Source organism: Aptenodytes patagonicus, chromosome 3 (assembly GCF_965638725.1).
Source record: "Aptenodytes patagonicus chromosome 3, bAptPat1.pri.cur, whole genome shotgun sequence".
Taxonomy (NCBI): Eukaryota; Metazoa; Chordata; class Aves; order Sphenisciformes; family Spheniscidae; genus Aptenodytes; species Aptenodytes patagonicus.
Genome location: NC_134951.1, coordinates 46,084,420 through 46,372,777, shown reverse-complemented (window position 1 = coordinate 46,372,777; position 288,358 = coordinate 46,084,420). Strand labels below are relative to the sequence as shown.

The window sequence follows — 288,358 nt, the reverse complement described above, 5'->3', positions numbered from 1 at the left end:
TCTGTTCTGCCGTGGTGCAATTGATTCAGATAGCTCGCGATCTATACCTGATACCTCATACAGTTTATTCACATAGTTCAGGATCTAAGGATCTTGCATTCCTTCCCTGTGTTCATTTCTTGCTCTCTTGGAGAGCCTCTGGAGCAAAGATTTACCTAATCCTTACTCAGCTACCACGATGATACTGAAAGAAAAAAAAAAAAAAAATCACACCAGAATCTTAACCTTTTGTTGTGCAGGTGTCATAGAGCTGGAAATTCCTTTCAGGGACAAAGATTCTCTTTTTATAAATTAATATTTCTGTGATTTAATTTCCCTTAAAATGTCTCAGTCTAATCTAGATGTTTTCATCCTGCCATCTTACCAGAACTAAATTTTCCACTACTGTGGGTTGTTGTGGCTTGTCTGAAAACCTGCCACACTCTGCAGCAACAGCACTGTCTCAAGACAGAGCAGTTGTAATTTGAGGATACTAACATTAAGAGAATTAATCTGCCAGCCCCATGGACTGATTCCTCACCTGCTCAGGCTTAAGCTGTCATCTGTCGGGCCAGGTTTGACCAACATCACCACATTAGTCAGTCAGTCCTCTTTTAATGGCCATCAGCAAGGGGAAAAATGACAGACAAAAGGCAATTACAGTAAGAATAGTGTTGTTTGAAAAATGACCTTTCTACCCTATACTTCTGTGAATGTGAAAAGTACAGTCTGTAGTCTGTCAGGTTTAAGAATGGCCAGAAGTGGAAAGATGCTCTCTCAAAGTCAGCACAAACTTAATAGGAGACAGAAGTAAATATTCAGTGTTTTCTGTAAGAGACAAGAAATAAGGGGGACAGAGGAAAAAGGGTTAAGCAAAATTAGGTATAGTCACAGGTGATTAAAAGATATCTACCTGAAGTATTTTTCTAGTCCTACCATGTGTCAGTCACTAATGATAAAAGTAAGGCATATGCTTATGAATAGCAGGGACTGGAGAGGGATGACTGTGGTATGTGACACCACATGATAAAACAACACACCAGACAGTTTCTCCATCGGCAGGGCTGTAACTCTTCAGTAGCTTGAACTAATGAAGGAAACTTCAAAATTCCTGCAAAACCAAGGAGAGAGGCTTTGCTGGTGGCACTGTGGCAGGAAGAGGCCTTACTTTCTCCCAGTGATTGATTTTGAGTAGTGTTCTACCACATGTGTACTTACCTCAGCCCGTATCACAGCAGGGAGACCACTGTTTACTTGTGATAGAACACCTACGGGGGAGGGCTACTGGCTTGTAAATCTGGGAGTTTACCTGCAAGGCTCTTTCATCCCTGAATGATATCAACAGAACTGACTGCAGCACCACTCACTTAAGAAGAGTGATAAACCCTCTGCCAGACCCTTATCACTAAAAGCATGGTTTGCAGGAAGCAAGGGAACTCAGAAGAAGAACAGGGAATAAGAAACTGAGAATGACTTAAAAATGTCCTGTCCAACAAAAGGGTTATTTGTGTCAGATATCCTATTTCTGTTAGGCAGGTTTGGCTGTGTTTGCAAGTCTCTTGCAGGCATCAGAGTACTCTGAATATAGTAGCAGAGCTAAACCTTGTCACCTTTGAATGACATAGTTCAGTCGAATGCTTGTAAGGTGAACAGTTCACTGCAGCTCTAATACAACGTTCTGATGCTTTTGCGGCAAAGATCAATAATTAATGTTCCACTAGAGACCTTAATGGCATAGTTACCATCACACATTGTTCTGTTTTATAACGGCATCTCTCATAACACTAATAACTTATAAAAGCATAATAGTGGTAATGCTTGAAGAAAGAAAGTTAACAACAAAAAAGCTCAGTCTCCTCCCTCCCATCCGCTGTTCTCTCCCCCTCCCCAACAGTGGATGCTTATATCTGTGATGGGGATCCTAAGGCAAAATAAGCATTACAAGGTTGTTCTATAAAAACAGTAGGTAAAAGAGTCTACGGAGAAAGAAAAAAACAGGTGTACATCATGCCAAGAAAAGACAGTGTATTCTCACATAAAGAACATGCACACTATGTTTTTATACTGTCAATTTTGTTTGCATCATGAAGACCTAACAGACTTAGGTGGATATGTCCTCAAAGAATAGGCAGGATCTCAAGAGCTTAGGCATTGAACATGCAGAAAGTAATAAACCAGCAAACTCGTTTCTGGCACTCTTTATTCTTTTTAGAAAGCATTTAATCGTTGTTGTTTCCCCGCCCCCCCGCCAAACTTGATTCCTTGACAACGAATTTACATTGTATCAAGTGTAGCACAGTACGGACCATTCATCATTAAAATTTTACCTTTACACTGAAACTCGGGTCAAATATCAGTAAGAGAATGATAGGGCTTGGTATTCACAAATGTTCACTTCAGCCTGGGGAATCAAGTACCTTTAGGCTTCCTCCGTAGTTGGTGATGAGAGAGACCCCGCTGCAGGAAGTAGTTTTGAGTACCCAGATACAGGCTACTGCTCTGAATCATTTCAAAACAGGTCCTCTAGCAGGTGATTCAGAGCAGGAATCTTTTTCATCCATCCAGCACTAGAGCTTATTTTTTTCCCTAGGTATGCAAAACAAATTGTTTAAACCTCATCCTACCACCATGTTCTGAGGAGAAACAGTTTCACCGGAATTTTGCACCATCCCTCAACATTCAGTAGGAATGTCTGAACTGGATGATCAGAGAGCAATTTCCAGCTCTCAGGTCTTGATATGCTCCGTCCTTCCCTATGAACTCTGTTTCTTCTGAAAGGAAATATGTGTGTGTATACAGGAGTGGATCTGCAGTGCAGCCTGCAAGAGATTCTGCCTGGCATGCAGGGGGTAAAAACTATGAAACATGAACATACCTATTTCTTAGTTTGGACACAGCCAATACATCAAACTAAGGTTCCCAGACAGGCTTCCCATGTCCTCTGCTCCCCCCTTTCTCTCTTGTGGATCCAGCCACCAATAGGAATGATTTTGCCTTTGGTGAAAAATGAAAAACATGTTTCTTATGCCAATGTACTTCTGCAAGGAATGATTTCACTTGTGTACAATTAAACCAAAGTAACTAATGAAACTATTCTTCATTGGCTAATCCTGTCAGACTTAATATATTATATAAAGCACTTCTTATGATGGGTTAACACATCATTTCATCAAGCAATAAATGCTCTAGTGGAAAACATCCCAAATTAGTTACACTCACTGTCTTTCTCAAAAGAGGAAAATGAATAAGGTAAATTTTAATTCAGCTATTAATTACATAACACATGAAAGGGGTCACCCTGGTTAATATTGCACTCCACAAATCAAAGGAAATACATGGATAATAACTTTTAATGCATGTTACTCTCATTCTTCTTCACAAGTTTGTTTCATTTTAAGAAATGCTATTTTTAATTCTTTTTGTATAAGTATGGAGTTTAAAATCCCATCAAAATAATTTCAAGCCCTATGAGCCTTGATTCTCACAGTTCTGCAATGTTTGGATGATGAAACAAGAAATTACCAGGGCATTCAGCACTCAGATTTAAGTTGTGTTTCTTATAGCTTATTGACTATGGACCAAAGTGCAATCATTACAATGCTGAGATTTTGTGTGCTAAGAATAAAATCATATTGCTGCAGAATAATCTAGTCAGCGTACTTTATGTTACAGCAGGTGTGTTGGCCCAAAGATAGGAAGAAGATCTGTATTTTAGTTCTATCTTTACACAGCTGCATAGTAGTATAAAAAATGCAAGTTTTTGCCCGAGACATTCAGTGTACAGCTATTATTGAATGTGCTTTCTCTGGAACTTTATATTTTATTTAGTGTCAGGGTTTGTAGGTTGTGTTCACTCACTTTTTTAATACATATGTCAATATAAATTCAAAGAATTGTATTTTAATGAAGGATTTAAATGATGTGGTGGGCTCAACGGTAAAGGAGTGGCAGGCTATGTTGGTTGTGACAGCTACATACTGGTACTGCACATGGGACGTACACATTTAAAATAGCAACCAATGGCTAACTACCTCCAAAAGCTGGTATGTTAGTAACTACAATGATTAGTAGGGATTAAAGTGACAGATACATTCAGGATTATTTTGGAACAAGAACTAGGGATGCCAATAATAAACAATATCCCCGTGCCAATGGGGAATCCATATAATACATATAATATATGGTAGCCTTGTTCCACAGTTTGTAAAGTTATTTCTGAAGGAAAAAAACACAGGGGAAGATATTTATATTTGTGTGCTAAAATACAGGAGAATATTTTGGAATATTCTTGTTACACAGATGTGTTAACAAACAAAAAGGAATGTTTATATAAGTATACCTGTTGATTCACACTGTAATTATGTCAATCATAGGTTGCACCACTGACACCTGCTTGGGACATTCTTGTCCAAGATAGACAGTTCATTTTCCAGTACTTTAGTTGTACTAATGCAACTCATTATGGGACCATGCTGATATGATCCAGGTTAACAATAAAAAAAGACTACCAAAGTCAATTTGTTTTATAACTTAAGCTTTACCATGTAATAAATTTTTCCTTGAAAGCAATTCATCATGTCTAAAATATTATTTGCGTTTACCCCCTTCTTTTAGCTGTGAAGCTGTATGAAGTTCTTCCTTTGAAAATCAGCTGGGAGCAATTGTCATCTTCATTAATATCTTCTTTATGTGGTAGTTTCCTCATATAAAGCCCCATAGTTTAGCACTGGTCGGTACTTTCCTGTACTGCTGCTTTGGGAAAGAACTCTAGCCTAAATTCCAGCAAATAGCTGAAGTGTGGTACAAAAAGCAGGGGACCTGACAAGTTAGGTGTAACATTGCTTTGGTACCTCCCTTCTGACTGCAGTCGTGGATTATGCCTTTGCCAGGGTACACCCATCAAAGAACTTTATTTGTTCTGATAATATTGGGAGTTATTCTGATCTTCTGATAAGATGGGAGTTACAGAGCAGAAAGGACAATCACATCTGCTCAGTGCTATCTCTGCATGTTCTTACAGCAGAAAGAGTCCTCTTTCATCTCCCTCCTACACTCCAGTCCAGGAGGAATACAGTTTTCCAGCCTCAGTACTTTCCAGCCTCAGACTCTTCTGAGTCCCTCATCTACCTCAGTGCCAGCTCAGTAGCCAGACCTTGGTTAAAGGTTTGTCTGAGAATGTGCTTTAGGTATCTTCTGTGTTTAGTAACTAAGAGAGGACTTATCAGTTATTGGTACATCTATGCTATTATGATAGAAGGAGTGGACAGAGGAGGTCAGAGGACATCTGCTATCTAATTTGTGGTCTTTTCCTGTCAGAGGCTCTACAGGAGGAAAGAACTCAGGAATGTTGGATGAGTAAATTGAAGAAGCAACTGTTTTCCAGTGTAATCAAAAGATCAGGAGCAGGTTTCCCTCTCTGCTACATTTTGATTTTCTCTAAGAAAAAAACTGGCCCAGGACTAAGTCTAAGTAAGCCAGGACCCCTAAAATAGGTGCGTGAGTTTTCTATGTAGCCAGATCAGATTTCAAAGGCCAGCAAAGTCCATCCAGATAACTGGATGGAAGGTACTTATATAGGGAACAAAGATAACTTAGGAGGGCTTTTTTCAGCTGGCATCTGAAATATAAAAGCTGTTAAAGGATGTAAGACTAGATTTTTATTGGACACTAACAGTAATGACAATGTGAAAAAAACCCCCAAACAAACCAGCCCGATTTCCCCTAGATTTCTGTGTTTACCTGGGGGCTTATCATTCGTTGTTTAATCCTATGCCTTTCACCTTAAGAAAGCAGTGATCAACTAAATAAGATAAAATATAAATATGACTGTATATCAAAGTGTTGAAATGAAATAAAGAATGGTCAATTCAGAAAAGAAACATAGCAAGTGCTGAATCATCTTTCCTTGTATTATTCAGTTTTCTCTTTCATTTTCTACAACAGAAACTGAAATATGACTTCCTTTAATATTAGTAGTTCTGAGGCATCTCAGGAATGACATCTTAAGTCCTGTGCCATAGTCTGGGAAACAGGTTGTTCTATTGCTCCACTTGGTTTGATTTTTCTAATGGCTTCATTATTGACAGTGACAACATACTTTAATTCCTCTATTTACAGCCTTTTTGTACAAATTGAAATATGACATGGTTAAGAGCAGATATTTTCATATATGCTAGATTCCTTAATTGGAAAAGCGTTTGATATAAGTCCAGACAATATCAATATTCTTCATGTCACCACAAAGTGGTGGATGTTTTTCAAAAGATTGTGCAGAAGATTGATGACATTTGTCCCAAGTTTTCGATACTAATAGACAATAAGAAAATAGTAAGATTGTAATGGAACTACAAAATAGTACGTGTTATCTTGCCAGACAAGGACTTGTGCTACAATTGCATTCAGCTGAGCAAACAAAAAAAAAAATGTTCTTAAATGAAGAAATTAAATGCCACTTCTTTCAACTGCTTTTGTTGAATTGCAGTCCTGATTTGTGATGCAAAGTTATTGATAAAGAGGTTTAATTTCCTGGAGGCCAGCTTGTGTTCTGTTTGGGAAATATCTTGAAATTAGAACTGAAATTGGTGATGAGACATGCTCAAATAGAAATACTAACTTTTTTTGGGGCCATAGGGTCCAGTCTGTTCAAAATTTCATCAGAATTAAATAATTCAGTAAAAAAAAGGAAGTTATGTTTTGGGCTTGATTCAGTGGGCTAAATATAGGCAATTTGTACCATCTGAGATGAATTAGGATATCTGAGTCAGCTATAGGACTGGCATATAATAGAAGATGTATGAAAGACCAGAGTTGTTCTGGACTATCAGCAAAGGACAAGTAGTATACCAGGATGCATTAGTAGAAGGAAAACAGTGCTACAGACACATTTGCTAGGCAAATGAATGAAAAGCCTTATTTTTGGTGCAAATAATTTAGAAAAATGAAAATGTAGAGACTGTCAAGACACCTGAGCTTCTGAAGAGGAAAAAAGTTTCAAAGAAAATGCAAATAGTGACAGGTACTCAGTGACCCAAATTCAGAAAAAGAGTAACAAAGACACCTACTTTATGTAGACGTTTTATAGTCTGTGGTATTCAATATCTGAATAACATCAAGAATCTTGAATCTTTTTGGAGTCTCTAGTGATTGAATCAGATTAAAGTCTTTTGTTGACGGCTCAGTTATATCCTTCATTTGATAGAAAAGCTGTTGAGGTATATAAAGAAATACCTCAGTGATTTAGGCAAACAATGTCATCTTTCTTACAAAGGTGCTAAAAATTATTTGGGAAAGTTCTTAAACTACACACCAAATGTTGGAAATATAATTTCAGTATTTTATTTCTGCAGGGCATGGATCTGAGTTACTGATGAATGATTTAGATTTTTTTCAGTAATCAATTTATGTACAGTATTGACCCCTGGGGTACACCACTAGTTACTGGCCTCCAACTAGACTTTGTTTCACTGACCACAACCCTCTGGGCCTGGCCATTTAGCCAGTTTTCAGTCCACCTCACTGTCTCCTTATCCTGCTTATACTTCAACAGCTTGTCTATGAGGATCTTATGGGAGACAGTGTCAAAGGCCTTACTGAAGTCCAGGTAGACAAATCCACTGCTCACCCCTCATCTACCAGGCCAGTTGTTTCATCGTAGAAGTTTATCATGTTGATCAAGCATGACTTCTTGTTGATGAGGCTATGCTGACTACTCTTGATGCCTGTCTTGTCTTTCACATGCCTGGAAATTGTTTCCAGGATTAGCTGCTCCATCACCTTCCCAGGGATCAAGGTGAGGCTGACTGGCCTGTAGTTCCCTGCATCCTCCTTCTTGAAGATAAGAGTGACTTTTGTTTTCCTCCAATCTTCAGGTACTTCTCCCAGTTGCCATGATTGATCAAAGATTATCAAGAGTGGCCTTGCAGTGGCATCTGCCAGCTGCCTCAGCACTCACGGGTGCATCCCATCATGGTCCATGGATTTGTGTGTGTCCAGTTTGCTTAAATATTCCCTGACCTGATCCTCTTCCACCAAGGGTACATCCTCCTTAGTCCAGATTTTTTCCCTGGTGAAAAAACCACAAACAAACAAACAAAAAACCCACCCAAACCAGCTGCAGTCTACAAGTTAGTTATCTACATACAAAATAAATTTAGAGTACTTGCAAAATTTAACATTTTTATGCTTGTTGCAGTCTTAATAATTAAGTCAAATAGTTTATGAATAATTAAAATAAGATTAAATTCAAAAGCATTCTTTCACTTATTTGTATAGCCTACTGTAGCAGGCAGCTAAGTATCATAATATTCCATACTGCTGTAGAGTTTTGCCATAAAATTGAAAAATCCCTTAATGTGCATCATTACAGTATTGGAATACAATCAAGGTGAAATGCATCATGCATAGAAGATGAGCTCAGGTGTTTGTCCTCCGTGTGCTCCACTTCCATTAGCACTGTCCGAGAAGCGCTGAAACCAGAACGTCACTTTCCCACACCGCACTTCAGTCATTACTGTTGAGATAACACTTTCATGGTAGAAAGTGTCTTGCTCAACCTGCACAGGGTGTTCAAATAACACAGAGAAAGTATTGCTGGAGCCATTGGAGGTAAACTTTGTCAGATTTTGAGCGTGGACAGCCCCTAAGTGCTTCAGTTCAATTTTGATGCTGTATTCAGCTTTGCCACAGCTTGACCCATACATTACCGGTCCTGCTATTAAATGACCACTTGTCTACAGCAAAATGAGAACTGTCATACAGCCCTCTGTACCTGCACTGATTACTGTCATATGCAGATGACTGAAATCGATGGCATCGCTGAGGTACAAGTCCTTTTCTTTTTGTGAGTGGAAACTCTAGTTTAAGTTTATTTGCAGCCGTGTACCACAGGACTATGTTGTGAGTTTCCTTAAGGGTAAGGCTACCTAGGTAATTTTGGCCTTGCAAGACTCCACGCCCTGAAATGTCCCCAGTACTGCCCTTTAGTTACCTGTGAAATTCCATCCCACCCCCCACCTTAACCATCTGTGTGATTTGATTCCTCATGGCTCTATCTGCAACTTTTGCCAACTTCTCACTTTGTTATTTGTTATATTCAGCAATTACTGATGTCATGTCCAGTGGTTTCTCCTGATCTGTTCAGATAACTTAACCTTAGGCCAGGGTCCTTTGTCTGTGCCCCTTAACGGAGGGATTAATGGGAAAGGACTCTGAGAAGAGCTGTATCAGAATATATCTTGTGTATGAATCCTGCATTGGCCACCGGTGGCTTAGATCAGTGACGGACAAATTTTTTCCTCTGTGGACCTTTAACGTCCAAGAAAACATTTCATAGATTACTAAACACTGTTCTCATGACTTAATGGAAAACACTGGGGAAACAAACAAACAAACAAAAAAACCCTCTAGAAATTGAATGGACTACTTACAAGATCTTCTTGTTAGCATTTGCAGATAGAGATGAAATCACCATAAAATATACGATTGAAAAAGCCTGCTCTATATAGTTATAGGTGATTGCACAGGATATATCAGGTAGGTCCATGTTGTGGATTTCATTCTGGCCAATATTTTTATTTACAGCTATAAAAGATGCAGCATACATTCCCGTACACTTATAAAATCTGTGGATGTTAGGAAGCTGGGAGAACCTAAATGTCGAAGAATAAGATAACAACTCTGAGTGACTTAGGTTATTTGGAAAATATAACAGTGAAGATGAATTCAGAGTTCCAGGTAAGAAATTAGAAGTGACACCGTGAGTGAGTATCTGAGTAGGTGAACACACTGCAGAGAGAAATATTGAAATATAAGCTAAGTGTAGGTTGCCAATGTACTGCTGTTGCAAAAGGTGAGTCAGAACATGTTAATAATGGAAACAAATGCAAAGATATGGGAGATAATTCCTGTTTTTTCAGCTTTCCTCAGCATTGATGTGACTGGATCAAAGTACTCCATAAAGTTTTGCTACCACATTTAAAGAAAGTTCTAGATAAAGTAGAAATTTCTGAAGGAAGCAACAAGAACATGTCTGTCCATTCTCTACTAGGTCTAGATATTTCTGCTTCTCCTCAGACCTGGTAAAGAAATATAGTGTCCCAAAGTTTATTTTTTTCCAGCTGTATCAGTCTAAAAAGAGATTACCTCACCATACAAACTTTACCTCTCTTATCTCTTGACCATCTTAATGAAAAGAGGATTATAATGAGGACATTGACAACGCTTCCATTCTTCTTATAGAAAACAAAGGGTACTTGACTTAATCTGCAGAATGAAGTTAGGTTACATATTAGGATTAACCTTCTAACTGTGAGGGTAGAGAAGACTACTCAGGTGATGTCCTGGTGAAACATCTTCATACTCATATCAGCACACGTCAGAGTGTATGTCAGTATCTAAACTGCTCTTAAAAATCTCTCTCTTTGTGTATAGGAAATATAGGTAAGATTGTATTTTACTGAAAGGAAATGCATAAAATATCCCTAAAAGTTCTTTTCAACCATATATTTATATGATCGGATTTTCTGGTTTTTGCAAGGACTGTCCTTAGAGAATCTGTCCCATTCTAATTTAATTTTTCAATAAAGACATTTTAAAGTAACACTTTAGGTCAGTATCTGTAAGGTAATAAATGTTTAATTTAATTCTTTGGACAGTCAAGTGGATTTTCTATGCCCTGTTTAACTCTATCTTGTTTACTTTTGACCCAATTTAATTAACAAAACATTTCTTTCAAATCTAGCATATAGAATAAGCTTTCTTTTACCTATTAAAAATAATGTCACTATGCACTGCTGTCAGATTTATGGTCCAGTGCCACCCTAGCTGACATAGAATAATTTAGTACGCAGAAGAATCTGAATAGGAAACCAAAGGAATTCATATAAATTATAATTAACATAATGGTTGGAATGTAATTATACTGCCATACAATAATTTATTTTGTGTTTATGTACCGTGTCCAATTTGCTAGTGTTAACCCCTAACCTGCACATTATGACTTGGTATTATGCATTTGTAATAACAGCTGTTCATTTTATTTTTGTAATTACCTGAATATGAGATTTGGGGTAATTATTTGTGCAACCATATTAATAACATACGGTTTCAAAACATTGCTAAAGAAAAAAAAATATTAATTTACAAACATTTCCTATACTAAATGTATCTGTTTTCAGATTTATTTTAATTAACTGTAACCTGCTGTTTGAAAAAACAGTGGAAACAAACTCAAATTAGAAGTAAACAGGAATTCCAGCAGAGCTATTTCATGCAAAGAATACCAGAAATATGGAATAAATTGCCAAGAGCACTGATGTGATCGGTATAAATGGATTGATGGAGGAGAAGGGAGAAATTAAAGCTGCAGTGACAATACAGAAGGGTGAGAAAGAAATAAATTTAGAAAGCTTGCATGCTTGGGTCAAGCAACCTGATTTACTTAAGTAATTCCTTATTAATGTGTTTCCCTCACCAGTCCTATCTGTCGATCCACAGTTTTACCATCAAAATCATTTGTTAACATAACAAAAGCTCAGACAGGGTCAAATTCAAGGTCCAAAAGTTCAAGCTAGGGAAGAGATCTTTCATTCTGGAGGCAGAGGATACAGTAGCTGTTGGGTGATTGGTGATTTGTTTACTATATATGCTGACCTAGCATTCTCAGTGGCACGCTTGGAGCTTTAGAAAAGGAAATAATTCAGTTGCACAGTACAACAAAGCTGCTACAGGTCATGGCCATTAGTTTCCTACTAAGTCTTTTATTTGACACACCCTCACAGAGGAAAATCTTTTTGCTGACGGTGGCAAAAAATAACATTTCATCCACCACATTTCTTTAATTTAGAGACCTGCTTTTCAGAGGGGGTGGGCTAATAATTAAGAAAAAAAAAAAAGTTACCTAGGTAATTTTAAAAATATTTGAGACTTGGCTGGGATCTCATGATATCATTTAAATATCTGCAGTAATTAAATATTGCTCTTAGAGGATGGTTCATACACTAATTGGCAAATGCATCAACTGAGTAGCACTGGAATGGATTATAGCATCTCCTTCATTTCTTCTATATAGAAGAGAAAAAGACTGTGTGTTGGAGAAGGGATAGAAAAAGCTGCAAGACTGACTGTTTTCAGTCCATCTTGTGATGGGATGCTGAAGGACTGAAAGGTTATCAGAAGGTTGAAAAAGTTGTGCGAAGATATATATTTTGAAAGGTTATTTGCATTTTAATGGATGCACATGAGAGATCAATTCAAGTAACTGCTTTCCCTGATATATTCAGTTTTTACAATGAAACACAACTCAAAAGATGTGTGTGTGTGTATATATATATAATCATAGCTGGTTTTTGAAGACTACAGGAGCTGGACTGATTTGAAACACTTCTTTAACCAAAAAAATCCTCATTGGCCAAATGGGAAATCATTTTGTTCTATGTTTTTTATTCACAGAAACCAATTTGGATAACCTTTCTTTTTTTTTGTTTGCAGCTAAGAAAATTTTATAAAAGCAGCTTTCTAAACTTTTAATGAAAAGTAACCTACTAGCATTTTTCTGAGTTCCGACTACAGACCAGAGTGAGCCACATCTCTGTTCTTTTGACGTTTGGCTAAAAGAATAAGCATTTTTTTCATGTGAGAAAGAGAAACCAACAGTAGAACCTTACAGGAAAAAGTCCTATTTTATCACCTTTATGTAAAACATCTGCAGGGGTTTTGGAATCCTAAGGTCCGCTTAAGCCGATGAAAGTTAGTTATGTGTTAGCATCTGGTTTAACATTGCCTGTGTGAGGAAGGTGCTTACTGATTAGCTGTAACTCTCCTTAAATATAAAAAAATATTTTAAAATAAATAAATATATATATACACACTAAGTTGTGGGGTTTGTGTTTTTTTGTTTGTTTGTTTTTTTAAAAGTAATTTTAAAGATACAGGTCAAAGTTATGGTACAGGCAAAATTTTGGATGCAGAATTTCTTGGTTTACAAACCTGGGCTCACTCCTCCAGGCTACACACTAACTCTTACCATGACTTAATGAGTCATTCTTGCATGAAGTTGATAGTTTAGTCAAAATAGATTAGGCCGTTACTTTATTAGATGTTTTGTCTCACAGGAAAATTTCATTGCTTTATAACTCACAGTAGATGATTGTAATACAAGTTGAGTGACATATATGCCTGTGTGACTTTTAAATTGCTTGAAAAGATGAGATATTGATAGATAGCTATTAAAAGTCACTGTAAACAGCTTAGATTGTCAAACTAGGGAACTGTTTATTGAAAAGAGTAGAGCAAAAATTCCCTAATGATTGTACTACATCAAGAAAAATTATTTGGAACCAGTATGAGACTGCAGCAATGCTTTCCATCTTGGGATTTCATTGCAAGGCTCACTTTTTTCAGCGCATTGTCACAAACCCTTAACTCCTGGAATCAAAAGCTTGTATGAGAACCTACCTGTCATATTGGCAGAATAATGCTAGGAAGTGCAAATTAAATGTGCTATTAAAACTGAAGAACTAGAAGACAAGGGAAAAACATGTAAAATTTTCTGTAAATGTCATGATTGTTAAACCAGTCTATGAGTTTTTAAAGCATGAATCATACTTTTTTGAATGCCAGTGGCTGCCAATATACAGAATTATGTCTCAGTCCACACTTTCATATTCCAGGTTTGCCAGTGAAACCAAAATATAATCTGTGTTTCTGACAAAAGGCTTCCCATTACCCATTACTTATTTTCTCAGTTTGGTTTTAATTAAGAGGATCTTCCATACAGCCAGAATTTTAGATTTTTCCATGACACAGCGCTGACTGTCAGTTTGCTTCCTCTTCTTCCATGATTAGTCAAATCTAAATTTGAATAAATGCACAAGCAGAAAAATAGTGTTGAAGAAATAGTGTTAAGTTTGCTAACTTGACCACTCAGTAGTTAGGAAATTCTGAAATATTTGTGCTTCTGCATTTCTAATTTCTCTCTTGTCTATAATGCAGTCTTCAATTATGTGATTGTACTGCGGGTTTTTTTTTCCATTAATATTTGCTTCATCCATCACACTAGAGGGACCTCCTCAGACTGAGGCTTTATAGTTAAGGAAGCTATTGAGGTTTAGAAACATGAAGTGGATGTACCATAGGAGCTCAGAAAAGAAAGACAAAAGAAAAAGAATGCAATTTTTTCAATGAAGCCTGTGATTCTAAAGTTCATCTCATGAAAAGTGTTGTAGATATGTGTTGTAAAACTAATGAGCAGAGTTGGGAGGTAGAATTTCACAGCAAAAACTATTATAATTATTTAAAAATTATTCAATAAATCATCGCGAATTCTTTCAATCGGGAAAAAATAGCCACAGCCAGAACTAGAGTTTCCAAATTTTCAAAAGAACATTTCTTTGCAGATAGTAGGAGATTTAAGCCACTTTTTTAATCTTCCACTGTCCAAATTATGTGACAAGAGGGTCTTCTGATAGGTAATCCCGCTGACATTGTTTTCTTCTGAAAATAAAACTCAAAACTTAATTGATCAGGAATGTGATACCAGATGCGAAGACTAGGGTCAAAACCGTTTGGAGGAAGATCCTGGTCTGTGAGCTTCTGCTTATATTGTTTATATGAAGTAGAACACAGTTTACAGGAGGGATTTCAAATGCCTTTCACACCATCTGCTCCTAAATAATCCATGGTCTTTTAAGGATTTTGTAAATTTGTTTTTAGCTTTGACAAATTACCCATATTACAAAAAAACCCACATCTTTCTCCCAATTTGTGGGTGACTTGCTTCCAGGATAACAGAAGGCTCATCCACACCCATTCATCTCTCCTCAAGTTTGTAACTGCAAATTGTCTGCAACTCCAGATTTGCTCTGAAGTGTAAGATCTACAGCATTTCAAAGTACAGACATGTTTATTTGTAAGGGATACTATGATTTTTTTCCTATTCTCTATCAGCATGCCCATGACTGATATAAGTAAATACTGGCCCAAGACAGTAAAAAAGAACTTTGAGTTCCATGTTTCATATCAAATGTCAAGTGTGCTTTGAGACAGAAACAACATCAAACCGGTGGCAGAAAAGGGAGAATCTAAATGTGTGTTCAGATCACAAGGGATGTGGTATATTTTCCATCTAATCTATTTAGTTTCGCATATATCCCCCAATGCCAGGGTATCTAAGCACAGCATGATCCATAGGTTTGCACATTGCTCAAGATGTATGATCAGATCTCAGAAAACAGCAAATGCTATCAATAAAACATGAAGCAAAGTTAATTACAGGCTTCCGTTCAGAGTCACCCTGCCGCTCACGGCCCATTATAATGAATCATTCGTAACATGTAGGAGAGATTGACAGAGATTTTATAAACTTTCCATTCTACAAGTTTTCCCTGTGTAATAAGTGCCTGCTGTACACTAGGAAAGTGATTAAGTATCAATTTCATGTAGAATAAGGAATAAATGCTTAAAAGACTAATGAGACACTATTTTTACTGCTTAGAGTACTGTGACTAACCAATGAGTCAGATGAATGCCTCTGTCATTTTAATTAGTCATTGGATGAGACTCTTTTTTTTCCTTAAACTCTAATATTTTTTTAAGTAACTTCAAACTTTTCAGGAATGCACTTTTTGAGAGCTGAGACCAACAGTTTCTTTTTCAAAGGTCCTGTTGGAATAAACTTGTATTGCGTGTTTGTCTGAACTTGTGGGAGTCTGAAAGTGAAGACATCTTACCTTGCTAATTCCTTTTAGGTTTGTGTTTATATGTCACTGTCACATCTAGGATGCACATGTTTGCAAGCCTGTTATCTATTTCTGCTATTTAGTGTCTTACAGACCTAAATATATGAAAACTTTTTCCTCTACCGCAGTCTTTGTTTGGTCAAGCGTAGTGGAAAACATCTGCTTTTGCTAGTTATCTTTCTTTCTATTTCCATAACCCAATGGTTCAATTAGAAAGAATGTTAACTCATTTTTTAGCACACATTCTTGCATATTCTCTTAATCTGGCACGTTAGATGCGTGAGTGTATGTGCATCTTCTGATGGGTCTGATAACCTCACTTAATGAGTTTTCTAACAATTCACTGCTATATTGAGACCAGGATGGCGAATGTCTGTTCAAACTGTTACTGTTTGCACAAGGTTCTATAGGTAGGCCAGTGCCTTCGGAAAATTATCGCTTGTTTCTTTGCTTTCTTTTGTTCCTATTATCATTTTGGTTTCACTTCACCAAAATGCTTTAGCACTTTCTGAAACTAATGAAAAGTGTGTTGTTTTGCCTGTGTTAAACTATGTTAGTGAAATCAACTGTTATAATTTCAAGCACTTGAACAATTGTGTCAAGTGGTATTGGCTTATTGTCCATACTACTAGTGCTCATACATATTTTATTTAATATGCCTCAGTGAATTTAACATCTTCTTGCATCTTTACCATTTGTATTTCTCAAATGCACTTTTTTTTTAAATAAAAAGGATAAATTTCAGAAATGTTGTTGATATAGTATGGGTAACACCGCCAGTCAAATTTACTGTGAACCTAGCCAGTGCTGCAGCTTTGGCTTTTTCTGGACTGAAGTGGTGAGTGTGGACTTAGAAGTGTAATTCAGCATCCTCCTGATGTAGGTATACACAGCGAGAAATGAGAGGTCTTCTCCCCACTGCCAGTCCTCCGTTACCCACTGGCTACCTAATCCGTGTTGCTAAACAAGGGGAAGTAGGCCACTGCCTGTAAAATCATATAACTCAGTAGTCAGTAAGGTTTTTATGTTCCTTTTTGTGTTTTATTGACATACATAGGAGTCTGTTGCAGCTGCTAGCTCAAAACCTGTTATTCTAGCTAAAATGGTACCTTTGGTTTTGGTATCTCTGAGTCAATCTTCATTTAAAAAGGCTATCGATCATTAAAATGGCAGGTAAGTTCCCCCTACATGCTGTGGTGCTCTTGGAGATTTCATCTCTCCATATGACTTTGCATTGTCCATTGCTTTGAGTTATAACTCAGTGGCATAAGTTCTTTCCGCTAAGTTAAGAGCAGAAGTGAAGATTTGGGAATAACATAATGACACAACTGAGATTTCTCTCAGAAGCGCCTCTACCCCAGTAACTGACATAAACCAATATAGACTTCTAGAATAATTTAGAGAAATACATCTAATCAAATGACTGTCTTCAACTTCTGATGTGACATTAACACAATTTGGTTTCTCTGAAGAGAAAATAAAGAGTCATGTTCTCTTCTGGTGTAAGTCCACATGTATGTGTATTTGTATCCACATGGATTTCAAGCCACCATATCGCAGACCCAATGTATATAATACCTATCTTGAAGAAGCCCAGCCTCTATATAAAAGTTTGCCTAAATAAATGCTTTCATTAACTTTAATGTCACATTTCTTAAGAGATAACAAGAGAAAAATTGACATTTATAGTTTGTAAGTAGAAAGACAATTGATATGTGTGGTGTTTGACAAACTTAAGATTAATAGAAATGCTTATTTCATAGCCATGTTAAAAAAGATGATTCTGTGTTTTTCTTTGCTGCATTGCATTTCAGAAGTCAGTTTGATTTAGAAGGTTAGTTTTCTGCTGCCTTTAGAAATAGCTGTTAGGTAGCAAAATAAGGTACATTTGACAGTATAAATTAGATTTGTTTTAGAAGACTAGAAACTAGTTAGACCTCAAATAGTGTTGCTTGTCACAAATTCTAGGAGGTTATATGTGAGACAATGTGGTATGCTTAAAGAAGTTAATACTTACTGGCCTGGAGACCTTTATTTTTTATATCCAAGGAGTGCAAATAAACCTGCTTGTTAGGGCAGAAATTTAAAGGTCAGTCCTCAGATGTCATAAATCATAGATCAAGGAAGAAATAGATTAAGGAAGCCCAAAATACTGGGTCAGCATCAGCAACACAGCAGTGTTGCTTTAATTCTGTAACAAAGAACTGATTCCAGTTATTACTCTGTTCCTCAGGGAGTAATTTAATTCTGGTTCAGCTCTTAAGAAAAACATGATATAAGTTATAGTTCTAGAATTTTATTCAGTTTTCATTCTTATTCTTATGGATCCATATTAATTTTAGTCCTTCCTCTGGTTAAACAGTGTGTTTCATTTCATTTTTGTCAAGAGATAAGCTGATGTTTCTTAATTTATTTTTAAATCAGTACAGATTAACCTTATTTAAATGCATGTATAATTAATAAGTGCCTGTTTATGCAATTTTAATATGGGCTCATAGGATTGCATGAATTTTGAGAAGTCATTTAGCCTATGATCAACAGGGATCCATATTTATGTCATTCCTAATATATATTTTGTTATGTTTCCAGTTTTGGAGATTGATGCTTTCCAGAGCAATCTAATTCAGTGCTCCGCTACCTTTGCAAAAGATACATTTTTTTCTGATATCTAATCTGAATCTTCTTCGCTGCAATGCAAAAGTGTTATCCATAGTTCTGTCTGCCGTGGGCATGAAGAACAACTCTCTTTAGGAAAAAAAAAAAAAAAGGATTTATGCATTGTGTATATCATGAATATAATCTTGCAGTTGTCTCTTTTGCCTGTAGTCTTTTCCACTTCAGGCAAAGTAACCTAGGTCATTCGGTTGCTCCTGAGAGGGCTTACTAATAGACCTCTCATCGTTCTTCTTTTCCTCTTGCTTTGTTGCAACTGATAGGGACTTTCTTGAAGTACGGTGCCTAGAATTAGAGACAAGGCTGCAACTGTGGCCTTACAAGGGCTAGATAAAGCAGAATTTGTTTTATAGACTGTAAAGAAGACTAGTTATGCTGAGCTCTGTTCTTGGCCCGATTCCTTTTATCAGTGTTGTTCTATTCTCGTTCTCTACAAAGGTTACCTTTTTCATTCCAATTCTGTTTAAGAAATGTACTTTGTATCTCCTTGTTCCCACTGAGAAAATTCCTACTTGTAATTCTCATTGATAGACTCTTCCCAGTGGTGTCTAGTCACATAACAACATGTAAAGTGCACAAATTGAAACACAGGAAGTTCTGTCTGAATATGAATTCCTTTTACTTTTTTTTTTCCTGTGAGGATGCTTGAATGCTGGAACAGGTTTCCCAGAGAGGCTGTGGAGTCTCCATCCTTGGAGACAGTTAAAACCCAACAGGACACAGCCCCCAAGCAACCGGCTCTAGCTGACCCTGCTTTGAGCAGGGGAGTTGGACTAGACAATATCCAGAGGTCCCTCGCAAATATTCTGTGATTCTGTGAAAATAGTACCAAAGTACAGGTTATGCATACAGGACTGTACTTCTTAGCAGAATTAGAAGAAACAAAATTCACTGTCACTGAAATCTCTGAGACTTTTCAGTCATGGATAAAATATGTTGTTTTCCTTTTCTAAATCTAAGGTTTACACATGTCTGAGTATAAAGGTTAAAGTAAATCCTTATGAAATATTTATTGTGTTAACTAGTGTACAAAAATGATTAGCAAGCTCAAATATGTTTAATTAAATGGTATGTATTTTTTATGTGAAGAAGGAAAGTTAAGTTTGAATTTGGAAACATGCAATCTTATCAGTTATGCTGCTGAATGAGGAAAAAAGCCATGTACGTTCTCAGTACTTTATCAGTAGACAGTTGTTCACCTTGCCAAGCATAAACCTTTTACTCACTTTTAAATAGGCACTCAGAACATGTTTTTGTCTTTTGCTGTATGACCCATATCTATTGTCCATCATATTAAATGACATAAAATGCTCATTTCTAAAGAAAAAGTAATCACTGACACACTAACTGCTCCCTTGAATGTGATTCTTCACATGAAATTATGCTTACTCCCATTTCATGAAATATCATTATATACTTATTACAATACCCAGATAATGTGCTCTGTTCAGAACAAAGCCATGATTATAGTTGTATGTGTGGTCATGTGTGACCGTGACTTGTTAGAGAGAAGCTTAGAGAAAGACAAGCAAGATTTTTTTTTCCTGATGTAGATAGACCATTAAGATTTCCAGTCCTCCAAACTGGGAACTAATCACTGCACTTCTGTCACTACTTTGATCATTTTGGATTTGCTATGTTTTAGTTTCAAAAGTAGTTACCTTATTTGGGTTGAAAACCAAATAAAACAGAATGAGATTTTCCACTGACCTTGAAAGATGTGGTTGTTGGACTGATTTCTAAAGTAGGATCTTATTTTTCAATGATGACATATTAGAGATACGGTATGACTTGCATCTGATCACAGAAGAGAGTTTGGGAAAGCTCAGCCTAGGAATAGCAGTACTGCAACTGTAAGTACATAGGCTATTTACAATAGTTTTACAATCACATAGCTGGGAATATCTAGAATTATTCAAATATAAAAAATAGCTAAAAAATATTTTCTGATTTTTTCCCCACTAATATTTAGAATATGAGGTTATTTTAGCTTTTTTCTTTTCTTTGTTTTCCTCCTTGAACATATTTACTTAGTCACACTCAAATATTTTCAGAAGATCTCTTCTGTTGCCACTGTTGGAGGCAAATTGCAGTGTTGGATTGACCATAGGTCCGACCCGGCATTTCTTATGTTCCAGCTCCGTATTACCCCCTTGGTCAATCATTCTGTACATTCAGATCATCTCTTGTGTCCTCTTGCTTTTGTCAGTTTTGATGCCTGTAAATTTGATGCCTGCTCTCACTTCTGTTCCAGTTTATTTTTCCTAATAAGGAATGATTTTTTCCAAACCTATTGACAGGTTTATCGTTTTCTCGTCATCTATATCTTCCACAAAAAGGATGCCTACAGAGACATATAGCAAGATCTACCTGCGTAGAAAGAAACTATATTGCATTACCCATGCTGTATTATAGAATAGAAAGATCTGTCAAGGTGTATGGCTTGTCTCATAACCTGTAAGATCTTGTGATCCATTTTTTATGTGCTGGAGGACTACACATTTGTTTACTGCCATTAATAATGGTTTTATTAAAGCTAACAATGGAGTAATTTGGGATTTTGTAGTTACCTGTGGGTGTTACTGTTACATTTTTATTTCACAGATTTACAGTTACATCTATACTTGATTTGAGTGACTAAATTACAAATGTACCTTTTTGCAAAATGTGAAACTATGTTACAGTTTGATTTCTATATGTTTCAGTCAGTATCCCATCCTGTCTTCTAAGGCACTTCGTTTGCTGATGGAAAGTTGATATGTATTTTCACTTACCAGAGGTATTTCAAGAACTGCAAATCCTGATTTTTCTGAAACAGATGTTTCAAAATATGATTGAATTTCTCATCAAGATAATCCAGATCAAATTCTAAGAAGGAGAAAGCTCAGTTAAAGTAGCTTTTCTGCTGGTTGCATGAAAGTTATATGATGAAAAGAATTATTTTTTAAAATGTTACATTTATATTTTATATCTTTCTGCCTTCGGCATTGGTTGCAGTATAACCTAAGGTAATAGAGTGTTTTTGTCTTCTTTTAGATGAATGCATACTTTATGCCATAGAATATTAAACTGGATTACATTTTCTTTTGCAGAACTATGCACAATGGCAACAAATGAAAATGCAATGATAGAAATGGGAAACTTCCCTCTTTTAGGGATAACTTTTTAGAAAGAATAACTTTTGAGCAACTTAATTTCCTGTTGATGAGCTGCTACTGAGATGCTTGAAAATCAAATTCCTTAATTTTATCTTTAGAGGGCACACCAAATCCAAGACTTATGCTGAGTTATGGTATTAAACACATCAATGAACTGGAATTGTACTGCTGTGGACTCTGAATCCAAAACTTAATATATGATGCTCAGCTAAATTAATAATCAGGAACAAATTAACTATATCTAGCTGTTTGTTTAGCTTCCTATGTATCTTAACTGCAAGTGGTTTTGGTTTTGTTTTCAAGAGCAACAGAGCATGGATAAATTACTCTTAGATTAAACAATCTCTCTTTTAAATCAGCTTTTGAATTGGTGGCTGAAACCATTTTTTCTTCTTGCAGCTCAACTTGTTTTTACAGTATTTGCAGGTTTTTGGGATTGCCGGCAGAGACACCTCTTCCAATAAAGGTGGGATTGGTAAATCAATGTGTACTAACACTAGCCAAAGTTGGCAGTGGATATGATGACCGTCTATGACATCAGTCTTTATTTCATCGACATACATTTGCACAGGGTTTCCAGAGCCCATTTATGACATCATGGTTTTTCTCCAGTCCAGTTCTTGTTTCATGGAAAGCTGGAACTCAGTTTGTAACCTCTGGATGATTTCCTCATAACTGATTTCTATCTTTCCCCATTGCTCCAAGGCAGAAAGTGCCTCTAGTGCCTCTTTTGGCTGGGCGCATGGTAGATTTTGGCAAAAAAAGGGCTCTCTCCTTTCTTCCATTCATAGGAAATCACTCTTGCTTCTTTCAGCCCTTTGCTCATCACTGTTTTCAGTCATCATCAAACCTTCTTTTCATTTCTTTTCATTTCGAGGGATGTCAAAACAATAATCAGTTAGATATTCTGATTATTTTTTTTTCATCTTGCTGTGTATTATACACAAAATTCCAATATACACACATTTTTTTCCATATTACTAAGTTCCCTGTTGATTAATTAATTTCCTTTCTTCCTCCTATTTTATCCTGTTTTACTAAAATAAAATTGTTTTAAATAATCAGATAGCTGCAGTACTTCACAGTTATTTATGCTTGACTCTGCAGTTTTCTTCCACATGTGTACATTTTCTTTTACTCTGTTTGGAGAAGTCTGTTTTTCATAACACTGATGTTTTTCAGGCTAAACAAATAATTGATGGTGTCTTCTTATTGGCTGGCACAATTAATTTTGGTGAACTCCCCACAAATAAATATACCCCTCTTTTGTATGGCAAATATGCAGGTTGTTCTTCTCTGGCTATTGGTATTCTCCTGCTCTCAGGGGTTTCAGTGCTCAGTATTTTCAAACCATTTGCCAATAATAAAGACAAAGAAGTACAGTACATTGCAGCACTTCAGCTGGTGTAGGAACATACCCAGACATATATGAAATGTAATAAGGAAAAACATGGAAGAGTGTGATTCACTTTTACCCTGTCCCACAGTACTAACTCAAGAGATTTTATTTATCTATTTTAATGCTAAATGGAGCCATGTAGTAAAATAGCTGAGGTAAGCTGAAACCGTATACTCTGGGGTTTATCTACATTAAATATGTGAAATTATCAACTTTAATTTATCACAACACAACTGGGTTTTCTCTAGCACAAGCCAGGTAATTTCATTCCTTCACTGAGCTCATTGAGAAAGTCTTATTAAAAATATTTTTTTTTCCTTAAAACATAAAAGAAACAATGTAGATGAAGAATTTTTTTAGACCAAAGAAAATAGTGAGACACTAATAGCCATGGAAAATGAAGTGCTGTATATGTAAAGAAGCAAATAATTGTATTTGATTCCATACCCCAGACAGTGAAGCGCTTATTCTTGGTATGAGGGAATTAGTTTCAAATCACTCCAGGACTCTAAGCTCTGCTAAAAGGTACCCTGGAGTGGACTTCTGTTAAGTTTACTTTGTGGATTATTGAAATCTTTATTCATGGAGTGCCATAGGAGAGATTCTTCAAGATCACGAATAGGCCACTCTTCCAGACTTGGGAGATTGTTGCCATCAGACACTTCACAAGGGCCTGTGGGAAACCAAATGCTCCCTTGAGCATCTTTATGTATGATCACAGAGAACACATTATAAAAATGTTTGTGTGTGTGTGTGTGTGTTTGTGTAATACATATTAAAGAGAGCAAAACTAGAAGATATCATATGTACGGAGTTGCAGGCTCGTAAGAAAGAAAAAAAGAATCTGCAACGTTGTGAAATCTCATAATATGCAAATTCTTTAACCTCCCACCTCTAAAAAACTGATCAAAGCCTTGCACTTCTAAAGAAGAGAAGAGGGGATAGTAACATTAACCACCTCCCTTCAGATCTTCTGCCAGAAACCCTTGTATTTATTATCTTACTGAACCCAGTTACTTTTCCAAGTAGTCTTCTAATTATTATACTTCCTCACCATGAGCCACTATGCTTCATGCCATACGTTATAAACCAAGACCTACAAAACTAGCTGAAATTCACTATCTACTTATTTAATCTAGATTTCTTTATTGTAGTAGTTCTCATCAGTCTCTGTATAACTTTGCTGCTTTGATGATTCACTTTTTTGCAGCTGCAGCTGCAGTAATCAAAAACTGAAGAAGGGTACTAGGTTTTTTGTTGTTTCCAGTTTATGAAAATTGCAGCTGACACTGTAATTTTGTCAACTGAGAGAATTAGACATCTGAAATATTTCTAGAAGGATCGATACTCAAACAGGTACAGCTTGTGAAGTTACTGAACTGAAGTAATTTTTGGAAATTACATTTTAGTAGCTGTAAAAAGTGGAAGATAAAATAAAAATGTATCATTTCCAGGTGTTAGGTTGGTTATTGTTATTAGAGCACTAGAACACCATACAACTCTCTTTAGAAATGTGTAGCCTATAAATGGATCATATTCTGCTAATTTTGAAAAAAGTTTTCATGTAAAAATAATTTTAATCAGATACAAGATTTCTTTATACTTGCTTTTCAGTCTTGCAAAATCTTTCAAAGAAGTAGCTGAAAAAGCATATGCCTTTAAAAGTCCCTTTCGATGTAGAGAAAATAGTTTTTAACAAACTGTCCTTTCTGACATTATTTTTCACAGTACATTAGATACCATCTCTTTCCTGTTAAAATATGTCTTTATAACCAGCCTATACAATAGATGAAATTTGTTGCAGTGGGATGCTTTTCATTTCTTTGCTGCCAGACTTCATGTGACTATTCTTTGTCTACTTCCTCTAGTGAATTTGACTACAGAAGAGATAAAACACTGGGGCAAAGATGAAAAAAACCCCAAAACAACCCAAAAACTATAAGGAACTCAGAATGCAAATAGACCATTTTTAGTGTATAGCTAGTTTATTTATAAATACAGACTTTTCTGTGATGCTGGATAATATACTGTCAAGTAGCACAGACTGCTTTTTTCTTCTCAGCCTCTGAAGGACTGACTTCATTACATTCACTTTGCACAAACTTTACGGAAGAGGCGTTAAGATGAAGAAGATTTGTGGTTGGCCCAAGGTTATACTGCAAATCTAACCATCTGAATCATGATCACTATGCCAAACTAAAGATCATTTTGCATTTTAAACAGTTAAAAAAAAATAAAAAGAAAGGACAATAATGTGAAAATGCAAATGTCTGAGTTATTATCATGGAAAATTTTGGCTTTGAAACAAGGTTTTGTGATCTGCGTGCTTTTCCATCATTCAGAAATACTGTGTGTTTCTATATAGGCCATAACTTAGGAGGTTCTGTGGAGCGAATGTTAAATGGCTTAATTTTTGAGAGAAGAAAAATTGATGTTGTGATTGTCCAGTCCATGACACCAACATCTGAAGAACTAAAACTTTCTATACAGCAGTTCTTCAGTTTTTGCTTAGAAAGAGGAGTGTACTTGAAATGGTCATTGTATTTGTTCAATGTGTGACTTCAGAAAAATACAGTCCATTAGGGAAGAACACAACACTGAAAAACAGCACAGCAAGCCCATGTGAGTGACACGAGCTGAAGCTATACAGAAATCAACATTACAGAGGTTGATGGAGATTTACAATGATGAAGAATTTATATTGGAAGGGAAAATAGTCAGGATCTCTTTCCCATCCTCTCACTTCTTTTAGTGCTACCTAGTATTGTGCAGCATGGGGTATGGTTGTGGTACCTATTGGAGTAATCATGCTCAGACTAGTCCAATGATGACACAGGAAAAAATATTTTTATAGTAATTCATATAGGCAAATCTATCAGTAGAAAATACTAACGCAAACACATCTAAATGTCCTTGAGTCAGACAGTGGCCTCTGCGTCAGTCATACTCAACACAAGAAGACCTCCATGGAGGCCAACGGTAAAGGAAAGGCCATTGCATTGTGTTTGTAGCAATCTCCACCACATTACAGGGGTCACAGATGCCCTGAAGTTGGCTAATTCTGGCAACTTGGATAACACCATGCTGAATTTTTTAAGTTGCTCCAAAGGCAGTATGGGAACCTGAAGTGTGAAAAAACTGAACCTGAAACTTGAGCCTGTTCATCTCCTAGATTTGGCAATACCCTTCTCCTATTCTCATTTGGTGGGGTGACTCTCATGATTGGAGTGCTGCAATGGATGGCTGTAGACTCTTCAGAAGGGACAGGCGAGGAAGGAGAGGCGGTGGGGTGGCCCTGTATGTTAGGGAGTGTTTTGATTGTATAGAGCTCAACGATTGTGATGATGGTAAGATTGAGTGTCTATGGGTAAGGATGAGGGGGAAGGCCAACGAGGCAGATATCCTGCTGGGAGTCTGTTATAGACCACCCAACCAGGATGAAGGGGCGGATGAAGCGTTCTATAAGCGGCTGGCAGAAGTCTCTCAATCGCTAGCCCTTGTTCTCGTGGGGGACTTCAACTTCCCGGACGTCTGCTGGAAATACAACACGGCAGAGAGGAAGCAGTCTAGGAGGTTCCTGGAGTGTGTGGAAGACAACTTCCTGGCACAGCTGGTAAGTGAGCCTACCAGGGGAGGTGCCTCGCTCGACCTGCTGTTGACAAACAGAGAAGGACTGGTGGGAGATGTGGTGGTCGGAGGCCGTCTTGGGCTTAGCGACCATGAAATGATAGAATTCTCCATTCTTGGTGAAGTAAGGAGGGGGGGCAGCAAAACCGCAACCATGGACTTCCGGAGGGCGGACTTTGGCCTGTTCAGGACGCTGGTTGAGAGAGTCCCTTGGGAGACGGTCCTGAAGGGCAAAGGGGTCCAGGAAGGCTGGACGATCTTCAAGAAGGAAGTCTTAAAGGCACAGGAGCAGGCTGTCCCTGTACGCCGTAAAAAGAACGGGCGGGGAAGACGACCGGCCTGGCTGAACGGGGAGCTCTTGCTGGGACTCAGGAAAAAAAGGAGAGTTTACCGCTTGTGGAAGAAGGGGCAGGCGACTCAAGAAGAGTACAGGGATCTCGTTAGGTCGTGCAGAGAAGAAATGAGAAAGGCAAAAGCCTAGCTAGAACGCAATCTGGCCGCTGTCGTTAAAGACAACAAAAAAAGTTTTTACAAATATATTAATGATAAGAAGAGAGCCAAGGAGAATCTCCATCCTTTATTGGATGCGGGGGGGGAACATTGTCACCGAGGATGAGGAAAAGGCTGAGGTACTTAATGCCTTCTTTGCCTCAGTCTTTAACAGGCAGACCAGTTATCCTCAGGGTACTCGGCCCCCCGAGCTGGAAGACAGGGACGGCGAGCAGGACAAACCCTCCATAATCCAAGAGGAAGCAGTCAACGACCTGCGACGCCACCTGGATGCTCACAAGTCTATGGGGCTGGATGGGATCCACCCGAGAGTGCTGAGGGAGCTGGCAGAGGAGCTTGCCAAGCCACTCTCCATCATTTATCAGCGGTTGTGGTTAATGGGGGAGGTCCTGGACGACTGGAGGCTTGCCAATGTGACGCCCATCTACAAGAAGGGCCGGAAGGAGGATCCGGGAAACTACAGGCCTGTCAGTCTGACCTCGGTGATGGGGAAGATTATGGAGTGGTCCATCTTGAGGGCGCTCACAAGGCATGAGCGGGACAACCAGGGGATCAGGCCCAGCCAGCACGGGTTCATGAGAGGCAGGTCCTGCTTGACCAACCTGATCTCCTTCTATAACCAGGTGACCCGCCTAGCGGAGGAGGGAAAGGCTGTGGATGTGGTCTACCTGGACTTCAGCAAGGCCTTTGACACCGTCTCCCACAGCATTCTCCTAGAGAAGCTGGCGGCTCATGGCTTAGACAGGTGTACTCTGCGCTGGGTCAAAAACTGGCTGGACGGCCGGGCCCAGAGAGTTGTGGTGAATGGAGTTCAATCCAGTTGGTGGCTGGTCACGAGCGGTGTTCCCCAGGGCTCAGTTTTGGGGCCGGTCTTGTTCAATATCTTTATCAATGATCTGGATGAGGGGATCGAGTGCACCCTCAGTAAGTTTGCAGACGACACCAAGCTGGGCGGGAGTGTTGATCTGCTCGAGGGTAGGAAGGCTCTGCAGAGGGGACCTGGACAGGCTGGATCAATGGGCCCAGACCAACTGTATGAGGTTCAACAAGGCCAAGTGCCGGGTCCTGCACTTGGGCCACAACAACCCCATGCAGCGCTACAGGCTTGGGGAAGAGTGGCTGGAAAGCTGCCTGGCGGAAAAGGACCTGGGGGTTCTGGTTGACAGCCGGCTGAACATGAGCCAGCAGTGTGCCCAGGCGGCCAAGAAGGCCAATGGCATCCTGGCCTGTATCAGCAATAGTGTGGCCAGCAGGAGTAAGGATGTGATTGTGCCCCTGTACTCGGCACTGGTGAGGCCGCACCTCGAATACTGTGTTCCGTTTTGGGCCCCTCACTACAAGAAGGACGTCGAGGTGCTGGAGCGTGTCCAGAGAAGGGCAACGAGGCTGGTGAGGGGTCTGGAGAACAAGTCTTCTGAGGAGGAGCTGAGGGAACTGGGGTTGTTTAGCCTGCAGAAAAGGAGGCTGAGGGGAGACCTTATGGCTCCCTACAACTACCTGAAAGGAGGTTGTAGCGAGGTGGGTGTCGGTCTCTTCTCCCAAGTAACAAGCGATAGGACGAGAGGAAATGGCCTCAAGTTGCACCAGGGGAGGCTTAGATTGGACATGAGGAAAAATTTCTTCACTGAAAGAGTTGTCAATCATTGGAAGAGGCTGCCCAGGGAAGTGGTTGAGTCCCCATCCTTGGAGGCATTTAAAAGACGAGTAGATGCGGCGCTTAGGGACATGGTTTAGTGGGCATGGTGGTGTTGGGTCGATGGTTGGACTCGATGATCTTAGAGGTCTTTTCCAACCTAAATGATTCTATGATTCTATTATTTCCTGTTAATGGAGTAAAACCTAAGTATCTTTGACTAGTAGAAAATTAGATACTCATTGTATCATGTGATTCTTTGATTGATTCATGTAATGGATTTTAGGAAAAAAGGTTTGCCTAGGAAATTGACAATATTAGTTACAGCACTTTGAATGTGCCTATGATAACAACCACAGTATGATTAAACTATGATTTTTAATCTGATTTGGACAGGGTTTGTCTAGAGTGCATTTGCTAACAGAGTAGCAGCAGAAGAGTGCCAGCCTGTCTTGTTTCCACCCTGGCTCTCCACTGATCTTTCCTGTTTATTCAGCAACTAGTTCAAGAGATGAAAAGCAGAAATTATTTTAGTTTTGGTTTACGTGAAATTTTGATCTAGGATGTTCCCTAGTTGCACTAATTTAAGCTTTCGCTCTTAAAAGTTATTCTTAGCCCAGTTTGAATTTAAGCACGCTATTAATAGAAATATTTTGGCATGGTTGGTGTGGTATTTGTTTTCAACACAGATTTCTTGCCGTAGTCATCTGTGGCAGTCATGTTCAGATACTTTTCATGATTTTGGAAGAAGAGTTCTTTAAAGCCATTTAGGTGTTACCCTATCAGATGTGAACCTCGAAATGACTTCTAGCATATAATTGGTAAAAGTACTAGATAAAGCAGACACTAACAAAATGCTTGCCAGCATGCCAGTGTCCTGGAATGTCGGAGTGCTGGTTTTGTGTTTTGTAACTCACACGGCTTTAAAATTGCTGTAACAACATAGGTAGGAAAATATATTGATGTCTTCTTCAGAAGGCACTATTGGCCTCTAAAGAGTCAAGAACTCCAGTTCTGTTCTTTATTTGAAATCTACTCTCAGATACGGTACTATGGGCCTAATACTCATCATGAGCCATGCTTCCATCTGGTGGGATAGATACTGTAGCCTGTGTCTCCTTTGGTGAATTACTGCTATTTCATCACTCGAACATCGAGCAATTTTTCACTGTCTGCTGCATGCCTGTCTTCCTTCAGTTATTCCTCCAGAAAACCACTGTCTTCCAGTCTTTTTCAGGATCTCCAGGATTTTCAGGATCTTTAGAAACTTTTTCTACAGCTCTTATTGGTACTTCCCTACCCAAATTGAGACTACCAAGAGTATAAGGTCTTCCAGCCCAAAGCTATACTGCAACTAGCTAAAGGCAAACTGAGACTGTTACAGAAAGTTTATTAACCAATATACAACTTGTTTTTCTCTAGCTTTACTAATAAAGTCTTTAAAATGATTGCACAGGGGCTGAAAACATATATTGTGTCTAGATGAAGAATGTATAGAGGGCCTGCAATTAAGGAAGCAGTTCAGAAACAGCGACTTTTTGTGGTGGAGCCGGAAAGCAATCCAAAGAGTAGTGGAGAAGAAGCAATCTCAGAAGGGATGTGTCATCCTATACCTATGAGTATGTTAAAATTCACCAGAAAGTTCAGTCCATCCTATGTACCTAGCATGTATCATAGCAACAGGTTGGACCCTGTGGGCTGGAACATTTACATATTATTTAAATAAATATTATTATTAATAATAATAATTATTATTTTAAAAAGCTTATCCTCTTTAGATAAAGGGATTATTTATCCTGAGTCTGTGCAGAGAAGCTTACCAGCATCCTCATGAAAAGTATTCATTAAAGAATTAGGTAAAATTTAAAATACTCTGGGCTTGATTCAAACAGTCATAGCTCCTAAACTCAGCTCCTTAGATTCTCATTTGGTGTAAGTTCTGTAGCCGCACTGTGTTAATTTACTGCAGCTGACGATCTGGCCTATGGTGCTCTACTTTGGATGAAAACCATAACGATTCTGGCACCATCTAGAATTCTTTATTCCATTTACGTAAGTTGCTTTCAATTAACTAGAGCAACTCGTCTTGGGGCAACAGAAGTGAACCTTAGGCTCAGGGAAAACGTGTGATTTGCTCCCCAGTTCCCCTTCCTGGGATGGCACTGTGGTCTGTAGGCTGTGTTGCCATGGCATGCCTGTCTCTTGCTGTCTGTCTTTATTATGGTCACAGCAGCATGCACTGTTCATAGCTGCACACTCGATTACTTGTACAGACAAAACTAAGTAACCAAAAGGCCTGCTGCCACAGTGTAATTAATCCTCTGGAGCCCCATAGGCAACAAGCAACTGCACAAACAGCTGACTAATGTGCCAAAGTACGCAGAAATCTCGATTTGCAACATGATCAGTTGTCTGCTGGTGTTTATATACTTAACCGTTAATTGTCCTTTGTCATATAGCAGAAGTGAACTCTTCTTAGCTCGGAATAACTTGGAAGCCACTGTTCATTGCCTGCATATTTTTACAGTGGATTGTCTATTCCTAGCCTCTTGACATTCCTCCTCTTCCCTTTAAACATTGCAGGGCAATACCCTCACCTCATATGAACGTGAAGAGAGTAACTTTTTATCAATTACCCTCTTGAGTTTGATTTTGATTATCCTTTGTATATTACCTTCAGCAAACTTTTAAAAAGTATATTCTCTACCATGAATAATTAAATTGCAAAAGTCCACATTGAACACTTTGGACTGAAGCAAGTCAAGTACCAAAAAATACGATGAAAAGAAAATAAACTTTCCATTTTCTTGATACAGATCTGGCCTTTGGTGTATAATAACCACATACTGTGACAGATGACCTAAGCTGTAAACTTCTACATGTAATAATGATAGATTTGTTTAGATTTTTTCTGACATTAGGCAAACTATGTAATGATAAACATGTTAATACAGAGGGCACATTTTTACATTTTCTTGAGAAAACATGATTTTTTTTCTCCTTTCATTTAGCACTAACAAAAATAAATGGACGTTTTGTGCCTATAGTCATGATTCATAAATGGGTAGTACTCTTATTCAAAATAGACTACTATTTTTCTCAATTAAAATGCAATGATGTTTGCTGAATTTGGTAGAACATTCTGTGAAAAGAAACAGATATACTTCAGGTCATAGGAGACCTCTTTCTTCAGAAAAATATAAGATCACAGAAATGCTTTATTCTTAATTGGTATAACAATATTGTAAGAATTTCAATTACAATAGGACTCCTGAGTCCACTGAAGTCAGCCAACCAATGATATATATTTAAGGAGGAAAAAATAGAAAGATCTTTGGAATATAACTTTGGAATATGTCTTTGGAAAGACCAAATCAGTAATAACCTGTCTTGGGAGCAGAAAGAAAGGGGATAAAAGGAGAATTGCTGAACTCTAAACTGAATTGCATTTTCTTAGCGGTATGAAAATCAACAGCACAAAAGAAAAGGAAAATAAAAACATAATTAGAGTCCTGATGGTAAAGGTAGGAAGAGATGTATTGATTATCAATGTTAGATTGTCATGTCAAACTAACCCATAGATAACTTGATAAAACTGATTATCTATTCAGATAACTAATAGAACTAGGAGTGTTGAACTAGTCTTTCTGGGATCAGTAAAGCTTTGATACATAGGACAGCTGGAGGTAGTTCCAAGGAGAGTGCCTTTCAGCTCTTTCATATTGAATATTTGCTTTTGAGACACAATGTTGTGCTGATGAAATACTGACACAAAAATTGGAAGCTATTATCGAAGCAGAGGATTGTAGACTTCATAAAGTTAAGAAAAAAGCCTAACCAAACCAAACAAAAAATCAAATTACTTTAAAAACTGAAGTAATAAAAGGATTGAACTTAAAAAGCACAAAATGCCAGGTCAGGCCCTTGATGATCCATAGTAGGAAGTTTTGTCTGAAGCTCAGTGACCATCACCTGCATATGGCAAATGGGCCATATTAAAGGTGTTCTATGTCGTCCACAGGTTGAGTTAGAGCTGCCAAGGGGATTCAGTTCTAAAAATGCAAAATTTAATTGTCGGGTTGCCCTGACCCAGGTACAAGGCCAAGTGCAAGGTCCTGCACCTGGGTTGGGGTAACTTCCGGTATCAATACAGGCTGGGGGATGAAGGGGTTGAGAGCCGCCCTGCTGAGAAGGACTTGGGGGTCCTGGTGGATGAAAAGCTGGACATGAGCCAGCAATGTGCGCTCGCAGACCAGAAGACCAACCGTATCCTGGGCTGCATCCAAAGAAGCGTGGCCAGCAGGTCGAGGGAGGGGATTCTGCCCCTTGACTCTGCTCTGGTGAGACCCCACCTGCAGTACTGTGTCCAGCTCTGGAGCCCTCAGCATAAGAAAGACAGAGACCTGTTGGAGTGGGTCCAGAGGAAGGTCACAAAAATGATCAGAGGGATGGAACACCTCTCCTCTGAAGAAAGGCTGAGAGAGTTGGGGTTGTTCAGCCTTGAGAAGAGAAGGCTTTGGGGACACCTTCTTGCAGCCTTTCAGTACTTAAAGGGGGCTTATAAAAAAGATGGCGGCAAACTTTTTGGCAGCGCCTGTTGCGACAGGACAAGGGGGAATGGCTTTAAACTAAAGGGGGGTAGATACAAACTAGATCTAAGGAAGAAATTTTTTATGCTGAGGGTGGTGAAACACTGGCACAGGTTGCCCAGAGAGGTGGTGGATGCCCCATCCTGGGAAACCTTCAAGGTCAGGTTGGAGAGGGCTCTGAGCAACATGATCTAGTTGAAGGTGTCCCTGCCCATGGCATGGGGGTTGAACTACGTGACCTTTAGAGGTCCCTTCCAACCCAAACTATTCTACGATTCTATGAATTCTGAATTGAATCAAAAGAGCTGGCAAAAATGGGAAGTGGTAGTGCTGCTGTGTAAGACCCAGGGAAGACCTCCTGTGCAAAATTCTGATCAGACACATTCCAGAAAGATAAACTGAGACTGGAACTGGCCAGGAGAAGGGCTACTAAGGTGGTTAAGAGAATGGAGAGCCTGCCTTTTAATAGAAGAGCTTAGCTTTATTAGCCAAGCAAAGGAAAGTTGAGGAGGGGTATAAATTTGTTTACATATACTCAGAGAAAGGAGAAATGCTGTTTGAACTAAAGAATCATTTTGGCACAAGAACAGATTGGTATAAACTAGCTATGAATAAATCCAGGCTGAAAATTAGATTAATGTTGCTGACCAACGGAGCACTCAGATTTTGGATCTGTTCTCCGTGACTCCTAAGATGAAACAATTTAGCTATTTTTAAACTGGAGATAATAAAATGTGGTATCCGTGATAGCAGGTCTTGATGCCTGCTATCAATGAAAGCTTTTCCAGTTCTCTTTTTCTCAGTTCTTAGGAATTTAATTCATACATCTTCTATGCAACACACAAAGAATTACCAGCAATTTTAAGCAGAGCACATTTTCCTTCTGGACCCCATTTTTTAGTTTTGTTGTTACTAATTATACTTCGTTTTAGAATGTCAGTAGTCATTAAGGTTCAGATCTGCAAAGACACTTAGGTATAGCAAAGGATAATTTTAAAGTATCCTGCTCTGGTTTGTGGCTTACAAACCTCATATAGGTAACTAACTGATTATACTTAAATACTGAGTCATCTCCTACACTGCAGTGCTTAAAGCACTACAGTTGGACTCGATGACCTTAGAGGTCTTTTCCAACCTTAATGATTCTATGATTCTATGATTCTTCATAGTTCCACTGAAGAGACAACTGTGATGGATTCCCGGGTGCACCTTTTAGGGTGTTATCAGTTGACTTGCCTGTTCCTTTTAAAACCAGACACTAGAAATTGTGGTCATGAAAGAAGGATGCCTTCAGTTTTCTTTTTAATTTACACACATAAAGTTTTTTTTCTCTTCTCAATGTGGTTGGAAGTCATCTCTTCCAGCACCCCATTCAAATCAAGGTCAGCTTCGAGGTTGCAGCATGGCCTTGGTCTTGGCTCAGAGCTTTGTCCATTTGCGCTCTGGGACATCTCTGAAGAGATGGAAATTCAACAGCCTCTTTGGTGATTCTGTATAACAGGGAACCTGCCATGATGTTTAACCCCCTTCTTGAAGAAGAATTTTTTCTTGTATCTAGTTGTCAGGGTGCCTCATGGGCCAGAAGGTCCCTGGGCCAGGGTGCCAGGGGCTCCCTGGGATCCATCAGGGCAGGGTCTGGCAGCCAGGGCCTGTCCCACCACCCCAGCCAGGAAGAGGACAGCCATGGGGCACCAGGGGAGCCCCAGCCCCGGGGCATCAGGCACCTCCCTGGGGACGGGGACAGGTGGAGGCCAGGCTGGGCCATCAGCCAATGGCTGGGGGTCAGGATCAAGTCTGGTGAGGGGACCCAGGGTCAGACACAGCCCCAGGATGGCCAGGCAGGGCTGTGGGGATGGGCTGAGGCCAGGCTACGGGGTCAGCCTACAGGTAAGGGTCACAGTCTGGACCAAGAGTGTACCTGGTGGAACACAGCACAAGTGCAGCTGCAAAACAGCTGCAAAGCAGCTGAGGTGAAAGCTGAATAACAAGAGTCTCCTCTAAAAACAGCTCCCAAGCTCTTGCTGAGGCTTTTTAGCAGACCTGTTTTTCAGGACCCTGCACTTGGACTTGCTCTAGCTTTCTTCACAACAGCTCTTATCAGTGAGCTGGCTTTGAACAACCCTAAACTTCTCCATTCTGAAATACAAACCCATGCCTTCAAAACTTCTCCACTCTACACTAGAGTTACAAACCCCTCTGTATTGAGTTAAAAACCCCTCTGTATTGAGTTAAAAACAAATGAGCAAACTTGGAGACGAGTAACACTGAGAGCTTGCATAATCTACTTACCATGAAGGTTTGTAAGGTTCTTAATTTTTATTAAACTAGATACATCTGTGGGTTTTTTTTTTAATTCAAAAGGCATAATTACACTTCCCTCAATGAAAGTGAAAAATCAATACTTGCTTAACTTAACATGACCAGTAATATTTGTCCAAGCAAATATATTGATTTCATAGAGAGCTTTGGACTTCGTGCATGCTATTTAAAAAAAAATAAGGGGACACTTTTTTAGGGAAATTTCATTCAATTCATTAAAGCAAAATAGAATTTTAATTTGAGACTCTGAATTTTGATAGCTGACTTCATTGGGTGGTATCCAGTGGAAAAGAAAAAACAGATCACAATTATTGGGATATAAGGTGTTACTGTGATAAAAAGACTGGTAAATTTAAGAGGGTATGAGACCCGTAAGTACAACTCAAGAGAATGGTGATAGACATTTGTTTAGAAATTTGTTTAGAAATGTTTCTCAGTTCATTAATTCCTGTATATCTTTTGACTTCTTTTTTCTCTGTCATTGAGCTTTTTTGGTTGGTTATGTTCTGTCAACCTGCCATTTTGTAGTTTGTCATTTGTTTGTATGTCACTTAAAACGTTGCCTTAGTGGTTAAACAATATTTTTCTGGTGTATACTTACCTTGTTTTCACTTCCACACTTCAGTATGTGGACCATCAACAACAGTTTGTGCCACCACTAAACCAAGTCACTTGTGTTGTTATTTATGTTTGTTATAAACTGTTATTTACACAGCAAGCTATAACCGTGATTTACAGTGATCACGTTAATTGACTACATTTCACTGTGCACCTCAGCTGCCAGTAATTTGGCCATAAATTTTACAGAATTTATTCTTGTTTTACAATGTGGGAAGCCTGTTGGCCTTTTGTGAAACTACATGATCAATGGTGTTCCACTAATTGGCTGGCAGCAATGCTAAAATGGTATAGCCATTGCTCTCTACTGTACGGATAAAGAATGTGATTCCATCAATGTGCAAACTTTATGTCAGGCATAGAAACCAAAGTTTCCTCTGGTGAAGCTGTGACCCATATATCCTTCAAGGAAGCATATGAGGCTGCAGCCTTCTGCACCACCAGTCTCTGGTAAATACATTAAATAAAGTAAAGATTCAACACACAAGCATTAAGTAAGTCCACTGAGTTGTGCATTATTCCGAAAGTTGCTGAACAGCAGAAGGTAAAGTAATCACTCAGTAGAGTCAAGATGAATAAAATAAAAGGCTATCTCATGTTACAATTGATTTCAATCTGCTGAAATATGCACTGCGCATTTTGATTAGCTGGGTAACGCAGTGTATGCTTCAGCTAGGAAGGAGAAACCCAACACTTTATTGTACTTCTTTTGGCTGCTTATCCATTCATCAAAGCTTTCCTAATTTACATTCTATTTCCTTTGATGCAATCAATGTGAACAATAGAGGGTGTTACCTTGCATTTCTATACTTTGATCTGATTTGGCGTTTGTGATCAACATAGTCTAGCAACGTTGCAGGTTAGGAAACATTTTGCTACTGCCATCAATTACATTGTTCAGTGACCTTCCCTCTCCCTGCTGTACTTTGAAAATACACATATATATTTCAAGATGTCTTTTTTGCCTACACTATTTGTTTTACAGAGCAACACTGTGTTAAAATGAGATGGTAAACAACATCCTTAATGCTTAAGATGAAGAAGCCGATGGCTACTTATCCACCATTATATTGATGTACAGTTACTATTACAGTGAATATAAATAATAATACCATTAATCCTTCATGACGTAGAGAACTACATACATAGCCTGCAGCACTGTGGTATGCATTACCAGTTCCTGGACTTCAGCTTTTTACTCCCCCAGAAAGATGTGGTTTGTTGATGTGATCTCAGTTCTTGAAAATATAGACAAAGTGTAATAAACCTGATAGTGCATTATGAAATAACAATAGTGCTTTTTTTTTTTTTTTTTTTTTTAGTTCTAGCAGGTGACAATAAGGAATTAATAGACCTGTATTAATATTTTTATAATTATACCTAAACACATTTATGTATCAATGTGTTATTCTTCTACTGCATATCTTTGGATGCATCACTTCCATGCTGTATACCTGAGTTCTTTCACTGGTAGAATGGGATAATAAAAATTAATTTTTCACTACTTTAAGCTTTCCCACTATAAAAGAAGTGTTGTGTGTATTATGTTAGCTCATAGGGCAAAACAAGTACAGAAGATAATTAAAGTCATTGGTGACTTCTGCTCCATAACGAAGTGAGAGGGAAAAAAAGTTCAATTAAGTCTCTATTCTCTCTACAGCCATTAGAACAATCTAAATCTAAATATGGTACTTCTGTCTTTATCACTAAACGGCTCAAAATACCTTTTACAAATCCAAAGTAAGAGTGATGCTCCAGGCTTCCCAGTCAAATTCCATCTGTAAGGCATTTCATCTTTCAAATTGTGAGTTTGCGTGTGTACTCTTGCCTGCTGACATAAAACAGCTCTATGATACTGTTCTCACTACCTTCATATTCCTATATGATTTTCTATCCAAGAAACACCTACCTCTGAGGAGCTGGGAAGATCAACCAGTCCTGGAAAAACAGCTTCTAAGCCTGGAACATCTGTTAATCCTGTTTCAGGTTGCCTACACAAAGAACCAAGGAGTGGATAGCTGTCAGAGAGGTCTTGTTCAAATGAAGGGTATCAAGCAGAGCAGAAGGAAATGCAGGACTAGGAAAGAAGAATAAATAATAATTAAAACAAAAGAACTGTTAGAAATGCTTATGGAGACTGGGAGTATCATGCCTGGAAGACGTTGTAATACATTTTTCTATATAGTTTACACATTAGTTATCCGGAGAACACCCCCTAGAGATGCATTCGTCTTATTTGTAAGGAATACCTAGGTGGTTCATGAGCACAGGGGCATACTAACATGAATGATACTAGCAAAGTACATTTACTTTTATCTTTAAAGGGGAATAAACAGGTGAAATTTAATAAAGTGTCTGTTTTTATGTGTAGGCTAAAAAGACTTGAAAATCTGAAGGGAACAGCTATCAACTGTGATGGAGAGCAGCAGGGAAAACATACATTTCTGTAATGGTGGTTATTCATTCTACTTATTATAAAAAGCACTTGCTCATAGCTGCTCTGTTTAAGAATGCAAACCAATTTTCTTTGCCACCTCCTGCTTTCTCTAACGCTCATATCTGGGGATGAAGTTTTCCATGTTCTTCTCCTAAAGGAGGTGGATGTATCATTCTCCTTCCTTTACTGATTATCATTTTGGTTCAAATCCTGTCTACTCATTCACAAGCTCTCCATTAAATTATCTTTCTTCTTTTTACTTTTTTTTTCTTTTCTTTTCTTTTCTTTTCTTTTCTTTTCTTTTCTTTTCTTTTCTTTTCTTTTCTTTTCTTTTCTTTTCTTTTCTTTTCTTTTCTTTTCTTTTCTTTTCTTTTCTTTTCTTTTCTTTTCTTTTCTTTTCTTTTCTTTTCTTTTCTTTTCTTTTCTTTTCTTTTCTTTTCTTTTCTTTTCTTTTCTTTTCTTTTCTTTTTTCTTTTCTTTTCTCCCTTGCACTCTTTCTTTGATTCCTGTTCCTGCTTCCAGTCTGTGTTTAATCTTCTGATTAAAATCTACCAAAAAAAAAAAAGAAAAAAAAGTCTAGACATTAATATTTCACTCATTGCCATTATGCTGTTCGTACTTTTAGCCTGCCTCTGGTTCTTCATGTATTGGGTGTCTGTGCCCAGGTACTGGCAGCAGGGGGCTGTGAGGTGGCCCCTGTGAGCAGAAGCTGGGGCTGCCCTGTGCCAGACACACCCAGTTCCAGCAGATCCAGCGGATCCACTGCAGGACATGGCTGAGCCCAGCAGCCAAGATGGTGGCGCCTCTGGGAAAGCATATTTAAGAAAAGGACAGGCAATGAGGAATGAGGGGAAAAAAATGTGACAAATGACCCTGTGAGCACCAAGGTCAGAGAAGGAGGATGGGAGAAGGTGCTCCAGGAGCCAGAGCAGAGATTCCATGCCAGCCCATGGAGGACCCCATGCCGAGCAGGTGGATATGTGCTGAAGGAACTGCAGCCCGTGGAGAGGACCCATGCAGGATCAGGGGGAAAGTGTGAGGAGGAAGCAACAGCAGAGAGGATCTGTATGGACTGACCACAACCCCTTTTCCACATCCCTGGGGGTAGAGGGAGGTAGAAGAGTCAGGAATGAAGGGCTGAAGTTGAACCTGGGAAAAAAAGGGGTTGGGTGATGGGTGGAAGGCATTGTTTTAATTTTTGTCTTTGTTTCTCACGGTCCAAATCTATTTCACTTGGCAATAAATTAAAACACTTTTCCCCCAGTCAGGTATGTTTTGCCCATGATGGTAACTGGTAAGTGATCTCCCTGTCTTCATCTCGACCCATGAGCAATTATTTTCTCCTCCTGTCCTGTTGAGGAGGGGGAGTGAGAGAGTGGCTGGGTGGGTGTCTGACAGCCCTCCAAGGTTCAACCCACCACACTTAGCTTGACTCTTAACTCTTTTAGCCTAACTTACGTGTAGATTGCAGCTAACTGAGGTGGAAATCATTGGCTACTTTGTGTTTGTACCACAATTTCCATAATGGGCCTGGTTTTGGGGTGATAGTTGACATGCATGTGATATTTTGTGGGGTTAAGGGACAGTATGGAATCACAGTACTTATACAGAAATAAGGAGAAATAAATACTATTAAAAACATAGCGAAGTCAAATAAATACTATTATAGAATCATAGAATCATAGAATAGTTTGGGTTGGAAGTGACCTCTAAAGGTCGTCTAGTCCAACCCCCCTGCCGTGGGCAGGGACATCTTCAACTAGATCAGGTTGCTCAGAGCCCTCTCCAACCTGACCTTGAAGGTTTCCCAGGATGGGGCATCCACCACCTCTCTGGGCAACTTGTGCCAGTGTTTCACCACCCTCAGTGTAAAAAATTTCTTCCTTAGATCTAGTTTGTATCTACCCCCCTTTAGTTTAAAGCCATTCCCCTTGTCCTGTTGTAACAGGCCCTGCTAAAAAGTTTGCCGCCATCTTTTTTGTAAGCCCCCTTTAAGTACTGAAAGGCTGCAAGAAGGTGTCCCCAAAGCCTTCTCTTCTCCAGGCTGAACAACCCCAACTCTCTCAGCCTTTCTTCAGAGGAGAGGTGTTCCATCCCTCTGATCATTTTCGTGACCTTCCTCTGGACCCACTCCAACAGGTCTCTGTCTTTCTTATGCTGAGGGCTCCAGAGCTGGACACAGTACTGCAGGTGGGGTCTCACCAGAGCAGGGTCGAGGGGCAGAATCACCTCCCTCGACCTGCTGGCCACGCTTCTTTGGATGCAGCCCAGGATACGATTGGCCTTCTGGGCTGCGAGCGCACATTGCTGGCTCATGTCCAGCTTTTCATCCACCAGGACCCCCAAGTCCTTCTCAGCAGGGCGGCTCTCAACCCTTTCATCCCCCAGCCTGTATTGATACCAGGGGTTGCCCCGACCCAGGTGCAGGCCCTTGCACTTGGCCTTGTTAAACCTCATGAGGTTCACATGGGGCCCACTTCTCAAGCTTGTCCAGGTCCCTCTGGATGGCATCCCATCCCTCTGGCGTGTCGACCGCACCACTCAGCTTGGTGTCATCTGCAAACTTGCTGAGGGTGCACTCGATCCCACTGGCTATGTCATTGATGAAGAAATTAAACAGTACTGGTCCCAATACGAAACCCTACGGGATGCCACTCGTCACCAATCTCCATCTGGACATTGAGTCATTGACCACTACCCTCTGGATGCGACCATCTAACCAATTCCTCACCCACCGGACAGTCCACCCATCAAATCCATACCTCTCCAGTTTAGAGAGAAGGATGTTGTGGGGGACCGTGTCAAAGGCCTTACAGAGGCCCAGATAGATGACATCTGTAGCCCTTCCCGTGTCCGCTAATGTAGTCACTCCATCATAGAAGGCCACTAGGTTAGTCAGGCAGGACTTGCCCTTGGTGAAGCCATGCTGGCTGTCTCAAATCACCTCCCTGTCCTCCATGTGCCTTAGCATAGCTTCCAGAAGGATCTGTTCCATGATCTTCCCAGGCACAGAGGTGAGACTGACTGGCCTGTAGTTCTCCGGGTCTTCCTTTTTTCCCTTTTTAAAAATGGGGGTTATGTTTCCCCTTTTCCAGTCAGTGGGAACTTCACCAGACTGTCACGACTTCTCATATATGATGTATAGTAGCTTAGCAACTTCATCCACCAGTTCCTTCAGGACCCGCGGATGGATCTCATCGGGTCCCATGGACTTGTACACCTTCAGGTGCCTTAGATGGTCTCGAACCTGATGCCTTCCCACAGTGGGTGGATCTTCATTCTCCCAGTTGCTGCCCTTGCCTTCTGTGGCTTGGGTGGTGAGGCTTGAGCACTTGCCAGTAAAGACTGAGGCAAAAAAGTCATTGAGTACCTCCGCCTTCTCTGTATCCCAGGCAACCAGGTCTCCTGTTTCTTTCCAGAGAGGGCTCACATTTTCCCTCGTCTTCCATGTATCCCCGACATCTTTTCTTGTTGCCCTTGATGTCCCTGGCCAGACTGAATTCTATCAGGGCTTTAGCTTTCCTAACCTGATCCCTGGCTGCTCAGACAGTTTCTCTGTACTCCTCCCAGGCTATCTGTCCTTGCTTCCACCCTCTGTAGGCTTCCTTTTTGTGTTTGAGTTTGTCCAGGAGCTCCTTGTTCATCCATGCAGGCCTCCTGGCATTTTTGCCTGACTTCCTCTTTGTTGGGATGCATCGCTCCTGAGCTTGAAGGAGGTGATCCTTGAATATTAACCAGCTTTCCTGGGCCCCTTTTCCCTCCAGGGCTTTGTCCCATGGCACTCTACCAAGCAGATCCCTGAAGAGGCCAAAGTCTGCTCTCCTGAAGTCCAGGGGAGTGAGCTTGCTGTGCGCCCTCCTCGGTGCCCTAAGGATCTTGAACCCCACCATTTCATGGTCACTGCAGCCAGGGCTGCCCTTGAGCTTCACATTCCCCACCAGCCCCTCCTTGTTGGTGAGAACAAGGTCCAGCATAGCACCGCTCCTCGTTGGCTCCTCTACCACTTGGAGAAAGAAGTGACCACTGACGCATTCCAGGAACCTCTCAGATGATTGCTTATGCCCTGCTGTGTTGTCCCTCCAACAGATGTTGGGGTGGTTGAAGTCCCCCATGAGGACCAGGACTTGTGAGCGTGAGGCTGCTCCTATCTGTCTGTAGAGGGCCTCATCCGCTTGGTCTTCCTGGTCAGGTGGCCTGTAGCAGACCCCCACCATAGTGTCACCTGTCCCTGCCTTCCCTTTAGTCCTGACCCATAAGCTCTTGGTCAGCTCCTCATCCATCCCCAGGCAGAGCTCCATGCACTCCAGCTGGTCATTGACATAGAGGGCGACACCCCCTCCTCGTCTCCCCTGCCTGTCCTTCCTAAAGAGCCTGTATCCCTCCATCCCAACACTCCAATCATAGGAGCCATCCCACCATGTTTCCGTGATGCCAATAAGGTCGCAGCCCTGCAGGCATGCGCACGTCTCCAACTCCTCTTGTTTATTCCCCATGTTACGTGCGTTTGCATAGAGACATTTAAGTTGGGCCCCTGATGAAGCTGTCTTACTGGCTGGAGTTCCTTATTATTAAAACCATAGTGAAGTTAGATGAAAAATATGGCTTTCTGGATAATTCAGTCCCTTCATATATGAAAGAATTAATCTGAATCGAAATATTCTATACAAAAGATAAACTTGAAAAGGACTAATAGTAAGAGAGACCTTGCGGAGATTGTGGACAGTAAATTGTAGATTAACTCATTCAGTGCATCTCAGAGGAGAATGGCAAGTGGGATTTTTTGCCTGCTTTCAGTAAAGCATGAAGTCATTCAGAAATGAAGTGCTAATCTCTACATAGCTCTTATGAGGTCATGTCAGTAATTCTGTGCTCAATTCCAGGCATCTCAACACTTGAAATATATGGACAGCTCTGAGAGGTTTTCTAGGTAGATAGTTCAGAGAGAGAAGTACTAAAATAATTGCAAACCAGGTGGGATTGATTTCTGAGAAGAAAAGAAAAAGCAATACAAAAGCTAAATAAACTGCATACATAAAGCAGCCACAATAGGTGTGACTTGATATGATATTTAAAGGCTGTAAATTCCATGGAAGAAAAAAAAATAATTGTCAAGGAAATTAAAAAAGGACATAATTCCAAATATTTAGATGACAATGATGCTAAAGATCCAGGAACAGAGAGGCAAATACTGAGGCAGATACCTGAAGTAAACAGCATGCTGGCAGTAGTGTATAAATGAGGTTATACATTTGCAAGTGTGAAAATCGAGCAGCAGTTATATTGTGAAGAGGTATCTGAAACCTTGACACATATACTCTAAATCAGTCAGGAGCAAATTTGTTACTACTGGGATGCAGCTTCATCACTTTTAGGGGTCACATTCCATGTTCATTGTCTTGTTTTGCTTGTAAACAGTAAAGTTTGATTTACCTTGAGTTATTCATTTTGCTTTTACTTAAGCAAAGTATGATATATCTATCTGTGATATAAAAGAGAGAAAAGCTAAACTTACTGTCAGGACAAATGCTGGGCAGTGACTTGACTTTTGGAATAGCTCCAAATACAGCGGTGTACGTTATATCTTGGAATTTGCACTGTAAAAAGTATTGCTAATCTCTGGATGAGGGCAGAATCCCTGCGGTCAGTGGAGACTTTCCACCAATATGCGAGTGCTCCTTGTAACTTTTCCTCATCTACCTCATGTGCATAAAATCAGAGAACCAGGTGGCAGAAATTAATGTCTCAGAAAGAAGACCTGTATCCTTAATGAACAAGGCTAAAAGGGGAAATGCATAGAAAACCTTTCCAATAGAAATACTAACACTGTTTCATCTCTGCATCGGTTTACAGCTTAAAGGAAAATTCTTTTGTGGTTTAATATTCATACTATAGACCTCACTCAAAATAAGTAACAGAGAACTTGAGTCCAAGAGCAGTACCAACTATCAATCCAGGAGAAAAAGATGAGCTTCACTGAGAAGATGGAATAATAGCTCCTTGATTCCTCATGTAAGCATGTCCCTACTGTAATTTTTCTGTAGGAGTTCAAAAAGACGTCTTTCATGAAGTAGCATTGCAAAAGTTGAACTACAGGCATCTATGGTTTCATTACACTGAAAGTAGGCCACCTTCAGTATATTCATCAGTGTGCATGCTATTCCTCTCGATGGCAGGTGAAACAATAATAAATAATGCACAAAGGAAGTTAATCTGTTTCCAGAGTGTTTTAATAAATAAAATGTGCAAAGCCATTCAGGTCTCGGGCTTCTTGCCAGAGCCTGATGTGAGAGAAGTACCAAAAGCACACAAAACACCTCTGAAAGCTGTTAAGCTGTTTGTTCCAATTTCAAATTTGTATTTATTTTTTCCTCTCACACACTGTGATTGGATTTCATACAGTAATCACAATAATAATATAATAACTTTATAAGAAGTGAGGAAGAGGAACATCTCTACCAAGGACAAGTATTGTTGCTGCAATTTCTAATTATTTCTCCTATATTCTTGTTCTTTTATGCATCTGGTACTGTAGAGAAAAACAGAAAAGCAGCTATCACTTGTGTCAGGTGCTTGTGTTGGAATGAACCACACATGGAGAGGAAACTGAAGCCACACGCATTAATAGCTGTAAAGCCATGTTCTGCTGGCCAAGGAGGAGGTACTGGGAGGGGATGCAGAATGTTTCCTTTCACTTCCATGAAGCTCCTTTGGGCCACTGCTTTCACCAGGCCTGTGTATTTTCTAGTCAATCGGTCTCTTATGTCACTATGGGCGTCTGGAGCCACCATTATTCCCTTTACTCATTTAGTATTACCAGGGAAGGACAGATGCTTGTGCAAGGACTATATGAAATACATTTCTTTCATCTTCCCTGCTCTAGTGAAGATTCATGCTCTCAACCTCAGTAGAAGAGGTAGAATATTCCACCACCTGCAGCTGAGATAGATACTCTTTGTATATTTACACATGAATAAGAGCATATGTTGCATTGTTCAGGGGCTGATTAATTAAAAAAAACCAACCAAACAAAACCAGTGTATTTTTCTGCTCTTAATAAAATGCATTTCATAGAATCAAAACAAATGGTCTCTTAGTCTGTAGACTAGTAATCAGTGCAAGCAAATAGTAAACACAAGTTGACTTGAAACTATTTTTAAACACCACAACACAATATTGTATAGCAACATTGGTTCAGCCTCAGAACATTCTTATTCCATTTTCCATTTCCAACACATAATTTATCCATTCAAGTGATTTTTTTTAAAAAAAGGACTGGATAAATTGATATGTCTGTCACAATTTTAGTGTTTCAGTTCAGGCTATTAGAAACATAGTGGTTACATTTATTTAAATTTAGTGGTTTACTAGCCCCAAATCATCTTGGTTAGCTCATGAAGACTATTAAGATAGAGAAATATTTATGAATAATTGGGAAAATGCAATCATAAAAGCTAATTCCAGTGATTAAAAAAAAAAATAAATCTTAAAAGTATGCCAGTAGTTGGAAAAAAAAACCCAAAAAACTATATCATGGAATGTTCTAGAAATATTTCCCCAAGAATATAAAGTGGTAATGCTTAATTGTAGTCTCAGAATCATGATTAAATACTAATGATGCTGTAAACATCATTATGGGTACATATGCTTTTGCGTACATGGAAGAAGTTATTATTAAGAATTCTGAAAAAATACACAGCAAAGGGATTTAACATATCCCCCGTACCTTGTATTTATAACTGAAAGAGGCAGGGTGGGGCTTTTTATGAAGCTGAGAGATCTGCTGCTGCTGAATATGAATTGTAGAAATATCATGATATGTTTAAATCGAAATGTGGTTAAATGTGTCCAACAGCATTGTGTTCTTTACTTTATAAAAATGTTATGAAATGGGCATAGTCAATTACTGTTCAGTATCTTTACCAGGTGCTCCTGGGGCTGCATTTACATATGCATACTTTATATAATTTTTTGTCCCACATGCTAGGGATTTCAAGAAACAGAAAAACATTGTTATTACCAAGTTGTAGGGGAAAAAAAAGAAAAAAGAAAGAAAGAGTAGATGAAAATATTATGAAAAAGCGTGATAGGAAAAACATATTGCCATCGTGACAGCAACTGTCTGCCTTGTTAATAGCAACCTTCTCGTATTTCTAAAGGAAATAAATAAATTTCTCATCTACCCATTAACTCTCTTAAACATTGTTCAACAGCTATTGGATCCACTGCGTGAAAAGTCCTGGAATCAGGAACATAACCCTCTTCTCATAGAAGAATGTATTAGCTCCCTGGCTTTTTCATACAAAAAGGGAGAGAAAAAACAGTGTGGCAGGGTTTTGTTTCTTTTTTTGGTTAGTCATTGTCACTATATTTGGCAAATGTTTTTCTCCTATTGGCACGTTTTAGGATTGCTCTGACAACAGCTATGGATTCTGTAGATATTGAAGAGAGTTACGTATTGTTTTGCGATAGCACTTCAATTTCCATGGGAAACAGAAGTGGAGCAGCTCACAAAAAGTGGTTCTACATGAGAGAGCTCATGACTGGGTCCTGAGGCCAAGCAGTGACGGGCAGCATGAATTCAAGCACTTCCACAGTTAGGCAACAGCTGCCTCAAAGCCAGCTTAAGCCTTCTTAAAATGTTTGCAAGTTTAAAAAAAAGAAAAAAAAAAAAAAGTCTGTCCCAAAATGATAAAATCATGTGAAATATATAAACAGAAAGTTGCTAGTGAAAAATACAGAAAACATCAGGAAAGGCCTATGTGACTGTAGTTCCAATGAACATTGGAAATATCTGAAATAATTCTCTGGTTTGGATAATGCCACAACTGTTGTTCTTGTGATTTTTTAATAAAAAATGTTAATTTTATATATCTTCTTCTTTTCTTCTCCAGTCACCTCTCTCACTGTGTTTAGCCTCCTTCTTTGCTTTAATCTTTCTTTTCATGTTGTCTACTGCTTTCCCAATAATCTCTTAAACTGAATGACTTACAAATGATGCCAAGTTCTCCAGCAGTCTTCTGTGTTCAGTTGAACTGATTGCATATATCCCACATCAGTTTTCTTTTAATTTCTGCAAGCCAGGAAATCAAAATAATTTTTTTTCCCCCTGGTAAATTGTACAGGTCCCTAACTCGGCAATATTCCTACTCAATTGGTTCTGACCACTCCTTGCCTTCTGGAAAAGGGGATAGCACTTGCAGTTACGCTGATATCATGATTCCAGCTGCTTTGCCCTTCCTTCAAGTTCAAACTTACATATTCTACAGGTTCCCATGAAAAGGACCCTTCAGAAAATCCTGTACCTAAGAGTTTGTCCAGGAACATTTATAGGCATCAGATTAACTACATTGTGATGCATGTACGGAGATTTTAAAATGTTAATATTACCAACAGTTGAGGTCAGACCTGCATTCTTTTCTGAGAGTTAGAAATGATTAAATTTTTGTTTCAGTAGTTCAGTCAGCTCTAATGGCAGTCAAATCTTGCCCTTGGAGCTTGGAAGATGAGTGACATGGGAAAAATCAGTATTTAGAAATAGAAAAGTCAAAATTGGTAGTGAGGGAAAATTTGGCTCCTGCCTTCTGCAGGGTGTTGTAAGCAATGGAGAGGAAACAAAACAAGACATGACACAGTATTTGACTACAATTTTAATGTCTTCCACTTCTGTAAAGGATTTTTTGGTTTGTTTGACTAATGCAATACTTCAAAAAGTGTATCTAATTGAAGGGCAGTTTTCCAACCATCCTTGTCTTAGCAACCATGACACACTAGTGATGAGTGAGGAAATAGTTCTCTCTCTAACAAGTACTTTGAAAGATTAGTTGCAAACATTTCTCATTACAAATATCATTTTTTTTATAAAGTATGGTAAACAAAGAGATCATAATTTACTTCTAATATATTAATACATTTTCACTATATAATTTGGACAACTAATTTTTCAGCTGTGGACTACATAAAAATTTGGTTTTCTTAGTCAGTGGTGGACGGCTAGTTACCTACATCATATCGTATTATCTCTGCTTTCAATGAGAAACATTTAAAGTGCAGCAGAACAAGTATCAGCTAATGAATATAGTTGATGAATAATTTATACAGACCTTTTTGGAAGCATTTTCACCAACATCTATCACTGTTTAGATAACAAAACTGAGTAGTATGATCCTGTGAATAATGCAAATTGAACCTAACCTTTTCTTTCACAAACAACACAATTCAAGGGCCTTCAGTAATGAAAAGAAACATACTTTAGTTCAAATACTCATCCAACTCCCTGTAATAATATTCTTCTAAAAATAGATGTGTCTTGAACCAATGTTTCAGGATTAATGTTCTATTTTGACATTTCTAATACAAAAACATTTACTTTTTTGTGAACAGATATGTTGCTATGCATGTGTATATATTGTATGGCCACTAAGATATTGAATATCTGTAGCATTATTTCAGGATACAAGGTGGTGCTGTTTCTTTTTAAAACTGAAAATAGTGTCTTGATATGATCCTGCAGAAAGCAGTAGTAGGGACGCAATATCTCATCGAGTGTAGTGCTTCTAAGAAGCCAACTTCTCTACCTCCAATTCTATTTAATTGCTATGCAGTTAAATAAGATGTGCATACATATGTACGTCCATATGCGCACATATATATACATTCCAATAAAGAGTTTTTAAAGCAGTAACAGACTTCAGCCTTGTATATAATGCCGAATTTGAGTATTTGCATGCAGGGTCAGTCTCTTACATTAAAATAGGAAATAAATTAACCTGTATTTTATTGTAAGGTACTGGCAACTTCGTGAAGAGTGATTCTTTTCTCTGTACAGTACATGAATGAAGGATATTGGAGCATTTGAAACTCTTGTAGTTTTACATAGATATTAAATTTCTGTGACCTATTTACTTATGCTTTTGGCCTTTATGTCAGTTAGGTCACTGTAAAATAATGTCAGAGCTTTTATTTTTCATTAAAAATTAGAAATGTGACACATCAAAAAGAAAACAAGCAAACTGCCAAGATTAATAATTATGTGATTTGCACCCTTGCAGCACTATGCTCTTCCCAAATCCTTCCCTTCTCCCCAGTACCCACTGTTACCAACATAAATGTTATACCATGGATTGCAAGACACATTTGCTCAGCTTTCTGCTGACTGACATTGTCTTCTTTTAGATCTTTTTTTGCGAGGTTCACCATGCAGCCAGGTGCTGACAGTCTTTCTGGGTAGCAGAAGACATTTGGTACCTTGCAGGGTCAGGCCCTTGCACGAGGTACATGAAATGACCATGGCCCTTCTGAAAGCTCACATTTTGTGAAAGAATTCAAGGAACCTTAGGCTGTGGATTAAAGAAATATCAGGCTAAACAAACAACAAGAAACTATTAAAATATACTAATGTCATAATATTGCTTCTGTTAGCATAGATTTTTCAAAATACCTGTTGTGTTAAGATTCATGATCCTGAGAAGATCTTACATTATTGTCAAACCGTGTATATGTACAGTTCCACTGAAATTGATGGGATTACTTACATAAGAGACATTCACGGCTAAGTCTTTGGTGAACTGCAGACCTTAATTTCTATAGATAATGCCAAAATAGATTGCTCATCTTGCCAACAGATTCTTCTTATATAATCAGGCAGAAAATAAGTCTTTTCAAACACCTCCACAACATGCCCAATTTATTACATCCTGAGTATCCTAGACAGTATCTTCTGGGACTAAAATGCTTTGTAGTGAGCAGGCTGTTAAAATATACTACTAAGACCAATAGATTTTTTTGCATTTGTGTTTTCTGTTGAAATGTAGCCCAGGTAAATGTTTTATTGGTCTGTCTCTACAGTCACATAAAATTATTTTGTACATAGTTGTACATAGCTACAGAGTCATGATATTTGATTGCAGTCTACCTCTTTTGCTTTGTATAGTTTGATCCTTAGCACCTACCTCCAGTACCTACTTTATATATACATATATATGTACACAAAAGTTTTATTTTTAATCTTTTTACAAAATAGCCTTAGTGATACATAGTTTATCTACGTAGGTTACTAAATCACTTCCACAGTTATCAGTAAACACAAATACATACATATATTTAAAGATCAGTAGCTACTATCATAAGCTGTTTAATGGATGACTATTTAAATCATTAATCCTCATAAAAACTGTGGTTTTATATCTAAATACAAGGCAAACGATTCCCATCTTACAGGATAATAATGAGGGAAACAGATCTTTAAGACACTCTCGGAATATATTCTAATAAAATCTTGCAGTGTGATATACATCCTTCTCCCTTCTGACAGAATGACTGATACTTCCCAATATTTATTATTGATAACATAATCATTGGCCTTGTTGAGCAGTTTTGAACATTGAGGTCATTCAGAATTAAAAAATAAAAAAAAAAAAAATGGAATAGCAGCATACCTAGGTAATTCTCTGTAAAGGTCTTCACTACACAGACCTAGAATCTGTCTGAAACTATAAATAGACAGCCTCTAAGATAGGAATAGCTCCTTCTGGGTTTTAATCTTACCCATTGTACATTAGTCTCTCAGTTTGGCTACAAATTAGCAAACAGTGGACTTTTGTAACCAAGTACAAGTTTGAGAACGTTAATGCAAACATGATAGAGTTTGCCTTTTGTGACATACCTCTTTTCTAATCCTCTCTTGTAGACTGACTTTTTCATTCCTTTTTATGCAGGTTATCTAAATGGAATACCTATTTAAAGAGTAGTACAGAATGTCCAAAATTATGATAAAAGGTATAATTATCTAGCAAATAAAGGTTGATAAACCTAAGTCATAAAGCTAGATGACTAACTAGATGACTAAAGTCAGGTTAATTTAACAGGGACTAGTAAATCTCTACTCAATGAAAGGTGTAGATATCAAAGGGAAAAAAGAAATAATGATCAAATGAGAAATGCATACTACTATATTATCATATCTTACATAAAAATGTAGCAGTAGGGGTAACACTGGTTACAGGAAAAATTACCTTACTGGCATGGATAGGATAAAGTTGTCTCTAGATGATGATGAAATCTAGACAAAAACATGAATCTGAGAGCTTCTGAGTCCTAAGGGAAGAGTTTGAGGTAATGGAAAAGGTTTTGTCTTTATCAGGACAGAAGCACAATTGAAATCTCCACTGAGTATTGTATACATTTAGAGTGAAGAGGGGAAATAATAGATTTACAAATTCCAGAAGTCATTATTTGGAGCATGGGTATATGTTTTAAGATAAGATTTAGAGATTTTAAGTACATATGGAAACACATACTAACACATTAACCATGAAACATTGCTCCTTTCCCCATATGAACTAATGACTGATGGACAAAGGGGAAATTTGAGCTTTTGGACTACACACTAGAATGCATAATGCATTACATTTTCCAATTATGCTTATCACCTAGTGGAAGGTCACCAGCAAGCATATCATTGAAACAATCTGATTGAGCATGCTGTTCAGGATTTCCCATTTGTGGGGTTTTTTTTTGCTACCTGCATTTTCACATTATGCATGGTAGCTTTCACCCTGTATTCATGAGATGCAGCTTTATTTTTGTTCTCTTACTGATTATTTGTGATTATTCCTCATATCAGGAGGTCTGATCCAAATATCAATGAAGACAATGAAACTCATTCAGGGATTTCAATAGGCTTTGAATTAGATCTAAGTTTGCAGTTTTGTTCAATTTTATGATGACTACAGTAATCATTAGAACATCTTAGGCATTAAAAGTAACTTTCATTCAAATACGAGAGTGAAGCTAGGTATTGTTATGTTTTTTGACAGTTAGGAAAGGGTTAAAGAATTCTATTTTACTTTATGGCAATCTCCTTAATAAATTAATTTAAAAAACTGTTAGCAGTTCAATCATTACGAATTAACTTGAAGTCATTTGATTTATGCTGGCTACCCAGGGGAAAATTAATTGCATGATGTCAATAGATTTGGGGATCTTCAAGTGTGTGCAAAACAGGCATTCAATAGCGACATAAATGACCACATGAAATAAGATTCTTTACCTAGAAATTCCTCCTTGGTTCCCCTGAGTCAGCCAAAAATATTAGTACAGACAGATGTCAGTTGTTGTTTTCTGTTGAAGGTCACCAATATCATGGAAGGGACAGTGGCCATTGTTAGTGTAATATGCAAGTAAAATACGCCTGGGAATAGGGAGGCTTGAATTCAAGTTTACCACTAACAGCAGAGAGTCCAAGTCTCCAGCTTTCATTCTCCAGGCAAATGCCTTAAACAATATTGCAGCCGTCTGGCCCTGAAGTTCCAGGCAGGCTCCTGGGCCATGAAGAATGATCCTTAACACCAGAGAGGAAAGGGAAGAAAATGCAAATAAGCGCTGCTCTGTACTGCACTGGCTACTGAATGTTTTTTGTTTTGTTTTTAAAACAGAAATATAACTCTGCTACATATATAAGCAGCCTTGGCTGATAGAAATTAATTTTACCGACTTTCTGAAACAAAGAGGATTATTCTTGTGGCTGTGAGCTTATTTGTCTTCTTTGTTGAGTCTTATGGTTCAACCATAAATAAGTACTGAGCCATGTAAGTACTGCCTCCACCTGCTGATCAGCTCAAACTGCCTTTCTTCATTCAATGGATTGTGAGGGGCACCATGTGATTTTTTTTTTTTTTTTTGGTAAAAGATAAAGTATTGTGGCAAGTAGAACTATTTACAAGGTCAGTTTGAGTTCTGCAAATAATTGGCCTTCTTTTCAACTCCTGCTCTCTTAAATTATTATTTTGAGCGTTCAAATAATCAAAATGGTGTGTTTTTCAATGTTCAAAACTGTTTCCACTTTTCATTATTAGATATTTTGTTTAAAAGTTTAGTTGCTTTAATTTTAAAATAAGATAAAAAATTTCATTCTAATGACAAAAAAATGTTTCATTTTGGGTTGAACAAAATGTTTATCTTCAGGTCATACAAAATCTTTCATTTTTGTTTACTTTGATGAGAAAAAAAGTGAAGCTCTTCCATGTTTAATATAATAAATTTTTTCTCATCACATCTTCCACCAATCTGAGTCTAAACTCACTTACCTGTGTAATCCAAGATATAAATATAGCATAAATTTCAATTCAGGGTAAAGGAAAACAAGGGTTTTTTAGAGAATAAAGAAGGTTATAGAGAAGATCCTCATGCTGTAGCGTGTGAACATCATGCAGTCATTTAATAGATATAAATATTTAATGTGAGTATTAGATCAAGTGAAAGACTCTGGTGTCTGAACACTGGGTCTTTGAATACTGGAATCCAAAATCTTGCCTTAAGTGTCTCAGAAAAGTGATCTAAAAACGTATGTTCTGAATAATCATAATCTGAAATGTTTCTACTTTAGAATGCTACGATTCCTGGATTAGGGTTACCTAATGCACCCAAAGTCTCAGTTAAAACATAAATTCCAAAATCTTTTATTTAATGTGTCATCTTAAAAAGCCATGCTTCTTTTAAAAAGTAAAAAGTTAACTAATCAATAAAAGGAAGAACTTATGCCTTGGGAATTGGAAAAGCCAGATCCAGTATTCTCCTCAACCTGAGGAGATTCAAATGCACATCTCCCAGAAGTGTACCCAGTAGAAGATAATCTGGGAAAATTAATCCTATACATTTGTTGTGCTGTTATTGCACAACTACGCAGGAGCATGATTTGGTGATAAATTCAAATAGAATGGAAGTGGGACCTCACTTGAGTTCTCATACCTCCACTTCTACCCTTTTTCTTTCTCCTGACTTGCTCAGTTACATTTTCTGAAAAGTCTGGCCATTCTTAAGGGAGTTAGCACTGCTCTGACGATGCTGACCAGGTCACTGGGTTTACATATTGGTCTGCTTATTTTCTTAGTGTCAGTGGAGTTTGCATGGGACTTGAACACACGTTAAAATGTTTCCAGGTATATGCACAGTGAAGAACTACAGATGTTTCAGGGACTGTTGGATGTTGTTCACTAGGTTATGCAATTAGATTTGTGGTGGTGCTAGCCTGAGGTATTCTGGACCACAGAAGGTTCTTTGTTACTTAGTCTGAACAATCTTGTTTTGGGAGCTAAGATCCTTGTTTCGGCTTAGTCTCTAAATTACTTGTAGCAGCTCACCTTTTAAGTCTGTCACAAAACCAGGAATTTAACAAAAGTACCAGAAGTCTTTTGCTAATACTGTAACCTTTCTTGCCTCCTACAGAAGCTTGTGCAGATTCTTACAGGTAGCACTTTGCACATTGCAGTCATATCCATGAACATTTAAATATGGCGCAATTAGCAGGAGATTACATATAGCCTGAGGTAGAATCCAGCCTGAAGTTTCTTCTTTATTGAAAGGAGGCACTTCCCCTCCTTATTAAAAGGAAACACTTTGTTGTCGCCATAAAACTGACTATTATAAAATATTATTCTAGGTAGTAGATAAAATTTAACTGAATCTTGAGATGCCCACAGTATGGAAGCAGCAATATAATCATTTGATGTTGAGAAGATGTTTCAAGAAACTAAACATTGAACTAATGGCTTTTATTTGTAAACAGGTGACATAACATTGTTATGCTTAATTATCTCTGGCCTCTGTATTACTCAATTACGCAGGCACTCATTTACCCAAGTAAATACTCATTAAAACAAATATCTATGCTACAAATAGGAATTTACCTTACTCTTGCTATTACAAAAAACACTGGAAAAATCTCAAGGAAAAGCTACATCAAGAGCCATCTTGTAGCTTAAGCACAATTTGAGAAAACAAATATATGTTGCAATGAGATGGTGAGAATATTTGTATGCAAATGTGTAAAAACTCTCAGGGCTTATAGGTGAAGGACCGTGGGCTTTGCAAAGGGAAAGGAGTGATTTTAGTCCAGCTAAAATAGAATCAGTCAAAGGTGAAAGGAACCGACTATCAGTTGAATAAGTAATAATAAGTAGCAAATATGTCCTCTGTGTTGCCTAAATCTAGAGCAAGTACAAGGGTTCATGAATCTAATTCAGGACTTCAAAGCCATCATCAGCTTTTTATGCTTAAACTAACAAGGCTTGCAAGAAAGCAGGCCAGGTTTCCTCTAAAATTTCAAATTCAAAGAATACACTTCGAAATTTAATAGACTACTATTTGCTAAAGTAAACATTTTGGTCTCAGTGGTGACACATGTGCCCATACAATCGTGGTTTTTTTTAGAGTGTCCCAGCACTCTCAGAGGCTAGCTACTATAACATATCATGCCAGAATAACCACTTAAAAGACACGTATTTCAACAGTAAATTAGATATACATTTTTATGTATACACAAAGTTCTTCAAATAAGACATCTATCTTAGGTATGTCATTACCTTCTATATGATGTTGAAGCTTGTACACTTTTCTTTCACTGAAAAGGGAACTGGAAGAAGTTACTACTTCTTTCCTAGGGCTTGATGTCATGAAGACTCAAAACCTTTACATTCATCCAGCAAAGCACTTAAACACATATCTCAGTTTAAACAGTAATTCACATCCAGCTGGGAGTAAGAACATACTTAGAATCACACAGGTACATCTCTGGACATTTGGTACTTTGCAGCACCCAACCCTTATGTTCTACAAGTCACAGACATGAATGCATTGTTTAGCCTTTATGTAGGGAAGAAAAAAGATGCACGGGCCTGTTAGTGACTTTCAACGTATATTGTAAATATCTGCAGCTGCACTATTTTTAAAGCTTGGTTTATTTTTGCATCTGAGTGAAAGGTACTGCTTGGTTTACAATGCATAGTAAATCCAATTAAGGGAAAGGAGCTGCAGAAATTCTTTTCACATTGAGATCAAACCCAGCTTTGCTAAACCATGTAATTTTTTCCAGTAAGCATAGAACAGAGACACTTATATGCATTAAAAGGAGTTTCTCCATGCAATAAATGTTACACATTAGCCAGTATCTTCTTTTTGTAATACATCTGTCATTGAAGGAAACATAACATTGGAATTATGAATAACATCTTGTTTATTTAATGTCGCTGTACACAGCTTTTGTATTGTCTATGAATGTGTCTATAAACGTTTCAATTTATCCATACAGAAATGACCTGGACTGTGATCACTGTAATGGCAACAGTTTCAATTAGTTTCTTTCACAGTGAATTTGGTACTGATATTTCCTCTCTCTTCAGTGGAAGGAAAAAAGAAAAATGTGAGGTGTACCTTAGTGCATGGAAAAGAAAGCATAGCAAATGGGACATGTTTCTTGTATGCCTGAGGATTTCGGCTTGGCATTTGGATCAGGCGACATGGAACGGTAGGCAGAATGAGAGATAACATATCTAAACCTGCTTGCACAATGTGAAATCCCCCCTTCGTTCCAACTGTCTCCAAGCAACAACAGCAAAATCTCTTGAGTTAATGTACCAAGTAATAAACCAAAGCAGAACTTTTCATTTTTTTTTTTTTTAAAATAACCTTTACAAGAGAAATGCAGAAGGCGAGGAGGGAAAGATAAAGAGATCTCCTTCTGTTAGTTTAATACATTTGTGATTCTCTTAGATATCACAGGGACAATCTTGATTTAGAAGTGTAGATGATAAGGAGCAGATGCTAAACAAGGTATGCTTTCCTCAGATGAACCAAGGTGAATTTCTGTTATGAAATCCAGCATAAATGAAAGATATTAGATTAAAAATAACTCATGCTCTGCACTCCAGGAACTCTTGGGAGAGTTAGCAAGTGTGCCAGTAGGGGCAAGGAGCTATTGGCATCATGTTTCCTTGGGAATATTGCTGCTAGCAAAGAGGAAAAGGAGACTGATGTGTGTTTTTAATGATCTTCAGGTTATTTCTGAAACTTCTGAAAACTCTTTAAAGTGGAATGGAGATTAGGAAAGTGAAAATAGTTTTGAAATGTCTATTTAATTCTATCACTTTTTCCCTAAGTCTTATCTCCAAACCAAAAACAAATCCATTTTATTGTATGGAAACGCAGCATCTGTTAGGTCCATACATACTGCTGTATTTATGGGTTAAGCCATTTGCTTAGATGAAAATCTATCAGAGTAGTTTAGGAAAAGATTAATATTGTTACTTTTCATAAAAGCAGAGAGGACTACACTAAAAAATATTCACAAATACTTCCTTCTCTAGTAGTTGTATTCTCATCCCTACATAATTTCAAGTCAATGAATAACTTAATATCATGTAGTACTTGTTAAGTGATAAAAAGCTCATCTGCACACACAAAGACAGAACAGAGAAACAATGGCAGGAGGAGTAACTCAATAACCTGCCCCAGCTGCTCCCAGGCCACTGGCAACAAGAGTCACCACCTTGACAAAACCAGAGGAACACAGGGACAAAATGACAGGCAGGAACCCAAATCAAGGGCTCTGGAAGAATGTCCACCTTGCCCAGGCCCCTCCTGGGGCTGTCCCTACAGAACCATCAGCTCTGTTGTCCAGGCATGAGACCTGTCACAATGTCCCATTCAGAGCAGTTCTCTGGATCACCTTTCAGACTAAGGGGGGTCATTACCTAGGGGTGTGGGATACATTATGTGGTGCAGGGAAAGAGTTATTTTAGGATTGCACAGCGCTTATTATAGGATGTTTAGGGGAGGAACCAGAGGCAGAAAAAGGGAGGGATTTACTTGATGTGGGTAGGAAAAAGTGTGGGAAATAGAGGGATAAGGAAAAAAATGGGTCCATTGTCATATAAATAGTTTGTTGGTCAATATCCTTGTCTGTCCACACCCTGTGCCTGATCACCTCAGTTTGTCCTATCTCCTTATTAAACTCCACCTTCAACTATTTTCTGATAAGGGGGTCTTTAGTCTGTGTGTATATGGGGGTGAGTGCAGATGTGCAAGTGAGTGTGTGATCACTAGCAAAGATCAAGCTGGACTAGCCAAGGAGTAGGTGAAGTGGCCTGAGAGCCAGGAGGCGAGTGGGCCTCTAAGGGCCACTTCTGGGTGTGAAAGTACCTCTGTGTCTCTAAGGCCAAGAGCACAGGCAGGCTGGCTGTGAGACCATGTGTGTGTGTATGTGTGTGTGTGAGGGGGTCTGAACCAGCCACTGGAGTGGGGATGAGACCTTGGGGTCTCGTATGTCCAGATTCCAGCAACTGGGGAGACTGGGATCAAGGGGCAGCTACCTGGCAGACTGAGTGTCTGAGCCCAGCTGCTGGATGGACCCACCTTGTACATATGCATATACATATTTTCACACCATCGGAACTCCATCCTGCTCAGTCAGAGAGGGGAGGAGGATGAGACCATTGGTGCTGTTGGTGTTCGTGTGAGTGCTCTGTGTGTCTGCCTGTGATCTGTGGCCAGACCTGTATATATGTGTGTGTATATATATATATATATATTGTAGATAGCGTAAACTACTTAGGTATACACACTCGGCCTCACTACTGGAGAGACTGGGTGACTGAGTCATACTAGAAGGAAACCAGGCCCTGGACACAGCTGCAGGAGGTCCAGGTAATGCAGAAGGAGGGATCCTCTACATTTCCAAGCTCATCTGATTGTGTAATCTCAACATCACTCAAGATAGAACACCACCTGCAATTCAGAAAATTGCATTTAATATTTTTTATTTTCTGATTTTCTGTTACCCGGGACACTTTTATTCATTTTAGCATGATTTGCAAAGTCAAATGTCAAATTGGTTTGTCTTTTTATAAATGCTTAAAGGTATCCAGAAATCATTCTAAGTTTCCAAAGCTTAATAGAAATAAAATTCTTTTTATCTGGCTGAAAATGTTATGATTTTTATTTGTTTGTAATTTTTCACAAAAACAGGCAAAACCAATAATGATGAAAAAGAAGCAGAAATATAGAATTTCTTGCTGTTTTTGGCAGTCTTTCTACTTTAGGGGTTTGTTTAAGGTATGTCTTAAAATCAAATCCTTTTGTCATGCTACTTTGTTGAAATAAGGCCATTATGCCCAACACAAATGCCCAAGAAATAAGAAAATATAATCACCTGCATTTTACAAACAGGGTAAAGTAAACAAGGGAGTTCCAAAGCCTGAAATGAGGCTTTCTGCTTCACAAAGAAGTCTGGTTTACTTTTAATGGTTTATGACCTTTGCAGTGGGATATTATGTGCTTCTTGCAAACACGCATACACCTCAGTATTTGCAACTTCATGCCAGGCAGCACTAAGGTTAAGCATAAAGAAGGCAGCATGTCTGTATCAGCTTCCAAATCCTTCTATCATACCTTTGAGGTTGCTGTATCTGTCTTTTTCTAGAGAGATGTTCAAAACTGAACCTGCCATACGCACCAAAGAACATGAAGGCTTGTACTGTGTGAACAGCAGACACCTCGGCAGGCGTTGGCAAGGGAGTTATCATAGGAAAATTGAATTGAATGGTGCTAAATTTAATCTTGTCTAGCTCCTCACTCAGAGCAGTATCAACTGTACCTATTCTATTCCTGACAGACCTTTACCTTCTCTGTAAAGCCCTCCGATGGCAGTGATGGCCCTGCCTGCTCTGCCTTTCTTTCCTGGTGCCCGTGGCTCTGACTTTCTATTCCAAAGCACTGGTGCTTTTTCCCAAGACTTTCCCTGAATCTTTCTTGCTGCAGTTTTCTCCTTCTCATATCCACCATGGAAAATGGGAAAAGACAGTTTCTTCATCTGTAACAGCTTCTTTTGTGTGTGAACAGTATTACCCTTCCTCCCTTTTCTTAGGCTAAACAACATTACATCTTTTGTACAAATTGCATATAATGGTTTCCTCCCTCCTGTATTAGTGCATCCTGCCTGTGGGGGATCTTAACTTGTTCCAGAACTTTTTTCCCTAGCTTGCTTACAATACTGTCATATTAATCAGTGTCAAAGGCCATCCCAAAGTCAAGATGCATATCCATACCACTTCTTTCCTACACACAAGATCTATTAGTCAGTTGTAGAAGGAAATGTACTTTGCTTAACATGATTTGGCCTGACAAATATACATCAGCTGCTTGTTATCTTCCCCATATTTACAAATTGGCTATTTAATTATTTGTTTTGGAGTTCTTTTGAAGGTAGAATCTATAATCCTTGAGGTATTCTCCTGTTGTTTGCTGAAGTTCAGTGCTGCATTTTCCCTTTCTCTGGTCTTTCGATCCATCTGCCATCCTCTGCAAATTCTCAAGAATAACTGCTGTCATTTAAGAGATTACTTCAGCTATCTTTTCATTACCCTATCATGAAATTCATCAGACCCAGTGTCGTGGTTTAACCTCAGTCAGCAACTGAGCACCACGCAGCCGCTCGCTCACTCCCCCCACCCCCGGTGGGATGGGGGAGAGAATTGGAAGAGCACAAGTGAGAAAAACTTGTGGGTTGAGAAAAAAACAGTTTAATAATTGAAATAATAATGATAATAATAATATGATAATAATAATAATAATAATACACAAAACAAGTGATGCACAGTACAATTGCTCACCACCCACTGACCGATGCCCAGCCAGTCCCCGAGCAGCGGCCCCCCCGGCCAGCTTTCCCCAGTTTATGTACTGAGCATGACGTCACATGGTATGGAATGTCCCTTTGGCCAGTTTGGCTGTGCCCCCTCCCAGCTTCTTGTGCACCTCCAGCCTTCTCAGTCGGTAGAGCATGGGAAACTAAAAAGTCCTTGACTAGTGTAAGCACTGCTTAGCAACAACTAAAACATCGGTGTGTTATCAACTTTATTCTCCTCCTAAATCCAAAACACAGCACTGTACCAGCTACTACGAAGGAAATTAACTCTATCCCTGCCAAAACCAGGACACCCAGCCAATCTGAAAAAACTAAATATGCTCTTAGCTGTCATTTTCATCTTCTGTCCAAAGATCTCGGCATTTGTTGTTTGTATTAATTAAAGTTGTTCTTTTCAATTGGACAAAGGCATCCTAAATTATGCTTAGGTCACCTACTTGTTATCAACTGTTCCTTCTTATTGAGCGGTGACCAATTATTGCCTTGTTTTTATTTTTATTGCTATTACTGTGGAGTTAATTCTTGATATTTTGGATGTCTCTTCCTGTTTGGATCTCATTTCATGTCTGTCAAATCAACTTCCAGTTGGTTCCAAGGAGCTTGGCTGGTTTGGTTTTCCATTCACTCTTTGCATGCGTTCCCCTTGCTTTTGAATCAATGAAGAGCACCAGATTTATCCAAGTAGGTCACTTGCTACCTCTTTTAGCTGTCATAGTTTACATGAGTGCTCTAAATTTAATTTCTTTGAGAAAATGTCAGTTCCTCATGACACTTTTTCTCCCTTTGACTTTCTTCACATGCAGTGTCTCTTACGAAGCGGATGAATTTATTGAGAATAATTTTATTGAAATTTTCTTCAAGAATCATAACAGATTTTGAAGATCACTCCCAAATTGTCTTTTAGCTCTTCAAACAACCTTTCCCTACTGACTGGGAGTAAATCTACAGAAAAATTCCCCCTATTTGTTCTATTTCTTTCTTCATTTTCTCTGTCAGTTTCTGTAGTATTGGACACTAGCCTTAATTGACCTAGAGCATATATTTGGATTCTAAATCTACATCTGTTAAATTAAACAGTACCTTGAAATGTTCGATTGCACTGCAATGTGATTGTTGATATTAATAAGCTGTTAGAATGGATCCTCTTAAATTTCTTCTAAAATGTTCCTTGAAAATCAGGGCATTCCAGGAACCACTTCCATTAAGCAATTTTCATGCAGTCACCCCGTTCTGGAGAAAAAGAGTTACTCACAGAGATACTGGCAGTTTTGAGCCAGCTGGTCTTAGTAAATGAAATCATTACTGAGTCACCATGCTGAATGATAGCTACCTTTGGAACTGTTCTTGATTAATTCTCAGAAGTTGCTTACTTGGACATTCTTGCCACCCCTTTCATGAAAATGGAAATTCCTTCCTTTCATAAAGTAGAAATATGAGATGTCCCAGTGTCCAGGAATGGATTAGACTGCAGCATGTGGCAAAACAACTCTGGTCCCATTGTTTAATAGTGCTTTGTTCTGTAATGCAGTATTCGCACAGAAGCTTACAGAGATTCATGCCTTCTGCTCTAGATAAACTAGTCATTTGCCCCCCAAAATTTGATCTCTTCTATAAACACAATATGGTGAAAAAGGTCACAATAAACTTCATATTACAGATTTTCTGTTGCTTTTACTGCTTTATTGCTAAATTTTTGACATATTACTGTTCTCCAGCTAACAACCTTGTCTCTTTACCTTTGTATATAATTAACTGAACATCAGAAAACATCATCAATCAGAAATTCCTCCTCACTTCTAGTAAGGAAATAAAATAGCAAAACAATTTTATGGCCATAAAAATTGATCTGCCTCAGGGTTCTGAGTGCTGCTTTCTTTATAGACTCTATTTGCTGAGAGAAAAAAGTAAAACTTTGGAGTAAGTTTGTAATACATACTGTATAATATTTCCACAGTATTAAACATGTTTTGGTGTTTGTTCAAGCCACTTGTGCTGACTGGAGAATTCCAGTACTGATTATTTTTTGTGTAGTACACCAGAAGAATAAAAAATATCCTAATAGACCTGCTGAGCCAACAGGCCTGATTCAGCAGAGTATGTAAGTCAAGAATAGTAACTGGGATAGTATGATTAAGGAATGCTACGTTCTCTGGACAATGTGTGGAATAAAATGAGATAATTAATAATGTATCTAGTAGTTTTGACTCTCCAGACGAAATGGCTGAAACATTTATAGCTGTTTTAACTGGGGGCAGCTCTCAGCATGGTTCCAGAGGGAAACCGTCCTGATTTCGGCTGGGATAGAGTTAATTTTCTTCCTAGTAGCTGGTATAGTGCTGTGTTTTGGATTTAGTATGAGAATAATATGATAACACATTGATGTTTTAGTTTTTGCTAAGCAGTGGTTATACTAAATCAAGGACTTTTCAGCTTCCCATACTCTGACAGCGAGGAGGTGCACAAGAAGCTGGGAGGCGGCACAGCCAGGACAGCTGACCCCAACTGGCCAAAGGGACATTCCATACCATGTGATGTCATGTTCAGTATATAAGCTGGGGTGAGTTGGTTGGGGGACAGCAATCGCTGAGCTATCGCTGCTCAGGGATTGACTGGGCATTGGTCAGCCGGCAGTGAGCAGTTGCATCACCTCTTGTTTCCGCCCCCCCCCTCCAGGTTTTGTTCTTCTCTCTTTCTTTTTGTTTTACTTTCCATTACAATTATTATTATTGTTGTTGTTGTTGTTGTTGTTGTTATTATTATTATTTCAAGTATTAAACTATTCTTATCTCAACCCATGAGTTTTCTTACTTCTGATTCTCTCCCCCATGCCACCGGGGAGGGAGAGTGAGTGAGTGGCTGTGTGGTGCTTAGTTGCTGACTGGGGTTAAACCATGACAGAAACTCAGACTCAAATCTTTGGAAATATAGTGAGATACCATAGTCCTTCCAGTATTATACCGTTCTTAGAGAAGCCCTTGATAACTACATTCATATTTATATTAAGCATATTTTTAAATACCTTGGTGATAAAGGGCCCAAGTAGTTACAAATTACAATTATCAACAGCCCTGTTCCTCTCAGACTGTAAATTAGTCAAATGTGATTGAGAGGATAAACTAGGGAAATTACTTCAACTACATATGGCACTTGCGACGAGTTACACTCACAGTAGTGGAGCTGTACTGAATATTAGGGTTGGATTTCAAACGTGAGAGTTGTTTTAGGTTTCTGAAAAATGTTATTGACTTTTTATTATGAAGCAATTATGTTTCTTAAAAAAAAGCAAAAAATGTTGACTCTTAGGACTTTTTAAAAATTCTGATATGACTTAGATAAAGAGTGCTGAGGCCTAAAAACCTCCTCAACACCATGCATTTGTTAAACTCAGTGAATATCTGAATCTCGATCTTTGAACAATGTTATTAGATGACCTTGACAGAAGGAGTTGTAATGAGCTAGTGAAATCTGGTGCTGATATAAAGGCATTTCAACACAGGGGATGATCAAAATGTTATACAGGAAAAGTCAACTACTTTCAAACTTTACAAAACAGAAATTGGACGCAATATAATAATAAAACAAAGTTCAAGGTCACTTGCTCAGGAGTTAATAGGAAAATCCACAGTAAACTTGGGAAGAAAAAGATCTGTCCATTGTGATTAGTCAAAGGACATCCCTGAGCTTCAGTATGATGAAAACTGAAGTTTAATAATTATGCAAGTAGTATGGCCATAGAGAAGGTAATGGTTATCCCTGACTATAACATATCAAGTGTTTCTAAAAGATTAGAGAAAAACAAAATGTGTATGCTGGCCATGAGCAAATTTAGGTTGGAAGTTAGAAGTTACATTTTCCATTATTCCACCCAAAATATCTTGGCAAGACTGTTAGATACAGCAGTTAAGCAAATAGCTACACTTTATGTCCCTGCAGTCCTTTATAAAGAAAAATCTGTCTTTTCATCAGTTGTGAACCTATTCTAGTATGAATCCACTATTTTTAGAGTAACCAATAGGTGGCTGGTAGGCTGATGGCAATGATGTTACCAGATGTCTTCTACACCTGATTACAATGTCCTCCTTGCCACTTTGGAAATCCTGCTAGCCTATATTCACTGTCATTTTTGTAGGTTATCCAATTATATTTCTGGTGGATGTCAAAGCTGGCTGGATACCTCCATGCAGTGAAGTCATGTCTGACATATTTAACTTGGATTCAATGACATTGTTTCTAACATTTTTAACTTGGATTCACTCTTTGCCTGAGCTGCTAAGTTTGAATGGTAAATCATTGTGCTGTGTGAAATTATTGGCCTGGATATGCTTTAAGATTATTCTACGGTGTTTTATTTGCAGACGCCTCTCAATATACTGTTTTCCAAGAATACTTTCCTTCTGTCACAGGCTATCAAAATAAATTAAAAGTTTCTTTAAGAAACTAGGTTATCTGCATTTGGAAATGCTTATGAGGACCCAGGCTATTTCTGAGTTGAAAGAAATGTTAAACTATTAGCACTGAAACTGGGAAACTGGGAGATGGGAAATGATGATAAAGCTGAATTAGTGATGTTTGGAAGCCAGCTGCAAGATGGCAGAAAAAAAGCTGGATTGGCAGGAGGGAATAAAAGAAGGCATAGTAAAAACACCAAAAGGGTTTTCCTTCTGCCTGGTGCTTTAATTTGAAGTGTTTTGGAATGGGAAATTCTAGCCTGCCTCTGAAAGGGAAACGGGATAAAAGAAAGCAATTGTTTTGTTTTTATTTCTCCAACAGTCATCATTATTTTGTAACAAAATAATTATTTCTAGTCTAGACCAGTGTTCCACCTTTTCATTTAAAAATATCATGAATCTATAAAGACTACTTTGAGGCCTGAAATAAAGTTTTTGTTTTGTTTTATAAAAGTTCCACTCATTTTGAAATTTGAATGAATAAGGTAGGTCGTCTCGGCATATCCCAGAGAATGTGAAAATACAAAGTGAAAGAGCAGAGGGGAAAGAAGGGGTCAAGGACGTTTTCAAATTTTCATGAATCTAAGGACTATTCCTGTTTATATAAATGTTGAGTTTCAGCAGAGTAATTTATGTATACCCTCATTTGGCTGTCAGAGCAATGATTGCTGTGAATGCGTATTTAATCCTAAAGAACGGCTGTTTCTGATCTTGCATGCAAAAATTCATAAATGATGACTGATTGTAATAATTTATTTTTGAATATTAACATTTACAATTCCATGCGCTTGCTGATTTTTAAAGCTTATTTTCAATACACAGAATGTTCAGTATATTTGTATGTTCCATGACCTTGTTTCCTGATGATTTGAGGAATGTAATTGCCTTTCTTACCATGCATCTAAGTCCTAAAGAAACATCTTTGGCTATTTAAAACGTGAGTAAATAGTAATAAAAGTGATACAAAGGAAATGTCCTTGCTATGGGACAGTGGGGGAGAGAGTGAGAAAGGTAATCAGTCCTAAACAAAAATATTTACAGACTTGTGAATACCCACAGATTAAACTTACATTTTCAAGATTTAAAGTAATTACTAATTGAAGAAACATTAAATGCAGCTCATGAGACTAAAATCTATACTTTTACTTTCCCTACAAAACACTAAATTCTTTTTTCTAACAGTATAAAATCCTTTTAATGTCAGTGATTCTTATTTGGTAGCTAAGACTACCCATTTCCTTTGAAATTTCTTGCCATTACAAGACAATCCACACAAACAAATTGTTAAACATATGCAGGGACCTGCAAACTGCAAACTGCCCAGGATTCTTTTAGGTTCTGGTAACAGATCTCCCAACTTTTCATCTTTTACTTCCTTTCTTGAATGCCTACACCTTCACTATGTCATTACATTTACTCTAGAAATAAGAATGAAACAGCTATCCAGCATGGATGAAAGTGCTATGTCTATATACTATAAGACTTGGAAACGCTTTGATGATTTTGAGGAAACACACCATATAATAACGATGTTTTTATATCTTTTATAGCTAAAATGAGAGTCTAGATAGTTTGCAGGAGAGCATTTTTTTAGACGTGAGGCGAGTCAGGTGGTAGAAAGAGGCCACTCTCATTTTCTTGGGTATGGATCCCCAACTAGCAGTCAGTCAGTACCTGGTAGTACCAGCGTGCATTTCTGCTTCTCCTCATTGGGAATTTTAGGGATATTCTTTCACATTTCAAGAGAGGCCAGACTACAGCCTGTCCCTCAAAGTTGCATTTGGTGTAGGCGTCAAGGATTTGGTAGCAGGGGGGCTGTAGGGGTGGCCCCTGTGAGGAGAGGCCAGGGCTGCCCTGTGCTGAACGCAGGGCTCCAGCCGGTTCCAGTGGATCCACCGCAGGGCACAGCTGAGCCCGGCAGCAAAGACGGGGGTGCCTCTGGGAAAGCGTATTTAAGGAAGGGCAGTAAATGTCAGGCAAACAGAGGAGGAGGGGAAAAAAGTGAGAAACAGAAGTATGAACACCAAAGTGAGAGAAGTAGGGGAGGAGGTTCTCCAGGCACTGGAGCAGAGATTCCACAGCAGCCCACGGGGAAGAACACAGTGAAGCAGATAACCACATTGCAGCCCGGGAAGGACCACACTGGAGTAGGTGGAGCATTCCCTGAAGGAAGTATGGCCCACAGAGAGTACACGTGGGAGCAGGGGAAAAGTGTAAGGGGGAAGGAGTGGCAGAGAGGAGCTGCTATGGACTGACTGACCGCCATACCCTCTGTGGGTATGTATTATAGCAACTAATATTTCTATATCTCGATATGCACTGGCTATTTTACAGTTGCAGACTGTCTTCTAGGATGTTTTGTTTTGTTCCCAGATTAACACAAAAGCAAGAATGCCCATTTTAGATCATCACAAATAGTATTATTTAAGCAGTCTTAGCAGAGAAACCAAGGATTGCAAAAGATCTTAGAGAAAATAACTCCTGTATTTCTGTCTGTGGTCATTTGGCAGCTGGATTGAAGCCAAAAGTGGCCATTCATCACTTGTATCAAATTGTACATTCCAGTATACAGACTTCTAATAAGGACTAAAATGTTTTGGGACACTCCCTTCCCCCCAAAAACCCCCAAACCAAAACCCAAAACAAACAAAAAAAACCATCCCACCCCTGAACTTTTAACCTATTAGTATTAGGCTGTTGTGTTCACTATTGGCTCATAGTTTTTTCTTTCAATAGTTGTTCATACATTATAGAAAGAATTTTGTCCTTTACTAAAAAAGAAAATCAGGCAATAAAACCATATTGAAAAGTTTTCTAGTTTCATGGGAGGTAGTAGTGATGGTATCAGGGTAAAGAATGGTGCAAACACATTACTGGATTTCCCTGATGCAGCTACTACTTTTGCACCTGTTGTTATGTGCATATGGAAAGCTTTCTCTGAAAACCTACCTCTGCCTGTTCAAAATAAATTGTTTATACAATCCTGACAGTGCTCTGCTGTTTGATGGTCCATCAGTACATCATTTAAGTATGTGTTTAAAAAACAGAAATAAATGGTGATTTTTCAAAGTGCTTAGCTGAACTGGAACATGGTATTGTAGTAACATATAATACATTACCAAAAAACCAAATCCTAAAATCTTTATTAATTTTTTTTTTCATTTTTTGTTCCTGTCAAATCACCACTAAATTCAATAGAAGCTGCAGTTCTTTGTTCACTCCAGTATTTATTCCAAAATGAATTGAAGCAATGCTCTGAATATACACAGTTACACAGGCTACTGCAATGGATTTCAGTGTGACATTTCAACACTGTATTTGTTATACACAGTCTAATTTTTATAGGTCTCTCTTAACTCAATTTTATGACCATGAAAATTGCTACCTACATAACATTAAATTTGAAAAATAACTTCCGTGAAATACGATCCTTATGCATGGTACTTACCATAGTAAATATAACCTCTCTGTTACAGGCTGCTTGTCACAGTGAAATGGAACCGGGAAGTTTATAGGTAAGGATGGTACAAATATTCAGCACAAACTGTTCTTACATTCTTTTTATTTATTACAAAAAGCAAAATTGAGTCAACATAATTTCTTTTTTAGTGTGAATATTTCTTACACAATACCATGTATTTTCTTTGCTCATATATGTTTTGCTAGTTAAGAGGAGTTTTTTTCACATAGGTAGTCTTCAAAAAGAAATTGGTATATATTTTCAGACTGTTGTGGTTTAACCCGGCAGGCAGCTAAACACCACACAGACATTCGCCCACTCCCCACCCCCCCCCGCAGCAGGATGGGGGAGAGAATCGGGGAAAAAAAGAAAAAAATCATGGCTTGAGATAAAGACAGTTTAATAGGGCAGAAAAGGAAGGAATAATAATAATAATAATAATAATGATGATGATGATGATGATGATGATGATGATGATAAAAGAATATACAGAACAAGTGATGCACAATGCAATTGCTCACCACCTGTTAACTGATGCCCAGCCAGTTCCCAAGCAGCGGTTGCTGCCTCCCAACTAACTCCCCCCAGTTTATATACTGAGCATGACGTCATATGGTATGGAATATCCCTTTGGCCAGTTTGGGTCAGCTGTCCTGGCTGTGCCCCCTCCCAGCTTCTCGCTTGGCAGGGCATGAGAAGCTGAAAAGTCCTTGACTAATGTAAGCACTGCTTAGCAACAACTGAACCATCAGTGTGTTATCAACATTATTCTCATCCTAAATCCAAAGCACAGCACTGTACCAGCTAGTAGGAAGAAAATGAACTCTATCCCAGCTGAAACCAGGACACAGACCTGAGGGCCATGTGATCCCATACCTGACTTACACAATTACCAGTACCAGAGCCTTCAGAAAAAGTGCAAGTTCTTCAGCATAAGCAGAATTGTGTAAAGTCTTTAAATGTTAAAGGTTTCTAAACCTGGCGGGCTTCTGGACCTGCAGGTTCCTGCTGTCCCAGTCTGATAGAAGTGGCTGCTGCTGCTCACATTTGCAGGTCTGACCAGTAACAAGGAGCTCCAAACACGCAGATGCACACACAGCAACATAACCACCACACAGCTCAACACAGCCACAAGAGCAGTGCCTTATTGGCATCCACACAAACACCAACAGCTCTTACATAAACATGGATAACATAGACCCCAGCTCTGCAGATCAGGATGGGGCTTTGCTAATGTCTCTCCCACACACACATACTCAGAGATTCGCCCAGTAGTTGGCCCTGGTCATTTTGTTCATCCAAGGCTGGCCCCCAGATCCCAGTCACTACAGTTGTCGGTCCCGCAACGAACAGGCCCCTGTGACCCATAGCCTCTTCTCCAGTTGTTGCCACCCAGGGGTCTTGTCCTACTTGCCACCTGGTCTGGCTTGAAGTTTGCTGGTGACTGCATGCGTACACCGCACAGAAACACACTGGAAAGAACACTCACACAGCAAACAGTGAGGAATAAAGCTCACTGAGGAGATCGGACAGCAGTCAGGTGCAGGCTTAGCCATACAAGAACAGTGACAGTTTGTTTACATTTGGGCAGCACTTTTATCCTGGTTTCTCTCCATTTTCCCACACTTGTTCTTCTCCAAATCACTTGGCTCCCTTCCTTTTTATGCCTTTCATTCTTCTTTTAAATGTCCCATAATAAGTTTTATACAATCCCATATGACACCTCAACTGTCCCACAATAAATTTGCTTTTTCCCATGAGGCTAAGGATAATCTTGTTTCCCCCCTCTTACCAGTTCAGAAGTTCAGTCTGAACTTCCTCAAGGCTTTGGGTGATTCTTTCAATGGCCCATCAATCAGGAACCTAAGAGTCCTGATCTATGATATTGACTCTGTTATCTCCTGTACCTTAGAGGTTATACACCTGGGTGTTTAATTTTTTTCCTCTCCTGTGTCTCATACTACACTCTTATGCTGAATATACAGTAACCAGATACCCCCACAAATTGCATAAATTTCCACTAAAGTGATCTCTCATAGTAAGTGTCCAGCTTATGTCTTGAGGCAGAAGGCTTAGCAGTCTTTCTCAGTTTTCTCATCAGTATTCTTAAGCTGTTGGAAATTAGTCCCACAGTTTAATTACACATAATGTGAAGAAGTATTTTCTCCTACTGTTTTTTTTTTTTTTTTTTTAAATCCCTGATTCTTTTATTATCATTGTGCTGTCTTTCTAATTGTGGTATAAGACCAGAAGAACAGACATTTGTCTTCTGTCGGCCATTCATTATTTGATATGCATTCATCATAGCTCTTCGCTATGAATGTTCTTTGTAAAAAAGTCTCAGTCTTTTCAAAGTCTTTTCAAATGAGTGTCTTCCTTGATCTTGGTCATTCTTTCCAGGCTTCTCTTCTCCATGTAGGTTTTTTTGAGGTAAATAAGCAATAAAAAACATGGGCCTTCTCAGAACAGGAAAGAGGAGATTTAGGTAGCATTCACCTTCATCCTCAGTTGTCTTATTTTGATGTTGGCAACCCATTCCCTTCAGCTGTGCACAGGTTCCTTCTTGATCTTGCAAAGCCTGGTAGAAGCTGGAATAATACATAAAGGCTGGGATCTTGTGCATAATCTATCTCCCAGCACCATGCCGTAGTGCATACAATGTTCCAGAGGATGCCAAAGTATTGATTTATACAAAAAAACTTTGAAACTCTGTGCTATTCATCATCTTACTTCTTATGCAGTCTAATGTTTTGTTTGCCTACTGACTGCAGTCGTAAATTAAGCAAATATCTCTCAATTACTGCAATGACTAATGGTTCCTTTCTTGAGACAGAGGTAAGCAAGCAGCTTAAGATTTTCTTCATGTATAAATTGCTTTGCACTTATTTATTCTGATTATCATTTCCCCCTTCACTTCGTTTGTTTAGTTCTTTCTAACATTTTCCTTAATCCTCTGGTTTGGATTGACTCAAATAATTTTGTAAACTTCAGATTTTGCTGTTACCTTGCTTGTCACTTATTAAATGTAATAAGCACTGTGGGATTTAAAATGAAAATGAATGACTTGATAGCAGCCAACACATTAATACTCTGTTTAGCTGTGCATATCAGATTTTAGGGAACAAGTTTGCCTAATAGTATAAATTTCTAACTGCATGAAATATGTGTAAAAAAATTGCAAAGCCTAATTATCATTATTGTAATGTCATTCAAATTCCTGAGTTGTCCAGTGTAGAAAGTACACAGTTTTTCAGGGTTTAGTTACTAAACAAAGTTATTAAATTTTGATGAACTGGTTTGGCCAAGTGCTTTGCAATTTTGCAGACATCACTCGATTTTGTTTAAAAGAAATCTGGATTTGTAGAGTGGTTTATGATATAATGTATATTTCCAAATGTCATGACATGTCAGCCAACTGTAAATTAATAATCCCTGATCTAGCATAGGTCATCTGTCCTCATTCTCCTAACTATCTTTCTATCTTTTTCCTGTACTAAAATCTTCCATGGTTATGGAACTGACTTTGGTAAAATAACTTTGGAAGCTGCTCCTGATATGAGAAGTCCTGACACTGAACTTCTAGAGAATTACAATCAGCAGTCAAAGATATATAAATCAAATCCATACTTTCAGTTGACCTCATTAGGGACAAGACTTGGCTTCTCTTGTTGGAAATAACCAATGCTATCTAATATCCTTCTACAATCAAATTCCATCCTACAATAGATATTTAATACAGGTGCCTGACACGTATTAGGAATGCATTTGTTCTTCTCCTTTAACCAAAGAGAAAGAGAGAGAGAGTGTGCCTCTTGCTTGGACTAACTTTGACTGACAGTGGATGAGATGAATCCTACTTTTTATCACCCATACATATACAGGAGGAAGCCATAATTAGCTAACAGTTAAATATGGTATTAAAATGTCTGATTTTAATTTAGAAAACAGTTCACAATATTTTTGCAGCAAAACACAGACAAACATGTTTGTGAAAAAAGTATGAACATTATTGAAATTAAAAGCAGCTTAGCAATAAGTGACTAACTGCATTTTTCTGTTTATACTAAAGAGCAGTGACAGATGCTCTGCCGTATATTCAATCTGTTTCAGTAAACTCTATCACAGGAAACAGATGAGATTTTTTTTTTTTTTCAAATTAAAAAAAAGAAAGAAAAATCCCTTTTTCTCAGACCTTCAAATCCTTCAAGCCACATTTTCATTTAAGAACTTATTTTCTCTTCTAATGCCTTGTTTTAATGCTTAACTGTTCTATCATAGTGAGCCTGCTAGAGCAGAGGGTATCCATCTGCTTAAATTTTCAAAAGCAGCATCTTTTAACCAATACAAAAGGAAAGAACTCTAATACTGTTTCTTGAGAAACAGCTTTTAAACAATGTGTAAAATAGATAGATTTTTGCTTCCATGTCCTCTACTGGCACAGATAATAATCAAGTCTCCCAAAGAAAATTCAAGGACACAGTCCTTCGCAGGGGACTAACATTCAGAGACTACATAGCAGAGCTGTCTGGTAAAATACAAGCAGGGTAATGCACAGCTGTTCCTAAACCTGCCATTACTTCCTTTCTTTTGTTATAATGACAACAGTTGATAAATTTTGACAGCAAATCTTTCCAACCAAGGATCTGAGAGCAAAGAGTCTTGAAAATCTCTTTAGTTCAGTTTGGTATGTGCAAAGTTAATATTTAAAAAAAAAAAAATGTTGATGGTATTTTCTTCTTCTAAAATACTTTCTCGAATTTCAGAGGGCAGTACGCTACGCAGAGAGAAGGATAATGGCAGAGTACTCTCAGGCTGTGGAAAGACATAGTTCTGTTGTGGGACGGCTCTCTTGTTCTTTTCCTGCTCGGTAACATAAGGAACAGGGGGCTGAGTGTCCTCTCCTATTTTGCTCATCCTGCAGATCTGTCTGTTTAGCCTGGCTGTTGGGTTTTATGTTTGGACTCTGGAGCAGATCTGCCCTTCTCTGAAGCACTAATCATTTGACACATCCGGAGAGTGGATTTGATGCATTACTTAATGTGATATTCTAAAGTTTATAAGCTTGAATTGCATACAATTTTACAACAGGATAGCGCTGCACATTTTATTGGGTCTACCTCTGATATACACAGGTGTAAATGAGTTTCAAAATCATAATTGGCCGTATTGATTGGAGTGTATATAGGGAAATCATGAACAGTTCTTTTTTAAGGAAAAGATACTTCTAAATTTGAGAGTATCATCAGTTCAGTGTGAGAGAGATACTTTGTACATTTGGCTAACACATATGGGAATGTAAAAATATTCCTTTTACTGTCATAAAATTCCCTAAATTTGTTGGAGTTTTACAGAAAAGAAGTTTAGTGAAGACAGTGAAAATACAACTAAATATTAAATATAAGACTATGTTGTCCAGGGAAAAAACAAGCAAACAATCAAACAAAGAGTATCTGAATGCATTTAGTTGAACAAATAAAATGATTGTTATGGAATGAATGCTATATAAACACACATGCTTAGATATGCTTATCAAATGGTATATAATGTACCCAGAATAAGATTTCAGTGTTTTTCTCTGTTAGGGCAATAATGCAGATTTCAAATTAAGTTAAATTCTGTAACAAGAATAATAAAACAATAATGCTCTTTCCTAAGTTGCCTTCAGCTCACTAGTGTGATTCAATTTGCCATAGAATTACATGGTCTAAAGTGAATATAATGAACATGTTTAGAGAATGAAGAGTTTCAAAATTATTCTTTCATATAGATGTACTTAGTGAGATGCTCATTAGCCAGTTTATTGCCTTGCTCTGTTTAGATACATATCTTCTTTTAAGCATTTTATGTTCTACATTTCTACTAAGGTAAACCAAGGGAAAGAAACCAGAAGGAAGAAATCAAAGCAAACAACCATAAAAAACCAAAACCTCATCTCTGCAGAAGCTAATAACTTCAGATTTCTCTGCAGTCAGCACTTAATACGATTTCTAATATTTTGATGAGGTGCGTTCCTTAGAAAAAGAGCATATGATTCTTTTGTATCTATTGTTTCTTTTGTAGTTCATGCATATAGAAAAAATAAAAATAAAAAATCAGCACCAGCACACTTTTCCTTGCTGACACTGTGTTTGTTTAGAGAAGCAGTGGCAAAAGAGCAGAGGGATTTCATATTTTACTGACTGAGCAAAGCTGTGTGGCTTATTAGACAAATTAGGAACACGTGGGCACTGGCGACATCACAAAAAAATGGGTCAGATTCCAACTGATATAAGTCGATATAGGTTTGTTGAAGAAAAGAACGTAGATCAGTCCACCTTAGCTGAATATCTGGTCTACACCTTTACAAGAAACTAGATCATTAGTCAGTTACTATATGTCACAGATTGAGCCTAACTGTGAAAAGACACTATTGTATTATTGTCCTTTTCACTGCTGGCAGTAGATTTCATAGACGAGCCTATTTGATCCTTAATTAGGACATTGCATTTTTTGACAAGCTTACTAAAGAGTTGCTGAATTTTGCTGGCTTGTCTGTTGACCTGTTATCATACACTTGAGAAGCAGAAAAAAAATCGACACTGTTTTCAGTGGGATTTTAATTTGAGTAAACAGTGCATGATTTGGCCTCAGAGTATAATAAAGATGAGTAAGCTCTGGTTCCATTTAGCTACATGCAGCATATCAAGAGATAGGTCCTCAGTACTGCAAAAGAGAAATTTTATGGGGGAAATGGAGGAGTAGATGCTGTTAATTATTTGTATTTGAAAATAAAACTACTTTTAACACAGTCTCTGGCTGTTGGACTGCACCTTCTTTAGCAGTGCCTTCAAACAGCCGTGTTTACGAAAGAAGGAAGACTAAGTAATCTTTCAGGTTATACTTCTGGCTCCTTGTAAAGAGGTTTACATCATGAAACATTTTTCTACTTCTCTGCCTCTGAGATGTGAGGTGGATAACACTGCCACACGCAAAAGCACCTAGGCATTTGCATGACCTCCAGCACTACGTAAATGAAAGGTGCATACCTGTGTTAATGCCACACTACACATAACTAAGGTGATATAGTTCACAACAGGCCATTCTGATGTGGTATTGTTGTTACATGAGCTTAACAAGAGCTTAGACATTTGCCAGAAATCCTATTAATACAGGAATATGAATTACTGCATGATGGGAAATAGTCCTCAAAATCTCTCTTAGGGAGAAATGCCCTTCCTGCACAGGGCAAAGGTAATTTCAGGCCTGGGCTGAATGGCACAGACTGGACAGGGACTAACTGCACCTTGCAGGAACTCCTGTGTTTTGTATTACCTGAATAAAAAAGAATTATACTTTCAAAATATTACTTTCATGCAAAAAAACCCAGAAGATACAAGAAAGTTGTGTCATCCTTTTAATAAACATATTAGGTCTGAATGTTTTTTCCTGCTATGGATTTTACAAACCTTGAACAACAAGCACAAATCTGTGATTTGGATTTGTACAAAAGAGTGAGACTGTTTCCTGGAAACATTTGCACTTTCCTCTCACTAAAGTGGTTATGCTGGATAGTATAAATACAGCCTTTCCCTCACTTTCTATTGTTCAGCAGTAATGGGATAAGAAGTTTCAATAGCCAGCCTTTCTGACCATCGTTATTTGTTGGTTACATACTATTGTCTTTATTGCAATGTCTATTTATAAAAATATTCCTCCACATTTTTTCTGAGGGGCAAGATTTTTAACTGTTTTGGCAAATATTCTCCTTTCAGTTTCATTGTGGAATTCATTTAAAGTTTTGGTGTGGATTCACAGTATTTGTTTTACTAGAAGTGTCTCAGATACTAAATCTGCTGAACGCTATTTTGTGCACAAATTAAGACTAAATATTTGGAAAAAACAAGTATTCCTTGCACACAAGTTTTTTGACTTTGTTTGGGATAAACTGACATTAAAATTAGCTATTTAAAAGGCAGAAGTGTAGTTACACAGGGCTGTCCAGGCTGCCTCCATATGCAGTTGGAAAGAAAGATAAACTTCATCTGGGTAATTCACCCCAGTATAATAATACAGGGTGATCAGACCTCTGAGTAGCCCACCTTTTCAGTGAGCAGTAGCAGGAGCCCTGATAATTAGCTTAGTAGAGCAGCCTAGATTTTAGATGACTAAATTAACTGAGATTAATCCCACCATTAGGATGTCACATTCTCATTCTGTCTTTTGATCTCCTGCTTTTTAAGGCCTGGGATTTGCATAGTCCCGGTGACCTATTATTCTTTACAGAGAGACAGTTTTTCATTCTCTCCTTCTCCTGCTGCTTCCTATATTAATCAGTGATTTGAAAATCTCCATCATCTTCCAGACTCCTGTATTAATTTCTAGTTTGTGATTTTAATTATAGTTCAAATCACTCCCTAGATATAAGACTATGTGTTTTGCCTACATCCTCATTTTCCCCTGTAACTCAATTTCTGCTGATGTTTTAGTTAACATAGTACATGTCATTGTTCTAATTCTGTTTATGCTAATAGACGAATTCTACTCTCTTAACCTGCTGTTTAGAACAGAATACAGTAGAGTTAATTATATTCTGTGTGTAATGTAATTCTGAACTCCATGGGATAGAAACAGCATTTGAATTTTCTATAATATCATCTTTGCTATCTTATCATTTCTGAGGTTTAAACAGATTTAGTTCAGGTACCCTAAGGTTCAGAGATTTTATAAGTGAACTGTAGACATCATCTTCATATGGGCTTAGTTATGACTTAGTTTTTAGTCACAAAATGGCAATGAGATCTTATGTCACTGGAGGTGTAAAAAAAATAAAATTGTAATCCCTCCAAAAATCCACAAATGTCTGAGACCCAGTTTGTTACCACTACAGTCATATAGTAGCTTTAAATTTGCTTTTGCTTTCTTCATTTACTTTTTTTTTTTTTTACATGATCAAGCAAATGTGTTGTCAGCTCTGAGGGAACGTATGGACTCGGTGCTACTTTTTTATTGCTGCTGGTTTTGATATGTTGTATTTTAGGAAGCTAATGACAGAAAACCCCATAATTTTCAATGATAGATTCTACTGCATTACTCTGGGTAGTGTCTTATGGCCCAGGCAACATTATTCAAGGTCAAGTTTTTAGATGCTGCTGCAACATTTTTGAAGAAAATTTTCAAACTACATTTTTGCCACTTTTGCCACCTTTTAAAATATGATTGGGACTATATAAACTGTTGGAAGACAGACTCTTCCATTGGACCTGTAATTCTTTTTAGATGTTATAGCAAATTTGTTCTAAAATCAGAGGCCACAATTTGGCCATAGGCTTTTAAGAAAAGTGTTTAATCTTTTCTCAGAGACAAGCATTCTTTTGTTTTTATTGTGTTCTAGGCCTATAGGCTATGTAGTCTTCTGCAGGGTAGCTGTGCAATAAAAATGTTGGATCACACTATCCTGGTTACAATTTTTAAATGCTTATGAAAACAATATTAAACTGTTTGGAAGAAGAAAGAATAAAAGAACAGGGATTCCACTGTGATAACAACAATAACAACGACAAAACAGCATTTTTGTCCCCCTAGTATGGGACGGGATAGGTAGGGATGAGTGAGATGGAATTCTTAGATTGAAATATATATGCTTCCTCATACTCACCTGATGAACTATTAAATAAACCTTACTTCGGGTTATTGGAAATGTGATTTTCCTTATTGTCATGTGCTGCGTCTTTTCTTGCAATAAAATAAGAACTTTGATAGATCATATTGTTTTCTTTAAGAAATGCAGTATGTTATTGTATCTCTGGCTGTCCCACAGAGCTGTAAATTGCTTCCATTAGTTTCCCTGCTTTTTACTTTTGTTGTCTTGGCAACAAAACATTATTTGTTCTTACATGTGTATTATAGTCAAACTCTATAAGTTAAGGTTGCAAAATTTCTTTCAGTAATAAACTCCTATTTCCTCCTGGACATAACTTCCTGCAGAAGTCTGACTTTAAACTAAAACTTTCTTGGCTGAAGTTTATGAGAAATGGACTTTATCTTTAAAAGTTAATAGAAAATAATTTGCTTCATTTGAATGATGCACAATGGCAAAAAATATTTCCCAAGGGAAAAGATTAATAAAGATGGGATTCTTCTCCCCTAATTTAGGCATTTAAAAGTTAGCCATATAGGTCTAATAACTTACGGGTCCCTCTCAGTGGAGAGAAACAGACACCTCCAGACATCTATTAATTTCATTCCAAAACAGGATTTTAGAATAAGGGAAAATGGGAAGCTGAATTGCCCTCTGGAGATGCCTATCTCTCCACTTTAATTATAAGGAAAACCTTGTGAGATTACCTGAAATTCAGCTGGCTAAGTTTTAAATGCCTAAACTGGGGCAGATGAATCCCATTCAAGAATTCTGTTCTTAGTAAGGGTAACTCAAAAGCATGTGATCTTAAAAACTTTCTCTTTTGCATATGGTTAGTCCTAAACAAGGCTTTTTTTTTCTCCATGGACTTGATTTCAAACAGTTAAAAAACTGTTCATTAATGGACAGATTCTTTGAAACAAAAGGAGTCGCACGTCCCTGGCTATACACATTATAGGGCTTCATACAAGTGTTTTGCTCACAGAAGATTGAATGTCAACCATTCCATGTCAGCCCTGCTACCAAAATCAACTAATGATTTTATAGTGCTTGCTGGATACTTTTCACATTTGATTGTGACAAATATAGAAAATGATCCAGGAAATGGAAAATGCTCAGTTGAATTCCAGGCTGCAGAGTAGTCAGTGATCTTTGAGCAGTCATTGAGTCTATCTTTCTCTGTCAAATGGATCATAATACTGAAGACATCGTACTGATTACTTTTCAAACTGTTTGCTTTTTCTTCTTCTAATTAATATCCCTTTAGGATATAAATTGTCTCCTGTCTGTTTCTGTACATCACTCTGAATATTCTAGTCTTCTCCAAAACGTTTAATAAGAATTTCAACTTTTTATTACTAATTTAGAGACATTATCTTCCTAAATTTCTACTCTTTGCACATTAACAACAGTGTATGAATTGGATTGTAGACTAATAATGCATAAACTCTAGTGACAGACATCCTACATCTTACTCAGGGAAAGTTATATATTTCCTGGCTAGACATGTGAGAAATTTTTTATTCTTAGCTTTGGCCAAATGCCAGCCCTGGTCCTGGAGAAAAAACTTCTGTTTGATTACTTGGTTTTGTCTCTTTCTTTGTAGAAAAATCTGAGATCATGAGCCTGTAAAGGCAGCTTTGTGTCCTTTGTATATTTTTTAATAAAAAGATACATTTGCTTTTATATACAATACTCTTTGGACAGTCAGAAATGAAACCTATCCTTCTCTTGATGATCTTGTCTACCCTTTTCTTTTTTAGGCCTTTCAAGGGCTACCCCTTTTGAGATTTCCATACAGACTTCAAACCTCTCTAGAGGTTTACACAGCCACACAATGTATTCATTGCAATTAGTCATCGAGCACTGAGCTGATAACATCATAAATCTATCCACAGTGACTCCAAGCTCTCCTTTCAGAGTGGTAATAACAGCTAACTTACTGCCCATGATTGTGCATCAATAGCTAATATTGTTTTACCCATGGGCTTTTACATTATAATAATTTGCCGTTTTATTACCCAGACTCCCCATACTGTGAGATCTCTCTGCATCTCTCTGCAATCAGATTTCATTTTTACCATGCTGTTTAATTATGCATAATCAGCAAACTTTTTTGTTGCTGATACTTTCTTATCAAAAGCTTTTGGAAGTCTAGCATGTTTAACAAATTGACCATTACCCTGCAAGCCTGCAGACTAATTGAGAGAACTCTAATAGGTTTGCAAAACATAGTATCCCTCTACAAAAGCTGTGTTGATTCTTTCTCCGTGTTAACTTATTTAACTGAATATTTACTTATTCTGTTCTTTATTAGAATTTTAAACAATTAACCTATTTCTGAAATCAAACTTATTAGTCTGTAATAGTTTGACTATCCCTGAAGCACTTTTCCAAAGTTGCTATAATTTTAGCCTTTCATTCCTCCAATTCTCCAGCTAATTTAAATGTTAGTCTATATAACACAGTTACTAGTTAAAGATTTTTTAATTCTGAGTTCCTTTAATGCTTAGAATTAAATACTACCTAGCCTTAGCAAGGAGTTACTATTTATTTTATTTATTTATTCTTACATTCAGCTGACACTGTAATTTGAGACACTACCTCCAAGTCATTTCCTGTGAAGAAAGGCTCCAGCATGGGACTCTTCCTAAGTTTTTCTGTAGTGAAAAGTGATGCAAATCACTGCTTCAGATTTTCTACCATGGTCTTATTCCTTTCCTATATTAAGTATCCTTCCTTTCCTATGTTAAGTGTCTGTTGACCCCACAAACTTTGTGGCAAGTATTTTGCTTCTAGCATGTTTGAAAACATCTTATTAATAACTTCATGCCTTTAGCAAACTGTTCTTCAAAATCTTTTTTTTTTTGCTTATTAAGGTTTCAGATTTAATTTGCCAGAGCTTATGTTCTTTTCCATACACCTTATCTGGACACAATACTAATTTTCTGAAAGATAACTCTTTACTTCTGTTATCCATTTTATATTTACTGTTTAACTATTGTTGTTCTCTACTGTTTCTATTCTTTAACCAGATTGATTTTATAGTTACTTTGTCCCTCTAATAAGTTGTCTTGAAGGAAGCTCCATACTATGTACAGAAGTTTTATTCTTTGGCTGGTTCTTTTAGTTTACTTTTAGTGAGTTTTCTGGTTTTACATAATTTCCCTTTTTGAAAGTGAACATCTCTGTAGTGGTTTATTTTGTGTGTGTGTTTCACTCCTGCTGTAGTTTTGAACTGCAGTGTATCACACTTAGAAAGGCTCTTTGAGAGATACATTTTGAAACAAGTCCAATGTACATCTCACAAGAACTGTTTACTCACAAGAGTAGGCTTTCTGAATAGCTGTTTCAAGAAGAAGCTGAAGTCTAACAAAGTAGCTTCCATTATCTGAAGTTTGATCTGATAGAACTTGTTCAGATATTTATCCAAATCTTCCTGGAAATAACTACAATTTCCCATCATTACTGTGTTTATTGCCCTTGCAGCTTTTCTGGTCTCTCTTAGTCACAGTTAGTATCCACAAATTGATATGAGAATTGTAATAACATCATCTTCCTGTTTATGTAAATCTTTTAAATTTTTATTTTTAGCCATGTGGCTTATTACTTTATTTGCTATAGCCAAAACCTTTGTCCGGCTTGCTTAAGTAATTTGTAACCTGGCATGATACGTTTGAAAGATTAACTTCCTTCCCCAAGTTCATAAAACAGTTAAGTTACTGTCAAAAATCAGGCAATCTCATTCACCCATTTCATGCTTTACGCTTCAAACATTTAAATAGGTAAATGTGTCCGTTTCCTCTTGGGATGGTTGTCTCCTTATATATGCCTTCCTTAAAAGGAGTTTCATTTGCTGAAAACAAACTTGGTTTTTTAGTTCCTCATTGTTTTATAAGATCCTTATTCCTCTTTACTTAAAGAGTTTATTTCAATGTGATCTGTGTGCTCTTCTGCACCTCTGGACTTTCCCATGGTGCTTAGTGTAAAAGTTCCCCATAAACTTTTAAGTTTCAGCATCATGGTTCTATTTTCACTTAGATGAAGCTCATCTAAAATAATAGACGGTTTCATAAAATAGACATTCCACTTATTTAATGAGATTTTTCCAGTCACTAATGAGTCTGATTACATTTTCCCCACACAACTGTCTTATATATGAACAGAAACTTAATCTGTCCAGACTGGTGCATGACTTTGGTCAGTCTTGGTCTTTTACTTCTCACCTATTCATTTAATTTTGGGTCCAGAATCTCTATTCTGCTGTCCCATGTACTGCTACAAATATGGGCCATGACCACTGTGTCCATCTTAGCACTGTCTAGACCACGAGGTTCTTCACTGTATTAAGTCAGCATACTCTCATTATTGTCATCACAGACACAGCTATCTATCCGCCTGATCTATCTCCTATTATTTTTCACTTCTTCACTTCACCAGATTGTTCTGGAGGAGGTTCAGGATATTCCTCTCTATCTAGTAAAATCTTGTCTGCTGAATATTTTCAGCCTTTTACAGAACCACAGAATCCTAGAACAGCTGAGGTGGGAAGGGACCTCTGGAGATCCTCTGGAGATCTGGAGTCCACCCCCCTGCTCAGAGCAGAGTCAACTAGGAGCTTGCCCAGTACCATGTCCAGTCAGGTTTTGAATATCTCCAAGGATCGAGACTCCACAACATCTCTGGGCAACCTGTTTCAGTGCTCAGTCACCCTCACAGTAAAAAAGCTGCTATGTTCAAATAGAAGTTCCTGTGTTTCAGCTTGTGCTCACTGCCTCTTGTCCTGTCGTTGGGCACCAACAAGAGGAGTCTGGCTCTGTCTTCTTTATGTCATGCCCATCAGGTATTCATATACATTGATCAGATCCCCTTGAGCCCTCTCTTCTCGAGGCTGAACAACGCCAGCTCTCTCAGCCTCTCCTTGCATGTCAGTTGCATCAGTCCCTTCATCACCTTCGTGACCCTCTGCTGGACTCGCTCGAGTTTGTCCATGTCTCTCATGTACTGGGAAACCAAGACCTGAACCCAGCACTCCAGATGTGTCTCACCAGTGCTGAGTAGAGCGAAAAGGTCGCTTCCCTCAACCTGCTGGCAGTGCTTTTCCCCTGATGGAACTACAGATGCTTTTGGCCTACCTTGCTGCGCGGGCACATCGCCGGCTCATGTTCAACTTGTTGTCCAACCAGACCCCCAGGTCCTTTTCTGCAAAACTGCCTTTCAGTTGCTTGGCCCCACAGCATGTGCTGGTCCATGGGCTTATTTTTCTCCAGGGTCATGGCTTGGCATTTCCCTTTGTTGAACTTGATATCCCCCTGCTAGGAAATGGTTTCTCCCAATGGCAGTATTTGCTAATAGCCTGGAAGTGGGCCTACTTAGGATGTCTGTGTACTTCCTCTGTGGTTAATAGTGTCACATTTAATTTACGTCATTTATAAAAATAAAAAGTAAAAGGAAGAAAAAAGACAACAACACGGTTTTGACCTATTGGTCTGTGGTAGGTATATTCTACATCACTATGCCTGTCTCTTTATTTCTAAATTTATCTTTGTCTTTCTGTACCTATGCTGCTCGGATATGTGCTACCTTGGCCTTAATATTATAGAATGGTTTCAGTAAGCTAAATGATTCTCATTCAAATATTCTTAACGCTTCTAATCATCCTAATTGAACCTATACCATGTGTTAGCCTCTGTTGGCAGCTGGTGCTGTCCAGTGTCTCATGACTCCTTCTAGTCACTTTTGCCTAAAGTAAAGAAGTGAGTAACAGTGAATTCTTTCATAAAAACCTCCAACATTTTTTCTCTGATAAGCAAAATCTATGGATTTTTAAATTTTTTTTTCACCCCCTGCCAGGGCTTTTCCTAAACACTGAGTGACAGTCTCGCTACCACAGTACTGCTCAACAGAGCTTGAAAGTAGCGAGAGGCGCTCAGGCTGTCTGACAGCTAGTCCTACCACAGCCACCAAGTCTGAACAAACAGCAGCAGCTATTTTGCTCACAGGGGATATAAGGTTAATGAAAATATTAAAGGAAAGTGAATGCCAATGCTGGCATGGCAACACTTTGCAGTAATTGGCTCCTTGTGATTCAGGCTGGCCTGACTCTGAGAGCTACAGATGGGAAGCTTAGAATCTTTATTTTGGAAGCTCTAGTTCGGAGCTTATAAACTCTTTTAAGAAATGGGAAAGAGATCAAGAGTTCACAGAATTAAGCAAAATTCTGTAAATTCCAAGAACATTTCTTGCTAATTTACTTTTGTTTGAGAGAATTCATTTATTTGAACATGTAAGATAATAACTTTTGTAACCATTAACTTGCAGGTGCTGTTTTTCATGAAAAACTGCTGTCTTTGATCTTTTTGAGAACTAAGCTGTAATTTGTTCATCAACTGCTAGCATTGTCCATTCCTTCTTGTTATTGAAAGTAGATTTGTATAACTAGATAATATGATTAATTTTGAAAGGTGTTGCAAGTATCTTCCTGACAATTTGGTGTAAATATTACTGAAGTGACTAATAAAAAAGAAAGCTTGTGTTGTTCAAAGGTTAAATACAAAACCAAAAAATCATTAACCAACACAAACAAATGGTGAACACAACTTGAAAAAATTAAAATTTTCACTCAGATATATATCTCAGTTATTGAATGCAAATATGAACCAAATCTGAGTTGTCCAGCTTAGCAAATCAAACTAGAATTCTGAAATTAATTGATTAGGCTCCCAGTAATGTTGAGGAGTTTGTTTACGTTTGGTACTCTGTTGCTCGGTCAGAGGGGTGGCTGTTGATGGAGTTTATATTTCTGTTCCTTGTTCTGCCTTAAACTGTGAAACGGATGAGAAAGATTAAAAAAAACAAACAAAAAAAAAGACAAAGAAAAGAAAAGTGAATTTTCCAAACCTTTTCCAAGCTTTAAGTTTAAATGTGTAGATATTGCAGATCTGTTTGAGTAAATTCACTTCTGTCATTTACAGAGGATAAATCCTGCTTTCTTGATCTGATCAAACTTCTACTGATTGACAAACATGATAATACTACAGGTCAGTAATGATAATTAACAGGCTGTCCAGAGAAGCTGTGGAGTCTCTATCCTTGGAGATATTCAAAACCCAATTGGACACATTGCTGAGCAACCTGTTCTAGTTGACCCTGGTCTGAGCAGAAGGGTTCGACTAGGTGATCTCCAGAGGTCCCTTCCAAACTCAGACATTCTGTGATAATACAAGTATAATCCCCCCAAAAAAGACCTTGATGAATTTCATAGCTGTGATATTTTTCCTAATATATTTGTTTCTTGCCACGTTACATCAGAGCCCTGATCCTCAGTCTTCTGAGTCTACATTGCGTCTTATGAGGCAGGTAGCCATTTATATTGAGCATTTTCATTCCCTCCCAGTTTGTTTACATGCAAAAATGTGTAATTAATCTGAAGTTGAGTATGCAACAATATGTCAAGAGAAAGAGTACTTTAAAGAAAACTATTGTCTTCTCAAAACCACAAATGTTAATCTGGAAATGTAAATGTAATGTTGCATTTAAAGAAAAGCACACACTGTGAATTATGCAGCATGAAACAGCTGCCTTTATAACCCTGACGATTCAACAGGAATAGAGAGGAAGAACAGAGTGAAGCGGTGTGTTTCAGTCACTGTATCAGGCAGGTGCAACACCACCCATGTGGCTGGCAGCTACTGAGCCAGAAAATCAAGCTTTACCATGAGTGAAACATCAGATCCCACATGAGTCTATTTTCCAGTCTAAATGGTTAGTAGCTTTAGTGGCATTTCACTAGGACTACTTACATCATCACAACCCAGTGATCCTGTTCCATATCTGCTCTGCCATCAGTTACCAACAAAATTCTGCTATTCTCTGTTTTGATTACCTGCAATATGAAAATACATTTAAAAATGACCTTTTAGTGAGTTATTTTATACATGCTGAGGGCAGTTCTATTTTGACAGCTGATTTAAACAAAATACAGAGAATATAGCTAGTTGAGGCTTCAAGCATATTGTTTTTAACATAGTAACTACAAACAAAACTGCTTTAATCTTCCACAACTCATTTAACCTTGGAATTAAATATGCATGTAAATGGGATGGTCCCACACCTCAGTTCATGTACTTATAACTATCCACTGGATTATTTGTGTTTCCAGATGTCTTAGAAATTTAGGTTGCCAGCTCAATTCCTTAAGGGCTTGTCATGCCTACCCAGCAAAGTAGTATTACGGATGTTTGATTAATGTCCTGATATTCCACTCAAATTAGCAGTACCATTTCAAATTTTTTCATCTCCTGAAGGGAAATTGTAGCCTGATATTCAAGGGATTAAGCTGCAGATAAAACAATTATCTTTTAATGACATCTCTCCTCCTCATTTTCTTTTTTTTTTTCATTATAAGGCAATAATATAATTTATAAACAGGAAAAGGCTATGTAGCCTAACGTATTTAGAGATGTTGCATTTAAAAGACTGCATTGTTTGTCTTAGCAATCAAACAAAAGAAAATGTGACAACTCATTCAATCATTCTACACTTCTGCAAAACCAGCTTTTATTAGGACTGTAGAAATTCAGCAGAGATCTGCATCTTCCTAGAGATCCTTTGTCTTATCTTATGACTATTTTTAAATTTTAAAATAAAATCTTGAAAAACAGACATATTCACGATATATTCTGGCTAATAAGAAGCAAATATCTTGTCTAGAGTGGACAGTCTGACTGAGCTCTTTTAAATAAACCAGGACTGTAAATAACACAGCTTTTATTATGCTCAAAAGGGACAATAACAGACACAAGGATAAGTGTAATAGGAGAAAAAAAATGTCTGAAGAGCATACTCAAAGGAAGAACATTACTGGAAACTCAATAATGTATTTTAGTAATCAACAATCATTGATACAACAAACCCACCAAATTTATTCAGGGTTATATTGATCAGAATAAAGAAGTGAATTGTATGTTTATCTCCATTTAATTAATGTGGGACACATGAGATGACTATATATGAATCTACTGCTCATACTCTTATTTGAACCTGTTCTGTGCATCAACCCAAAGAGGGGTGGGTGCAATTTTGATCTGAACAAGCAAGGTGTTTGGCCTTGTGGCAATGATGATATTGTACAATAAAAGCATTTCAGATCCCGGAGTTAATAGGGACCAATGGGGCTACTGAACTATGGCAGGACACACAATGCTTTTGACATGGTAACAGCACTTTGGACATTGGTCTCCTGGCCCTTTCAGAAGAGAAGCGTGTGATGCCAAGATTTTCCAACAGTTACTTCCCTGTCCTTTCCTTAGCCAATACTGAAAAAAAGAGAAAAAAAAAAAACGAAAAAAAAAAAAGAAAAAGAAAAAATTTCAGTCAGATACCTGTAAATGGGGAAGATGGCTTTGTCATTTTTTTCCCTAGTTGTTAATCTCTTCTCAGTATGTTTAATGAAAATATGGTAGGGGTAGTTTCTGCCAAATACAGGCCAGCCTTGTCACTGAATACAAGGCCTTTACTGAACTCCCCTGTTAATTGATCTCTGTTGAAATGAATAAAAGAGTGTCTCTGGAGGGTGTTTTCATATTTTAATAATTCTTTTGTTCCTTTCCTTCTATTTGTTCTACCTGAAGTTGATTCAAGACTGGCTTGTGACTTGTGCTACAGTTTCTAGCCAAGGAAGAATAAAGATGGCACATCAAGAGGTGTATGTATTCTAAAATTTCACAATTCTTCATCATGAAAGAGACAGCTCTAAAATCCTTTCATAACCCACTTGATTTGAAATGGGTTTGCAGGTAACGTGCTGAGTTTTCTTCTGTACACTTCTTGCACTCTTCAAACACCATTTTTTCAACTCACAAGACAGAATATTAAGTGCTTTAAACAGTATAAAAAGAACATTGGTGGGGCTTTCACTTCCTGTTAATATACGTGTGCAAAAAGGAAAAACACACTCCCATTAATATTTGCAGTAAACAGACAAACTTAGGAGTACACTCTGAGTAAAGAAATTGGTGCATGGTAATTTCAATTAAAAATAACATTAATAACAAAAAATAAATGGAAAGTACTAGTGCTCCTGGATATATTGTAGTTTTGCATCAATAACACCTCAGGTGCCTGATTCTATACACATAAAAAAGAAAGCTTGACTTATTTCCCAAAGAACTAAATAAATATCAGTGTCAAATACACAGCACAAACACACACATGTGAATATATGCACACAATCACACATACAAAGACAAGGCATCAGAGAACATGTGGCAAAATCAAACACTGCAGAGTGTGGAAATGTCAAGCAGTTTCCTTCATCTTCATGCTTTTATTCTTTGTAGAAAAGAGTACCTATGAAACTTTTGCAAGCTTTGCTTTTCTTTTCCCCAAACCCACAGCAGTCTGGCTTGATGGATTTTCATCAGCAGCAAAGACACATCCCAGACACAAAGATCATCTCCATCAGTCAGCAACGCGTACACTGTCACCCTAAAATAAGAATTGCTAAACGTTCTCAAGAAAAGTCTGCCAGAGTATTTTTAACATAGGTAAAGAAAATATTTTTACTTCACTTGTTCTTAGAAATGTCTGAATAATTTTGGCTGAAATTTACTGGTTGTTTCTTCAGTGACAGATGGATTACAGATCTGACAGATGAGCTAAACTTTCTACTAAAGAAGAGAGATTCTTCTGTGTGTACCTTTTGGGTATTCAATCTGCCTACACAAAAAGTTAGAATACATATTTCCATATCTTTACATATATATTTCTCGACCAAGCCACCTCTGGATAAGGCTTTTTTGTTTGTTTGTTTAATTATTCATTTATTTCTTTTTCCCCTTATTTTTGTCCATAAGTCATTAGACAGTTCACTTCCTCCAGTGCTAGGACTACCCTTTTCACTCTTGTTTTTAAGAATTGTCTCCTTTTCTTAGATTCTAACACAGGTAACTACACAAAGAACCTTTTTTTCATATGAAGAAAGATATTTTGTAAAAATAAGGTAATCATGCAAAAGAAAGAGAGAAAAGAGGAAATGAGGAATGAGTTTTGTATTTTGTTGATCTAGTACATGGAGTGTGTCAGCAGCACTCAGGAGTATTGTATTGAATCCTGCTCAGGTGCAAATTTCATGTGTGACCTTGGTTTCTCTGCTGCTCAATTCATGTGTGTAAGTTGGGGACACTGTTTCTCCAGTATAACTAGGTAATTAGAGAGAGAGGCTCTCATCCTATTCTAAAATAGGTGTTTAAAACAGAGGAGATAAATCAGCAGAGGAAGTGACTGCCTCTCTCCATTGCCTTAGAGGGAATTGGGAGAAGTAGCTTAGTTTGGATACTAAATTAATGGATAGCTAAAAGTAAGTGAGACATATCACAATATTGAGGAACAAAGTATTTTTGCTGCTTAAAGAATTGGTTGAATTTTGATGTAAATAATTGGAAGTAAAAATATTTGAGAAGCTTCTATGTTTCCAGGTAATAAAGAAAAAGTAGTTTGCATTTCTCCCTGCTTCCCTTGGATACCCACCATATTACTTTCGTTATCATTGGTTTAGGGTTTTTTTTTTTTTGATACATTGTAGCTCCTGAGTTTTAGCCAGTAGCCTTGAATCTTTGCAACCCTTTAAGTTGAGTATGTGGTACCACCACTGTGAAAAGCGAGTGATTTATGCACATGCTCTTTAAGTTAAACATACACTGTTTTCTGTATGCAAGTCAAAACAGATCTTCTTTCCTCAGACTTCTAGTGTCCTCCCTCATTTCCCTCATTGTTACTTCTTTCCTTCTTCCTTTCTTGTTCTTCTTTTTACAAACTACTTTTTTTTTCCTAAACTGTGTTTGGCAATCTAAGAAACGTCTCTTAAATTGAACAAGAAATTAGCATCTAACAAGAAATAAGCTGTTTTAAAATAGGCACTTTTCATATACACCATTAGGTAGGAAAACAATTCCCAAATACCCAGTATATGATGTCCTAAAGATTCAGTTATTTCCTCTAGAAATTATAATTTAAATCCATATGATCTCTCAGAAAATGCATTGTTTGTTTTAGAGACTACCATGCTCACTTAGCTCCCAGAATAATTTTATAACATTCATGGGTTTACAATCCTCCATTATAAGGGGAGGTGAGGGAAGAACTGCCTTGCTGAACTCTATTTGTCAAGAAAGACATCCCTTTACCACTTTAATACATTTAAAAATCTCAGGAAAAGTATCTATCCAAACAGCTATTAAAAACTGACTGCAAAGATTTTGCTTCCAGAATGCAAATTACAAAACATTTATGGTAAACATAAGAAAAGTCTTCTATCATATTTAGATAGTTCTCCTTCATAAACCTAATGGACTTCTGAAAATAGCTTTTTAAAACCAGAAGAGATCTTAGACCCACTGATTTGGGGTTTTGCATATGACAGGCCATAGAATTAGGCCAAATAACTTACAGTTGCCTAAAGCAGATATCATAGACATTTATTTTATCTTCTTCTGAAAATGTCAGGAAATGGGAAGTCTGATGGAAAACAGAATTCTCTATCTAGTTTCACATGATGAACTGATTTTTTGGCCAAACAGAAACCTTTATAAAAGTAATACCAACTACCTGCTGGGCTTGACCAGAAGTTGTGGCGCATCCACATTATATCATTGGTCCAGGGCAAGATTATGACTGATTAATTTCTTGATCTACCACATTTGTGTTCCAGTAAGTACTTGTGAGTTTCTACATGCACATCTGAAAGGTTCAAGAAATAAAGTTCAGGAAATAGCTGAAGGTTAGCTCTGCTAACAGCAAATCCTAACAAATCTGTATCCTAGAACTTTCTGCATAACATAATTTGGGAAGTGCAGTTACATAGGAATTACCCCACTGAGTTTACTGTCTCCCAGCTGATGCATGATCTCAGTGTGATTGCTTTTATTTTGTTTCTCCAATTAGAAATCTAACAGGTTAGTTGAAACCACTAGTGAAGTTAGCTTTAGCAAACAAATAACTGCATGGAAAAGGGCAAGTAAAGTTCATGTAATCAATCTGAAAACAGGTATCTTTTTCTGGATCATTATGTCAGTAGAAAAGGTTACTTTCCTTAGCTGCTTGTCATGCCTTCCTAAAAAGTTCTGGCCTTCATTGATCTGTCAGTGGCATAACTTGTATGAACACTCCCTATTTTGCTGAAACAATTTAACACCAAATTTTTGGTCAAAAATAATGGAGCTCCTTTTCACAATGCTACAATGATGATAGATTTGCAAAATACTCACGTGCTTCATGAAAATGTTGAGGAGCAACGTCAGGTACTGAGCCAGCTGGATTGAAGGAAGACATCTGTCCTACAGCCTCATTTGCAGCTTAGAGACAGTTTAAGAAGCAGCTGACTACTTTCTCCAAAATGAGATACTGATGGTAACTGCTGGTCCCTAACCATGTAAGCATACCTTGTCTATTTCACTGAAAAATCAAAACAGGTGAGTATGAACCACCTTCGGAGACAACAAACTAATCGGTTTGACTTTCACAGAAATAGGCTGAGGTTGTTCACACTGTTAGTTAAAATCTCAAGGTGGTGTGAGAAGCTGTGACTCACCCACTTCTAACCCACTGTCTTCAGGACCCTGGCAAGAGAAGATGAAATGTCTAGGATCCAGAGGTGTAAGAGAACGGACAGCTAGCAATAAAGACTCGGGTGCAAGTTGGGCATACCTAAGTGAGCACATGTCCAGCTGGACTCCAAAAGGTAGAATCTCATACAGGCTTTGCCTGTTTTAGCAAACTCAGTAAGGACACTGATTCAAGTACCAGCTCTTGATTAACTGTATTAATGATTAATTAACACTTACATACAGAGCAGGGGCTATCCCAATTAGCAATCAGGAACGAGAAAGCCGTACTGGTTTTGGTTTTGAAGGGAAGAGAATTTACTTGTATGAACATAAGTTGTACTATGCAGTTCTCCTGCTGTGCCAGAGATGAGTCCTTGGCCTGGTCTTATTTTTTTTTTTTTGTATTAACAGAGAAGTAACCATAAAGTTCTGTGTCTTTTTGATTGCAGCCTGTTATGGCAAAACCTTGTAGCTCCTTAAGTTTAGGTGAACTGGATCTTCTTCTAGAACCTTATAAAGAAATTCTTGTTACCAAATGCATGTACTAATTAAGGAGCAGATCTGAGGCATGCAGAATAGGCCTGCAAGACAGACAGATTGTCAGTCTGAGTGTCCTTCTCTACTGACTTATAGCTAAAGCAGTTTGTAGAGTTGTTATCATACTGATTTTACTTTTACTTCTAGTTAGCCAGAAAATATCCCTGCAAAGAAATTTTAGCTTTTGTCTGCACCTTTCCAGGAGCATTTGCCCTTACCCCTCAGGTAAAGCCTTACCAACCCTGAGACATATTTGGCTCCTCCAAACTATCACGCTGCCATTTGTATAACTGGGTGTAGACTAAAAATTCAAAGCCAAAATTAATCCAGAAGGTCACAGCCTGCTAGGTGAGTTACCACAGCAAGATCACTTTTAGTTGATGGTTGATATATACTGTCTACTACATATAAGGCATATTAAATTTTCTCGGTAGGTCACAGTCTCAAATGATAGCTTAAAATATCTTTCTAGCACAAAATTTTAAGATGTTAAACTGGGTGATAAGCATGCACATAGATGAGATGGGAAGAGGATAGTGAAATATTTTAAAAATTTTTCCTGTCATCAGCATCAGTATTCGTCCTTATCTATGCTTTTAAGGAAAAAAAATATTTTTCACATTAATGATTACCTACTTTGTTCTGTTTCCTCCCCTCCCCCTCCAGTAAAAAGGTATATTTGCTTGAAAAAATTTTGATTCTTCACTCTTCTCATGGTATTATGTTCACCATGATGTGACCTGACTGACTCCAATTGAGTGTGAAGCACATTCTTTTATACACAAGTTTTTGAACAGTGAGTTCAACTACAGTTGCTTGAGACATGTATTTTTAGCTTTGGGTCCACTACTGTCTGCTGCTGACTACTTGTCATACTTTTCCCCATGTATTTAATTTTATACATTTAAAAAAATGATGACACAGCTGACATATATTTAAGGCATTTGCCAATTCTTATGTTTCACAGCTTTTGCGTAAAGGATTGTGATTTTTACATTAGAAGAAAATGTCCTTACTAGAGCATAAATACTGGGTTCCATCCAGCACATTTTAAGCCGTATGTATTTTGCATTTTTCAGGGAATCACTAAGTGTTATAAATCTTCATTTCATTTGGCTTGTCTTCTGCTTCAAAGCGCAAAAGAGAAATGAACATTAGTTTTAATGCATTTCATTATTACTCTGATGATGCGTGAAAGGTTTGCTGGGATCTTTGTCTGGAAAACTTCAAAGCAGGATTTAAAAGAATGACATCACCTCCTTTTCCATCTGAATTTCACATGGTGTGGGATAAGAATGAGGTTAGGTGCCTCAGTTGGCCACACTTGAGTTGATGGGACTGATTATTAGAGGTGTGTAAAATTCATTGCTCATTGTTAAGTAGGGATCCTATACTATGTCGTATTGCAATTAAAAAGAAAAACTGCAGATGTAGCCAATAAACTACTTCATTACCACAAAAGAACAACAAAAAAGATTTATCGCCACCTTTAAATTTAATTAGATTATAATTTGTCCACACAACCCACACTTTCCTTACATTTCTCACAAAATTCTATAAAACCAATTAAGCATCTTGATATCTGACTGTTGTTATTTATTTATTTAGTGATTGAAAAGAAATCAGAATATGTAAGACTAAGGTTAGACAAAGGAAGCCTTGCCATTTCACTGGTTTGTGGATACATATATATGAGATCTACAAGGTGGGGCTGTAACAACTGATTTTGTTAAGTCTGAAGAAGAGACAGCTAAATAGGGATCGTAATGTCCATCTTTAATTCTCTAATGGCAGAGTATAGTGAAGATGGAGTCAGGCTGTTCTTGGATGGAATCAGACTGTTCTTGGAGGTGTGCAGCAAAAGAAAAAGAGAAAATAGACAGAATTGGAATAAAGGAAAAATCTAACTGGATATTAGGAAAAGAAGAAATTTCACAAAGAGCTGTTAAGCTCTGGAATGGGTTGAACAGAGAGTCTGTGGCCCTGAGCAGCCTGACCAGGAGTAGCTGGTCTCCAGAGGTCCCCTCCAACCTAAATTACTCTCTGAGTCTATACAGGAGGTTTTCAATAGAATTGTAAACTGAGCCTTAATTTCCTGTACATAACATAATGTTAACATAATCCTGTGAGCAGCAAAAGCCTGTTCCTTCTAGCTTTCTGCATTATGTTTGGATTTTCTTGAGCATAATAAGGCTAAGTTGACCTGTGCTGGTTTTGGCTGGGATAGAGTTAACTTTCTTCACAGTAGCTAGTATGGGGCTATGTTTTGGGTTTGTGCTGTAAACAGTGTCGATAACACAGGGATGTTTTCGTTACTGCTGAGCAGTGCTTACACACAGTCAAGGCCTTTTCTGCTTCTCACGCCACCCCACCAGTGAGTAGGCTGGGGGTGCACAAGAAGCTGGGAGGGGACACAGCCAGGACAGAGTAAGTAAGTTTCTTTCCCTAACTGACCAAAGGGATATTCCACACCATATGACGTCATGCTCTTCATATAAAGCTGGGGGAAGAAGAAGGAAGTGGGGGATGTTTGGAGTGATGGCATTTGTCTTCCCAAGTAACCGTTACACGTGATGGAGCCCTGCTTTCCTGGAGGTGGCTGAACACCTGCCTGCTGATGGGAAGGAGTGAATGAATTCCTTGTTTTGCTTTGCTTGTGCATGTGGCTTTTGCTTTACCTATTAAACTGTCTTTATCTCGACCCACGAGTTTTCTCAGTTTTACTCTTCTGATTCTCTCCCCCATCCTACCAGGGGGGAGTGAGAGACTGGCTGTGTGGTGCTTAGTTGCTGGCTGGGGATAACCACGACATGACCTTATAGTCTTTCCCCAGGTAAGGTCACTAACAGTACTAAAACAAGACAGCTGGTTTTCATAAAACTTGTAGGAACTTTATGGCTTAAAGACCTTTATCCCTCTTTGAGAACCTGTTGAAGCTGGACAGTGGTTCAAAAGCCATAGACACACATACCCAGTGTGACCATATAAATGTAGTTTCCTTAGGCATCCAGGCTATAACTGGTATGGTGTCCTGGTTTCGGCAGGGATAGAGTTAACTAATAAGGTATGTGAGCATCTATGTGATGGACTTTTACAACCAGGTTCTCCACCCGGGCCTTGAGAAGCAAGTCCTATGGCGACATGGCACCCCAGAAAGAATTGAGTCAGACAAGAAGACTCATTTCCGAAACAACCTCATAGACACCTGGGCCAAAGAGCACGGCATTGAGTGGGTGTATCACATCCCCTATCATGCACCAGCCTCCAGGAACATTGAATGATACAATGGACTGTTAAAGACTACGCTGAGAGCAATGGGTGGTGGGACATTCAAACATTGGGATACGCATTTAGCAAAGGCCACCTGGTTAGTCAACACGAGGGGATCTGCCAATCGAGCAGGCCCTGCCCAGTCAGAACTTTTACGTACTGTAGATGGGAATAAAGTCCCTGTAGTGCACATAAATATATGTTGGGGAAAACAGTTTGGGTTATTCCTGCCTCGGGCAAAGGCAGACCCATCCATGGGATTGCTTTTGCTCAAGGACCTGGGTGCACTTGGTGGGGGATGCAGGAGGATGGGGAAGTCCGATGTGTACCTCAAGGGGATTTGATTTTGGGTGAGAATAGCCAATGATCTGAATTATGTGATGTTAAGTGCTACATAATATTATATGCCATACTAATGTTATTACAATAAGAATCACCCAGATTAATGAAGAATAACTTCAGTGAAACCAAGCAAAGCACAGTGATGATGGTACCAGAACTGACTTCAACATGAAACAATCCAACACCACAAACCATCTCCATTTTTCCTGCCCTGGAAGATTATTACGACAGATGGAGCCCGAAGCCATGGACTAAATGAACTCACTGAACATTTTAGAGGGATGGCCCACAGACTAAGGGAACGATATCTCTGTGTGTGTGTGTGTGTGTATATATATATAAAGGGGTGGTGATTAATGAAAATGTACTGGAAAATATGAGACGAGCATGACGCAGATGGTATAGAATAAGGGGTGGATATTGTCCTGGTTTCGGCAGGGATGGAGTTAATTTCCTTCCTAGTAGCTGGTACAGTGCTGTGTTTTGGATTTAGGAGGAGAACAAAGTTGATAACTCACCGATGTTTTAGTTGTTGCTAGGTAATGCTTACACTAGCCAAGGACTTTTCAGCTTCCCATGCTCTGCCGACTGAGAAGGCTGGAGGTGCACAAGAAGCTGGGAGGGGGCACAGCCAAACTGGCCCAAGGGACATTCCATACCATGTGACGTCATGCTCAGTACCTAAACTGGGGAAAGCTGGCCGGGGGGGCCGCTGCTCGGGGACTGGCTGGGCATCGGTCGGCGGGTGGTGAGCAATTGTACTGTGCATCACTTGCTTTGTGTATTATTATTATTATCATAGTATTATTATTATCATAATTTTATTTCAGTTATTAAACTGTTTTTATCTCAACCCACGAGTTTTTCTCACTTGTGCTCTTCCAATTCTCTCCCTCATCCCACTGGGGGTGGGGGGAGTGAGCGAGCGGCTGCGTGGTGCTCAGTTGCCGACTGAGGTTAAAACACGACATATGGTTATGTGCCCATTGGTCAGCTGGGACATCTTCAGTTTCACGCACATTGGTGCTTCTTCCTACCTAGCTTGCTGGATGTAAGCACTCATGTGCCTGGATACAGACAGATCTTTTTTGTACAGGACTTTGTAGACCCCTTCCTTCTCAGTTGTAACCCTGGGTTTCCATTCTCTACAAATGGGAATATGGGTGATTATGCTTCTGAGTTAATGCATTTTGGTTTATTTCAATGATTTTTCTGATGAAAAGAAATGAGATCTGAGAATAATAGGATCTTGTCTGTTATAACTCTTTCTGCACCAAAATAAAGCTAAAACTGTTTTGTTTTTTTTTTTCAGAAATAAAGAGCAATGATGTGTGTGCATGTATGTACATGCACAGTCATATCATTGTGCAAGATTGCAGCCAGCAAGATTTGCAAGTCTTTAGTGAAAGGATTATTGCCAGTTCTTTTAATCTTTGTTTAATAGTGCTGTGATGTTTACAAACAGAGACAAAGCTAATACTTCAACATTTTGATGCTTGGCAATTTTAAAAAACAAAGTGGTAGATGTAAGAATGAGAAGGTTCCTGGGCAGACTTGGACTCCTGTTCATTGTGTGGAGCTTAATTATTGCAGATTATTAGTATTGTAGAGCATAGGTAGCCAAGATACTTGTGTCTGAAGCCAGTAAATCCTCTGGACAAACTCTGAGAGTACTTGTTACTAAGATAAAAAAAAAAAGCAAGCATCCTGAAGAGCTTCAGAGATGAAAAGTGCACATGTGAAATGATCTTTCCCAAATTCATGGCCATATGCTACAAAATAATGATTACTTGTAACAAGAGATCATAAAATCTTTTGCTGGATTGAAATGTAGAGGGTGAATTCTTAAAACGTTACCTGTTAAGAGCCCCAGTTAATATGCATAGAAAGAAACCATGCTGGAATGGCTGAGTAGACTATTGTGAAATTATAGCTGTATCTGTATGGTTTAAAAAAAAAAAAAAAACCACCAAAAAACTTCTCTTAAGAAGATTTTTAAGTCCACTGTTAAACAGAAAAAACTCCAGTTCTTGCCATTATATAACTATTCATATCAGTTCACCCTGATAATCTTCAGAGACACAGAAATAAGATGACATTAGAATTTTATGGTACTGATTGAAATAAACATCTGTGCTCTGTCAGAAGCCCTGCTAGTAAAATGTGGCAAAAAAAAAAAAAAAAAAAAAAAAAAAAAAATTGACACATACTGTGTTTTCAGACCAACTAGCAAGTATTCATGAAGCCCAACAAATTCTACTAATTTCTGTTCTATTTCCCTCTTCATCCTGGCACCATAAAAGCATATGTGTTCAACATCTTCTACCAAAAGAATATCCATTCACTTTTGTGATTTATGCTAATCTCAAACTACTCCATAAGCTACCATAAAGTTCATAAAGTGCAGGCATGTTATTAAATTTTGTCATAGTATACTCTGTGGAATGAAAAACTGAACATCAACCTGGGTCTTCAAATGAAACAAGTTTCATCCCCAGTGCTGACACCAGCTTTAGGTAATTTTTCTCTTGTCTTTAAGTCCACCATATCTAAACAGCGTTCACCTTTTTTCTATGCCAAAATATCTACTGTTATTGCTTTTAAACAGTACACAGTACTATGTAAGTATTGATTATTATTTCTACTGTGGGTATTATGATGATGAAGAAGATGGTAATGAATCAGCTCAGTCAGATGAAATAAGGTGCAACATCATTTTAGCAGACATAGTAGCTGACAAACTAACCCGTTAACTTTCTTTAATAAACTTATTTTCTGAATGAAAGAAACAGGGTAGATGCCATACTTCTGGATTTTTAATAAAATACCAGTTCCATAGGAGAGACACAGAAAATCATTAATTAAACCAGAGAAATGCATAAGAAAGAACTAGCTAAAAGGAAAATTACAATAGATAGTGGTGTCAGGATCATTATATTACTGTCAGAATTCCCTAAGGATCAAAATAAGATGAACATTAAGATCAGTGAAGAAATGTGTTGTTTAAATTTGTTGATATCCTAAAGTTCAGAGATACCACTGCAATGAAAGCTTGCTGGAGCATCAAGAGAAATTGTATGATCTTGAGGACTTGTCTAATGAATATGAATGAAATTTAATAGTAAGGATTTCAGAAGACTCTTAGGAACTAATAATAACAATCTAAGCCTTACTCTGGAAATGTCAGCAGTTGGAATTTACTGAGGAAGAAAAAGAACTTTTCACATTAATTGATTACAGGTTGACTATGAGCAACATGTATCATATGGTTGTGAAAATGGAAATGTGATTCTAGATAATGTCAGTCTAAATGGTTCCAGTCAGGTTTGGAAAATATTAACAAAATGTAGAGCCTACAATTTAACAGATACTGTGAACAGTTCTGTCACGCAAGTCACCCATGTTGAAGGAGGATAAATTTAACCTCAATAAATATAAATGAGAACTGCTATGATGATCTGGAGTGCCTGCAAGTCAAGTATATAAGCATGGTATACAAAATATAAATCTGTTTAGCAAATGTCTAGAAAAAGGAAGGAAGGGGGGACATGGTAGGTCAGTGTGTACGGGCAGGGATGGGGGAATAGGTGATAATGAGGGAACCAGAAGCATAGCTGCTTTCACTAGTGGACAATGATGGTACTAAATTAATTAAGTCATCCTGTACCATGCAAGAGTCCCACAACCTTCCAGTGGGAATATGGAGGACAAAATGTAGTTCATAAATGGTATTTCATTCATTAACAAATAATCTGTGATGTAATTGCCTTCAGGGGACTGGATTTCATAGTCCAGATAGTCCCTTCCGATAAGAAGGTCCCTTCTCTATGAGAAGTACTTATGAAGTTAGTTGCTGCAAAATGATCTGCTTTTGGCTCTTTCTTAACAAGGTTACCAGGGCAGAGGAGGGGAGCTATAGAATTGCAACTTTACCTGCATGTACATGGGAGAGAGGCCTCTGCTGAGAGTCAAAGTAGCTTTAGGATGAGTCTATACTAGTGTTTCAGTTTGGATGGGGAACGCGAGTTTAAAGGAAATCTCCCAGCTGTATCTGGTACAATGCTTTGATTCGTGACAAAACAAGATCTTGGGCACATAAGTTAGACTTCTTTCCCCTGAAACTAAAATAGGTGATTCACTTTGGGAGCCACCTGATACACTTCATGCCCAGTTGACTGCTCAGTCCACAAAGCAGCAAGTCAGAAGTAAAATCTCCTGAAACGTATTGTGCACACTGGATCCTTAGCACCAGGTGCTCCTCTATATGGATCTGCTCCCGTTGGGTAGCTGCTTGTTAATACAGATATAGCCCATGCGTCTCCCGGGACTAAGCATGAGGAAGAAGTAGCAGCAAGCCCCACACTGACTCTGAAAATCTGCCAATGGATGGCAAAGGACTTGACTGCCGCTCATGCGTACAGATGATAATCAGACTTGTCACAGAGCTGCCAATATCTTTAGGAGTTTGATGACCTTACATTTTATTGCAAAAAGTGCAAGAATGTCAGCTATAAGAAGAATTGTTTATAGCACAGGGGAGTGAATCATGTTAATGTTTCATTCGGCCCTTGGTAGTGGGTTCCCACTATAGTAACCATTTGCTCAAACTGTTATGAATAAAATGAGCTAAATTCCATTCTGCTGTAAGCTGGCTCAGTGATAGAGACTTGAATTTGGCTTGGATGTGTCTGTTAGAGAAGCACTGGTAATCTTAGGATGGATATTCTTCATGAACACTTTTTTTTTTTTTTTTGTTAAAGTGCCTTTCTTATGTCTTTAAAAGTAATAACATTAAAATAATAACATTAAATTAGATTTGGATTTTATTTACTGTCTTTTTCTCTTAATGGTACTCTAAGTCTTTTTTTAAAGATGAAAACAACTGCAAGCTCTGCTTAATTTGCTTTCTGCACAGTGCAAGACTGTATGTAGAGCATGCATGTTAGTTTATTACCAAGATGCAATAAGGAAGAATTTATTGCAGTACCAGCATGCTTTTCTACTAAAGATGAGCTATTAAACACTGTCTCACTTACACATGGATTGCCTGTGATGAGTGATACCAGGCATAGATAAAAGTAAAGTAGCTGATGTAGATAATCTACTTTCATAACTGTAAATGATAGAATGTGTTTGCATTTCATAGAATCATAAAATAGTTTGGGTTGGAAGGGACCTCTGAAGGTCATCTACTCCAACCCCCCTGCCGTGGGCAGGGACATCTTCAACTAGATCAGGTTGCTCAGAGCCCCGTCCAACCTGACCTTCAATGTTGCCAGGGATGGGGCATCCACCACCTCTCTGGGCAACCTGTGCCAGTGTTTCACCACCCTCAGTGTAAAAAATTTCTTCCTTCTATCTAGTCTAAATCTACCCCCCTTTAGTTTAAAGCCATTCCCCCTTGTCCTGTCGCAACAGACCCTGCTAAAAAGTTTGCCACCATCTTTTTTATAAGCCCCCTTCAAGTACTGATAGGCTGCAATAAGGTCTTTATTTACTTTATTTTAATTTACTTTAGAGTCTATCAGAAGTAACAGAAGATAATGATCACAGGTGGTAGAAAACATGTTGACCTTTTCTTTCATCTTTGTGCACTTGTGACTAACTCAAAGCTACAGGCTTCACAAATAATTGTGTTATAGAAGGTGAGTGGACCAAGAAAAAAGAATATTAATGAGTTGCCTAAACCTAGGTTTATATACAATTGTATCTGAAAAGGTATCTTTAGTACAACATCTTCATCCAAAGAACAGCAATTGATAAATAGGGGTAATTAATGCTGGCTATGTGAGAATTCCTATTGGAACATGTAATCTCCATTACTCTGCAGTGGGAGATAAGCATTCAAGCCAGGTGACATCTTCTTGGGCAGAAGGCAGTCCCAGAAAAGGATTATGCTGGGACCCTCTTTTCCCCCAATTTCCTTTTACTAAGCATCTCCCTTTCAGTTTGGTACTCCCTGAGGAGACCTGTTTTAAAATCAGGAAAAGGACTTGGACTCAGCTTTAACTCATTCCAGGGCTAGACTACTGGTAGCTCTGTCTGTATGCACTTCAGTCTCTGCTGTGGAGTCATTGTGCATTGTAAAGTTAATGAAATATTCACTGACATAAAGAAAGATTGAAAGGATACCTAATGGATCTCTAAATTTTCTTTTTATTCGGCCCAGTGAATATTTACTTAATTCACGCAAATATGGTGGATATTCCATAGCAGGAATAGAAAGAGCCTTTTTAGCCCCAGACTTATTTCTTGGTGGAAGGGCTATTTTCTGTGTAGCATGTTGGTACGTATCTTCCCCAGACAGGAACAGGTATTGAGACCTGATATTCTTAAAATTATAATTGTCAAGCCAAAGGCTGCTTGATTAAAGAAGGCTGGTGAAAACATACTGTCCTGATGTTTGCTTTCTGATATGGTTGGTGTATCTTTCTCAGACTAGTGAGGACAGCCTGAGTTGCCTAAACATATGCTATTTTACACACTCTGAGGTATTCAAGACATCTGCTTGGAATTTACAGCTCTCACAGGCCCTTTGAGAGGTCCACATCCTTCTGGGGTGGCAGCTGGAGGATATTTGTTTAGACAACTCAATACTATTGCTCCAACATTTTCTAATTCTCTGTAGGGTTCTGCTCACTCGCTGTGATTATGGAATCTGCAAGAGTTGGGGTAATATCAGTGCATGCTCAGTAACAGAAGTAAAGGGTAATGTGGAATTTATTGATATAATTTGTGGAAATGTGGGCAACCATAACACTTCAAAGGCTCTAGGATTTGAATTCTGAAATTAGGGTTCTGAAGTTGCTGTTTGACCTGACTCTGTATCTGAATCCGACTTCAAGGGGCAGAGGAGCAAGCCTCTTGGACAACCACAGAGAGGACAGTGACTAAATATAGCCAGGTTGTCACAACATTTTTCTTAGGCTAGTGTTTCCTCATCTATACAGATCAACTCAACAGAGTCAGACTAAAACAGCTTGAAAATCATCAACTATTTTTCACATGTTAAAGCAATAAAACACCCAAAACACCAGAAGATATAAACAAAAATAGGGTTTTTTTTCTGTTTCTGGCAAAACAAAAAACCAAAATAACCCTAACTTTATTTTTAAGATTCCATAGCACCCATTTTGATTTTTTTTTTCTCCACTTACTTTCTCTAGAATAATCCTTCCTGCTTCTCCAACAGAAATATTTTTTGTGTTTTAATTCTTTTTGGTAAAGCAGGAAGTATAAAATAAATTAAAATTTCAAAGAAAAGTGTCTTTTAAGAAATTTAGACAAAAACAATTTTTCTTCAAGGTATATGTTCATGGGAAAATTTCATCTGCTCTAGGTAAAACCCTGTGATGTGACTGCAATAATTTGTACAATTAGTGTGTTCTTTAACACAAGTTTTACACATATATGTATTTCATAAACTACTTTTAAACTAGTTCTTTGAAAATTGAGGGAACAGGTGAAAAATAACTATCATTTTTTCTATAGTACTTTCATAGAACTATTAGGCAATGCTCTATATTTCCTAGAAGCTATGAAAAAAATAAAACCTACAAATTTAAGAAAAGCTTAGCTTAAACAGTAGCGTTACCGAAGTACATGTAAAGTTATACAAACCTTTTTTCCCACATTTCTGTGAAATGATCATTCTGATACAAGATAGAACTTTTTGCCACTAATACAAATATCCTCTATTTTATTTTCTACCAAGATCTTGATGAACATCAATCTTGGTATTTATATTCCTTTTGAAACACTTTTAAATGGACATATCATGAATATCTTGTTTTCTTCTTAACCTAAAAAAGGGCAATAAGAGAGCGTTCTCTTTCTCTAATGAAAACCAGTGCTATTTTTATTTCAGTAATTTTGTTCAACATTAAAGAAGGAGGCTTATAGTTCACTGTTGACAATTTCAAAATCCTGGACACTACCTCAAAGAAAATGACAATGTTCTTTCTGTCACAGTTCTGATTTGTAGGGAATCTGTAAGTTTCTTTGGGAGCCTCGATGTAAGAAGAATTGCTCATATTATAAGAATGAAAAGTAAGAATCATTACTGTGAGTTCAAAAATAAGCAAATAAATTTGAATGAAACAACTCTGTGAATTTGTATATAGCTGAACATTGTCAGGGCAGAGCAAGAATTTCAGGGTTCAATATTTCACCTGTGGCTTCGAAGTAGTTATTTCCTCAAGGGGCTAAGGAAGCCAGGAAAGGAGATGGGGGAGTATGTTGGGAAACATCACCCTTCAAGAAAGTAGGGTACTGTCACCCAGCACTAAGGGGACAGGTACTCATAACATACAGCTATATCCCAAACTCTTACATGTGGAAGATGTGTAATCGTGGGCTCAAACGTGTCATTGTAGGCTTAAAAAGTTTTCCTCATCACCTATCTTCCTCCCTTTACCATCCAAGAAGTTTTATGAACACAGATAAAGGAACACTTTGGACATATGGAAGTCTTATTGGAGTCCTGTTGCTTTGCTTTGTGCTTGTGTAGGGTTGGAGCTAATGCAGATGGGACTTAAGCACTATTTTCACAACTCACAGATGAACAGTCACATCGTTATACTATTTATAACAGTTATATAGTATTGTGAAATGAGGAAAGCAGCTGCATCACAATTTCAGCAGTATAGCACAGATTGTTAATATGTTATCAAATGAGTAATATAAAAATTCATTTTTAAATAATTTTGGCAACAAGTTAAATTCATTTACTGCCAGATTCAATAACACTTAATTTTATCCCATCCTTAGAGCCTTTAACATTTCTTCCCTTTTTAAAATTTACTTCTAGTGTGTATTTAATCAAAATTAATATTCACATTTAAGCTAGGCTTGTGTTTTGAACGTCCTTGAGTGAAACTTAATTTTGCATCTTTTAGATTGTGTGGGAATGAATCAAAACCTTTATGTTTAACCTCACGGCTTTAGGCAATCTGACCTCTCTTTACCAAAGTGTTTGGAAAAGTGGCTACAAGTCTTATGGGTGCCCTATTTCTCCCATCCAAATGTCTTGTCCTATTTTTAAAGTTTACCAAAGTCCACTCTTACCACTTCAGTAAAAAGATCCTATCCAGGAGAGGGCAAGTGTTCCTGGAAAAAATTAAGATGTGAAAAAGGACCAGACTAACTCCTGATTTTTGTGAGGAGTCAACTTATTTTTCCTGTTGATCACTTCCTGTTTTATTAACTCCCACCTGATAAGTCTATATCAGAAAACCTTGTTGACCCTTAAGACTTATGATTAATTAATTGAATGTAGGCAGGTAGCTTATACTGTAGCACTGTACTGATGGGACCAGGCACTGAATAGGTATCCTGAGATCTAAATTCTATTTCGATTGATTCCTAAAAGATCTCAAATGAGTAATTTTGGTCATTTCTCCTACTTTTGTAGGTTTCTATCTGCTATGTCTGTCGTGTGTGTTGAGACAATTTAATTAATTGAGGCATGGGCCACTTATAAAGTGGCTGGGACATTGGATCCCTTATTTCCTTGAGACACTCCAGGTACTGGTGCATCAAGAAAAACAGCTGAGTGGTGGGTGGACAGATAAGGTCACCTACACAACTGGTAAGTGTAGACCCATTGGAAGCACAAAAAGTTTATGGATCAGCATGTCACTACATCACTAAAGAAGTAGTAGGAGAACCAAGAAAAGGTGGACTCAGGGAAGGCAAAGACCAACGCTCAAGAGCTGTCAAAAAGTTGATTGTACGTGAGTACAATAGCATGTCACCAGAGGTATTGTTCATGAGGAGGCTTTGGTTTGTGAATGAGGCATCGTTGTTTGAATTGGATAAGGTAAAGAAATACAAAACTGTGTCATAGATTTGTTTGGTTTTTTTCCTTTCCTTTTTAAAGGAATAGAAAAGAGAGGGGGGAATTCATTCAGTGTGTTTTGGGTTTTTTTTTTCCTTATCAAAATAATAGATATCTGCTGGATTGTTATAATTAAATTGTCATTAAGACATTTATAATGTCAGTGTGTTTTGGATCAGTTTGGAGGAAGGAAATTGCTATTGCACAACTATTTAACATTGAAAGGATAGTTATTTTGAAGGCTTCAATACAATGAGAGGAAAAAGAGGTTCTGAAAATGTGTGAAGTCTATTGTTACAAGTTTATTATTGTTCAACAATGTGCATGTTAAGAGCATGTAACACAGAGGTTACACAGGCTCACTGTATATGCTATTTATAAAGGTCCTATCACCTCTCAGTGTAGCTGATTAGAATCACTTGTAGCTATGAGAACAATCATGTAATCAGACACATAAATGTGGTTTTTTAATTATTCACACCTGCACACATTCAAAACAACACACCCTGCTGTATCTTTTAGATGCTGTAAAAAACAAACATACTGTTCAGATTCAGTGTGCTGTTTTTAAATGCCCACAATTTTTTATTTAAAGATCAGTTGTTGCATTTTTTTTCCCCTTAAACATAGCAAAAAATACTGTTTATCATGCAGAGAGATCTACAATTTTGTTTCATTTGGTATTGAATGCATTGTTGCATCTGAACTGAGGATAAAATGTTTGGTGTTAGGCTCTTGTAAGAAATCTAAAGGTAAAGAAAAGTGGATTCACTGAATACATATTTTATCCAGCAGTTTGGGAATTACAGCATTCCCCCAAGACTGCGAGACATGGATTCAGTTCCCTACTTTGTCTGAAGAGATCTGAAGCCATACTGACACCTGTAATGCTACCTGTAATTCTGTGTTAAGGCTGAAGAATGGTGAGGTGGAGGAAGCAATCCAGTTCATGTCATATAAATAATTGGACAGTCACTGAAAAAATCCTCCTAACTGATATCACCACCTTTTCTAGTGAATATATCAGATAAAACCCAAAAGATCATTCTAGTGCATGAGTCTCTGACTCACAGAATATTTAAACGGTCCTTGCAGAGTGAACCCACTCTAACAGGAAAGATAGTCATTGCAGCGCTCAATAAGCAGGTGCTTAACCTTCACGCTGATATCTAGACCAACTCTGACACTACATCTGTCTTTGTCTGATTCAGAAAAGGGATCTAAACTTGGGTCTTCAGCCCTCCAGCTGAGTATGTTAACTGCACTGGGATATCGGCCCACTGCTATCTCATAAGAGTAATATATCTAGAGAACAGATGCTGATATTTTGTTTTGACAGTGGCTGTGATTTTATACGAGCTGTCCATTGCTTCTGTTTTTCTTCTATGTCTTAGATATTCAAGAAACCCCTGGGAGTCTGCTCGGCCTGTCCAGGCACAGCAAGGTTTACTATTTGAACTTACTGAGCCCCAAGGAGGCTGCTGGACATGCTCCAAGAAAGTTCTCATAGTCACAGAATCTTGATTCTCTTTATTTGTGTATATGCTCCTCTATGTCATTCCCCCCGTGGTGGTAATTCACATTAGACCTCCAGGATGTTGCTGTTTCTGTGCCTTAAACTCTGCCTACATCACCTATCATTATTTTCAGGTCAAACTACAGCCAGGACTTTTTCTTTTATGGTTAGTTGGTGCTGCTGCTGCTTTCCACATTACCTCATCTGGCTCCCTTTCTGTGAGAAAAAGCAGAGAAGAAATTCATAGCCTAACACTTTACTTGCTCTTTGCTTTCTCTTTTCCATCTTCCCTCTGGGTGGGCATGTAAGGATTCTCCATCTTTTCTCGCTTGTTTGTCCTTTTCCATTCCTTTCCAAATAGGGCTAAAAAAGAAGAGAATAAAACTTGCCCAACAACAGCATAACTCTGCCCCTACATTCCTCCCCCCTCCTTTAACATTTATAATAAAACTGTCTAACATTCCCTCCACCCAAACAAATGCATACATTTACTTTAAAATCAATCTATTCAGTAAACCGTGTGCAGCCAGTGACGCCAGTTCAGCCCTGAGCAGGCAGCGTCCCCAAACACAGCAGCACCGCGCTACCAGGATGGAAAAATTACCTTCCATTGTGGAAGAGGAGGAAGAGGGAAGTGGACAGTCTGAGTGATGCAGAGGGGCTGCAGGGTCCAGGATGGATGAGGAGGTGCATGGTCACCCATGTTGTCCTACTCCAGGTTACTTTTACTTACCTTGGCTCACCAGTCAGAGCCCAAAGGCTTCAAGTGCCACTGGTTTGTAGTCTCGCCTGAAGAGGTAGTCTTAATGAGGGCAGTTCACAAGCACTGGTGTAAGGCTTTTGCTGATGTATCTGTCTATAAACTGCTGGATTTAGCCTAAGGATGAGTAGCCTTTCAGAAGCTTTCCACAAGCACCAAGATCTGTGTAAATTTTAACTCCCTTATACCTAATGCCAAAGGAGAAAACCCAAAAAGGGCACTGTTGAGCTCTTTACAATATTTTAACAACTTCACAATTCCTTCTGGAAAGAAAGATTGTGTGAATTCATTTCTTCATAAAACCCACGCTGGTGGAAACCTGAATTCAGCTCACATGTGAGGAGACTCATGGCATGTTTCAGTTCCTACCTGCTCATGCTCCTCTGTTTCACCCTCTTCTGACATGCGCAGCGTGCAGTTTCACGCACTGAACAATTACTGCAGATAAAGCTGCTAATTGTGAGGGCGTCCGAGTGCACCACCAGCCCTTGCTGCCCCTGCCCACACCCCGGGGCTCCCCCCCGCATGGCCCATGACCCCATTTCAGCCTCCTGGAGCCATCAGCTGCTGCCCCACTGGTGCCACAGCAGGGTCGGTCTCCAGCTCCCCACAACCCTGCCCCTCCTGGCCATGGGCCCCCTGAGCCAGGCCCACCCGTGGGCCCATGTCCCAGCCATGGGCCTCTCGCCATCCCCAGTAATGTGCCCGGTGCCCTGCGGCTGCCCTGTCCCTGGCTGGGATGGTGGGATGGGCACTGGCTGGTGGTCCCCCAGGAGACCCTGGCCCTGACAGTGAGCAGAAAACTGAAGGAAACTTCATGAAAAAGGAAACATTGGCCATTTTGAAAGACAGGTAAAATTAGTAAATTTCAAACCATGAAATATTTCTCTTAATTTTTTTTTTCTTATCTTTAACTTCATATAGCTTTGCATAAAGAGCTGTAACAACCTCTTTGAGCTACCATAATCCTGCTCTGGAGTGGGGCTAGAAGTGTCCACCCAACTGTTCCCCAGTCTGTATCTTGTGCCCTGACTGCATGTTTCTGTTGCTTTCCTTATGCTGACAACTTTTTCTTTTTTTTTTTTTTTTTCCGGCACCCGAGGGGTAGGAGGAAGGCATGGCTGAGGGAAACTGCAGGGTGTGGATGGTCTATCTTTAGTTGCAGCCAGCATGGTTTTAAAATGAATTAATCTGCTTGAGACATCCTAAGAAACTCCAGATTCATGTGTGATTCTACTAATACATATTAATCGTGATTCTACAAATGTAAATCTTCATGAGAAGGTTCACAGGTGACTTAAATAAGGGGTTATATCACCTCATGGTAAGTGGTTATAAATGGATGAAAGTCATGTAAAGATAGGAGTGCAACAAGAAAATCAGCTGGAAGGTGTGTGTGCATGAGCAGATTCATCATACTTATTAAAAAAACAATGGAAATATGTACTGGGCTGCTTTTGCTCTACCTCTGAAGTGCAGAGCACCCAGTATACTCAATATGCTTTCCTTCCTTAATGAATAAGGGAATAACTACTTAGTTGTACAACAACCTTTCGGATTATGATTTTTTTTTTAATCTGCAAGGTTATTTCCTGACATATGAGTTTCCAAATATGTATGGATAAATGTAATTTATGGTGCACAGAGATTTAGGTTCCAACTTCCAAGCAGCAATGTGGAAGCAAGCTACTCTTATGCTGATGGATCCTTATGTAGTCCAAATGTAGTCTTAATGTAGTCCAAAATTAACATATCCCCTTCACCTATATTTCGTAGTACATATGCATTGAAAAAATTATGGAAAAAATGAATGTTTTAATGTGACTATGAAATCTTCTGAGAAATATCAGAAGCAGTGTGTAGTTTAAAATGAGACACACACAAAACCAACAACGACAGAGCGAGCTCCTAAAAACCTTAATTTGAGTCTCCAGAACACATTGGTGGATAGTGCAAATAAAATATCAGTGAGTTACTTGCTGGTGGCCGTTGATAAGAGCTAAAAATCAGTAAGTTATATAAAGATCCAGATGAAAAAGTAGGGCAGGGATGACAGGGGAAGTGAAACAGGACTTGACACATTCAGGGCAAAAGACTCCTGACGGACAGTTGTCGTAGTGCCATTGCCAGCCCAGGAGTGTCTGCTCCAGACACCACACAGTCAGGAAAACCCTCTGATTTCTGTCTGGCTGTTTGACTGTGTACACCATACTCGTTCAGGTGAGTGTCAGAGTACCAGCTGAAAATTACTGTCTTTTGAAGTGGTCTCATATCTGTTCAAACAGAAAATCCAGGCTTCAGGTTACACTGATGCAATGTTACTGCCTACATAGAAGATAAATCTGGTAAGTACTACCATCCCTCACTTTCACCCTCCCCAGCTGTTATCCCCAGCACTACTTGTGCAGCAGATTCTCTGTGTGTCTTCACTTGCAGAAATTAAAGATTTACCACAGAGGAGAACAGTATTTATTGACAAGGAAAAAAGTTTCAGGTCTGAAAAAGTGCTCTTTACACACAAATTGATTCATATTTATTTTAATTTAATTCCATGTTGCCCAAATTTCTTTGTTGTTTAGTTATCAGCTAGGGAGATATAGATCATCAGAACCGAAGCAATACATCTGTCTCCTCTGCTCCCCCCAGTCCTCTACTTTTAGGGTCCTTTGAGTCACTGCAGCTTCTTCCTGGATATTTTTTTCCCTAGAGAACTCCCTATGGCCCATCTCTTCACGTTCTGCTGGTGGCAGCCATCTAGGTCAAAGTCTATTTTCTCTCCACTGGCATCTCTTTAGAGGTACATGGGAGAAGGCTACATCTTTCCCTCAGGTTACTGTGGCTCTGCTAGTCAGTAAATGCACCACAGGGAACCTAACTGGACATATTTACAAAAACTGTTACTAATGTTATTCCTGGTAACTTGGTACCCTGCCTTTTTTCTTTATATTGAATGTGCTTTTGCCTTAATATGCTGTTTACTTCTGCAGAACAGCCATAATAGCAAGTTAATGCGCTGATAGAAGAAAAAATTATCCTGTGGTGATGCACTTGGCTTTTTTGTGCCCCTTTTGTTATGATTTTCAGTAGTGGTTTTTATTAGGTAGGAAATTAAACTAGTCCTTCTCCCCCCAAAAAAGAAGAGGGCCTACAGCTGATTGTTGTGACAGTGTTTTAGTGAGGTAGGGATCTGGAGGAACAGGAAAAGACCTGTGCACATGGGACTCCTGTATTACTGATTTTTCAAATGAGTATGGAGAATTGCTTGTCTTTTACGCTCTATTTTATTAATTTGTAAAACAGAAGTTCTTTCTGTTGTTTCATATGACAGTTACAGCACTTTCAATCCAGAGTGCTCTTGATTGATTTTAAGAATTATACAGTTTCTTTCTTAGCAAACCTATAATAAGATAGAACATTCAGTAAGTGAAGTTTAATAATGCCCAAATTACATGCCCATGCACCAAATCCCCAAGTCCTTATTTAATGTAATTTAGCATTAGCCCTTATGCAGGTAAAATCTCCTAATCTTTGATCTCATGATCCTATAAGTTATATTGAGTACTACTTTACAAGTATTTGCCATTGTCTGTAAGAATGACTGTTAGGTCAATAAGTAATTAGAGTGGTCAAAAGTTTTCACATTCTGTATTGTTGTTTTTTAAACCAAAGCTCCCTTTCCTTACAGATTGCATTGCAAAAGAATTAAATTGCTTGAAATGCACACTGATATATGACAAAAAGGACAAAATGAAATGGAGAACTTCTATTTCATTACCTACTGCAGGATCTTTGAATCAATCTAGGCAGAAAGTTATTCTTTATTGTTACTATTTATTTATTTATTTAACTTTATTGTTATTTAGATTTCTTTTGCTTGGCAAAGTTCCCTTTCCCCTTGATAGGAAAGGGGGCTCAGCATTTCTTGATGAAATAATTTAATGGCTTCTAAATAATGGTCTGCAGTTTGACAAGGGAGGTAACATTAAAAAGCCTCATTTTGTAGCCTGACATTTAATGTTTACAGACACCATATTAAAAGGGACTGTTGCTGCTTTGTCACTATGTCAGATTACTTTGACAAATTGTATACGAGATTTTGTTATTTTAAAATAAATTCCTAAGTAGTTTTTGAAGATGCTTTTCTTTAATACATTCAACTTCTTTATATTGAGTTTACATCCAAAGTCTCAACAAATTTCACGTAACACACATTATATGTGTTAGAATTATGTATGACATCTACTAATGATCAGTAGGTTAAACCTCAAGTGTTAAATGATTTGCAATTATAAAAGGTCATAGATTGCATCTAGAGTATAATTAGGCATTTGGGAATGCTGGTTCCTTAAAACAAACATAATAAAAGGTATTTAGTGAAAATTTTACCTAAAGAATTTATGTTATCCTTCCACTGACGAACATTTCCTGTTATCTCCTGAGAATATACATCCTGTAATCTGAACAGGGATACAGCATTTTTACAGCTGAAAAATCCTCAGGAGCTATCTTTACAGGTTTTTTTTTGTCTAGTGACAGAAAAATCACAAAACCTATTCATATTTATATCAAAGGCACATTTCAGGTACAAACCAACCCTAAAAATTTGTCTGTCTTAATGGATGGGCAGAGTTCCAGAGCAAAATCCTGGCACACTTGGCAAGGATGAACTTTTTAAAGCCATTAAAATGTAAAAGCAAGAGAAATATAGAAGAAAATCTGTATCTTGTCATGTTACTACTGCCAGCTGCTTTTGCAACAGCAAAATCTGTATATTAGGGTTTGGTTTACTCTATGAGTCTATTACACATAAAGGCATAATGAAAAATAGATTAAATACAACTGATACTCACTCTAGGCATAAGATTTGTGTCCCTTCTCTTACCTAAGTATTGTCTTTATTTCAAATGTTGTTGTTCATCATCCTGAACACCCATTACCCCAGACTGCTTATCCCTATCTATTTGGCTAAATACATTCTTTCAGTTTTCTAGTATGTTTCAAAGAAATATATGACTAAAAATGATAAATAAAAATGAAAAAAAGGTGAAAGCCTTGAACATTTTGCTGATCTTCTAAATACATTTCCTATATTAGAAATTAAGACTGGCTTGTTAGCACTGTGAATACACACTCACCATGCTAAGACCTTAGGCACTTAATATTACAAGTAGACATTAAACATCTAAATATATAAAAAAAAAAAAAAGACTTTGAAAACCTTCATATTGTCACCATTTAATCTTCAAGCCCATGTCTTGGCACTGTTGTTAAAATATCCATAGTCAGCTGAATAAGTAGTCTTAGGTCTTGTGACACTTTGAGTTATAAAGTCTGTAAGTTACACACCTAACTCTGAGACTATAATTCAGTTTTCTCACTGAGGTGTTACAGGTATCCCTGTACCTACACCTCCAGGATGGGATGCAGAGAACCGAGGCTGATGCAGAGAAGACTGACCAGAATGCTGAATTCTGGGGTGCTCTTCTTAGCAGAAAGAATAAAAATCATCAAAGACAGAGGTGCATCTGAAAATACTTTTCTGCAGCGTCTTGCTTAGCTGCTTCTGTGCAACTGGGATTTAGGGTTTTCAACTTCCACTTCGGTTCATATGCACAGGTCATTCTTTTAACTTAAAATATAAGCAGATAAAAACTCTACCTTTCTGGAAAATAGTTTAGTGGTAGGACCACACTGCGGGCAGCATAGTACTTGGTTCCGGTCTCAACCTGGGAAGGTCTGAACTTCCATCTCCTCCATCTATTCTATACCAGTAAATAGAATGCACTAGGACGGCAAGGGTAAGTAAGTGGTGCGGCATACCTCATGTCCTTATGGTGAAACTCCCTTTGTGGTCCCAATCATCCTGTTTAACTGGAACAAGCCCTGGTCTGGCTATGTCTTGAATCGTGCCTGGGAGAGTGCTAGTATGGTATGGGCTGGTATGGGCTGGTATGGGCCAAAACGACGCTGAAAGCATGCTGATGATCTAACAGTATGGATGAGAAAGTGCCAGCATTAGACCATATGTTCTGGCTCTGCTTAATTTAGTAGAATAGACATAGTCAATGAATACCCTGATCACAAGGTTATGGGGTGCTCCATGTCCTCATCATTCCTCCGTTTCAAGCTGTGCCACTCTGCAGCCAGGAATACTTGATTCAGAAGCCCACAAAGAGCAAGTGAAAGACAAGTGACCTTGTCAGTGGAGTTTAAAACACTCTAAACAAAGAGAAAACCAAATCTGGGAGTCTTGCTTGCTCGATAAATGCTCCAAAGGCAATGTAGAACAAGCAACCACCACTTCCATTTCCTTCCTTCTCATTACTTCAAAGAGAATAAGAACTGCTCAGTTCCTTGAAAGCATGTTTTACCCTGTGGATTCAAAGAGGATGAATTTGCTTTCAGCTTGAGGAGACAGAAAGATAGGAATTCAAAGATGCCCATATCTCCACAATTTCCTGCTCATGTAACCCTACAATGCAGATTGCATCCACTTTAATAGGCAAGGCTCTTCCTAAACCTTAGCTCGTATGTACTGCAGACTTTGCACTCCATTCACAAGACCAGATGAGAGGTAATCACTGAGATAAGGCGGATTCTGATATTCTGGTCAGAATTTCAATAATAGAAAGATGCAAAGAATTCTTGAAGGGTATTATTGATAGATTTTTTTTTTTTCCATCCTCCTTTAATGACACAGCTTGTGAAAAATATTTATAGGTATTTGCTGACTGTAGAGGTGTGATAACTCTTTGGAGAAAGCCTTCAGGTTTGTTTTAGGCAATGAGTTCCACAAAGCTGAAACAACACCTACAATGTGCAATAAAACTGGCTAAGACAATTTAAAGTCCACTTTAAATCACAGCTATCAACAGAACCCACGAGCCTCAATTATTTAATCCACGCAGATGCTGTAAGTTGTATTCATTATTTAATTATAATAGGAACAATTGCTGTCTCATGGTTTTTCTAAGCGTACACAGTGCTCTTTCACCAGTTCATTAAATATGTTGCCCACTAGGTGGGGGTAGACAACCTTATTCAAACAACGGTATTCCTGGGAGAGGAGAATTTAGTCGAAGATGGTATAAAAAACACACTAAATTTAGATTCTTTGAGAGGTTTTGTTTTGTTTTGGTGGTTTTTTTTGTTTTGTTTTTTTACCGTGATAAAACGAGAATAACTGTTTGTTAACTATTGGACGTTAAAGGCAATAATGAACTGAGGTCACAGGCAATTAAGTTTAATTTGAGTTGATGGAGAACGACAGTGTTGAACTTCCAGTATTACAAGTCAGGTCATTCCTATAGCAATACAAAACAAGTATTTTACTGGAAAATAAAATAAGTAGGCGAATTACTGAAATATCACACATGGGTATAATATGTGTACAGACAAATATGGATTGATTATTTTTGACTGCTTATTAAACATCAGACTCAGTTGATTAGAATAGGTAGTCCGCAATAGGTAGATCCAGGAATTTTTGAAATTTTGAAGTTAAGCCATAGGAACAAAGGGAAAATGATCTACCTTGTCAGAACACACTGAGGCACCACAAGTCAATGTAAGTATGATTTAACTAGCAAGTTCACAAGACACAAATATTGTATGTGCACCTGACACATTCCACGTAAGCCTCGATTTCTGAGTAAAATTGCAAGGAAAGTCAAAGTGAAGTCAGAGTGGCTTCAATTTCTAAGCTGCAACACAGCTGAATCACACAAATAAGACCAGATACATATATCGCAATGAATGATTGCTTTTTCCGGAGGTCAGCAAGTAAAAATATACTAAAATAATATACTTAAAATATTCTGAAAGCCTAGTTGGCAGGAAATGCCAGCTGTTTCAAATTCTAGAGGCCTTTCATAAAGCAGGTTAGTGGGGAATAGGAGGATATTGTCAGAGTAATGTTTTATTGTCACCTCAACTAGCATTTAAAAAGTGTGCCACCTGGAATCAAAGGTTAGTAATAACTTTTAAGGTTAGTAATAAATTTTAAGTAGCACCTTTACTGCTGCACAGTTTCTTAATTGTTGTAACACATAGTGTGATTTGAGACAAGAAGCTCATGACTTTATGAGCACATTCAATTTTGTTTAATTAGACAAAGCCAATATGTTATTTGAGAATAGCCAAAGTTCAATTTCCAGCACTTTCAAACTATCATTACAAAAGAAAATTAAACTAAAAATGAAAGCATGTTGTAAAATTCTAATAGCTCAAATTATTTGTGTGCTGTAATGACTGTCCCATTTTTAGTTTAGACACTCTTTTCTAATGAATTTTGTCACTTTCCTTCCACAAAGTACAAATGCGTTCCATCTTTTGTTTCACTCTCTGTCACCTGTCCTTTGCTTAATTTGTAACTGTCTACTTCCAGAGGTTTTTTCTTCTCATTTGAGCTAATAAAGAAGTTTTTCTATTTCACTACCTCATTCCAGTTGCATCATTTTGTCGAACCTGGAATAAATGTGCAAGGGGAAAAAATGATCGTTATATAAATGTTAAACGTACTTCTGCATGTTAATATTTTCTCATAATTGAACATTACACACAGAGGCATTTTTTTCTGTCTGTGAAAAGACATGTCAAACTCAAATTTGGAACTTGCTTCTATGTAGCAGTTGTAGAAAAAACACTTGCAGTAGCTCTAACTCCTATCAGTGGTAATCTGTTTCACTAGAGCATTTAATGATACGGGAAAGGGTTGACAAAACCGGTGGATGTGCTTTGGAATAAGAAAAAAGACTTCAGAATATATACCTGTCTGATTTCTGTAATATTCTATGTAATAATATTGAACTACGATGCATTATAAGTATTTTAAGAAATTAATATTATAAGCTGTAAATATGCCTTCATTAGATATTTTCAGTGATGCAAATGATATATATAAAAGTGTATTGAAGTACTTTAGACTAATAACCACATCATATTAAATAGTACCTCATATTCAGATTAGTTTAACACAGGTTTAAAGAGCTTTTAAAGGGTTTTAAAATTTAATTTGTTATGAGAATTAATCTAAAATGTGCCAAAGTATCAACTGCTGAATATGTTTGCATCACTATCAAACCACCCTGAATGTTCTACATTTTTAAGACACATTTTACTGATAGGTTACTTAATATGATATTAGAAGACTTTCATATACTGAAGTAGTTCCATGTGGTGTAGTGATACATACTCATATTGTACGCATGATTAATATTTACCACACTTTAGAGCATCAGCTTGGTTTTCATATTATATAGTCTCTTCTTAACTGATTATATGCAGGTTGGAAGACAATTTTCTATTTCCCGCTGTTTTATTCAGTCTATTCAAAAACCCCTTAAGTAAAGATGTATGCCAATGACCATAATTGTTTTTCACCTTCTTTGTGCCACAGCAAGCTACTACTCCAAAGCTACTCTGAGTGATGACACATCTCACTTCCTCTGTGCATACTTTTTTCTACACTACACCTGTCTCCAGCATTTGTCTATCGGCATAGCCTGAACACCTTTCTAATCTAACTGTTCTACAGTCTCCTTTCTTTTTTCTGCCATCAACATAATCCAAAACCTACTGCAGTTAAGGCACTTTGTACACTTCAGCATAATTACGCAGTAACAGTTGTCGCACTACCAGAAAGAGCGAAATCTGGGTCCCACTGAAGTCAATGACAGCTTTTGCACCATCAACCGGATTTCACTATCAAGCTTCTAAACTGTAATCTAAATATTCAGATCAGTTTGCAAATACCAAACCTGTTTTCTTCTGCTGTCTCCAAAATCCCAAGCAGAAATACGAGTGAACATGCTGTGAAGTATACAGTGCTTGATCGGTTGAACCTATCATATTCTGCACACACCATGTGGAGATTGAATACATGTGCAGTCAGTTCATCATGTTGCAAATGTGTCAGGTGTGTTAAGCACTTACTGATACTCTCTGTGAACAATCCAATGCATTCCTGATGATTTTGAGTCTATGCAACTGCAGAGAGTTTTAGTTGCTTTTTGTTTTAATTTCTTTTAATTGCTCTTGCTCTGATGGAGCAGCTGTACTTCTGGGAATCCAATACAAATGGTCAAATTGCTCCTTTCCCACCTAGATAAATTCCTTTTCCTCTAGGCAGAAAAAAAAAAAAAGACATGTTCAGAGAAACCAGGACATATAGCTATACCAGTAGCAATAAATTAAGCAGTGTCAAGACCTGCTCTCTGGCTTTGAGACCAACTGGCACAAATAAGCCGTATCTAACCAGCCATTACTAAATTTTCTTACCCTTCAGAATATGGCATCTGCATTCAAACTGGTAGCTGGAGATTCTCTTGGCCTCCATACTCACTTCAAGCCATGCCTAGGAAGTATCTGGGAGAATACTGGTTTTATCAGGCCAAATCATGCCAAGGACTAATCTCACTCCCTAACAGTATAAGGAAGGATTTGGCAAGGTTTAGTTTATTAGAATAGAATAGTCACAAAGCCTGTAAGAGTGATGTTGATTGGGTGAAAAGATTTACCTGAACAGACTTCTGCAGTATTAAGTGTCTGAAATCATTTTAGCAATTGAAATAGGTTTTAGTTTTGTATTTTGAAATTCTGGGTTCCTTGACTATATAGCACAGTGTAATAAAGACAATAATTTTTTTTTTTGCCAGAAAATAAGCTGTTCACCAAACTTTTTCTAGTAGCTGAAACTACTTATAAATTCAGATTGAATATAACAAATACTTTGAGTCAAACAAAAATAAATTAAACATTAAAAAACATCAGAAAAGGTAATTTCAGCAGTTCCCAGGTGATGTATTCTGATTTTGGTCTGCAGGGAGGCATGTTGGGATCCAGGTGTAATTCCACAAATTCAAGCCAGAAGCAATAAGAAAGTTGGAGGGAAATTCAGTGTAAGGGACGGGCTACTGTCGAGTCCTGTCTCTGCCTAGCTCAGCACAGAAGTCTCACCAGAAATTTTCCCTCAGCAAAACGCCTTAGTCTGCAAGTTATAGAGCAGCCTGGAGTGTGAAGCTGTTCCAATTTGTATAAATTGAATGCTTATTAATTCAGAACCTGGTAGCCACCCACTTCTCCTCCCAGCTGAGTGCTTGTATCACAAGGTTTGTGATAGGTGGCATGAAAAAATAAATGCTGAAAGGTATACTAATTCCTTTAAAAATTTCCTTTTAAAATTTGTGGACTTGAGACAATAGCCTTCTCTTGATTTTGATAATTTCTGTGATTTTCAAGAAATGTAAATAAACTAACCCCCAAACTCAATCAAGTATATTGGACTGAATTTAATTCTTTCAGAACTGTCAGAACAGCAAACACTCAATTATCCATTGGATTTGAAATAGAAAAGAAAATCCCCCAAAACAGACTTCTGCATTTATTTTTACTTAAATATTTGAGAGGAATAAAAGATATTGCTTCATGTTACTCAGTAATCTTTTTCTCCCAGTTCTCAACTGAGGTTGAACCATTATTTGATTTGACTTTATCTTACTTTAGATTCTGTGTTTTAGTCGGAAAGTCAGCAAGGACGCTAACATTCTGCATATCCTGGTGCGTATGCAAAATAAGAGGCTCAAAGCATACTAATCATTGCCAGTTCATGCTGTCTGCGGAGGATTACTAAGGATTACATGTCATTATCTGAAATTGCACACTGTTTTTTGCCAATTTTTAAAAAAAAAGTGGAATTGATAGGGCTTCTAATTTCCTGTTAAGATTTTATATTTTATATTTTACATTTAATATTTTCTCTTTTATGAAAAATAAAAAAATACTATAATAAATGGAAGAAGCCCTGAAAGTCATTCACTGATTAAACATACCTAAATCTCAAAACTGAATACAAAAAGTTAGAGACAATACCAGTAGTTTATTCTCCATAGTAAAGAATCTTGTGTAAAATATACTTTTCAAATGTCACTGTTGGAACCACGGACCAGATTCTGATTTTCGTTTTAGTGATTTAAATCAGAATATCAGAAGTCTGGGATCATTTCAGATTGATAGTGCAAAAGAGAAAGATGTGTCACTGAAACAAACAAACAAATAATAATGTCTTGAAAGTTTTCTAAATTTTCACATTTTAAACACAAAAAGTAAGGTTCTATAAAACAAGTCAATCATTATTCCTCAAAACTTAGGATGGACAGTGAAAATTTTACGTTGAAGAGATTTTAAGATGGAAGTCTATACTGTCAAAGATTAACTCATCTAATTAGCTATTTACTTTACAAAGCTTGCAGAAATATAATTATGTTTAAGACCACTTCTTCTTTGCTATCTTTGATGAAATTGGAAAATGGGTTTAAAACTTAAGCAAATATTGGAAAATAAATAAATAAATAAATAAGGAAATAAAAGCTTAGCAAGAAATTCAGATTTTATTGGAAAAGGAGAAGGGAATTTATGGAAATTTATGTGCCACTTGAGATCCTGAGAAATATTGCTTATTTTCTAATGTTTCAGATACATAAAATCCTTAGGAACTTTGGTTTTAGTAGTATGTGGACATTTTTCAAGTCCTTATTGTGCCATATGATTAAACCAATTGTTTACCATACCAGTGGAGAATGCTTGACTATTTCAAAATAAAAGGTCTTCTCTAGTAGAAATTCTTCCAGCTTCTTTACTGGGGTTGACCTTGGGCAAAAAGCAACCAAACATGACCAACCCAAATAGGGTAGACGAGTGACCTTATGGCTCTGTGACTGTTACTCATGTGAGAAGAAAAATCCTTGCTCTGCTAATATGGAAGTAAGTAAAAGATAAGCAGGTTTTGTTGCTTAATTCTAGAAGAAGATTTAGGGACAAGGATCTTGGACAGTTAGGCATTCTTTTAATTGTGGTGTCAGACACACAGCAACTTTTAATTATGGTCCGACAACCTCTCCTTATCAGCCTTCCTGGCCAGTTTACATGGTCCCCCTTTCCCTGCCCTCCCCAGGTTTTCCAGTTTCTGTGAGTCTGTGATATAGGAAATTAGTGTGACAAAACTCCCTGTAAGAATTTATATTTTTGCAAAGTTTCTAAGTGATTTCACTTACTCATGCTCTCACACTCCTGTCTTCACAAGATGGGGATTCAGATGATCTGGCCAGGACCACTTGTATGCCAGCTACTGATTCCTCATCACATCTTTTGCGGTATTTTTAATTAGTGATGCCAAACTATTTTTCTTGTTAGTCTTTTTATACCCTTGAGATGCCAACATTTACTTATGTGATTCTTTTGCATCAGAATTTAGCTTATCTAAGCCTCCATAAATATCAGGCAAGGTTGCCACTCATTGCCTCTTTTTCTTTGCTTGGAATACACAAATCTTTACGGTTACAGCCTGTCTTCCTTTTGGACAAACAGGAGAAATAATGGCATGTGTGATGTGCTGTAACTTTGTTTTCATCCTCCTGTTGTCACAGTGCAGTGCCTTCTGCCAACAAGTTGTCTGTGCTGTGGTCTTACAGACTGCAGGCCTTCCAGTCTTGATGGAAACAACACATTTTTCAATTTTATTGCTGTGAACAGTGTTTTTTGTTAACAAAATATGCCACTCTGTTAACCCTTGTTTTACTGTTTCTTCTGATACTTACATGTATGCATTTCTATTCATAGTTCATATCAATCGTAATATTCCTGTTATAGGTCTCCTCAGTGGCATCTTATTGTCTCAGAGAGTCTAAAAATTGAACTCCAAAGGGCAGGAGGACACCTGAGGAACAAACCTAAGTGGTCTTGAGGATATAGCTCTTTATGTGTAGAGCTTTAAGAGAAACTCTCAGTAAAAATGATCAGGTTTAAACTGTAATGGTAGGCCAGTAGGGATGAGCCTGTCCTGGTCAGCGTTATCACACATACTTCACAACAAATTAGAAATTCTGTAGTTCAAGAAGGGAAACAGAAAAAAACAGAGAAAACTATACGTGAGATGGGGCAAAACCAGGATGGTTTTAGTCTGTTGCAAACACTTTCATCACACCAGTCCTTACTTTCATTAAGGCATTGGCAAAATGGAATGGAGATTCACCATGTCTAGGTGTAGGTTAAACGAGCGAAGGCTATACAGCCAACAGGTGACTCTTGCGCAGTATACAAAGTTTATGCTGGGATAGGAGACAGATTCTATTATTTAAAAATCCTTGGGCCATATTTATTCTCATTTTCATAGGTGCTGTGTGAAAGACCACTCTGCCTTATTGCAGCATGTGGTGCACGTGGCATTTCAGGCTACTGTAGGAGTAAAAGTTACTTGCTATATTCAGTTTTCTTAACGTTCATCAAGGATTGTCACTTGCACTTTTAAAGTTTGCCAGAGGAGGCCTCTAACAGTTTCTTTTGGTCATTTTGGTTGGTCCCTCTAAATTCTATGAAACCCACTATGTCTGAAATAAAAGGTTTTCATAATTACAATGTTCAATTTTTCAGCTTACATGAAAAGCTTTATTTAAAATTTTTTGTCACTGCTAATGAGTGATATGAGAAGATGACTGGTACATTCTAATCATATTTCCCAGTCTAGGGAATTACCATAATTAAACCTTCCAACATAATTCCTCCCACTTTACCATGAATCCCAAATTCCTGGCAGAACTTTATTATTGCAGGTTCCAAAAATTCATCAAAAACCACATAAAATTCCATCTCTACACCCAGATTGCACCTTCATTAGCAAAAGTAATTAGCAACACAGTTAAGGGAAAAGAAGAGGGAAGAAAGCTTCAGTTCAGTCTCAGGCAACTAAGTATTTGACAGAGTTATGAAAATCTGTGTAAGAGGATTCATAAAGTAAGAATGTTGAGTGAAAATCAACACAACATTCAACAGAGGATTTTAAGTCATTGAGTATATCATACAGGCAAACAGGAAACTACTCTGCAACATCTCACATACTAAGCAATGCTTCCAATACTATAATGACTAGAGCCTCTTTCAGGACTCACCTGATGAAACCCGAGTTTTCAAAAGTGTCAAAGAAGTGTCTTGATTTCTCATCTAAAAGTGTCTTGATTTCTCATCTTCACTATTTGATAAAGTCATAAAAACTGCTCAGTCCTTTCCTTTATGTAACTTTCATCTGAAGACTATGCAGATATTATTGGTCACGGTAAAAGCTTAGAAACATAATTTCTTTTTTAAAACCTTATTTTAAAAGAAGAGTTTCAAAGACTAAAGAGGAAGTTATATAGCAAAGTCTCTTTGATTTCCTTTGGGAGCTGAGGACATGAGAGCTGACTGTGCCCTTGAAAAAATTCCACTGAGAATCAGTCAAAATTGGAGAACATCCCAGAGTATCATCTGACTGAAATCCTTTGGCTGCCCTACATCAGATGATGAGGTCATGGGGGCGTGAATGTGTTATGTGTAAAGAAAAAGACAGAATTACTTTTTGAGGTCATCCAAAACTGTAAAGGCTGGTGCTGACTGAAGGAAAAAAATGTTTCCATTTTATTATTTATTAGGACTGTACTGAACTAAAATTTATGTATGAGTTTGGTGAGAATGCATGTAGAATGGCCTTGTCCAAAAAACCAACATATGAGGCAGATAAAATGAAACGTTTCAAAATGCCCATATAATTTCAGCTTTGTCAGCTGGTCTAAATTCATACTGTTCCGCTGAAGTCTGAGGGGTTATTTCTGTTCATCCCTGCTGAGCATTTGGGCAATTAAATGTATGAATTCCTGGCAGTCATGTCAGATGTCAAGGAAGACATCAGTTTGAATGAAAACTTAGAGTTAGTGAAATCCTCCACATGCAGTTGAAGAGTGGGCTGCCAAAAGGTTAAATCAATGCACCTTATTAAAAAAAAAAACAACAACAACCAACCCAAAATACTTCATAGTTCAACACTCAAGGAGTTAAAAGTGGATCAAGAACTCATGAAAGGTCTAAATGTTAAGGTTGGGGAAGTGCCAGAGAGAAGTGCTTGGGAAGTTGTTCCTGTTGCAGGACTATCAAGGGGCTGATTAAGCTTCCCACAGTTTTGACTTCCTCAGGTGGTTTGTAACCTGCATTAAATCTAAAGCCTTAAAATGTCTCAAAGGTCAAAACAGTTCAGGACAGATGCCTTCAAGATTTAAGAGTGACAGTTTATAAAAGAAATCTAGTGCTAAAGTCAGGTCTGAACAATAGTATGTTAAGCATATCGATCTGCTTGGATTACAAAGAAGTTCCGGGATTTGGTTGGATAGGGAATTTATACCTATAGGAGGTGATGACTGCCCTGTCAATAGTGTCGAGGACATCCACCGTGCTTTTTAGTGGGCACTTTTGCTAGCTCTCTCTTATCAGACTCTTCAAGTCAGGTAAAAAACCACCACCACCACCACCACAAAAACCTGTGGGAGGGTTGCTTTCAAATGGGGAATTTAAGAATGAGAATTATTTAAAATACAGATTAGGGAGGATCAGCAGCTGCCGTCAGGATGCCACAGCAGACGAACACAGACCGGTAAACAAGAAGTGAATTGTTAATGTGTCTAAGAAGAGCAAGTGACAGAAACGAATTCTGCTCCAACATGCGCTTGTGCCGATTCTGCTGCACCTTGTTGCATTACAGGAGGTAGGTGTGTGAGGACCAAAGACTAATTAGGGAAAACAGATTAGCCTTTTAAGTTGGCCACCTGGTATCCACCCAGTTCCTGCACAGCTATGGACCCATGCTGCTCATTGTAAGAAATGTGTGGGGTTTTTTTCTTTTCTTTTCTTTCTTTTTCCTTTTCTTTCTTTCAAAATTATCTCCCCAAAACTAAGCTTCACTAGGACTGTTGGATCAAAATCATATCAAAATCGAATTAATCAAGGTGGACTCAATATAAAATTAAAATTTAAACATCAGATTAATTATAAAAAATAATTCATCTTTATAAATTTTAAGAAGATTGCTGTCTACTTGGGTATAAATTCTAATTAGATAATTTCATCAAGTCAGTCAATGCAATAATTTGAATATTTAGTGCTGAAGCCAAATTATTATCTATTTTTTAAGCCAAAATTTCAAGAGTAATACTAAAGTTTCTTAGAGTTCTACACTTGTATGATAGTTAACCCTTTCCTCCCTAAAAGAAGATATTGAATAAAAGTTCAATAATCATCACCTGTAAGAAATTGTGGAGGGAAATCTTAATATTAGTAGGGCTTTAAATGCAGAAAATAGAGCATAGTCTTATGGTTATTTCTGAGATAAAATATTTAAGTGAGATCAAATCTAAAGCTGTTGCTTTTTGTGCCTTCCCCAATATAAAAATTGAAGAGGTCTATGAATGTGCATTCAGAAATAATACTAGTTGGAAAATTCAAGCCAGCTACTTAACATTTATTCATCTGTAAAATGGAAAATAAGTTCAAATTTATGAGTAATAGACTGACATCAAACTCCTCTGAAAAATAGAATTTTCTATTGATCTTTCCCTTTGGGAGCTGTCAAATAGCTTATCTTTGGGAACAGGACTATCCAACCTTGTAACAATTGCATTTTTTCACTGTATTTTGCTCAATGGCTGGCAAAAAATATGCTTAATAATGTAATGTGATACTGGAAAAAATTTGGGTTAGGCAGAATAAATTAATTTACTAATAAAAATGTCATTTCAAAATGAAAAAAAGTATTTTGCTTAATAAAAAATTCTAGAGTGTTCCAATATTTATATTTTCTGTTTTTATGTTATGTTAGACCTCAGTTTGACAAAGTTTATGAATATGCTTTTCCTCTACCCTACAAAAGATTTTATTTTCTATTTTTGGAGGAGGGGTTACAAATTTCCTGTGTATCAAAAATTCTGACTCAGCTTTAATTTAACGTCTGTAACTGTTTGAATTAGCTTATGAAGGAAAACAGAAGTAAAAACCTTTACTGGAAAAACAGAAGAGTGCTTATGAGGCTCCTACTGTCACACATACATACTGTATATCACAATATACATGTATGCATAGGATTATACAGTATACATTGAATGTTGCTAATAAAGAGTTTTTATGTATATTAAAAGAGAGAAACAAAGTTTACATTATTTCTTGTTACAAGACAGCATTCCAGTCCTGTTCAAGAGATTGGGTCAAAACCCAGGAGATACTTTTCTTTTCTCCTTTGCATCGGTTTAATTATTTGACTTTTTTTTTTAGTGCTAAAATTATGAAGAGTAGCTACTTTGAATTTGAAACCTAGAAACCAATTTTCTGGTGCATTGACCTTATCCCAGGACTAAAGTTTTGGAGACACATATCACAATCAGGATTTGAAAATATAAGGCAGGTTCTGCAGTCATTTGTATATTTGAAACTCTGTGTGTGAGTGAGCGTGCAGGTATGTATATATATTTTTTTCATCATCACACAAAAGCCTTTGAAAGCAGTGGAACTGTTCATAAGAAGTCTATGTATTCATCTTGCTGAGGAGGTACTTAGGTTTCTGTTTGCAAATGTAGTTTTACTTTCATATTCTAATTTGCAAATGGAATAGGTGCTAATAGACTTTTAGGTTACTAGTCTAAAAACACCACTTTTTTTTTTTTTTAAGTTGTTTTTATTTTATCCAAATTTCTTTGATGGTGTTGTTCCAGTTGCTTCCTTGTTCTACTGAAATATGCAAGAATGAAGAATAAAATCCATTCAGTCTAGATAAATGGAATATTAGTGATGATAAATAAGAATGTACGTAACCAACAGACATTCCTTCCTACCCCTTTCATCATAAGCCAGAGAAACAAGAGCAGCTCCTTAATAAACTCTAAGAAAGGTTAACGAGTCTGCCTTCAGTGAATCATGAGACAGAGAGTAGAGAATGGCTTTCTGTGTGAAGGATCACTCACAGAAAATGCCTTGCTTCTGCTACTAGCTTCTTTTAAAATTAGGAGATGGAAGTTCAAACTCTTGCACTAAATACAGTGGTGGTGCTGTCACATGCAGCAAGAGAAAATCTGTCAGCCAGCCGTAACATTAAGCCTAAAATATTCTACCTCTAATCTAACTTCAGAATTTAACACCATCACTCAAGCAATAATCACTTACAATTAGTAACTAAATTGAATGGTGTTTCCTACAACTTCTGATTCATATTGCAATGTGTAGGTAATTTTATTTGGATCAGTCTCTCTAACTTGATTTAAGACTTTAATTATGGAAATATTATTTGCCCTCCATTTCCCCTTTAAAAATGTACTGAGTTCCCTGGAAGCTTTATTTTCTTGGTAATAGAATTTAATGTGAGTTTAATGACACATAAATTCTACCTGAGTACTTAATTCCATATTTAATTCACTTTTTTTTTCATTTAACTTGGTCGCAAAAGATTATGGTAGAACTGAACTAAGCCACTGTGCTTTTTAATGTTATTTTACCTTTGATCTACTTCAAAAAATATATATTCTTCTACCTTTTTCTGAAAGCAAGTGGCTTTAATCATAGTAATTCCAAGTTAATAGGTAAGGTGCCTTGCTTCTTGAACGGAGCACTACAGATGCTAGCAGGATCATGTTTGTCTCTGCTTTGCACTGGATATGGTATTTGGCTGTGTGAGAAGCTCACCATAGAAAAAACATAGTAGGGGAAATTGAGTGGTTGAGAATTTTTTTTCTTGGGAATGCACAAGTTCTAGCTCATTTTTCTGTTCATATGAAACTGCTCATATAAAACAGATGCAAGTTTAAATGTTTTGTGTAGTATGGAGAGTTACAGTGTAGATAAGCTCCTTTTCCCAAGAAAACACAAACTTATATTTGTCAGAGACAAATGCAGCTCAGTGCCATGCAATGCCACCTTACACCAGGGCAGGAGACACAGTTAGGATGGAGAGAGCCAAGTACTGATAGGAAGCTCAACACACTTGCCACATGATCAGCAAGGGGAAAAAACAAACTTGAATTAAAATTATAAACATAGCCATGTTTAGCTTGCTGGTAGGCAGAGAGCTACCTATGAAGCTGACTACTGTTGCTCTCTAAGGCTCTGTTGTACATCTGTATCTACCTCTTGTCACAGGCTTCCTATTTCGTTATAATTTCTCTGGTGAATTTTTGCTGCTTAATTGTGGTTTGCACAGCATCTATAGCAAAATGGTTCCTTGATCCTCACTGTGCTCCTGGTTGTTAACGTACTACCAAAAAAAAAAAAAAAAAAAATTAGAAATAATAATAGGTAGAGACAGGGGTAATACCGGTGGATGAACTGCTGCCTGAGGCAGCAGGATGATGGGAGCACAGCAAAATAATGGCTTTGAGAGAGAAATAGAAGGAGCAAGCCCTCTCAGGCCAGGCTCTGCAGGAGTTTCAAGGGACGGAGCTGGTCCTCCAGACTTCATCCTTCCTGAGCACCTCTGGGTGCTGCAGGCTCCCCAACCCCAGCAACAGTGTGCACTTGTAAGCCTATGCCCGGCCCTGCTCTGAACCTCACTCTGACTCTGCTAGCTGCTGCTAGGTGTGGAGGGGACACGCACAGTGTAGACACTGGTTTATTTAAACAGAAGGAATAAACTGGCAGCTGGCCATACTGTGTCTCAATTTTGTCTTACCCAAACTGTCTATAACATTTCTTTTTAAGAAGGGTCAGGCAAGTTGTTCAGATGGGACTAGAGAGTGGGCACAGCCCCCAAATAAGACCAGGCAGATGAGCAGTATAGCTATTTGCTGAGGACAGTGCCTGGGACAATCACTGTCTGGCCTATCTTGCTGAGAAGTCTGAAACCTGCCCTGCATAAACAGCAAAACCCAGGGATCCCTGAATTCAGTCAGGGTCAACGTCTGACGAGAGGAGTCTGTGGCATTGCTAAAACTGCTCAAGAGGTCTCTGAAATGATAGTGAATTCAGCAGCTTCACTCTTCCCTTGAGAAACACCAGCATCCTCCACAGAGAAAGAAAAAATATATCTTGAAACAAAACTCTGGGCGGGGGCCTGGAGGGGGGAAGGGGTGTGTGGGGAGGTTAAATCAAACTCAAACTATGTGCAAAGGTGATAACATCAGAAACAAGGAGGAAATGCTCAAAATGAATATGGGAGTCAGATGAGAAAACATTCATAGAAGTAAAACAATATATCACCGTCTCAGAAAAAATAAAAGGCAGGCTAAAAGAATTAAAAGAACACACTTTGCAGTGCTAGCCAAAAGAGATTATTTCAAGAAATCTCTAGAAGATCAGTCACGGAAAAGCCCAGCTCACAGACCCAGAATACATTATCGAGATCTGGAGAAACGTGTAGGACAATCCAGCTGAACTGCGCAACTTCAAATGAATTCAACTGGAGATTCAATAACAGGGAAATGTAAACACAAATAACAAAAATGACTAAGAAAACCTTTAAAAACAAAGAACTGGAAAGCACAAGGACCAGATGTCATCTATGGTTTTGGATTAACTGCTTTGCTCTGTTACAGCCACTGTTTCTATGCATTTCATAAGAAGAAAAATCATTGAAAGGATGACACACAGCAGAAGAGCACCAGTAATGAAAAATAAAAGTGATCAAGTGATTTCTAACAACTAATCAGTCATATGTCTCCGTTCCTTTTCCATTCTCAGAAATTGCTAAGGTTGGTTTTATGTCAGATTTTGAACTCTGATTGACATTTAACATAGGATCAAAATGTAGACAAATGAAAAGCAAAAGACACGAAAGCTCAACTTCTGATTGACTTCTGGTTTCAAAGATTGTTCAGTCCAAGTCAAGAAATTATGGCTTGGAGGGACTTTTCATTGACCCCAGCAAAAAAATTGATTCAGCAGTCACCAGGACTGTTGCAACTGTTCCAGCCTACACCTGGCTGTGTATAATTTACCAGCGAGCAACAAGAGCTGCAAGATCTCGTTTTTTACCAGATTAGGCAATGTCTTTCTGGGGAAACGTTGCCTTGTAAGCTGTCACTCTGTCCTTAAACTGATCCCTGCAACAAAACAGGAAGCATACTTATAAATCTTGATATTCCTAGATTCATCTCAGCTTGTGGGCTTCTGAGACTTGGTCGGGATGTCTTATTGCATGTACATCCTTTGTTTCTGCAGAATGCAAGTGTCTCATATTTCTCCCCAACTTCAGTCTTAAAAAATTGCAAAAATTTAAAGTCAAAAGCATGCAAGTTTAATCTAGAGATGCAAAAGTTGAAATTCTTGATTACAAAGCTGGAAATAACGTTAAAAAATCAGGAAATTAAAACAGTAAAATGTGTTCCTTATTACCTTGCTGGCATCAAAGCAACCTGCCGTTTAAGCTCCTTAAAATATATATGGGCTGTAAAAATCAAAGGCACAATTCAGCTGAGCATTCATCCATCGTCTGGATGCCAGCATTCAGAATAGGACCTAAAATTACTTCGTCAACCCGTGCACCTATGCCCTTTCTCGCCATCGCTGATGCTGGTTTTCTGAACTCCATTTTCTCTCTGTGTTCAAGATGTTTCTCTCTCTCATTTTAGTTTTTACATGGATCAAACTGTAGCTGCACTGACCTACCATTCAGTACATTTTCCACGTTTCGTAGGCATTGACATATTTTTATTTTTTAACTTGTGTATACCTTCCAGCTTACATGACATTCTATCAGCAACATTTTCATGATGCAATAAGACATACATAATAAAAAGTGTTTCCTGAATATATGTCTTATGAAATATAAAGCCTCCAATTTTGTCTTGAACTTTTTATAGAGTCATGGCATAATGTTAATCAAACAACTGCCTGATCTGTGAAAACATTTTTTCAGACCACCTTTTCTAAAATTTTAGGAATAGTATAAAAGACAAGACACAAATTTTTTGTGTATTTCTCTATCGGTAACACTAATATGAAAACCATATCAGAAATCAAGAAAAGGCTGCATCAGCCAGCTCATGACACCCAAGTGGATACTACCTTATTTGGCAGAATTTTGCCTTTTCAGCTGCATCATAAAACTGGGCTCAGGAAAAACTGAGAGCACTAAAGAGGATGACAAGCAATCAGTATGTGTAGAGTTACTTCATGAATTATACCAGCTGAAGATCAGCTTTAGAGATGATAGGAAAAACCCTCTTAGATGGGCAAAAGTGTTAGGAAGCTGATGAGTATTCTGCTAAATGATCCAGAACAGACTATTTAAAACTGTTCGTTTGTTATAGATTCACAAAGCCAGGCTCTTCACGCAAATTCACTAGCACATCATGTTTTGAAACAATACACAAATACGGAAGATGCAATATGTATAACGAGATTATATTTCTGAATGGTGCTGACAAATTCAGTACGAAATATTGGTGAAATAAACACAAGCCTTCACTGTGACCTATACGGCTAACACTACCTCTCTACCAGTGCGAGGTGGTGGGAACACAGGCATGAAAGCAGTAAACGTTACTAGAAATTTTCACCTAGAGACCACCTAGATTATTAAACTATACACTCTACTGACTAAGAAACCAAAAGAATCCGTGTCTGAGACACTGTGTGAGAGATTTACCTGCCCAAACATAGCTGTCCTGTGCAATTTTAGACAACCTAAGGTATTTTACCAAGCTGATAGCTGAAACTCCCAAGCTGCACTAGATACTAGTGTTTAGACATCTTAATCTCCCCCACACCCCGACACACACACTTGTCCCTGGAATGAACACCAGTCAGGTAAGAAAAATAAAATAAATAAATGAATAAATAAATAAATAAATAATCCCTCTTCCAAGTGTTGATTCTTAAGAAGGGGGAAAGAATCAACATTTAAAGAAAACAAAAAGTAGGAATCACCTGCCTAAAGGTGGCTTAGTAGCTCTGCTCAAGAGTATCCATGCCTTGGGTATTTCCATCAGAATGCAGAGCTTGCAGAGTGGTGTTATTTTGAAGAGATATCCATACTGGTAGATCTCACTGACCTCCTAAAGATCCAGCTGCTTTAATTTCTAGATGAAAGATTACCAGCTTGCACACAATGACACCGGTACATGAAAGTGTGATTTGAAATAACAGTGATCGTGGTGTAATAAAACTGCTCTGATTACACTTGAAACATTTATTTAAAAGCATAGGGTATATACCAGTTTATAACAAAGTGTCATAACTCCAATATTTAAAATGTGCTGACTACATTTAAATCTTAAACGTCTTTTCTTAGTGTTACTCGTTCAAGCAAAACTGATTGATTTCAAAAAATATTTTGGCTAAGTAAGAAGCTATAGACTGTAAATATCTAACCCTACCAAGGTGAGGAGGCAGATCACTACAGCAAACATAATTAAAATCTCAAACCAAGATTAATTTGGCTATTGAATTTTAACTTTTCAGTAGAACTATAGCAGAAAAAATGAAACAAAACCTCTCTCTAGTATCTGAATATACTCCCAACCCAGCTAAATAGAAAAGGTCACTCAACAAAGTGTCCCTGCTGCCAGTCACTGGAAAAGAAGAGGAGAAATCCTGTGAAAAGAATTCTCAAAGGATAAAGTTTTATCATGAAAACAAAAATAAATTGAATTCAACAGTTTGTTAACTGCAACCTGCTAACCTTATAAAAACATATCAATGAGGCTAAAAATGAAAAAATGCAGCCAAGGAAAACAGCCAGATTCCTGAGGGAACAGACTGAATTCTCACTGGCAATGGTTAGCCACTCACCTTTCTCATCCTGATAAGCAATTAAGATGCTATTCTGTTAAAGCCCAATGCCAGCTACTTTTAGTTTGGCTCAGCTTAGATGGATAAATGAGCATGGACTATTCCTTTGGTTCCCTGCCTTTTTTTATTTACTGCCTATGCACAGCAGGTTGGCAGATCTTGTGCAATAAGTGTTAATTAAGGCTGCTGACACATTTTTACTTCTTTTTTTTTTTTTTTTCCCCTACAGTAGATACTTAGAATTCTCTATACTCTTTATCAGCCAAATGCTGCAAAGAAGTTCATATGCAGTACTCACACTAAAGTCATTGGAAGCTCTGAGCATCAGTATGCTGCAGAAATACATGTTCTTAAACATGGCTGATCGGGAAAGCTTGCAAACCTTTTAGATTTTTATTTTTTCCCATAATTCCATCCTGAAGTAAAACACAGATCATTTGTAGAATGTTTAATAGCTACAGTTAGGGTCTTGGTACTGACTACAGTCTGACAGTAAAAGCATTCATCTGAAGATAGTTGTCCATCTCTCTGTGTTAATGAATGTTTATTTACTTACACAAAAAGAATAGGTCCAACATGAGAGATACCCACATCACAGTGGCTTGGGGGTTAAACAGTCACCTGCCACTGAGAGGAAAAACAAAGCAGAAACTTGAACTTCTTTCACTTACATTTCAACAGAGTATCATCATCACATGCTAGTATTTCTCTCTGCATGCTGTCCATGACTCACGCCCACTAACCAGCTGGCTTAGAAAAAACCTTTCTCTATGAAAATTTCAGCAGAACTGGTATGTTCATGTTAAAAAACCTAGTTATGATAAGCATTCACCTATAAGAAGAAAAAAACCCCACCCAAACAACACTGTTGAGAAAGAGACAACACTTAGATAACTTCTTAAGGCGTTATAGTAACCCTAGCGTATCTGTTTTAGTATTGAGCACAGATACATTTTATATCTCACTCATATTTTGACAGTAAAATAATTTCTGACTTTACTAAACCCGTCACTGGTTTTAAGCAGGCTGCAGCTTTTTGTCATTTGTGGAATGAGAAATAAATGGTTTGGAACTTCATTTACTTTCATCAGAGCTGAGAGCCAGACTCACCTAGCCAAGGACAGCGTGAGGGCTGTGTCAACACAGACAACTCAGAAATTGTCACTGCCATAACAGAAGCCTTGACGGCACCGTTTCCAACTGACAGCAGAGAACAGAATGCATTTTCAAGCCTCTATTGCTCTTAGAAAAAAAGTTCTATTGAATCTTGCAGAGGCAGCTGACGGGATTATTTTCCTGCAAATGTTTGCCCTGCCCACCTTCTGCTTCACATTTCTGTCTAACGTATTAGTGCAAACAGCTGACGAGGGCAGGTTGGTGGTGGGAGAGTGTCACGTGAATGGGATGGATGAGAGTCAGGGAGATTTGCCATTCTTTGCAGGCTACCAGAAGGGTGTTTATGTTGCTTTTGTTCCAGGTGCTGTAGAGGTATGCATTGGAGGAGGGTCTAAAGCATTCTGGAAAGAAAGAAAGAGAGTTGGAGTTACAGATCTGCCAATCTGTGTATGTCAGCAGTTCCTAGTGCTGTCATGAATTTGGTTGTGAGAAATTAAAGTATGTCAGGATTTGGATACAAGCCTGCAGAAATGGGAGGTACTAACTGCAAAGAGGATATCGGGAGAGTCTGTAAAGTATTTTGTTGATAAATCAGGATGGGTGACCTTGAACTGCAAATGTCACAGACACAGTTTCTGCCATAGTATATCTGAAAACTTCAGAAGGTCCCCTCTCATGTCTCTGTATTCCTATTCCTGTGCAATTACCATAATAATGTTATTGTATCCTGATATATGTTTAATTAATTTGTTAGAGTCAAGGAGGGAAAATACTGTTGATATACACGCTGCAACTGAATCTGACATAAATTGATAATGCTGATAGAAATTATTAATGCTGTTTCTGATTTTAGGATTAATAAAACTTAATTTTTACCATGTTGACAACATTTTCTCTTTGGATATTATGGTTAGACTACATTCAAATAAAATAAAATAAAATAAAATAAAATAAAATAAAATAAAATAAAATAAAGTTTTAAATATTGGAAGTAGAAAAACTCTCTTTCAAATTTTCATCAAATTTGAGATTTTTAGAGAATGGGTTTTGTGTCTACCCATTATAGAAGCAAAAAGTGATCATCAAGTTTAGACTGAGCCTCCTCAGAGGCTTATGTCTTTTTCTTTCATTCAGTTTTGCAAGGAAGCAGATGTTCTATGCACACTTTAAAAGTACTTTGTTTTTTCTAAGTGCCAGCTTCAAACTTTGTGGAAGACTTAGTCTACATTTTGCCACCATTAAATCTGACTTCAGAACACTCCTTGCTCCTGGAACTGCAATCAAACTGAAACAGGAATCAGGAAATGCTAACAAAAAGGTGTTTTTACAGCCTATATTCATCATATGGCAGCAGAATAAGGAACAAAACTCACAGCTAAGCCTTATGGTTCTTACTAAATTGTGCTTCTGAATTTAGGCCCCCAGGGGTTTGCTTAAATGCAGAAATCTAGAACAGTGCAATGATCATGAATAATGTTTCAGTTACTAAAATCTAGCTCTTGGAGGCTGAGAAGCTTTGGATAAATGCCTGGTAGAACTGCTGTCTAATTACCAGACACATTTCTTCCTACCTTTTGGACCTGTGTTTATGCCATACACTTGAAGATAGGATCTCCATTGTAGTTCAGCTGAAATCAGTTATCCAAATGCATAACGTAGTTATACAAAGCTTCTCTCTCTCTCTCAACTTATACCTCTGTGTTTGCATATATTCCCATAAAATCCACATATTAAACTACTTTAAAATACTAATTGACTACATTAGTCCTCTAAATAGATATTGTGTAATGTCTGTTTAATACCAAGGATTTGTGCTCTGAGCAATGAAAGTAGAAAACAGATATTTTTAAAAAAGGAATAGAAGACAAAACCCCCTCTATAGTTACTTATATAGTAAAAAATAAAAGCATTCTGAATACCATAACACACACATTTAAATTGAATTACACTTGTAATATATATTCCACTCACACTGAGATAAGATTCATTACTTTCCTCCAATCAGAGAATAATTCTTTTATTCTTTATTAATAAGGGATGCAGATCTATGAATTCCCTCCATCAGTTTTATTTAAGAAAAGACTATAAGGTTATATTAAATCTCTATTTTGTTTAATTCAGTGTCAATTCTCACAATTTGTAACAAAATACTGTGAAGACAGCTGCATGGAAACTTGATAAGTTTTATATGAGCATCAACCAAATTAAGATAAGCCTCGTTGTCTTTTTTTTTTTTTTTTTTTAATAATATTGAGACATGTAAAGTATTAATGGTCTAAACATGCTTGATTTTGTTATTAACATTGACCACATTTCCTGTTTTTTCTTAAAGATATAATAACTTGAGATAGCTATGAAATGTTCTTGTTCTTTATTTCTCTTATGTCTTCCTAAGCATATTTTGGACTGAGGCCATATCACAGCTTTATTGATTGTGAATGCAAACTTTATTGGCTCTTTAGACTACTTATTTCTTTCATGTAACATTACAATTTTAAGTTCCTGGACTGCCATACTACTTATTGTTAATATTATAAACAGCACAGAACATGCACTTCACTCATGCACTTGTCATAAAGGCACTTGTCATAAGGGTAACTTTATTCCCCAAGTCACTGCAGGAAGTACCGATTCTGTTTCCTTAGGGGAAAAAAAAAGTTATAAATTAGACCTCATGTCCATAAATATAGCTTCCTTTACATTCCAAAGGCATTTAAATCTATTTGTTGAAGTCAGCCAGATTCCAGTCTTGCAGTATTGACAGCAATGAGCCAATAGATTAATTATTGAAAATATGCAACATGAGTATAATTTTCACATTTCCTGTTAATTCCATCCAGTATCTGTCCTATAATGTTATTATGAAAAATACTTAAAATTAACACATTCAGGAAAAGAGAAATAATAAGAGAAATAAGAAATAAATAATAAGAGAAATAAAACTCGAGAATAACTTGCATCATTTGTGATTTATTTGCATCAAAACACTTGCAATTATTTTACTAATCAGCCCGTGTTTCCATCAGGCATGAACTCATGCTACATGTCAGTTGGAATATTTGCTTTCCAAAATTAACACTTATTCTTTCTTTCTCTCTTTCTCTCTTTCTTCCTTCCTTCCTTCCTTCCTTCCTTCCTTCCTTCCTTCCTTCCTTCCTTCCTTCCTTCCTTCCTTCCTTCCTTCCTTTCTTCCTTCCTTTCCTTCTTTCTTCCTTTCTTTCCTTTCTTCCTTTCCTTCCTTCTTTCTTCCTTTTTTCCTTTCTTCCTTTCTTTCCTTCTTCCTTTCCTCCTTCCTTCCCTCCCTCCCTCTCTCTCTTTCTTTCTTTCTTTTTCTTTCTTTCTTCCTTCCTTTCTCTCCTTCTTTCCCTCCCTCCCTTCCCTTCCCTTCCCTTCCCTTCCCTTCCCTTCCCTTCCCTTCCCTTCCCTTCCCTTCCCTTCCCTTCCCTTCCCTTCCCTTCCCTTCCCTTCCCTTCCCTTCCCTTCCCTTCCCTTCCCTTCCCTTCCCTTCCCTTCCCTTCCCTTCCCTTCCCTTCCCTTCCCTTCCCTTCCCTTCCCTTCTTTCCTTTCCTTCCTTCCTTCCTTCCTTCCTTCCTTCCTTCCTTCCTTCCTTCCTTCCTTCCTTCCTTCCTTCCTTCCTTCCTTCCTTCCAAAGGGTTTGCATAGACAGGTAGTGCACATCAGCTAGACAAACCATGCTTATCCTGTGCTGTGAAGCAGTGCACAGAGGCGGGAGCATCCCTCCCAGCTAGGTGAATGGAGCTGACTGGCACTGGCTGAGGAGCCAGGCTCGTGTTCTCTAACTATGAAAGATGGACCTTAATGACCTTCATTTAGCTTATTTCAAGCTTGGAATATAGAACTCTCTTCAGAGTTAATTATTGGGTGGTGTGGTCACTGTGATAGGTTTTATTGCTTTATTTGGGTGATTTCCATGTGTGCTAGCTTTCTTATCTTTCTCATCTTAAGGTGCTTAAAATATTAACACTGAATATTTGTTATCTTTTTTTTATCCTGGAGTTTCTGGCTATTAATTGAAGTTCAGCCTCAAATTTTCACAATAAATCAAGTACTCTAAAAGGCCCCCAAAAGCAAACAAAAATAACAAAGATAATATATATTACAGTAAGCAGCTGGTAGTGGAAATTCACAACTTATTTTTTCCTCATGTAAGTTTTTCTCTTCCTTGAAAATTTCTGTGCATTGTTACAAAAAGGTGAGCTCTCACTGGAGAAATTCAGGGTTCATTCTTTCTACTGCTGTCCCTGCTTCCACTTCTATAGGCCATCTCTGTAATATATAATCTGTAATACATAGCCTGTGAGATGATGTGTAGTTCTCAGTCCTTCTGAGAGTACATGATTTTAAAGGTGTCTGAATCTTAATCAGTCAGTTTGCCTATTTCCAGCATTCGTGTATATTCACAAGTAGGGTAGATTTTATAACATGCCATGATTCTTCTTCATTTCACAGACCTTACCTTCCTACTGAGCTAATCAGGAATCGAAGAAAACAACCATCATTTGTTTCCTGTAGGAAGGTCTTCAAGGCTTTTTCTGGCACTGAATTGATACTCTTGGTTCACAGCCAGAAGACTTGTTTTGGCTTTCTAGTTGTCCACTTAATACATGGAGAAAGTTGTTACCTGGTAAGCATAACTAATTTAGGAGTGATAATGGAGATCAGAAGTGACTTGTCTGAACTTTGTTGAGGGAACAGTGGATGTTGTTAAATAAAGCTAATTTCCTTTGCCTAATATATTGTAAGAAGCTGCATGCCTGCCTGCATGGATGAGGCAGTGACAGAAGGGTCGTGAAGCTTTGAGATGTAAAACGTGGAAAATAACATCCATTTGATATTGTGGTGACCAATACATTTAATGGAGTAATGGCTACTGATCACTTTGTATAATTTTGTACAAAATATGTGTGTGAGGAGGGTGAAATAAAATACTTTAATCATTCCTTTCTTTATCTCATTACAATAAAAACTTTCACCTAATCACTAGCTACTGCTAACAGGGTTAGCAATTCAAGGGCAGACTTGTTTCTTTGGAACCACAAGAATCCTGGCCTATTGAAATCTTTTGGACAAGAATGGTATATTTATAATATATATTTTAGATGTATGGTTCTCATAACTTTCAATTTAAATATCCTGACCTTATAAAGGTTTGCTGCTCTATAATAAAATTTTTGGGCTATTTGGAAACTAAGTATGGGATTTGAAAGGAAGCTTTCAGGATTCATATTCCTGACATGTAAACAAAAGGTCCTGAACGGACTATATGGACATTCACATGTGAGGATTCTTCTCACATGACTTTGGCTCTCTAAAACTTTGGTATCTAGTTTACATTTAAAATATGGACTGGCTCCATGGTCAATGGGTCCCACCCTAATGAGGTGCCTGTTTTTCTTTATTGATTGTGAGAGTAGCTTCAACGGTTAGCTATGATGTCTGAAATTAGGCAATATGAAGCCATGTAATTATTATTTAATTATTTCATAGTAACGAAATAATTACTTCCAACAGTATTTCATCAGAATACAGTATTGATATGGACATACTTTAAAAGAATATTTAAAAGTATGCAAAGAAGGGAGTGGATTTGAAATTATCTGCAGCAAATGTAAACCTGGGATTTCTGGTTCATGAATCTTGACATGTATTAGAGTTAGTTACACTTAGTTCTTTAGACTGTTTTTCTGTGAAAGAAAAAAGGGAAGGAAGCAACCATTATGCTGCTGCCATCACAACCATCAACTGTACATGAGTCCAAAACCCCCCAACACTGTAACAGTTTCTCATCTGGCAGGAGGACTAATTTAATCAGGCTGTCCCAGGGGAAGCTTCTACTGGCAAAGATAAGCTGCCAATTCCTACCTTTGGGTGACAAGAAAAGTCTACCTTGTCTTAATCCTTTACCTCAGAGCATTATCTGGAGTTTAAGGAGCTCTCGTGACATCTGACACAGTCAGAGGAGAAAAGCAGCGAAGACAGGGACTGAATGGCATTGCTAGAGTTTGTAAGAGTAAATGGGAGTTTGGAGAGTGAGTCAATGAGGGAGAGTGGTGTCGCTCATCCATGTTCTCTTTTTGCTGCAGTTGCCTCACTGGTATCAACCCCTCCCTGCAAAGGGCATGATGCTTTGGTGTTTGGTGTCGGATCAGATCTGTGAGGTCACAGAATAGATGTTTGAAATACGCCCACATTTTATTCTAAAAAAAGCTAGAGTTGAAAATCATATTTAACATGGTTACATTTGCTCCTTCAGTGAAACCTGAACACAATTTCAAAGGACAAAAGCAGGCGCTTTTCTAGCTCTACAGATAAGCTTTTACAAAAAAAAAAAACAACAATGAAGATTTAACAGCTGCTCAAAAATCAGCCTCAAACAGTTCTTTTAATGGAGAGTGCAATGCACTCTACAAGCACCACTGTCCCTATAGATTATGCACTATATTACATGCTATTAGCATATCCTCCTCGCCGATCGTTCAAACTGATACAGACAACACAATTATTTTTGTGAGGTTTTCTGTGAGTGTCCTTCTAGACTTTTCTGTTCTGTACATTATTTTGTAGACATTGATCATGCAGCCTTCTAATTTTTTGGTTAAACTTAAACCCCTCTCACATCCCACATCCAAAACAAACAAAAAAACCCCCACAGAAAACCAGCATATGTTTCAGAAGATATGAAAAAACCCCACAGATCTTTGGATTTCAAGAAGTGAAACTAAATCTCACAAGAATTTAAAGTCAACTTTTCAACAGTCTCATCTGATTAGCTGTAGCTCATCAACACTATAGCACACTGAAGTTAGCTGCTTCTCAATCTATCTCCTTAGGGAGGAAAAAAAGAAATGTAGTCATCCAATACTCCTTCACAGAGAGCAGGAGGATGTGGAAGACGACCATATGGTCTGAAAGGATTAATGAAAGTGTTATCACTCAACACAGATATCCTCAAGCAAGCTCCAGAGCAATAAATTATTAAATATAAAAATATAGCACCTGCTGCAGCAAAGCTAATGGTGCAAATCTTTTAAAAACAAGAACTAGCCTGGGGTATAATCTATTAATACATTCTGCATCTAGAATTTTTAGTTTAATTCTTCAGAAGTCACAGATCGGGCAGCAAACGCATTGATTAAAGTAAAATTCTTTTACTTGTATAAGGGATAGGCCTCACTGTGATTCTGTAATGCTGCCAGTCCTCTGTTTATCTTTGTTCTGGCTGTGTGGCTCTAAATCAAGATAAAAAGCAACTCAACATGAAGGAAAATAAAAAGAAGGTCATTTAATCACCCCGTTAGCTTAAAATGATTATTGATTCCTGGAGGTGATGTCTAATTCTGCCAGAAAATCCATTTCAGTAATGATTACTGCCCTCTATTTTATCTATTATCCTGGAGGTTATTAAAAGTGGGAGTCTCCAGGGAATTATATAGCTTTAGACCACTAATATCATATTTAATATGTTTTTAACAGAACAGAGTTTCAGATTGTGCCCTTTAACCTACAAACGAATCAAGAGTAGACAGTTAGGAAAGTGTAGGTCTAATTATTATATATACTCCACTGGGATCTAGTCACACACTGCGTGATAGATAAATATCAGCTGGGACAAGGGCGTACTGAACTCTTCATCACTCTAAATTACCAGGTGCACACAGCTCTAGAAATAACATACTTGGAAAACTTACAGTACCCTTTTGAAATAGTTACTCAACTTGCGGTTGCACTTGCAAATAATGTTCACATCCTATGACACTTGTATCATGTTTTCCTCCTGGTTGCTCTTTCAAAATCACAATGATATAAACTAACTACTGTGGGAATAAAGAATTGCCTTCATACTGAAACATCTGTACTACAATTATGTATACACAGATGTCTCTAGAGTGGCCCATTCCAACTAGATTACATAATTAAACTCACAATGAGGGTAACCAGATAAAATTTAAAGATTATGCATTCAGAAAATCAGACTAGATCATCTAATCTAGCAATCTTTTGTGATCCTAATTTCTCTCTATATGTGAATTGCTAACTATAAAAAAAGCCAGGTAAGATGACATATAAAATAGCATATTAAAAATACGTTATTTCGGTATTCCATGGACCACTTGGTGTTAATCTTTGAAACTTTTTGAACCAAAGGACCAGTATTAACACTTACCATTTTTCATAGATCATAATGTGCTTATCTCATTATTTTTAAACCTGGAAAATGGTATTATTTTACGGATCAGCTGCAGATCTTTTTCCATGGAGCTATGGACCACCATTGATGTGAATCTGGAGACTACAAACTGAGACTCTCTCACACATGGGTATTGAAAATAAAATTATTCTGCCCTACTCTTTTTTTTTTTTTAATTTCAAAATCCCAGAGAAACTTTTTAAAATGTTATTTTAAAGAACAGTGTTTGAAAAAATAAATCACAGAACCTGATTTCTGAATTTAATTCATCTAACAGTATTTACAATATAAAAATAGCTTAATAACAGTAATATCTAAAAACCATAGAGTAAAATTAATGATTGCCTCCTTATTTATACCATGGTAAGTACCTTCACAATGCAAACAATAAAATAAATCACTACTTTATGATCTGCCATGACCAAGAGATACTGTAGATCATATAAATGATACTGCATTTGATATGATCAGATGTCCAGAATCAATAAATGAAGCAAAAAGGTAGCAGCAAGTTGTAGTCCCAACCTACTGCAGACATTTTGGGCATTACAGAGCATGGGGCACAACTACTTTTCATTCTTTGGTATGCACTCCCTATAGCCTTGTGTGAATGATAATAATAGCTAGCCATTATATACCTTCCAGAATTTCGTGAAGGCAAATAATATTATTATTTTTATTTTAACGAGACAAAACACACGGAAGATTACATGAATCTTTCTTTGTTCTGATCCCCTCCTATTTCCCACAGGGAAGAGAAAACTGAACTAGTTGATTCTCTTATCAAGGCATTTCAACAATAGTAAATAAGTGCAAGTAGACTGTCCTCTAAGACCTTGATCAGATGAAGTGTCATTCACAAGCAATAAGCCCCCAAATGTTATGCAAACACTAATAATTGCATGGATTTTAAATGGTTTGTATATAGAGCTGTGCAATGTCACTACCTCTAGGAACTCAACAAATAATAATTTTAGTTAATATTTGTCAGAAAAATATTGATCTTTGCAGGGTAATTTTCTTTTCTCTCGCTACTCCTGATATTATTACAGCTTCAGACTTTTGATAACTGATGCAAACTCAGCGAAGTTGCTGGAAAGATTATAATTGATTTTAAAGAACTTTTGTATTAGACCCACAATTTATTAGACCCTAACAGAGGCAAAGAGAACCTGATGATTACATTTTGGTATGCAGTTTTCAAATTATTGGCCAGCCAGGGTACATACTAATAATTATTAAAAAGGTTGTAGAAATTTGCATTAAAGATTTCACTTCAGTTGTTTTCCAAACTACACACAGTTGATAAATGTAATCCATACTTTACAAATATAGTGTGTGAAATACTGGCACTATTGATGTCAATGGGTATTCTATCATTAACTTTAATGGGGAAAAAAGGTTTCACACTACATTGTAGAATTAAAAAGGCATGTATGCTCTTTAACACACTATGACTGACCGTTTAATGGTTAAGTATTTCATTCTTGAATTGCTGTTCACTTTGAAGGATCTGTGGTCCAATAAATTGTTTATTTCAACTGTCCCTGTGGATGCTTTGGTCTTTTTACAAAATTCTTTTTATAATAATGTATATAATTAAATTCTTTTTATGTAGTTTCAATAATTCATTATAATGCACAGAGATATGTCAGCTATGCCACTTTTAGAATAGTACTGTATTGCCTTGCTATATTGAATGATAGCTGGTTCATTTATTTATTTTGAGCCTTTATAAGGGGACTTATACTGCTCACCATTAGAACATTCAGCAGAAAACCTGCTGTTGCTTATCACAGGGACCTCTAGAAGAAAAAAACCCCACAAAAACAATCCTAGATTAATGTCCTCAATGTGTCACTGTCAGAGAAGTCAGCCAAACCACAGTGCATTCTTTAATGGAAGAAATAGCTGTTATTTTCTCTTCAAAATGCAGACATAAATATAGTTACAACAATAAGGAAAAAAAAAAAAAAATTCATTGACCAAAGATGGGGTCAAATCCTCAGCTGCCGTGAATTTGCATGCTCCATTAATGTTGATTGGATTTATGCTCCTTGAAGACCAGATGTCTCATGTTTCTCTGTGTATAGCTCTTTCAGCACCATAGTAGGTTTTTGTGTTGGTATTTTTGTTTGTTTTTTTACCAACTGGGTATTGTATTTGTTCTAGTCAGTCTTTCACCTTATTTAAACTTTGACATGGTTTAGACAATTACCAGATTGCAGACTCAGGTTTAATCAATCAAGTATTTTGGGTCTACACCATTTTTAGTTAAGCAATACTTCTGCGTTTGGCATATTAGATTATTTATTTATTATATTTTCATCAGCTGTGAGAGCAAATAAAATTTTAACCCTCACTGATAGTTTTAACACTTTAACACTGATAGTTTCTCCCTCCTCCCACCTCTGCTAACACCTTAATTCTCTCTATCCCCTATCCGAAACAAATTGATTGCAGCCATATACTTAAAACCACTCTTTTCCATAAAGTCTTATATAATATCTATTGTGGTCAAGAGTTTTCGGTGTTTTGTTATTTTTTTTCCGAGGTTGAAGATTGGATTAAAACAAACAAGCAAAAAACCTACTACATCTTCTTTAAAATAATCCAACAATGAGATTTCTTTTTTGACCACTTCATACAGAACATTTTATTCAAGATTTTGTCAATCACCAGTTCCTGGGTTTAGTTAAAAAACTTTCCGTTAGTGATCTTCATTCATATAAATCTCATGAATCAGAAGCTATTAAAATTTTGTCCGTCGTTGTCCTTTTCTATAGATCTATGGAAGGAAAACAATGAGTTATTGCACAAGAAGTACTGCATTTGTTACTTATTAAGTTTAATACACTATCATCATTTTTAAACAGCACAATAGCTGTATTTTGTGTCAGAGATACTGAGACTTCTGCTGATTTATAAAGAAAAAGGACCTCATTTTCATGTGGAAATCTTATGAAACTTGTGAAAATAGAGTTGGTGTCTAACAAATGTCACTTGAAGAAAATACAACAGATGTACAAATGTGAGGGAAGAACTGGCACCAACAGTTTGATAAATTGACATGAAATTTTATCAGACTGTTTGTTACTAGCTTTATTTTATATAAACCTATAGTTGCTTGTCTAACACAAAAGCACTACGGGACTAACAGTGGAGTGATTATTATGGCTTTCTTATTCTCCATCATTGTCCCTGAAAGTTCTCTAGTCTTTACTCTTCCAGCCCATTTTCCTTCTTACCACAGTATCATAGTAAAAGAAGATAGATGGTGGGAGTTATTCATAGCTCCCTTCTTATATCCATTTTACCTCTAAGTCCACCCATTACCAATGGCAAATATAGAACAAATTTGTTTTTCCATAGCTCCTGACTATCAACAAATGACCCAAAAAATGTTCATTGACTGGCTTTTGGAGGAGCATATGTGTCAAAACCAGCTTCTTTTTCTTCTTGTCACTTCCAAACGTCACAGTGAAGACTAGAAAAACTCATACATGATGGGAAAGCCGGTGCCTGTTGAGCTGTGAAAAGAGCTGCCATTAGGCAGCCCAAACATTTCTGTCAGGCCAGCAAAGTATGAGAAAAGTTTCCATTAGGCAGTTTATAACTATACACCTCTTTTTTCTTCCCTTCCCTCTCTCGTCCCCCTCCAAGCCTTTGATAGCCAGCAATTCTGTTTGCTGGCACACACTGTAGCCTTTCTCAGAGTACAATTCACAATGTTTATAACTGTCAACATTTCAGTCTCTGTACTTTGTATTTTTCCATCTCATAACCTTTCTCTTTTCCAGGTCCTTGTCACTCTGGAAAAGCACTGGTGTTTATAACCTTTCTGGCTACATTGACTGGCAGAGGTTTTCATAGCATCCTTAACGACCTGTTAGGAAGAATCTTGTAAACATTCTGTCATAGTAAGTGTTAGGCTGAAAATCTTCTGTTATCTTAACTCGTATGCTCAGAATATTGGCATATTAAGTGCTTGGCCATTGACTGATGTGATGGGCTCAATTTAGTAAACCCTTCAGATATTGTTTTTTCTGAGTGGTATTTCTTTTTGCCAGAAAATGGCCATATTAATCAAAAAATGGGTGTATTATTAGGCTGTGAACTGTTGGGAACTTCTGTGCTAAATATTTATAATTAAAATATTTCTCCAAAACCTGCAATATTCATCTAGAATAAAAAGCAAAAATAATTGGAGATATTTTTTGTGAAGTTTTGAGCAATATCCAGGAAATTCCGAGTATTTTTTTTTTGTATATATATTTCCCTTATTTTTGGCAGTGAGAGAACATAGGAAAGCCCTAATGCTACTTTATTACTACAACAATAAGAAGTGTCTGAGGCAACACAGCTTTCTGCTAAACTTTCTGGATATCTACCAGTCCAGGCTGACTGGTAGGTTTTGTATAACCAGTTGCGCTAGTCTTGCAATAGCTAAAATTCCCAACTCCTTTGGGAAGTTGTACCAAAAAATTGAGATAGTATTATGATTTCTGTTTCAGTTTCTGTTTCAGTTTATAATTTCTGTTTTAGGAATCTGCAAGAACATTCAAATTGAAATAGAACGCTGGAAAACCACTGACCTTTAGCTGTAGTGTCTCCAAAGTGTCACAGTCCACATATTCATATCTGTCTATGATAGTATCCATATGTATATAAATACACCATAAATATATGGTGAGGCTCATACATTATGAGACAATGGTGATGATACAAGGGAAAGATTTTCATTTAACAATGTTTGACTTATGTATCTTGTTAGAAAAATACAGACTTATGTCAAGAAAGTAGGTTAAAGTTAACCTCCTGTCCCAAAGAAGCACTAGGCTGCCTATCTGTAATGGCTTAAATAGACATAAAGTTGTCTTGAAGAGTAAGAAAACCTCACCTATTATTTTGGCAGAAAATTGGGAGGCAAATCAAAGAAATTAAATAATCCTCTTCCCTATATGGATTTATATCTCCCATGGATTTGCAATTCAGAAAGACAAGTACAGGTTCTGGCAAACATTCTCTTTTCCCTTGGAATGAGGCAAAGGACTCGCTGCTAACGGATCACCAATTCACTGCTGCCAGGAGTGCGCACTGGGCCAAATGGAGAAGTCCTTTGAAAAAAGATTGGGATTTGTTTGAATGAAATTGTAAGTGCATGAATACTAGTGACACTGGAAAATTCAGTCATCTGGAAACCAGGAAATGTGTATCACCACTTTATCCAACCCTTTCCACCATGCTTAGAGATAGCAAGGAATATTGCTCCATTTTGCAGGGATCAGACAATGCTTATGAATAATAGTATCACAGTCATGGTGTTCATGTCAAACAAGGCATGTACTGACATACTTGAATACCAGGAAAAGCAGAAAAACACAGTGAATGCTGGAATCCATCCTGGAGAATGTTAAATAGTAGTAGCCAAAAAATCCTTAGATTTATTCCAGAAACCACTTCATGCTTAGCAACAAGAATGCAGAATGCCTATCACAGTGGTCAGATGAATGAACTACTAATGGGACAAAGCAATCTAGAATAATTAAATTTTTCAGATAATGCACAAAGTGTAGCTGAATGGATAATACTGTAATAGTATGCCTTGATCTCTGTCAGTTCTGTATTCTTACACATAAAAAACCCCAACAATACCCCCACTTTTGAAGATGATCAGAGTTCAGAAATTTCCTCAGTCATCTTCTTTCCAGTCTTTGATCTCACTGGAACTGATCAAGGTTTTCATTTCCTTCATGAAGATGTCCATGAATTATTTTATTTATTTTTCTTTGCCAACACATTTTTCTTTTAAATACTTTTTTTAATAAAATCCTGTAAATTAAGAGTTTAAATCCTTATTGCCAAAACCAAATATTTCTCAGGAATTTTAAGAATGTTTTTAAGGTGTGAAAAAAAGCTGCCATACTTGCAAAGTTTGTGTTTACAGAAAAGTATAAATATTGTCCATTGCAGAAAAAAAAAAAAAAAAACAAACCACAACCTGACAAGAGGAGGATAAATTTTAGACCTGTTGCTTTGATTTTCAGATATTAGTATTCAGTCATAGCATGGGCAGAAATATAATCTGGATAGACCAAATGCCTAAGGATTGATCACTTGTATGTGGTTGCTTTTTTAGCTGTCAGTGATATAATCAACCTTCTGGCTGGAAGAGAAGGTCAAATATACCTCAGCATTAGTAGGAGCATCAGCTGATAGCAGAACTAGTAATGATATTTTTAAATTTGAGATATAAAAACAGATAGATCTTTTTTAATAAAAACATCATAAACATGAATCAATCAAAAAAGAGAGTAGTTTAGTGCTGACCCAGTCTGGGAAAGCTCTGGAATTAAGACCCTGTTAGAAGTAAAAGTTCAATAATACACCCAAGCTGGTGAAAGGACTGTGACAAGAATGCTGTTATGGGAAGTAGGATTCAACTGCTCTCACTTTAGCTGTAAATTAGGCATTTTTTCCAGATTAATCACCTAAACTATTCCATAATCAGGGGAAGTTCTTGCATTGGTTAGCTGTAGAAGAGTAGCTTAGATGACTAGAATCATAGAATCATAGAATCATTGAGGTTGTAAAAGACCTCTAAGATCATCGAGTCCAACCGTCAACCCAACACCACCATGCCCACTAAACCATGTCCCTAAGTGCCTCATCTACTCGTCTTTTAAATACCTCCAGGGATGGGGACTCAACCACTTCTCCAGGCAGCCTCTTCCAATGTTTAACCACTCTTTCAGTAAAGAAATTTTTCCTAACATCCAATCTAAACCTCCCCTGGTGCAACTTGAGGCCATTTCCTCTCATCCTATCGCTTGTTTCTTGGGAGAAGAGACCAACACCCACCTCGCTACAACCTCCTTTCAGGTAGTTGTAGAGAGCAATGAGGTCTCCCCTCAGCCTCCTTTTCTCCAGGCTAAACAACCCCAGTTCCCTCAGCCGCTCCTCGGAAGACTTGTTCTCCAGACCCCTCACCAGCCTCGTTGCCCTTCTCTGGACACGCTCCAGCACCTCAATGTCCTTCTTGTAGTGAGGGGCCCAAAACTGAACACAGTATTCGAGGTGTGGCCTCACCAGTGCCGAGTACAGGGGCACAATCACTTCCCTCCTCCTGCTGGCCACACTAGTTCTGACACAGGCCAGGATGCCATTGGCCTTCTTGGCCGCCTGGGCACACTGCCGGCTCATGTTCATAGTATAAATAAGATTTCTAATTTCCTACTATCTGAGATATGAAGCTGACTTAAAGCCTAATTATCATCTCTTTATTTTTAAAATCACAGAATCACTGAATAATTTAGGTTGAAAGAATTCTCGGGAGGCCACGTGGTCCAGCCCCTTGATCAAAGCAGGGCCACATTACTTGAGGTTGCTCACAGCTGTGCCTGATGAAGTGCTGAATAGCTCCAAGGTGGGTGTCTCTGCAGCCTCTCTGGGCACCTGCTACACTTCTTGACTACCCTTTTTGTTGCAACTTCTGGTCACTGCCTTTTGTATTATCTCTGTGCACCTTTGAGAGGAGTCTAGCTCTGTCTTCTATATACCCACCCATTAGGTAATTGAAGAAAACAAGTAGGTCTTCCTTAATTTTTTTTTTTTTTCCTGCTTGAACAAACCCAGTTCTCTTGGTCTCTTTCTTACATATCATGTACTCCAGCTGCTCACCATCTTGGTGGCCCTTCACTGGACTTGCTCTGGTATGTTCAAATTTTTAGTGTACTGGAGAGCACCAAGCTGGTCATACTACTTCAGAACCTGTCTCACCAGTCCTGAATTGAAGGGAATAATCATTTCCCTCATCCTGTTAGCTACAGTCCTCCTGATACAGCCTAGTATGTAATTGGTCTTCTTTGCCACAAGGGCACAACAGTGACTTATGTTCAGGCTACTATCCACCAGACCCCACAAATTCTTTTCTACAAAACTGTATTCTAGCCTAACACCTAGACAGTACTTTTGAAAGGCGTTATTCCATCCCGTATACAGGACTTTTTATTTACCTTTTTGAACTTTGTGAGGTTTCTGTTGACCCATTTTTCCAACCTGCTAAGGTTCCCCTAAATAGCAATGCATAGACAAGCCCTAGTGTATGGGCCACTCTCCTTTACTCGGTATTATCCACAAACTTGCTGAAGGTGCATTTCATCCCAACATCAGGTCAGAAATAAAGATGTTAAACAGTATTAGCCCTAGTTTCAGTCCCTGAGGGATGCCACTAGCTGCCAGTTGGACTTTGTGCTGCTGATCCCAATCCTTTGAGCCCAGTGTTCCAGACAATTTTCCACTCAACTTGTAGATGACCTGTTGAAATCCCATCTCACTAATTTGGCTTTAAGAATATTATGGGAGACCTGTGTTGAAGATCCTGCTGAAGTCAAAATAAAAAAATATTCACTGTTTTTCCCATGTCAAAGGAACCAGTTATATCGTCCTAGAAAGCAATCAAGTTGATCAGGCGTAATTTGCTTTTGCTAAATCCATGCTGGCTGTTCCCAGTCACCTTACTGTTATTCTTGTACCTGCACATAGCTTCAATGAATATTTGCTCTGTAATCTTCCTCAGGACTAAGGTTAGGCTGATCAGCCTGAAGTTCCCCAGGTACTTCTTTCTTGCTTTTCTTGAAGATTTGTGTGAGAACTGCCCTCTTTCAGTCATCAGGAACCTCTGCCAATTGCCATGACCTTTTGAAGATGATAGACGGTGGCCTCACACTGATATCAGTCAGCACCCTCTACACTGCTAGATGCGTTCCATCTGGTTCCTTGGACTTGTGAATAAATAATTTTCTGAAGTGCTCCTTAATTTCTGAAGTATCTGCTCTAAAGTAATGTTTTATTCCCCCTAGACTGTGCTACTAGATTCAGAGATGTGGGCACCTGAAGATAGACCTTACCAGAAACTAATAGAGAGAGAGCACTGAGTATCTCAGACTTTTCCATGTCCTTTGTCACCAGGTCACATACCTCACTGAGCAGTGGGATGGCAGTTTCTTTAGCCTTCTTTTTGCTGCCAAAGTACCTACAGAAACCTTTCTCGTGGCTTTTCAAATCCCTCACTGGTTTTAGCTCCACCTGAACTTTGGCTTTTCTAATTTCATCCCTGCGTACTCAGGCAATGTCTCTATGTTCATAGCAGGTAGCCCATCCTCCAACCCCATTCATCCTACTTGTGCTACATTCAAAATCCTTTAGTGGAAACAGGATACCCATCTTTCGTAGAACTAAGATTTTATTGTTTGTCTAATTAAAGCTTTAGAAATATAACCAAAATGCAGAAAAGTTACTATTAGCCCAATTACAATATTAGCATTTATAGTTCAAATTAAGAAATTAATACTAAAAATTTACTCACAAAAGTTAAAATTGTTATGCATTAACTATCCATTATCTACTCCCTCTCCCCACCCCAGTATCTACCCACGTATATGTTGTGCTCACCCTTCCAGTTTCCCTGTGGTCAATGTGTCAGCCTTCCTCCAGCAGAATAAGGCTGAGTGTTTGTGTGGGTGTTTACTAAAAGGCTTATCAGCATCCTCACTTCTTCACCTGAAGCAGTGTGTTTGCTATCCATGGCTCCAGTTGGGGTTATTGGTGTATTTCTTCTCTTACAACAGTCTACTTTCTTTCCATTGGTTTGCAGCTCAAGTTTCAGTTTCACAATAGCCTACACCTTCCTCATTCAGTTAAAGACTGTTTCCGGATACGAAAACCAAACCAAAACAAACCTCACACATCAATAGCCCTACCTATTTAATGTAACACCTTTTTTGTGAGTAGTCTCCCAGATTTTTGTTGAAATTATCATTGAGCATGAGTACTGCAACTGAGACTTGAGATTTCGTTTTCCTCCTAAACTGCATTTTTTGACTTACCACTGGAGAATGAATATATGCATACAAAAGGTCACAACACATATGCACACGTTTGTAGTGCATTTATTTGAGTATAGAAATTTACAGGGTACTGGAAAACCAATGGAATTTCCAAAGTCTGACTGAAACAATTGTCTCACTTTAAGTCAAAATTGCTTTTTCAACATGCATTATCACTGTCTTGAAAAGTTAAAGGAAAGAAAATATATGTCTTGTTATAATATGTGATTATGTTTCTCATTTATATGTATTCTGCATGAGAGGGATAGAGGTATGTGTTGAGTGCACAGCAGACATTTTTAACCCATCAGATAACCTCAGTCATTTTGATGCTCAGGGCTTTTTATGACATTCCTTCAATTCATCAGGCAGAAATGGGACAGATTTTTTTAACTACTAAATTTTTTAAACATGCATAAAGGTTTGGTTGGGTTTGTTTTTTGTTTGTTTGTTTTTTTAAATCAAGAAAGTCTGGTGAAATAAAATTACAGAAAAAAAAAGAGTTCATTGGTATCAGTCAGTATAAACCTGTTCCACTGAGTTCAAAGAGCCTTAATACTTTCTGTTAAATAAGGATTTAGCACTATTTTCCCTTAGTGATTCAAAATAAGTAACATGAGAGGACAATGAAACTTGCTTGATTCTTTTGTTGTTATTCTATTTCCATTAGAAGTATTCTACATAGCTATTTAACACAATTAAAAGCTGCAGCAGTGCACATAGAGCTTTAGTCTAGAAATACGTGATGATACACCACCCAAGAACAACTGGAATATGAAGTATTTAAATTCAGCTTTTATCCCTGATTACTCATTAATGCAGACACCCTTAAAATACATTCAGTGAACATGGCAAGAGGTAATTTATATGGTGATATCAGTGAGTTCTCTTGTTTACAAACAGAGAAGGACTGGTGGGAGATGTGGTGGTTGGAGCCCGTCTTGGACTTAGTGACTGTGAAATGATAGAATTCTCCATTCTTGGAGAAGTAAGGAGGGAGGCCAGCAAAGCCGCAACCATGGACTTCCGGAGGGTGGACTTTGGCTTGTCCGGGACGCTGGTTGAGAGAGTCCCTTGGGAGACAGTCCTGAAGGGCAAAGGGGTCCAGGAAGGCTGGACGTTCTCCAAGAAGGAAGTCTTAAAGGCGCAGGAGCAGGCTGTCCCCATATGCCTTAAGAAGAATGGGCGGGGAAGACGACCGGCCTGGCTGAACGGGGAGCTCTTGCTGGGACTCAGGAAAAAAAGGAGAGTTTACCGCTTGTGGAAGAAGGGGCAGGCAACTCAAGAATAGTACAGGGATCTCGTTAGGTCATGCAGAGAAGAAATGAGAAAGGCAAAAGCCCGGCTAGAACGCAATCTGGCCGCTGTCGTTAAAGACAACAAAAAAAGTTTTTACAACTATATTAATGACAAGAAGAGAGCCAAGGAGAATCTCCATCCTTTATTGGATGCGGGGGGGGAACATTGTCACCGAGGATAAGGAAAAGGCTGAGGTACTCAATGCCTTCTTTGCCTCAGTCTTTAACAGGCAGACCAGTTATCCTCAGGGCATTCAGTCCCCCGAGCTGGAAGACAGGGACGGCGAGCAGGATGAACCCTCCATAATCCAAGAGGAAGCAGTTAATGACCTGTTACGCCACCTGGATGCTCACAAGTCTATGGGGCCGGATGGGATCCACCTGAGAGTGCTGAGGGAGCTGGCAGAGGAGCTTGCCAAGCCACTCTCCATCATTTATCAGTGGTCCTGGTTAATGGGGGAGGTCCCGGACAACTGGAGGCTTGCCAATGTGATGCCCATCTACAAGAAGGGCCGGAAGGAGGATCCGGGGAACTACAAGCCTGTCAGTCTGACCTTGGTGCCGGGGAAGATTATGGAGTGGTCCATCTTGAGGGCACTCACAAGGCATGAGCGGGACAACCAGGGGATCAGGCCCAGCCAGCACGGGTTCATGAGAGGCAGGTCCTGCTTGACCAACCTGATCTCCTTCTATGACCAGGTGACCTGCCTACTGGATGAGGGAAAGGCTGTGGATGTGGTCTACCTGGACTTCAGCAAGGCCTTTGACACTGTCTCCCACAGCATTCTCCTCGAGAAGCTGGCGGCTCACGGCTTAGACAGGTGTACTCTGCGCTGGGTCAAAAACTGGCTGGACGGCCGGGCCCAGAGAGTTGTGGTGAATGGAGTTACATCCAGTTGGTGGCCGGTCACGAGCGGTGTTCCCCAGGGCTCAGTACTGGGGCCGGTCTTGTTCAATATCTTTATCAATGATCTGGATGAGGGGATTGAGTGCACCCTCAGTAAGTTTGCAGACGACACCAAGTTGGGCGGGAGCGTTGATCTGCTCGAGGGTAGGAAGGCTCTGCAGAGGGGACCTGGACAGGCTGGATCGATGGGCCCAGGCCAACTGTGTGAGATTCAACAAGGCAAAGTGCCGGGTCCTGCACTTGGGCCACAACAACCCCATGCAGCGCTACAGGCTTGGGGAAGAGTGGCTGGAAAGCTGCCTGGCGGAAAAGGACCTGGGGGTGCTGGTTGAGAGCTGGCTGAACATGAGCCGGCAGTGTGCCCAGGCGGCCAAGAAGGCCAATGGCATCCTGGCCTGTATCAGAAATAGTGTGGCCAGCAGGAGGAGGGAAGTGATCGTGCCCCTGTACTCGGCACTGGTGAGGCTGCATCTCAAACACTGTGTTCAGTTTTGGGCGCCTCACTACAAGAAGGACGTTGAGGTGCTGGAGCGTGTCCAGAGAAGGGCAACGAGGCTGGTGAGGGGTCTGGAGAACAAGTCTTATGAGGAGCAGCTGAGGGAACTGGGGTTGTTTAGCCTGGAGAAAAGGAAGCTGAGGGGAGACCTCATAATGCTCTACAACTACCTGAAAGGAGGTTGTAGCGAGGTGGGTGTTGGTCTCTTCTCCCAAGCAACAAGCGATAGGACGAGAGGAAATGGCCTCAAGTTGCACCATGGGAGGTTTAGATTGGACATGAGGAAAAATTTATTTGCTGAAAGAGTGGTTAAACATTGGAAGAGGCTGCCCGGGGAAGTGGTTGAGTCCCCATCCCTGGAGGTATTTAAAAGACATGTAGATGAGGTGCTTAGGGACATGGTTTAGTGGGCATGGTGGTGTTTGGTTGACGGTTGGACTCGATGATCTCAGACGTCTTTTCCAACCTTAATGATTCTATGATTCTATGATGCTATGATTTCAACAAGACAGTACTTCTATTGGGAAGACTGACTGTAAAGATCTTACTCATAAAACCTCAGCTTCTTAGGGATATCCTATTGCACTACACTCACCCAACATTGCTGTCCCTGTAAGATATCTCTTCTTTAACTATTTTCCAATCATCTCCCAATCATCCTTTCTCCTCTTGTTGCATCTTGAAGCCTTAGCCCCTAACTGCCATGTTCTCCTTTCATTCCGGCTCTGGTGAGCTGCTGAATCATCCTCCCTGGCTGCCCTCCCTTCTGAATTTTTGCTGAATGTCCCTTCCTCTTCTGTTACTGCTTTCTTTTTCTAAAAGTCTGAACACCATTGTCCCACCACAAATTTCGCTTCAATTCTCAATTTACTTGATGTTTCTCCATGAACCCAAGCCCTTTACTTCTGTTTGCTGAAAGTTCCCACATTCCCCTCTCCCTGGGGGTGATGCTCTCCCTCAGTTCTCTTGTCTTAGTCTCTTCTGATTAATCCTATTGCAAAGCCTATTGATAAAGATGTAGATCTAATTCTATGTTTATATATAAATTTATACATATAAATTACACACACACTAGAAACTCGTTTTCTTGTCTTCATTCTATTTATAAGCTAGATAGTAAACAGAATAAATGATTATTAGTGCCATTGAATCTGAAATAAATATTATTAATTAAAAGAAGAAATAAGAGTGAATTCTGCAAACATGAAGTACATTAATTACCATCTAACACAAAATTTAAGATATAACTGCTGATATAACTACTGACTGACTCATAAAACTGGGCAGAACTCTTAAGGCCTTAGGACCCTCTTCTATTCAGGAAACATTGTTTCTGCTTCTTTTCTAATAAGTCTACATCTGGAATGTGGTGTAGGGCAGTCCTACTCATTTCATTATAATAAAGGTATGGCAAGAAGATAAAGGGCAGAGGGGAGGGCAGGCAGAATACATGAAGCCAGAGAAATATGAAAACTTAACTTGAACGAGTTATCTCTTCAGACAAAAAGAAAAGATTAAAAGGTGATGTCTTCTGCATAGAAGAATCTGAAGAAATTAGCCACAATAGATGTTATAAGGTTATTTAACTTAAACATTGATTATATGAACAAGTAGGTACAAATATAAGTTTAAAAAAGAACAAAGGTCTAAGGGACTTTGTTATCCAAAAAAATATAAAGGCACATACAGAATAAATGTGGTTGCAGTGAAAGTTTCATATCAGAAAATACATCTGATTAAATTACTCAAGATCTCCTTTCCATTCAGGAGTGTCTATCATTATTCAAAATAATGCATTTTTCAAAAGCAAGCATAGTGGTTTTGATTCATCAGCAAATGATTTTTTTTTTTAACGTAAACTAACATTATCTATATTATTCTGGGAGAAATGAATTATTATTTTTTATGCAGTGAGACATATTCTGTACTTCTCCAAACATCTTATTCAAACTCATATGCACAAGTAATTTAATGGCATAAAAATAAAAGCAAAGATCACAGTGTGATAATATATATTTAAATTCAGAGGCTGGTCATAATGCAACTCAAAAGCTGTAACTGTCAATCATGATATGGACAGATGCATAAAGCATAATTTCTCATATAACGGTGATGGTGTCATTTGCTCTGAACTTCACAATCTCTTTTTTGTCCTGGCCAGACCTCTAATGAGAGGAAATCAAGCCAGCAAGGGAGACACAGAGAACCTATAATGCATATACAGAATAACTTTAAGGACATGTTTTGGGATCAAAGTACTTTATGTAATGTATATCTTGATCCTTCTATTTAAGGAGTATCCAGCATTATCCTCCTCTTTTTTCCAGTAAACATAATGCATCGGGTTAGTCTGCAGATGGACCTGTTCTTCTCAAATATGTCTGCTTAGTGTGTAAGAATATAACAACTTTTCATTATTGGGGACCAGTAATGCAGAAGAATGGATGGTTGCAAAGGCAAGGACCAGCAGGAGGAAGAGACTTCCCCCAAAGCCTGAGGTGCCCTTGCAGAACCACTTCACTGCTCTGCAGGCCAAAGAGGAAAGTCCTGTAACACCAGGAGAAGCGCTGGAGCTGAGTAATGCAGCCCGATCTGCCCCCCGTATAACAACCAGCGCCACTAAGAAAAGGCGATGGGTGATAGTAGTAGGCGATTCTCTTCTGAGCGGTACGGAGGCACCCATTTGCCGTCTGGACGCACTCTCTAGAGACGTGTGCTGCTTACCGGGGGCTTGCATCAGGGATGTCACAGAGAGGCTACCAAGCCTCATACAATCCACTGACTATTATCTGCTGCTGCTGTTTCACGTGGGCAGCAGTGACACAGCCAGGGGCAGTCTGAGGACTATCAAGAAGGACTACAGAGCCCTGGGAGTGGTGGTAAAGGGACTCGGGAGCGCAGGTAGCTTTTTCATCAATCCTGCTGGTCAAAGGGAAGGGGTTTGAAAGGTCCAGTCGAATCTGGCGAATCAGCAAATGGTTCTGGGACTGGTGCCACAGCCAGGGGTTTGTCTACTTAGACCATGGGACTTGCTTTGAGAGACCTGGTCTACTGGGGGCTGATGGGGTCCATCTGTCAGAGGAGGGGAATAGCATCTTCGGTCATAGGCTCACCAAGCTGGCAAAGAGGGCTTTAAACTAGAGATGCTGGGGGAGGGGAACCTCAATCCATTCCACTCCTACCAGTTTGATGCCAGGGCCAGCAATAGATGCCCAGAGCCTGGAGAAGGAACACAGGTCAGCAGGAGAGCACCTGAAGAGCAGCACAAAGGAATGCCAGCCAGTAAGACAGTTTCATCAGGGGCCCAACTTTAATGCCTCTATGCAAACGCACGTAGCATGGGGAATAAACAAGAGGAGTTGGAGACGTGCGCATGCCTGCAGGGCTACGACCTTATTGGCATCATGGAGACGTGGTGGGATGGCTCCTATGATTGGAGTGTTGGGATGGAGGGATACAGGCTCTTTAGGAAGGACAGGCAGGGGAGACGAGGAGGGGGTGTCGCCCTCTATGTCAATGACCAGCTGGAGTGCATGGAGCTCTGCCTGGGGATGGATGAGGAGCCAAACGAGAGCTTGTGGGTCAGGACTAAAGGGAAGGCAGGGACAGGTGACACTATGGTGGGGGTCTGCTACAGGCCACCTGACCAGGAAGACCAAGCAGATGAGGTCCTCTATAGACAGATAGGAGCAGCTTCACACTCACAAGCCCTGGTCCTCATGAGGGACTTCAACCACCCCGACATCTGTTGGAGGGACAACACAGCAGGGCATAAGCAATCTGGGAGGTTCCTGGAATACCTCGATGATCACTTCTTTCTCCAAGTGGTAGAGGAGCCAACGAGGAGCGGTGCTATGCTGGACCTTGTTCTCACCAACAAGGAGGGGCTGGTGGGGAATGTGAAGCTCAAGGGCAGCCTGGGCTGTGGTGACCATGAAATGGTGGAGTTCAAGATCCTTAGGGCACCGAGGAGGGTGCACAGCAAGCTCACTCCCCTGGACTTCAGGAGAGCAGACTTTGGCCTCTTCAGGGATCTGCTTGGTAGAGTGCCATGGGACAAAGCCCTGGAGGGAAGAGGGGCCCAAGAAAGCTGCGTCATATTCAAGGATCACCTCCTTCAAGCTCAGGAGCGATGCATCCCAACAAAGAGGAAGTCCGGCAAAAAAGCCAGGAGGCCTGCATGGATGAACAAGGAGCTGCTGGACAAACTCAAACACAAAAAGGAAGCCTCCAGAGGGTGGAAGCAAGGACAGGTAGCCTGGGAGGAATACAGAGAAATTGCCTAGAGCAGCCAGGGATCAGGTTAGGAAAGCTAAAGCCCTGATAGAATTCAGTCTGGCCAGGGACATCAAGGGCAACAAGAAAAGATGTCGGGGATACATGGAAGCCTAGGGAAAATGTGGGCCCTCTCTGGAAAGAAACAGGAGACCTGGTTACCCGGGATACAGAGAAGGCGGAGGTACTCAATGACTTTTTTGCCTCAGTCTTTACCGGCAAGTGCTCGAGCCTCACCGCCCAAGCTGCAGAAGGCAAAGACGAGGACTGGGAGAATGAAGAGCCGCCCACTGTGGGAGGGCATCAGGTTTGAGACCATCTAAGGCACCTGAAGGTGTACAAGTCAATGGGACCTGATGAGATGCATCTGCGGGTCCTGAGGGAACTGGTGGATGAAGTTGCTAAGCCACTATCCATCATATTTGAGAAGTCGTGGCAGTCCAGAGAAGTTCCCACTGACTGGAAAAGGGGAAACATAACCCCCATTTTTAAAAAGGGAAAAAAGGAAGACCTGGAGAACTACAGGCCAGTCAGTCTCACCTCTGTGCCTGGGAAGATCATGGAACAGATCCTCCTGGAAGCTGTGCTAAGGCACATGGAGGACAGGGAGGTGATTCGAGACAGCCAGCATGGCTTCACCAAGGGCAAGTCCTGTCTGACTAACCTAGTGGCCTTCTATGATGGAGTGACTACATCAGTGGACACGGGAAGGGCTACAGATGTCGTCTATCTGGACCTCTGTAAGGCCTTTGACACGGTCCCCCACAACATCCTTCTCTCTAAACTGGAGAGGTATGGATTTGACAGGTGGACTGTCTGGTGGGTGAGGAATTGGTTAGATGGTCGCATCCAGAGGGTAGTGGTGAACGGCTCAATGTCCAGATCGAGGTTGGTGATGAGTGGTGTCCCGTAGGGTTTCGTATTGGGACCGGTCCTGTTTAATTTCTTCATCAATGTCATAGACAGTGAGATCGAGTGTACCCTCAGCAAGTTTGCAGATGACACCAAGCTGAGTGGTGTGGTTGACATGCCAGAGGGATGGGATGCCATCCAGAGGGACCTGGACAAGCTGGAGAAGTGGGCCCCATGTGAACCTCATGAGGTTTAACAAGGCCAAGTGCAAGGGCCTGCACCTGGGTTGGGGCAACCCCTGGTATCAATCCAGGCTGGGGGGGGATGAAAGGGTTGAGAGCAGCTCTGCCGAGAAGGGCTTGGGGGTCCTGGTGGATGAAAAGCTGGATATGAGCCAGCAATGTGCGCTCGCAGCCCAGAAGGCCAACCGTATCCTGGGCTGCATCCAAAGAAGCGTGGCCAGCAGGTCAAGGGAGGTGATTCTGCCCCTCAACCCTCCTCTGGTGAGACCCCACCTGGAGTACTGCGTCCAGCTCTGGACCCTTCAGCATAAGAAAGACACAGACCTGTTGGAGCGGGTCCAGAAAAGGGCCGTGAAAATGATCAGGGGGATAGAAGACCTCTCCTATGAGGAAAGGCTGAGAGAGTTGGGGTTGTTCAGCCTGGAGAAGAGAAGGCTTTGGGGAGACCTTCTTGCAGCCTATCAGTACTTAAAGGGGGCTTATAAAAAAGATGGTGTCAAACATTTTAGCAGGGCCTGTTGCGACAGGACAAGGGGGAATGGCTTTAAACTAAAGGGGGGGTAGATATAGACTAGATATAAGGAAGAAATTTTTTATGCTGAGGGTAGTGAAACACTGGCCCAGGTTGCCCAGAGAGGTGGTGGATGCCCCATCCCTGGCAACATTGAAGGTCAGGTTGGAGAGGGCTCTGAGCAACCTGATCTAGTTGAAGATGTCCCTGCCCACGGCATGGGGGTTGGACTAGATGTTGTTTAGAGGTCCCTTCCAACCCAAACTATTCTATGATTCTATGATTCATTAATTAAAAAAAATGGAGACCCAAATGTAGCAGATAAAACCATGAAACTGAATTCCGTCTATGATTTTCTTTCCCAGCATTTCTAAGGTGAATAGCTACATATTAATCTCTTTCTCTTTTTAAATATAGAATGATAGAATCATAGAATGGTTTGGGTTGGAAGGGACCTTAAAGATCATCTAGTTCCAACCCCTCTGCCATGGGCAGGGACACCTTCCACTAGACCAGGTTGCTCAAAGCCCCACCCAACCTAGCCTTGAACACTTCCAGGGACGGGGCATCCACAACTTCGCTGGGCAACCTGGTCCAGTGTCTCACCACCCTCATCATAGTGAAGAATTTCTTCCTTATACCAAATCTAAATCTACCCTCTTTCAGTTTAAAGCCATTACCCCTTGTCCTATCACTACATGCCCTTGTAAAAAGTCCCTCTCCAGCTTTCTTGTGGGCCCCCTTCAGGTACTGGAAGGTTGATGTAAGGTCTCCCCAGAGCCTTTTCTTCTCTAGGCTGAACAACCCCAACTCTCTCAGCCTTTCTTCATAGGAGAGGTGCTCCAGCCCTCTGATCATCTTCCTGGCCCTCTTCTGGACCTGCTCCCACAGGTCCATGTCCTTCTTATGTTGGGGGCCCCAGAGCTGAATGCAGTAGTCCAGGTGGGGTCTCACCAGAGTGGAGTAGAGGGGGAGAATCAGCTCCCTCAACCTGCTGGTCACGCTTGTTTTGATGCAGCCCAGGGTACGGTTGGCTTCCTGGGCTGCAAGTGCATATTGCCAGGTCATGTTGAGCTTCTCATCAACCAACACCCGCAAGTCCTTCTCCTCAGGGCTCATTGAGAGGGCTTTAAACTAGGTTCGAAGGGGGAAGGGGATAAAACCAGGCTCGCTAGAGATGAGCCGAGGGGTGGCGTGCCGATGCCGGGGGCGAAATCGATAGCCCAGCTCAAGTGCATATACACCAATGCACGCAGCATGGGCGGCAAGCAGGAGGAGCTGGAAGCCATTGTGCAGCGGGAGAGATATGACTTAGTCGCCATCACAGAAACATGGTGGGGTGACTCTCATGACTGGAGTGCTGCAATGGATGGCTATAGACTCTTCAGAAGGGACAGGCGAGGAAGGAGAGGCAGTGGGGTGGCACTGTATGTTAGGGAGTGTTTCGATTGTATAGAGCTCAACGATTGTGATGATGGTACGGTTGAGTGTCTATGGGTAAGGATGAGGGGGAAGGCCAACGAGGCAGATATCCTGCTGGGAGTCTGTTATAGGCCACCCAACCAGGATGAAGAGGCAGATGAAGCGTTCTATAAGCGGCTGGCAGAAGTCTCTCAATCGCTAGCCCTTGTTCTCGTGGGGGACTTCAACTTCCCGGACGTCTGCTGGAAATACAACACGGCAGAGAGGAAGCAGTCTAGGAGGTTCCTGGAGTGTGTGGAAGACAACTTCCTGACACAGCTGGTAAGTGAGCCTACCAGGGGAGGTGCCTCGCTCGACCTGCTGTTGACAAACAGAGAAGGACTGGTGGGAGATGTGGTGGTCGGAGGCCGTCTTGGGCTTAGCGACCATGAAATAATAGAATTCTCGCTTCTTGGTGAAGTAAGGAGGGGGGGGCAGCAAAACCACAACCATGGACTTCCGGAGGGCAGACTTTGGCCTGTTCAGGACGTTGGTTGAGAGAGTCCCGTGGGAGACGGTCCTGAAGGGCAAAGGGGTCCAGGAAGGCTGGACGATCTTCAAGAAGGAAGTCTTAAAGGCACAGGAGCAGGCTGTCCCTGTACGCCGTAAGAAGAATGGGCGGGGAAGACGACCGGCCTGGCTGAACGGGGAGCTCTTGCTGGGACTCAGGAAAAAAAGGAGAGTTTACCGCTTGTGGAAGAAGGGGCAGGCGACTCAAGAAGAGTACAGGGATCTCGTTAGGTCATGCAGAGAAGAAATGAGAAAGGCAAAAGCCCGGCTAGAACGCCATCTGGCCGCTGTCATTAAAGACAACAAAAAAAGTTTTTACAAATATATTAACGACAAGAAGAGAGCCAAGGAGAATCTCCATCCTTTATTGGATGCAGGGGGGAACATTGTCACTGAGGATGAGGAAAAGGCTGAGGTACTCAATGCCTTCTTTGCCTCAGTCTTTAACAGGCAGACCAGTTATCCTCAGGGTACTCGGCCCCCCGAGCTGGAAGACGGGGACGGCGAGCAGGATGAACCCCCCGTAATCCAAGAGGAAGCAGTCAATGACCTGCGACGCCACCTGGATGCTCACAAGTCTATGGGGCTGGATGGGATCCACCCGAGAGTGCTGAGGGAGCTGGCAGAGGTGCTCGCCAAGCCACTCTCCATCATTTATCAGTGGTCCTGGTTAACGGGGGAGGTCCCGGGCGACTGGAGGCTTGCCAATGTGACGCCCATCTACAAGAAGTGCCTGAAGGAGGATCCGGGGAACCACAGGCCTGTCAGCCTGACCTTGGTGCCGGGGAAGATTATGGAGTGGTCCATCTTGAGGGCACTCACAAGGCATGAGCGGGACAACCAGGGGATCAGGCCCAGCCAGCACGGGTTCATGAGAGGCAGGTCCTGCTTGACCAACCTGATCTCCTTCTATGACCAGGTGACCTGCCTACTGGATGAGGGAAAGGCTGTGGATGTGGTCTACCTGGACTTCAGCAAGGCCTTTGACACTGTCTCCCACAGCATTCTCCTCGAGAAGCTGGCGGCTCACGGCTTAGACAGGTGTACTCTGCGCTGGGTCAAAAACTGGCTGGACGGCCGGGCCCAGAGAGTTGTGGTGAATGGAGTTACATCCAGTTGGCGGCCGGTCACGAGCGGTGTTCCCCAGGGCTCAGTACTGGGGCCGGTCTTGTTCAATATCTTTATCAATGATCTGGATGAGGGGATTGAGTGCACCCTCAGTAAGTTTGCAGACGACACCAAGCTGGGCGGGAGTGTTGATCTGCTCGAGGGTAGGAAGGCTCTGCAGAGGGGACCTGGACAGGCTGGATCAATGGGCCCAGGCCAACTGTATGAGATTCAACAAGGCAAAGTGCCGGGTCCTGCACTTCGGCCACAACAACCCCATGCAGCGCTACAGGCTTGGGGCAGAGTGGCTGGAAAGCTGCCCAGCAGAGAAGGACCTGGGGGTGCTGGTCGACAGCCGGCTGAACATGAGCCGGCAGTGTGCCCAGGCGGCCAAGAAGGCCAATGGCATCCTGGCCTGTATCAGAAATAGTGTGGCCAGCAGGAGGAGGGAAGTGATCGTGCCCCTGTACTCAGCACTGGTGAGGCCGCACCTCGAATACTGTGTTCAGTTTTGGGCCCCTCACTACAAGAAAGACGTTGAGGTGCTGGAGCGTGTCCAGAGAAGGGCAACGAGGCTGGTGAGGGGTCTGGAGAACAAGTCTTATGAGGAGCGGCTGAGGGAACTGGGACTGTTTAGCCTGGAGAAAAGGAGGCTGAGGGGAGACCTCATCGCTCTCTACAACTACCTGAAAGGAGGTTGTAGCGAGGTGGGTGTGGGTCTCTTCTCCCAAGTAACTAGCGATAGGACGAGAGGAAATGGCCTCAAGTTGTGCCAGGGGAGGTTTAGATTGGATGTAAGGAAAAATTTCTTTACTGAAAGAGTGGTGAAACATTGGAAGAGGCTGCCCAGGGAAGTGGTGGAGTCCCCATCCCTGGAGGTATTTAAAAGACGTGTAGATGAGGCGCTTAGGGACATGGTTTAGTGGGCATGGTGGTGTTTGGTTGACGGTTGGACTCGATGATCTTAGAGGTCTTTTCCAACCTCAATGATTCTATGATTCTATGATTCTATGATTCTCAATCCATTCTCCACACAGCCTGTATTTGTGCTTGGGATTGCCCCGACCCATGTGCAGGACCTTGCACTCGGCCTTGTTGAACTTCATGAGGTTCACATGGGCCCACCTCTCAAGCCTGTCAAGGTCCCTCTGAATGGCAGCCCTTCCCTCCAGTGTGTCCGCACCACACAGTTTGGTGTCGTTGGCAAACTTGCTGAGGGTGCACTCAATCCCACTGTGCATGTCACCAACAAAGATGTTAAACAGCACTGGTCCCAATACCGGCTCCTGAGGCATGCCACTCATCACTGGTCTCCACTTGGACATCGAGCCATTGACCGCAACTCATTGAGTGCAACTATCCAGCCAATTCCTTATCCACTGAGTGGTCCACCCATCAAATCCATGTCTCTCCAATTTAGAGGCAAGGATGTTGATGGATATGTCAATACATATGGATCTATAACTTTTCCAAACATGTTTTCTCTCCTCTTCCTAAAAACAATCATATTTAAACCCATCTTTGTAGCTTATCATATTTAAGTCAAAACTGTAGCTTATCTGGTGAATAAAAACAATGAAATGTAGCTTTGTATGGCTTGTAAACAAATGAAAATTAATCTCTTCCCCCAGAAAACAAAACAGATTACACAGAGCAGTCATATTCTGACATGTCGATATAATTAATCAAAATACGTATATGAAGACAAAATAAATATAAATATATAAATTACATCAGAGAATTATTTGTAAGTAGCATTTATAAGATCAGTTTTTCACTATAAATTATTTAATCGTCAGTAGTACCTGAATATGTCCAAACTATGTGGCATCTTATTCAGAAATGCAATGTCATTCCTTCTTTACCATAAGCATTTTATTAAGAAAGCATGGTGAGTGTGTGATGGTGAGTACAGGCCAGAGTACACAAAAAAGAAAATAGGTAAACTTCTCAGCAAAAGACATGAAGCTTGTAGTTGCATGAACACAATGTCAGCTAGGTATATAACAACTTTCAGAGCTAGGAAGGAAATTTTCACTGATGATTTGTGTAACTAGAAGCTGAAAATGAAGTGATTGCTTGCATTTATATAACATGACTTTGAAAATGTCATGTTCACTTAAAAATAGATTTCTGACTAACAGTGCAGCAGTAGCACTAAGTCTCTTTCAACTCCTCTTGAAAGCATTGTTCTGATTTCAGTGGCCACACACTGCTAAATGACTGACTTCACCAGCAATGGAAGGCACTCTTAATTCAGTCTGTCTATTAAAGTAAGAACAAATTACTTTTTGTATTCCTGCTGAGAAAAATATATACTTTCTGGTTTGTGTACTGTATGCTGAAAAAGAAAAGCTCTTCTATTTTTCTATTGCTTTATGTAAAAATTATTTTTATAGTTCCACTTAAATAATTTATTTCAAAAGAGTTTTTTTTGTTACTGGTCCATTAGCATATTATTTTTAGCACATGTAAACAACGACATTCATTTCTTTATCTTTGTACAGGAAGAATGAAATAAGAAATCAGATTTGCAGAATTCATACCTCCATTCATGGGAATAGATTCTTAGCTTTACAAATTAATTTCCAAGAGTAACAGTGCCACCTGGGACCCAAAAAGCAGGCTGAGCTCCAGTGACTTAACACTATGGAACATATATGTTCCTCACATCACCATTAGGACTGAATTTCTCCGCTTCCATCCTGTCTAGGCTTTGGATTACTTAGAGCACAAGGCCTTTAGGGCTATACACTTTCTTCCAGAATGCTCCTTTTGGCAGTTTTGATAATCTATACCCAAGACCTATATTCAGGTACCACTGACCAAGTACTTCCTGCTTGGAAGAGCCCAAAATTGTCAATACATACCTTACAAGGCTGCATAGCATGGTATGCTGCCATACTCACACTGCACCCTTGTGGCACATTCTTTTAAAAAATTCCGTGGCAAAAAGTGGATGTATAATAATCTTAAGGCTGCCATTTCTCTCTTTCATGAAATGAAATTATTTGCTGATGTAAGCAGGTGAGCATGTACAATTTTGAAACTGTTGTGAAACACTTTGGTTACTAAAATGCAAAATTCAGACTTAAAAAAGGTTCTAGATGGTATCAAAAAAGTATTTATTGACTGGATTAGGACCACAATCTGAGCTTTGTCACCAAAAAAAAATGACACTGGGATGCCCCCATGCAACAGGGGCATCACACAACTACTGGAGTTCTGAGACACTGGTATGATTGTCTAGAAACATAAAATACTTGCAGTTTAAAAATCATCAATGCAGAAAACAATGAAATCTAAGCAGTCATGGAGAATAAAAATGGGTTTTCTTTGCAAGCTGGACCTACATTAAAAATATTTTCATATAGCTAAATGTAAGATTACAACAGCAGCATATACAGACCTGCCTACAGAAGCCAACTTTTGGACAACCAATTCAACATTAGCTGTTGTTCAAATGCTGTGTCAAAAATGGTTTGGGCAATCCTCAGAGGTATAAATCGAAGACTAAGAGTGAGAAGTTGAGTTCACCTTTTCACAGCAGTGATGACACTGATACTGAAGTGCTGAACGTAGCTCTGTTGTCTAAACTTGGAAAGTGGAGCAAGGAAAGAATGAACTGCAGAAATAGCTCAAGTGCTAGAAAAAATCCTTTATAGAGAGCTCAACATATTTGGCTTTTCTGAAGAGAGTTGAATTTGAGTGTGTAAATGCCTTTATGGTGGGTGTGGATACTGGATGCAGGAGCACTCTTTAAATTAATGCAGAAAGGCACGACAAGAACCAATTGCTACGAAGCTGAAGAAAAAGAGAAATAATAGAAATGGGACACATAATTTTGTTTCTGTATTTTGAAGTAGTTATTTATTATTTGTATTTCAGTGGTGTCTTGGAATCCCAGTCATGGAACAGAACAAAAAGATTTTGGTTTTGTTTTTCTTTTTTGCCTTAAAGAACTTTCAGTTATAGCGTTAAGCAAATGCTAACACCTGAACGTAGGCAACTTTGTAAAGTATAATGGCTGGCAACTTATGAATGGCTGTCTTAGATTATATGAGATAAAAATCTCATAGATGTCTGGTTTAAAATGATGTGAACTTAACTTTGTGATTGTGCAATGCCCAGAGTTTAGTTGGCACACTGCGAAAAAGGAAGTGTAAATGATAGTATGTAGGGAAAGGGGGTCAGAGTTCTTTGGGATTGCCTCAAAAGAATCAATTAAACTCAAAGAATACCTCCCAGCATGTGATTTACAGACTAGCAGTTACATTTACTTTTGCTTTGCAGGGATTGTTAAAAAACAAGTAAACCCAATGATCAACAGGCCATCCATCTTCTTCCCTTGCCCTCTTAACTTTTCTCCCAAATCCTAGCTTAAAGCTACAGCTCTCCCTGATTGGTTGAGGCAGGCAGTTTATAGGTCTCCCATAGCACTTGTGAGGTGGTAAGAGAATGCAAATATCACTAAATTCAGTCACCCCTATATCTGACCTCTGACTATCGGTGTATGTTAAAAGTATAAACGAGCAGGGGAAATGAGTGTCCTAGTCTTGTGTGCTTTCTTTCTTTCTTTACAAGCCAGCAATGCTCAAATGGTTTTCATAAGCGATATTTTTACTGAAGAAAATTGCAAAGTCTGCAGAGTTCAAAATAGAAATGATTTTTGCAAACTCACACACAAGTACGTATATATTTATAAGTGTATATTTAAAAAACCTCGGGAACAATTTAGTCATGAAAGATGAGAGGAAAATTCTGAACAGTCAAAAATATGACATTATCGGGAAGTTTTATGAGAACAATTTGGAGAATGGTAGCTAGCATTGGGTCATGAACTAAAACATGAAAATACATGTTCTAAAAGGTGAGGGGATCACACCACTGTAATAGCAGTCTGACTAGCTACAGAAGTGAAGTAGATTTAAACTGACTGCTGTATAAAATGATCTCCATAACCAACATAACCAACCTGTGAACCCCAGAGATGAAAATTTCATTTTAGCAAGTAGATTATAGGTACTGTGTAAAAAGACCAGTCCTACTTCAGAAAGTCTACAAACTAAGGTTTCAGCAACATCTATATACTGAAAATGAATGTGTGATGTGATAGTATATGAGCAGAAAGACTGGGTAAGAGAGTCAGGTTTGATTGATTCATATTAGTGGTTCAAATGGCCTTCATAGTCACACCTGGTTTCTGGACTAACCAAGGATAATGGTGACAAATTAATTTGCCTTAATTTTATTATGAAATGTTTCTGTGTTGATCACTACTCTAGGTGACTCTGTGGTACTATTTTTATAGTGACAATTGTGCTGATACCTCAGACTTTCTGTCTGAGGTATTACTGATGTAATTTAATTAAGTGCCCTTTTATGCATGTAGTTGAGATGGATCCAAGTTGAAAGAAATAACTTATATTAATTTAAAATTCAATCATACCATAAGATGAGCTTCTGTTTTCAAAGATTTGATCAAATATCCACTCATTTTCAATATCTTATTGTAAGATTTGGTCAGTCTGAACTAGAGATATTACATGTTTGAATTCTTCCTTTTGCTTTACTATAGATATTCTTGTATTTCTGAATCCCCATCACTGAAGATCTTTTTTGAGTAAAGTAATTTAACTTTATATGACAGAAACAAAAAAACACTTCTCAAATAGACTATAATGAAACATCAGGTCTGGTATGAAACATGACCTCAGCTGAAGGCTCTGTCTGATTGGTGTTATAAAATACCTGACTGACATTTTTAGATATATTAGTGGTTTATTCCTCCATATTTCCGTTAAGAACTATTCAGTACTGTTTTCATTATGATACTCTTTAAAGTTAGCTTAATCATAAATGTTTGGACTACAGAAACACCGCTGTAGAGTAAACCTGAGCTCAGCTTCAGTCTAGGACAGTGGGAGATGGCCTGCAAATGCCAAATTAAATGGTTACCCCTGTTTCTGTCTGATTTTTTTTCCCCCACTTATGCATAAAGCTGAGGTAAAAATTATCAAATGATAAGAGATACTAATCTATTTTCAAGTTTAACTAGGGCAAAAGCAGGAGTCCAACATAATGTTCAGTGTCATAAAATTTCAACCTAATGAAAGATACAGATCTCAGTCAAGATTTTCCTTATGCCAGAATGGTTGTTCATCACTATTAAGCAGCACAATCAGACTAAACACATTGTTCACCAGTGATTTCTGTAAAAGTAAAATTACACGCTTACACCTGTTCTTCAGTTTACCTTCAAAGATTTTCATAGACCTCCCTGGGGCTGCAACAAGAGCTCAGGTTGAATTGTTTCTCCATACTCACCTCTGAAGGAAGCTTGAGGTCTCCCAAGATTCACCATTCTCTAACATGAAGGTGGATGAAAAGGGGACGTATTGGGTAGGAATGAAGCTCTGGTAACCTTTTGCTGATGCCAGTGCCTGGTGGTTTTACTGTAACGACATATACCAAGCCTACTGGAAGCAATGTGGTTCTTTACAAAAGCCAGCTGAGAATTAACTGTCCCTCAGAGTCCCAAAGGGAGCCTGTTCCCTGCCCAGGGTGATGTTGCTGACAGCCTTAATGGCATTCTGGCTACATCAACCGCAAATGTAATCTGTACATGCCGACATTTGGCTAGAGCAGATGTTCTCTTCCCACTTGTGAATACTACAATATGCCAGCATGGGGTGAAGGAAATGCATTACTTCCCCCTCCCAAGTGCTAATAGGTCAGATGAAAAAAAAAAAAAAAAAAAATCTTCTTCTGTGGAAATAATATCAGGAAGCATGATATTGACACTGAAAATTGTCATCCAGCAGCTCCTAAATCATCATGAGAGGATAAACATGAACTACACAAGGGAATAGTATCAGTGTCAGAAGTAAGAAAGAAAAGTGAAAAGTAAATTCATGGTCAATATGCAAAAAACTAGCATGCATTAATTTAGAAGTGATGCCATCATTCCATTTATGGTTCAACAATGGCTCCTGAAATTAGAATAGCTTCATACTGGGACAACTCAATTTAGGAGGTCTTCTCCAGCGAAGAGGACTGAGTCCTTCAAGTATCCTCTTGTTACTAAGAAAAACCTTTTCCTCAGGTAACACCATACAAATGTGAATGTAAAATTACCTCTACTGAGAGCATGTGAAGATCAACAGGTTCTAAGGTTCCTTTGAATAATCTGGAATATTTCTGATGCAACCTGGTACAAAGACAGGCTGGAAGATAAACAGCTGGACAGATATCATATAACCCATGCCGAAACCTAGCTTCATATTTGAAAATAAGTCTTTGGGTAGCTTTAATTCTCAGCTAACCAATGCAGGATCAGAGGTGGTTGAAAGATAAATTGGAAATAAAACTGCAAGACGTAAAGGCTGATGGAAAGCCTGGGAAATTCAGAGGCCAGAGATATCACGGAGAAGAGGAAAAGGGTTAAGAGATCTCAGATGCATGGGGATGTAGAGGGAGAATGGATTTCAGGGGGGGAAAAAAAAAAAGAATAATATTTCTTTTGTTTTGCTTTTAATAGCTGACTGCTTTAATGAGCTACAAACATGAAAATCAGTTATAACCAATTGAAATTGTTCTGTGATATGCTATGCATGCATATTGCCAGAAGCGATGCAGCTCTAATCTGAGTGAACTCTATATGCAGCTGAGATATGCTGGAATGTGTAGGCAGTGCCTATGGAGAATCACAGCCCAGCTATCCCTCTCCTGCACCCAGTAACTCCATACTTAATGGCATGTAGAACTAGGAGCAATGGAGCTTTTCAGGGTGTATTGGCAGTTGCAAAGAGGTATGAAAAAATAACTGTAGGTTCATTTTTTTGTTATTTTTAAAGCAGTTTGTAGCTTGCTTCCTTTTAAATGCATTTGCATTTTCAATACTAAAATTAATGTGGATAAATCAATGCATTGTTTCATGCAACAAAAATAAAATTTCTTTAAAAAAATAACAAAATTTTCATTTAACACTTTCATAATAAAACTAATTGGAACACTTTCATAATAAAACTAATTGGGAGAAATTAACAAAAATGTTTTGAATCAACACAAACCTGCATATCTTGTCCATATCCAGTAATTTCTTCATATTTTCTCATGTGTATTTGAATTAATTGATTTTTGTGAGAGGTTTTGAGCTTTGTCTCATTTTTGTAGGAAAAATGTGAATTATCTCTTTTTTGAAAAGAGAATAAATCCATAAATAGTGTTTTCATTGTTGCTTACCTTGTGGATATGTAACAGTGGCTATCAAGCATTGCAAAATACTTATACTTAAAAAAATGTAGGGAAAAATATGTTTCTGTGGCAAAATAGGCACTCACTGATAACATTAAGTAATTACATATACAATTAAACAAAGAGCTGTAAAATAAACTTCTTGAACCTGCAGGCCAGAAAAAATTAAGATCTGAAGATGGCAATTTAGCTAATAATTCAAATAACAAGGTTGGATAAGGGAGGAATTAGTAATGGTTGCCCACCCCCCATTCCTATGCTATTATCACAGCTGGGTGTTCCAGTCAGTGAATGATGTGACATCTACATAAAAGCAGCCTTGTGGTCTTTTACCACTGGGTACTAAAGGAAAGAGAACAGTGAAGGTACATCTCATCTGGCCCCTGACTCCCTGCAGGTAATTTGCTTTTGCCCTCTGACAGAGTTCAATCCTTTAATAATACAGGCAAACATTGGGTGAACACCTCAAGTAGTGCAAAGATGGGAAGAATTACTCTAAACTTAAAAGCCACTCTGACGCTAATGACCAATTCAACAGTGCAGAAGGAGACGCCCTTCCTGCTTCTAATCATGCCTGAGCTACTTGGCTTCATTGTTTTATTCATGTGCTTACCTAGAGATTTCCATCCTCTGTTATTTGATTGTGTTTGTGTGCGATGCCTGGCCCAGGAATTATATTTAGCCTTGGAATGGCAAGAAAATGTTTTCAAGAGTTCCTGGAGTGAGATCTTGTCTCTGCTGAAATCAATAAAAAAATGCTGTTAGCTTCAGCATAGTCAGGAGTCCACCTTAGTTTTGTGTGCATATGTGTTTGTGTGTGTTCAAACCACAGAGATAAAAGAACTCTTACTTTTTAGTCAAAGAATTGTAGGATTTTCCATAGAAATAAAGATTTGGTAGTTCAGCGTAGAGGAGAGTGGTGATGGGGAACTAACTCAGAATGTTTAAATAACAGGAATCTGCTAAAAGCTGACACCCATTAGAGCATCACTTCTGACACACCCAAGCTCGTGATTCATTCTTTCCTTTTCACGATGCTCTTTTAGACTATACTCTGCAGCACAAAACTACTGTACTTCAGTTTCTAAGTGCTATCTGCTGCCTCTTATGCCACACCATAGTATTTTTCAACAACGGCTCTTCAGCTGTTTTGTTCCTAAAGTGGCTGTTCAGGAGGGCGCAGTATAATTTTCAATCTGTTTTCAGAGAATGTGTTTATATGTGTATCTACATAGTTGCAATGTCCACGTACCATACAATTCAAAGAGTGCTAGAGATTTTCTGTGCTGGAAGGTTGAAACTGAGACCTATGTGCCTGTTTAAGTCCCAGTGTTATAGTTATGTACTGAATCTGGCCCTTGAAGATGGAGAAAACTACGTTATTGACATGATGCGTAATTTAAAAAAAAAAAAAAAGAAGAAAGAAAAAAGCATGAAATATAGATGCAAAAGCTGTGAATGGTACTTATTTTCAAAATTAGTGCCACTTTGTTTTTTTCTTAAGAGGAAGGACAACTTTTTTTTTCTCTCTCAAAGAATGAATGAAAGAATGGAAGAAAATTATAGGTATTGTAATTGTTTCTTGGCAACATGTTTCCAAATCATCCTAGAGTTCTGTACCTGCTTTGCTTGTCATTTCATCCTGAATTTACATGTTTTGGGCTGATGAAATCTCTTTTGCTCTTTTGAAATAATTGAACAAGCATGGAAAATAATTTCATCTTTTTCAAAGAACAGAGTTCTTTAGACTCCAGGGGGAGCAGCCTGATCTGGTACTTCTTCTCCCCCCTCCCCCCTTCTCCAGTAGCTGGTAGCTGTCTGAAGAAATATAATAACAGACACCTTGGGTATTCAAGCCACCTTATAAAACTGCTACCCAGTGTAGAAGCTGAACCGTTCCCTATATGAGTAAGGGTTAGGTAAAAGGAGTGTTTCCTTTTGGGGGTGGGAGGGGGGAGGATCTCTGCTAGGTGGCACTGCTGAAAGGTGTGAAGATTCACAACTCGGCAGTTTTGGTATTCAGATTTTTTTTTAAGAATTCTTTGGAAAAAGAACATTTTTCCCCCCACAAAGGTATGTTTGTTTCAGATGTCACAGATAAAAAGATACATACATCTATGCAGAGGTTACCTTGAGATGTGCAGCTATGTATAGGGGAAAATATTCTAGAAGAGAAAAAGAATAATGGAACCTCTATTAAATTCTAAATTTGAGGTGTGTTTAGTTACATCCTTTTTAATAATTATTTATTTAAGGCTTGTTGACCTCCACTTGAAATCACAAATCAGTCTTACCAGTTACTGGCACTGAATAAATCCTGTCTTTAAAGATTATCTTCAGTGAGCTTGCAACCTCAGTGGACAGAGGAGGACGGAACTAAAGAGTGAAATTCCCTGTGTTGTAGATGAGCAATTGAAGGGAAGTGCATATTTGCTTGTGTTTCCACAAGTGAATCCAGATCTTCTGAGTCCTGCTTCACTGATAAATCTCAGTCGGTTATCTCCAATCTATCACTGTGGGCTATCATTCACTACGAATCAATTAATGAAACATTTGTGATCTGCTCTGCCCTCTGGATGCAAAATATATGGTGACAACTGAAAAGCTTACTGTATCGTTGGCTTAGAAATGGCTTACTTTGCTTCATTAAAGCAGGAACAAGCTGTTGTGTATCATAGCATTAGGCTTCAATAATATGTCCCTGACCCTAATGAAGTACTGGGTGTCAATACTCGGTAGTATGATATTGCTCAGAGAAACTTGATTTCTGGATGTAACTGATCCATCATTCAACATTGAATAGGATGAGAAGAACCATAGTTAGACATTCAAAATAACACAAACTGAGAAATAAATTTTCACATTTTCTTTTCAGTGAAAAGAATTCTTGTGTTTGTGAATATGGTCACCTGCTAGACCTGCACTAACAGATGCTCATTGGTGTATCCAAGCAGTGCTTAATCACTTTTTAAAAAAGTTCAGAAAAGTTGCAGTGGTTTATCTGGAGATATCTCACACTTTGCTGAAGTCTCCAGGGCTTGCTGGCATTCCTGACTCTTTGTGAATGAGGCCTTTTTTTATCTTCCCTTCATTTGTTTAGCTCTTTACCTAATTGATTTTCTGTGCTAATACACTAAAGGTCTGAAGAAGGCAGAGCCTCAGGTGTGACAGATGAAATAAGGTGCTTTTAGTCATTGCTTTTATCTTCCATGTCTAATGTGTTGGTTACAGCTGTGCAGTTTAACAGCAAAATCAATACATCATTTGCTGCTGGTACCTGAAAGAATTTGGAAGCCTGTGGGTATTTTAACTATTAGGTTTCCCCTGAAAGGCCTTCCTTCCCCTGCTCCCCCCCACCTCCTCCCTCCCGAAATCAAATGTTGCAAGAACACAAGGTCCCTTTCTGTCTCCTAGCATTTGTGTATGCATGTAAATTTATTAACCATTTACCCTACTGCCAGTTACCTAAACTATCTTCTTGGAAATTGCATCTTATAGTTGATTTATTAACTCTGCATTTACCTCTACTATAAATGCTATTCAAGGCATATTTACCGCTAGCGTTTTGAGAATACAGTTCATGAACATGAAAAATATGAAGGACAAATAGGGAAATCATTTGCACAACAGTGAGTGAACAAAACTCATGGCCCTGTATGCAGTCCTAGTTTGCTGATGCAGCCACAGAATTAGTGCTGTGTGACTAACTTTGTCCCCATTTTTTTAAATAAACACCTTTTGACCTCAAAAACTGACAGAAAATGCCAAGAAAACAGGGCTCTGCCAAAGAAAAGGCAAAGTGGTGGCTTTTAAATAATCTGTTCAGTCATAAGTCAGTTTAATTCCTTGTTATGTTGTGTATGTTGTAATATTTTCTCCTCATCTCCTGATTGTGCTTTAATTTGGGTAAACTTAGTCCTTGCCACATTGGTGCAGTGTTATTTACGTCTTGTTGTCCTTTGACTGACGTTGTTGTTTCTGTGATCTTTCACACTGCTATACTTATTGCCATTTGCTAAGGAAACCCTCAAACACAAAAATTGCCCTCTAAATAACATGATTACCTTATTATTGATTTATTTCATAGTTTGCTGTAAGTGTTCTCAATGTTTCACACTGAGAGATCTGTGCCAAACAAATAACAGGTTTCTGCCCAGAAAGGATGTACAGAACAGCACAGTCCTGCAAAGAGCTCAGTCATTCCCACGAAATGCTGCACACCTTTACCTGATGTGAATTTTGACCCTGCCTGCTTTGGTCACACCCTGCACCATGACTGATCACATTATGATGAACTGGCTTTGTGACTGAATTTTGAGAATTTTTTAAGGACTTAGCTGAATGAAATAATCATCTGAGAAGGACTCATCAGCTCAATATTAAAAGAAAATAAACTGCTATTATGATTATAACTAGGATTGACCAAATTATTATGGATAATAAAAGCAGCAGCCTGATTTTTCATCCCAGTAATGAAACAGATGAAACAAGTTTCAGGTTCGGGATAACATGAATTTTCTCTGTTTTTTCTCTCTACATGTATTTTCTAGGTATGCTCTAAACTGGCATAATCAAGTATTAAAAGTAACAGTTTGAATGGTACTTCCAGCATAGCTGAATCCAACAAAATTAGTTCTATTACTGCTGTTCAGATATCAACAATATCCTCAGCAACCTACAACCGCACATGAAGACAGCACACTTGTATTGAAGAGATCTTTTCAGATGTAGCAGAATTATTTTAAGAGACTTTTACTACAGGGCATGTATTCAATTTAAGAGACTGAAGTTTCATGGTAAATCAGATTAATAGGACTTTATTATTGCTAAACCATTACTTGAATAGCTCCCCACCCTGGATTTCTGACTGTTACTAATAATTTCTGACTATTGCTAATTGTAAGTGATATTTACACAAATTTTCACCAAAGCAAGTCTTCATCTTTGGTGTAGCTAAGAGATTTCCTGATAGATTTCTAAGGCCAAAAGGTATTGTCACGGTCAAGTTGACTGTCCATACAACACAATTCACATATTTTTACCAACTGGTTCAGCGTGACCAGTTCACTGAGAACGTCAGTGCTAGACGTTTTTACAGATGTATTTTTAAAATGCATTACCTTTGTACAATTTGGAGGGTTTTTTTTTTGTTTTTAAACCTGCTATGGAACTTCTTGAATCTAGGATGCCCTTAGGAAGGTCCGTCACATCCTTTTCAACTTGTGTGGCAAGTTCACTATAGCCCATCATAGAGTCAGGGCGTTTTATGATGACTTAATGATGCTCTCCTGTAGTAGCCATTATGTCCTAATTTTCAGACTTTGCTGCCCAGCTAAAGATCCCTGCCATATAGGTGGTTTGGATACTTTTGCACCATGATAGCCTTTCCCTCTAAGAGTACATTATTCCACAATTAGTGACCTTTTACTGCCTGAGAGAAGGAAAGCTGCTGACAATGATGGTAGAGAACAGACATTTGGTGCCTTGAATCCAAACACAAAGGAAAAAAGAAAAAAAAAATCTTTCACTTCAGAGACTAGCTTTAGATTATACAAGAACTAATCTTATCTGTACGGGGATACATAGTAAATAAGATGCACATTTTGAGATTCTCATACTATAAAGTAATACATTCATGTAATTCTTCAAAAAATGTGAGCTTGTTATTCCTAGATATAGAAGGCTCTAGTACAAAGTTAAGCCTCAGGTACTCACATTGCAATTGTCTTTTCATCTGATATGTGCCAAAATAATATGTTTAAAATGTTGGTATGAAGAACACTAGCATATTTAAACCTGCATAACATCCCTGTTCAGTTGGCCACTGCCAGGGCACAACAGGGGCCGAGGGCTTCTGCGGGGCCACCAGCCAGGGCCCATCCCATTGCCCCAGCCAGTCTTGAGTATTGCTAGTGGAGCACAGCGCCTGCCCTATAAGCAGATCACACACAAGCCTGTTGCAGCTCCCCCTTGCACACCTTGCAGGGGCTTGTACTTTCCATGCTTGAGTGCCAGAATACAGACTCTGCTGGTATTTGGCCCTGGTTTGTAAACACAAAATAAATGAAAGTGTGGTTTGCCATGTTTATTCACAGATGCCTTTACTGGGTTACAGTGGGTGTTGAGAAGAAAAAATTAAGTCAGATTTTTTTGGCTATAGCTATTTAGCAAAAAAAAAAAAAAAACAACTATTTTGAAGAAAAAAAACATTAAAAAAAGAAAAAAAAAAATCCTGTATATGAACATATCTCTCTTTCACCAGTCCTGGTGTAAGAGAAAAGAACATTTTTGGTGATTATCTCGATCACCATCAATGAAAAGAAGTGAAGAACAACTTTAAATTTGGTCAACACAGCCATGGATGAAATGGAAGCTATCGTCTTTGGAGTTTGATTCAGAGAAAGTGACATTCTTCTGTTTTGTTTTTTTATGAGACATCTTAGGCAGGGATGTTATTCTGTGCATTCCTTGGTTTCAAGCCAGGCTTGAGGTAATATACTGTTGGTCTTGTTTTGAAATTGTTTTTTAAAAGGGATAAAATAGGGAAACATGTTAATTTACGTGTCAATACACACTCCTCCCTGCATACTTCACCCCAGAATTCCCCAGTTAATCAGCTTCAGAGAGTGAAGACCTATTTCTCCTTAAAATAATGAAAGCATCCTCTGGCATGAAGAAAGTATATGTTCTTAGAAGTTTGTGATACCATGCCTCATGAAGAAGGCTTCAAAATAGTCACCCTCTTTTTTCTTTCTTTTTTTTTTTTTTTTAATGCAGATAAAAACCAGAAACATTTTGCTGAAAACTTGTTTCATGGTCATACATTTTGTAACTGTTATTTAAGTTCATTTGGGGTTTGCAATCAGACCTTTTATTTTTATCTAATAAATATCTCTTGGACAAGGAAAGCCATTGCAACCAGCTGGAGTTATGTGACTCCTTCTGCCAAGGTTGGCAGAACTCCCTGACATACCATACGATTTAGCTACTCTGGGCCAGATGCTTCTTTTTGCTGCAAAATATGGAGGCGGTGTGAAGGGGTAGGGAAAAAGACAAGTACAAAGCTCAGTCTCCCAAATGGGAAAGAAGGGTGGATCTTTTGGAAAACGCTTCTCCCTCATCCAGAAAGCTCCATCTCACACACAGAGACACATACACACACAGAGAAAGAGGTGATTAATCCTCAGAGCTGATATGGAAAATATTTGGTAGATACAGGATTTGTTCAGGCAGTAGCTACTCTATAAAACATGTTTTTATTACAGCTTAATGGAACACTATTGTGCCCTTCGCAAGTTCTATTCTTCTCTTTTTCAGGTTATTCTTGCTTTTTATTCAATGACATTTATCCAAGACGTGTACTAGCATCCTCATTTTTTTCCAAGCAAGCTCAGAAGTACACACTGAATGCCTGCTTGTGTTCCTTCTGAGGCATGAATATTGCATTCTTGTTTTGCTGTGGCCTAAATACAGAAGAAAAAGTGGGGAGAGAGAGAAAGTCCATACTGTACTTTCTAGGGTGCTCTTCTGGGAGATGGAAATCTAAATGCATATCTTTGGTTTTAAGCCAGTGGAGGAAAAAGCGATAAGGAGAGTAGCTAAGCCATGGTTATTGCAATATGTACGTTGTAGTTATTTATACCTTTTTGTTGCACCTGGCCTTTACTGACAGTAAGTCAACCAGGGACCGTTTTAAGCACTTTTTTCCTTTGGCTGTAATGACATTACAAGGCTCAAGGGAAACAAAGAAAAAAACCCCACGCTTCAGTATACAGAGTTCCAACAAGAAATCAAAGTGGAATATTCTGCTTATCCTCTCAGATCCAAAATCAGAAATCTCCATCTAGACATACCTTCTTTCCTAATTCCTGACTAATATTTACCACAGATGTGCATAAATTATTTATGGCACAAGTTGCCTACAAAAATGAAAGCAGGTGATTTAAGCTGACATGTCAAAAACGTGAGTATGCCTTTCTGCTTGAAGATGCCCTTTCTTATTTTCAATAATTTAAAATTAATTTAATCTATCTATTCGTACCTCTTCCTTTTTCTTTTCTGAAAGCACAGGCATTGGTCCTTTAATCACTTTGAACATTTTTAATTCAGAACATGTATTTTTTAAATAAATAAATAAGAGCTTTTGGCCAAAAGACTTTTACTCCTGAGACATCCCCCAGTGATCTAATTTGTCTTTCTTTGAAAACACACGCTCCATTCCAGACCCCATGGAGACAATTGCTTCCATACCCTCCTCTGCAGCTCACAGGAGTCAGAGGAGACAAAAAAGTAGAAATAAACATAAAGGCGAACATGTACATTTTTTTTTTATGAGAAAATGTCCAAAACTTAGTAACATTCTTAAAAAAATTGAGTGTTTGGTAATGTTCAGCTAAATTCAATTCAAGAACAAGTTGTTTGGAAGCTTTGTTCAGAATGTGATTTCTACTACTATTCCTTTTGTTTCAGTAAAAACTCTCCCTCTCATGTGTGCTTTTATTTCTTGTTCAAACTGCGTAGAACAAGGAGAATTCACATCCTTGTGCTCCAGTTTTGATGCCAATCTTAAGTAAAAAGTTGCCTGTTCAACCCAGATCAAAACTAAGATTTGCTGCACATCCTTTAGCCTATGTTTGTGTTTTTGACAGTGATTTTGTTTCTACAGCTGAGCGAATGACAGAATCATCTTTTTACTTTCTTTCCCCATCTCCTCTCCGGACTGAGATTTCATAAGAGTATTTTGTTCAGTCATGTCCCTGATATATCTGTGTTTCACTTGTTTTCACTGTGTGTGAACATTCAGGTGCTCAATCTTCATTAGTGCAAATAATCAGGAAAAGGACATGTTAATCTCCAGTTTGTCAAAAGCAATTTTAAAATTGTCTGTTTAATTGTAATACTCAGTTCACACTGCTTTGGTTAATTAGATGGGTTAACAGAGGGAAAGAAAAAATATAGCAGAAGCCTAGCAATGTAACTGTGTACAAACTGAGAACTGTGAACATTGATTAAGCATGTTTTTTACATACTTCTGCTTTTCTAAAATAAAAAGTTTTATAAAAAGTTTACGCCTTTTTTTTGATGTTGAAATACTTATTTTCTATATGAAAAAAAAAATATTACATGAGTGGAACTGTCCTCAAAAGAGAATTTTCTATTTGAATTATTAAGTTTTCCTTTTTGGATGAGAGTATTCTTTTTTTCCAATCTTACACCGTGTCTGTATATAATGAATGTTAAAGTCATTGGGTTCCAGAGGTACAATGTTTAGTTTTCTTTAGTTTAAAGATGTTTAAGTGAAGCTGCATTTAAAAATTTGAACAGCAGGTGTGTTATTTCAGCTTGCAGCAAGCTCCTTGCAGTCCAATGCTCCAGTCTACTGTCCAAAGGAGGAACCAAAATCAGATAATAAAAAGAAAAAAGAAAAAAAAAAAAAGTGTGTGGAAGAAATGAACTCTTGTTCCTCAACAAAAAGAAACCCTGTGGATTTCCCTCCTCTGCAGAATCCCACTTCAGTCAGTCCTTAATACTCCCTTAAGGCAAAATTCAGTTCCTGATGTCCTAGGTAATTGATGGGTGTCCTGTGTCTGTGCTCTAGTAATAAAAGCCAAAGCCACTTAACTAGGTCTTTCAAAAGACTGCTTACCTGAAGTATGTCAGAAGCTTAAAAATAATTCCCCTTTTTCAAGTAAAATAATAATAATTTATTTCAGTGGGACCAAATTCTTATTCTTCTTTTTAATAACATTTTCATGCTTATTTATGTGAAAGTTTCCATTAACAGAGAACTAAATTTCAGTTCCATATTTCCCATTAGGGTTGGAACAGGGTGCAGAGTAAAGTTTGTCATGATATATTAGGGGTTCTTCAACTTATATAATAATACAATATAAATTAAATACTCCTAGTAGATGTGAGAGCAAAGAGTAATTGTTTGTGCAGCAATATTTCTTAGTGATTTTTCATTTATTATTTTGTTTTATTGATTTGATAAATCAGTATTAAGCCTCTATATGAGAGAGCAAAAGAAAAGGAAATAGACTAAATTGATATTTACAAGTATGAAATTAACAAAAAGTTAAAGTTTTATCAAGAAGTGGTAATCTGGTTGAATGAATTGAAAATTGAATACTTATCAGAAGCATTTATTCTATATCTTACAGTTAAAGTTTTGTGATTATTAATGCTTTTATACAGTTTTATATATGTTCTAAAGTCAGAAATGAATAGAACATTGATTATTATAATTTTAGATTATAACTGTTCTGATATTTTAGGAACAATATAAAATTTTAGCTATCATCATTGACAATCAAATATGAGGAAGAAATATGTATCAGTCAGTGATGACAACCTCCTGAAGAATATGATATTTGTAATTTCACTAACTAATACATTAGAAAATGATGTAATTGAAATGAATTTAAAAGTTCACGGACATTACTGCACTTCAGCTTTACCTTTTCCTTCATTTCACTCTACTTCAACATATTTCTCAGTTCCATAGTCTTAAGGTTAGCTATGATCTCAGTAAATATCTTAATTACAGTTTTTATTATTTGACATTTTTTTCTGAAATATTGTGTAATATATTTAGCAGAAATAGTGGGGAAAAAATTCCACATTTTGATCTATTTTTAAATAAAAAAGATTTAAGAATTTTGAAGCCTTTTTGTATTTCTCCCTTCTTCTTTTTCTATTTCCTTCTTCCTCTGGTTTTGTTCCATGTTTCCAGTGGTGAGGTGAAGATAAGTAAAGAAACATAGGGAGATGGAAGAAAGAGAAAGCATGACTAATTCTACCAAAAATATTTTTATAAAAAAATAATTTTTGAAAAAAAAGAATTCCTGTTCTTGAAGTTTAGAGGATATTTTTCAAACTCTTTACAAAATTTAGATTTTAAATATTTTTTGCCTGTTTTTTAAAAAATATTTATTGTATAATTTTTCAAAGATTAATTGAAATTGATAACTAACATTTAGGACATGTTCCTTTCCAGACACAATTTATGTCTTCACACAAGTTGATTTTGATAATTTTGATAAGGGGGAGCAAATGCTTTATGAAGAGAGTCAGATTGCTTTTCTTTGTTAGAGAAGACTTTACACAACAAAACCTGTCTTTGGATTTCATTGTCAAGTCAAGGCAGGACCAAAGGGATGATCAAATCTAATACAGACATCAGGCTAAGAATGCTATGGATGTTATTACAGAATTGCAGAATCACAGTGCAATTGAGAAAGGAAGGGATCTCTGCAGATCACCTAGTTCAACCCCCTGGTCAAAGTGGGGTCAGCTATCCAGGATTTTAACCAGTAAGATTTTGAATGTCTCCAAAATATTCACTCTTTTGGAAATGTGTTCCAGAGTCTGACCAGCCTTATAAGGAAAAATAATAACGGGTTTTTTTCTTATGTTTGAATGGAAATTCCTGTGTTTCTGTTTGTCCTGTCTCTCTTGTCCTGTCACTGGACACCAATGAGAAGAGCCTGGCTCCATCTTCTCTACTCCCCCCCATCAGGTATTTATAGATATTGATCAGATCCCCCTCAGCCTTCTCTTCTCTAGGCTGAACAGTCCCAGCTCTCTCAGCCTCCATATATATGTCAGGTACACTAGTTCTTTAATCATCTTTATGGTTCTTCGCTGGACTTGCTCCATTTTGTCCATGGCCTTCTGGTATTGGGGTCCCAGACTTGGGCCCAGCACTGCAGTTGTGTCTCACTAGGACTGAACAGAGCGGAAGGATCACCTCCCTTGACCCGCTGGCAATGGTCTTCCTAGTGCAGTCAAGGATGTTCTTGGGCTTTTTTGCTGTGAGAGTGCGTTATAGGAGAAAGCATCAAAAACCTTAGTCAAAGACAAGATCAACCATATTCACTGCTCTCCCCTCATCTACCAAGGCTGTCATTTCATTGTAGGAGACTATCAGTTTGGTCAAGCATGAGTTCCCCTTCATAAATCCATGCTGACTACTCCCAATGACCTTCCTGTTCTTTATATGTTTGGAAATTATTTCCAGGACTATCAGTTGCTCTATCACTGTCTCAGAGATCAAGGTGAAGCTGATCAGTGTGTAGTTTTCTGAATCTTCCTTCTTGCCCTTCTTGAAGATAGGAGTGACATTTGATGTCTTCCAGGATCAGGAATGTCCCCCAGACATCATAACATTTCAAGGATAATCAATAGTGTCCTCAAAATGACATTGTCCAGCTACCTCAGCACTTGTGGGTGCATCCTATCAAGTCCCATGACTTAAGCACATCCATGTCCTACTTTCCACTGGGATAGAGTTAATTTCCTTCCTAGTAGCTGGTACAGTGCTGTGTTTTGGATTTAGGGTGAGAATAATGTTGATAACACACCAATGTTTTAGTTGTTGCTAAGCAGTGCTTACACTAGTCAAGGACTTTTCAGTTTCTCATGCCCTGCCAGTGAGAAGCTGGGAGGGGGCACAGCCAGGACAGCTGACCCCAACTGGCCAAAGGGATATTCCATACCATATGATGTCATGCTCGGTATATAAACTGGGGGAAGTTAGCCGGGGGCGGTGACCGCTGCTCAGGAACTGGCTGGGCATCGGTCGGTGGGTGGTGAGTGATTGCATTGTGCATCACTTGTTTTGTATATTCTATTATTATTATTATTATTATTATTATTATTATTATTATTATTATTATTATTATTAATTTTCCCTTCCTTTTCTGTCCTATTAAACTGTCTTTATCTCAACCCACAAATTTTACCTTTTCTTTTCCCGATTCTCTCCCCCATCCCACTGGGGGCGGGGCAGGAAGTGAGTGAACGGCTGTGTGGTGCTCAGCTGCCTGCCGGGTTAAACCACAACAGTCCTTTTGGTGCCCGACGTGGGGCACGAAGGGTTGAGATAACGACAGATCTGACCAGAGAGTGTTAAGGCAAATTTGTTATAAGCATTCATCATATCGGTTTAACAGTTGCTGGGCACAATGTTGATTAATTTGCTCTCAAAGTTGTCATGCTTGTGTTATGTAGTTGTATATGTAAAGTTGTGTTATGTAAAGTTGTGTTATGTAACAAAGTTGTGTTACGTAAAACCTCACTTGCTGTATATGTTCCCTGTTGTGCTGTCTATCACCTCTGGGAGCTGGATCAAGGGTATCATTTTTCTGCACTGTGTAACACTACTGGTTTATGACATGATAAAATTATTGGTCATGAGACTAATTTTTGTATTTTATTTTTGTATTTATACTCAGCATTGCCATCATCTCTGTATCTCAGGAGCCACTTTTAAGAAACTATTAATAATTACACCTTTTACCTTTTCTCCTCAGGGAACCAATCTATGGGGGAGAGGGGGAGGACACTTTCCCCCACTGCTTCACCTTCCCTTTCTCCTTCAGGCAAGTTACAACAGCTCTTGAGAATTTTTAATATCCTTGGGATGTTCGAACCAGCATGGTCCTATTGCTCTGTCTCCTGAATGTGGTTCAGGTCTTGTTTAAGGTTAAACAATTATTTAAGAATACCATCCAGAGATTAACCCCAGCAACAGGCACTGTGGCTACTCAAACCCCGGCGACAGGCACCACAACTACTCCAGCCCCCACGACAGGCACTGCAGCTACTCAAATCCCAACAACAGGCACTGCAGCTGAACCAGAGAACCAACCGGTGCCGGTATCAGTTGCCCCTATACACAAGAAGAAATACACAAGAAAATCAACTCGTTTAGCAAGGGATGAAAATGAACCATGGCCATCACAAGAACAGGAGGAGGAAGAGGCAGAACCCATAAATGAGATGGTAACCACCAGATCCCTATCCCTGAGTGAGCTGCGAGATATGCAAAAAGATTTCAGTTGTCGTCCAGGCGAGCACATGACTGCTCCGATGCTGGGATAACAGGGCCAGTAGCCTGGAATTAGAGGGTAGGGAAGCCAAGCAGCTGGGATCCATTTCTAGGGAAGGGGGCATTGACAAAGTGATTGGGAAAGGGGCACAAGTCCTCAGCCTCTGGAGGCGACTCCTGTCAGGGGTAAAGGAAAGGTATCCCTTCAAGGAAGATGTTATATATAGCCCAGGCAAACGGACCACCATGGAGACAGGTATCCAGTACCTGAGGGAATTCGCCATGCTGGAGGTGATTTATGGTGACCTGAACAACAAGCAGTTATCCAAAGATCCAGATGAAGTCAAGTGCACACGACCCATGTGCTGGAAGTTTGTACGGAGCGCACCATCATTGTGTGCCAACTCATTGGCAGTGATGACCTGGAAAGATGGAGAGGAACAAACGGTGGATGAATTGGCTGGCCAAATCCAGCAATACAAAGAAAGTCTCTCTTCCTCCCTACAGGCCTGCATCTTGGCTGTAGAAAAACTGCTGGAAATGTTAGCTGAGAACTGTCCCGGGAGTTCCAGTGATTCAGAGGATATGTCTTATGGAGGATATATCCATCTGTACGGAGCAGTATCTCAACCATTAAGAGTAAGCAGCCCTCTGCTCAAGAAAGAGCATATAGATGGTACACATCACAGGCCACCCTGTGGTTTTACCTGCATGACCATGGAGAGAACATGAGGAAGTGGGATGGAAAATCTACCTTGACCCTAGAGGCATGGGTATGTGAGTTGCAAGAAAAAACAATCACAAAAGAGGGTTCTTCCAGGAAAATTGCTGCTCCGGTTTCCAGTGAGCAGTTCCCCAGACAGAGTAGAAGGGCTGATTTTACTTCCGATCTTAATAAAGGGACTTTGGATTCGCATGTACAAGAAGTGAGTAATGGATACTATGACCAGGACTAGAAGGGCCCTGCCTCCAGCCAGGTGGAGGAAAGGGACAACCGGGTTTACTAGACTGTGTGGATTCGATTGCCTGGCACAGCAGACCCACAGGAGTACAAGGCTCTAGTAGACACCGGTGCACAGTGTACCCTAATGCCATCAAGCTATAAAGGGGCAGAACCCATCTGCATTTCTGGAGTGACAGGGGGATCCTTACAGCTAACTGTATTGGAGGCTGAAGTGAGCCTAACTGGGAATGAGTGGCAGAAGCACCCCATTGCGACTGGCCCAGAGGCTTTGTGCATCCTTGGCATAGACTCCCTCAGGAGAGGGTATTTCAAGGACCCAAAAGGGTACCGGTGGGCTTTTGGTATAGCCACCTTGGAGATGGAGGAAATCAAACAGCTGTCCACCTTGCCCAATCTCTCGAAGGACCCTTCTATTGTGGGGTTGCTGAGGGTCAAAGAACAACAGGTGCCAATCACTACCACCATGGTGCATTGGCAGCAATATCGCACCAACCGGGACTCCCTGATTCCCATCCATAAGCTGATTCATCGACTGGAGAGCCAAGGAGTGATCAGAAAGACTCGCTCATCCTTTAACAGTCCCATATGGCCAGTGTGAAAGTCCAATGGAGAGTGGAGACTAATAGTAGACTATCATGGCCTGAATGAAGGCACACCACCACTGAGTCCTGCAACCACAACAGTCCACTTTGTTTAAATGTGCCCTAACCTGAAACTCTTACACCAAGGATAAGTCCTCCTTGCTTCAGACTTTCCCACTGGTCTCAGGGGCCTGAGATTCCTGAAGGGCAAATCTTGTAAGTAAAGACTGAGGTGAAGAAAATGTTGAGAACCTCGGGCTTTTCCATGTCCTTTTTCAAAAGTTCCCATGCCCCATTCAGCAGCAGGCCCATATTTTCTCTAGTCTTCCTTTTGTTGATAATGTAACTGTAGCAGTCCCTCTTGTTGCCTTTCACATCCCTTGCCGGATTCATCTCCAGGCTGGCCTTCACTTTCCTAATCCTATCCCTGCATGATCAGACAACATCTCTTTATTCCTTCTGGGTCACCTTTCTCTCCTTCCATCTCTTGTATACTTCCTTTTCAGTCAGGAGCAACTTTGCCCATTCAGGTCTCCTGCCATCTTTGCTTGACTTGCTGTGTATTGGGATGGACTGTTCTTGAGCTTGGAGGAGGTGAGCCAGATGGAGGTCCAGCTCTCCTTTTACCTCTTGTCTCTCTAGGAGTGTCTCTAATGGGATTCTTCCAAGCAGATCCCTGAAGAGGCCAAAGACCACTCTCCTGAAGTCCAAGGTTGTGATCCCTCCTTTCAGGATCTTGAACAACATCTGATGGTCACTGCATCCAAAGCTTTCACCTCGCTGACCAGTCCTTCCCTGTTTGTAAGTATGAAGTACAGCAGAGCGTGACCCCTCATGGGACCCTGGCTCACCTGTGTCAGCAAGTTATCATCAATGCTATCCAGAAAACTTCTGGATTGCTGCTGTGTTGTACCTCCAGCAGACACCAGGGTAGCTGAATTTCCCCATGAGGACCAAGGCCTGTGATCATGCAGACTCAGTTGTAAAGGCATAGGAAAAGCCTTCTGTCAGGAAATTAAAAAAAAAAAAAACAACCCACACCACCACCCCCACCCCCCCAAACACAAAACTAAACCTTATTCAGAATGCATTTATCTCCTAGACAATCTTTAATAGTTTGTTCTGAATGCCAATATCTCATCATAAAATAATTATGCCTGCAATAAAAATAGTATTATCGTTGAATACCTGGAGTTTTTCTCCTACTCAGATTCATTTTTCAATGTAAAGCTTGCATTGGGGGGCTCCTGAGGGCTTCTTTTCCCTTAGGGTCTATTGGAGAAGATGACCCTTTTTTAGGTCTGCTTTCAACAATTTCCAGAATCAATCTGTGACATATTTCAAAATGTAATCTGGAAATTAATTGTAGAGAAAGGTTCCTGTGACTTCAGAAAGTGTTAGTAAGTGTGTGGGTGGTGTAATGTGGGAGATACATTAGTTGCTATACATAGGAATGAAGTATGCACAACAAGAATAAAAGGAGGGAATGTGATCAATGTTGCTACCTACACTCTTCTGGATTTTGGATGGATTGTAATTAGTTTGACCTCCATACTTTAAATGGTAATGTCTGGAGAATTCTGGAAGGTGTAACTTGCTATTATTAACATAATTAACTGAAAAAAAAAAAAAATACCATTAAGAGTTACGCTCTATACTCTCAGCTATACCTAGACACCGCCCCCACTCAAATCAATACCTGACATTATATCATCATGACGTTTTTGATCATGTATACATATCCCCACATCTAAAAATCCTAGGACAGAGCGGGTATTTGTTGTTTTGATAAAGCATCTGGGTTTTATCATTCAGAAGTCTGGGAAAAATAAGTACAAAATATGTGTTAAACTGAGACTGTACTTTCAACAACAACAAAAAAATCAATAAAAAAGCTACAAAAAATCCTACCCAAATAGGCAGCACCTAGTGAGTATTAACTCCATTTCTGCATAGCTCAGGGGGGTTGCAAGGGGAGTGTGAAAAGTTCATTATTATCAACCAGAAAAAAAAGCAAGTGCTAAGAAGAAAGAATCGTATTTCCTATTGGGATTTCTCTCAGACTACATGATTTGCATGAAGGGCGCCACATCAAACACATTGGGTGCCCTTTTTCAAATATTAATGTGAAGCTTGTTTCAAGTTCTTTCTTGACTTTGTGCCACCTTGTATCAAAGGAAGTTAAAAGTAGGACTTGGGAGGAAAAAATACTTTTCCAACTGTTTCAGCACTTAGCAAAAATCTTTCTGTATTTGATCAGTTCTGCTTCAAACTTTTATTATTTTGACAAACAGGCACATTTTTATAGCTGTGCATTCTATGACAATCTGATTTGGACTTTTTCCCCCCTTTTTTGAGGTTTCCCATTTTGCAGCAATGGGTGTCATGACTGACCCACTCAGAACATTTATGAGACACATAATTTAATTATCTGCCTTAGTTTTTTCTCCCATGTGTGATAATTTCTATTAAATATTTATATATCTGAGCAAGATTACACCGAAGTATGCCACGGAAAATGGAGCCCTTAAGATTAAATGTGCATAGTCTGAGCTGTCTTAATCTTACCTAACTGAACTTTTAAACACTTACATCTAAGCTAATGAACCTATGTTCCTCTTATAGTCCATGGGGATAAAAAAGCACCTCCCCATGATGGTTCAGCTAAATTGTTATTTGAGAGAGATGACATGAATTCTGCTCCAGCAGTAGCAGTTTCTTTCAACTGACTATAAAAGGAGACTAAAATGCTTAGCTTATATTTAAATTACTAACATTTAGACATAAACAGTTAGGTAATTCCCACTGTAACTAACTCAATAATAGCACCAACAAGAAAAAAAAAAACAAACCTTGGACATACTTTCTGTCTTTCTCCTTCTCCTCAGAAACAAAGAAAGCAGGAGAAAAGTGGCAGGAATTTTTGTTGAGCAAATCAAGCATAAATAAATTCCTCATAAAAATACAAGAGATTACACGTATTATATAGCATGAGAGCAGTTATTACAGATAAGAAATGAAATTGTGGAAATCTGCAGAACAGTGGTCCCAGGAGAAGTTGGTCTTTTCAGAATGCACAATCCACAGTCTACAGGACAAAAATATGAAATTACAATGAAATAGGAATAAAGTTGTAATTCGTAACTTAGGAAGCGGTGCTATCCTAGCCTGAGAACTAACTGTTCTCCACAAACCCTGGGAAGAGAACTTTACTGAGCTCTCACAGGCTATGGCAGAGGAACTTTTAAATTCACAATTATCAGCCAGATTTTGTAGCTGAAATACTCACCATGAAGGTGGTACAACTAAAGCTCCTGAAGCATTTTCAGCAAAAAAAGTCCAAAGTGCTTTGGAGAATAAAGGTAAACAGGTTGTTTGGTCTGTAAGACACAGATCTTCTAAGCCCTTTTCTTTCTATTTTTCGTAAAGAAGAAATTAGAGAGAGATTAAAATGAACTACTGTCAACAAACATGTGAAAAGCCTAACAGTGTTACTGAAAAACAGTAAAATTTAGACCTAATGGATTCTTTATGTGCTTCTTATTACACAGAAATATTTTCACATTGAAGTCAATAACACTGTTTTTCTTGTAAGTCACAGAAGAAGCAAAGTTTTACAGGAATTTCCTGTCGATGTTTTTTATGTAAAAAAAGCAAAGTAATTAACATTTTTCTGACCATTCCTATCTATGGCCATTAGCAAAATAAAATATAATGATCCAGTCTTTAAAAACATTACCTAACCCACACACCAGTGAAAGAACAATCTGATCATTAAGAATGGATGATGTGGATAATGTTCTTCCCTTTTGCATAGAGATAAAAATTCCTGATTTTAATATAGTTTTCTTTTTTTGTCCTCATTCCCTCAGGATGAGTTTTTTGTCACTTGCAGGCTGGATGTCTTTTGCATGAGTTTTTATTTCCATTTTCTTTGTTTTTTCTTGATTCAGTTAAATTATATGGGCATTTTGCACATTTTAAAGCATTAGGGACAAAATATTCATAAAAAGAGAAGAGTTGAACTTTAATATAGTATTGTAATCCTATATAATGTATGTTGACACTAGTTTCTAATTTTAAGTATTAATTAGCGTTGGGAGACAGGATTCTGCTGTACACCTCTGGCAGCCTCGTATATATTGAATTAGTCCGTATTTCTGTTGGAGCGTATAAAAGCAGAATCTAGATCTATGAAGTTAGTGATATAAAGGTTTATTAGATTGTCTAGCTGATAATACAACAAATCACTATGAGTACTCTAAGCTGAGAAGAATGGGCATAAGACCTTTTACCACTTAGCAATGTATTATCTGTGTATTTGCCGCAGTCATAAACGACAAACATGTAATATTAGAAAAGGTCTGCCTTAGCAATTTTTGTTGGATATTTTCCAAGTAATATGTCTGAGATATTTGGTTCTTGGTTTCTACCATTATCAGTAAAATGAAGTTAGAGGAAGGAAAAACAGCATCGCACATGCAACTATCCTCACTTTGTTCCTACTCTACCAATGTTTCATACTGTAGATCATTTACACAGAAAAGAATAGCTAGGGTCAGCTATGTTCCAGAGCTGAAACAAAAGCAGTTTGTTTTTCCAACCTTCCTCCTAACTCACAAGGAAAGGCAGCAGTCAATGCTCATCTGAAGCTAGTAGAGTGATTAGAAGATTTTTATTTAAAAAAAAAAATGTTTTCTGCTTCTTATCTTGATTTAGTGACAGCTTGAAACAAAGATAAAAAGAAGCATGGGATCACTGTAGTTACCTATTGCAGCCCATTCAACTTTAAGCTACATTTTCTATCCAGTTTAATAAAATTTTAATTTCCTATCAACTTGTTCTTATGGACTGTATTGAACATCAACATCCTGAGCTATTATAGAGTAGGTTTAAAGGACAAATGTCTTTGTAGGAGAGGTCTTCCTAGAAAAGACAGAGTTTCATAAAGCGGTATTCAGTGTAAGAAGTGGTAAACAGTAATTTCATTCCTTTAGCTTACGTGGACTGTAAGCCTATTGAATTATATTTAAGATTCTGTTGTGGATGTTACCCCACTGTAAAAAGTCCTGATGTATATCACATGATCTCAAATTATTGTAAAACACAGTGCATCACCAAATAGCTCTTAACAAACATATAGCCTTAAGACTCTTGTACCTGTTCCCATGTCATCTGCAACATGCCTGCACCAGGAAAAAAAACATGGCCACTCCCCTACCCGTTCCAGCTAGACACTATCTTTCAAAGCTACCAGTAAGACATTAAATGAGCCAGTGTTCCCCTGCCCCCTGTCAAGCAGTAGACTTCAACATTTTTCCCCGACTACGAAGTTAGAGATTTCTGTGCAGGAACATTCTGCACCTTTTGCTGTCGTTCCTCTGCTATGAAATGCCCTGAGTATGTTCCATTTCGGGTAAACCTATTTCCAGAATACTAAAGCAGCTTTTAGTTCTCTTCCTGAAAGCAAAATGAAAATTTTGTCTTTTTGCACAATTGTTAAAAACTTTGGTTTTCAAACACTATTTTCTTTGTTTCTGCTTTTTCCTGATCAGAACTTTCTGCCATTTCAGCCTTTATAAAAACAGGAAAAGGAAAGAACAACAAATAATTGGCTCTCTGCAGTCAGAACGCGGCAATTTATGAAGGCTTAACCGGCAGTTTACTTTTCCTAAGTATTCAGAAAACTGTTTTCCAATTAATACACACCTCTTCAAAAAGCACGATTCCTGAGGTGGCCAAAACTCAAGTTATCCTTAAAAAATAATTTCCTGTTCAAGACATCTAAAACTACATAATACAATACATTGTGACTGCCAAACTCTGAATTGTCATTTTAAGAAAGGAAAAGAACCACTATTTACGGTCGTAAAATAAAACTTCATATCTGTCTTTCCAACTCCACCCTCAGTACATATCAGATCAGAAATTCCCTTTCCTGGACTGAATTATAGCTATTCAAGCATCTATCAGACAGCAGGTCTGGGTAATATGAGAAACCTCTGATTTTGTATTGTTGGGCAATGGTTTTATATGGCTGTGTAGCCTTATGGCTCTGACTAACTGCATAGCCATGACATGTATATTGTATTGCATAACTTGGTATTTATATTATGCTAAAACTTGTAAAAGGACAAAGTTGTACTCTGGGTACCCAGCCCCCTGAGCTGGAAGACAGGGATGGGGAGCAGAATGAAGCCCCCATGATCCAAGGGGAAATGGTTAGTGACCTGCTACACCACTTAGACACACACAAGTCTATGGGGCCGGATGGGATCCACCTGAGGGTACTGAGGGAGCTGACGGAAGTGCTCACCAAGCCACTTTCAATCATTTATCAGCAGTCCTGGCTAACCAGTTGACTGGAGGTCAGCAAATGTGACACCCATCTACAAGAAGGGCTGGAAGGAGGATCCAGGGAACTACAGGCCTGTCAGCCTGACCTCAGTGCTGGGGAAGATTATGGAACAGATCATCTTGAGTGCCATCACGCGGCATGTATGGGACAACCAGGTGATCAGGCCCAGCCAGCATGGGTCCATGAAAGGCAGGTCCTGCTTGACTAACCTGATCTCCTTCTATGACAAGGTGGCCCGCCTAGTGGATGAGGGAAAGGCTGTGGATGTTGTCTACCCAGACTTGAGTAAAGCCTTTGACACCATTTTGCACAGCATTCTCCTGGAGAAACTGGCTGCTCATGGCTTGGACGGGTGTACTATTTGCTGGGTAAAAACTGGCTGGACGGCCGGGCCCAGAGAGTGGTGGTGAATGGAGTTCAATCCAGTTGGCAGCCAGTCACAAGTGATGTTCCCCAGGGCTCAGTATTGGGGCCAGTTCTGTTTAATATCTTTATCAATGATCTGGATGAGGGGATCGAGTGCACCCTCAGTAAGTTTGCAGACGACACCAAGTTGGGCGGGAGCGTTGATCTGCTCGAGGGTAGGAAGGCTCTGCAGAGGGGACCTGGACAGGCTGGATCGATGGGCCGAGGCCAACTGTATGAGATTCAACAAGGCCAAGTGCCGAGTCCTGCACTTGGGCCACAACAACCCCATGCAGCGCTACAGGCTTGGGGAAGAGTGGCTGGAAAGCTGCCTGGCGGAAAAGGACCTGGGGGTGTTGGTTGACAGCCGGCTGAACATGAGCCTTGCTTGTATCAGCAATAGTGTGGCCAGCAGGAGTAGGGAAATGATTGTCCCCCTGTACTCGGCACTGGTGAGGCTGCATCTCAAATACTGTCTTCAGTTTTGGGCCCCTCACTACAAGAAAGACATTGAGGTGCTGGAGCGTGTCCAGAGAAGGGCAACAAGGCTGGTGAGGGGTCTGGAGAACAAGTCTTCTGAGGAGTGGCTGAGGGGACTGGGGTTGTTTAGCCTGGAGAAGAGGAGGCTCAGGGAAGTCCTTATTGCTCTCTACAACTACCTGAAAGGAGGTTGTAGCGAGGTCAGCGTTGGTCTTTTCTCCCAAGTAACAAGCAATACCCAAGTAACTAGTGATAGGACGAGAGGAAATGGCCTCAAGTTGCACCAGGGGAGGTTTAGATTGGATGTTAGGAAAAATTTCTTCACCGAAAGGGCTGTCAAGCATTGGAACAGGCTGCCCAGGGAAGTGGCTGAGTCACCATCCCTGGAGGTATTTAAAAGACATGTAGATGTGGCACTTAAGGACATGGTTTAGTGGTGGACTTGGCAGTGTTAGGTTAACGGTTGGACTTAATGATCTTAAAGGTTTTTTCCAACCTGAATGATTCTATGATTCATTAAACAATGCAATTCACTTTCAGGACATTTATCAAAAGCTTATGTGAAATAATTTTCTGTCTTGACTATTCTAATGGATCAAGCCTTTGATGTGTTTGAGAGCTGTACTTTCCCACCTTTTTGTCTCAAATCACACTTTAAAAAATAAAAACAGTGTTTCAATCTGGGTAGAAATATGATGAAAACTCAGTGTTCTGGGGGAAAAGCAATAGAACAGGCATCTCAGTGCATATATCCAAGTCTCCAGATACTGTTTTCTAGTAATTTAAGTTGGAGTTTATCCCTTGGTATATGGAGTTATGATTTCTTCACACTGAAGGCTAATACAAAATGCATTAACTGCAAGTGGGGAGCTATAAAAATTCTGAAAGCCAATGGTTTAATACACTAATTTCCAACTCAACTGATACTGTATAAAGTGTTAGCAGTAAACATTGGGCCACAAGGGGATTACCAGGTCATATTGTACACTCAGCATAAGATCTCAGCCACGCTTCTGTTTGATGCTTGCGAAGTTACTGTTTGCCTCCCCATCCTGGAAGGGAGTAGCACAATGAGTTATTTTTCACTGGTGTCTCTTTTTTGACCAGTATTTTATAGCATGACAATGTATATGGGCAAAAGAGGATATTAATGATTTCTTAGAATAAGGAAACAAGAAATACTCTTTGAGATTACCTTAATACTTGTTTGGTACTGTCAGTATATTCCGCATATCAAAAGAAAAGAAACATAAATATAAAAGTTCTATAAACAGTTAAAAATTAAACTGATAGAATACACTATGTAAAGGAAAGTATCCTAGAAGTATCTTAGATTTATGGGAAGTGTGATAAAAGATATACAATGATGGAAAATTAAATTATAATATACTTCTTAACGTCTTAAGGAGGATTGTAAGTCCAGGATGTAAGGTCAAGGTCCTTTAATTGTGCATTGTTTATTCAGAACTTTTAAACAGATACTTCATTTCTGAAAGTGGATAGTTTTATAGATATGTTACTCAGTTGAGCTGTTCTTTTCCTAAGGTAGGATTTTATAAATTAAATATTATTGGATCATAAAAAATTTTCCTAGAATGGCAAGAAGTAATAAATCCGTAATTTCATTAAGTGCAGAAAAGTTAATAGACATTTTTAATTAAAGAACCACCCTAACAGGATTAGAATTCACCTCTCTATAAAAGCTGAATCATACAGTGTTTCATTATCGTTTCTGAGAATGTACAGGTGTTAAATTAACTACAGGATGCCTCATCTTTTGTTCCTTGCATAAAATAAAAACATATTGTAAATTAAAATGAAAAATTAATTTAGAAAGTTATCACTATAAAGTTCAGACAAAGCCTGTTGGCTAGTAAAGCTGGTCAGGAATTTGCTGAAGTGCTTCTTTATTTGAGCATGTTGATCGTGGGAACGAATGTTTTCCGGGAAATGGATCTATTTCATAAAACTTTAATCAGAAAAAGTATCTCAGGACTTGTCAGGTTTTCTGATCATAACTGGAGCACAAGAGACTTGAACGTTTCAGTCGTCAGACCTCTTACCTTGCAGTACAGACAGCTGCTTTGCATAGAGCCACGTAAAGAAGCAAAGCTGAATTTCCTACATCTACAGAGCGTGCCAGTGGTGAGCAAGGAGTGCACAACACAGGTGGCCTTGAGGACTGCTGCAGCCTTTCTCACCTAGTAGCAGAATAAATGCAGTGCCGTGTGCCAGCTAGAACACCATGTATTCAGAGCTGTGCTTGACTTCTAGATGACATGCTTTCAGGAGCCAAGGCGGTGTATCAGACTTGTGCTGAACCATGTGGATACAGTATCTCAGTTTCACAATATTTTGGAAGTTTCTGCATGGTACCTTCCTCTGAATTTCAGGGGAGGAGTAGGAACCTCTTTTCAGTTATTTTTTAGCATATATTAAACTCCTCTGACTTCTCTGTAAGCAACCTTGCTTTCAGACCCATGTAAAAAAGGATTTAAAAATAATAAATCACAAAATTTTCACATTAAAGAAAAAAATAAGCTCACATTCAGTCAAGTCTTTACTTTGTACCAAGTATGCATAACCAGCAAAGTGTCATGAAATTTAGACTAAATACCATGCGTTGTTTTGATACTTGACTACCAATTTTTTAATTCAGTGCAGAGTATTTTTCATGCTAAAGGTTACTGGAAAAGATTGCTGGACACTGACTGAATGCATAATTCGTCAGAAGCAATCTGCTGATGGAATACCAAATGCAGATGATTACTTCCAGTGGTTGGAGGAACACATAAATGATCTCTGCCTTTAACTTTACTAACAGCAATGCTTTTCATTCAGTCTCTTGTTGGATAAAAATGAAATAAAAAATCAGCCAGCATCCCTCAACTCAGCAATAAGATGCCAAAAACTATTTGCTCCTTTTCTGTGATAAATGCACCATTCCTTGCACAAATTTGTGCCGCTGAATTCCCAGGCTTTATAGATCAGTCTCTATAAGCTAAATGTTTCCACAAATAGGAAGACTTTTACAGGAAAAATAAAAATTATTTTATGTAGCATTGAAGGCTGGCCCTTTTTAGCAAAGGCTCACATATTCATCCACTTTCTTATCAAAGGCTTTCTATACTGACGCAGAAGTTCAGATTCATCTGATCTAACATAGATATCTGCTTTGTAAATGTTTGTATTTGAGCTTGTCATCAAGGCTCCCTTCAGAGTCAATGGACTCAAATTAGCACTATACGTACAACTCATGTTATCCTAATGTTTACACATATAAAACAGATAAGGAACAAATCCTAATATATGTATGCCTATTTCTTCCCATTGGCTACAAAGAGAGCCTAAGGTAAGGCTCTGAGTAATAAAATCTGAGTTGTAGACAGCAAGATGTAGATATCTGAGAAAAGATGGGATGAAAGACTTGTTAATAAATATGTTTGTAAGACTTTTATTCCGAAAGCTAAGATAATGTAAGTTGGGGACAATATAATATACATGCACAGGTACGCTGCAATGGGAACAAGATTACTAACATAATATTAATGATCACATTGATAATGAAATATTTCACTGGCTTTTGGAAACGGTTGTGGTTACTCTTTTTAAAAATGGCATACACACAGGTTCCTTTTTCAAATCCAGTCCCCTTTCCTTGCTTAAGACAGCAGCTATATGTTTTCAACAATAAGACTAATAATACTACATAGGAATTATTTCTTTATTGACATTGTTACACAATCATTATGTTAATACTGTATCAGATGCATCACTATAAAAATAGTGTAGAGTTATCATTTATAATTTCCCAGAGCCACATTTGGATATGAATTTTAAAGAATGTGTTTTGATTCCAATACATTTTGAGAAATGAACTCTCCATCTGTTCCTTCCCACTCTTACCTTATGGTTGATATTTAGTGTAAAAACAGTAAAGTCAATACAACCCATTATAAAAGAGACTTTAGTAGGCAAACATTTCTATGCTATATTGAATACCTTCTGTATAATAAAAGTGATTTGAACAACCTGCACGCTACTTCAAGGTTATTAGTCTGCATAAAATATGGTCTTATATCAGGAAAGAGGTACAATGCAGTTGCTGCTGTATTACAGCAGTGTGAACAAAGAGAATGATTATCAAAATAGAACATCCTGAATAATCTTCACATTTTCTACTCTAAGTACATGAAAAGATAATTTGAAAATAAGGTCTTCATTTTACACACATTGAACTCCTTTGCAGTCCCCTCCCCCTCACACACTGATTTCAATGGAGGAGGCCCACAGCCAAGAACATTTTATTTATGCCTTTCACCATTTTGTGGAAAATAATTTCAATACAGAGAATGGGAGGGGAAGAAAACAGAATTTGCCATATGTTATGCTATATAAAGAATAAGCAAATGCTGACACATCATGGAACCAGCTCTTCATTTCCCAGGCTGTTCCTTGCACTCCGTTTTATATACAAATGCAACCTCTGCTCTTGAGCTGATGGAGAACTCAGGCAGGCCCTGAGTCTCTGTCAAGGGGTCAGGATCCTGGGCCATACCGTGGCCCAGGATTGTCTACTCCCCAGCAGGTAATCTATATGTACCTACAGACACTCTGTATGTACCAATAGACAATCTATATGTACATAAAGGAAAGGCCATGATTCTGGTGTCGGGCATCAGTTTTCTTTTTATACCATCACAAATAAAATAATAGACTGTAAATGATAATTAATCCCTTCATCCAAGTTATTCCATGATCAAGGATTTTGTTTTATTTTATTAATTTCTTTTTAGCCATTTATATGTTGCCCATTTATATCACTTATAAGTTTTTTTAATACTAAAGGTAAGCTGTTGGTTTTGTTTGGATGTTTTTTCCCCAAAACCACAGCTAAAATAACTAGAGATGTCTGCAATATAGCACTGGGCAAAGAAACCTGAAATGAAGGTCTTGTGTGAGATTCCTGATTTCACTGTGCTTCTGCCTGTTTTCAAACCAAGAAGAAATATGATAATAATTACCACAATTTCTGTGAAGAAGTTGTCCCCAGACTCACAGGTTGGTGGAGGTTGGGTGCAGAAGAGCTGGATACCTCCACATCCTGCATAAATCCTGCCTTTGTTTGTCTCCTGGCAACTCATTGCTTGGTGCAGCAGCCACATCCACCTGTTTTACCCAGGAAATCATAGGAAAAATATCCTTCATGCCACACACATTTTTTTACTGGCTTATTGTGGGTATAGCCTGTTTCCTTACAGCTCTATCAGAAGACTACCTGCTTGCTGTCAAAAACAATTTCTTCTAACCCAGGCTGAGATGCATTTGCAGGATGCAAATGGGTATTTGCAGGATGCTATTATTACTGTTCTTTATGTCTTGTGACAGACAGGACACACATTGCTCCATGGCAATCCATTTATCATGTTTTAAACATGAAAGTTTACAGAAAATTACTTTTAGTTTCCCAAGTAACTAGCGATAGGACGAGAGGAAATGGCCTCAAGTTGCGCCAGGGGAGGTTTAGATTGGATGTAAGGAAAAATTTCTTTACTGAAAGTGTGGTGAAACATTGGAACAGGCTGCCCAGGGAAGTGGTTGAGTCCCCATCCCTGGAGGTATTTAAAAGACGAGTAGATGAGGCACTGAGGGACATGGTTTAGTGGACATGGTGGTGTTGGGTTGACGGTTGGACTCGATGATCTTAGAGGTCTTTTCCAACCTCAATGATTCTATGATTCTATGATTCTATAAAATATTTAGGCAAGCTAAGTACTTATTACAGGTTTTTACCTCTTTTTTTTCTTTCAACTTGCCAATCTCTTTTTCCAAGAACACAGGCTACAGGGCTAATAAGGTACAAAAAGCTAAGCACTCATTATTCCTTCTCACTATCATTTTAAGCAGTAATCTGGTTACTCTTTTAAACACCATTATTATTATTATTAACAATAATAATAATAATAATAATTTGAAGCCTATAGTAAAGTAGAAAATGCTAATATTTTCTTCAAAATTCAGGACACTGTTTTCAAAATAAAATAAAATAAAATAAAATAAAATAAAATAAAATAAAAACCAGGAAAACTTGGCAGAAAGACCAAGAACTCTGTAGAAAGTATTTCTAAACTTTTATTCTTTGACTTTTGTAATTAGCCAATGTTAATCCATTTGGTCAACTAGTAATTTCTTGTTCTTCTCTATTAAGGCCTGATGCAAGATAACTTTAATTCCTTGAGTTGTTCTTTCAGGATCACATAAAAATCACAAAAATAAAATTCAAGCTATCAGCATGCTGAAAATAACAGCAAAATTAGGAATTAGGAAAATAAAAAAGTCAGGACAAATTTTGCCATGCCTATCATTTATACTGACCATTTCTCTAAAGTAGGCAGGCAGCATATACAACCGTTTCATTCTGCAAACATTTCTTCCTTGAACTATGTGTAAATTGAGACTAACAAAGAGGTTATAGTATGGTTTCATAATGCTTTATTCAGTGTTTTACAATCCATTGAGGAGTCATCTGATGGACCTAGCACACACACTTAATGTAATTTTACTATAACTTCATTGTAATGGTAGGCTACCTGCTATCCTTCGTGACCTTAAATATTCACCGCTCCAGACCTCTCTCAAGTAACACTTACCAGGGGCTTCCAGACAGTTTGACTTGGCTCTGGTGTGTCTAATGTACTGGAGAGGAGCTGAGTGGAGTGTTATTAAATATCTGTTGTGCGGGACTGAGATGAATAAGCCCCTTGGTTTTTTTTATTCCCTCTAGTTTAAGCAGTTTGACTGCCTGCCTATTTAAGATGCTCAAACAAGTTTAACAGTTTCATCTCCCATCTCAGACTCAGGGTTATCCAGAAGCTGCCTCAGGTTGTTGCAAGTATTTGAAGTAACTAAGGTGAATAGACTATTTGATGTGAATGTGAGTAAAGGCCATATGATGCTGCTCATACACTTTTTTTCTTCTTCTTTTTTTTTTTTTCCCCCCAAGTAGAATCTGGAGGAATACATACAAAGGGATCTGCGATGTGACACTGGGTGCAATTCATAAGGGGTGGCTTTTATTTGGATAAGCCATGACATTTTTTACAAGTCACAACAGCAGGCATGAAGCAGGACAAAGGGACCTCCCATTGTACTACTCAAAATACCATCCAGATAGATGCTAGATCCAACATCTTGAAAGTCACCACAGCTCTTGACCAACATTTGAACAGATCAAAAAAAAATATCTAAGGGATTAATCTAGGATCATTTACTGTCCTTATGTTGTGGATGAGGATTTTTCTTCTGTTGAATTCTAATACCTTTTAAGCACCCCAAATGTTATTTTGTAAATATTAACTTATTTTTAATTAAATGAGAACCACTGTACATTCTATATGTTCATGTCATTAGTTTATGTAAATTTTTCTTTCTAATTCTTTATGACACATCTATTCTAAATCTCTTGAATAAAAAAAAATAATCAACCTTTTCTAAGATTGGGCTGTTAGTTTTAAATTTAATGCCTCTGAAATCTTGGTTAAATTTAGAGCAGGAAAATGATGTTTAAGGCAATATTAATTATTAGAATTGGAGGTTTACTGGAGTCATAGAAAATAGTGTTCTCAGGTTAATGGAAAATAAATGCATACTGATGTGAAGGAGAGTTTAAAAATTCTGGTTTTGCATAGAAGATTAAAACAAAACACCTTAATGTTTAATAGCTTTATAAGTTCTAATTCAGAAGCCCTGGATTTCTGGACAGGGCACAGAAACATGAAAATGCTGTTTATAACAAGTGATTGATTCTGCATTCTAAATTCATGTATATGAATAAGGTTTCTAGCCAAGACCTATGGAGGCATCTAGGATCCCAACTCTCACTGAAGTTGAATGGAAAATTAGGCTCCTAGATATACCTTTAAATCTAGTCCCTAACCTTTTTTACTGCCTCACAGAGTGGCAGATGTACTGATTTCATTTCAAGCCTTCAACTTTTTAAAAACTTTTTTCCACTGAGATATCTAAATCTGAATTGATATTCAAGCAAACTTTGAACACTATGAAATTTGAGTATATTTGAATTCAGCTTTCCAGTTTATGTTTAATTCTAATTAGAAAGGTTTTGTATGATTGGAATAACTGGACTAAAATTTCTGTTTCTAATTATTTCTTGGACCAAGGCTTATCCATTTAGTCTGGAAATTTCTTTAGAAAAAAACCCAACACCTCTGCCCTTTACTACTAGTGTTTTCTTTCAACAATTATAATTGTGTATAGCGGTGACTTAATTGCTTTTTTGTTTTGACAACATTGCTTTAAGGACTCATTATTCATAAAGTAGGAGGCAACATTTGAAGATGATAAGAGCCATGCAATGTGCTCAGTCCAAGTAGCAAAAATAGTAGTTGAATTCAATCTTCTTTCAAGTTTGATCTGCCTCTGAGAATCAGGAATGGTACAATAGAAATTAGTATGTGTATGAACTACCTACAAAAAGACTTTCTGCAATGGATTCTGTCTCATCCTTCCCTTGCTCTCTTTTGCTCTCAATGAACTTTTTTCCAGGTTGTTGAATGTGATATATGCAGAATTTAAACTTGGCTCATTAGAATAGGCATACAAGGCTAGTGATCAGAGAAATAAAAACTTAGTACACCTCTTTTACCCTTCTACTCTTTTAACCCACAGACAATGTCCTATGGCAAACAGAGCTGACCTATGTGGGAATTTTAGTCAAATTTTGAAAAAAAAAAAAGTAGCCCTCATTTCTGATCTAACTTGAAAAAATGAAGGAAAAAAATGGAAATATTGTGATGGCTATGTAGATAGCTTGATTAATATCACCCCATGAAAGTATAAACAAAAATAGAATGCCTTATGTGTCTGCTTGGTTCAGTGAGGCAGTAGCCTTGTAGTTTGCTTATTTTTTATTTCTTCCATTTGCTGTCTTGTGTTTATTTTACATTACAAGGCATTTATTTTGCAAGAGGAACTTTTCCTCTTATATCATTTCTCTCTTGTGGTATACTGTGCATGTTATGTTTATTCATGAACAGTGAAACACATTTCCTTGGCACTAAGGAATGTATTATTTTAGATCAAGTCTCAATCTATGCTTAAGTCCATTCCTGTTCATAAAAAAATACTTAAAGGGACTTAAGCATTCAAGTAAGCCAATTACGTGCTCAAGTGTTTTGCTTTATAGATATGAGAGTTTTATTAATTATTTCTTTTCCATTTTTAAAATGACATTGTTTTATAAACTATGTTCTGAAGATACTGAGGCTGGTATATTAGCCTCACCTTATTATTAGATATTCCTTACAACATGATTATATACAGCTTCAGCAGAGACACATAGGGAAGTCCTGTGTGTAAGTTTCAACATTATTAAATCGAGAAAGGACCAAACTATAAATCCTCCATACTATTTGATTGCTACTCATTATTCGGCTAAGTAGATCCACCTACAAATCTCATGAAGATGCCATCCCAAACTATGTTTTTTATTTGCCTCTTCTGTTTAGGTTGTATCACATCAAAGCATTGTTATTTCATAGAGCTGATGAAAATTTAATTTCCAGGTTCTCCAGAGAATGGCAACAGAGGTATCAGGAGCCTTGGAAGTGGGTGCTCCTGCAAAATCAAATCATTTGTAGATTTTTGATTGTACTTCCTCTGCAAACTGTACACAATATCAAATGTCATTGAGTGCACAGTCAACCAGGAACCCCCTAAAACTGCCCATGACAGTTGTTACGGAAGATGGCAGTTTAGAGGTAGCTAAGAGTCGCTGCCTTTGCATACTTCCTTGATATAGTCACAGAATCTGGCATCCTGTTGTGTCTGATTAGGGTTATAGAGCAGCTTTAATTTCAAAACTACAGACAGTTCAATAGGGAGCAGAAGAGTGGGTTTAGATCTAGGGCTTTTATCTCTGGATTTGCCCAAACAAAAGCAGGACAAATTTGCATCATCTTCAGTGTAACTGGCTTTTAATCAAAAGTGATTTTAACATAAATATTGAGATTTTTGTTCCTGAAGCAGCATGGTTGTTTGCATTTCCCCTTGAAGCAGGATGTAAGTGCAGATGCCATTTGGCTGGAATGCTGACAGCCAGCCGAACTCTGAGGGCCATGACCCCACTGAAACAACTATTTATGCTGAGGAAAAACGTTCAAGTAGCTTCCAATGCAGAAAGTAGAAAAGAAGCACTTTGTAACAAATATATAATTTCTTAGTTACAAGATGAAATAAAAACCAGCCAGCCAAACAAACCAATTTTTCATTCAAATGATCATCCAAAACATTCCATCAGCAGTTTGGACAAACACAGCCTTAGTAATATAAATAATAAAAGTAATATAAAACTTAGACGTGAGTGTGCAGCCCCGCACTGAACAGTGTTGCTCTCCCAGATCAGATCTTTGAGGGAAAAAGTTATGTCAAAGGAGGAAGAATCAAAATGATCTAAAAAAAATTCAACATAGACAAATGCAAAATGATAAATTTAAAGGAAAACCCACAGGAGCTATACATACACCATAAAGACCCTGACATCAGGTATGACTTAGGGACAGACTGTGGCCTCGTTGTGAATATAAACATTTTTATGACCATTAGCTCAATGCTCAGGGACCAACACAATGTTAGGGAGTACTAGGAAGGAACTGAAAACAACTGAAAAGCCATGGAAAAAAACATTTTGCCAATTTATTAATCCATGATGCATTCATAGTGCGAAAAACACATAAACTCAGGTTACAGTACTACAAAACTGATAGAGAAGAACTTGAGAAAGACACAAAATATTACCAGAGTTGAAGAACAGCTTCATTACAAAGAGAGATGCATTAATGTAATACTCCCAAGCTTGGAAGGAAGACAACTGGGGAAGGAGGGAGGAACACACAGAGAAGGGAATGGATAATGCTGATGAATTACAACTATTATCTACAATTTTTAACAGCAGAAAATCCAAAAGGCACAAAAAGGAAATTATCAGGTGAAAGCTTTAAAACAAACAAAAAGAAGCTTGTTTCACACAGCACATAATTAAAATGTGATGCACATTGCCAAAGGATGTTTGGATACCAAACTATAAACGCGTTTGAAAAGTGAGTAGGCAAATTCACAGAAGAAAAGTTAATTAAAGTCTACTAATCAGAATACTGAGGATAAAACATCCAGCTCAGGAAGTCCATAAGCTAGTCATTTGTCACAAGATAGGAGGAATATAGTGAGGTCAGAAGGAGGGTATAATGATGGAAATATCATTGTACTCCTTTTTGTGCACTACATTGAAGAATCAACTACTGATCTCGTCTAAAACATTGCACAACATGGACCAAAGCGTTTACTTAGCAGTCACTGCATATAGCTGAAACAGTTTTACCATGGACTGCATTATTTGGGAATTGCAAAAGCTGTGCAACCTTACCTGACATCATTAATAAAAATGTTGAAATATCTATGTTATGGAGAAATTATATCAAATAGCAATCTAACTGAAAATGGGTGCACACATTCTAACAACTGCAGGATAAAAACAGTACAAAACCCTCCTAGATAAGAAAGAAAGACATCATCATATATATATTTTAGGAAACTGCTAAGCTTCAGCCAAAATTTTATGCATATATGTACAGTTACTTTTAAATAATAGAGTCTTCCTTTAGATAAAACAAGAATGTTCTAGTAAAACAACAGTGATATTTATACCAAAATATATCAGTTAATTCACTTATTCAGTGATTATATTAGCCACTGTAATAGTCTTGTTTAGAAAAATATTGTGCTGCTGCAAAGTCAAGATTTGTTGAAAACATATAGAGGAAGACAGGAGTTAAGGTTGATGGTTGTTAAACAACTATTTCTTTTTCTTGGATAAGAGTAATGCAATTATTTATTATATGGGCTGTACGAGATGTATGATGTCTTTAATATTCATTTTCTTACTTTCAAAATGGTTGAGTAGGTAACTTACATGGACTTGAGCAATTCACTGCCTGGCAAACCTTTTTCTAAACCATTTTTAGTGTTGAGATTTGTAGAGGGAATTATAGAGATCAACAGACAACAAAGACCTTAAACTGTATGTGTGTGTATATGTGTGTGTGTGTGTGTGTGTATAAATACACATATACACATGCCTTTTACAATATTCTCTGGGTTTTATGTTCCCAAGGTTAAGCATGGGCGTAAGTGCTTTGCTAAATGAGGACCATCAGTGCATACAATCACTAATCAAAATTCCTACAGAAATATATTTGAAGTTTTGTCTCACTAATGTTTATATGAGGCTATTGTTTTGGAACACTGTAAAATATCCCAAGGAATTAAGACTCAAATATTGAGTTTAATTCAATCCTTTTTTTAAATGCATTGAACCAAATCCCAATACCTGTAATTCCAGTATAACCCAAGATCCATTGAGCTAATGGGTCTGGGAGCCAATCCTGAGAGCAGGGTTTGGCCCAGACTTTAAGAAGACAAAGTACAGTAAATTTTGTAAAATCTTAGTGCAAAAACTTTCAATATCACAAAGTTTATACGTGTAAGAGCATTAATCGATGTGTGGATGAAAGCCATACTATTTGTAATGAGGGGGTTGTAGCTGTAACTTCCTATATGTGGGCCTGAAAATTTACTGCACAATTTACATGTACATCCACTATTTCTCTAATGAACCTTGCTTGTTTGGCAACTGGGAACAACTAAACTAGCAAAAATCATTCTAAATGCTCTGTCTTGCTAAATCTTCCTCATGAATACCATAAACTGAAACATAGTTGCAATAAGACACAAATCTTAAAGTTAATTACTATTTTAGTGCAGTTGTTTGTCATCTGGACATAACATCTAAAGAGTTTAGGTGATAGATTTGTTCCCAGTTATAGGTCCGAAATGCAGCTTGACATTGATTGTATAATTAAAATTCCATTTACTGCATAGTCTTTTACCTCCATCATGAAAGGGAAACATAGTATATTTGGGATGATTCTATAGGAGAAATCCATGAATGGTCTTGCTGTTACTCCAGGAAGAGGTAGAACATGGTCTCCAACAAACTAAAAGTCACACCAGAGTGACTAGGTAGATTCTGCATTATGGGATTACCATATGGTTTGCTTCCTTGCTGGGCAATGCAGCTCTCTCTCAAGCTAGGGTTCCCTTGCTCATACAGGAGACATAGAGACACTTACAGGCTGGAAACCTTATGCTGTTTCAAAATAACTCCTCTATGGAACACATTAGTTTCAGAATCAGTTTTAACCACTTTGTCTTTTAGCAGAAATATATTGAGCACTTGGCTGATTTTTTTTTTTTCATCTGAGACAATGTCTATATGAAGCATTTATACTTAGTACTGCCTGATGTTTATCCCTCAATGTAAAAACATACAAATTTTCCCTTCTATACCTTAAAGACATGCGTCCTTCACAGAAAGCAGGTCTTTGAGGTGGCTGTTCACAATGCTCTGTCCTCTCTCATGAGAACTGGACCCAATGAACTGGATATGGGATGTTTCCAAGATGTAAATACTAAGGATGTCATGAGTTTTTTCTAATCTGTGTGATTTCAATGCCTCACTTCCACCAAAAATCACAAAAGGTTACTCACTCGGTGCTCATTTTCCTTTCATGCTCGTGCATTTGTACAAAGTAGAAAAGCAGCAGTAACTCATGATGCTTTAACCACTATAATAGCTAATGGACTTTGAAGGGAGCATAATGGGCTGAATACTGTTCTGCTAACCTGCTCCCTGTCCCCACTGCCCTTGACAGCTACAGAGGTCTGCACGGCAGCTATACTGTAACTGAGCAATCCACTGTTGCTTCCTTTGCCCTCTGCCTGGCTCTTCGGCTCTCCTTTGTGGGATTTGCATACAGCCCTTTGTGAATTCTTCTCAAATATATTTTAAGTACAGTAGAATTCTTTACAACTTGTCAGGAATACACAACAAAGATGCACTAATACCTAAAAGCTTCAATGGAATACAAAGGACTTGCCTTTGGGATGCCTGATTTACTTTCCCTTTTAAGGAAAGTGTTATACAGTACATCATTCTGGCTGGCATCACACTGGATGTCTGTCAGAAGCTACCTTTTTTAACTGTCAACCCATCAAATTAATTGCTTTGTTCTCAGTGTGGATTGGGTGATGACACACTTTTTCCCCCCCCCCCCCCCCCCCATTTAACCTGCTGATAAAGGAGCTAGATGTTTGGAAGACAAAGTATAGACATTTTTGAGAAGGACAAAATGGACATTACAAGAACTGAAAAAGTAATCATGTTTATATCCTTATGAGGTAAGTAAAACTATACTGAAATGGTAGAACAAGTGCAGGCATCTTGCCAGCATACCACTCAGACTGCAGTACAGCTCTTTTAAAACTTTGTCAAGTATTTTTGGCACTGAGAAACTGCTGACAAATTAATATGTTTATGTGCTGCATACAGCATCTATTTTGGACTGTAGTGCCGCACTAAACATATTTTCCCAAATACACTCACTTTATCAGATATTTTTTTCCTCTGAGAGGTTTCCTTATCTACCTTAAACTATGCAGGAAGGTTTTTCTTTCAACTGTTTTTCATAAATATTTCAAATTAACAATTCATTATTCAACCCTGTAGGGGCTTTGGACACTGCGATAATTGTATGTAATTTTGCTATATAGCATATAATTTTATCAGAAGCGCAAAACTCTTTAGGCAACTGGAAACTTTAGAATGGTGTTCATTATGGGTATACAAGAGTGGTGCTGTATAGGTGATGTTTCGCTTTCCTTGCTAATTTAAAAAGTAAAACAAACAAAAAGCTTTGTTACCACTGGACCCATAAAACTGTGTATACACACAAATAAATACAAACACTTTATCTGTATTTATATATAAACACACATATTTGTGTGCATGCATTTCATTCAAAGTGAAAATGCTTCCAAGTAAAACATCTTATTTACATTCTCCTAAAAAGTATCTCTAATAAAAGAAAGTAAAGGAAATGAAGGGCTAAACTTAGATAATGTAAATGCAGTGAGAACAATGCCCTTCTTTTATTGAATAACCTAGTACTCACAGCCCCTATCCAGACTGCAGGAAACTGAATTCAATTCCTTCTTCTCCCTGATGACATTTGAATCCAGTTCACCCTGGCTGAAAAGCTGTTCTAAATGTCCTGCAAAAGAGTACAAATAGGGAAAGAGAAGCAGATTCATTCAGTCTCCTCTCTTCATATTGTTGCACCCTCTCTATACTCTTCACACATCCACTGTGTGAAAGTGTGTGATGTGTATGCTGAACACACATCATCTGGTGTCTTGAGACATTTGCCCCGCACCTTCAATAACCCCTGCAATGAGAATAAGGCTCCCTCATTGCCACTCCTCTGGACAGCACATAACATGTGACAGTGTGTATGGATCCAAATCCTCCAGGCACAGGAGGAGAGTTGCGCTGTCGCCCAGCATGAATAATATAATGAGCTGAAGGCTGATAAAAGAAAATACTGATTTTGTGAATCTCCAGTCTGCCCCCAAATTTCAGGCGAAATTGGAGAATCTAACACAAATAATGTTTTTTGATTTAATGAAAACTACATTTTTAATGAATAAATTATTTATCAAAGCCAAAACATTAATTTCATTCAAGACTGAAGACAATGTCCTTCAACAGCATAGGCTCTTTTTGTCATGCCTGACATGACAAAGCATTACTACTATGCTAGAGATGAGGCTCATTTACATTGCTTAACATTTCTAAATTGAAAGTTCAAAGGCTGCTTTGGATGATCTGGATAGAAGTACATCGTAGGTGCTCTCACACCAAAAGACATCAGAGTTGACTGATTCAATGCAGTAACTGACACACTGTATCATCCCTTATTATAATGTCAGTCATTTTTCCAGCAGACAGGCATGTGAGTAGAAAGAGGCAACGGGGACTCTATCTTCTAACCATACTACTTCGGATGACCGAAGTACTTCACTAGTGTCCTGGTTTCGGCTGGAGTAGAGTTAATTTTCTTCCTAGTAGCTGGTACAGTGCTGTGGTTTGGATTTAGGATGAGAATAATGTTGATAACACACCGATGCTTTAGTTGTTGTTACGTAGTGCTTACACTAGTCAAGGACTTTTCAGCTTCCCATGCTCTACCGACTGAGAAGGCTGGAGGTGCACAAGAAGCTGGGAGGGGGCACAGCCAGGACAGCTGACCCAAACTGGCCAAAGGGATATTCCATACCATGTGACGTCATGCTCAGCATATAAACTAGGGAAAAGCTGGCTGGGGGACTGCTGCTCGGGGACTGGCTGGGCATCGGTCAGTGGGTGGTGAGCAATTGCATCGTACATCACTTGCTTTGTATATTCTATTATTATTATTATCATTACTGTTTTACTTTATTTTATTTCAATTATTAAACTGTCTTTATCTCAACCCACAAGTTTTCTCACTTCTACTCTTCCGATTCTCTCCCCCATCCCACCGGGGTGGGGAGGGGGTGAGCAAGTGGCTGTGTGGTGCTCAGTTGACAACTGAGGTTAAATCACAACTAGTAAATGGCTGCACACAAATTCTGAAAGCACCTTGAGGTGCCTATAACTATCCAAAACCTGATTGTCACCTTTACCAACCACTAAAGGCTGGTAAGATAATTCTCTTTACTTTCACTAAATGACTTCAGAGAGTAGGCAGTACCTCTGTTTGGAAATGTTTAATGGGAAAAGATGATCAGTCTTTTTCCCCCTTTCCTCCCAGTCCTTTGAATTCTAAGTCAGAAAGTAGTTGCCAACTCTATTTTTCTGATTTGTATTCCCAAATCTGTCAAATTCTAACTAACCAAAATGTATATTTGTATCTCATTAATACAATTCTTGCAATGCACTTTGGTGGCATGAAATTGTGCATAGAGAAGTGCTAATATAAAGTAAAACACAGTTAATGGGCACTGAGGAAGGCAATTAATGCTATTTAACTTCCTTTGTAAATGTCTATCTACTTCCAAGAGCCACTTGTGTTAATGTAGTAGTGTTAAACTGAAGACGTCATCCATTCACGTAAAGATACATTTACAGCCAGTGAAAGAAAAGAGAAAACCTGGGAACATTATGTTCTCTGGCAAACTGGTAGTTACACAAGACCAAATAAAGGTATCAAAGAAGATCTAAAGTGTGTGTTCAAACACAGCCTTATTATATCAAACAGGAAAGCAAAAAAAAATTGTTGCTGGAAAACCTTGTAGTAACTAATGCAAACAAAAGAGAAGCAGAAAATTGATAAGAAAATAGAACTTGATTAGATCAATTCTATTAAAAGCTCTGAAAGACAATAAATGATTCAGGAGAGGTAATCTGCAGTTCAGGTTTACTCAGTAATCCACTGGAGGTCTTTGTCAAAATCTTTTGACAAGCTAATTAAAAGGAGACAGTTATGCAGCACTGAGTATTTACCTCTGTGAAATGAATCAACTCATCTTCAAGTTTCTATATCCATATTTTCTTCTTAGTAGTGTCACAGTGACCTTTCTGGATACCATTAATAAACTCCTCCTTCATCATGATTGCTTCAGAGTAACATGCTATTTGACTGTACTGTTTGGGGAGGATATTTTTAGGTTGAAGTAAAAAGATGGAGAAAATACCATATAGTAAAATTCTAGGTACTGTAAGCCTCAACAAATGGTATAGTCTGCATATGTTTTTCTATCTAACAGATCAGGAAAATACCCTGAAAATAAATATAATAAAACCTTATATAGAATTCCAAATAGCCAGAATCTATGATGAGAATACTTAAGCATCTTAAGACATTATGATGACAATATATTTCATTTAAGATACATTTATATTATGTCTTGAATGCTTCTTAATTTGATCAGAATAACATTATTTCTTCATGTCATTTTAAACAAGTTGTTTAGAAAAAAACAAATTAAAAAATCCCAGGTCAAATCTTAGCCCAGTGCTGCACATGTTTGTTTTAGGATTACAAAGATCTTAGATATTTTCATCCCCTCTCCAAAACGTTATGATTTTTCTGAAATCCATCTCAAAAAGGATCTGAGAAATCATTAGCTGCTTTATTCTGCTGATGACAATGCTGTGTATATTTCTGATTTGTATTTTTTCTGTGACACAGAAAAAAAAAAGAGTTGTTAGTCTGCATGATTTCCCCCAAATTTCCAGATGTTCTCAGGGTGAGTTGCATTCTCTACTCAATAATTGCAGATTTGTTTCAGCTGCCCTTGACCAATACCATTTCTACAGTGGAAGTAAGTTGATAACCAAGGCTTTAGCCACTATTCTGTGATTGACTCGCTTATACAACCATCCCTTTTCTGCACTTCATTTTGTGCATCAATAGAAAGAGGCTAATTATGCTTGCACTAGAAAAGCTTTTTTAAATATGTGAATGGTAAGATACTTTGACGATTTAAGCTAAAGCTTGTTTTTCAAAGCTGGGACAGATTATTAAAACCCACACTGTTCCAAGGGCTACGTGCAGAAACTGTGTCCGTGTGCTGAAGATACGGCCAATAAAATCTACAAAGGAAAGTCTGTTCCTAAAAAGGAAGAAACAAAGGGAATAGTCTCCAGAGGGGACTACATATAACAACTGTTAGTTTTTCCACAAGAGACCTCATGAGCACACCTACAGCCTCTGCAGTCCTTCAATAGGATGGCTTTTATGTAACATAGTTCACAGCAGTATTTTGGAGGGAACAGGTTAAGGTCAGTCTAGTTTCTTTCAGTTATCTGTTAGCTAGTGTTAAGTGGCAGGTAAATGGCATTATTTCATGGAGTTTGGGGGAATATCGGTTTATGCCACATGTCCCCTCATGTAAAGACCTATCAGTCCCATATTTGAATTAATGCAGGACTCTGAAAAAGGTAAACTAATACAGCTGGTGCTTTTACTGTAACTGACCCTTCCGTTAGAGTCTATAGATGTTCCCGCATTAGCATTTTATTTTGGCCCAGGAGTGAAATTTTGAAGCTAATCTACCACCGATTGTCCCCTCTCCCAGTGCTAGATTAGAACACACAAGCTGGATTCTGGACAACACCTAACTGGTGCGCGTGTGCTCAGAGCACACCTCAGATGCTTCTAGGGCTAGCAGGCATTCAGTCCTCTCAATCAGTCTGAAATGAGTCTGAAGCACCCCTATCTTCCAGAACTCAGGTAGTGAGGACGTCATTTCCTCATCAACAAATGTTATGCTCTAGATTCACATCTACTGGGAAAAAATTACCTGCTGGTATAAGACATAGCCTGTTTTAACACTGAGAACTGCCAATATTATAATCTTCTCACCCAAAGAATACATGCTACTCATTTCCTTACAGTACACATTCTCTTACACAAGTTAAAAAGCAATTATTTCATGGGTTTATTGTAAAATAGAAATAGTGACTGAGCCTTTAGTTTTGCGACACTGCAGAGTCATACGTGTATGTGTATTAGAAATTATGCCAGTTGCATCTTTTTTGTGTTTTTATCGATCCACTTTCGAAGGACTTCCTCTTTTTGACTATATAAATTAACATATCTAAAGAAAAGTCTTCTTTGCCTAAGACCATGGTATAATTTTAACTAATTTACTGGTGTACTCATCCTTGTTAATTTAAGCCAACTTGATCTGGGATAGTGTAACATTCCTGTGAAGATATCTGTATATTTTATATCAGCTCTCAAAATTGCTGAAACAATGCCATTGTCATTTTATTTCCATTTATCTGTTTTAGATGTTCTCGGTGTTATACAGATTCAAATTTGCATTTTGCTATCTTCAGGGTCTATTGTCTAATAATTGACTTACATTTCTATTTTCAGTTTTTGTTGACTGTCATTTTATTGGTATTTTAAGGTATGTTTAACACATTCTTGTTCGATATATGAAAAACTAGAACACTCTTATCATAGTGAGGCATCATAATTTGATATACAGCTCTGTGCACCACAGAGATCATCAGCATTCCCCACATTTCTTTACTGGGCAGGGGAAAATAAATAAAAAGTGAATATTATTCTCTTAGAAACTGGAACCTGTACTCTAGATATATGCTTGTACTCCTTATTAATGCCAAGCGAATTGATTTTGTCATTGCCTCATTCCCCTTTTTCCTCTGATGATGTTTGAGGGTGCTTCCAGAGGGGCTTCACCTCACAGCACAGCTGGCTGAGAGAAGGTACACAGCATGCTAACGTTCAGGGCCTTTATTCATGAGCCTAGCAGTTATCACATCACACATTCCAGCTTATGATTAGGTCTCGTGTCACATTGTCAAAAAATCATTAACTGATTTCCCCCGCACAGTTCATTCGTATGCTAAGTCAGCAGATGATCCTTATTTCAACAATGTGTCTAAGAGTGAGGCTCTTCTTTACCAAGTTTTGTATTCTAAGAGTTTAATCAAAATGACGGCTGGTCATTTTGGCTATTCCTGTGCTTAATGGAGAGAACTAAGAATTCTGAGAGGGTAAATCCTGTCATCGGCTTTAGACATCTATTTTAAAATGGGATAAATAGTTTCTGGAGATGACTCTCTCTTTCTGTAGACAGAACATAGACGCTGAGGATGGGATTAATCTAATGTTTATTAGTCACTAAAAAGTTAGTTGATTAGATTCAAGATAATTACTGCAGACTCTCTGTATAAAGAAATAAATAATTAAATAAATCCAAGGAGGGAATCAGCCTAAGACATTGTGTCTGTGAGGCGAAGCAACTTCTGAAAATGCTATTTTCCCTGCTTTGAGTAAAGGAAGACTAGCTTTGACTACCTTATACAAACAACTTATAGATGTTTAAATACATGTGAAATGAGTACCCTGGTATGTGAATGCCTTGCTTGACAACACTTATGCATGTGGGTAAGTGGTTTGTGGAACAGGAGTACCTACCATTTGTATTTATTCAGGGGTCTAGCCAATGCGTGATACTCCACATGCATTAGATGAATGTACACATAGTGGTATAACGTCCAGTGCAGCTTCTTTTCTCTCTACAGTGGATACCCACAGATATTATAACTGATTAAAAAATTATCATAGTCTTTCCAGTTTTTGGCATAGATGACGTGTCAATGATTTTCTGTGACAGTGAATTTCCCTGGCTGACCACACATTGACTTAGAAAAAAAAATTAAATTCTTATAATTGTGTTCCATTCTACTGACTTTTAATTACATTGAAAGACTCCCTGGGTTATGGGATCATTATGCATTATGCCACTGCTACTCTGCTGCAGGATAATGAGGAGGGACTTTTCAGTTCTGAATTTTTAGTGCCTTGGCTAAGTCCCTTCTAACTCAGTTCAGTTCAGCATTAAATAATGTCAGGTTTTGTAATTTCTCATCAAATGCTAGGTCTGCCATGATGCTTGCTGGACACCTTCATGGCTCATCTCCAGACTTTTCATTTGGTAGAAGACACACTCTGATTTCAGGCACCTAAAAGTGAAAACTCTAAATCCAGCATATTCGCTGATATGTCTGTGTAGTTCCTAATATGAATCAGTATTTTTTAAAGCCAGTCACTTCATGCAAAGGTGCTATCTCTGTGTTTTCTCTAGGTTATTATGAGACACAGACACAGTGGTGCTCTCTTGAGATTAGAACATATAATTTCTCTTAAAAGTTTGAAAGATATACAGATCTTCAAATTATAATAATATTTCTTGTTATTTTTCTTCCTGCTAATTGTTTCTGTGAGATTTAGTTCAAAATTATAATTTAATTTCTCCATAATTTCATTTGGTAAGAATTGCTGATTTGGTTTCTTCCAGGGAACACTTCATAGGGATTAATGGAAATGATTGCACATTAAAAAGATTATTTTGAAGGTAGGAACTAAAGCTTATGATACACTTTTTTAAAAATTTTATTAGATATCTTATTCTTTGGTAACCTTTAGAGGAGTGTAAGGAAAGTTGATCTCTCCTTGTTGATTATGTTGCACTCTTTTTTATCATATTAAACCCATGCTCTAGGGCTTTCCAATATGCCTTTCAGCTAGCAGAAAGGAATTTTTTCCCTCTATGACATAGCTTACTCTCTTATTTCCCTTTCTCTGTAGCAGTTCTGATCTTAAAAGAAAACCCTACATGATCAGCCACTAAACTGGTCACAACTCTTATCTTGACATATTTTCCTGGGATATTAAATATTCTTTAGGTGGCTGTATGGTTGTTTTGCCATATGTTCAAACCACTGTTGCTTAGTTTTTATTTTGGGGATTTTTTGCTTTTTTTCTCCCTCTCCCTCCCCCCCGTAACTTTCACAATCAAAGCAGGACACAGTCCTGACACATGATTGTCTGGGCAAGTTAGTGTTATTTCAAAAACATAAGAGAAAACCCTCAGTCTCCAGAGTTCTTTCAATGTGGCAAAATATAGTTTCTGGCTTTTGGTCTTTTAATGTAGGTCTCAAGTTTCTTACAGAGTGCTGTGTTCGGTGGCTTATGATACACAGGACACGTGAAACAGACACTATGTTCCACTTCTGGAATGAGAATCTAAGCAACTCTTTCCTGAAATTTCAGATGACTCTGTTCAATTAACCAGCTATGTCCCTCTAGTTTTCTGCTGCTTTATATTCAGGCCCTGCCATTTTCTCAGTCAAGTCAACATGAGTTTTTGAAAGTAATTTCAGCAGATTAAGACCCATGGGATTGGGACAAATGTTAATGTAAAGCCTGTAGTGCTAAATCCTGTGAGACTGTGGCCACAGAATCACTCACAGGAGGTGTTTGGCACTGGGGACAGTGCTCAGCATCTTAATGAAGTACATAAGCCCTCATCACACAAAAGCCAATATTTGCACCTAGTTTTCACAAGAGAAATTGATTCTGTAGAACTGAATCTGCAAGTAAAACTGTTTCTGTTAGAACTCATGCCAGGAAAAGGTTCTGGGTTTTTTCACTGTGTTGTGTGTGTAAGTACACACGTGGCAGGCTTCTCCAAGGAAGTGTGTTTTCACATCAAGCAACTGTGTCCGCAAAGATGTCAATAGGCATCCCAGAGTAGCCTAGCATCTGAAATGTTGTAGCACCTTCCTCTTCCTGGTCAGTCTTTCAATATTTGTGGAAGATCACCCTCTGGCAAGCAAAATAAAAAGCCAGCATTAGATAAATTAGCATTAGCACACAAGAAAAGACAAATGATGAAATGGAAAACGATTAAACTCCTTTAACAAGTCATGTAAAGTTGATCATAACATATGAATTGCATCAAACTTGTTTCCAGACACGTCAGCAGCTCCCAGGATAGTTCATTTTTTTTTCTTTATATATTTTCTAAACTTATGGTCCTGTTGAGGGCCTCAGTAAATACTGATAAACTTATTATAAGGAGAAGTGATTCTGGTTCTTACTGCTCAGGAGACAAAGGCACAGGTCTCCAAGGATATCCCCCTGTGCCAGGGCCCCTCTGGCCCTGCTGAAAGGATCTCCTTCCTTATGGTGACGATGGCTCATTATCATATTGCAAAATTGTATAGGAAGGGTATCTCAGTCAGAAGAGACAAAGTAGCTCTTTCTGTAGGGTATGGCCAAAGCCATCACAGAAAAAAGTGGCTGAAATTGTGAACACTGGCAAGTGGTAGATAATTCTCTGTGTGTGTGTGTTAATGTACAAAATGTAACTCCTGAACTCTCAAGTACAAGCCTCCTACTTGCTAGCTGCACCCAGTGCAGGCTGATTGTAAACTTTTATATCGCCTAGACTGAAAAAAGTGGCACATCATAAATCCCCCTAATTAATATAGAGACATAAGACAGAATCACCGATGAGGAGGTTGATCACATGTTGTACTTCTGTATGTAGACTAATATAGTTAGGAAAACAAAGTCCTTGGGTGCTGGAAAGAGAGTTCTTCAAAGGAACTGGTCTCAGAAAGAAGAAAGAGGCCTGGAAAGAAGGTGGTGAAGATCGTGGCTGGAGGAAAGATCCTGCAAGTGAAGGAAGATCCTGGAGATGAGAGGTACATGGAGACAAATGCCAGGGGATGCCCAGGAACCTTGGCCAGTGACACCTGAGATGGGCAGCTGTGCGCAGTGGCATGGCAGGAGCCAATATGGCTTTCTGTGCAACCATCCAAAACCTGCAGTGACCTCCCTGCTGGTTGCAGGGAAGTTGAAACATAATGCGACAGGTGGAAGCGAGTGAGTGAGCAAAGCTCTCATCTTGTTGGCTCCTAAGCACACCAATATCCAGATCTACTACAGATGGACTTTTACTCTGGACTTTTGCATGTGACAAAAGCATAAAAATATTAACCTGAAAAAATTGTTGAAATGGTGTGAGTGAAAAAGACTTTTGATCAAATCAAATGAAGTCTGATATAAATAGAGAATGATAGAATGATTGCCTGCCTTTTTTTATAAAGAGAACCTCTGAGCCCAGCAGAGGCCTCTCTCTACCTTTTTCTAACCCTGAACACTATGACAGCATGTTGCTCCTTTGCTTAGCTCTCTCTGAATGCAAGACCAAAGCAGTATATTTTTAACTGAATCCTTCCAATGAGCACCTAGGGCTTGATTCAGTTGCTCATCTTTGGGAAAATCAGGGTAATATTTGTTTAGCTCTTAAAAAGATTTTGACTGTATTTATGATTTACATGATCTGGACCAATCTTATTAGAACAATTTTTAACCATATGTGTTCCTTTTCTGGGAACATGAGATAGCTACAGTTATGTGTGGGATGGCGGTGTGGTCCTTGCATCCAGTAAAACATCCGGATCCACAGAGTAGTGGCAGATTTAGAGAGAACTGCTTGATCCCTGGTAGAAGCACTCTTGAAAATAGAATCAAGGTTATGCTCATCTTGTAAACAGAGAAACAAGGGACAGATCAATCTTTTTTGGCTTACATGTTGTCGTGGTTTAACCTCAGTTGGCAACTGAGCACTACGCAGCCGCTCGCTCACTCCCCCCACCCCTGGTGGGATGGGGGAGAGAATTGGAAGAGCACAAGTGAGAAAAACTCGTGGGTTGAGATAAAAACAGTTTAAAAATTGAAATAAAATGATAATAATAATAATATGATAATAATAATAATAATACACAAAACAAGTGATGCACAGTACAATTGCTCACCACCCACCGACCGATGCCCAGCCAGTCCCCGAGCAGCGGCCCCCCCCGGCCAGCTTTCCCCAGTTTATGTACTGAGCACGACATCACATGGTATGGAATGTCCCTTTGGCCAGTTTGGCTGTGCCCCCTCCCAGCTTCTTGTGCACCTCCAGCCTTCTCAGTCAGTAGAGCATGGGAAACTAAAAAGTCCTTGGCTAGTGTAAGCATTACCTAGCAACAACTAAAACATCGGTGTGTTATCAACATTGTTCTCACCCTAAATCCAAAACACAGCACTGTACCAGCTACTAGGAAGGAAATTAACTCTATCCCTGCCGAAACCAGGACACATGTAAAAAGATTTTGCTCTTTAGTGCCAAAAGGAGAATTTCTGAGCCTTACTCTAAAGCTTGCTCAACTGAGTTATGCCAATGTAGTCATGACAAAGTAGTGAAAGATCCATCAGCTCCAGCCTCCTCAGATTTCTCCATGTGAGGGAAGTCTGTCAGGTCACAGTGCTATCTTAGAGTAAAGACAGTTCTCTACTTGATAATAAATCCTTCAAAATTTCAGGCTAAAATATGAGCCACTACTGCAACTTCAACTGTTCAATATTTAGGAGGTAAAATAAGAGCACAGTTAGTAAATATATCATTTTAAGCTCCTCACAATGCTATATGACATGAAATCCTGTTGTCCATAACTTTATAGAAACTGTAATACTTAGGGCAGCAACAGAATTGCTGATGCTTAGATGACATTCTGTTTAGTGTTCCTGTATAAAACTATGGGTTTAGTCTGTACCTCTACCAGGTACTTGTAAGCCACATAAAATTGTTTCATGAGTCATCTGAGTGAGGTCATTCCTGTGGTTGTAGGCAGTATTGCCAAAGTCTTGTAGACCTAAAGAATGAGGCCTTTGGATCTTCTGCAACCAGGCATAGTGTCAAATAGTTCCACATCAGAAGGGAGAAGGCAATACAAAAAATTCTGGTTTTGGCTTATTCTTCATGAACATGCATGCATATATTTTTGAACCAAGAAGACACTGTCCATACCACAATCTAAAGACAGATTTACTTTGATTTTTTATAACTCATGATAATATCACCTATCATTTTTAAATATTATCATCACAGGATTCTTGAAATCTTCTAGATATAGCTCTGATCCATAGTCACTGGCTTGACTAGCCCACTATTGACCCAACACTTGTTAGTAAATCTACAAAACCAGACCAATGCCTGCATGCAAAGGAAAACAAAAAGAAAGCAAAGCCTTAAATTAAAAAATCAAAGGGATTATAGCTATATCTTGATAAATCTTTTTCACACACATATAGCACATTTGTCTATATAGATGAATTTATTATTTTGCTTGTGCTTGTGGTCCTTTAAGTTTCAGTCTCAGTGAAACTTGGAGGTTACTTTGACTTGTACAAATGCAAATTTTAAGCATCCAGGCTAATTCCTCATGGAGATTTTATATACCATAGAACACTGACAAAGCATAGGACTCAATCCCTCCGCAAAATTTTGGTGTGGAGACATTGAAAGAGCCAGTCAGCTCATAACAATTACTGCACGTGCAATTACTTTCCGGAAAAGTGACAGGAGAACTTTAAAATTTAAACTCAGCAAATAACTAATAAATCTTTCAGATTAATAATTTTTCAAAGAAAGGAGCCTGAAGCAAGCTCTGGGTGGCCTACGAAGGAATAAATTAACAATCTTACTTGTCTACTATCCTAATCTAATCTCTTACCTGCTCCAAATAGTTACCTCCTTCTGAGAGATTTGGATTCTGATTAAGCAAAGCACTTAAGTATCTGCTGGATTTTAACTTGAGGATGTGTTTTATGAGAGCATGTCATCTGGGTACTTCTTCCTCCATCCTTCTCCCTGATTATCTATCTAGTTGAGAAAGAGGGGAAAAAATCATAAAATTGTTTTCATCTTTTTCATATCACGTTCAATTTGGACTTTCAACAATCAAGCACCTTAACTAAACAGTTTGCATTCAACTCATAGAGGCAAATATGGAGAAAGATATGAACAGTTGTGAAATTTCAAGCTATTGAGACTTGTTTGTACAAATTTAAATATTCTTTCTTTTAAAACAAGAAAGAGGAATTATAATACTTTATATATTAGTCTAGTAGCAGGATAATTTGCCTTTGAAGTGAGAAATGCAGTTTAATTCTCTCTCAAACTAAGGGTTTTCATATTCAGATCCTCCATCCCACAGGATAAAGCTTCACCAAAAGTTGCCCTGTGAATTATTATGGTGAGAACATTTTTACACCTGTTGCTATGGAAATATCGATGGTTCAATTAAATGTGTTTCTACGATAAAAAAGTAGAATTAGAACATTTCTCCAGGTTAAATGAGATTATAGTCTGTACAGACAAGGTCAGCACAGTAGAGAAGAGAAAGGACAGAACATAAGAGTGACTCCTGCCAAAAGTTCAATGGTAATGAAATTATATTGTCTCTAAGTGATAGTTTAGATACTTCTTTATTTTGTTGTTTTGCTAGGATTAAATAAAAAAGGGAATTGCTAAATTGATAAGCAAGGGAAAGGTGAAGTGAGAACCTGAAGACTGAGAAATAGAATAGCGGGCAAATTAATAGTTGGGAATAGGATATTGAGAAATATGAGGTTTGATGCTTTCATTACAGTGTTTCGTCCCTGCTTGAACAATCAGTTCTGGATTGTCTGCTCTGCTTACAGTCCCTTTCCCCAAAGCTATGATGCTGAACGAAAGGAAAGCTGTCTGAGATCTAGAGCCTAGGAAAAAGTAACCACATGTTTCTGACCTTGGGCAAAACAAAACTGGATTGGGCTAGATCCTGTCACAGGGGAAAACCAGTCAGCTCACATGGTTGAAACCACATTAGGATCGAAGCAGTTCATTGATTTATTAACAACATGTTAGCAAAGATCAATATCAACGTAAGTGATAAATCACGATACTAGACAGTTACAGAGTGTTATATAGCTACGCGTTTCCCAGCCCCCGTAACTAATCCCCAGGAGCAGGCACCCCCCGCAGCCCCCAGCTCTCAGGTAGCCCCCCTCTGCCCCCGGCCCGTGGGTCACAAGCACACCCCTCCCTGCGGGGGCTGCTGCCGCCGCCCGCGGGGCTGCGCTGCCCGGCCCGGGGCGGGGGTGGCGGCCGCCGCCGGGACGCTGCCGGCTGGGGCCGGCCGGGTGGCGCCGCTGCCGGTCCCCCTCCAGGGTGTCCCCCACCCGACAAATCTTCACGCTGCCTTTATGCCTCTCTTCAGGCCGGCTCCCTCTGTATTTCTATTTCTGGTCCTGTGCCCACAACGCACACGTGCCCCACGCACACTCACGGTCCTGCCCTAACGGCTGGGGGTATTGGGGCCACCCCAAGTGTGGGTCATGCGAGCACCCCCACAAACCCACTATACTATTCTCTCCGGCAAATGCTCCATGAACAGTTTTCTACAAGAGATTTTGAAGCTTTGATCTCCCTTTGCTCCCTGGAATTTCATGGAAGGGAACTGAATAAACTATTTCATGCAATTTATTTACACTATTACTAGGGACAACACACGTGCACACAAAAATTAAAATGATACAAAGTCCCTTAGGGAAAATATTACTGAGTTCTCAGACTCTAAGTTAGGAACGTCCAGGCATTTGATTTTATTGGAATTTGTCTCAAAGTTTTATACAGTAGAGATTAATGAGCCCTGAACACTATCAAACTTTTATGAAGAATATCTAAACTTTCATTCTTTGTAGAATCATCTCCAAAACAATCTTGTAGCACAGATATGTAATGCAACTGATACCACTCTCTACTGCTTAAATAATTTGATAGAATTGTATGTTTTTTAAAAAAATATTTCTCTCTGGACTTGAACTTAATTGGGGATTTTGTCAAGTTTGAAGTATTTGTTATTCAAATATTTAAGACGGCCAAATTAAAAAAACAAAGGAAAGGATGTGCTATTATTTTAGTCATTGGGACAGTAGACTAGAAATAATATCCATTTATACTAGGATATGAATTCTTCACTATCAGCTAAGGAATATAGTTTTAAAGTTCAGTTCAAGTGCATTTCAATGTCTGACCCAACCATTCAAACAAATCTGGCCCAAAATTCCATCCCATTAATACATTTCTTAGGAGGGCACCCCAATGTATTTGAAGGTATCTAATCGAAAGTATGCTTGATTTTATTTTCTACCAAGTGGATATTTTATTTTTATTATGCCCTCTGAACTCTTGAAACAATAGCTGTCATTTGGCTGATTGGCTTTATTAAGTAAGTGAAATGGGACATTTACTCTTGTGAAGGCATTAATTTCATGTATGCGCATGAAAATTACAGCATCAAGTCTAAGTTGATCAGTTTGTAGTCCCTCTATATTTTATGGGGAAATGAATACACCCTGCTCTAAATGAAGTGTCCCAAATAAGAAGGATGAATTGCATTTTTCTCTCTATTCACTATAAAAGAGAAGAAAGCCTGGATGGCTAATTTGATCAGTCTCCTCACCTTTAGGCAGCTAAAGTTACAGCAATGCCTCTTTCAGGGCATGATTTGTACTATTTATTCTCTTTATTTCTACTGTGCAAGTCCACAGATCATCTGTCCTTTCTGTCTGAAAAGCTGCTCTCTTGTGTAGCAATGGCATCCTAGCTTCGTGCCTGGAGCAAAAGCTTAGCTATGTAAAAACTTCTGAAAAGTAGCAGATAAAGATGTAAAGTACTTTAACTTCAGGCTGAGGAACATTACACTGCCCACTTCATAACTTTATCTTCCTTCTGTTGAATGCTAATTTTCTTCATGAAAATGCCAAACTAAAATTAGAGTCTACAGTATGGATTTTAGAGATCTTTATTTTCTCTTTGCTTTTTAGCTTCAACCAGTCTTGCATAAACAGCTCCTATATACAGAATAATTGATGTGCAAAAGACGTGTTGTCTGAAAGCTGCTACTAGTAGTACTTACAATACGTGGATAGCGTTCAGATTCAGTTTGTCACTTTGAGCATAACAGCTTTCATGCAGTCCTTATTTTGCTTTACATATGTATTTTTCTCTCTTTAGCCCAAATGTAGTTCCCAATTCTATCACAAATATCTCTGATAGTATTATTTTCCTTGAAGATGTGTTTAAATCTTTTCTGAAAAGGTAATACTGGTGAGTGAATAATTATAGCCAAATTATAGTAAAAATGTGTGCAAGTACTGGACAACAAGCAATAACAAAACTCAGCACTAAAAGAACCAGATGAATCTGTGACTACCAGAATTCTTGTGCAATGCCGTAGGTTCATTCAGACACATCTATATTTTCCAAACTACATCAGCCTTTTGCTTTCTAAATTCTGTTACTATACACTGAACCTCCAAATAATGACACCATTTTCAAAAAAATTATTGGGAGTTAATTGATTATAGAAAGTTCTGTGTGTTTTAGAGCAAGGCTTGTCAGATAATCTGATAATGAGTCTAGGAGCTATATGTCAGATATGTTGGGATCATTCCCAAAAGATACACACTTGACCTATCACTGCAGATTAATCTATATTATTTATTTTTAAATAGCCTATAAAGACCACCAGAGGACTCAGACCGGTAGCTATTTTATAAAGCTATCACTTAAGTTGCTTTTTGGGTGTTTTTTTTTTTTTTTTTTAAATATCATGGACAGGATGGAACAGAATATCTAACAGAATTTACAACAGAACATACACTTATTTAGGTAATAAACATCTAAAAATATGTTAAATACACTCTTATTCTTTGGTTAACAACTATGTTTCCATAATCAATTTAAAATATGCACTCTCACAAAACCATTAAGAATTTTTAACCGTAATGTTTCTGCATTTACATGATGCAACCTTAAGAAAAATGACATTTGAAATATCAAATATATGGAAGGAGGGAAATATCAAGTGCCCTGCTAGCCCAAACAAGGCACATAGGACTGTTCAGACTCCCCAAACTTGGATCCACATGTTTGTGGAAAACAAAATTCACAGTGAGTTTCTTCCACTCAAATACCAAGATTTTTTTAATTGGCTCTTATGATGATATATCTGTAGAAATCATAAAGCATATAGAACTGAATGAGAAATCCACCTGGCAAATATCTAGTCTTCGGTAGCACAGTTTATCTGCATTAACTTAAATTACTTCATAGTAAGACACTCAGTCATCCTTCTTGGCTCCCACTGAAATCAACAGAGAAAGCCAGAGGAAAGCGTATCTCACCTCTCCTACCCACCAGGATGCGTCTTCCTCTCACCTCCAACCTGAGTAGGAGCACAGACAGTCAGCCCAGCTGTCTCTTAGCTTCAGACAACTGAATACCAATTGCTGATGCCTTGTCAGAATCTTTTTTGCCATCAGAGAAATAAGATCTGGACCTTCCGATGGGAGCAATGGGCAAGGCTTAAGCACTGTATGGGAGAGGTACATCACTCATGGTGTGCTGGCCTGCAGTATCAAGGGAGCAGATTTGATGATCTGGAAGGTCTCTGTCAATAATATGGTCCGAAATACGATATCCACGCAGCTGTCATCTTTTACAAAATAAATTATAATTAAGAGCATATCATGGAGTTTATTTAATACTGTTGTTGGGGATAATTAGCATACTAATGCAGTATAATGCAAAGCTGTCAGTTGTCAGGAGAGGTAATATGTCTGACTGGAATGTAACACGTTGAATAATTTCCTTCAAAGGACTTTATCTCTTTAAGAGAGGTATTCTTAGAATTAAAACTCACAGTCACAATTAAAATATTAAGAACAAAAACTGAGAAGAGAAAGAGCTTGAATCTGAAAATAATGTGGCAAGGTTTAGGAAGAAAATATATGAACCACAGAAATTATTTTACCTTGGTTAAATTCAATTTTTGGGAATATAGCGATAAGGTAAGTCCGCAGATTTTGTGAGGTGATTTGTATCTTCTGCTAATTCTCTACTTTTTGTCACTTCTGTAACATTATTATTTTCTAATTGTTTCAACAAGTTAAAATGTAATAAAACTGTTATTCAAATATTGGAAGCACCAAACTGCCTTTTCAGCATTATATTCTGAATTTTGATAAAATAATAAGAAATTAAGTAGGCTTTAATGAACAGATTATCATCTTCTGTGAATAAAGCTGGCTTCAACTATTCATTGCAAACAATCTATCTGATGAATCTTTCATTTTTTTTTTTTTCTGTTTCCCAATTGTTTGTGAAGAGAATTTGATTTTCATAAATTTGTTCATTTGTTCATTCTTGGGCTAGCTGACTAGTTTCTGAAAACAGTGAGTTACAGCAGAACATTTTATTGTAATAGCTTTTCTCCATAAAAGATTTTTTAAATATATTGCATACTTAAATAATCAGTTCCATTTGTAAAAACAATATTTTATTAGTGTATAATAGTTTACATATTTTAAGATGAGAACTGTGTGTGTCAGAGTAATTTTACCCTCCCTGAGGTGCAGGCAAATGTCTTTGCTTTATAAACTTACCAGTTTGACAAAATGCCAGGCAGGAATGGATTGAACTAAGGCAGCAAGAAGGTCTCCGTGACACCTAGCTTTTTACACACACACACACACAAGTGTTTGCATAAATGGACAAGGTGAGAGAAAAAGTGAAGACCAAGGATGCTTATCATAATTATTGTTTCCCATTAGAGACTAAATGAAATTGAGTCTATTATTAACTTTGTGGGTTGTTCCTGCTGTTGCATGTCTGATTACAAGACCAAATTGTGTTTCATGGGTTTACCCGGGAACAAAAATTTGCAGGACACTGCAAGCTGTCACTACTGCTTGCCTTATTATATTTTAATCAATGCTGCTTTCCTCATACTCATCCTCTGTCTCCCTAAATGTTGCTTCTCTTGGCATACATTGTTAATATTTAGAGTCAACTTCAAGAATGGCTCCCACCATAACTTATAGCTCGCCTTCCCAGAGGAAGCTCTTCCTGTCTCAGAAGTGACTCCATAAGCTTCTGCATTTTCCATTGAAGGCCCTCTGGTCTGTTTTTTCTAAGTTTGTTCCTTATAGCAGAGTGAAGAGACCAGGAGTGTCCTGTCCTTGGTATCATCTCTCTGGCCAAATTAAGCTTCTGATCATTTTCCCTTTTGTGCTCCTTCTACCAGCAGTTTCTGTACCAGTAGTAGATTCTAGTCCATTGATTTTCCGCACTGAAACCTGTTATCATAGTTAGTCCAGAGCATGTTCTTTATCTATTAATTACTGTCAGCACTTCTCCTGGGTATTCTTCTTCTTTGACCTCTCCCATTGACTGCTTTTGTCTTCTGACTTAATTTCTCCTTGCATTTATGTTTTTGCTGTCCATCCATTTCTTCTACCACTCCATTCTGCATAGATGGAAATTTTTGGTCCCCCAAGACTCCAGTCCTCTATCACTAGAGGAAGTGATGAGTCTAGTGAGCTTTGACTCTTCAGCCAAAATGACCCAATACTCTCCAACCTACTGTTGTACTACTTACAACCCTGTTACCTAAAGGCAACTTTTGTCATTATCATGTATCTAGAACCCTAGCAAAACACCTTTGACACACAGCCACTAATCCCTGCTCCATTACACCTGTTTTATTATGCTTTTGCATAGTTTAACATTTAATGGCAGATTTCTTCTTCAGCTTTACAGGCAATAGCTTTAGATATCAATTCTGGATTTCACTAACGCTGGGAACTGAGAAAAGGAAAAAAAAAGTCAAGGAAAAAAAAGAATAACGGATGAAAAAAATTTTGTAGAGATATTTATTAGACCAGTAATTCAAACTAAGGGATCTGTTGGAAGTAATTTTGGCTCTATCTGTGTTCATCGGCTTGGATTTGCTCCTGTGCTGGGTTTTGTTCCAGTGTGACTAGGGCACAGAAGGAACACAGGGAATGGTGCATGCTTGCACCTTGTCCTGACAGGCATGCACATGTTCTTGTACGCCAGAATCAATCCATACACATTTAAAACATCTATAGAAAATGGCAAAACCTGAGGTACATTTTTTTCCCCTCAAGTGATAAATTTGGTGAGATAACTAGCTTTTCCAATGCATCTTTTTCTCAGCACTGTCTAGCAGGATTTGGTTCCACTAAGATATTTCTTGGATCTCTGAGGAAAGCTTAAAAATTCAGGCTGAAAATTTAGGGCAGATTAGCAGCATCAGTATGTCGTGCATGGTGTAGATAGTTCTAATATAAGTGATTACTTTGTGTGGGAATCTGAAGTCTTTTCCACTGGAAACTCTTTTGTTTTATTTTTCATTTCCATTGTCTGACTTGGAAGAGAAATATAATTACCATTACAAGACCACACAAGCAGAGCACTTTCAAACTGATAAACCTTCATTAAAGCTTCAGATTTAATCTGAACATTTGGCAAGTACCCTTGTTAGCGATTAATTTTGTCTATGACACTTCTGAATATAAGAGACACCAAGCTAAACACAGATACACTCTAACAGCAATAGATTTCTTCTTTTTTTAATAAAAGTCAATCTGTAGAAAATTGGTGTAAAAATAAGCCACCAACTTCTTGTAGTTAGGTTTTGTTTTCTTCTTATCCAACCTGTTCTATTGAAGAAGAGTACATGGGGTTGACTTGCCTTAATTATCAGGTGTTGTGATGCAATGCATTCTCATTTCGCTCCAAAGGGATATATGAACTATATTTCTTTCCCAGGTGTTAATGGGAACTACATGTGTGAATCTGCTGTATGAAGAGACTCTTTTATGTATATAACTTTCTGAGATGATAATACAGTCCTGCTTTTTTTGGTACTCCACAGCAGCCAGAAATCTACAAACACAAGCTTACACTCATAAAACCCCTCTGGATCAAGGGCAATGATCTTACCAGGGGGAAAAAAGTTAGGAAGTAATAAAACTGGGCTTTAAAAAAATTTAAAATTTATAATTTTTATTTATTTTGAATGCCCAATTTTGAATGATTTGAAAAGGCAGAAGAATGTATTTTTAACCTTGGATTCATTTTGAATCCTTCAAAGTTGAAGGCCTAAAATTATTGGTTTAGTATCAACTGGATTGAGCCTCAGCTCTCTCTAATTCACTTCAGTGGGACTGTTAGTGCCTTTACCAACCACAGAGATACTGCTGGACAAATGAATATCACACCAATAAGAGTTTTGAAAATTTATAAAGAACAAGTTTTTACCCAGTTCCTTGTTTAGGTTTTGAGATTGGGTAGCAAATTTTTAGAGTCCTCTTCTGAAAATAGCAATCATGATGCCTACCTTCAACTTGGAAAAAAGTTTGACATTTATTTCATCAAGTACATATTTTTCCCTATTTATAGCATATCAAATTTATGGGAAAAGTTAAAACCTTTACCTTCTTTGGTGATACTTTTAAAAAGTCAGACTCTTCTGGATTCATATAGCTCTAGCTATTTTTAAGTTTGCTGGATAAGATCAAAACCAACAAATTTCATTTGTTTACAAAGGCCTTTTCTGGATAACTTATTTTACAGTCTGATTTAGCAAATTAGCTTCCTGAAAAAAAAATGTATATCAGAATATATATATCAGAATAGGAATTTTGATGTGCAATCTGCATTTACACAGTAGAAACACTGTTGTAGGTTATAAGTGAGGTTGTAAGGCAAGATTTGTACTAAGCCAGCTGATCTAGAGAGAAAACCGGAACTTCCAAGCTCCTTGAAATAGATCTCTTTGTGGCAAAATATCTAAGATTTTCTTCAACCAAGATAAACAATGTTCAATGGACAGCATTTATCAAGAGAGGAGAAAACAAACAGACAAGAGAACTCCAGATCTAATCAGACTTGTTAAATCTGGCCCTTAAACCATCTTGTTTTTCCATGATTGTTTCTTCTTGTTTTCTTTGTTTCTTTTTTCTCCCTTATTCTCTTTGTGGCAGGAGCTGCCCCCCACTGATGACCGTCCCCACCTCACTGGGGTGGGGAGGGTAAGCAAGCAGCTGTGTCTTTGCCAGCTGGTGTTAAACCATGACATGCGTGAAAGCTATTGTTTTTGTAAGTTTCTGCACTGAAAGAATTTGAGATACTTATGCAGAATGTATAAGAGTGTTTGCTGTATACACAGCAGATTTACACACATGTTTTCCATTAATGCTGTTGCGCTGAATTTAGCAATCTCCATAAGAGCAAGATGAATATATATTGTATTCCAATACCCGATCACTGACACAGTTCACTTCAGACAGTGGGGTATGAAACAACAAAGCAAGGCACCCAGCAACCAAACAGTAAAGAAGAGAGGGAAAGAAAGAAAAAAGGAAAAGAAAAACAAAAAATAGTGAACAGAAGACATTGTATTAAAAAAGCCACCAACTCTTCAAATAGTGTAACATTTTTTAAAAACAACAACAAAGGTTAAAAATGCTGAATTTCTTTGTGAAAACCACTGGTATTTTTAACAGAGCTCACCCAAATGTATCTACGATGCTGTACTGTCCATAATAAAGGTCAGAGAATGGGACAATCCATTTCTGCCCATTCTGTTCCATAGAATACAGGAAAGACAAAGTGGGCTTGGACATTTTGCATCTTTTACCCTTATTCTCCCACAGGTTGCACTTTTGGGGCATATAAAGCTGCTCCACTGCACCAGATGCTCCTCCTTTCCAAAGCCACTTCTCTGTTCTGCCCTTGCTCAAGCAGTTTGCATCATCAGGAAACCAAGGATGAACTCAAGCTCTATAAGGACCTGCAACCGCACTACCTTCCCTAGAAGGCTGCATATGAGCTTTCCAACTTTGCCCACAAAGCTTTCACCAGTTTTACAGCTATGAAATATTATCACAACAAGAGTAGCTTCAACCTATTACCTGACCTGGAATACTTGGGGAGATTTTGCATAGCATAGCTGGTTATCTGACCAAGAGAGATGTTGTGCAGCATACGAATAATTAACACAATCAATGAATTATTGCTTTGTGCCAAGATAGCACAAAGATGTGTTTATCTTGCATACCACATCTGGACTGATAAGCCTAATTGATACAAAATACAGCTTTTTTCTCTCCAGTAAATTATCATGCATGTGAGCTGTGCTTTTCAAATTCATTTATATCAGTAGCTCTCCTTGGAGTTTTTTGGAGACTGACTGGCATTTCTGACCCATTATTAATAAATATTTTAGGCCATAATGTAACAAAACCTCAAAGGTTCTCAATTAAAAAAAACAAACAAAACACAAGAAACAATTACATGTGATAGTATCAGTGAGAAAGAAAAATCTTACAGACTCACTTGACAAACTACAAAAAGTAGCACAGAAGTTTATCGTTGGTATAACCAAAGTCATGCAACTCCCTATATAGAGGTGTCATATTCTTTAAAAAAAATGCTCTTACAGTAGAGGCCAAGAAACGTTTACAGAAAATTGAAACCACCCAACACCAGCATGTGCTGTCCGAGATCCCTGTTAGAGGTTTAGTCTCAATGCTCCCATGATCGACTCTCTGATTTTAGTATTACTGTCTTTTATACAATATTTCATTTCCCTTCCCCTTGGGGAAAAAAAAACCAAACAACAAAAAACACAGCTAAAATAATATCTTAAGCCATGCATGTAGGTATAGATTTTCAAGAAAGAAAATAATCTAATTTTTAGGTATGTAGCAACCATTCCTATTCACAAAAATGGGAGTAGTAGACAGATGTTTTTAAAATGTGTTCATAAAAGATCTAACAACAGAAATTCCACTGTCTCCCTGGGTTACTTGTTCCAGCATTTAACTATCCATACAGTTTAAGAAATATTTTTTCATAATAACTAATTTAAATCTCCCTTTCTGCAAATTAAATCAATTATGATTTGTTCTGTCCTCGGGTAAAGTGGAGATCATGAATTGTCTTTCTAATAATCTTTTACATATTTGAAGACTATTTTAATGTCTCCCCTTAGTCTTCTTTTCTAGACTAAACAAAGCAGTGCTTTCAGCTTTTCTTCACTGGTTATTCTTCCTAAACACCTCATCATTATTTTGCTCTTCAATTTTGTTTCAATATTCCTACAACTTACTTAAACTTTGGTGTGTAAAGCTTGGCATAATAATCCTTCTGAGGCCTCAACAGTGCTAAACCGATCAGAATAATTTGAATAATTAACTCCCCTGTTGAACATACAACGTTCCTATTCAGCTACCTCTGTTTTCTGTGTCTGGTCTAGTGACCTTAATGAACTCCTAATTCACTCTTGCTGTATCCTCATCTGGATGCTGTCAGGCAAACAGCTCAGTCCATAGGCAGCAGGCACCATCTTGCTTAAGAGGTGGCAGCTCGAGGGATCTTTGGGCTCATATGAGGAAAATTGTGACTCTGTGGCTGCTTCTCCTTTGCTCTATCCAGGGTACAGTCAGTCAATGACACCTGAAGCACAAGCGGCATGGGGAGAGGCTGCATGGCCGGGGGCTGCTCTCTGGGGGTGGCTGTCACTGCCCATGACATTCAGCTGAAATGGGTGTGTGACTGTGCATGTTCCTGCACCAAGCATCCAACTAATAACATGGTGGTACGCACACTTTAAGGATGAACACTTCTTCAGTCAGTCAGCAAAGAACAATCCTGTGCCTCCACTGGCAGTTTTCAAAATTGCCCATGGTCTACATTGCACGTAGAAAAGCATTCAAGATCACCTAGATGAGGTAGGTCCCCTCTACAGTAAGATTCCCTAGAGCTGGGCGTGATGAGGATATGCCCAAGGTTAGATTATTGCCAGGTCAGAGCCAGATCCAGCTAAATATGAAGTGCAGTCTTACTACATTTCAAAATGGCATTTACCTTTTCTTAAGTGGCATCATGACTTCTATGCAGTTTGCATTGCACTTTGATCCCAGGTGATCTGTAATCTTTTGGCCTGCGCAGATACTCCCTGGTTTATGTATGTACTAGCAAGTAAATGTAGTACTTTGCATTTGCCTTTATTGAATTTAATATCCTTTGCTTCAGAACATTTCTTGGGTTTGGAGATAGATTTCCCCGATTTATTCCCTAGTACCCGAGTGGCACTACTACTTCTACACATTTGTGTTTTACGGTACTAGCCTAACCTATTAGCATGCTTCCTGGAACGAACAAATGAGACTCAGGTAATGCCTCTTTTTGGCCCCTCTATACCAGTCGCCTGGTCTCTTGATGTAGCCATTGATAGTCTCTCCTGCCTGGGGGAAGAACAGGAAAATAGTAATTCACTTGGCTAGATGATATGTTTTCCTAGCCCAGAGCATAACTGAACACACAGCCACACACTAGATAGTGTTTGTTGATTTCCATGACTGATTCTGCAGCTCTTGATTACAATATTGCATTGCACATTTATCTTCTCAGCAATGTCTGTGTCTATTCTGCATTAAAGTAGCAAACACTGTCATTTGACATGGGGCTTTGCAAGAGGTTTCATGAGAACTGAACCAAAGTGCATATGTACTTTGCATATGCACTAATAAAATCTCATGTCTGATAAAAAGGGAATAAGTTTGTCATTACTCTCAGCTTAGCTTTGCTTTATTCCTCTTGGAGCTGTTGGTACATTAGAAGTAGAGCTTCTGTCTTGTATCGGACAAGCTCTTGGAACACCTTTGGAAGCATTTTCTTCCATGGTGATTTATTTCTTATGATCATACAAACTGAATGCTGTTACACTGTAGCGTGGTCATTGTTATTGTCATGTTCTCGTGAACACTGCAAATTACCGTGACCATTGCCTCAGGAAAAGATCCTTTTCCCTGGCTATAATGAATGAATAGTCCAATCATCCTGAGATACTTTTGCCCCATAGTGGTTTCCTACTTAGGAACTTCAGCTCTGCTGTCATCTAGCAATCATCTGTGCAATGTGTTCTGGGTATTTGACTTCTTTTATCACAAACCAAATTTTATATCAACTGAACTTTAGATTTTCAAATCTTTCCATCATAAATATGAATGTGCTTTCCCAACTCCAGTAGTTCTCAGCAAGTCTGACACACAGTACAATGGAGAACAAAGATTGTAAGCTTTCGTGTTTTGACTTTTTTTTTTTTAAGAGCTTTCAAGTTTAATCTCTCTTTTCTTTTAACTGTTACATATTTATTGTAGTTGGGTTTAATTATCCTCCTTTTGGTGTCTTCCTGTGAGTTATTCACTCTTCGTTCCCTTTAGAAACAGTGCAACGAAACAGGCACACTTAGGGTACAATTCATGTGACAATTATTGTCATGAGATAAGATGAACCATACTTCAGAAATACCTATTTTTCTCCATAATTATAAAGGAAACTTGTCATTATTTGTTCACACGTAGTTCAGTCTTGCATCTTAGGAACCTGAAAAAAAAATGTAGGCATGAAATGTGAGCCACAGCTCCTTTTTACGTACCACATAAAAGACTTACAGAATATGAACCAGCATCTTTTTCTTCCTATATCACTTCAGTGATATAAAGATATAGTGATATAAAGAAATAATATCCAATATCATACCCTACTTTATAGTACTTTAATTTAGTCTGCATCAGCTTCTGAGAACGCCATGTGTAGGAAATGATCCTAAATTAAAGAAATATCACATCTATTGCCTCCTTCCTATCCATCAGGCCAGTTGCCTTCTGTATTCCTCACCTTCCACAGTTTGTTCACTTTCTTTCCTTGGGTTCTTGAGAATCAACATAATTAACTCATACTTTGAGTTTCAGCTGTTTATCACTTTAGAAATATTATATATATATTTATATACACACACATATACACATATCTATATTATTTTAACTGGCCATGAAGAAGTATCTTCTACTAATCTTGAAGATAGCCATGTGATTTAAAGTCATTTATATGGCAGCTTATGGGAGCCAGTTAACTTTTCAATTTTCCAAATTCTACATTCACTGTAGTACTTTAATAATCAATTGCATGGTTGTTGGACTGAATTTATTTTTTTACAGTGCTTTTATTTTATTTATATATTTATTCCACTGCTAGAGAGGAGAATTGTCATGACAGCTCTTTCTCCTATATGGAGACTGATATATATCCTAAGACACAACTATGAGACTCAGCGTTGCTGTTACTGTTGATCATTTTCTGATTCATAACAGATTCTCAGGCACTGTAGCCTGTCAAATTACACTGAAAAAACCATGAACATTTTAAATTGCTTGTCAAAAAAAAAAAAAAAAAAAGTGCATTTCTCTCACATCTAGCAATGGAGACAAAACGATACTTCACTTAATTCTTTTGATGCAAGTTCCTAAAAGAAGACTATATAGACTTTACAGAAATAGCTCTAAAAGCCTCTCTCTCAAAGTCTCTCAGCTTTTTTCACTCTTTTCACTCTTTTTTCAGTTTTATTGGCACATGGTCTATGCCCTTTACTTTTCATCTAGGAAATGTCTTAACTTTATCATTAGCCTTTGGTCACATGAAGCTTATGTTCCCGAACCTAAGTATGGATGACTTCTGGGGAGCTGAGAATTAACTCTCCTTTTACACAGCTGCTTTGCAACACAAAGTAACCTCCAACAGGTTTGACATTCTCCACTGGTGTCAGCTTCTTTGCCAGACCTTATCCAAGAGAAAGAGAAGACTTAATCCCCAGAGCCCCCCAGGAATCGTTCAAGTAGGATTCCTCTAGCCAGTCCACCTGGGGGCTTTAGATAGGCCTTCAGCATGTGTAACCTTTTCACTCAAGAGTCTCATATTGAGGTTTCATATTAAAAAATGCATTTGCTTACCACCTTTTCTTGTGACATTTTTAACTCTCTTTATGGTCACATAAAGAACAAATAGCACCTGAAGATACACCAACTCAGTTGACAATCTGTTTTAACTGTTATGCATGGTGAAAACAAAATCAGCTGTGACTTATGGAAGTATTCACTCTGCACTTCACAGACAATTGAAGGTATGCTTTGATATTAAGTGACTCTGAACAAAACAAAACAAAACAAAGCATATAGGTTTGAGATTTGCCATAAAGGCTCAGCTCGCAGTATGTCTGGGGACATTAGTTGAAGAAAATGACTAAGAAAAGATGTATACATTAGAATGACAGTAAACATACAAGCAATACACAGGTAATTTAGGAAAACAAAGAAAGAAAAATTGCTTTTTGTTTTCTTGTAGAGGAAGGGCTGTAAATCTAATATTATTAAATGAAACACTAGTGATGACATTTTATTAACAAGCAGTAAAACCTAAATTTTACAAAATAAAGTGAAAGCTCTGCCAAGCACTTATGTGGATCTATAATTTGGAGAAAAGAAAAAAGAAATGAAAAAAAAAAAAAAAAGACAGAAAAGAAGGAAAGGAAAGGAAAGGAAAGGAAAGGAAAGGAAAGGAAAGGAAAGGAAAGGAAAGGAAAGGAAAGGAAAGGAAAGGAAAGGAAAGGAAAGGAAAGGAAAGGAAAGGAAAGGAAAGGAATTAAAGATATGAGATATTCAATTTTTACATTTAAATAAAAATAAAACTTTTCACTTTTACAGCTACATGCATCCAAAAATATCTAAAAATAATTCCAGCAGAACTAATGGTTTTACTCACACATGGCTGAAAATCTTATTTTAAATAAAAGTTGTTCTGAATGCTGGGTTCAGATTAAATTAAATTCCACATGAGTAACAAAATGCAACATTCAAGTACAGGAATATTTTGCTTCCTTAAGAGTATTACAGTGAAAATTATTGGCCTAAGTATTTACAACACATAAGAGGCAAACTTGCCTCTTACTTAAAATGTATATATTTTCTTACTGGTGTCAGAGGTCTTCACTTTATTAAAGTAAAAATAAAAATAAATTATTATTTTTTATATATTCTGAAAAACAAGATGACATTGAAATTTTTCACGCTCTTGACATTTTACCCAGCCAAGATAATTTTCCATTTTACATGCCCATTCCTGAATGTGAGTTAGCTGTAGGGATTCTTGATTGCTGGTACTAGTCCTCCTTTTGACGGCATGTTGATAAAAAATTCATCTAAATATTCTTCTAAAGAAGATTCAAGAATTTTTGCAAAACCTATTCAGTTGTGAGACTTCTGACTGAACCTTCTTCTGATCTTACTCCTTTTGGTTCTAAAAACCTCTGAAATGTTGAACTTATGATTTTTTTTTTTTTTTTAATTTAGGTATTTATTATGCTTGAGTGAGCCCATGTTTTTAAATGCTAAAACCCAAGCAAATTTCAAAATCACCAAATTGAATTGTTTTCATTTATCCAAAGTATTATTCCTTGATTTTTGTTTTAACATCCACAGCCAGAAAAACAAACTTTATCTCACAAGTGCTCTCTCTCCCCCTCCCCCCACCCCCCACCCCCACCCCCCCTTTTTCCTAAGTAGAGAAGCCCGGGCATAGGCAATAAATAAAAAATTATAACTATATACTTACAGTTATTATATATAATAGTTATAATTATAAATCTTATAACTGTGTTTATAAAAGTATGCAATATTTATAGTTAAAACTATTTGATAAAATTGACATTCTTATATCAACAGAGAGTAGTTAACCCTTAACCCCCCCAACCTAACAATTATTTTAATAAACACAACTAAAGAACCCAGACCATCTCAACAATACATGGACATGATGTATCTTGCTAGAATACATGTCTCCACATCTCTTCCCTGCTCAGTGGAGGAGGACTTAATCGACAAAGTTTTATTGTACTTCCTTTAATAAATTCACAGTCAGTGTCACAATTCCATAAGCACCCTCAAAAAAAAAAAAAGTTTGTTTTTTTTTTAATTCAACAGACACAAGAACTGCATCTAAAAAGGAATAAAGGTCCAGAATTCCAAGACCTGCTTCCTGTTTTTAATGAAGTTTAGCATTAAAATGTAGTTGGATTACAGCTCTGAGCTCCACTCCTGCAACAGCTCCTCCTTGAGTAGAACAAAGAATGGCTTCTGCTCCAGTGAGTTTGGGCACCCAACCCTTTCCCCTTCACGTGAGGGAAAAGAAGGAAAAAAGCTGTATGAGGACATTGCTGAATTTATTGCTCGTTTATTGTAGAGATGCCTTGTCAATAGGAAGTGAATAACACTGACTTTAAATATTTGAAGAATCAGGGCCATATAAAAGCCACAGCCCAGTAAGCAAACATTCTTGAAAAATTACCCTAATTAAATCTTTGTGACACTTGATAATGAGATATTTGCTTCCATGGCCTTTTCTATTTTCTTTTAATGATGATGATGAGGTAGACGTTGGTTTTAATTTAATAGTATCATATAGATTTTTCTTTGGTAATATCTTTACAGGTCAGTACACTCCAGGCCTGTAGGTAACAACTGGTGTCAACTATACAGTCTCTTCCTTAAGGTTAACCAAGTAATATGTTTTTTTGAAAAATCATGATTGCATAGTAATAAACAATGAAGTGTAGTCATTTTTCACAGTATACAAATATTAAACTGATAATAAGTGTATTTAAATAGGTTTTCCTTCTGTCAAAAGGATTTTATAATAAATACTCAAGATTGAATAAATTCTTTAATAATTAAAATGAAACGTAAACCAGTAACTGTCTGAATCTCTCTCATAAAACATGGAATAGTAAACTCTGTTCTTAAATGGTATGTTTGATGGGAATTCTGCAGACAAGACAGTGTTCACCTCTTGGCCTTTCTGCCCTTGAAAGCTTTTGAGACTGAGAAAAAGAGACTTCTGTACAGACTTTGTAAAAAGGCAGTCTTTGAAATTCTCCTTGATGTGGTATTTTAGGCTTATTAGAAGGGTGAATTTAAGTAGCATGTCAAGTCATAATCCAGTTCTTGGGTTCTCTGTTTTTTCCTTAGTTCCATCCAACCCGCCCCAAGAAAAAAACATCTCACACTTTGCTATTATTCAAGTACTGTTTAGTAAAGGGGCTTTGTATTATTTTTGTAAAGGACAGTTTTTGTGGACAGAAGTGAATGAAAATATTAGTCTAAATGTGCATGTCTATTTTTCAGAGAAGTAATCAGTTTCCAGGTAATTATAAGCATTATTTCTGCATTGTCAGAATCGGGCCGAGTGCAGGAAACCATCACTCTTGCACACAACATGCTTTTTAAGTCATTATTTTTTAAAAATAATGTATCTTGATGCACTACAACAATGATCTCATGGTTAAAAATGGATAATGTTTCAGCTTTTTTTCCCCTTTTCTGATTTCATTGTCTGCTTGAAAATAGCTGCAAGTAAAGTGGATTGAAGTTAGACAAAAAAAGGCCTAAAACCTTATTGGCTAACAGAAAATGTACAGTTTACAAGTAAACAGAGGTGGATAGTTTATAATTTTGAGAGAGGAGAATATTTTTTTTCCTTTTGCAATATAATGACTTACTTACACTAGTGAGGTTGTTTAATTATAAATCACATAACTAACTGTGCTCTATAGTATATGAGCATTAGATAAAAGCACTCTTGTTTTCAATAGTAAATTCATTATCTATCGTGAGTCTTTTAAAATTGCCTTTAGTTGTGCCTTCAAGTCAAAAAAGATGTGACCCATTCAGGATTTAGCTGGGTCTTTTTTTACTATTGCGCCTCAGCAACAGAGTAAAGATAATGTTCCAAATAAATAAAAAATAAAAATCTGAATATTCTAGTGACTATACCAGTACAATGCTTAATAAAATTAGTCATATTTGGCTAACCTATGAATTCATTATTATAAATTAATTTCTATCAAAAATATATTTAAAACAAATTTGTTACTAATCAGTCAAGCTCAAACCTTTTGTATCTGCTTTTACTAAGGTAGGATTTGATTCACTGGGGCTGCTGTTCTTAGTAAAGGCTTCACAAACATACATAAGACCTTAGCTTTCACTACTCAGAAGGGAACAAAAGCATCTGATAGAGCTCAGCAAGCTAAAAAGAAGGTACAGACTGCACAATATGCAGAAGGAACCACTGATGCAATCACTAAATAGAAAATTTCCCGTTAAATCATGGGAGTAGGAGAGTAGGAATTCATCTTTGCAAATACACACATCTGAAGAAATTAAGAAACTGAGGTTCTTAAAGCAATATTTTGTATATTACCTATCCTAATCCAAGTCAATGGGGCTGAATGTGACTGAAATTTGGATCTTATGCACAAATATAAACAGTAAAAAGCTCCTGACAGGAACTGAATCTCTATGTTCACGACACACAATGAGAAACAATTAGCGTTTCTTAAAGAAAAACAACTTTATAAGTTCTTTACATGGCAGGTGAAATAATGAGAAAAATGACTGATGTAAGCAAAGGTAGCTCCCATATAATCTGACAGTTGGCACTTTGCCCATACTCACTCTCTCTCACTAGGTCACTAGATGATTTCACAGTGCAAATCTTCCACATCTGATAAATTTGGTTATGGGGTCTCTAAACGTTAGCATTTGTGGGGTCACTTTCATTGGAAAGCCACACAGCAAATGTTATGTAAATATTTACTATGTGTACTGAAAATATATTATTAGATTGAGATCTACAAGCAGTCTCAGATTCATCCCTGTAAGCTATGAATACACAAATATGTCTTATATTATTGAAATTAATAACAGAAGCAAGCAATTTTCCAGATTAGGTAACTGAAAAACAGCTGCAAGACCTTCTGCAAAATTTCATATTAAGCCAACATTGCCTTGCTTTACGTCTCCACTCAAGCAGATACTGATGTTGTACATAAGATGACTGGAGTTTCAGATCTAAGAGTGAAATCCTGTGAAAACTTGAAGAAAAAATAAAGAAAACAATAGATGTAACACAAAGTTCATTGTTAAAGTCTGGATCTTAGAGGGATTGATACAGAAGTTGGAGATAAGGAATCACACCTGGAGTGAGGGTTGCAGTGGAAAAAGTGAGGATTGCAGTGGAAAAAATGAGGAAAACAAAAGTATGTTTTTGAAAGTTGCTCTAGTGGGAAAAAAGAGAGAGATTTCAGCCTTTGTGGTAGCTGAAGCTTGATGTTCTACTGACAAAACAGCTGTTGGTTGTACTAAATTGTGTCAAATTACATGCAGTAATTATATAATGTGTACTACTGCCTATGAGGGACAAAGATGAGGCAACTCATTTTACTTAGGACTGAAAGATGGATTTAAATTATACTGCTAGGGATGAAAGGCTAGTGCTTCATTAAGTAAGCTGCTCAACCTTCGTGCTTACTCCAGTTTTAAAACTATTATCTTACAATCACAGTGAATACCTTTGAAATAATATTGCAGTCATTCTTTGATAAGAAAGCCTGTTTTTTTCCTTTGCTCTGCCTTGCAACTAAGTAGCAGATACATAATTTATATTAACCTTGACTTGTTCTTCACCTACAGATTCTCCTGATTTTATATCATAAGGGAGAATCCTTTTTTCTTTACAAGTGAAACATGAATTAAGTATTTCCCTTATACAGATCCTTTCTTTTTATTTTTTTAGAGGAACCAGGGCTCATAAAGCACTGTTCCTAGCTTGCAAGAAGTAGCAGCTTGTTTCCAGCTTTCAGACTTGTCCAAAATCAATCTTGTCACTTTGGCTTGGATTTGCATAATACTCCTCCCTGAGTGGAGTTTCTGTGTCTTGTCTGCAGCAGCACTCTAGGGAGCAATGGGGAGTTCTGTTTAAAAACCGATGACACAAAAGTGCACTGGTGTTTTCAGGTGCTTATTTTTACACACCTATATTCTGTGCAGAGTGCTAAAACCAGTACTTTCAAAAGTTGCACATGATTACATTAAGAACTGCATTTGTACTGAAAGCATTGTCATTAGAATGTCTTATTTGCTTAGTACAAAGGCCCTATGGCTCACTGCCCTTCTGATATTTCAATTATTTGGTTGTAATCATGTAGCAAAGCAGATATTGATTTCCTGGGTATTCAAATTACACCTCTAAATGCAAGAGCTAGTAAAAGGGCTTTATCATTTAAAATTATACACTATTTGGTGAAGCCAGCTGGTTCCAGTGCAAGGGAACATATTCTTTTATTTCAAAAGCGACATTATAAAGAGCATCTGTGGGGGTGTTTCTTTAAGGCTATATTCAAATTCAATAAGCCTTACTTATTTTGAGAAATACCTTGCTCTCAAGTAGCTTCTGAGGCTTACTAAATGTGAATAAAGAAAACTAAAGCAGTCCTTGGGACCTGATGGATATACCAGTGCATTTTTAATTGTTCATTTATATGTGCATCAATTTATGGATGTTAAAAATCCACAACTTTTATTTTTGATACATGTCACAGCAATGGTTTGCTATCCCATTCATCATTCCTCTTTTACATAAGATAGCTGGTACTCCTTTCCCAATATGGGGCAAACAGAAACCTGAGAGAAGTCAATTCCTTCAACAAAGTGAACCTGAAATACACTTTCAAGATTTGGGAAAACTGTCATACGCTCAAATGTTCTTCAAATTCCAGATGTCTCTTCTTCGTCTATTTGAAACTTGAGGTTGATGGCCTAAATGCAGAGATACTCTATCAAATCCCATGGTGAGAGCTTCACAGAAAACAGTGTTTCAGCTTGGCTGTCCTGCTTGGCTGTGAACACCATGGCCAAGGCTGGAAACTGAAGAAGCTACTCCCTGGGAAGCTAGAGATTAGTTTAAAAAAGCCAGGGAACCAGCCAAACGAAAAGCTATATGCAGTTTCCAAGAGGAAAGCAGGAAACATCACACTGTTGGGTTGTTATCAAAATAACAATACTTTAGATTCCCAGTGACCTCACCATTTTGGTAATTTTGCCTTATTCAGTGAAGCAAACTTCCAGTGCAGCTTCCAGATTTCCTAAGTTTACTTTCCTCATAAACCTTCTCCCTCCTAAAACGAAGGAAAGCTCTTTGACTGTATCCTCTTAAGAATTTATTTATGTGTTTCCCTGTTTCCTCATCTTTGTTTATTTTCCTTCCTTTCCCAGGAGAACTCTTAGGCAAGGAGAATCTTAAAATAATTTTTAAAAATTATTATGTTTTTAAATGTAGTTGGTTTTCTTAGCATAAAATTGTATGCATCTATATGCATAATGCTTTATGGAGAAACTAGAAGGGTTTAGACTCCCTCAGTTACAGCTAGCCTACCCGAGTCTATTGTCTCTCTATGCACACATTAAAAAATCTCAGGTTGCACAACTGGCAGCACAAGTATTCAATAGAACACTCTGAGAGGATTGAAGAATGCTTACAGATGCAATTAATTGCTAATAAGTTACTGCTATCATTGTCCTAGAAATCAAAGACGTTAAAATGTTTGAAAAAGTACAAAAAATATAATCTTCACCTAAAATAAGGCAGCATACCTGAACATCTAAAAGCTAGTGGGAGGATTTTTATTTTTTTTTCCTTTTTTTTCTTTTTTTTTTTTTTTGGTGATGTATTATAAAAGTTTATCATACAGAAAAAAAATGTTCAAATGTGATGGTTTTTATTCAAAATTTCCTGGGTTTTTTAGATGCTATTTAGTATTTAAAAATGCTTTTTAGTTTAAAATGTTTTGCAGACTTTACGATGCTATCATTCAAAGAAAACCAAATACATGTACTCTCAATGGTTGATAGTTATTTTGAAAAGAAAGTGTGCAGTGGCTTCAATTTTTTGTGTAACTTAGAAACGTTAATAATCCAGTATTATTTCATTCCTACCTACTTCCTCAGGTAAATTCCCAGTGCCAAGAAGACTTAAGAGTTTTAAAACCAATCAAATATACCAATTTCATTTTCACAAACACTTCTTCACTCACTTCCAGTCTCAGACTGATCCTGAAGTAAGTCAATGTCATGCAGCTCCATGTTAAATCCATTACTTTGATTGTCAGGACATCTTTGTTTCATATGTACAAGCTGGGACAAGAACCTCAGAAATAATAATACTTCAAAACTGGAACAAATGACAAAGCTGCTGCCACATCACTCCTATACAGGAAAGGTTTAGTACCAGAAAAGGCAATTATATCATCTAATTTTATATCTTGTTTATCACAGATTATTTCTGCTTCATTCAGCTACCCATCACTGAACCCAAATTCCTGAATACAATGAGGTTATACCTCATGTCTTCCAGAAATGTACCCAGATTCTAATAGAATATTTTCCTAATGAATCACCAATCTAGTAATCCACATGAGGATGGCTGTTTTCAGTTAGTATATATGAGTTATTTTTCCCCTTAGTGAATAAAAATATAATTACTATTAAATGGATGGATCTTTGGCATCTGATGTTCTAATGCCTGTATAGTTATACTATCATGTACACATCTTATAAGCATGTCATCCTGTCTTTGGACATAAAATGTCCAAAAGATTCTGTGCTTCAAAACAAACCATCTTATCAACTGTCTTTCTTACTTAATCCTTGCTTTTCCCTGTTTTTGAAAATAGGTTTTTACCAAGAAGGTAGACATCAGCCTACAATTTCAATCAAATTCTGTTACCTTTTTCAATTAGCACCTTGCAAGTAAGAAAATCTTAAAGCACAGTGGGCTGCCCTAAAGAAGTCTATGCAATTCCAGATAGCTTTTTACTCATGAGCATAATTGTAATGTACTTACAGAGAGTACAACGTTTGTTGAGTCAGATCCTTGCCCCCTTACTGTGACAAACGTGTTGAGCAACATCTGCTTTAACCAGTTTTTTGGGACTCCCTTGCTTGGTGGACCCCTATGAAAGTGCAGGAAAAAAAAAAATTATACAGCAAATTATAGCCTGAAGCTCAAGAGTGTGCATAGCAGTCATTACAAACAATTTTTGCATTTGTTTATAAAATTTCTCTTTCAGGAATGATGACTATGAGCTGGCCAAAACCAGATGGAAACTAAAGAAGGTTAAGTCATCTCACAGTAAAGCAAGATCTTTGTTTCTACCCATGCACCTCTGTTTACATAATGGCCCATGTATTTATCTACCTTCACCCAGATTCCACATTATTAATTTTTCTCTTTTTGAATGGCAGGAGAAAAGCAAGTTTTCCCTATATACCAATCTCTTACCTGCTTCTACGCAGACTATTCTGCTTTATTTTTTCCCCTATACATTATATAAATGTTAAATGTAGCGAGGATTGGAATCCACATTTGACTCCTCCTTTTTCTCTCCTTTGTTTTTTTTTTTAGTTCCCTAACCAAACTTCAGATTCATTTTCACCCTCTAGTCCAATGACTCTTATATTAAACTGTGGAAGCAAGGTGGAATTGCACTAACATGAGACGTTTAGTAGAGCAACTTAACCAGTCACACAATGGTTACGACATTCACCTCTGACATGAGTTTCTCATCCCTATATAGCCCACAGCAATATGGTCAGGATAATTTCCTGCAAAGTGGAAAATTTTAGGCTGATGAGTGAGTTGGCACAGGTAGCATACTTTGTTTTAGTTATACTCAGCTTAAAACTGTCAGTACCAATTAGGCATGCTCCGAGAAGGAATGCCCAATCAGGCCCCTCCAGGAATTTAGGCAAAGGAACACTTAGAATGGGATTAATGTCATGCACCTTTAGGCACATAAAAGAAAGACATCAGAATCTGAACTAATCACTCCAGCCTGTGTGAAGGAGAGAAGTAGGCACCTTCTGAAGCACTTAATTGCACATATTTCAGATGTCTCTTGGATGAGGTGAATCCCTTTTGGGGACACCAATGTCTCTCATATGACTTTTAAACGGACATAAGGTGATTAGCTCAGTCTAACTTTAGTTATTCCATGTTTAGCTTCTGTGTCTGACTGAGCTGATGCCTGAGCCAGGCATTGTGCTGCTTTGTCAGGTATGTATGCATGTGATCACTGTTTTGCGTGTTATTTCCCAAAGTCCTTACTAGTCCTTCTGTATGAAATCCAGTTCTGTATTGGGAGTTTTCTTGACTACATCAGGATTCCCTGTGAATCCAGTACAAGGTTGCCAAAATAAAAATCCAGAATGCTATTGCCTAGAATAAGACAGTTTGTCCTGTTCTGCCACTTCAATACTAGTTTTTTAATTCCTTTCTAGATCTAAGCAAACGTTAGCACCGATGTGCAGCTTGTATTGCTGATGTTTACTACCACATACTCATGATACAGGGGTAAGTTCAAGTGGCACATCAATACCAGCTGCTTTTTATAATGAGACAGTCACTAGTTATTATAAACCTAATTAAGCAGCAATTGATTGTCTAGGTACCCTGGAGCTAAACCTTTCTTTGATAGTCCTGATTGAGAGTTTCTGGCCTTTTCTGTATAAGGATAAATGCTTTATTTGCCACATGAAACAGGGAGAATTTTAGGGGTTGCTAGAACTGACTTGGTGGACCTACCACAAATATATAAAAAAACTGGAGAGGTTAATATAATTCTGGATACAGAAATCTATCATTTAGACTCGCTAAATGTTGGAGGACAGAATCTGAAATACAGGCATAAGACTTGTCGTTGCTACTTGTATGGGGCTGCTACATAATAATACGAATACTGCTGTGCAGCTATTTTGTTAAAAATGACCAGTTAATGAAGGAGAAGTTAATATATATACTGAGCTATTGAGACTTTAGTGTATTAATGAATGGACTTAGCTTATCAGGGTGCTGTGCCTTAGTATTCAGGCAGAAAACACAGTAGCAGTATGAGCTCCCAGCAAACACACGGACATTTATAGATGAATGGCACATTGCTAGCTTTAGAGCAAAGCCATTCAGATGCTTTTTTCATTCCTGACTGAATATACTTCAGTCTTCAAAATGCTGAGCAGGACTCTTTCTGGAAAATGTAACTTGAGAGCAACTTGATCTAACACTTGGTCCTAGAATGAACTACCATGTATTGTCAAAATTGAGATTTTTCTCAAAATACAGATTTTACATCTATTTTAATTCAAAAAGCCATTTCATGTATCGCCTTCTTCACCTTTTCTGCAGCAGCTGAGTAGAGAGATAACTCACTCATTTACGGATATTTCACAATTATTACATAAAATATATCAATAGTCCTGGAAGCAGGGACTAAACTCCACTCCTTCCATGTGTTTGCTTTAGCTGTTAACCTACAAAGTCATCCTTTAGTTTCTTGAAGATACTATTGTAGGTAGATCTGTTTTGGTTCTGCTTGTTCTTGATCCTATTCTGAGGGGGTTAACTCTTTCCATAAACTGTAATACTACCTCATCCAGGCTTCTGGATTTCATTCTGCAAACTGAGCTCAGATCTACAAAGAAATTTTGAATCAGTTTTAATCAAGTGATTTTTAGGAAAATTACAAAAGAATTTTGGAAAAACTGAAGAGAATAATTCTTGTGAATTCTTCTTTCTGGAGTTCAGTTCTTGACTTGAAAACGTGCAGACATTCCTTAGCTAGGTGCTTATGAAATGGAGTGATTCAGAAACTAATATCTCCTAGACTTAGAAACTTTTTCCTTCCTTAAATAAGGACAGCGAGCTTGTTTTTTAAACAAGAGCAACAGTAATACTTCTTAGATGACCATTAACAAATGAGTTTAGGCATAAAATTAGTGGCGAGATGAACTGGTCTTCTTCGAGCAGATAGCAGATGTGGTCTAGTGGCTAACTTTTAAATGAACACATTTTTAGTAGCAAGAAACATAAAATCTTATGGACTCTCAGTAATCAAACACTTAGGAATTTTGTTGATCACTTTGTTACAACTTTATTACTTTGGACAAAAGTGAAGTTCACCTGGAATATTACATCATTGGTTCAGTTTAACAATATTTTTTTACCTTTTTTTTTTTTTTTTTTTCTGAAGCAACAATCGAGCCTTTGTATAAGTCACCAGTCATTTCTGAGTCCAGTGCGTAAGTGGACAAATGCATAGATCATGGCATTAACTGAAACAGCCAAACAAGGATGCTATTTGTTTCTAAAGTAAAAAAAAAAGTTACTAATGAGACTAGAGCGAAAAAGGGGAGATTTATGCTTATTTTTGCTTTAAGAGAGAAATTCTAGAAAAGCATAAATGTTTTCCCTCAGTCATTTTTTAGCTTGCTTAACTGCACACAACCTCCCCCCCCCAAAAAAAAACAAACAAAAAACCTCCAGCTAAACAAACAAACAAACAAAACCCCACAAAGGCATAATGTAAGTATTTTTCTTATTCCTTTTTTGTTTTATCCAGCACCACTTTTAGGATTGCAGCTCCTATAGTAGATTTATTGCTGAAATAAGCTAGATTTTTAAAGGCAGAGCAGAAGTCTTGTGATATAACTCCAACGCCTAAGATTAGGCACGTTTGCTTCTCTCCCATGTCCCTGTCTAGCAAAGACAAAGCTTTAGAGATGGAAAAAACAAATCTTCTCAATTCCTTTGACATCCTCTTTGGTATCCCCTTTACCTTTTCAAGTTCAGAATTATCATAGTTGATTTTCCTGTGCTGGATATTAATCCCTCAGAGAATGCTTCTATGTAAGCTTGTATTTGTCTCCAATTCCCTGCCTTCCAGTGACTTTTCTGGCTTGTTTTCTTCTGTGTCGTCTTCTTTTTCTTTTTCAGCTAAGAACAATAGCCTTGACACGTTGTGATGAGCCTCAGCTGCTCCTCAATTCAGGTTATGCTCTTTAATGAAATCAAAGAAAAGCAGATGAGAGATCCGGAGAATAAAAAATTTAACTCAATAGCTACTACAAAAGGACATTAAATGTTAAAGAGATTTGTAAGCTGAGAAAATTCAATTCAGCACTGGTTAGAGAGTTGTCTTTTTCAAGTAGGAACTTGGGGATTAGTGGAAAGTTTGGCAAAGAAGTAGAAGAACATTTCATTCAGGAGAGTGGGAAGACCATGCAGAAATTGGAGATGTTCTGGTTAGAATCATAGAATCATAGAATCATTGAGGTTGGAAAAGACCTCTAAGATCATCGAGTCCAACCGTCGACCCAACACCACCATGCCCACTAAACCATGTCCCTAAGCGCCTCATCTACACGTCTTTTAAATACTTCCAGGGATGGGGACTCAACCACTTCCCTGGGAAGCCTCTTCCAAGGCTTGACAACCTTTTCGGTGAAGAAATTTTTCCTCATGTCCAATCCAAACCTCCCCTGGTGCAACTTGAGGCCATTTCTTCTCGTCCTATCACTTGTTACTTGGAAGAAGAGACCGACACCCACCTCGCTACAACCTCCCTTCGGGTAGTTGCAGAGAGCGATGAGGTCTCCCCTCAGCCTCCTTTTCTCCAGGCTAAACAACCCTAGTTCCCTCAGCCGCTCCTCAGAAGACTTGTGCTCCAGACCCTTCACCAGCCTCGTTGCCCTTCTCTGGACACGCTCCAGCACCTCAACGTCCTTCTCGTAGTGAGGGGCCCAAAACTGAACACAGTATTGGAGGTGCGGCCTCACCAGGGCTGAGTACAGGGGCACAATCACTTCCCTCCTCCTGCTGGCCACACGATTTCTGATACAGGCCAGGATGCCATTGACCTTCTTGGCTGCCTGGGCACACTGCTGGCTCATGTTCAGCCGGCTGTCAACCAGCACCCCCAGGTCCTTTTCCACCAGGCAGCTTTCCGGTCACTCTTCCCCAAGCCTGCAGCATTGCACGGGGTTGTTGTGGCTGAAGTGCAGGACCCAGCACTTGGCCTTGTTGAATCTCATACAGTTGGCCTCGGCCCATCCATCCAGCCTGTCCAGGTCCCTCTGCAGGGCCTTCCTACCCTCGAGCAGAGCAACACTCCCACCCAACTTGGTGTCGTCTGCAAACTTACTGCGCGAGCACTCAATCCCCTCATCCAGATCATTGATAAAGAAATTAAACAAGACCGGCCCCAAAACTGAGCCCTGGGGAGCACCGCTCGTGACCAGCTGCCAACTGGATTGAACTCCATTCACCACAACTCTCTCGGGCTGGCCAGCCAGCCAGTTTGTGACCCAGCACAGAGTACACCTGTCTAAGCCATGAGCCACCAGCTTCTCTAGGAGAATGCTGTGGGAGACAGTGTCAAAGGCCTTGCTGAAGTCCAGGTAGACCACATCCACAGCCTTTCCCTCATCCACTAGGCGGGTCACCTGGTCATAGAAGAAGATCAGGTAGGTCAAGCAGGACCTGCCTTTCATGAACCCATGCTGGCTGGGCTTGATCCCCTGGTTGTCCCGCAAATATTGGTTACAAATATACAGGTTACAAATATACAGGAAAAAAAATAAATAATCTCAAGGAAACGGGTGAAATCAGAAAGCTATTGGAAAGTCTAGGTGAGAGAAAAACACTTACTCAAACTTCTGAGCATTATGAAATTTGAATACTTTAACCTATCAAAAGCATCAAAATGCCCTCTCTTCTGTGCAGAGCACTGCAGAGTGGCCACAATCAGTTCTGCACAGGCTAAACTAGATAAACATCTTAGATAACTGATCCTCATCAGTCCTTTGAATGGTCATCAGACATCTTTAATATAAGAAAAAAATATGTTTCATTTATTTAATTACTATGTCTATCCAGGTTGCAGTTCTTGCAGTATCAGCTGTTCATAATGAAGACTTTCAGCCATGGAAACAAAGCAGTGTTGGCACCATGATTCTTCCAGGAGTTCCAGCTAAGTTCTTGCAGATAATCAGTCTTTCATCAATCAGTTAAAATATTCATATATTATTTCTTTTTATATGTATATTAAAAATAGTGTCTATCTCAGACTCTGAAAAACAGACACAATTCCACGTGTCCACAGTTTTTCAATTTTTCAATTTGTTTTTGTAAAGATGAATGCAAATCAAATCAAGTTTCTTCCTTTTTTTCCAGCCTTCCCACTATTATCTCCCACAGTTTCATGTCTAAATTCTGATCCTGATTTTGTAAGAATAAAAAAAAATAAATCCCACTCCTTTGGTGGGATTCTCACAGTGTTCTCTCATGCATCTGGTGCCAGCCACTGTCTGAGGTAGGAGTCTGTAACTGTGGTTACAGGATGGCAATGTGTTTGTGCATGCATGAGTGTACAGGGTCAGCACCTACAGTTACGAAATCCAATATGCAGGGACCGTATCATGTAAAATTTTACCTTCAAGTCTGGGATTTTTATGCATATCAACTTAAGACATCTCTATTAACATAGAGATGTCTATGAGGATAAAGGCTAAAAGAATCATTCCAAGCTTTAAAATTATAAAGCAATTCAGGCCTTTAAATTTTTTATTCTGTAATACTACTGATTTTGTATTGATACATAGTACCTATGAAAATTTGGTGGGGTATATGAATACTAATGTCAAGTGTTAAGCATTTTGTTCATGTTTGTAATGCTGTCTCCAATTAATTAAATTGTCTGTTCCTTTGTTCTGGTACTATGGAGTATCATGAGAGTCATCATTTCTCCCGTGCTTTTCATAAATATAATTCATTGAGATTCTCAAAGCCTTGCAGGCTTAGAGTGCTGAGGGATGGTGATTTTTCTGTATCTAAATCTCTCTGTACCTCTCTATGTTTGACTTACTTGCATCCCTGCAACCTTGGGTTTACTTTCCATTATGACAAGGTGAAAATTAGATACAATCCCTAGTTCCATTATATTTAAATTCCAAAGCAGAACTTCACAAATAGTTACAGGCTATCCAGAAGCATGACTCTTGCTATTTCTGTACAGCCGTGCTTTTAAGCACCTGAGTTTTAATTCTAGTCACTGTGGAATCAAGTACCATAAATCTGTCCTCTGACTCCAAGTCTCATCACACATCAAGTCCATTGAGATGGCTCATTATTTTTTATTATCAACAGCTCACCCCCATCCCTTATCTATGTCCACATTAAAACATAGAATAGATTGAACAGATGATAGGAAATGTTTTAAAATAACAAAACATTAGGGAGAAAAAAAAAAATAGAGCTTGCAACAGAATATGGCACTAGTCAGCGAGGTACCATGGTATTCAAAGTCTCTCAGTGACTGTCATGGAGAATCAGACCTTCATGGTCCTGGCTCCAGTGGGAAGGAGGGGAGAATACTATGTGCATGTGCTTTCCCTGACCACCTGTGGCAGCCACCATGCTGAAGCGTGATGGAAACAAACCAAATAAATAAATTACTGTTTGCAAGTGTTTTAACTTACCACCAGTAGGAACCTCCATAGAACAATTCATCCTTTCTATTTTAGATAGCAAACTGAGGGTGGGATGAATCAGCCTCTGGGGGTGCTTTAATGACTAGGTGGTGACTAGATATGACTACATACATGGTCAGATGACACTCCTAGGCTAAATACCTAAGTTTTAGATGGTTTAAGGTAATTGGGATGAATCCAACACACTAATACACAGCTGAATAATGCAAAATGGGTAGGCATTCACATAGTTTAATAGTGATGAAGCTGGCATAAAAGCTTGAATGGAATGGAATTAAAAGAGAATATTAAATTTGGTTTTAGTTGAACTCTTTATTAAATTGTATTTATCTTACATTTTAACAAATGTTTCCAAAGATAGATGATTATTTCTCTTACAAAAGGCAGCACATATGGCACCATTTGATAGCTACAGCATGAAATGCCAGTTTCCTATAAATATAGACTTTGGGAAATTATCCTTAGAACCAGTAGCATATGAGGTAAATAATTAATAGGAATGCTAATTATTCATTAAATTTAGGAAAATGCTAGGAAAATATATACTATCTTATGTCTTTGATTAATCCATTCTGTTCTCCCACACTTTGCATGGGTCTTTTATTAAATCCTATGGTTTTGTTAATTGTAGAAGCCAAAAAGCAGAGCTAATGTGATTTGGTAATGGTGAAAATACCACTTGAAATGTTTTTTGAATACTAAATCAGGAATAATTTAAGGTCTGTTGGCCTGAGTAAATGAGTATTAAGATGGTACATTTTAAACTAGCAGATGAGTTATTAATTTTCTGAAAAGCTGGAACTTTGATATTAGGAGAATATTATTATATTAATTTTAGGGAGGTTATCAGAAAAATAGAAATGGTTTGAATGCATTAAATCTAGTCAAAGGTTATGTACATTTTTAGGAATGTCTTTAAATCACTTGCCGGTGTGATATCTGCTGCTACATCATTTAAAAAATCAAGTGATGACTGTCTAGAGGAAGAAAGAACAAAAAGGCTGTAGGACAATGCATACAGTAGGGACTAAGAACTACGTTCACAGGAAGACCTAAGTGCTGCAAGTCTGACAATAGTATAAAGCACAGGAAGAATTAGGCCTTCCTGCAAAACAGCAAAATCCATTGATTCACCAATGTTACTGAGTAGAAAACATAGCACTACATCTTGAATACTGCCTGTTCCTTTATTTCCTGTGATATCTCCTTCCCTATTGCGCTAGGTGGTTGGTAGCTAATTCCACTGAAGATGCAGATCTATTTCCTGAGCCTCACTGAAAAATAAATGAGAAGCAATGTTTTTTATTCAAATTGCAGTCCCCAGAAGAAATTGTGCAAGTCTTGGCTTTTCAGGGACACTCTGAAAAAGGTCTGGTGAATGGCCAGCACGTTATATGCATGAGACTGAGCTGTAACCGACTTGGCCAGGTTAGGTGGCAACAGGCCTGTTGTCATAAACGTGGTTAGGTAACAAGAGTATTTGATGACTCAGAGTGGCTTTAAAGTTGGACTTTTTTTTTTAATTGGCAGTCAGGTACTTCAGACTAGTTGTGCTTTGTGCCCAGGAACCTTCACAGATGTCCTTTTCTTCGTTTTTTTCTTCCAGATCATATGAGTCTTTAACATGGGGCTAGCAACATCTGTACTGGTGGAAAAGGAAGAATTAAAATTAATATCTTTAGAAGTATTATGGTTGAAGCCAGTAGGGATGCTCCCATTAAAGCTATCTGACCTTGTTTTCAGTCATTTTTAATCTTATTATACTAAATCTTATTGAAAAGAATTTGTTTGTGACAGCTATCTGCGGCAGTTCGGATGGATTTTTGGTTGCTATTCTTTTAATAAAAAAAATCAGACAAAATATTCTTCCATAAATATGGAGAACATATTAACTTTCACAACATAAGTTCTGGAAATCTTTCAATCTAGTACTTGATTCAATAAAGAAGGTGGAATTTGTACCAGAATTGTGCTTTCTGTCTCTGATAAAATTCATCTCAATTTTGTGATGTAAAAAAAGCTTTTGAAAAAATACAGGTTTCACATGAGAGCTAAGACTTCTGAGATTTCAATGACTAAACTACCAAAACTGTGCTACACTTATGTCAACCTGAGGCCAAGGATTTTCTATGCCACTCCATGCTTGGGGATGCCACCCTGTCTCTCCTCTGCTCAGATCACACCTCACAGCAAAGAAGAGGAAGAGGCTTTAACAGAAAGCAGAGGTCTGAAAGAGAGATGCTCAGAGAAAAAGCACGGGATTGGAGATTGCCACACTGTGACGTTAGTGTGAACTGAACAAGGAGCCTTACGCTGAAATGAGGAATCTGAGGAGAAGAACAAATCCAAGATTTGCTGTGTGAGGAAAATGAGACTGAGATGAGTAGCCAGAAGTTCAAGACAGACTGGTGGTTCAGAACAGAGCCTTTATTGGAATATATGAGATATGATAACTATGTCACACTCCCTGCAATGAGAGGATGGCAAGCTGTCAGAGTGAATCAGTACTAGGGAATGAAAGAATGTCACTTGTATCAGCCTTTTTTCCTGCAAAACTAGAAATTGTATACTGACTAAGTAGGCAGAGGATGGTTAGGAGGAATAAATAGTGTCCTGATGAATTAGCCCTGTTCCTACCTCTACTACAAAACATCTGCGGCAATATTTTAAGTCATTGAAAGCTAAAGTTTTAAAAGACTGGTCATTAATGATGTCTCCCTCATTTTCTGCAGGCTTAACTTGGGGAAGGTTATCTTCAGAACTCCTGAGAGCTCACAGCTGCAGTTGTTCTCTATAAGAACTGCTCTGAAAATAGAAAATGCATTAATGTTAACTGTGTTAACAAGTTTGATTTCAAATTGTGCTTCTTTGTAATTCCCCTCAGTTTTATTTAACAAGATTACCACCCCTTCCTCTTACTAAGATGCTATGAAGAGTCCCATTAATATTTATGAAACATTCAGATACTGCAGTGATCACTGCCATAGAAAAGCTAGAGAGATATTTAATCAGTATATTGTTGAATGTTGTGAGGTGTATTAGCCAGAGGGCCGCACTTTGAGCAAGACAGGTGAAATAGTACTTGGATTAGTTTATTTAGCAGTGCACTGAAAGTGGCAGTGGACCAATGAAAAATGGTATTAGAATGTAGGACAAAGAAAAGCACTAGCAAACTTACACTTGGTATTTCCTAATTTTTTTAGCATTTGACCTTACAGTTTTAAAAATATGTTAAGAATCCTTTTGTGCATAACATTATTGTGCATAATATTATTGTTATCAAGTGTGACTGGACATATTCCGTATTTAGGTTAAAGGAGGGAACATTTGAATGCTAGCTTGTTTAGTGTCATTGAAACAACACAAGACGATGTCCAGAGCCCTGATCAGATTGGCAGGGCCTCAGCAGTTGACTTACTAAGGGAGTGTCTAGGACACAATGTTTGGAACAATGAAGGCTTGTATCATATTTGAATGCATCAATGTCAGAGGGAAAACAAAGGCAAGCTCTTCCTCCCAGGGGAAAAAAAAAAAAAAAGGCAGAAATGGTCATGACTCCTAGGAGACCACAATGGGTCATGAGATTGATGGCAAGTCAAAATTGGAAACGTTTCATTTTTACCAATGTTCAGGGAAATGAGCTACTCCTCTCCCACTCCTTTAAGAAATATGTATCAAACCAAAAATAAAACACTCTAAAACTAGCAACAGTTTGTTTGTGGTTTTTTTCCCTTCAGAAAAACAGCCTTTTAAGATCTCAAAGACTAGCCGGTCACTTGTGAACTCAGATATTCTACTTATAGGGAGATGTCAAACATACAGAAAAAAGACAATGTTTGGTCCATGGGATTGCAATGGAAAAGAACCAAAGCTTTTTTGTAATGGAGAACATAAGCTTCTATAAACAACTGTAGGATGTGTAGGGGATCATGATAATGTCAGAGACTAAAGCATGTGAGTCTCTGGGTGTCCCCCATCCAAGAGGGGTTAAAAGAGTCATCTCTCTTTGTTGATTGTGTTAGATGTGATATGTCTGATAATGTATTAATCTAAAGCTTTAAGGTTTTGGATAGACAGCCACTGGGTCCAGGAATATTTTATTCTCCTTTTGATACCTATCTTCACTTTGTAACACGGGATGATAAGATAGCATAAAGCATCAGAGATCAGTCACAACTAGATGTTAGACATGTTCTTATAGGTAATAAAAACTCTTTTTGGCTGGGGCATGTTCCTTACCTCATCAGTGTTGAAGATGTTGTCAAGAACGTATTTCCCATAGGTCAAATCTTTGAATTTCTTTTATCTCCCTTTTTTGAGTGAATGTAGTTTAATTCCTAAAATTATTTAGGAATATTTCAGTTAACGTATTCCCTGAGTTTACATGTGTCTAAGCAATGGTAACATCTCTCTCTTTCTCTGGGCATGGTTACTTGTTTCTCTCTCTCTCTCTCTTTTGTCCTTTTTTTGTTTGTTTGTTTTAAACTTAAGACCTTATTCTATACAATGTGCTGTGCTTCATGCACGGCCTGGGGCCTGTAAGGAGAAGGTTCCTCTTAAGATTCTGATAGACTTATGTAGTTGTCTGGACTTGCCTAATGTAGTTTTTTTATGACCTCACATGTTCTTATGATGTGGAAATATATGAATATTCACATTATAATCATAAGTAATGTTTTTAGTTTTCTGGATGAAAGAATCAGTGAGATTTCTCTATCTATCTTTACTGGCCATGACTGTAATTTTTTACCAGTGACATTATCATCTGTCATCACAGAGAGATGCATGTGCTGCTGTCCTGTTGCTCATGTTCAATTTGCAAACAATAAGAGAAGGTTTGTCAGATTCAAATGTTTACAGCATGCTAGTTTATCACCATCTTGCAGGTTAAAAAGCCACCACATCAACTGCTGCATTTTTCCCAGCAGAAAACAGGTGTATGTTGATTACTTCATCAGCAGGGAGACAGCAACTTAGGCTCCCACTTACAGTGTCATTGCAGTGTAAACTAGCTGTTGAAAAATGGTGACAAGCTGATGTGTAGAGAACTAAAGATAAAGTTTCCAGGTGTCTACCCAGTTCGCAGTATGAACTGGCAAAACTTTTACATTCCTCCATAGAATTTAACACTATATCACAATTAAGACTATTTTGGTTTCCTGATTAATGAGGAAAAAAAAGCCAAAAGAGACAGGACAGGACTGGTATCTCTTGCCAATTTAAGTTTTCATCCAGACAAAAGAAAAAAAAGTTTTGTTTTGTTTTTTTTTTTGCACATCACTTTAAGGACATTGCTTCTGTGCTTAAAATTAAGCATGTGCTTATGGGCTGGCCTGGATCAGAGCCCAAGTCTTCAGTTTACTTTCTGAAAAGAAACCACCTTCCTAAAGCTGATAAGTCATATAAACATTCAGCAAGCTTTGTTTAACCATAAACATTTCATACCCTGATAAAAGCAAAAGAGTTATGATAACATCAAAGGGAAACATGTTATTGATTAAATGGTTTTATATATTTCTTCCTAACATGGAAAGGTTCTTTGAAAATAATTAAATAGTATAAAAAAACCATGCACCAACGTAAAATAGTACCGTGAGAGCATGATTTATTGATTTTGCTATACCGTTGTGCTTATAAGCAGTAATGCAGTATGTATACTTGGGCTGCCTTGGGCAATTAATTTTGATTTTAGTTGTGGTTCTTCTGTGGTTTGGTTTTTTTTTTTAAATTTGCTAAAACCAGGTGGTAAAGTATAAACTAAAGCTGCAAAGAACTATTTGAAAATTATTTAAATGCATTTTGCATTTTTTAAGAAATAAATACTTTGATAATATATATAATGAAGACTGCAACAGAAGAAGAAATATGAGTACTTGTAAATATGAATAAACCTGCTAGTATCTCAAGGGAAAATAAAATAATAAAAATAAATATCTTTTTATCACATCAAACTAAACCTACCAGAAACAAATAAAATGTATATGCATCCATACTATATATGATCGACAGCTGGCATTTTTAGGTTCTGTCACTGCTTTGCTTTTGTATAGACAAGACAAACAAAATTAGAAGGTGAGGCAGGCACAGAGACGGGATCCAACATATTCCAAGATATACCTCAGCTTGTATAGTAATATGTCACTCGCACGGAAAAGTACTGGGGCCACCAGCACAGCCTGTTCCCTATCTTGGTATCTGCCTGTATCACCTAAAGGTGATGATCTTGTCAATGACAGCAGGCTCATGAAAACAACAAGAAATGTAAATCCTTTTGGTTATTAGTAAATTATAAAACTGCAGTTTTCCAAGAAAACCAGAAGCAGGATAATTCCCTGTCTTCCTACAGAGTTACTCTTACCGCTCCTTACGTTTGCTATTAATTACAAGCACCACTTAAACACCTCTTATTCGATTTTTACCAGAAGTTAACAGGAATATTTGCCTTCTCTGAAAAAAACTCTGATCAAGATTGAATGCATGTGTTATTGTTACTATAACATAGTATGCATGAATATGACTCTTTCTATATGACATAAAATTCAAGGCAAAACATTGGGTTTTATGCCAGTTGTCACTGCATGATGATGTAAACTAAAAATGTAATGGAAGATTTAGCAACAGGGACATTTCAAATAGGATGACAGTACGTTGTTAGCTAGATTTTTCCAATATTTTTTATTTATTTTGCCTATTATTTAAAATAAAATTTGTGTAAGTCTGAAACTGGCATGAGAAACATCTACCAGAGGTGGAATTCTAACTCTGCAAACTTATATTTTGATATAATATCCTAATTTAGATTCTTGATTTATTAATTTTTAACCAGAAAATATAAAGGCTGTGGGTATAATTTTATACTAGTGAGCTGGATCTAAAACTTTACCGTTTACCACCTACTGTTTTACTGCATTAGTTTAGCTAGATGAAGTATTCTGTGAACTGCTAGATATTTAACTAGCTAAAAGTAGTCTTGGACATTTTGAATGTTTCAGCAGGAGGCCTGTCTTTTGCCACTTAGCTGTATACAGTGTTACATTGCCTCGCAGCAATTAATGTAAAGTGATGGATGAATAGCTTGTAGGTAAAATCTTACGGTTATATGTTCACCCATTAAAAATCACAAGATTTTAAAGTGGCCTAAACAGATTAAGTAAAGAGATATATGGGCTGCTTTTATACTGGAAAATTGCACAGTGCCAGGCAAGATTCCCATGCAGTGGTACTTCACTTGCCACACTGTTAAATTTTTAACACAGTCCCTGACATGGTTTTGATTTATACCAAGCAGTTCTACCTGAAGAATTCCTGAGTGCAGCTGGGGAATTAACATGGGCCATGGACCACGCCCAACAAGCAATCTGTATGTTACTACCCCATTTTGGAGAGTAAAAAAGTTTGGTAGTATGGATGCATGAGGTCATAACATACAAGTAGACCTCAGTGTCAGAGAACACCCGGGACACATTCAACTGATTAATATGGGCAGTTACCCAAGTGGACCTAGTCTGATCTACATTTAGCTGTGTAAAAGTCTAAGCTATCTGCCTAGGATTCCTCTACTGCCATAAGAGAGAGATGGTCACCTCTAGAAGCTGACTCCTCCCTGCTATTGTAGACATTTATGAAATATCTTTCTTGGGAATAGTGAGTCTAGCTGACAAAGCTTATATTAGTCACCCAACTTTAGACGGTCAGGGTAAAGTGAGGCACAGTCTGGGAACTGGGAAGTTTCCGATCATCAGGTTGTGTCCATCCTTTCCAGCCAGTCACCACCCTTTCCTGCTTTCTTCCCCCAATTTTCTTTAACAGATTAATTAATTACTTGCTGTGGGCCTTTAAAGAACAAAAGACTGCCTCATTTTTTCTGGTAAGGCTTTTTTACTATCTAAAAGGAAGAAATTTTACTGATGCTGGTTTTTCATGTACATCTACAGTTGTTTAAATACTATGGATGTATTTTCCTCAATGGCAGAACTAATCACCCTCAAGCTTATGTTTTCCTCTCCAGGAGTTCCAAACTGGAACTCTAGCTCTGTAAGCAGAATTTGTATTTCTTGGTACATTAATAGCATACTTTTTATTCATCTCTGTTACTGTAGGGCCCTGGGCATGGGTCCTGGTGTCCCACTGTGCTAATGCTTTTGGTTTTTTACATTTTTTTCTAAAACTTAACTCTACACTTTATGGCCAGAGAGAATATATCACTGTGTGCAACCACTGACAAAATAATTCTTCATCAACGCTACGTAATTTCATAATTTTCTTTGCAACTCTTCTGTTGTGATGGACTTCTTCAACTAGTTTTAGCTATATTTTTTATGTGATATGTTTCCCAATTATGATAGTAATAATTATATATATTGCTTGGAAATTTCTGCTGCAGGTCAGAGGAAAAGAAGGAAAAAAAAAGCCCCACATTATTCTTCCTCACTGCTTAGAAATCCTTTAAATCCTTCTAATTTCCAAACTTAAGGCAGTTGGAATGCATATATTCAGCCTTACTAAAGGTAAAATCACACTTTTCCACACTAAGAACCCTGCATTTAACCACAGCGCTATTGGCTAGAAGAGCACACATTTGGAAGTATATAAAATTAAGTGGCCTACAGAGGACAAACAGGAAGCAAATTCATGGCAGATTAGGAAAGAAGTGCACAGGTCCCACAGTAACCCAGTGGGATGGTGCTTTGCTGTATTGTCTATATGAAGGAGATGCTCCTCTGGAAGTATTTTGCTTTGAGAAGTGTAAATGGGAAGAAAGAGTAAGGTTATCAGTAAGATGGGACTTGAACTGATAAAGCAACCTTGGGAAGAAGTTCTCTTTAGTGCTGCTTCATTTCCTTTTCAATTTCTAAAAGTTGTGCATCTGACAAGCAAAACAGCCCAAAAACTTATGGTGTCGATCATCCTCTGGGTCCCTCATCTGAAATGGGAAGAATTGCCCCAGTTCCGTCTACCGCTGCACAGGGCAAGAGCCGACCTGTTACATCCCACTTCACCTCAACTACCTCCTGCCCCTGCACTCAGCACATAGGCCTCACCATATGCCCGTAATACTGTCTCCTTTTCTTCCCGATACTTTTGCCCCTTAATTGCCATTGCCTAAGATTGAGCTTTCAAACTCTGATTACAGTTCAAATTGCGAGTGAAACCCAACTGGGGAGAGGTACGTGTGGAAGGGTCTGGAACTCATTTTCTTCCTGCTTTCTGCTCTGGGTCTGTTCATGGCTCCTGACCCACAAGAGCATTTGTGGCTACATAAGCAGTTTTAAATGCCAGGAAAGGTGTAGAGTTAATGAAAAATATGAGATAATTGATGGAGAAGTTCCTTTAGCAGTCCCTTGCAAATGTCAGGTGAATGAACGCATTTTGGGAAAATAAGTAAATCTTTTTCTTCAACATTTTAGAAATTCTGTGGAAATTTAATGTATATTTTTTCCTGATTCTTATTCTATATCTCTGTGTTAAGACTGTATTAAGATGCAGGCTAGATAGTCAAAATGTGCTAAGCTGAAAAATTTTTGCTGCTGGTCAACTTTCTAGGAGATTCTAACAGTTCTCAGATGACCAAACTTGGAATCCTTTTGTTATTTTTCCTTTAAGAAAAAGCAAACCTTTAAAAGTAAAATGTTGTAACCCTGTGTAGTCAAAGCTTCTATTCTGTTTAAGAAACATTTTCAAATGAATGGGGTCTTAGAGGTGGCAGATACAGTTAGTCACAGTGGATAAGTGCCATAGCCTATTGGTTCTGCTATGACAATCAGCAGCTCTTTGGTTAACAGTGTAGGTAGTTACACTGTTATATTTAACAATGCAGTAAGATGAATGTGAGGAATTTACTCTTCTGTTAGAAAAATTGCTTTCTTCTGAACACTTCTGGACACACGTTACACAGTGAAGGCTTTTCCTAAAATTTGATGTTCTGGGAGCTTTCTTTTTTTAATGAAAACTTAAATTCTGGAAGGTACAGCAAAAGCTGCAGGAAGTCCATTGCTAGGCTCTAAATCCTTTTGAGGCAGCAGTTTTTCTTTACCTATAGTTTCCTACTGTCCGAGAGCATGAGTACTAAACAGGATGAATTTGAATCAATAATGCTGGAGGAAAAGTGTGAAAACATAGCAATTACTGCAACGTGGTGGGATGAGTCACACAGCCAGAATGTTAATATGGGTGGATATACATTGTATTAACAGGAATAAAAATAGGAGTGGATGGAGGAGACTCTTTTTGTAGTCTGTTTTCACATGAAGAACATTTTAAAAGCAAATCAAAGCTGAAAAGAATTATATATTTGATAATATTTTCTTAGAGTATAGTAATTTGGGAAAAGTCGAATTTCTATGACAGAAAAGTCAAATATGCATGTGAATTTTATTTTAATGTTCTGTTTTTCAAACAACCATAACTCTGAACTCTTACCTCTTCAACTACAGCCATGGGCTAACTTTCACAGAAAGCATCATTCGGGATTAAGAATAGATGCAGAAATTTATTTTCCACATTTCTAACATAAAAGTTATCTCTGCTCTAAGCAGAGGTACAGACCACATGATTTTTAGCGGTCTTGCCAGCCTAAATGGTTACATGATTATAAATGTACACACGTATGTTTCAATAATTTAAATATTTTTGAAACTTTTTGAACCATTGCATCAAAGATCCTGACCTGGAAAAGACCCTCAAGCCAGCATTTGAACTTTTGTAGAAACCTTTTTATATTAAGGAAGGATGTGTCTGCCCACAGTTTTGAATGTTAAGTATGTTTTAATGTTTTTGCTATCTCTTATGCTGGGAAACTGCAGTGACTAATTAAGGAGGTTCAGGAAAAACTGCGATTTAAAAAAAGTTTTTATTTGCAAGATATGCAAAATTCTTTTTTACAGACACCACCAGAATTACTGGAGGAGGAGTTTTCACCTGTCCTCCTACCCTTAACATCTCCTGATACATCACCCATGCTATACACAGATGCACTGTGGTAATACAATGAGAAAGTGGCTCACATAGTCTCCTAATGGCATCATAAAGGTATTCATTGCTGTTTAAAAAGAGTTGGAGGATTGCTTGTAACAGACAATGCTTTTTAAATTTCAAAGTCCTATAAGCTACTCAAACCTTTAACAATTTCTCAGATGCTAATTACTTGCTTTCTTGTTTCCAAATAAAGACCTTTTGTCTTTGTCTGATACAAAATACATCTTTCTCAGACTACTTCTCTGTAATTGAATTAGTATTTTGAGCTGTAGTATGCTGTATTAGAATTACTGGTAAAACTCGGATTTATATAGTATTTATTTAAAATGTTTTATTTTATTAGTAATTCTAATTTATGCCATATAAATCTTAGAGTTTCAAAGAAAGTCAGGTTTTAAGAATGAACAATATGAGAGGTCTTTCAGTATTGAAAAATAAATAGGAATAGTGGAAAATATTGAAATGTTCATAGAAGAGGCCTGTGGCTACCTGGAAAGGTCTAAAGAAGCACTAAACAATATTCTTCTAGGCGACGCGTCTGAAAAGTCTTGATTAAACATGTAGAATTGCACTGGAGGGGAACAGAAAGATTGTCATTTTGGTTTTCCTGAAACAATTTATGAATTTAGAGTAAATGGATTGCTTGAAAAACATTGGAGCAGAAAATTGGGGGCAAAAATAAATTTACAAACTGGGGGGCTATATTTACAATCAATTGTGTCATCCCCTTCTTGCAGGAGCTGAGAAATCGAAACCTCAGCCAGAGTGAGTGACCCCCAAGGGGTGTTGTGAGATGGGCTCTCTGGGCACATTTGCTCTTAGAACTGCAATCTGTCAGTACATGAGGTGTAATTCAGATGTTTATGACACAAGTGAGGCTTTTTACTACTACTTATTCTCTGTCACAGATGTGTTTTTAACTACAACCTCCCCAAGAGGTAAGGAATTCCTATCTGAATGCCATCTCTCTGCACTGTTAAAAGAATTATTGGGAAAATTAAAGTTCAAATTTTTATTGTCAGTTCAGGGAATGGCACAGTATTGACAGGAAGGATTGAGAAGCAGACCTCTGTCCTAAATACTGCATACGTAGTTAGGATGTTTTCCCGAGACCTGGGGTTGAGCACAATAGCATAAGTGTCATCTTCACAATGGAGAGTTTCAATCCCTGAGCAAATGATTATGATTATCAGCTTCCCCACTTGCAAATTTCTGAATAAAGCCATAATTTTTTTTTCTTTAGGAGTTTTTGATTTTAAGTAAAATAAAACCCTTTTTAAATTGCATTAAATATATTTTAACATCATACACAGTGAAATAAAACAAAAAAAATTCTAATTCAGCTTCAGCTATTTTCTTCCAGACTTATTTTTAGCAACTGAGATAAGATAGAGAATGACTCATTGAAGGGACAACTGAAGTCCTTATCACCTATATTATCATAAGGAAGAAAAAAAAAATTGCTGTGCAAATGGTTCTTCAGAGACATCCAGGAACCTTAACAGAAAGACAGTTTACTCATGTTTAAACTGGAATGTTACTTATTACTCATGTTTAAACTTGGACTTGATGATCTTAGAGGTCTTTTCCAACCTCAATGATTCTATGATTCTATGATTCTAAGTTGCGCCAGGGGAGGTTTAGATTGGACATGAGGAAAAATTTCTTTCCTGAAAGAGTGGTTAAACATTGGAAGAGGCTGCCCAGGGAAGTGGTGGAGTCCCCATCCCTGGAGGTATTTAAAAGACGTGTAGATGAGGCACTTAGGGACATGGTTTAGTGGGCATGGTGGTGTTGGGTTGACGGTTGGACTCGATGATCTTAGAGGTCTTTTCCAACCTCAATGATTCTATGATTCTATGATTCTATGAAACCTTTCATGGTCTGCAAATTCATGAAATATTTTGCCTTTCTCTCCTGAATTACCAAGTTAGATGCATTTCATTTTGTGCTGCTTTGTCAACTCACAATTTCCGGAATAAGTAAAAAAATCCATGCAAATAAAATATATATAATATACGATTCCCCCCCCCCCCCCCCCGTATTAACTTCTGACTGTCTGCTGCCAATAGCAGGAATTCTGTGTGAATACCAAGAGGCGTACGAAACATTATCACTTTACATTTTACTTGTACGAAGAATCCATTTTCCTCTTTGTATGTGAGCACTGTCTATTTCTCATCACAATCTCCAGCTGCAGACTAAGTTATAATATTATTTAGGGTATTTTGATGTTCTTGCATTTGTTTCTTTTTCTGTTTTTGTTTTAAAATGCAATACTTACTGGAAGGTAAATTAGAATACTAAGCTGATTGTTTCAAATAACCTTTTTCAGCTATTTCCTTTCAAATGCTGTTCATTTTTATACATTGCATTAGTGAACATTAAATCTAATGGGAAAGAGGTATGTCAGTGACTGAAGTACCGTATTAAAAAAAAAATCATAAGTATGTAATCAAAGACACTTAGCTACAGTCTCTAGGCTTGTTGTTTGTATTCTCAGATTATTTTAAAAGAACCTCAAAATGCTTTTTTTCCTGACTTTTGAGAATCAAAACAGTTGGGAACTTTCTTGCATGTTATAACACACTGCATATTTCCTGAAATGGGACTGGAAAAATATCATGATCGCTATCATTTTCGCACATGAAGAATACATCAGTCTTTCTGTGTATTGGAATTCCAAATTTCTTGAAAATACTGCAGTATAAGGAGATACAGAAAATACTGAACTGGGTTAAATGTACTTTAGCCTATAAACACCTGCAGCCCAGAACACTACCTTTAAAATGGCATAAATTGTATTTATTTTAAGTAATTATTACACATAAATTAAATTAAAGCATATTATCGGTTTGTGCAAGCTCATCTAACTTGAAGGTGGCAATTAGTACCTACCTAAAATACAATAACAGGTAGTGTCTCGTGACAGTTATCTCTGTCAGAATTGCCAGCTCTCTTAAAAACGGACAGGCGTGCAGGTTTTAAGATGTTAAATGAAGCATTAAAAATAGCTATTTAAACCTGATATTCTAATCATTCTGATCTTCAGCTACAGTGAATCAAACATTTTACCTGGGGCAAATTTCAGTAGGAATCATACACTGTTAATGGCCGTGCTTTTTGCCTAACTCTGAAATATCAAGCTGAAGACTATATTTGCATATAAAAACTGGCTGTGATGAAAATCGCTAAAAACAGTGGAAAATGTTAGACTTATCAGTTCCTGTGAATTTTAATTGGCTTTTTAAGGCTAAAAATATGAAGAAAGTCTGTGGTAAGAGACACTATTCGAAAATGATAAATACTGAAAAGATGTAGCTGACATGCGGAAGCAAGAATAGTTACTGTAATTGGATACCAGGTCATGAATGTGGAAAAAAATGGAAGAGATTAAATGCCTCACAGAGAAAAAATGAGGCCTGTGAGAAAGAAGGAGAGTCTAAATATGAAAAAGAGATTGCATTACTGCAACCTGTCTTGGAAGGCTTAAATAGCAGAGCTGGAGAGCTGCTCCTCTCAGGCTGACATCTTCTCTTAATAACCTCACCAATTCCTCTTTTCCTTCCAACTCTTCTATTTTCCCCAGTAAGCCAGCAAGAAACAAGCAAAACTTGCACAAAATTAAAAAAAAAAAAAAAAGAAATAGGGGAGGAGCAGCGTGAGATATGCTGATGATATGCTGGAAGAATGTAACTATACTAAAGTGATACTGCTAAAACTTTCATAGATTCATTAGGAAGCAGCAGTTTTAACTGTCTTCACCACTGCTGGCTTCATCCATATTAGCCACATATATGGTTAACGTACGTATGTTAGCCAGACAGGTGTAAGGTCAGGGCACCTGGGCAAGGTCACTTATATCCTTTATGTGTAATATTTAGCATGATTCTGGCATGGGTTTGGTTCAAGCTGGTCAGTATCTTGGTGCTTTCCTGAACAGGGGAGGGGCAGTTCCCTTTGGGCAGCATGTGTGAGGCAACCGTTTTTGGGAACAGACGAGAATTCATCCGTGTGTCGCTGAGCCGTGCTGTGCCGTTTTCTCTCAGCTCCAGAGAATGAGCTTTGGCTCATTTTACTTAGAGTCTGGGAGACGGCAGGTAACTGACCCCAAGCTCCCAATCAGGCTTGGTACTATATAACTTGGAAGAGAAATTTACACAGCTTCATACCTTGTTATCCAGGTCTTAGAAAAACCTTTGCTTTGCCAAATCATGCCACTATGGGAACAGGTGTTATATTTAATTAGAAGTTTGGCTTTTTTTTTTTTTTTTTTTTTAAGAGAAGATAGAATGACAAATGCTACTAACTAGCTCCCAATAAATTAATATTCTCATTTGTTTGTTGTAAAGGTGGATGCCGCTCCTGGAGCATCTGCTTAGATTAGATCTGAGCAGCATCTGGTCTCCCTGTTTATGCTGGGATCGAGCACACACTCATAGCTGCAAAGTAGAATCTTTCTTTTAAACAGGTCCCTGGTTTTGTGCTGCCTTCCCAAGTCACGAGTCTCCATGTCCATCAGTCACATGCTTGCAGTATGCTACCCCTCAACTTTCACAGCATTTCATATAAAAAGACTGCTCTAAGCAACTTGTTGATAGTTGATCAGTCAGTCACTGCAAACTGCAGCCTTAAGGTTTCTCAGTGTAAAAATTGCCTCACTGATATCAGGATCCTTTCTCCAAGGCTGGATGGCTCTCTAGGATGCAGCATAACAGTTTTTTCGTGATATATACAAATGAATGTGCTCCTTTTATGCATCACTGAGCCTCTATTTCTGTGTGAGTAAATACAAAAACTGATTTTGGAGATTTTTTTAGATTTATTTTGCTCAGTCAGCATTTCATGTTGCTGAGCATATGAAAACGGTGAAAATCCATATGACTAGCCCATTGAAAATGTTTCTGCAGAAAATTGTCCTTGATTTGCATGGCATTTCGTGATAAGAAAAACTGAATAATTTTTATATTTATGATTAATCATGTCAAAAGCAGAAGTTGATTTTTACATGTTTCTTCATAAGCTACAGCAAAAAGGATTAAACTTTGAGAGTTTTGAACCGTGAATATGTATCTATATGAAATATGTATTAGAACTCACAGATGCTGATTTGAAAGGAACTGAAATTCTAAATATTTGGGAGTTGTCCTGTTGCTGAGGTAGAAGTGTATATTGTCTATATAAGGGAGAATACAGAAGAATTCTAACAAAGAAAGCGCTGGTACAGTGTCAGTGTTTTGGGATAAGATGCATGTTTCGTACAAATGTTGTCACCTTTCTTTTCTGTATTGGCAACAACTATAGAGATGATTACAAATGAAGGAAGAAGTTGAGGTACAAGGAAATAGCAGTTTTGGTTTTACATAATGGTTTTCTATAGTGGAGAAAAAGGGCTTACTGGTGGTTTTAAGGAACAGTAATACTTTGACATTTGGAAAAACTGTTGCATAGTCTGAAATGAAATAAATGTGCTGTCTGCTCAACCACATTTTTGGGTAGGATATTTTGGCTATTAGAGCAGATAAGATAAATATGATACAAATATGATTGAAATGTGAAGAAACTGAAAAGGACAGTAGTGCTTAAGGTCAGTAAAGATAAAACTAAAACTTGTTTGCATTCTGATGACAAGTTCTTTGACAAGATAATCTTGTTGCTGACAACAATACCTACAGCAAATTGGACAACCCAAGTTTCTCAGAAAATTGGCTATTAACAGTGGTTTAATAAGACAGGGAATTGAATATTGCATGTAAAGCAGAAATTTCTGTTACATTTATCAATAAATAATTTATGAGTCTTATTAATGTATATAGATATGAGACCTAGAAAACTGCTAGGAAGGACAAAAGTAAACTCAAAACATTCAGCTAAAATATTGAACTACAATTCAGAATAGGATTTGAGGTGATGTGATGCATGGAAGAAAAAGTCTTTTTAGGATCAGTAGGAGGTTTGTCAAGGACCAGCTGTCCTGAACATGGGAAAACTCTAGCAAAGTCAGTGCACCTGGAACAAGTGAAGACATTAACAGACCTTAAGCTCTGTCCCCAGCATCCCCTGGAGCCTCTCCACTGCCTGCCCATGGTCCTGGAGCCCCATTTCAGCTCAGCACAGCGATGTCAGTCCCTGCCCCAGAAATGCTGCAGGAGTGCTGGTCTCCAGCCGTGTCTCCTGGAAGGACCTCAGTCCTATGTTACAGGTAGTCCTGTCCCCTGCAAGCCTGATGTGCTAGCAGGACGTCCTGGCTGGACCCTGGCCCGCACTTGTTACCTCACCTTCTCTGATGATCACCTGCAGATGGCTGACAGAGCCTGTCACTGTCACCACCTTGGTCCCACTCAGGCATGGGAGATCTCTGGCCAGTTGGGGCAATCGCTGGTCACCTTGACTCCTGTCTCATCTGCCCTCAAGGATCAGCCGTCAGTGGCTCCTCCACAAAAATTTGTCTTTTGGAAAGTCATGCCTATTCTGATTTTGATTTCAATAGCAGGCAGAGGAAAAAGTAAAGGTGTATTCCTTATAAGATCATAAAAGCTGACCATAGTTTTTCAACAAGAGTTTAAAAAAAAAAACAATAAAACACTTGTCATTAGCAAGCAGTGGTAATAGTGAGGAATTATGAGAATGATCAAAGAATAACATGGTCTATAGAGCCCTAAAGAATAGCAGAAATTGGGAAAGTATAGACCAATAACTATCACTGGAAGAAAAATACATAAAACAGCCAGTAACAATGATTTTTAATGCTTTTATTTTTAAAGGAAACATATATGAAATATGACTATACGAATTAAATTAAATTTAAAAGTTCAGCTAATTAATAACAACACTTTTTTTTTACTGTGAAGTGGCAGACTAGTTTTCAGTAGGGTATTTTTTTTTCTGTAAAAATTACCATGTAAAATCATAATTGTTGGAAGATTGCTGACAAATTTTTGATAACAGCAACTCCCACTGACTTCACTTAAGGGAAATTTCTCTCTGAAATCTTTTTTCCTGGCACAGAATGATTAATAGCTTTCCTAAGAAATGATGCCAAATCTATTTAACTGAAATACAATTTCATGAAGTTACAATAGCAAACACAGGGTGATCTCATCCCACTTCATCTGTTTCACACATCATGCTGCAAATCAGGGAAAGAGGATAAGAGAAAAATATCCATATCTTTAATGGGGCACGTGGGTATGTCAACAAATGGAAGATATTGATCAGGAAATAAGACCTATTTAAAATGACTTAAAAACCTGCAAAGTAGTGTTTTGAGCACTTCAAGTTTTAATTCATGTTGGGAAGAGTTTACAAGCAGTTTGAAAGCATGTATCGTATTTCATAATAGAAGTAGTGCTGATCCCTTTCTCTTGGGACCGTACTTGATGATTCCCAGGCCTAGCTGCCTGGGCTAAAAGGATATGCTATAATTAAAACCTCAAGATTCAGGTTGTTCGCATTTCAGCTCCTCATCCGTGCTTTTCATTCACGTTAATCTAATTCAATTGAACTAACAAATGTGGCAAAACCCCACTTTTATCCCATACCCTTAAGGTCTTGCAACATTCTCTCGCTTTGGGAGAAAATGATTACACTGATACATATATTAATTAAGAAACAGAAGTATTAAAAGCTTGATGATCTCTTCACTATTGTGTGAATGAAGATACAGGTTTATATCTTTATATATATATTTCTATATAACATATACAATTTCACACAAGGTTCTGTGTTAATCAGTTTGTGTCGTGACTGACAAAAAGCTGGTCGCTTTTCCTGATTATGTTTTGACAGCTATGCATAATATTTAAACAATGAAACTTATTAAATGTCACTTACAGTTTTACATTCACTTCATTTTTACATTTGATAAAAGGGTTTCATGATTCAATTTCTCTAGATGAATTTGATATTATCGTTTTTTTAAATGACAAAAGTAACAGTGTTGGAAGCAAGTGAAAAGCCTAAAAGTATAAATACATTGCAATGCAATATGTTCTGCGCTCCTTGCTGTTCTGGGGTCTCTGATATGAAAGAAACTAATTTACTAACTTTGGAAATTCATTCATTTCAGCCAAATTGTCCTTGTCACAGGAATACGCTCTGGTTCAAGATTGAGATCAGTGCCAAGACTTCTCCAGAACTGCCTTTAAGAATGGACTTTTCCTATGTTAAAGGCCTCATATTCAGTCTTTCTCGATGCTCAATGAAAGTTACTTAGGGGACTTCATTTTAATTGAGTCCTTTTCTTGTGGGAACCTTGAATTTAAGAATTCCTATGTAAATGAAACAGGACAAGAATTTTTATTAGGTTTTTTTTATTACCAATCTCCTGATGTCTCAGCACAGATAGAAGTTTGTAATAAATTAATGATTTATCCTAAGAATTTGTTTTTTTATATGTGATCCTTTCTAAGTTTCACTTCCTGAACACCACAATTCTTGAATGCAAGATTTAGATAAAAGGTTCTTTGGAATGCAAATAAATGAAGCACTCCAATGAAAAACTGAAAATCAGCAAGACCATTCAATACATAGATTATGTATATTTCTCTCAGTGATTCAGTAATAATACTTTTTTTTCTGCTCTTACATTGAGGAGACTAGAAAAGGGTGGTGAAATAGAGAGAAAACTAGTCTGTGAAAACCTGGAATTGTTTTAGTTGTAATATGTTGCTGTCCTGGTTTCAGCTGGGATAGAGTTAATTTTCCTCCTCGTAGCTGGTATAGTGCTGTGTTTTGGATTTATCATAAGAATAATGTGATAACATACTGATATTTTAGCTGTTGCTAAGCAGGGCTTATACTAAGTCAAGGACTTTTCAGCTTCTCATGCCCTGCCAGCAAGGAGGTGCACAAGAAGCCAGGAGGGAGCATAGCCAGGACAGCTGACCTAAACTGGCTAAAGGGATATTCCATACCATATGATGCTCAGCATATAAAGCTGGGGGAAGAAGAAGGAGGGGGGGACGTTCAGAGTGATGGTGTTTGTCTTCCCAAGTCACCGTTACGCGTGATGGAGCCCTGCTTTCCTGGAGATGGCTGAACACCTGCCTGCCGATGGGAAGTAGTGAATGAATTCCTTGTTTTGCTTTGCTTTTGTGTGTGGCTTTTGCTTTACCTATTAAACTGTCTTTATCTCAACTCACAAGTTTTCTCACTTTTACTCTTCTGATTCTCTCCCCCATCCTACTACGGGGGGAGTGAGCAAGCGGCTGTGTGGTGTTTAGTTGCCAGCTGGGGTTAAACCACGACAGTTACTAAAGCTGTTTTGATAAATAAAAAAAGTTTACAGAGTATACACCTTGGTTTTATAGGTGAAGGAACTGATTTAGTCAAATTAAGCAAAAATAATATTTCCCTGCTGGACATGCAATTTAAGGGCTGCCTTCCTTCCCTCCCCCCCCACCCCCCAGTGATCAAATCTCTCTAAAATCTCTTCTAGTAGACTGGAGTGCAAAGCTAATATACTAATATTAAAAATAATTTAAAGGTACATATTTCTAAGGGATAGCTCTCCATTTTAGGAGAGCAGAGCAGTTCCTATTGAGCAGGCCAATATGGGTCATTAAACACCACTGGCTGTGAGTCCCTGAGAAGCAATGACTTTGAAGACTTAACTCAGGATCACATTTTCCTGTTATACAAGGTCTGCGGGGCAAAAAACAGAAATGAACTGTGAAAAACATAGTATCTGTTTTATTCTTACTATTTGGACCCAAAAATATTAAACCACAATGTACTTAAACTCTATAAAACTCTGTAATAGACCATGTTTGTCTACTAGCATGGAACCTATTTCTTTATTTTTCCAAATTGCTGTATACAATTAATTATTATATGCAGAACTGGTAGCTATAATTTTCATAAACCTGCAGTAATTGTATTAGTTACTCACCTGCAAAGAGATCATCTACCTTTTGCCTATTAACTTACCTCCAAGGTTTTCCCCCTTTTCAATATACAGTTCCCATGCTTTCAATATGCAGCTATAGGTCATCATAAGCATAAATAAGTATATAAATAAAAAAAGTGTTCTGCTGAGTGTTTCCTCATTCAGGTAACGATGGAATTTCCTTGGATTTCAAAACCTTATCCTGCTTCAGAAAAATTTCCAAAGATGTTGGGTGTCAGTAGTCTCCGGTCACAAGTGGCGTTCCCCAAGGCTCAGTATTGGGGCCAGTTCTGTTTAATACTTTTATCAGTGATCTGGGTGAGGGGATCGAGTGCACCCTCAGTAAGTTTGCAGATGACACCAAGTTGGGCGGGAGTGTTGATCTGCTCGAGGGTAGGAAGGCTCTGCAGAGGGACCTGGACAGGCTGGATCGATGGGCCGAGGCCAACTGTATGAGATTCAACAAGGCCAAGTGCCGGGTCCTGCACTTCGGCCACAACAACCCCATGCAGCGCTACAGGCTTGGGGCAGAGTGGCTGGAAAGCTGCCCAGCAGAGAAGGACCTGGGGGTGTTGGTCGACAGCTGGCTGAACATGAGCTGGCAGTGTGCCCAGGCGGCCAAGAAGGCCAATGGCATCCTGGCCTGTATCAGAACTAGTGTGGCCAGCAGGAGGAGGGAAGTGATTGTGCCCCTGTACTCGGCCCTGGTGAGGCCGCACCTCGAATACTGTGTTCAGTTTTGGGCCCCTCACTACAAGAAGGACATCGAGGTGCTGGAGTGTGTCCAGAGAAGGGCAATGAGGCTGGTGAGGGGTCTGGAGCACAAGTCTTATGAGGAGCGGCTGAGGGAACTGGGGTTGTTTAGGCTGGAGAAAAGGAGGCTGAGGGGAGACCTCATCGCTCTCTACAACTACCTGAAAGGAGGTTGTAGCGAGGTGGGTGTTGGTCTCTTCTCCCAAGTAACTAGTGATAGGACGAGAGGAAATGGCCTCAAGTTGCACCAGGGGAGGTTTAGATTGGACATGAGGAAAAATTTCTTCACCGAAAGGGTTGTCAAGCACTAGAACAGGCTGCCCGGGGAAGTGGTTGAGTCATCATCCCTGGAGGTATTTAAAAGACATGTAGATGTGGCACTTAAGGACATGGTTTAGTGGTGGACTTGGTAGTGTTAGGTTAATGGTTGGACTTGATGATCTTAAAGGTCTTTTTCCAACCTAAACAATTCTATGAGTGTATGACACATGGCACTTCTGTGAAAAGAAAGGGAGACTGATGTTAAGTACACTGGCACCTCTCACATATAAAAAAGTTAAGTGTTTGGGAATTCTTTGTGCATAGAATTATATCCAACAAAATATGTCTGTTATATATAGAGTGATTAAGCTTCTAGAACTTGATTAAAGAGCAAAACACAGAATTCCTGAAATTCAATGGAAATCTTAGTGTTGACTTGGCTTTTGATCAGAGCAGAAATTACTATGTATTTAACCAGTTCCTTAACAAAAATCATAAGCAAGTAGTGGTTTATGATAGTAAATATGAAGATCTCCTCTACCAACATCAGGAAATTTTGATGGTTGAAAAATATACATAACCTCTGAATCTTCACTAGAGTGCTCACCACATACCTAGAGAAGCCATACTGTGATTACACTGTGGGCTTTAATATCTTAAACTATCATTATGCAAACAAGTATATATAGGCATTGTCGTGATGGATTCCACCAGAATACTCAACTGTTACACACTGCAGTGGGGTTTTTTGCATAAAACTGTGGAGCCATGGAAAATTCCATACTTCTGGCCTCTTTATGTGTACACAGTCTCATATATATTTTCATATGTGAGTATAAGAGTATATCACATGACTGTCATTGTTAAAGGAGAGCATTTATTAGGAAATTATGATATGTGTTGTATGTGCAGAAAGTGAATGAAACTTTCTACAGGGTGTGCAAGTGGTCAAATCAATAATGGTGCAGTCCTCAGTGGAAGATTGAAAGGGGCTTTTCTGCAATGAAAGCTTGTCAAATTTCAACATTCCTTCCATTCTTATTGATTCCAAATTGTCAGTAGGGCAAACTACAAAGATTATTTTCCTTGTCTGTACAATCAAAAGTTAAATATTTCACTTTTATGTGAATTTCTCAAAATTAAAACAATTCTCTCCCCTGATCATTCCAGACACATTCATATTATTGCAGCATTTATTTATCCTGAATCAGGAAAGCAGGAATTGATCCTTTTTATAAAAAAATGGATAGTGAGTCTAGAACATCATCAACAACAACAGTTCGACCAACACAAATTTTCTGAGAACTGATGGGAATGTTGTGATTGACTTGGATATGTCCTGCATAGTGACAATTTTTCTCCTGCAGTACGACCATACTCTATTTAATCTGCTCCTGATCATTTCACTAACATTTTGATTCCCATTCCAATGCTTTTATAACCACCAGTAAAGTTTATCTGTGTCATGATTCTTGACACAAGTTCTTTGAGAAGAACTGGTATTTTCTGACACATATTGGTATTTATTTCTGTTGTCTTCCTTGCGTCTCTAAGTGCCAAGTGAGCAGCTCCCTCAAACACTGGAGACAGTTTGTTTCCTGTCATATACCTTTAGCAGGCTGTCTTCCAATAACGTATGAATTTGACGCAGGGTATCCGGTCAAATGAAAGGATACTTAATGTTCTTTGGCAACATGGCTTATACAGCTGCCTGCATTTTTTTGGCCTTTATTCTTCTTTGTTAGTTTACCCAGAGGACTCAACTGAAAGACCATGTACAGAAGTATCAAGTAAAATATATAATAAAAAAAGACTCAGAAAATCTAGTGACCTGAAAAAATGCTACTTGAAAAACTAATGACCTAAGTATGCCTCTAAATCTGAGATCATCCAGCATAGAATTCAGAATTCCTCGAAATGGACATGTAACTAGTGATCCAAATAGAAAGTTAAATCTAGCAATGATTTCTTTATAAATCTATATATAAAAAAGGTCTCTGAAGTCACCCTTTCTGCTTCAAGCCCTCTCTTCCGTACCATGCTGAAATCTGCAGTTGATAGTTTCCTGTGAATTCTTTCTATACTCTGTTCTTGTTTTGTTTACACTTTCCTTGTATTAAAAGAACCCAGAATAAAACCTAATAGCAATTCAGGTATTCATGCATGGATGTAAAATACTATACTATCAGAGGAGCTATGATTTTAATCTATTGTAAAAGATATACTACATGATTAATAGATGTTTAATGCTGAGTTGTTCTTTATTGCCATTTAGAAACCATTAATCTGTAAATTAATTGCATAAAAATTATCTTTCATAATCATAAACTTCTCAAGCCCAGAATAACTGGAAACAACTTTATTACAGGCTCAGAATTTCATAGTAAAATGTCAATGAATATGAAGATAAATTCTTTCACAAGCTCTAAGGAGAATACAAAAGATTGACTTTCTATTCTTCAGTCAATAACTTATTGACAGTTCTAGGTCCAAATGACAAAACAAAGAGCAGAAATCAATGGCAGTGGAGCAAAGATCAGATCAATAGCTGAATTTCTCATTAATGGAGTGAATGGTAGTTTTACTCACTTTAAAAGAAAAAAACCATCAGCCTCATGCCCTTTCTGATTGAGAATGGAAGGCCAGAGGTCAAATATGCACAACGAATGTGAATCTGCAATTTCTTTAGACCAAAAAACTCTTGCATCTATGAAATTCATTTTTAAACAGATATATGATCCCTAGAGTAAAGTCCAACAGACATCATTAGAAATTATGGTTAAGCACTTACAGTGCTGTTAGGGGCTATAAACCTGCTTTCACACACAGTGCTGTTGTGCAGTTATAGGCTGCAGAGCAGAAGAATGTTCATAAATTTACATTTGCACAAACAAAATAATTGTGTATGTGTGGTGGGGGGAGCTCTACTGTGTCTGTCACTTAGGTAAAAAAAAAGGAACACAGTCTTCAAAATTCCCTTTGTGCTTTTCAGAAAAGCGTATTGATGAGAACAACATTTATGCCACATTTATTTTCTGATCTTGAGTTAAAATAAATAAATGAGGGAAGTTCCTGATAATGATTGGGAATTGTATAGATTAATAAAAGAAATAAATTAATAATGACAAATACCTTTTGAGCCAATTCAGTCTAATTATTTAGAACAATGATTGTACTAGTTTCCTAGTGTCCCACCCTACTTCATGGATAACTCCTGTGACTTGTACATCATCTTTCAATTATTTTTAATCATAGACTATTGTATTAAGGAAAACCCAATTCAGTAGCAGTACACTAGTAATGTTTTGTATAATACATGGGTTGCAGCAATGCTTCTCAGGTAGCTATTCCTATATAAAAAAATAGCTTTTCCTTCATCAAAAGAAGAATTTTCTGAGGGAAGGATAAAGTAGAAAGCAAGGGACAGGAACTCCCAAAGCTATTCAAGCTCATAAATCACAGCTCACAATAAAAGAGTGACAGTAGTCACTAATTAAACCTAGCTTTTTTTGAGAAGTAGTTTTAAATATGCATTTGAATCATGTTTTATTTTAAAATATGTTTTATTGATGGCCATATATAAAGGATAATGAAGGATTATATATGAGTTGTTGAGTGGTCAGGCAGTTACTGTAAATTGCTATAGAGTTCAATGGATCAATAGGTTAACTGTAAAACCATCTATTTATATGCTTATAATTATCTGTAATACATAGTACTTAAGCTTAATGTGCTTATGATATTTATTAACCTTTTATAATCTATTTACACATACAGTGCTCTCTCTGGAATGATAATGTATCTGTAGCATGAAGATTGATCTATATCAGAGCAGAATCTGAAGAATCTAATATTTCTTGTCCTCAAATCAACCTCCTATAACACCTCAGAAAAAAAGCCCATGGGTCTCTCTCGTAAAATAAAAAAGTATAAAAATATGAAACTCTGTAAGTAACATATTGCAGAAGTCCCACTCATCTTTTTTTATACATCGTATAGATTTTTTTCATATTGTTAAGTAATAAATAGCAGTAATCAGCTAATTACAATATTATGATATAAATTTGCAAAGCATGAATATACCAAACAATATTATGTCATTCTTAGTTCAAATGTACTTCTATAAGAAGAAATTGCTGTAAAAGTAACAGCTTAATTTAGATTAAACTCTTTTTGATTATTTTTCACTGGCTTGTAATACTTTAGGCTTCACAAAAGCTGAATGGCGGTCATAGCTTTTTACGAAGTTATCAGTACTTTGGAAATTCAAATCCTAAATCATGTAAATTATATCAGCCACATTATAAGTATCCTACTTTCCCAGAGTTGTATGCCAATTTCTTCTTGTTTCCATGAGTGCATTGCCTTTAGATGAAGTCACAAAACGCATTAAAATGCTAAACAATACTAATCAACCAGCCAGGCAGTAATCAGGATCAGAGAAGAAATGTGGTCATAATCAAGTTAGGCAAGTGCAAGAAGAAAGGAGGAAAATGGAGTCATGGGTGATGAGGGAAGAGATATTTCCAAATGTATGCTTCCATGCCACCGGAACAATGGAACAGGACTGGTTCTACCTAGAGAGACCTGTTCCGCTGATTAAGCAAGAGTATTATGGGCTGTTCCTCTGGTCTTATTGCTGATTGTTTTTCATCCAGGAATATAATGTTTGGAAAAGAGCAAATGGTAATGAAAGCAAAACAACTTGAACTTTGCAAAACTTCCTGGATGTTCAAATTCTGTTGGGACATAGGGGACCAGCTACCAAAGAACAACCTTCAGAAATCTCCCTATGTTTTAAAACAACGATCAAGCTCCGTCCTGTACAAGCAGGAAGGAGAACAGGAAGAGGAAATATGAATGCTGGATTTAAATAATAGCTGCCCCTTCCACCCAAAAGTATTCTTCAGTAGTTATATCTACTAGTTAAAATAAGAAAATTCCCCATATTTTATGGTATATCAACCAATTTGAAATGAACTGAGAAACACCAAGACCTATAAGGAACCCTGAACCTCTAGTGCCAGCTGAATCCAGCCTGCTTGGTTTGATTTTCAGCCTCTGACTCAGCTGCTGCATTTCTATACAGAGCCTCTTAGATGGCTGTGGTTTTAGGGGTTCCTATTCAGTATGCTAGTTTTTGCAAATACTTTTGCTAAGTGTATTATCTTGGTGCATTATGTAGGAAAACCTAGACAACTTAGTCTCCTGGACTCTTAAAAGTTAGGCATTGCAGTGCTCCTTGTGAACCTAATCCCTAGTTCTTTACCATATCCTTATCAATATGTATAAAAAAGACAATATGACCTCACTTGCTGGCTTCTCAAACATGAGTACAGTCTGATATATCAGATCTTTAGTTTAAGTCTACTCATACTCCTATATGTTATCAGAGAACAAGTTCCTTTTTGGCTTTGATTTATCAATGAATGGGGACTGTGAAATGGCAGTTCATTTTAATTTGTCTATACGTATGTTTCCAGAACTTTCAAAATGAGTAAACACTGGGCATTGATATCTATAATCTAGAGGATTTGCAAAGGTAGTCACAGACTCTCTGTGATTTTACCTGCCTCACTGAGGAGAATCAGGCAAAGGGCCTCTAAATCCTTAATTACCAATGTACCAGATAGACAGAGCACAGAGGGGATTTTCATATTAATAAGATAAGGACTATTTTAATTTATTCACAGGGCTAAAAAAAATAGTTACTTCTGAAATCCATTAGTAAGGCAAGTAATTATCTTTACATATGTTAGTTTTCAAAATTAGGATTAATTTTAATATATTCCTTTTCAAAACTTCTTAATTTTTTCAGAGTAAAGCAGGAAATGACTGCATTTTAGTCTAAAGCGAAGATTCTACATAAGTAACATGATGTCAGTAATGTGCTTAAAGCCACACGATCTGATCACTTTGACTTACATTTTTATATGCCAATAAATCTGTTCCACAGTCATCCACAGTCAATAAGTGGATTCTGTTTAAGCACTTCCATATGTTGGGACAGCCTACTGTATTCTGGTGGATTTTAGAGGTTACATAAAATATCAAAAATAGGTACCAGTCTCATTCATGGACCTTAGTAAACTAATTAGTGTCTTCCTGTTGTTGATGGGAATGCTCTGAGCCCTGATTCAGTGAAATACATATATGAAGCCTTGCTGAAATAATTTATTCTTAGAATTAAAGTTAAAAATAAACCTGATATTTTTTAGTAACCCAAAGACTAGGGCTTGAGATAATGGGAGGAAATGGCTGTAATTTTCACAGGATTTACCAAGGGGTTCGCCAAGCACTTAAGTCATAGATCTTATTTTGTCATTTTTATTTTTTCTGGGGCAGAGGGGAGATGTTCCTTGTTTTTGTAGAATTCTTAAATGGTGTGCTAGATGTCTGATTAACTGTTGTTTATCAAACCTCCTGGAAGCTTATGGAAACCTTTCTATCAATACCCTTGGCCTTTGGACCAACCTGTTGGTCTTGACCAAAAGCCAGTGTTGTGGGCCTTTTTTGTGATCTGCATATCTAAAGACGAATGCAATTTTTTATACTGATTTGAAAATATTGAAAGATCTTAGAAATGCATTATTTTTATATTTTGAATTCTCTTCAGCCTTTTGGATACTATAGTATGGACACTTACATCTATATGGCTTTTATAATTTGGACGTTTAGTCCCTATTTTGTCTCTTTGGAATTCGGCAGAACAAGAGATCCTGTCAAGAGCTATTCCATCTCTAAACTATGGTGGTTTAAACACACTTTTGCCTAAACGCCAGTAAAACAGTGTCAGATCAGATCTGGTGAAGTGTTAAACTTTATTAGTTCTCAGTCACTTCCTTGGGATTTGAAACATTCACTGCTGCCTGAATATCATCTGGTTCTGATCTTTGTAATTACTCAAGCCAATCAGGCACTATTGCTGGTATCTGGTACACGGTTTCCATGTGCGCTGACTTGGTGTCCATCTCTCAGGTTTCTGTATGCAAGACTGCTCTTCAGTCTTGAGCAACACAACACCACAAATTTTCAAATTTGTGTATACAAGCATTGATTGATAAGAGACAGAGTCCAAACAGTTAATTATGTTTTTCTTTTGCAGTCTTCGGAAATAATGAAAATAGTATCTGGTGTTTTATTAAACTTCTAAATACTGACTACATTTAAAACAATATATAGTGTTATAGATGCATAATAATACATATTTCAGGATGATTTTTTACAATTGAGTTTGACATCTTGTACAGCGATTGGCTTGGAGAGTTTTAGCTTTTTGTTTGTTTGCTTGTTTGGTTGTTTTTTTCCCTGAACTCTGATACAGAGTTTATGTGCTCTTCCCTTGATTTTAATATCTGTCTGTTCCATACAAAGCTCTGAAACCGTTAAATTAAGTTGCCTTTAATCATAATGGGGAGAGAGGAGGGAGACCAAAGTAGATGGCATTCTCTCATAGCTTAATATCTGTAAGTTGTATTGAAATTTCTGAGAAAATATTGATGTTTAAAATCTGCTCTTCCCGTAGAGTCTCAGAAAAAGAAGAAAAGTTTAAAGAAGTGAAAGATGAAAAAGAACTAAGAAGTAGACTCCAAATTTAATTTTTTACTTTCCTTTTGGGATCTACATTGTTATATGGATATTTTAATTTTAAATGTCTAGGTGTTAGACATTACCCATAGACCCAGGAGGAAAGGAAAACTGTGGAGTTAGACAATTAAAGTCTCCTTCACAGTTTTCCTTTCCTCTTGAGTTTATGGGACCAGTTCAGCTGTCCAGACATGTCTCTAGTACCTTTTGTATGTCCATCTGGCTGCTAGACTGATGCTAGAAGGAATGGTAGAGGGTATCTTTTAGGTCCCAATCATATCTCCCAGCACCAAGTGAATTATCTCAGATTCATGGGACATCCTGAATGTATTAGATAGTTGCATATGGCAACAAAATCAAGTTCTGAAAGTCCATATGCAGGGCTCTAGAGATGTGTTTAAGCATCCATAATATTCAACACAGATGCAGAGATCAATTCCATTGCTCACTTGTAGGCATCTGCTTCCATCAGGATGCCGATTTATCTAAAACACCTGCTTAAGATGGCAGACATGACAGAGGACCTATATACTACCCATGCCGTTCTGTAGCTGCACTAGCGGTCAGCCCTTGGTCGATACATGCAGTGGAGTCTGGGAAGCAATTTCCCTCACCAGCAACCAGGTTACTGACTGTCACTGCCATGCTACCCCCACATGGTGATAGGACATATCACACTGTATGGACAATTAACTAATTCTGTGTTCTTTAGACCTTTTAAGCAGGGAATAACCTGCTGCACATATTATAAGAACATAGACCTGATACAGAGAGATGGCCAAACAGATTCACAGCATTAGCTCACACATTGCACAGAAGTAGTTTGACCACTTCTATTTTGGGCTAAGAGAAACCTCAGCAATCACAACATGCATACTCAGCATGCAGTTTCAAAGGTTTGCAACAAAATTAGATTAAAAAATAGTGTTCACTATAACCATAGCAGACTTCAGTCAAAGACTGGGAACAGTATTACATTTCATATTTCTATTTCTTCAGATACTAACATTGTCTCCAGAATTATTTTTAATTTTTTAGTGTAAAAAGATTCTTCTTTATTTTCTTCTTAAACTAAAATGTCTTTGACTAATAGAATTAGAATCCAAACATTTAAATAACCTTGCTGTTATGAGTTCTCCTGCTGTAACACAGTACTAGTCAAAAGGTAATTTGTAAAGTATTTTTAAATGGGTGAGGTATGTGAAGAGAAAGCTGAAAAAGATACATACACAAAAAAAGACACATGCACATAAGTTGAAAAAGATACATAATTACAGACCATTAGTAATCATGAGAAAAACACTTCAAAAAAAAAAAAAAAAAAGAAAAAGACTTACAATGTCTCTGAAGATTTAAGATGAACTGCTGATTTTAAAGTCAACCTCTCCACATTTTAGATTCAGCTCATAAGAAAAAGAAAACCTGATTGATACTGAATTTTGAAACATGACTAACAGAGGACAAGAACCACCAAATTTTTTATTACCTAAGATTTTCTACTTGCAGGATCTGAATGCTGCAAACAACCAGTGAGTATCTCCAGTTCTCGCTGGCTATGGCAGGAAATATTACATTCTGTAATGTTCTGGGAACCATTTCTGCTTTCATGCATAGACCTAAGTCAGTTGTGCTGGTGTTAGACTTCCTAGTTATGACTGAAACTGCCTATGAAATTTGGGACACCCCCCCCCTCCCCCCAACAAATAAAATATTTCAAAAGAATTTTCTGGAATTTTGAAAATATATTTTCCATCACAATTTTCTACCCCCTGTAGCCATAGTAGGTTTGTTGTACCTCTGAGATGGTGGGGTGAAGTTAAAACATCAGGTTTTTTACACAATTCTGCAGAGAGAATTGTCAAGATTTTTAATAGCTATATAATTTCTGGTCTTGAGTCTAAAACCTTCTAAAAAAGAAGAAAACTCACTATGTAAACGCTTTTATTTTTTCACACTTGAGAACTCGTGACCATTTCTGCAGCAGAATACCTTTATGCACATTTATAAGGCAGATTCCAGTTTTCTAGTGACAATGACTAGGAATTGCTATTATGTTAGTTTTCAAATAATTGATCTTTTGCAGTCTCTGGAACAAAAGAAGTAAGTAAAATTCCTGGCTTGAAAAGTTTATTATCCAAAGTCCCAATCCAGAAAAAAAAAACAAATTACTTTTTTTATGAATTGTGGTTAGTCTAGGTAAAAGTCTCTAGGCTTTACTGGAGAAGACAGTGACTGAGATGACAAGTCATACAGAAATGTAATTCACATTGGACTATTATATACCCTTCGGTATTCTCTTTTTTATTTTCAAGTAGAGAAGACAGATGGAAGGGGTATGCTTCTAGATGATATGGGAAATATGGGACTTTAGGAGGAATTTGCGTGACAAGAGAATGGGCACAGGTGGGACCATTAGTCTTATGCTGACATTGAAACAGAGGATATGTGCAAATGCATAGTAGTGTAGAGAGGCAGATGCAGTGATGTGCAGACAATTAAAGGTAGCAGAGAGAAACACTTCAAAACTTTTTCATGTATTCAGTTCTTCTGAGCAGTAGTCAAACAGTTAATATTTTATCATTTTCTACTGATACCTTGAAGAAGTCATTAGTATTTGGAATAGACCCATTCAAGCATCACCAGGATTAGAAAGCATAGATGATTTCTACAATTATGACTCCCAGTGAAAAATTGGCTGTCCTTAATAATAAAGTTATCTAAAATATTTGGCACATCAAATTAACCTGGTAAAAGCCTGTCTATTTTGGGGACTGTGAGCAGGAAAGAATTGCTTCAATGACCATGGTAGCTTTTTTCAGTAGCTGAAATTATTCCAGAGGAATATTTTTATTCCTCTGGAAGAGGAATAATTTCAGAGAACCCAGATCTTTGAAGGCAAGCTATACAGAAATAGAGCTGATGTACTGTGGAAGGATCTGCAGTACTTGACATTTCTTTTCCAGTAGTGCATAATTTCATATCAATCAAATTTGGGGAATTATGTTAGGAAGAAAATTGGGGGAAAGTTTTGAAGAAAAGGAAAAACATAAACAGAAATTATAATAAGTGAGAAAATGGCTATTCTTTTAGTCTTAAGGCAGTAGATTTTCGTGACTGTTACTGGGTTTAGTTCTAACATGGAAAATGGCTGAACCATGTGCAACAGGGAAATTCTCTAAATTGGTTTATCTCAAGCAGCTATGGAATCACAGAGTAGCTGAGAAGGGGAAAAGAACCTGTGGAGATTGTCTAGTCCAAGCCCTCACTCAAAGCAGGGTCAGGTAGATCAGATTGCCTAGGGCCACATCCAGTTGGGTTTTGACTACCAAAAGAGTCAAAACCTTTTGGCCACCAAAAAGTTGAGACTCCACAACCTCTCTGGGAAACCTGTTCCTATGTTCAGTCACCTTCACAGTAAAATGTACAGTAAAATCAGTAATTAACTTATTTAATTAATCATGGCATGAAACAAATAAGTGGATGGAAAGCCCTGCAGAATGGAATACAAGGAGACAGAGGCCAAAGTCCTCTATTCTTGGTCTAATCTGCCCAAGGTGAGATAAGGGTAAGTCATCCTTGAACTTTCAGGTTTTTATCTAAGATGCAAAAATCCTAAATACACTGTCCTGAAGACACTCACTGACTGAAGTGGTGTTCATACTGGCCAACATGTCTGTTGGGTCTGGTTGCAGACATACACAGGCTTCTATTCATTCACTGTGAGGCACACAACAATGAGGAAAGGACCCCTCTATGATTTATGTCATATTTCTATTGATATTTCTATACTAAACTGGGGGGGGGGGGAGGGGACACACACACACGGAGAGGCTGACGCATCAAGCCTCATCAATGTCACTGTTCCCAAAGGAGAGCATTATCATCCATAGTTGTTGGAGGGGGCAAGGTGGATGTTCTTATTTTTTGTTCTTTTTTTTTTTTTTTCCTTTTTTTTTTCTTTTCAGAAAAGATCAACCTGATTCACTATTTCTCTATTGCTCTATGTGCCAGAGTATAGTATCAAGACAGGTCAGGGAATACAGGCTTTTCATGCACAATTCCAATAGAGAAATTGTTCCAAAGATGCAGGATAAAACAAATCTACTGCCTAGCTATTCCCTGCTGCTGACACACCTACAAACACTACAGCAGTGGAAGAGGAGGATGAATTTTGCACTTCCTGGAGGAGTGGGAAGAAGGAGTAGAGCAGCTTGCCTCCCTTCGAATATAGCAAAGGTAATGCAGTCAAGAGTGTTAGTTTGCTAGAAAGATTAATCCAAGACGACTTTTTTCCTGACAAATTTTTGACAGAAATTAATTTGTTCTTAGAAGAGTTGATATTTCAATAAAAGTAAAATAAGGTGTTCAACCAAGAATGTGATACGCCATGTTTTGAATGAGTTGTAATTTAGTTTAATGTTCCTACTCTATCCAAGTGCCATTCATTTGCCAAGTGAATTTCTTCTCTTAAGGTGTATCATCATCTCCTGCTTTGATGAGGAGATTCTTCAAAATTTAGCATCCACTTAATAGAATTCATTCTCAATAGAGCTCGTGTCGTGGTTTAATCTCAGTCGGCAACTAAGCACCACGCAGCCGCTCGCTCACTCCCCCCCTGGTGGGATGGGGGAGAGAATCGGAAGGGTAAAAGTGAGAAAAACTCGTGGGTTGAGATAAAGACAGTTTAATAGGTAAAGCAAAAGCCACGCATGCAAGCAAAGCAAAACAAAGAATTAATTCACTACTTCCCATGGGCAGGCAGGTGTTCAGCCATCTCCAGGAAAGCAGGGCTCCATCACACGTATCGGTTACTTGGGAAGACAAACGCCATCACTCCAAACGTCCCCCCCCTTCCTTCTTCTTCCCCCAGCTTTATATGCTGAGCATGACGTCACATGGTATGGAATATCCCTTTGGCCAGTTTGGGTCAGCTGTCCTGGCTGTGCCCCCTCCCAGCTTCTTGTGCACCTCCAGCCTTCTCAGTCGGTAGAGCATGGGAAGCTGAAAAGTCCTTGACTAGTGTAAACACTACCTAGCAACAACTAAAACATCGGTGTGTTATCAACATTGTTCTCACCCTAAATCCAAAACACAGCACTGTACCAGCTACTAGGAAGGAAATTAACTCTATCCCTGCCGAAACCAGGACAGCTTGTTATAATGGACAGTGGGAGCTGGAAGAATAAAAGAGTCAGGAGGTACTCCCGCTTCTGTTTCCACAGGACTCTTCAATTGTTTGGCTGTAAGAGATGTAAGAGAAAGCAAATACAATTAAAAAAAACCCATTAAATAAATTGAAAGCTCATATTACATTAAAAGACAATTTTGATTGAAAATGTCAAGTCTAAATGTCACTTTTATGGACATATTTTGGCATTTTTGTACTTCTTAGTTATGAATGTGGAGTACTTGAGAAAGGCAGTAGAGCATACTTGGCAGGCATGGTCATTGGAAAGGGGTTCTGAATCTCTGGGAAGTGATAGCAGCACTAGAGTTGCTCCAGGAAAGCTTCATGCCTGTCTGACTCCAGTGCAGGTGTAGGATGTGGCTACTCTATTCTGTCTTCCATCCTTTCTGCCTTCTTCCAACTTCTTTGAAACTTTCTAACTTGAAAATCCTTTGAAACTCTTATGATTTGATTAAAATGGCCACCAATTTAAAACATTCCCAGTTCCTCTTTTATTTGACTTTCTTAAGTCCTGAGTGAGTCTTATGCAGACTGCACAAGGGCAGGATAAATATTTCATTTATATGCAAGTCTCAGACTAATACCCATCAGTTTAGTTTTATGTAAACAATACTAATACTAAAAATTTGCTTTGTGAATTTTTTTTTTTTTCTAGTTGCTCCCTTATATTACAAGTTACTTGTTGGGCCTTCCTTTCTGCTGTTGATAAATTTTTGCACAGACAGCGGATATTGATTGCCATGGTGCCTGTCTTAATTTTCAAAGAG

At 38.0% G+C, this 288,358-nt stretch overlaps 1 long non-coding RNA gene across 2 annotated transcripts in view; it reads right to left on the bottom strand.

Moving 5' to 3' along the window:
* Window positions 1-287,249: 287,249 nt before the first annotated feature.
* Window positions 287,250-288,358, bottom strand: part of LOC143157966 (uncharacterized) — a 31,198-nt gene continuing 30,089 nt past the window's right edge. For both annotated transcript variants that reach the window (XR_012994883.1, XR_012994882.1), the window contains one exon: window positions 287,250-287,643. This is a non-coding gene — a long non-coding RNA (uncharacterized LOC143157966). The remainder of the gene's footprint in view (window positions 287,644-288,358) is intronic.